General features: G+C 51.1%; 4 protein-coding genes across 20 annotated transcripts; 2 read left to right on the plus strand and 2 right to left on the minus strand.

Annotated features, from left to right (window-relative positions):
• Window positions 1-40779: 40779 nt before the first annotated feature.
• XPO5 (exportin 5) lies at window positions 40780-128005 on the minus strand. Of its 2 annotated transcripts, none has more exons than XM_077281920.1 (32): window positions 127725-128005; window positions 124262-124383; window positions 122785-122857; window positions 120802-120939; window positions 120543-120725; window positions 120402-120428; window positions 119990-120175; window positions 116485-116561; window positions 116280-116382; window positions 100439-100522; window positions 100242-100367; window positions 100083-100173; window positions 99790-99918; window positions 99594-99709; window positions 97147-97302; window positions 96981-97016; window positions 96789-96878; window positions 96429-96625; window positions 96235-96340; window positions 95718-95899; window positions 95057-95157; window positions 94423-94519; window positions 92298-92434; window positions 92116-92213; window positions 92011-92036; window positions 91654-91748; window positions 91144-91236; window positions 90878-90957; window positions 65435-65542; window positions 65222-65359; window positions 64823-64984; window positions 40780-41438 (listed from the first exon to the last, which is right to left on the minus strand). In XM_077281920.1, the coding sequence occupies exons 1-32, from the start codon at window positions 127899-127901 to the stop codon at window positions 41295-41297; spliced, it is 3678 nt and encodes a 1225-aa protein (XP_077138035.1). In that variant the 5' UTR covers window positions 127902-128005; the 3' UTR covers window positions 40780-41294. The 2 variants fall into 2 exon arrangements, with proteins under 2 accessions (XP_077138035.1, XP_077138034.1); XM_077281919.1 differs by having other exon boundaries at window positions 40890-41438; window positions 90878-91014; window positions 127725-127970.
• Window positions 127929-156533, plus strand: POLH (DNA polymerase eta). 8 transcript variants are annotated; one of them, XR_013220977.1, is made up of 12 exons: window positions 127929-128048; window positions 132311-132525; window positions 132886-133020; window positions 133101-133318; window positions 144846-145015; window positions 145107-145210; window positions 145366-145485; window positions 145672-145795; window positions 154676-154741; window positions 154809-154975; window positions 155264-156120; window positions 156166-156533. XR_013220977.1 is itself a non-coding variant. In XM_077281921.1 (11 exons), the coding sequence occupies exons 2-11, from the start codon at window positions 132389-132391 to the stop codon at window positions 155868-155870; spliced, it is 1848 nt and encodes a 615-aa protein (XP_077138036.1). In that variant the 5' UTR covers window positions 127929-128048; window positions 132311-132388; the 3' UTR covers window positions 155871-156337. The 8 variants fall into 8 exon arrangements, 5 of the variants coding, with proteins under 5 accessions (XP_077138036.1, XP_077138041.1, XP_077138037.1 ...); XR_013220978.1 differs by having other exon boundaries at window positions 127961-128089; window positions 156166-156468; XM_077281921.1 differs by having other exon boundaries at window positions 155264-156337.
• On the minus strand, window positions 156495-172474 carry GTPBP2 (GTP binding protein 2). Of its 3 annotated transcripts, XM_077281928.1 has the most exons (12): window positions 171863-172124; window positions 166946-166972; window positions 166658-166842; window positions 166481-166589; window positions 166114-166311; window positions 160764-160938; window positions 160354-160573; window positions 160144-160279; window positions 158315-158373; window positions 157587-157758; window positions 157347-157511; window positions 156495-157275 (listed from the first exon to the last, which is right to left on the minus strand). In XM_077281928.1, exons 1-12 carry the CDS (start codon window positions 172010-172012, stop codon window positions 157111-157113), a joined length of 1761 nt encoding a protein of 586 aa, XP_077138043.1. In that variant the 5' UTR covers window positions 172013-172124; the 3' UTR covers window positions 156495-157110. The 3 variants fall into 3 exon arrangements, with proteins under 3 accessions (XP_077138043.1, XP_077138044.1, XP_077138042.1); XM_077281929.1 differs by lacking the exon at window positions 171863-172124 and adding an exon at window positions 172376-172474 and having other exon boundaries at window positions 156496-157275; window positions 157347-157758; XM_077281927.1 differs by having other exon boundaries at window positions 156496-157275; window positions 157347-157758; window positions 171863-172127.
• Window positions 172475-219051: 46577 nt separating this feature from the next.
• MAD2L1BP (MAD2L1 binding protein) lies at window positions 219052-230269 on the plus strand. 7 transcript variants are annotated; one of them, XM_077281930.1, is made up of 3 exons: window positions 219052-219166; window positions 226859-227079; window positions 228541-230269. In XM_077281930.1, exons 1-3 carry the CDS (start codon window positions 219094-219096, stop codon window positions 229063-229065), a joined length of 819 nt encoding a protein of 272 aa, XP_077138045.1. In that variant the 5' UTR covers window positions 219052-219093; the 3' UTR covers window positions 229066-230269. The 7 variants fall into 7 exon arrangements, with proteins under 7 accessions (XP_077138045.1, XP_077138047.1, XP_077138051.1 ...); XM_077281932.1 differs by having other exon boundaries at window positions 219100-219255; XM_077281936.1 differs by having other exon boundaries at window positions 219115-219166; window positions 226863-227079.
• The last annotated feature ends 14880 nt before the right edge of the window (window positions 230270-245149 follow it).

A 245149-nucleotide genomic window follows, 5' to 3' on the forward strand; every position in this document is an offset into this window, starting at 1 on the left:
ACAATTTACATGATGTTTTGGTGCTTGGATTACCATGGTTACAGTCTCATAACCCAGTCCTTGACTGGAAAGCTATGTCTGTGTTAAGCTGGGGATGTCGGGGGGCTCATGGGGACACTCCTATGGTGTCCATTTCGTCATCTATTCCATCTGAGATTCCGGCATTTTTGTCTGATTATCGTGATATTTTTGAAGAACCTAAGATTGGTTCACTCCCTCCTCATAGGGATTGTGATTGCGCCATAGATCTGATTCCTGGCAGTAAATTTCCTAAGGGTCGTTTGTTTAACCTATCTGTACCTGAACATGCTGCTATGCGCGAGTATATTAAGGAGTCCCTGGAAAAGGGACATATTCGTCCTTCTTCATCACCTTTAGGAGCCGGTTTTTTCTTTGTCTCTAAAAAGGATGGCTCTCTGAGGCCTTGTATTGATTATCGACTCCTGAATAAAATTACAGTCAAATATCAGTATCCGTTGCCTTTGCTGACTGATTTGTTTGCTCGCATAAGGGGGGCTAAGTGGTTCTCTAAGATTGATCTTCGTGGGGCGTATAATTTGGTGCGAATTAAGCAGGGGGATGAGTGGAAAACCGCATTTAATACGCCTGAGGGCCATTTTGAGTATTTGGTAATGCCTTTCGGCCTTTCTAATGCACCTTCTGTCTTTCAGTCCTTAATGCATGATATTTTCCGTGAATATTTGGATAAATTTATGATAGTGTACTTGGATGATATTTTGATTTTTTCTGATGACTGGGAGTCTCATGTTCAGCAGGTCAGGAGGGTTTTTCAGGTTTTGCAGGAGAATTCTTTGTGTGTAAAGGGTTCAAAGTGTGTTTTTGGGGTTCAAAAAATTTCCTTTTTGGGGTACATTTTTTCCCCTTCTTCTATTGAGATGGACCCTGTCAAGGTTCGGGCTATTTACGACTGGACGCAGCCTACTTCTCTGAAGAGTCTCCAGAAATTCTTGGGCTTTGCTAATTTTTATCGTCGATTTATAGCTGGTTTTTCTGGCGTTGCTAAACCTCTGACGGATTTGACTAAAAAGGGTGCTGATGTTGCCAATTGGTCCCCTGCTGCCGTGGAGGCCTTTCGGGAGCTTAAGCGCCGCTTTTTGTCCGCCCCTGTGTTGCGCCAGCCTGATGTTTCTCTTCCCTTTCAGGTTGAGGTCGATGCTTCCGAGATTGGAGCGGGGGCGGTTTTGTCGCAGAGAAGTCCCGACTGCTCAGTGATGAGACCTTGTGCGTTCTTTTCGCGAAAATTTTCGGCCGCCGAGCGAAACTATGATGTTGGTAATCGGGAGCTTTTGGCCATGAAGTGGGCATTTGAGGAGTGGCGTCATTGGCTTGAGGGTGCCAAACATCAGGTGGTAGTTTTGACTGATCACAAGAATTTAATTTATTTGGAGTCTGCCAGGCGCCTGAATCCTAGACAGGCACGTTGGTCGTTGTTCTTTTCCCGGTTTAATTTTGTGGTCTCGTACTTACCGGGTTCTAGGAATGTGAAGGCAGATGCTCTTTCTAGGAGTTTTGAGCCTGACTCTCCTGGGAATTCTGAACCTGCTGGTGTCCTTAAGGATGGAGGGGTTTTGTCTGCTGTCTCTCCAGATTTGCGACGTGCTTTGCAAGAATTTCAGGCGGATAGACCTGATCGTTGTCCGTCTGGTAGACTGTTTGTTCCTGACGAGTGGACCACTAGAGTCATCTCGGAAGTTCATTCTTCTACTCTGGCAGGTCATCCGGGAATTTTTGGCACCAGAGATTTGGTGGCTAGATCCTTCTGGTGGCCTTCCCTGTCTCGAGATGTGCGTGTTTTTGTGCAGTCTTGCGATGTGTGTGCTCGGGCCAAGCCTTGTTGTTCTAGGGCTAGTGGGTTGTTGTTGCCCTTGCCTATTCCGAAGAGGCCTTGGACGCACATCTCTATGGACTTTATCTCGGACCTCCCTGTTTCTCAGAAGATGTCTGTCATCTGGGTGGTGTGTGACCGTTTTTCTAAAATGGTTCATTTGGTGCCATTGCCTAAGTTGCCTTCCTCATCTGAGTTGGTCCCTCTGTTTTTTTCAAAATGTGGTTCGCCTGCATGGTATTCCGGAAAACATCGTTTCTGACAGGGGTACCCAGTTCGTGTCTAGATTTTGGCGGGCAGTCTGTGCCAGGTTGGGCATTGATTTGTCTTTTTCGTCTGCATTCCATCCTCAGACCAATGGCCAGACGGAACGAACTAATCAAACTTTGGAGACTTATTTGAGGTGTTTTGTGTCTGCGGATCAGGATGATTGGGTTGCCTTTCTGCCGTTGGCGGAGTTTGCTCTTAATAATCGGGCTAGTTCTGCCACTTTGGTTTCTCCTTTCTTTTGCAATTCAGGGTTTCATCCGCGTTTTTCATCTGGTCAGGTTGAATCTTCGGATTGTCCTGGAGTGGATGCGGTAGTGGATCGGTTGCATCAGATTTGGGGACAAGTGGTGGATAATTTGGAATTGTCCCAGGAGAGGACTCAGCAGTTTGCTAACCGCCGTCGTCGTGTTGGCCCCCACCTTCGTGTTGGGGACTTGGTGTGGTTGTCTTCCCGTTTTGTCCCTATGAGGGTTTCTTCTCCTAAATTTAAGCCTCGGTTCATCGGTCCTTATAGGATTTTGGAGATTCTTAACCCTGTCTCCTTTCGTTTGGACCTCCCGGCATCTTTCGCTATCCATAATGTGTTCCATCGGTCGCTGTTGCGGAGATATGAGGTACCGGTGGTTCCTTCTACTGAACCTCCTGCTCCTGTGCTGGTGGAGGGTGAATTGGAGTACGTGGTAGAAAAGATCTTGGACTCCCGTATTTCCAGACGGAGACTTCAATATCTGGTTAAATGGAAGGGCTATGGTCAGGAAGATAATTCTTGGGTAACTGCCTCTGATGTTCATGCCTCGGATTTGGTTCGTGCCTTTCATAGGGCTCATCCAGATCACCCTGGCGGTTCTTGTGAGGGTTCGGTGCCCCCTCCTTAAGGGGAGGGTACTGTTGTGTATCCGCTTTTTGGGCTCCCCTGGTGGTTGCTGGTGGTACTGGTGACTTGTTTGCACTTTGCTGCTTCTGTTCACCTGCTTCCATCAGTGTTTGGGAGTTTCCTATTTAGCCTTGCTCTCCAGTCATTTCCTTGCCGGTCATCATTGTAACCAGAGCCTTCGGTTGCATGTTCCTGCTACTAGTCTGCTGATCAGCTAAGTGGACTTTGTCCTTTTGTTTTGTATCTTTAGTCCAGTTTGCAGTTTTTGTAATTCTCTGTAGCTGGAAGCTCTTGCGGGCTGAAATTGCCACTCCTGTGTCATGAGTTGACACAGGAGTCTTAAAGTAATTTCAGGATGGTTTTTGAAAGAGTTTTCAGTTGACCGTGAAGTCCTCTTTTGTATCCTTCTGCTATCTAGTAAGTGGACCTCTCTTTGCTAAAATCTACTTTCATACTCTGTATGTCTTTTCCTCTTATTTCACCGTTATTACATGTGGGGGGCTGCTATCATCTTTTGGGGTATTTCCCTAGAGGTAAGCCAGGTCTGTTTATTCCTCTACCAGGCTTAGTTAGTCCTCCGGCTGGCGCGTGGCATTTAGGAAGCCGTAGGTATGCTCCCTGGCTACTATTAGTTGTGTGGTAGATTTAGCTCACGGTCAACTCGAGTTTCCATCACCCGAGAGCTCGTTCGTTATTTATATGTTTCTTACGTTCCCTTGCCATTGGGAACCATGACATAGACCTCAACTATGGGAGACAAACTGAGAAAAAAAAATCCAGAAAATCACATTGTCTGTTTTTTTATCATTTTATTTGCATATTATGGTGGAAAATAAGTATTTGGTCAGAAACAAAATTTCATCTCAATACTTTGTAATATATCCTTTGTTGGCAATGACAGAGGTCAAACGTTTCCTGTAAGTCTTCACAAGGTTGCCACACACTGTTGTTGGTATGTTGGCCCATTCCTCCATGCAGATCTCCTCTAGAGCAGTGATGTTATTGGCTTTTCGCTTGGCAACACGGACTTTCAACTCCCTCCAAAGGTTTTCTATAGGGTTGAGATCTGGAGACTGGCTAGGCCACTCCAGGACCTTGAAATGCTTCTTACGAAGGCACGCCTTCGTTGCCCTGGCGGTGTGCTTTGGATCATTGTCATGTTGAAAGACCCAGCCACGTTTCATCTTCAATGCCCTTGCTGATGGAAGGAGGTTTGCACTCAAAATCTCACGATACATGGCCCCATTCATTCTTTCATGTACCCGGATCAGTCGTCCTGGCCCCTTTGCAGAGAAACAGCCCTAAAGCATGATGTTTCCAGCACCATGCTTTACAGTAGGTATGGTGTTTGATGGATGCAACTCAGTATTCTTTTTCCTCCAAACATGACAAGTTGTGTTTCTACCAAACAGTTCCAGTTTGGTTTCATCAGACCATTTAACATTCTCCCAAAACTCCTCTGGATCATCCAAATGCTCTCTAGCAAACTTCAGACGGGCCCGGACATGTACTGGCTTAAGCAGTGGGACACGTCTGGCACTGCAGGATCTGAGTCCATGGTGGCGTAGTGTGTTACTTATGGTAGGCCTTGTTACATTGGTCCCAGCTCTCTGCAGTTCATTCACTAGGTCCCCCCGCGTGGTTCTGGGATTTTTGCTCACTGTTCTTGTGATCATTCTGACCCCACGGGGTGATAATTTTGCGTGGAGCCCCAGATCGAGGGAGATTATCAGTGGTCTTGTATGTCTTCCATTTTCTAATTATTGCTCCCACTGTTGATTTCTTCACTCCAAGCTGGTTGGCTATTGCAGATTCAGTCTTCCCAGCCTGGTGCAGGGCTACAATTTTGTTTCTGGTGTCCTTTGACAGCTCTTTGGTCTTCACCATAGTGGAGTTTGGAGTCAGACTGTTTGAGGGTGTGCACAGGTATCTTTTTATACTGATAACAAGTTTAAACAGGTGCCATTACTACAGGTAATGAGCGGAGGACAGAGGAGACTCTTAAAGAAGAAGTTACAGGTCTGTGAGAGCCAGAAATCTGGATTGTTTGTTTCTGACCAAATACTTATTTTCCACCATAATATGCAAATAAAATGATAAAAAAACAGACAATGTGATTTTCTGGATTTTTTTTTCTCAGTTTTTTCTCCCATAGTTGAGGTCTACCTATGATGTAAATTACAGACGCCTCTCATCTTTTTAAGTGGTGGAACTTGCACTATTGCTGACTGACTAAATACTTTTTTGCCCCACTGTATCTATCAAGATAACAAACACCAAACAAACAATAAGACAGGGAAGATGGCTCAAACTGGAGATTCTAAAGGGAACTGAGTCTGCAGCACACGCTTCCTATTCCTTCTTGTCACGTGGTCCCTGTCTAACTTCTGTGTTCCGTACTTTACAAACCAATTATTCCCTACTTAATCAAATTACTCCCTAACTTACCAGTCCCCGGGCAGAGTCAATTCACTCCAAGTCACAAGGCAAAACTAAATTTATTAGGCTTGGAACGGTGCTCCACTATAGCCCTATTTATATAGATAAATGGTTGTGCATATATTTCTTTGGCTATCACTATCCATTGACCTGGCAGTCCATTTGGAGATATTATTACAACACGCTTTTCCGTGGATATTCGGTTATCAACATAGTAGTGGTTTATTCCACCTTATCTGGTTTAATATCTCTGGGGCTCTAAGAGTCCTTACTCTACCCCGAACGGCATCCTAATCTTTCTGCTGCATATGGGTACTTTTGGGTCTGCTATGATGGCTGCCCCTCTGTGACTGGTTCCTTCGTTGGTGTCATCCTTCTGAGTATGCGTGTAAGGATTTGGACTGTACATCTGTTCCTGTCTGCTGTTGCCCTCAATTCGGTTACTTTTGCCCTTACTTAAGATGGAGTCACTGGCCTCACGGGGGCCATCTTGTTTCCTGTCAGACTTTCCCTGTTCCTGTCTGTGGTGTATATAAGGGAGCTCTGTATATTACTCATTGCTTGAGTATCTTGTTCCTGGACTTGTGATCAAGCTGGAAGATCTGCTATCTTGCTGGTTTCTTCGTTACCTTGGGTTACCCCATCTGTCTCCGGATCTACATCTCTTCATCATAAGACTTGTTTCCCTGGATCTGCTCTACACTCGTCTCTGCTGCCGGACTGTTCCCTGCTAGGAGGCCTGGCCTGGTCTCCAGGTCTCTGGACCTGACATACTTGGACTTCCACGGTCTGTACACGTGCTTACTGCTTATCCAGCTCTGTCAGATACTAACCTGCTGTGTCATAGCTGTTTACCTGCATACCATCATAAATATTCTTGAACTCTTAACCTGTTGTCTCTCGGCCTCTTTTCTGACCAATGATACTGATCTCCACTGCACTTAGCACTAAGTTTATAACAGAATACTCAAGCCCAAAAAAATGGAGATCTCTGGGTCAGATTCTATGGAGGTGCGAATGAAAAAACTTTGCTCTTTTGTCTCTGGACTTCATGGGGAGCTGCAAGCTATAAAAACAAAACTGGGGACATTAGAATCGCAAACTAATCATAATGCGAATGTGGCCGATACGTCTATTCAGGCCTTAGCGTCTCGACTTTCAAATGTGGAGACTACAGCTGCCACCATGGTATCTGCTCCAATCCCAGCTCCTGGTCCGGCTTTTCCTAAACTCCCACCATTCAGGTTTGGTGGTGAAACAGAGAAATTTCGGGGGTTTTTGAATCAATGTCAGCTGTATTTCTCTGCACATGCGGCCCAGTTTGCTCTAAGCTTCCTGGTCTGTCAGACAGGACATCGCCAGACAAGCAACCACTTTGCATAGAGGACGTTACTTCATCGTGTAAGTGCCGTTCAGCGCGGCAACCTTTATTATACCAGTTTGCAACTGATCGGGATAAAGTGTTGACTATAATTATGTTGCTAACAAACAAAGCGTTAGCCTGGGCTAATCCTCTGATTGACACTAATGACGTGTGCTTGAATTCCCTGAAAGACTTTACTGCAGCAATGTGTCAAATGTTTGATGACCCTAATCGGAGTATCACAGCTGAAACCGCACTACTGACACTACGTCAAGGGAAGCGTCCTGTTGTGGAATACGCAATGGAGTTTCGGAAATGCGTGCTGGATACTACATGGTGCGATTCAGCAAAATATGCAGTGTTCAGGAGAGGTTTATCTGCTTCCATCAAAGATGAACTAGCTCGAGGTGAATCGCCTACTAACTTGGCTGACTTTATACATCATTGTATTCGGATTGATATTCGTCTCACCGAACGTCGTCAAGAAAAATGGGCCGATGCTAATCGTAATAACTTTATGCCTTTTCCATCCCTCACCAAGGAGGCGCTGACTAAGACTTTATCTCAGACAGAGCTGGAACCTATGCAGGTTGACGCAGTACGGAGGAAACCCATCGATGCACGTAAGGAATATCGTTTCAAGGAGAATCTATGTTTTTACTGCGGTAAATCGGGTCACTATATTTCAGAGTGCCCTGGGAAAAATCGCAAGTCCGCAGCTGCGGTAACTGGACTTGACTTTTCGGATGTATCTTCAGTGTGTTCTCTTCCGCACAGACAGGAAATATCTGCTGAAAACTTTGATTTCCTGATGATTCATCGGTAACATCATCACCTGTGGACATAGCCTTACTTTCCGTAAGTTCTATCACGGCGAGGAGGGATTCGCTCTGCTGCGTTTCCATCAAAATTTGGGTGTGTTCCTGCTGGATCACCTGCTCCGCCATGATAGACTCTGGAGCTTGCAGCAATCTCATGGACATCTCCTTTGCTGAAAAACATGGCATACGCTCACGAAAAAGAGACTCTCCGGTGTTTATGGAGACCGTGGACAGGTCTCCACTAATATCTGGGCCTGTGAAACTCGAAACAGTCCCATTAAAGATCCGTATGGGCGCGGATCATTCTGAAAATATGTCCTTTTTGTTGATTTCTTCTCCTAATTTTCCTATTATTTTAGGTTTGCCCTGGTTGCGGCTGCGAAATCCGACTATCAATTGGACAACAAAGGAATTACAGTTTCCAAATGAATCAGCGTTGTCTGGAGAGCTGGCTCCAGTGAAGACAGCAGTCACGGTCGACTCGACATTGCCGGTAGAGTATCGGGACTTTAGTGATGTGTGTGACAAAAAAAATGCGGATAAATTACCGCCACATCGGCCATATGACTGCCCCGTGGAATTATTGCCTGGTGCCGCGATTCCTTTCGGGAGTATTTATCCATTGTCTGGGCCAGAATTAAAAGCTCTCAAGGAGTACATAGATGAAAACCTAGCTAAGGGGTTTATACGACCATCTTCCTCCCCAGCAGGTGCTCCAATCTTCTTTGTCAAAAAAAAAGATGGCTCACTCCGACCATGCATTGACTACCGGGAGCTCAACAAAGTCACAATCAGGAACGCTTATCCACTCCCACTAATTCCCGAACTACTTGAGAGAGTGCGACATGCCAAAATCTTCACAAAATTGGATCTTCGTGGAGCGTACAATCTTGTACGGATTCGTCCTGGCGATGAGTGGAAAACAGCTTTTTGGTCACGTTATGGACATTTCGAGTACCTCGTTATGTCTTTCGGTCTCCGTAACGCACCGGCTACATTCCAGCACTTGGCGAATGATGTTTTCAGGGATATACTTGATATTTTTGTTGTGATTTATTTGGATGACATTTTGATTTTTTCCAGCAATATCGAGGACCATCAGCGACACGTGAGAATGGTTTTGGATCGTCTACGGCAGAATCATTTATACATCAAACTGGAGAAATGTGAGTTTCACAAAACAGAAATTCAATTCTTGGGATATGTTATTTCTCCCCAGGGTCTCAGCATGGACGCAAGCAAGACACAAGCCATTCAGGAGTGGCCAACTCCCAAGTCAGTGAAGGAAGTACAGTGATTCATCGGATTCGCCAATTTTTACAGACGCTTTATTAAAAATTTTTCAGCGATTGTTGCACCCATCACTCAGTTAACCCAGAAGAAGACGCCTTTTGTCTGGTCTCCCCAAGCTCAAACAGCATTTTCTAAGTTGAAATCTAAATTTACGACAGCTCCCATTCTTGTCCACCCTGATCCAGACAAAGCCTTCATAGTGGAAGTGGATGCCTCGGAGTGTGCTGTAGGGGCCATACTCTCGCAAAGAACAGGTGAGAAAGATCTCTTACATCCGTGTGCCTTTCTCTCGCAAAAATTGTCACCCGCAGAAAGGAATTACGACGTTGGCAACAAGGAACTGTTAGCCATCATAACCGCATTTAAGGAATGGAGACATCTGTTACAAGGAGCATCCCAACAGATTGTTATACTCACGGATCATCGGAATCTCGAATTCATGAGGTCGGCAAGATGTCTGAAACCTAGACAGGCTCGATGGAATCTTTTTCTTAATCAATTTGATTTTGTCATTTCCTATACGCCGGGCTCTCGTAATAAGAAGGCTGATGCACTATCCAGGATTCATTCAGATGAAGCAACTTCGGCTTCGTCTTCAAGGACCATTCTTTCTGAGAAAAACTTTGTAAGCGTCTTGCATAATCAGGATCTTCTAACCGAGATTAAGGAGGCTTATGCTGCGGATTCGCTTTTGAGTCAACCACCCACTCAGGTAAATCTGACTTTCAAGAATGGAGGAAGTTCTGTCTCGTTTTTTCTGGTGGCCGACTTTTCGGAAAGATGTTCTTCGGTACGTTTCATCGTGTGAGGTATGTGCCAGGTCAAAAGTCCCTTGTTCTTCACCTAAAGGACTGTTGCAACCTCTGCCTGTTCCATCTCGTCCCTGGGGGTCTATTTCAATGGATTTTATTGTGGAGTTGCCTTTGTCACAGGGAAAAACCACGATTCTTGTAGTAGTTGACCGGTTGACTAAAGCTGCTCATTTTATTCCCTGTGCTGGTGTCCCAACAGCTAAGCAAACAGCGGATCTTGTTGTGCAAAATGTTTTTCGTTTACACGGAGCTCCGGATGAAGTAATATCTGATCGTGGAGTTCAATTCACCTCACGGTTCTGGCAAAGCTTCTGTGTGCTGCTCTGGACATCAAAGTAAAATTATCATCTGCCTTTCATCCACAGTCTAACGGCCAAACAGAGCGGACCAATCAAACCTTGGAGCAGTATCTGCGTTGCTATGTGTGTCATCTACAAGACGATTGGGTGAGTCTACTTCCGTTGGCCGAGTTCACGTATAACAACTCTCAGAATGCTTCCACCAAATTATCTCCGTTCTTTGCTAACAAGGGATATCATCCCAGTATTCTCCCTCAACTCCCCATAGACATGTCTGTGCCTGCGGTTGCTGACCGCATTGCATCTTTTCAGCAAAATTTTGGACGTTCTAAAAAACACCTTAGTCTCAGCACAGGAAAGATTCAAGAAGGCAGCAGACAGATTCCGTAAGCCAGCACCAACATACAAGGTAGGAGACATGGTCTGGCTCCCAACAAAAAAATTAAAACTCAGAATTCCGACTTCCAAGCTGGGGCAAAAATATGTTGGCCCATATAAGATCAGCGGTATTGTGAATCCTGTAGTCTGTCGACTCAAGTTGCCTAACTCTTTAAAGATTCATCCTGTTTTCCATGTTTCCCTGCTTAAACCAGCAGTGCCTAATTCTTTTCCCGGACGCACCTCTGCTCCTCCTGATCCAGTCCTAATTGACGGGCAAGAGGAAAATCTTGGATTCACGGATTCATAGGAGATGTCTTCAGTATCTGGTGAAATGGCAGGGATACTCGGTTGAAGAAAATTCTTGGGAACCTCTGGAGAACAGCCATGCTCCCCATCTGATCAGACTGTTTCACAGCAGATACCCCAATAAGCCAGACTTAAGATCGTCCAGAGGACGTCTTTTAAGAAGGGAGTAATGTAAGGATTTGGACTGTACATCTGTTCCTGTCTCCTGTTGCCCTCAGTTCGGTTACTTTTGCCCTTACTTAAGATGGAGTCACTGGCCTCAGGGGGCCATCTTGTTTCCTGTCAGACTTTCCCTGTTCCTGTCTGTGGTGTATATAAGGGAGCTCTGTATATTACTCATTGCTTGAGTATCTTGTTCCTGGACTTGTGATCAAGCTGGAAGAACTGCTATCGTGCTGGTTTCTTCGTTACCTTGGGTTACCCCTTCTGTCTCCGGATCTACATCTTTTCATCGTAAGACTTGTTCCCCTGGATCTGCTCTGCACTCGTCTCTGCTGCCGGACTGTTCCCTGCTAGGAGGCCTGGCCTGGTCTCCAGGTCTCTGGACCTGACATACTTGGCCTTCCACGGTCTGTACACGTGCTTACTGCTTATCCAGCTCTGTCTGTTACTAACCTGCTGTGTCATAGCTGTTTACCTGCATACCATCATAAATATTCTTGAACTCTTAACCTGTTGTCTCTCGGCCTCTTTTCTGACCCATGATATTGATCTCCACTGCACTTAGCACTAAGTTTATAACAATGCGCTTGTACGGGCCTTACTCATAGTGCTAATATAGCATCACTGCTTTTTCTAATATAATATTTTGTTTATTTGTTGCGCCCGGATGCATTTGTAACATATAGGGTCTCCTGTCTGTATGCATTGACCGGCACTCAGGCTCTGCTCTTCAGTAAATGCCGCCTACCATGTTGTAATGACTCTGCGCATGTGTGTACTTCTCCCCCTAGTGTTGCCGTTTTGCATGTGCATCAGCACCATCACAATGGCACACATGCGGTGGCTTCCACTGACGCGATGCTCCAGGGCTACACACCAGTTCGTATTTTATTCATTATGAATACTTGTATATTAACCTCAGAGGAGGCGTACTTCCTTCACTTCCCCTGATGAAGCTGCGCTTGCAGCGATACGCGTGGGGCTCCCGCCTCACCCCTGAGCTTGTCTCCTGCTTTTTCCAGGCATCCTGCTTCATGGTATACCATTACTTACCATTGGTGCTGTATCTTTTGGCACATTCCTTTCTCCCTTTTTTCATTCAATTCCATGCAGGCTATTGTGCCAGACTTGTGATAGATCTCTCTCTGCGTATTTCAATTAATAGGGGGTGATTAGTATGTGCCTGATTAAGGTCTTGGGCGTATAGTCTATGCCCATGCTCAGATAGTCTTATTCATGCTATCAATACACTGGGTAAAGAGCATGCTCATTTAACACTTCATGCCTTTATTCTATCTATATTGAACAGGACAGTGAGCACGCTCATTCAAAACTTTATACTTTCATGTTCCGTCTATAGAGTCTCAGTAAATCGATGACTGGTCAGTGTATCACCATTAGCTGTGGCATGTATTATTATTCTGTGATCACTATTCTGGGCAAAGAGCATGCCCATTTAACACTTTATGCCTTTATATTCTTTACATTGAACAGGACAGTGAGCATGCTCATTTAAAACTCTATACTGATATGTTCTGTCTATAGAATCTCAGCAAATTGATTACTGGTCAGTGTATGTTCATTGGTTGTGGCATGTATTATTTTGTGATTTGAAATACTATCTGCATAAACAGGAGACATTGTATATATTTAATATTAAGCACTTTATCCATGTGTGTTGTTATCATTTTTTTGCAACATGTATTCAGGGGTGGCGGCCTATGGTTCTGTATTCAGGCCTTTTTAAATGATTTTATTGTGTACTTGTCCTTTTGAGGTGTAATAAAAGTGTTTGATATTTTGTATATTCTATGGGTGTGCATACCGTTATTGGTCTAGTCTTTTTCTTCCTTGTTTATGAACTGAGTCATCTCCCTCCAAGCTAACGGGCCCCTAGTAGGCCGAGTCAATTCACTCCAGGTCCTAGTCTCTCCTATACAGAACTGAAAATCGTATCACAGGTGACAACCGTGTACTGTACCACAGACAATAATTTTTATTTTTTTTTTTTAAACGCTGAAAAAAAATCCGCTTGCTCTCTTAACTACCAGTCATCTCCCCTCTTCACAACACATAACAGGCAGTAGGCAACTAAAACAGGTGACGGTTCTTGTAATTAAATGACCAGCAGCGGAGAGACCCTTCTGCCGTCTTACAGTTACCGCGAAAACCGGACACGGTCAGGCAATCTGCACAGGATACTCCGAAGGACACAGGTAAAGACTACAGATTATAAAAACAAGCAGACTTACCGTGTTCTGATAAGGAGGTGATCAGTCTCTAGGTTCGGGGTATTCAGCGCGTCCTGCTGTTCCACTCGCCGGTCCTCAGGGTTCAGGGCTCTTCCTCTGCTGGCCCCACGATGGCCGCCAAATATGTTAGGTTGAACAATTAATAAATGTTCACTCCAGTTGCCTACTCCTGGCCTAATGGATATTGATCAGGTGCGCACTAAAGAAATAACATGACACACACACAGTCAGATGTAAACTCTCCTTAAACAATCTATGGCTCAGCTCCAAGGGCTTTATTTAGTCAGAACACAGGTTTATATATCCCCTATAAGGGGGCTCGGTTCGCTCTAAAATGGGAGTGCTCGTATGTATTCCATTGGTTAGAGGGTTGGGAAATGAGCAAGTCCGTGGGTGGATCCATGAGGTCATCAGGGTGGGTTGGTCCATAAGATCAAGGTGGGCGTCATCTTGGATATCAGCACATGGTGTGCTGATACAGGAAATGGCAGCCATCTTTAGGGTCTCACTGATCATCTTGGATTCCAGCACATGGTGTGCTGATACAGGAAATAGCAGCCATCTTTAGTGTCTCACTTTGATGTGAGAAAGCTTATGTAAGGTTAAACAATACACGTTATGGGTCACTTCTCTCAACCTCTTATGTCTTGAGGTTAATTATTTGATCTTATGGCTCTCAATAGTACTTGGACTTGACTTGGCGCTGCTTCCAAAGTAAGCTGTATGTGAGGGACAATCTGAAGCACAGGAGCTCCGAGGACAGGAATTGTCCCCGTGAGGTTTGTGCTACCATGCTGGAAAGCATAGAGCACTTCCTGCTTCATTGTCCCTTTAATACAGAGGTGTACAACAGGGTGGGCGCTTCCATTGGTTGGCCGCGGCTGGCCACTCTGTCCTATGCCGAGTGGGCCTATGGAGCGTTCAGAGACCTCGGGAGAAGGGACTGAGCCACTTTGTTCATAGTCCGCGCAGTGGTCAGGTACTTCACGTGGAACACACGAGTTTTAGTTTTGACTCAAAGGTAAAATTCTCCATGTACACAAAGTTTGTAGCAGCATCCTAGGTGCCCTGGTGAAGGTGCGTTCTCTGGAGTGCGAAAGACTGGGTGCCCGGAGGGCGGCCCATCTATGAGCCTTTGGTGGTGAGTATGTAGGTTGTGTTCTGTAATGTTGGTTTTATGTCTCTGTGTATATTATATATAGTGTATTGTATATATTGTGTATAATAGAGGGTCTTAGGTTGGGTGGGGGGGATGGGGGGATGGGGGGTTAAACGGCAGCGATAAGAAGGGACTTATCTGGCCTGGCCTAGGCCCCGCCTTGGAAAAATTTGGGGGCCTGATCCTAGCTCGGAGAATTCCTGAACTTTGTGGCCAGAGCTGGTTCAGGGATGCCGAGTTAGTTAGTGTAGGTGTGAGTTTATATTTATATATAGTGTTGTGTTTAGGTTTGTTGTAGGGTGAATGTGGTGGTGTAAGGGGGTGGCTGTAAGTGGGAACGGAAGACATACCGGCCTCACAGCGTTCCCTGGACCTGGACGTATCAGCGCAAGTTCTCTACAGCGGGACTCTCGCCTCCCCAGTGCGCCCTATCTAACATACCTCCCAGGAGTCTCCAGGTCTAATCGCCCGGTAACACTTGTGCGCAGGCCACTTGGGCCTATACATTGTGCTGCCCTGCTTCCAGTTTCATATATGATGTTTCTGATGAAGGTCTTGTGACCGAAAACGTTTAAATATCATCAATTACTGAACTGGTTGCACTTATAAACAAAAAAAATTATTTTTCATCTTGCAAAAAGAACTTTTGAGTGCCAAGTTTATTACTCATTCAGCACAGGCTGGAGAGTCAGCGGAGGAAGAGGAGAGCGGTCTGCTACAGGAGATCCGAGAGCTGGAGTCTCCAGTGAACCTGGACCGCTTTTCCTTTGGTGAGGACGAGCCAGCAGAGGAGAACAAGAAGAGGAAGAAGATGAAGGAGACTGCACGGGAGGTGGTGAGTTACAAATATGTACCTATGGCTGATGTTACACCTACCACCTCCTGTGTAAACCCCACCAAACCTAAAGGCACAGGCTCTGCAGCGGGTCCGGGGCATAGCCAAGGTGGGGAGAGGATGTCCGGCGGTGCTGCCGTCTGTGCGGGGAACAGTGCAGGGGGCGAGGCTGTGGAGGTACTCACGGCGCCGGACATAGGGGACCCTGAGGAGTTTCGCTCCCTGCCCTCTGCGGCTAAGCCGGTTATCACCGGGGCCAAGGAGGGCGGGGGGGATGTCCACGCCGTTGCGAAACCCCCTCACTATGGCTGAGCCGGCCGACGCCGGGGCTGTGGGGGGCAGGTCCAAAAAACATGGTGCGGTGAAAAGGGGCACCCTGTTGTGACAGGGGCACAGTGCGCCTCAACGGATGAGAGGCAAGCGGCTGCGACAGGGGAGCAGCGTGTCCAAAAAGCAGAGAAAAAGCAGGATAAATCATCTGCAGGGAAAACTGGGCACCCTGCTGCAACGGGAGGACAGAGTGCTCCAGCACCCAAAAGTGATACCGGGACCCCAAAGTCTGTGGGTGCGGGGCAGGCGGCGCCCCCCAACAAGCAGCGGGCCCAGAATAATAAAATACAAACTGCTGCAGTAGGGGGGCAAGGCGCTCCAGAGACACAACAGAGCATCAATCAAGGGAAAATGGGTGTGGTTCTGCACCCCTCCCCCGGTCCAGCAGGTGTGAGTGCAGAGAAGCCAGACACAAGCAAGGAAGGAATGGATGTGACTGTGGAAGGTGCAGAGAAAACTGGGACAAACGGTGGTCAAAATACTGGTAATAAAGTGACGGGAAGTGATGGCAATGGTAAGGAGAATGAAAGGAGCTGTGCAGGAAATGATGGGAGTAGTGGTGGAGTGAATGGTGGGAGTAGTGGTGGAGTGAATGAGAGCATTACTGGTGTTGGCAGAGGGGAAGCAGGTAGTGGTGGGAGGGAGGTTGATCTTTCTTTCTGGATAGAGAGACACGGTCTTTCCGCCTTCCGAGATAGAGGGGCAGAGACTGTCTGGTCTCTGCCGACACCGGGGCAGAGGAGTAACCGTAGGAACGTGGCCCGTCTCCAGTGGGTAAGCAAGGATGCCTGTCCTGATCGGTCAAAGGTTGCTGAGCTCCTGCTGGGGATGGGCTTCGCGGCATATGACATTGTCGGGGTCGTAAACGACAATATACCCTCATTCACCAGTCATTCCAAATTAAACTATAAGCATGTGGTACAGGGTAAGAATGAGTCAGACAGGTAGCTGGTTCAATCTCAGTGCATGCTCATGTGACCATGTGTCAGCCACAGTCATACCAACTGAACTTTATTTTCCAAATACACAGTACTAAAAAGGAATGCATTAGGCGGAGTTTAAGCAGCATACATCTAGTGCTCAGTCTCTCTCTCTGATTCGTCAGGACATCTCCGATGGTTACTTCTTTCTTCACATTCCAGAGTTATCTTTTCAGGAGAAATAATTCTTAACTCTTTAGACGCTGAACTGGAGTGAAAGTGAACACTGGCAGCCATCTTTAGATACAATTACATTTGCATTAGCTAGCAGTTAGGAAAAACTTATTGTTTCACAGTATAAGATATATAAAAGTACAAAAGGTATATAAGAAAGTATATTTTCACCTTGACAATCCCCCCTAAACACTAAGTTTTTCTTTTAAAGAAAGATCCTTTGAGACTGTCCATGTGATGGGAAAAGGGGAGGTGGATTTCTTCATCCAGACACCTCAGAAACTCTCCCCTAGCGAGAGGCCTCCAGGCAGCTGAACCCTTCACTAACCTCACATGGAGTTCTCCCACTGTCCCTAAACTAAATCTCTTGGCATCATCTGAGAATGGGGGGTTTTGTCTATTCTCTTGAGAGGAATATACTTCGGGATCTCCCCTGGATCAGTACCATTGTACTCTGGTGGATCTATTTCTTGATTGAGAAAGGTGTCAGTTGGAGTTGCTTTGGCAATAACCTTTTTGTACAAGGGAATAACACAACAGAGAATTACACTGGTCAACAGCATTTTTGGTGCCAAAGATATTTCATCGAATTTAGGGTATTTTTGGGGTGCTGATTCTGAAGATGTCATCAGTTTTGCCAGATTGGCTCAAGTTTTTGAGATTTTTGGTATCTTATTTATAGCACTTGTTGGTAAATGCGACGCATCATCTCATTAATTTCTTTGGATTAGTACTTGAACTGAGCAGTTCTCAATATAGTTTTGTGTTAATTAGTGTTCTAAAAGTTTGTTCATAGCTTGATTTTTGCACTAACTTTATGTTGTTGTCTGTTTTCCAGTGAAAAGCATGAACTCATCAAGAAGAAGTTGTCTTAACGATCCAGACTCATTCTGTTACATTTGTGGTGAATACACACTGCCAAAACATAGAAGAAACATAACAGACTTCGTAAAAAAAGTGTATTTTGCCTATTTTGGGGTTATGCTTGGGGACCAAGACAAGTTTTGGGCACCACACATAGTGTGCAAAGCATGTATCGAATTATTACGAAAATGGAGCAAAGGACAAAGAAAAAGCTTCAAATTTGGTGTTCCAATGGTGTGGAGAGCCAAAAAATCATCATGATGACTGTTATTTATGGTAAACACAGGTACAGGCACATCTTCACAATGAGGGACAGGCCTTCTTGCAGACTCCATGTTACTCCCATTTTCGTTTCTTATGCTTATTGAATCCTTGCACTTGCACTGCACAGAAATAACAGTCATCATGATGATTTTTTGGCTCTCTCCACACCATTGGAACACCAAATTTGAAGCTTTTTCTTTGTCCTTTGCTCCATTTTCGTAATAATTCGATACATGCTTTGCACACTATGTGTGGTGCCCAAAACTTGTCTTGGTCCCCAAGCATAACCCCAAAATAGGCAAAATACACTTTTTTTTACGAAGTCTGTTATGTTTCTTCTATGTTTTGGCAGTGTGTATTCACCACAAATGTAACAGAATGAGTCTGGATCATTAAGACAACTTCTTCTTGATGAGTTCATGCTTTTCACTGGAAAACAGACAACAACATAAAGTTAGTGCAAAAATCAAGCTATGAACAAACTTTTAGAACACTAATTAACACAAAACTATATTGAGAACTGCTCAGTTCAAGTACTAATCCAAAGAAATTAATGAGATGATGCGTCGCATTTACCAACAAGTGCTATAAATAAGATACCAAAAATCTCAAAAACTTGAGCCAATCTGGCAAAACTGATAGCATATTCAGAATCAGCACCCCAAAAATACCCCAAATTCATTAAAATATTTTGGACACCAGAAAAATTTTTTTTTTTTGTTGACCTGTGTTATCGATTCAACTATAAGGAGGGCAATTAGTAATAAACAAACTTATTGAAGGAATCCCTTGATCCCACCTAACCAACTGGAGAAGAAAGATGTGTCTGCTCCAGCATACATGACACGTCGTCTTATTGTCCTAATTTGTTCAACTTCTTTAGAAACCTTCAGGTCTTTTGGATCTACATTCCGCCATTCAGGTCTGGCTGTCTATATTACGTCTCGTAAGTCTTTGGTCATACCGTCAATGAATGTATTTACCAATACTCTAACATCAAGTGGGTTTATGGGACTGTACTCCATATTTTCCTATTTCAGCTGTAACCGTCCAAAGTATAGCTCTACACTCTCTCCTTTGTCACATCTGTAGAAAATCTTAATTTGCGCCTTAGCACGTCACCTGTTTTTGTGCTCACTAACTACCTAGGCCTGCCTAGGTGGATTTATACATCCATCATATGGTCATTATTTGTCTGTAGAATGAGAAAGGTTGGTTCTCAGGGTCAGCCAATTGTTTTTGCGTAGCTAGCTAGTCAGAGGGCCTCCAGGGATAATACTCCTGTATCTGTCTTACCCTACCTGATGTGGTTGGTTCTCTGGTGGTGGGGGCGACATGACATGCTGGTCTACAGCTCCTTCCCAAAAGGATTACTGTCAGCCTACTCCTAAAAGTTAATGTCCCCTCTATCCGCCAACCACAATCCTGTGTCAGCTTCTTATGTCACTACATGTGATCTTGTCTGGACAGGATTCAGTGTAATTCTCTTAGGTCGGGTTGCAGCACGGGTCATACAAGTGTTAGGGCCCAAATCCTCAACTATACCCTGGAAGGCATCATAGCTATAATTGACAAATCTTTGTTCTCTGTAATATATATAATTGATCCATTCAACATTTTTATTAATCTGCACCTGTGGTACTATAGAAGCAATGCCGGCATAAATCTGGTTCTGGGCTTTAAACTGGTCAGGCACCCCCCTTGGCACTCCAATGGCATCAATATATATTAGTGGATCTTCTTCATAACTCATGTGGAGCTGATCAAGGCTTCTCCTCTTTCTGGTAGGTTCATCAGGTACCTCTGGATCCCAAGGTAAAATCTTGAACTGCATAGCTAGTTTAACAAGGGTGCATTGGCCTATCCAGGCATTAGGCAACCTAGGACGGAGCTTACCGTCTCCACATAACCAATAAATGTCGTACATATATTCTGTATGTTTGATTAGCAAGTCAGTATCTAAAGAACTGTTCTCCCTGCAGAAACCTGTCTCAAAGATCCCTACTGGTGTACCTGTGGTGTCGTGGGAATTATAGCAGGTGTAATTGTCAGCTAATACGGTTACTTCTCCTGGGACCTTTAGTTTAGGTTTCTCATGAATTAGTGGCACGTAATCTGGGCAATCAGTGGACTTCAAACCTTTCAACAGATTCATGACACAGGCAGTGTGTCATCAGGGAAAAGCAATGCATGTGTGTATAGATGTATATTCGCAGCAGCACAAGCAATACATCCTACAGAGATGTTCTGGACTCTTACATTGTATCTCACCCATTCTAACCACAGGTTTTTCCTTGGGGCTGTTTGTGTTTCTATGGAGAAAACCTCTTGCCAACTGAGACCTGGAATGGGGATCACTTCATTAACTATATTTTGCAAACGCTCACCTGGGCCTGTTTTAGGTGTACTGGTAACAGGGGCCTTGGTTGGTCTGAAACAAATATCCTGGAGCTGTATATGGCCTAAATCCCCATGGTATCCACTACTAAATACATAATTATAATGCCTTCCCAATACGAACGTCTGCAGATCAGCAGATTGGGGGTTTTCAAGATTCAGGAGGAGGGGGTGACAGCTTCTACCCCATTTACAGCCTCTAGGTGGTTGCAGAAAAGCTGTTAGATGCATTCTTCCACGAAGACTCCTACCCGTCCCATCCTTAGGGAACGTGGCTTCGCTAGGTTTATATCCCCAATCATCCCCCGTATTCCAGGCAGCATCTGACCAATAATAACAGTTATTGTTGTCATTTCTGGTAACACACATATAAAACTGGATGATTCCCTCTACCACCCGTTCAGTCTCGAGGCACTTGACTACATCACAGAAATCAAATCGCCAGATATTCACCGGGGCTGTCAGGTTTACCCAGAGAATAGTGGAACCAGGATTCTTATTTACAATAGGGGCCGAAGAGGTAGGGGCGAGGATGGCCCCCATTTCCAGGATCAAAAACAACAGCAACATTTTCCTTAAGTCACTTCTGTGACTAAACACTGGTTCGGTCTCTTTTACAGTGTGAGGCATGGATCCAGGTGCTCTTTCCTTCAAGTTTTACTGCAGTGGGGGTGACCAGGATCACCGTGTGGAGTCCTTCAAATCTTGTCTGGAGACAATCTCTGCGCACAAACTTTTTCACATACACCAGGTCTCCTGGCACAAAGTCATGGTGTCCAGGAACCTTGTCTGGGTCTGGAAGAGAACTGAAGACAGTTAAATGCACTTTGGCAAGGTGTCCATGTGAGGCCTGCACATAGCTAGTTAAGTCCTGGTACTTGAGTTGCAACTGTTGTGGAAAGAAACATTCAAAATTGGGGCTCCTGCCAAACAGAATCTCATACGTGACAGTCCTGTCTTCCTGTTTGGGGTATATCCTACTGAAAACAAAGCTAGAGGAAGGCATTCTGTCTATGGTTTACCAGTCTCTGTCATTGCCTTCTGGATTTTAAGCTTAAGAGTTCCATTTAGTCTCTCCACTCTTCCACTACTCTGCGGATGGTATGGAGTATGCAACGCTTGACTTACCCCCAGTGCTGCCATTACCTCTGACATGATCTCTCCAGTAAAATGGGAGCCCTGATCGCTTTCAATGACTTCAGGAACTCCATACCTGCATATGATCTCAGCCATCAGTTTCTTCGCCGTTGTCCTAGCCGTAGCTTTGGCAACTGGGTAGGCTTCTGGCCAACCTGAAAATAAATCAATGCAGACCAACACATACTCATACGTCCCTACCCTGGGTAACTGAATATAATCAATCTGCAGTCTCTGGAATTGGTTAAAGGGCCGGGGAGTGTGCTTGGATGGGGTTTTCACTGTCCTACTCTGATTATGTGTGGCACATATCATGCAGCTCTGTACCTGCCTTTCTGCGCAGGTGGAAAACCCCGGGGGCAATCCATTGTCTCTGTAGGGTGTCACACATGGCCGTCTCCGAGTGGTGAACATTCCCGTGCAGAACCTGTGCCATCATTGGGTACAGTACCTGTGGTAGGCAGACCTTTTCACCCCTCCCCCATAGTCCAGTGACGGTATCAGAGCAAGCCCCTATCTTTTGCCACCTATTTTTCTCCTCCTTACTTGCCTGTTCTTGTAACCGGGCTAAGATGTCTTTCAACACAAGTGGAGATGGTGGGGTGTCTAGGTGATGTACTTGAGAGGCTACAGGAGTGCTTGCTGCTTTCTTGGCAGCCTGGTCTACCAGTGCGTTACCCTTTGTCCGTCCACCAGTGCCTTTGGTATGTGCCTTTACCTTTATGATGCCTGCTTGGGTGGGAAACTGTAGTGCATTCATAAGTTGCTGGACTGCCTCAGCATGTTTAAAGGGGTGGCCATTTGCTGTCAGGAAAGCCCTGGCTCTCCAGATAGGCCCATAATCGTGTGTAATGCCAAAAGCATACCTGGAATCAGTGTAGATATTTACAGTCTTACCTTCTGCTAGTTTGCTCTGCTTCTTGTGCAGACATATGAGCTGGCATTGACTCTGCCTTGATTACCTCATGTTCTGAGACCACAGCATATCTGGTACAGTAGCGTCCTTGGTCATCTTGGTGATGGGATCCATCTACAAAAAGCTCAAAATCAGCATTAGAATAGGTACACTAGAGACTAGCCGTTTCCTGAAACATCAATTCTAGACAATCATGTGGTTTGGAAACCTAATCTTGTTCCTCTGGATCCATTCTAGAAAGAAAAAGAGTGTCCTTGCTCATGTCACCTGCTCCTCCCCCCTTTGGATCCAGGGGAACTATGAGAAAAGTAGCGGGGTTTAGGACAGTGCACCTTTTCAAAATCACATTAGTAGGCATGAGAATAGCACACTGAAGTCGCAGCTGTCCAGCCATGGACATGTGGCTAGGTTGTACCTGATTAAGGATACTATGTACATTGTGTGGGGTGTGGACCATCAGTGGATAATCCAAAACAATCTCTGAAGATTTGTGTAGCAATAGCTGGACAGACAACACAGCCCAAACACATAAGGGACTTCCTCTTGCCACCGTATCCAGGCGGCCGCTGTAATAAGCAACAGGTCTCTGTTTGTCTCCATGAAGCTGAATCAGCACACCTGTAGCATGCCCCGCATGTGAGCTCTGTCTGCAAGGCAGTCTGCAATACTGTACAGCAGTGCTCGGGTGTCTTGTAACCATATACGGGGCCTGCAATGTGTAACACTATATCACAGGGCAAATTCCCTCTTTGGGTGGACATAGCGTCTCCTGGATGCAAGGGGCCATAAGTGGCAAGGTAGGCCTGACACTCTTGGGCTATGACTGGGCCCCCCCCTCTGTTGGCTATCTGTTGGGCCAAACCACCTCTATGTGACAGGGTAGAATTAGCTGGGTTCACTTATAGCTCCTACCTGGTGGGTAATTATGTCCCCATACCCTACTGAGAAAAGAACCTGGGAGCCCTGAGGTGTGATGTAGCAACGTGAATGACAGAGAACCAAACTTCAGATTCCTGGAAAATCTGGCCTTGTAAGTGTGAAGGTTTCATGGGAAGAGGAGATGTAGGGGCCTTTCCGGGCTGGGGGGTCTGCCATTTACACCGATTAAAACAAGCTCTTGGTCTGAGAATTGACATGGGGCTGGGGAGGGAGATTCCCAGACAGGGTTAAAAGGGATATTTTAGTATGAGACTGGATTTGTGTAAGGTGGGGAGGGCTGGAGCTGATAAGGAACGCTGCTGTCCTTGCAGCTGTGAAAGGGGGGCTGTATTTGGAGCGGGGAATTGCTGTCAGCGTTTAGCAAGCGAAAGGTGGGGGCTACGACCCTGAATTTACTCGCTCCACAATTGTAACAGACCTCTCTTCACTGAGAATTAGTAACTCCGCATACATCACAAATCCACCCGACAGGATTATAGAATAGAGGCGCACTAAGTTTTGGCAACCCAGTATATATTGGTGCTTTTGGATTGAGGGGCACAGAGCTTACAGTCGGGAGAAGAGGCTTAATTTACCAATCTTTCAATTACTTACAAGTTTTTCCTCCAAGACCAGGCACAGGTCTATTTCACTTCCAATTTCATACAGTACTTATTGCTTTAAACACAAATCTCTCAGCGTGTACTAAACCAAGGACAGAGAAAACTTTGGAATGCAATACATGGCCCCCCCTCCATAGCCCACAGCACCGAAGGGAGAAAAATTTCAAGCAAGTCGCGCAGGGATTCACATGCCCCCTCCCATCCAGCACTGCATTCCTCAGCGCAAGAGGGAGAAGCGAAGCCCAGCTCCTTGCTCCCCCTCTTTTTCCGGCACGTAGCGCAGATAAGGAGAAAAGAGAAAAACTGACAAAGAAATCTCGCAGCGGTCCGCTCCGCCCCTCCCATCTAGAACACAGCATTGATAGAAGCTCAGTATCTTCTTCAAAGTAACAAATTACAGCAGTTTTCAGACTTAAATTCTACAAAACTTTCCTATGATCCTCCGTGGTCTGGGCGGAGCCCCAAGGACGGTCCGTACGCACACAAGGCAGGTCTCCACCCAGGTTGGATTCTGCACAACACAAACAGGACACACCTACGCTTCCGGAAAGCTCATCCCGCCGCCATTACAGGGCGATGGCTGGGACCGCATTCTCATCACCAGTGGCACGGCGGCCATTTTACAATCTGTAAAATCACAGTTCAAAGGCATTTTATAACCAAACACGGGTTCTACATTGTCTGATCCTTCCTCTCCATCAACCTATTTTCATCCTTTGTTCTTTAAGCTTCGCGCAACTCGCAGATGAGCTTGCGCTTGTTCTAACAATCCTTTATCTTTCAACATGCCTCGTTTATTTTCTATGAGATTGGGCCACATAGCCGGCTACAATCTCCCTGGCTAGGGCAATCCTACATGCTTATACAATCTCTCAACATTCTTGACTGCCTTCTTGCCCTCCCGTGACTCAACTATTGCCCTGACTTCCACGGCATCCTCATCTAACTTGTGGGGCACGGACTTCTTCTGCTTTAAGATACGCAACATGACTCTTACAGAATACTGTGTCCTCCTGCAGTAGGCCACTGGCAGCGATCTTCAACACTGGTATTCTAAAAACACGGAGCCTCTCGCTCAACGTATAAGAAAAAGAGCCTCGCGCTCAATATTTTCTGTCCCTAACCTGAACACCAGTGATTAACAGACTATCCTGCCACGATATTCCAAACAGTCGGGAGGCGGTCTCCTAGTGAGAGCCCTCCACAGAAATACAGGTGGTCCCCCTCCGGGACGTCTTAAATTACCTAGTTGGTACAATATCACAGAGGCTGCGTCTCCTATCCCTTTCTCTAAGCTGCCCCACAATCTACAACTCGCTCAATCTTTCACTCCACTTCACTACCAGACAATAGTCACGGGTAGGGTGGTTGAACGGAGTACAATGACCGGTGGAGGAGGTGTGGTGTACAGAGGACGCACAGGATGCGACGTCTCTCAGTTGCTGGTTCAGAGCGTGGCACAGGATCGCGTTCGATCTCACCACTCGACCGGTCACTCCCCAGACCCAAGGAGACCACAGACAAACCAATAACGGCTGAGACACTAGCAAGTGTGACACATACAATGTATATGATCGCCACTTACCGTGTGCGGAGGGTGATCAGTCCTCGAGGTCAGCCACTACGGGTATCATCCACAGACATCCAGGCATGGGTCCAGGGGGTCTCGGATCGCTGGCCACGCCCCACGTTGGTCGCGCCAAATTGTCGGGGTCGTAAACGACAATATACCCTCATTCACCAGTCATTCCAAATTAAACTATAAGCATGTGGTACCGGGTAAGAATGAGTCAGACAGGTAGCTGGTTCAATCTCAGTGCATGCTCATGTGACCATGTGTCAGCCACAGTCATACCAACTGAACTTTATTTTCCAAATACACAGTACTAAAAAGGAATGCATTAGGCGGAGTTTAAGCAGCATACATCTAGTGCTCAGTCTCTCTCTCTGATTCGTCAGGACATCTCCGATGGTTACTTCTTTCTTCACATTCCAGAGTTATCTTTTCAGGAGAAATAATTCTTAACTCTTTAGACGCTGAACTGGAGTGAAAGTGAACACTGGCAGCCATCTTTAGATACAATTACATTTGCATTAGCTAGCAGTTAGGAAAAACTTATTGTTTCACAGTATAAGATATATAAAAGTACAAAAGGTATATAAGAAAGTATATTTTCACCTTGACAACATCTTTGCCTTGATCCATCCCTATGGGACCACCTACTTCGATGTCAGCTTCTTGAGACCGGAAGGCCTTGAGCTTTTCTGGTCTCGCCATTAGCTGGCTTGGGGTCGCCCCGAATAGCAGGGTTTCCTACCTGTAGCAATATCCCGCAAGAACTCGGTCAGGAAGGTGACCGTTTTGACCAGTAACGAGTCACTTTCCTGTGTCGCCACCTCCACCTGGGTTGGACGATATGGCGACATCGTCGGTATTCCCGAAAAGACCCTTGACGAGCATGGTATCTGGTCAGGAGCCTGGACCTTCATGGTGAAATTGAAAATTTCCGGAAACACCGTTACCCATATCCCTTCCTCAACATTTTTGGGGAGGGACAGGATCTTGATTTTCTACCGGGGGCAGCCTAAGGTCTGTCACAGGTGCAGCAGCCCCACACTTCAGTGCGCAGTGTACCACCCAGAAATGCGCACTGTATAGGGACCTCGGCCATCTCGCTACTACCTGTGGCAGGATTAGGTGTAACTTGTGTGGTAACCTCGGTCACCCGTTCAGTCGCTGTCCGCGTTCCTTTGCCAATGCGGTCCTGAAAGCGGCGAGTGCGGGACAGGCGAAAGCCGGGACTAATCTCGCCGGTGAAGGGACCAGTAGAGGCGGAGGAGGCAGGGAACCGGTGAGGAGCAGGCTGCTGCCATCCAATATCAGGCGGCAGGAGCAGCGCCATGGGAACATGGAGTAATGACCCTAAACTCTGACCCGGGTGCTTCACTTGCAGCTGAGGATCCTAAAGACAGCGAATTGAGCGAGGAAGTCAGGAGACTTGAAAGGGAGGAGCAAAAGGACGCCATGTCTGCCCAGGACCCTTCATCCGGTGACAGTCTGGATGAGGGAGAGGGGGAGTGGCCACAGCAAAAGAAAAAGGGTAGGAGAACAACTAAGGATGAGGGGGTCCGGGCCTCGAGCCTCCTCCTTGGAGTGCGACCCTTCTGACTCCATAGCCCTGATCCAGGTGCCAATGGAAGGTCCAGCCGCCCCCCCTCTGGTGGATCTCTCTAACCGGTTCCGGGCCCTCCAGGACTCCCCTCCAGAGGGGAGTGATGGGGAGCCGGATGTTGCGGACAAGGTTGTTGGGGCTCAGGAGGTTGCTGGGCCTTCTTCTCAGGGGGCAAATAGAAAGCCTTCTGGGGGGGACTACCTCAGGACCACCACACAAGGGCCAGAGCGTATGTAAGGAGAGAATGGATGAGTCTGTTTGTCTTAAGCGCACTAAAAGCTCATCATTGTCAGAGGAAGTGGGTGAAACTGTTGGGGGTGGGAAGAAACAGGCTAGTTCAATCAATCATGATGGCGGCACCCACCCCGTTGACGCTGGCAACCATTAATGTTGCCAGCATAAAGTCAGAAGCGGCAAGGTACACAGCCTTTCATTTTCTCGGCCAACTTGACGCCGACATTTTGTTTTTGCAGAAGACCAGGTTGACCGACCTATCAACCATGCATAAAGCAAGGCGGGAGTGGAGGCATGGGCCCTCCTACTGGTCTCTTGCGGCCGAGCCGTATAGCGGGGTGGCGGTCCTTTTTAAGACCGCAGCGGTTGAATGCAGATGATTGATCGAGTTAGAAATGGGGAGATGCTTGATCCTAGATGTCTCCATGGGGGGACAGGAGCGTCGGCTCATTAACATCTACGGTCCCCAGTTCAAGTGGGACCGCAAGTGTCTCTTCATGAAGATCAAACCTTTCTTATTTTCGAGTCGGCAAGTGGTCTTTGGAGGGGATTTCAACGTCACGATACCCTGTGATAGATGAGGTTCCGGAGACCGGCTGGCTTACGATTGCTTCGCGCTAAATAGGATAGTGAGGCACGCCTGGTGGATGTCCACATCCGGTACACAACACAGGCCATGCGGGGTTCACCTTTTTCACAGGTAGTCAGTGCAGGTCTAGGTTAGACAGGTTTTATTTGAAGGAGGACGTTTCCTCGCCTTTGTCAGTTGTGGAGGTGGAATTCTCCGATCACTGATGTTTTCTCTGAGCGTTACAGAGACTCCTCGGATGGGAAGAGGTTATTGGAAGCTGAATTCGTCACTCCTTGAGGAAGAAGCTGTAAGACGGTCCTTTGAGGAATTTCTTCAGAGCCAGGTACCGCTGCTGGGCCTAAGTAACACTAAACTTGAAATCCACATAAGCCTTAATTTGCAAGCAGAGCAATATTATTAATATTTATTAATATTCACATAATAGAATAACAATAATTTATTTAAAGTGAAATACTCCAATAAATAGTAATGGAGCGGACTTAATTCACATGACATATATCGACATATAGACGCCCCCTGAGGAAGTGTTACGAAACGCGCGTCGGGGTGAAGGAACGGAGACACGGACATCTAATCCATGTGAGTCATTACAGTGTGCACATGCCGGTTTACTCCTGTCATATATTTTTTGTAGATAGGTGGATTTCGAGACGGGGAACATTATTCTATATAGGCCTGTGGCTATCATAACTAAGTTCCTCATCTATATCACCGTCTTTTCTTTGTGCCACATATTCTTATGTTTGGCGCTGTACAGGGGTATTATTATTTGGTTTTTCCAATTACATAATTGGCTTGTGATGCCTCACATGGACGATATATATCATGTGAATTAAGTCCGCTCCATTACTATTTATTGGAGTATTTCACTTTAAATAAATTATTGTTATTCTATTATGTGAATTATTAATAAATATTATTGAATCATATATCTTAACACATTGTGTTTTTAGTCTTTTTTTGCTCTGCTTGCAAATTAAGGCTTATGTGGATTTCAAGTTTGGTAGTATAACACAATGACACAATAAGGATCTTTTTTTGGTTTATTCTAAGTAACACTAAGTCTGAGTGGTGGGAGATGTTCAAACATCGGGTGGCGAGATTCTTCCGGCAACTCTCGAACCTCAGAAGCCTGAACAGGGATCGCCTGTATCAGAGCCTGAGGAGGAAACTCGAACATCTTGTTTCGACTGGGGGTAGCCGCGAGGCGATCTCCAGTGTGAAATCCTTGCTAATGAGGTGTCAGTACGATAGGCGCGCATCTTTGGTTTTTGAGAGGGACTACAGGAAGTACTACTCGCCGGACCCTTACAGAAGCTTGTAATGTTGTATGTGAAGGACAATTTGAAGTACAGGAGCTTCGAGGACAGGAATTGTCCCTGTGAGGCTTGTGCTACCATGCTGGAAAGCATGGAGCACTTCCTGCTTCATTGTGAGTACAACAGGGTGGGTGCTTCCATTGGTTGGCCTATGCCGAGTGGGCCTATGGAGCGTTCAGAGACCTCGGGAGAAGGGACCGAGCCACTTTATTCTTAGTCAGCGCAGTGGTCAGGTACTTCACGTGGAACGCACGAGTTTTAGTTACGACGCAGAGTAAAATCCTCCATGTAGATGAAGTTTGTAGCAGCATCCTAGGTGCCCTGGTGAAGGTGCGTTCTCTGGAGTGCGAAAGACTGGGTGCCCGGAGGGCGGCCCATCTCTGGAGGGGTTTCTCCTTCGGGGTGCCTTAGTCCATTAGCGCTCCTATATCCTGGTGGTGGGCTGATATCTTTACACCCTGGATTTTTGTTTTGTATTCCTGTTCCTTGAATAGAAGGTTTGCAGGCATCGAACTTGAGCCTTGGGTGGTGAGTATGTAGGTTGTGTTCTGTGATGTTGGTTTATGTATATGTTGTATATAGTGTATTGTATATATTGTATATAGTGTGTATAATAGAGGGTCTTAGTTAGGTTGGGTGGGGGGATTGGGGGGTTCAACGGCGGTGATAGGAGACTGATCTGGCCTGGCCCAGGCCCCGCCTGGGGAAAAACTTTGGGGCCTGATCCTAGCTCGGATAATTCCTGAACTTTGTGGCCAGAGCTGGATCAGGGGTGGCGGGATAGTTAGAGTAGGTGTGTGTATATATATTAAAAAAATAAAAAATCATAATAAAAAAAAATAATAAATGGAAAAAAAAAATGTTAATTTTGTACACTGTATTGTATTTAGGTTTGTTGTGGGGTGAATGTGGTGGTGCAAGCGGCTGGCTGTAAGGTGAGGCAGTGGGACCAGTAGGGTTTTGTTGTGTTTGCGGCATTGTATAAATCGGTATATAATGTGTTTATAGTGTATATATTGTATATAATATTGTATATAGGACGGTGTGAATGTAGTTGGGATGTATATAGTAGTATGAATGAAGCTGGGCCGGGGGTCTTACATGATTTTATACTATTTATTATTTATAATTTTTACAGGGGTATTCATGTAGTTATGAGTATTTTGTTTGTTGTCTTTTAGTTTTGCTTTCTTTATTTTATTGGAATTTTTCTTTCTCGTCCCTGATTTGTAGGTCATGAACTTTCTTCATTTTGGTTCCATTTCTGGTTTATTTCTTTGTGATTTTTGTCGTCTGATTGGAGCTTTGTTCTTATGTTTTGTTCTGTTGTGTTTTATTTGTAATGTATCATAGTGTCACGTGAAGTATTTTTTATTTAACCCCTTAGTGACGGAGCCACATTTTTTAAATCTGACCAGTGTCACTTTATGTGGTAATAACTCTGCAACGCTTCAACAAATCCTAGTGATTTTGGGATTGTTTTTTCGTGACACATTATACTTTAGGATAATGATAAATTTAGGTCGATATGTTTTGTGTTTATTTATAAAAAATATCAAATATTTATGAAAAATAATATAGATAATGATAAATCCGCGCTAGGAATAATCCCCTTTTTTATTTATATAGAGTAGTAAATTAGAGAAAAACCTCTCTTGTTTCCGTTACCAACTGATCCCAATTATATCTAGGATTTTACCTTTTTGGACGCAGAGAGAGACCTTCAGTTTTTTTCCCTCCTCTTTTTCCTTGCAAACTAGACTTCTTTTACTCATCCGAATTTGGACACTATAGAGTGAACGCATAAAATATTTTTTAGTATTATGGAGGCGCACGAATTTTCCCAGAGAAAAATGAATAAAATAGGTTAAAACACCTAAAAAACACACCTAAAAAACACCTAAAAACAAGCAGCTCAAGTCCACGCTATTGACTGCAAGTTACGGGCGTGTGAGAGCACGGCTACCGGCCGGGGCAGCGCTCACCACCCCTAGGAGCGGCATAATTCATCTATTGTATCCGGACATCAGAATACACCACGAGGAGTGTCTTACAGCTACAAAAGAGCGGAGGTACATACAGCAACACAGGAGGTAACTCCGTCTCCGGCAAATATTTCAAAAGAACTTGAGCTGCTTGTTTTTATGTGTTTTTTATGTGTGTTTTTTAGGTGTTTTAACCTATTTTATTCATTTTTCTCTGGGAAAATTCGTGCGCCTCCATAATACTAAAAAATATTTTATGCGTTCACTCTATAGTGTCCAAATTCGGATGAGTAAAAGAAGTCTAGTTTGCAAGGAAAAAGAGGAGGGAAAAAAACTGAAGGTCTCTCTCTGCGTCCAAAAAGGTAAAATCCTAGATATAATTGGGATCAGTTGGTAACGGAAACAAGAGAGGTTTTTCTCTAAATTTACTACTCTATATAAATAAAAAAGGGGATTATTCCTAGCGCGGATTTATCATTATCTATATTACTTTTAGTATACGACACAGACAAGTGGTACTGTGACAAAATCTGCTGCAAGGAAGCAGTTCAGCGAGCGCCACTGATATCTTATACGAAATTCTGTATTTATGAAAAATGTTAAAAAATTAGCAATTTTCTAAATTTGAATGATTATCCCTTTAATCCAGATGGCCATACCACAGCAAACCATTAATAAACAACATTTCCCACATGTCGGCTTTACATCAGCTCGATTTGTAAAATGTTATTGTATTTTGTTAGCATTTTAGGAGGTTTAAAAATGTAGCAGCAATTTTAAATTTTTTCAAATAAATTTACAAAATATATTTTTTTAGGGACTTATCCATGTTTGAAATGACTTTAGGGGTCCCATATATTGGGAAACCCCCAAACGTGATACCATTTTAAAAACAGCACCCCCTGACATATTGAAAACTGCTGTCAGGTAGTTTATTAACCCTTCAGGTGCTTTACAGGAATTAATGCAAAGTGGTATGACAGAAATGAAAATGTGTATTTTTACCACCTAAATGTCTTTAACTACTGAACAGATTACTACAGCCGTCAGACTCTAAGGGTACCGTCACACAGTGGCATTTTGATCGCTACAACGGCACGATTCGTGACGCTCCAGCGTCGCTCCAATATCGCTCCAGCGTCGTAGACAGCGGTCACACTTCGCAATGCACGACGCTGGAGCGATAATTTCATGACGTATTTGCGATGTAGAAGCCGTTGGTTACTGTGCGCACATCGTATACAACCTTTGTTACACGATGCGATCATGCTGCCACAGCGGGACACTTGACGACGAAAGAAAGTTTCAAACGATCTGCTACGATGTACGATTCTCAGCGGGGTCCCTGATCGCAGTAGCGTGTCAGACACAGCGAGATCGTAAATATATCGCTGGAACGTCACGGATCGTGCCGTTGTAGCGATCAAAATGCCACTGTGTGACGGTACCCTGCGGCCGCTGTTTGGTCATGAATTGCCACAGCAAACATCAGGACCACACAATCATGATCTGAGGGCACCAGTTTGGATAAAGAGGAAGAAGCCACACTCTGTTAACCATTTATAGTGATGTAGTAATTATTGACAGCAGCATCTAAGGGGTTAGACAGATTTGGATGGTGCAAACACTGATCGTGGCTGATACAGCAAATTGTCAGCTGTAGTGCACAATCAACAGCTGCTGGATTGTCACCTGTATGGGGAGGCTATTCTCTTATATCTCAGGTCAGTTAAAAGACGTATTGGCGGTCATTAAGGGGTTAATAAAAGACCTACAATCTATTACTCCCTGTTATCAGCCATTACTGGGGGAGGAGACCACAGTCAGTCACACCCTGCTAGGAGCAGCACCTGTCTTGTGAGCTCCAGGACTTCCAGCAGGAGGCCCAGAGTCTGCCTCTCTTCTCCCCAGGGAGAGGCAGGCTTCCTGGGAGGCCGGCATGGCTTCCCAGGCTTCTGTTCCTCGGTCTGTGCTGGTGGGGGACAAAGAGCAGCAGCAGCAACCGGCCCAAGAGGGACTGAGGAGGTCAGGACGGGTGAAGAAAACCATACCCACCTACTCCAACCCTGAGACGGCTCATTGTCCGCCCAGAGAGGGAGACAGGGGAACCCCAGGCCCCAGGAAGGAGAGCCCAGGAACATCCTGGGGGGAGAGGAGCTCCGGCGAGTCCACGAGTACCTTCTCCTCCCGAGTGGTCGCCTTGCTACGCGAGTACGAGGACGCCGGCAAAGAACTGACCGGGCTGAAGGAGGAGCTGCGGGTCGCTCGGATCCTGAACACCCGAGCCTCTAACAAGGAGAGACGCGCGACCTCCCAGAGGTTAAGTGCCCTCAGAGATGAGGTGGCCCGGTTAGTGCTCCTCCGGGAGGGGATTGAGAAAAGTGCAGGTCCCTTCCTGAAGAGGTTTAAGAACCAGCGGCGGTTCTCAGAAATGAAGGGGTTAAACACCTCAGGAGAGCCGCCAGCCGGCGTCCTAAGCGAAGAGGAGGACGACGACGTGGCTGTGACTGGAGTCCCACAAGCTGGAAAAAGCCGGGAGAGTGAGTCGCTGAGCCGACAACAGGGGAGCGGCTGCCCGGCGCGGCAGAGGACTCCGACAGCACAGGCTGCAGTGTCAGCGGAGGAAGAAGAGTGCGGTCTGCTAGAGGAGATCTGAGAGCTGGAGTCTCCAGTGAACCTGGACCGCTTTTCCTTTGGTGAGGACGAGCCAGCAGAGGAGATCAAGAAGAGATAGAAGACGATGAAGGAGACCGCAAGGGAGGTGGGGAGTTACAAATATGTACCTATGGCTGATGTTACACCTACCACCTCCTGTATAAACCCCACCAAACCTAAAGGCACGGGCTCTGCATTGGGTCCGGGGCATAGGCAAAGTGGGGAGAGGACGTCCGGCGGTGCTGCAGTCTGTGCGGGGAACAGTGCAGGGGGCGAGGCTGCGGAGGTACTCACAGCGCCAGACATAGGGGACCCCGAGGAGTTTCCCTCCCTGCCCTCTGTGGCTAAGCCGGTTATCACCGGGGCCAAGGAGGGTAGGGGGGATATCCACGCCGTTGCGAAAGGGGGACGGTGTGGGTAGACTTCATCCCTGCTCACTACGGCTGAGCCGGCCGTCGCCGGGGCTGTGGGGAGCAGGTCCGAGAAACATGGTGCGGCGAAAGGGGGGCGCACTGTTGTGACGGGGCGCAGTGCGCCTCAACAGAGAAGAGGCATGCGGCTGCGACAGGAGAGCAGCGAGTCCAAAAAGGACAGAAAAAGCAGGAAAAATCAACTGCAGGGAAAACTGGGTGCCCTGCTACAACGGGAGGACAGAGTGCTCCAGCACCGAAGCGTGACACCAGGACCCCGAAGTCTGTGGGTGCAGGGCAGGCGGCGCCCCCCCAACAAGCAGTGGGCCCAGGATAATAAAATGCAAACTGCTGCAGTAGGGGGACAGGGCACTCCAGAGACAGAACAGAGCACCAATCAAGGGAAAATGGGTGTGGTGCTGCACCCCTCCCCCGGTCCAGCAGGTATGAGTGCAGAGAAGCCAGACACAAGCGAGGAAGGAAAGGATGTGACTGTGGAAGGTGCAGAGAACACTGGGACAAATGGTGGTGACAATACTGGTAATAAAGTGATGGGAAGTGGTGGCAATGGTAAGGGGAATGAAAGGAGCTGTGCAGGAAATGATGGGAGTGGTGGTGGAGTAAATGGTGGGAGTAGTGATGGAGTGAATGATGGGAGTAGTGGTGGAGTGAATGAGGAGAGCATTACTGGTGTTGGTGGAGGGGAACTAGGTGGTAGTCGCGCTGCCCCCCCCCCCCCGGCAGTGGCTTCAGCCCGAAGCTATTCAGGAGCTGTCGCTGCTGGGGGTAGTAGTGCGCCCTTGTCTGGTGACCCTGAGAATGGTGACTTGCAACAGCGCTTCCTGGACGCCCTGAGGAAAGGCGAGAGTTCTATCAATGTAGAAGGGAGGTTGATCTGTCTTTCTGGATAGAGAGACAGTCTTTCCGCCTTCCGAGATAGAGGGGCAGAGACTGTCTGGTCTCTGCCAACACCGGGGCAGAGAAGTAACCGTAGGAACGTGGCCCGTCTCCAGTGGGTAAGCAAGGATGCCTGTCCTGATCGGTCAAAGGTTGCTGAGCTCCTGCTGGGGATGGGCTTCGTGGCATATGACATCTTCGCCTTGATACATCCCTATGGGACCTCCTACTTCGATGTCAGCTTCGTGAGACCGGAGGGCCTTGAGCTTTTCTGGTCTCGCCATGAGCTGGCTCGGGGTCGTCCCGAATGGCAGGGTTTCCTCCCTGTAGCAATATCCCGCCAGAACTCAGTCAGGAAGGTTACCGTTTTGACCAGTAACGAGTCACTTTCCTGTGTAGACATCTCCACCTGGGTTGGACGATACGGCAACATCGTCGGTATTCCCGAAAAGACCCTCGAGGAGCATGGTATCTGTTCAGGAGCCTGGACCTTCATGGTGAAATTGAAAGTTTCAGGAAACACCGTTACCCATATCCCTTCCTCAACATTTTTGGGGAGGGACAGGATCTTGATTTTCTACCGGGGGCAGCCTAAGGTCTGTCACAGGTGCGGCAGCCCCACACACTTCAGTGCGCAGTGTACCACCCAGAAATGCACACTGTGTGGGGACCTCGGCCATCTCGCTGCTACCTGTGGCAGGATTAGGTATAACTTGTGTGGTGACCTCGGTCACCCGTTCAGTTGCTGTCCGCGTTCCTTTGCCAATGCGGTCCTGAAAGCGGCGAGTGTGGGACAGGCGAAAGCCGGGACTAATCTCGCCGGTGGAGGGACCAGTAGGGGCGGAGGAGGCAGGGAACCGGTGAGGAGCAGGCTGCCGCCAGCCAATATCAGGCGGCAGGAGCAGCACCATGGGAACAGGGTGCAGGGAGTAATGACCCTAAACTCTGACCCGGGTGCTTCACTTGTAGCTGAGGATCCTAAAGACAGCGAATTGAGCGAGGAAGTCAGGAGACTTGAAAGGGAGGAGCAAAAGGACGCCATGTCTGCCCAGGACCCTTCATCCGGTGACAGTCTGGATGAGGGAGAGTGGTCACAGCAAAAGAAAAAGGGTAGCAGGAAAACAACTAAGGATAAGAGGGGGTCCGGGCCTCGAGCCTCCTCCTTGGAGTGCGACCCTTCTGACTCCGTAGCCCTGATCCAGGTGCCAATGGAAGGTCCGGCCGCCCTCCCTCTGGTGGATCTCTAACCGGTTCTGGGCCCTCCAGGACTCCCCTCCAGAGGGGGGCGATGGGGAGCCGGAGGTTGTGGACAAGGTTGTTGGGGCTCAGGAGGTCGCTGGGTCTTCTTCTCAGGGGGCAAATAGAAAGCCTTCTGGGGGGGGACTACCTCAGGACCACCACACAAGGGCCAGAGTGTATGTAAGGAGAGAATGGCTGAGTCTGTTTGTCTTAAGCGCACTAAAAGCTCATCATTGTCAGAGGGTGAAACTGTTGGGGGTGGGAAGAAAAAGGATAATTCAAATCAATCATGATGGCGGCACCCACCCCGTTGAAGCTGGCAACCATTAATGTTGCCAGCATAAAGTCAGAAGCGGCAAGGTACACGGCCTTTCATTTTCTCGGCCAACTTGATGCCGACATTTTGTTTTTGCAGGAGACCAGGTTGACCGACCTATCAGCCATGCATAAAGCAAGGCGGGAGTGGAGGCACGGGCCCTCCTACTGGTCTCTTGCGGCCGAGCCGTATAGCGGGGTGGCAGTCCTTTTTAAGACCGCAGCGGTTGAATGCAGACGATTGATCGAGTTAGAAATGGGGAGATGCTTGATCCTAGATGTCTCCATGGGGGCACAGGAGCGTCGGCTCATTAACATCTACGGTCCCCAGTTCAAGTGGGACCGCAAGTGTCTCTTCATGAAGATCAAACCTTTCTTATTTTCGAGTCGGCAAGTGGTCTTTGGAGGGGATTTCAACGTCACGATACCCTGTGATAGATGAGGTTCCGGAGACCGGCTGGCTTACGATTGCTTCGCGCTAAATAGGATAGTGAGGCACGCCTGGTGGATGTCCACATCCGGTACACAACACAGGCCATGCGGGGTTCACCTTTTTCACAGGTAGTCAGTGCAGGTCTAGGTTAGACAGGTTTTATTTGAAGGAGGAGGACGTTTCCTCGCCTTTGTCGGTTGTGGAGGTGGAATTCTCCGATCACTGATGTTTTCTCTGAGCGTTACAGAGACTCCTCGGATGGGAAGAGGTTATTGGAAGCTGAATTCGTCACTCCTTGAGGAAGAAGCTGTAAGACGGTCCTTTGAGGAATTTCTTCAGAGCCAGGTACCGCTGCTGGGCCTAAGTAACACTAAGTCTGAGTGGTGGGAGATGTTCAAACATCGGGTGGCGAGATTCTTCCGGCAACTCTCGAACCTCAGAAGCCTGAACAGGGATCACCTGTATCAGATCCTGAGGAGGAAACTCGAGCATCTTGTCTTGACTGGGGGTAGCCGCGAGGCGATCTCCAGTGTGAAATCCTTGCTAATGAGGTGTCAGTACGATAGGCCCGCATCTTTGGTTTTTGAGTGCGACTACGGGAAGTACTACTCGCCCGACCCTTACAGAAGCTGCAAGATGTCAGTGAATAGTAAGATAGTGACGGGGCTGATGGACAGTACGGGATCCCTGAGAAGGTCCAGATCAGGGATCTTGGAGGTCGTCAGTTCATACTACTCGCACCTCTTGGGAAGGAAGGAACTGGATCGTGACAGGATGTCGGCTTTCCTGGCTGAAGCTTTTCCTGAGCCAGAGGCTGACCTCGCGATGGGCGGTTTGGCAGAAGCGATCAAAGAAGAGGAAGTGAGACTGGCGATCGATGGGCTCCGGCAAAAAAAATCACCAGGTCCGGATGGCTTAACATCCGAGTTCTTTAGGATCTTTAGGGACTCCTTGGTCCCCCCTCTTGACTAAGGTGTTTAATGAGTGTCTCTCCTCGGGCACTCTGCCAAGATCATTAAGGAGGTCGGCATTGATCATTTTGTCAAAGGGTAAGGATCCGTCATGCATTGAGAATTGGCGCCCCATATCACTCTCAATGTGGACAGGAAGGTTTTGGCTAAGATACTCTTCAACAGGCTGGTGAAGTTTGCACCGCGGCTCCTTTCGGAGGCCAAGCACTGTTGCTTTCCTTGCCGTAGCACTTTTAGTGCTGTTCTGGGTGTCCGAGAGGCCGTGGAGCAAGGCAGGACGGGTCTTTGGAAGGGGTTCTTGCTGACCCTGGATCAGGCAAAAGCCTTTGATCGGGTCGACCACGAGTACCTCTGGTTCACTCTTTTGAGGTATGGTATGCCTGGAGGGTTTGTGGACTGGCTTAGGCTACGTTCACATTAGCGTTGTGCGACGCAGCATCGAGCGCCGCTGCGTCGCCGCATGCGTCATACACCCCTATATTTAACATGGGGGCGCATGGACATGCGTTGCATTTGCGTTTTGTGACGCGTCGCTGCGGCGCACGCGTCAGGGCGCACAGGACGCAGCAAGTTGCATTTTTTGTGCGTCCAAAATCAAGCAAAGGACGTATGCGTCACAAAACGCTGCGTTGCGCATGCGTTCATATTTGCGTTGTGCGTTGCGTCGCCGCAGCGCACAACGCAAATGTGAACGTAGCCTTAAGACGTTGTACGCAGGGGCTGAGACTTTCCCTCTGGTAAACGGGTGGATTGGACAACCTTTTGGGGTAGGATCTGGTGTCCACCAGGGCTGCCCTCTTAGCCCTTTGCTTTACGCGTTTGCAATCAATCCCTTCCTCAGAAGGGTCGATTGTGGACTATTGGCAGGGGTGAGGATGGGCGGGGTGGCGCCGGAGGCTATCCTGAGGGTAGTGGCCTACGCGGACGACGTCACCGTCTTTGTTTCTTCGCAAGAGGAGGCGATGGTGGTGATATCAGAAGTGGAGAGCTACTCGGAGGCATCCGGGTCCAAGATCAACCAGGACAAGTGTGAGAGTCTCTGGCTGGGAGGCGGGGATCCCGTGTTTGATCTTCCAGCCACCCTCCCCGAACCTCAAGAACATGCCAAAGTCCTAGGCATCGAATTTGGCCAGGGTGATTACCCCACGAAAAACTGGGAAGGCAGAATCAAAGGTGTCGCCCAAAGAGTGGACCAATGGAAGGGTTGGTCTTTGACCCTGAGGGAAAGGGTTGACCTGTGCAAAGCTTTCCTGCTCCCCTTGCTAATCTACCTGGGCAGCGTCTGTGTCTTGCCAGAGCCTCTCTGGACACGGGTCTACAGTCTGTTCTTCCAGATGTTATGGGGGAATAGACTAAACCTTGTCAAACGGGAGGTCACTTACCGCACGAGGAGACTAGGGGGGTTGAATATGGTGAACCCCGTGGTGTTCCTAGTGAACACCTTTTTGAAATGTATGTGAGGGACAATTTGAAGCACAGGAGCTCCGTGGACAGGAGTTGTCCCCGTGAGGCTTGCGCTACCATGCTGGAAAGCATGGAGCACTTCCTGCTTCATTGTCCCTTTAATACAGAGGTGTACAACAGGGTGGGCGCTTCCATTGGTTGGCCGCGGCTGGCCACTCTGTCCTATGCCGAGTGGGCTTATGGAGCGTTCAGAGACCTCGGGAGAAGGGACCGAGCCACTTTATTCTTAGTCAGCGCAGTGGTCAGGTACTTCACGTGGAACGCACGAGTTTTAGTTACGACGCAGAGTAAAATCCTCCGTGTAGATGAAGTTTGTAGCAGCATCCTAGGTGCCCTGGTGAAGGTGCGTTCTCTGGAGTGCGAAAGACTGGGTGCCCGGAGGGCGGCCCATCTCTGGAGGGGTTTCTCCTTCGGGGTGCCTTAGTCCGTTAGCGCTCCTATATCCTGGTGGTGGGCTGATATCTTTACACCCTAGATTTTTGTTTTGTATCTCTGTTCCCTGAATAGAAGGTTTGCAGGCATCGAACTTGAGCCTTGGGTGGTGAGTATGTAGGTTGTATTCTGTGATGTTGGTTTATGTATATGTTGTATATAGTGTATTGTATATATTGTATATAGTGTGTATAATAGAGGGTCTTAGTTAGGTTGGGTGGGGGGATTGGGGGGTTCAACGGCGGTGATAAGAGACTGATCTGGCCTGGCCCAGGCCCCGCCTGGGGAAAAACTTTGGGGCCTGATCCTAGCTCGGATAATTCCTGAACTTTGTGGCCAGAGCTGGATGAGGGGTGGCGGGACAGTTAGAGCAGGTGTGTGTTTATAAATATATTTAAAAAAAAAATATTAAAAAAATAAAAATAATAATGTTAATCTTGTACACTGTATTGTATTTACGTTTGTTGTGGGGTGAATGTGGTGGTGTAAGGGGGGGGCTGTAAGGTGAGGCAGTGGGACCAGTAGGGTTTTGTTGTGTTTGCGGTGTTGTATAGTGTTTGGTTTAGTATAATGTGTTTATAGTGTATATATTGTATATAATATTGTATATAGGACGGTGTGAATGTAGTTGGGGTTGTATATAGTAGTATGAATGAAGCTGGGCCGGGGGTCTTATATGATTTTATACTATTTATTATTTATATTTATATTTTTTACAGGTATTCATGTAGTTATGAGTATTTTGTTTGTTGTCTTTTAGTTTTGCTTTCTTTATTTTTATTGGAATTTTTCTTTCTCGTCCCTGATTTGTAGGTCATGAACTTTCTCCATTTTGGTTCCATTTCTGGTTTCTTTCTTTGTGATTTTTGTCGTTTGTTGTCGTCTGATTGGAGCTTTGTTCTTATGTTTTGTTCTGTTGTGTTTTATTTGTAATGTATCATAGTGTCACATGAAATAGTTTTTATTTAATAAAAGACCTACAATCTATTACTCCCTGTTATCAGCCATTACTGGGGGAGGCGCTATAGTTGCCATACACAGTCGGACCCGTGGTTGGTGTCACTCGTTTACTGACGTCTCGGCAGCGCTCTCACTCGCTCGTTCTCTAACATCAATAATTATTTAGCTTAAAAATCGGAATTATAATGAAAAACCTGCAGAAAAAAATAATAAATATGTGGATCTGGCCGGCAGAGGGTTAATGTTCCCCGGTAAATAGGAGGAAATCCCATGCGCTCCATGCTGGGAGTTGTAGTATTTTGGCAGCGCTGTTACCCCCATGCCTCCCAGTCTGACGGTGCTGCACACAGAGAGCACTAGCGACATCAGTGCAGGAATGTCGGTCCATGATGTGGCCCCCATGGGGGGAGGATATTACTGCAGGGAGGTCGGCGACAGGCGGTCTGTCCTACTGAGGACCCAGGAGGTGCGGAGACCCTCCCTGCTGCTCCAACCTCAAATCATGGCTGGAATAACCCCGGGAGCGACTCTGCGCAGCTCCCCAATATGGTGTCCGCGTCCACGGCCGGCCGCACCTTCTTCTGAAAGAGTGATGGAAGATTTCGGATATGAACCTCTTTCCGAAACTGCTCCCCGAGAGGCTTCTATAAAGAGAAGAGGACACGTGTCAGCGGAGGGGCGGCCGCTACATGAAGTGATGGCCACGATGTATAACCGCCACACCGTAGCCCATCCTGTCCTATACATTATATACACCGGTGACAGGGCGTGTAATAACCATATATATACCGCCACACCATGCACATCCTGTCCTATACATTATATACCGATGCCAGGACGTGTAATAACCCTATATATATCACCACACCGTGCCCATTCCTGTGCTATACATTATATACACCGGTGACAGGGCGTGTAATAACCTTATATATACCGCCACACCGTGCCCATCCTGTCCTATACATTATATACACCGGTGACAGGGCGTGTAATAACCATATATATACCGCCACACCATGCACATCCTGTCCTATACATTATATACCGATGCCAGGACGTGTAATAACCCTATATATATCACCACACCGTGCCCATTCCTGTGCTATACATTATATACACCGGTGACAGGGCGTGTAATAACCTTATATATACCGCCACACCGTGCCTATCCTGTCCTATACATTATATACACCGGTGACAGGGCGTGTAATAACCTTATATATACCGCCACACCATGCACATCCTGTCCTATACATTATATACACCGGTGACAGGGCGTGTAATAACCCTATATATACCGCCACACCATGCACATCCTGTCCTGTACATTATATACACCGGTGACAGGGCGTGTAATAACCTTATATATACCGCCACACCGTGCCCATCCTGTCCTATACATTATATACACCGGTGACAGGGCGTGTAATAACCATATATATACCGCCACACCATGCACATCCTGTCCTATACATTATATACCGATGCCAGGACGTGTAATAACCCTATATATACCGCCACACCATGCACATCCTGTCCTATACATTATATACCGATGCCAGGACGTGTAATAACCCCATATATATACCACCACACCGTGCCCATTCCTGTCCTGTACATTATATACACCGGTGACAGGGCGTGTAATAACCTTATATATACCGCCACACTGTGCACATCCTGTCCTATACATTATATACACCGGTGCCAGGGCGTGTAATAACCCTATATATATACCGCCACACCATGCACATCATGTCCTATACATTATATACCGGTGCCAGGACGTGTAATAACCCTATATATACCGCCACACCGTGCCCATCCTGTCCTATACATTATATACACCGGTGACAGGGCGTGTAATAACCTTATATATACCACCACACCGTGCCCATCCTGTCCTATACATTATATACCGATGCCAGGACGTGTAATAACCCTATATATACACCACCACACCGTGCCCATTCCTGTCCTATACATTATATACACCGGTGACAGGGCGTGTAATAACCATATATACCGCCACACTGTGCACATCCTGTCATATACATTATATACACCGGTGACAGGGCGTGTAATAACCCTATATATACCGCCACACCATGCACATCATGTCCTATACATTATATACCGGTGCCAGGACGTGTAATAACCCTATATATACCGCCACACCGTGCCCATCCTGTCCTATACATTATATACACCGGTGACAGGGCGTGTAATAACCATATATATACCGCCACACCATGCACATCCTGTCCTATACATTATATACCGATGCCAGGACGTGTAATAACCCCATATATATATATACCACCACACCGTGCCCATTCCTGTCCTATACATTATATACACCGGTGACAGGGCGTGTAATAACCTTATATATACCGCCACACAGTGCACATCCTGTCCTATACATTATATACACTGGTGACAGGGCGTGTAATAACCCTATATATACCGCCACACCATGCACATCCTGTCCTATACATTATATACACCGATGCCAGGACGTGTAATAACCATATATATACCGCCACACCATGCACATCCTGTCCTATACATTATATACCGATGCCAGGACGTGTAATAACCCTATATATACCACCACACCGTGCCCATTCCTGTCCTATACATTATATACACCGGTGACAGGGCGTGTAATAACCCTATATATACCGCCACACAGTGCACATCCTGTCCTATACATTATATACACCGGTGACAGGGCGTGTAATAACCTTATATATACCGCCACACAGTGCACATCCTGTCCTATACATTATATACACCGGTGACAGGGCGTGTAATAACCCTATATATACCGCCACACCATGCACATCCTGTCCTATACATTATATACACCGGTGACAGGACGTGCAATAACCCTATATATACCGCCACACCATGCACATCCTGTCCTATACATTATATACACCGGTGACAGGACGTGCAATAACCCTATATATACCGCCACACCATGCACATCCTGTCCTATACATTATATACACCGGTGACAGGGCGTGTAATAACCCTATATATACCGCCACACCATGCACATCATGTCCTATACATTATATACCGGTGCCAGGACGTGTAATAACCCTATATACACCGCCACACCATGCACATCCTGTCCTATACATTATATACCGATGCCAGGACGTGTAATAACCCTATATACACCGCCACGCCGTGCCCATCCTGTCCTATACATTATATACACCGGTGACAGGGCGTGTAATAACCATATATATACCGCCACACCATGCACATCCTGTCCTATACATTATATACACCGGTGACAGGGCGTGTAATAACCCTATATACACCGCCACACCATGCACATCCTGTCCTATACAATATATACACCGGTGACAGGGCGTGTAATAACCCTATATACACCGCCACACCATGCACATCCTGTCCTATACATTATATACACCGGTGACAGGGCGTGTAATAACCCTATATACACCGCCACACCATGCACATCCTGTCCTATACATTATATACCGATGCCAGGACGTGTAATAACCCTATATACACCGCCACACCGTGCCCATCCTGTCCTATACATTATATACACCGGTGACAGGGCGTGTAATAACCCTATATACACCGCCACACCATGCACATCATGTCCTATACATTATATACACCGGTGACAGGGCGTGTAATAACCCTATATACACCGCCACACCGTGCCCATCCTGTCCTATACATTATATACACCGGTGACAGGGCGTGTAATAACCCTATATATACCGCCACACCATGCCCATCCTGTCCTATACATTATATACACCGGTGACAGGGCGTGTAATAACCATATATATACCGCCACACCATGCACATCCTGTCCTATACATTATATACACCGGTGACAGGGCGTGTAATAACCCTATATACACCGCCACACCATGCACATCCTGTCCTATACATTATATACCGGTGCCAGGGCGTGTAATAACCCTATATATACCGCCACACCATACACATCCTGTCCTATACATTATATACACCGGTGACAGGACGTGCAATAACCATATATATACCGCCACACCATGCACATCCTGTCCTATACATTATATACACCGGTGACAGGACGTGCAATAACCATATATATACCGCCACACCATGCACATCCTGTCCTATACATTATAAACACCGGTGACAGGGCGTGTAATAACCCTATATACACCGCCACACCATGCACATCCTGTCCTATACATTATATACACCGGTGACAGGGCGTGTAATAACCCTATATACACCGCCACACCATGCACATCCTGTCCTATACATTATATACCGGTGCCAGGACGTGTAATAACCCTATATATACCGCCACACCATACACATCCTGTCCTATACATTATATACACCGGTGACAGGACGTGCAATAACCATATATATACCGCCACACCATGCACATCCTGTCCTATACATTATATACACCGGTGACAGGACGTGCAATAACCCTATATATATATATATATATATATATATATACAACCATACCGTGCACATACCATCCTGTGCTATACATTATACACGGGTGCCAGAATGTATAACCCTATATATACTGCCATACCGTGCACGTCCTGTCCTATACATTATATACCGGTGCAAGGATCTATATATATATATATATATATATATATACACACAATTGTCTAAGGGGTACTTCCGTCTGTCTGTCTGCAACTTCCGTCTCGGAAATCCTGCGTCGCTGTTTGGTCTCTCCAGCTGCCTGTCCTGGCTGCCGCGGCCAATCAGTGACGGGCACAGCCCGGCCGAGAATTAGTCCCTCCGTACTCCCGTCCAGTCACTGCACGGTGCCCGCTCCATACTCCCCTCCACTCAGCACTCACAGAGGGTTAATGACAGCGTTAAAGCACTCCGTTAACGCTGCTATTAACCCCGTGTGACCAACTTTTTACTATTGATGCTGCCTATGCAGCATCAATAGTAAAAAGATCTAATGTTAAAAATAATAAAAAAACAAAATACCTGCTATTCTCACCTTCCATAGTCAGACAATGCGCTCGCGCCTGCCGCCAGCTTCCGTTTTCAGAGATGCATTGCGAAATTATCCAGAAGACTTAGCGCGTCTCGCGAGACCACTAAGCCATCAGGGTAATTTCGCAATTTATCTCTGGGAACGGAAGCTGGCGGCAGCATCGTGCTCATCAACACAGCTTCACTGGTCGCCGGAGGGTTAGTATATAACTATTTTTTATTTTAATTATTATTTTTTAACAGGGGTATGGTGCCCACACTGCTATATACTGCGTGGGCTGCTATATACATGGCCAGTGTTAGATACTGCGTGGGCTGTGCTATATACTGCGTGGGCTGTGCTATATACTGCGTGGGCTGTGCTATATACTATGTTGGCTGTGTTATATACTGCGTGGGCTGTGCTATATACTATGTCGGCTGTGCTATATACTGCATGGGCTGTATTATATACTGCGTGGCTGTTATATACTACGTGGCTGCTATATACTACGTGGGCAATATTATATACTGCGTGGGCTGTGCTATATACTGCGTGGGCTGTGCTATATACTGCATGGGCTGTGTTATATACTGGGTGGGCAGTGTTATATACTACGTGGCTGCTATATACTACGTGGGCAATATTATATACTGCGTGGGCTGTGTTATATACTATTTGGTACGTGGCCTGTGCTATATACTATGTGGCTGCTATATACATACATACATATTCTAGAATACCCGATGCGTTAGAATCGGGCCACCATCTAGTGTGTAATAACCCTATATACACCGCCATACCGTGTACCTACCATCCTGCGCTATACATTATACACGGGTGCCAGGATGTGTAATAATCCTATATACACCGCCATACCATGCTATACATCCGCATACACCCCTCCGGTCACCGCTCACACAGGGTTAATGCCGGCGGTAACGGACCGCGTTATGCCGCGGGTAACGCACTCCGTTACCGCTGCTATTAACCCTGTGTGACCAAGTTTTTTTTACTATTGACGTAGCCTATGCTGCGTCAATAGTAAAAACATCTAAAGTTAAAAATAATTAAAAAAATAAAAAATGATTATATACTCACCTACGCCGCCTTTCCCGCTCCTCGCGATGCAACCGGCACGTTCCGGTGGCAAGGATGGTCTGGCAGAAGGACCTGCCATGACGTCACGGTCATGTGACCGCATCGTCATCACAAGTCCTGCGCGCCTGCGCGGAAAGGACCTGCCGTGACATCACGGTCATGTGACCACGACACGGTCATGTGACCGCTACATCATCACACCCTGGGACCGGAAGCTGCCGCCTGCACCCCACACAGGCGACAGAGCTACAACGCGCCTGCGGAAGGTGAGTATATGTTTATTTTTTATTTTTTTAACCTGTGTCATACATGGCTGGGCAATATACTACATGGGCTGTGCAATATACTACGTGGCTCTGTGCTGTATACTACGTCACTGGGCAATATACTACGTGGCTGGGCAATATACTACGTGGCTGGGCAATATACTACGTGGCTGGGCAATATACTACGTGGCTGGGCAATATACTACGTGGCTGGGCAATATACTACGTGGCTGGGCAATATACTACGTGGCTGGGCAATATACTACGTGGCTGGGCAATATACTACGTGGCTGGGCAATATACTACGTGGCTGGGCAATATACTACGTGGCTGGGCAATATACTACGTGGCTGGGCAATATACTACGTGGCTGGGCAATATACTACGTGGACATACATATTCTAGAATACCCGATGCGTTAGAATCGGGCCACCATCTAGTATTATATACCGCCATACCGTGAACCTACCGTCCTGTCCGAATACATTACAGCCATGGTTGAATAGGTTGGCATCCTTGAAATTATTCCAGAAAATGTTATTTTGTCCCAGTACATTATTACATTCCCCATGTTTTATTTTACTCAGGTTTATTTCCTTTGTGTGTACTGGAACAACAGAAAAAAACAGACAAAAGGCAAATTGGACATAATTTCACACAAACCCCAAAAGTTGGCCAGACAGAATTCTTGGCACTTTTCCAAAATTGAGGGTACATAACTGTTTCCAGCATCACTTGCTGGTTCAGACTTACCTGTGGCAAGTAACAGGTGTGGACAGTAAAATCACAAGTGAAACCAGATAAAAAGAGGAGTAGTTGCCTCAGTCTTTGCATTGTGTGTCTGTTGCACTAGGCATAAAGAACAGAAAGAGGAGAAGAGAACTGTCTGAGGACTTGAGAACCAAAATTGTAGGAAAATATCAACAACCTCAAGGTTACAAGTCCATCTCCAGAGATCTTCATGTTCCTTTGTCCACGGTGCGCAAGATAAGAAGTTTACAACTCATGGCACTGCAGCTAATCTCCCTACACGTGGATGGCCCCAAGAAAAGATTGAAGGTTGCAACGCAGGATAGTCCGGATGGTGGATAAGCCCCAATCAAGTTCCAAAGAAATCCAAGCTGTCCTGCAGGCTCAGGGGGCATCAATGTCAGCGCGAGCTATCCATCCACATGTGAATGAAATGCTATGGCAGGAGACCCAGGAGGACCCCACGGCTGACGCAGACACAAAAGCTAGACTGCAGTTTGCCAAAATCCTTCTGGGAAAGTGTCTTATGGACAGAGATGTGCTTTACCATGATAAAGCTTCCTGGTAAAGCACATCATTTCACAATTTACCAACACGGAATGAGGCCTACAAAGATAAGAACACAGTACCTACAGTCAAATATGGTGGAGGGTCACAGATGTTCTGGAGTTGTTTTTGCTGCCTCTGTCACTGGGTGTCTTCACTGTGTGCAAAGGCAGCATGAAATCTGAATGTGCTAAGAAGAGAACACCGGCACCAATAACGAATTTGTGTGCGATGACTGGACATTCACACACACACCTTGGGATTTCTGGGTGTTTCACTTCATATTAGATATGGATGAAAAATACAGAGGAAAAATTGGTGGCCCTCACGAGCCCATAAAAATTCATCTTTATTCAATAAAACTTAAAACATGGATGCAGGCACAGAGGACAACAGCGCCTCAACGGGTCCAACACACAGACTGACGTGAGGCGCTCCCCCCTGTAAGAGACACTCCCCCTCCCCCTGTAGGAGACGCTCCCCCTCCCCCTGTAGGAGACGCTCCTGTCCACACATCAGAAGAACAGTTATTCAAAACCACCGTTAAAACTTACAGGCAAACCTTTCCTTTCTAGAATCCCTGATGTGCAGATTGTGTCGGTGACACCGGGGGACTTGCGCTTCCTACAGATGATCCTTTTGGCTTCTCTTCTTAAAGGGAGGGTGCCGTGATTTTAGTTTTTGTATTAATAATTATTGATTATATAATCAATTATTTTTAATACAAAAGTAAATGTACTACTTTCATACTTTTTTACTTATTCACTTTTACTTTTACCACTGGAGGCCGCCATTTTCATTAGTGTGGGTGTAAGTGTCTGGGCACGACACTTGCACACCTCACTTACGGCAGCCATGGGCATAGGAGCCAACAGTCGGGCTCGGACCGCATCTCTTTCATTGAGGCCGCTCCTCCTGCCTCTCAGCTGTGACTTGGCCACGCCCACTGAGCTGCCGCGTCACAGCTGTGAGAGGAGATCGCGGCCACTTTGTTTATTTCCCCGTCATCGCACACACAGCTCAGTGCGAGCGATGGCAGGAGCTGCCAGGGAGAAGCTGCTGCTGGGAGGCAGGGGCCGATGTAAGTATCTGCAGCGAGGAGCTGTGATTGCAGCCTGTACTTAGTATTACATTACAGGCTGCAGTCACTGCCGACCTGTTCAGAGCAGAGCAGGGAGATCGTCGCACTGCTCTGCCCTGAACATGATTCAGCACTTCCTGGGAGAGGAGGGAAGGTAAGTACAGGGTTTTTATTTTCTTATGCATATACCACTGCTGCCTGCCCCTATATACCACCTACCACTGCTGCCTGGCCCTATATACCACCTACCACTGCTACCTGCCCCTATATACCACCTACCACTGCTACCTGCCCCTATATACCACCTACCACTGCTACCTGCCCCTATATACCACCTACCACTGCTACCTGCCCCTATATACCAACTACTACTGCTACCTGCCCCTATATACCACCTACTACTGCTACCTGCCCCTATATACCACCTACCACTGCTGCCTGCCCCTATATACCACCTACCACTGCTGCCTGGCCCTATATACCACCTACCACTGCTGCCTGGCCCTATATACCACTGCTGCCTGCCCCTATATACCACCTACCACTGCTGCCTGCCCCTATATACCACCTACCACTGCTACCTGCCCCTATATACCACCTACCACTGCTACCTGCCCCTATATACCACCTACCACTGCTACCTGTCCCTATATACCACCTACCACTGCTACCTGCCCCTATATACCACTGCTGCCTGCCCCAATATACCACCTACCACTGCTACCTGCCTCTATATAGCACCTACCACTGCTACCTGCCTCTATATACCACTGCTACCTGCCTCTATATACCACTTACCACTACCTGCCTCTATATACCACTGCTACCTGCCTCTATATACCACTGCTACCTGCCTCTGTATACCACTACCTGCCTCTATATACCACTGCTACCTGCCTCTGTATACCACTGCTACCTGCCTCTGTATACCACTGCTACCTGCCTCTGTATACCACTGCTACCTGCCTCTGTATACCACTGCTACCTGCCTCTGTATACCACTGCTACCTGCCTCTGTATACCACTGCTACCTGCCTCTGTATACCACTGCTACCTGCCTCTATATACACCTACCACTGCTACCTCTGTCCTGTGTAGCTAATCTAGTCCTGTGTACTGTGTCCTCAGCAGTCAGTATCACACAGGACAGGATTAGCTACACGGCTCAGCAGTCGGTATCACACAGGACAGGATTAGATACACGGCTCAGCAGTCGGTATCACACAGGACAGGATTAGATACGCGGCTCAGCAGTCAGTATCACACAGGAGAGGATTAGATACGCGGCTCAGCAGTCAGTATCACACAGGACAGGATTAGATACACGGCTCAGCAGTCGGTATCACACAGGACAGGATTAGATACACGGCTCAGTAGTCGGTATCACACGACAGGATTAGATACACGGCTCAGTAGTCGGTATCACACAGGACAGGATTAGATACACGGCTCAGTAGTCGGTATCACACAGGACAGGATTAGATACACGGCTCAGCAGTCAGTATCACACAGGAGAGGATTAGATACACGGCTCAGCAGTCAGTATCACACAGGACAGGATTAGATACACGGCTCAGCAGTCGGTATCACACAGGACAGGATTAGATACGCGGCTCAGCAGTCAGTATCACACAGGACAGGATTAGTTACGCGGCTCAGCAGTCGGTATCACACAGGAGAGGATTAGATACGCGGCTCAGCAGTCAGTATCACACAGGATAGGATTAGTGTGAAGGAAGCCCCAGTTCCTCCCACGTCACCAATCCGTGACGTCACTACACAGGCACAGCTCTCCGGCGCCCCCTTTGTCTCTCAGGTCAGTAAGGGAACTGCACCTAGAGCAAATGGCCGCCGGGGAGACTGCCCTGTTACCCACACTGGGTATTCTAGGATTCGCAATCAGAGTAAAAGGATCAGCCCAAAATTAATTTATGATTTAATTGCCTTAAGGGCGCACTAGGTAATTACAAGAAATATACAATCACAATATATCAAGAGTTACAGTCAGAGTACAATACAACAACAATGATACAAGGCTTAAGGTATAAAGCTGGAGGTCACTTTACCAGGTTAGAGGTCGCTTGTGGAAGCCGGGGGGCGCAGCGTTCCGCAGGTCCAAAACTTTAGTTGCCGGGCAGCCCCCAGAAAGCGTGTGCTTGCCCCCCTCTGGCTGGCATGCCCTGTTTCTTAGCTGGTCATCTTCTGTGTGTCACCCGCTCTCCACATGTTCCAGCTCTTAACCCTGCCGTGTCCCTCCCCCTGTAGCTGGGTGGACTTAGCAATCTCCACCCCTCTGCCTCCCTGCAAGATTTATTCCATTATCTAATAAATGGGATAACTTCTCTCAGGATGATCGGATCAGTACCCGGGCAGTACCAGCGCCTGTGGTTTGTTCTGCCGGTCGTACAGGGATCAAACCTGGACCCATTCGGTCCCTGTGGGAGGCTGATCTCTATATCTCGGGTTTCAGACCTCCCAGGGACACAGGAGTCGCACTATTAGATGCACAATTTCTTTAGGACGAGGGGAATATTTTTTATGAGCCGGTACCTCGGACGATGCGTCCATAATTCACGATTCCATGTTTGAGACGGTTTGACTGGACAGCCATAAGAGATGTGTATCCAGTGGCCACTTGACATGCGTGGTTTAATTAAGCCCCCAGGCATTTCCAAGCCCCATGCTGGTGTGGCTTCCTCCCTGAGCTTTGAAGTACCTTCTGCAATCTACACTGAGCTCAGCCGATTACCATACTAATAGGCACTATGTTCATTAGAAAAGGTGGGGGCCAGGAGCACTCCTCTCTGCAGACCTGTGACCAGGAGACAAAATGGAGTCAAGCCAATCTGTGTTAGTGTGCCCATCCAAGATGGCGGCTGTTCCCTCATCACACCTCCCTGCTTTAGAGGGCGCTAGGGGGCATCACATTCCTGTGTTCCCCCGTGCGCCCTTCCGCACCTTCTCCTTGCCGGGACAACCCATCAGCATTACCATGGTCTCTGCCCCCTCCTCTGTCTCTCTCCGAGGCTGTCTCTGCCTCCTCCTCTGTCTCTCTGAGGCTGTCTCTGCCCCCTCCTCTCTCTCTAAGGCTGTCTCGGCCTTCTCTCTTTCGGAGGCTGTCTCTGCCTCCTCCTCGGTCTCTCCCTGAGGCTGTCTCTGCCTCCTCCACTCTCTCTCTGAGGCAGTCTCTGCCTCCTCCTCTCTGTCTCTGAAGCTGTCCCTGCCTCCTCCTGTCCCTCTCTGAGGCTGTCTCTGCCTCTCCCTCTCTCTTTCTGAGGCTGTCTCTGCCTCCTCTGTCTCTCTCTGAGGCTGTCTCTGCCTCTCCCTCTCTCTCTGAGGCTGTCTCTGCCTCTCCCTCTCTGAGGCTGTCTCTGCCTCTCCCTCTCTGAGGCTGTCTCTGCCTCTCCCTCTCTCTCTCTGAGGCTGTCTCTGCCTCTCCCTCTCTCTCTGAGGCTGTCTCTGCCTCTCCCTCTCTCTCTGAGGCTGTCTCTGCCTCTCCCTCTCTCTCAGGCTGTCTCTGCCTCTCCCTCTCTCTCTGAGGCTGTCTCTGCCTCTCCCTCTCTCTCTGAGGCTGTCTCTGCCTCTCCCTCTCTCTCTGAGGCTGTCTCTGCCTCTCCCTCTCTCTCTGAGGCTGTCTCTGCCTCTCCCTCTCTCTCTGAGGCTGTCTCTGCCTCTCCCTCTCTCTTTCTGAGGCTGTCCCTGCCCCCTCCTCTCTCTCTCTCTGAGGCTGTCTCTGCCTCCTCCTCTCTGTCTCTGAGGCTGTCCCTGCCTCCTCCTCTGTCCCTCTCTGAGGCTGTCTCTGCCTCTCCCTCTCTCTCTGAGGCTGTCTCTGCCTCCTTCTCTCTTTCCCTGAGGCAGTCTCTGCCTCCTCCTCTGTCTCTCTGAGGCTGTCTCTGCCTCCTCCTCTCTGTCTCTGAGGCTGTCCCTGCCTCCTCCTCTGTCCCTCTCTGAGGCTGTCTCTGCCTCTCCCTCTCTCTCTGAGGCTGTCTCTGCCTCCTTCTCTCTTTCCCTGAGGCAGTCTCTGCCTCCTCCTCTGTCTCTCTCTGAGGCTGTCTCTGCCTCCTCCTCTCTGTCTCTGAGGCTGTCCCTGCCTCCTCCTCTGTCCCTCTCTGAGGCTGTCTCTGCCTCCTTCTCTCTTTCCCTGAGGCAGTCTCTGCCTCCTCCTCTGTCTCTCTCTGAGGCTGTCTCTGCCTCCTCCTCTCTGTCTCTGAGGCTGTACCTGCCTCCTCCTCTGTCCCTCTCTGAGGCTGTCTCTGCCTCCTTCTCCCTTTCCCTGAGGCAGTCTCTGCCTCCTCCTCTGTCTCTCTCTGAGGCTGTTTCTGCCCCCTCCTCCCTCTTTCTGAGCGGATAGGGTACCCCTAACTGTCGGTCCCTGGGCCACGCCTCCGGTGAACCCTGCTGGACCGTTACCTGGAACAGCCATCCCTGGTCCCAGACCACCCGCTCGCGGTCTGACTCCCCAGGAGGCTGTGCCACCTGCTCCTTGAGAGCTTTCAGGCTAGCATCAGCTTCCAACGCTGCCTGAAATCCCTGACTCGATGTGGCGAGAATGGACGACACTGCCACATCCGCTGTCAGCTCCCCGGGATCTGTCTCCTGGCCGCTGTCTGACTCGGCCGCCACTTGGTCAGAGAGGGGGAAGCCTTTGGACCTCTGCAAGGCTCCTTGGGCTCCGGCGCTCCCACTCCTGGTGACAGCGGCCACGACCGCGGTGCCCATGGGTAGCGCCTGCTTCCCCCCGGCTCCTGACCAAGTCGCCGGGTCAGGCAGACTTCCCTGCCCTCCTGACATCCCGGGTGTGGGGAACTCCTGCCCTGGGGTCTTACCTGGTGGCTCCTCTCCTGGGACGCCTCCTCCCCCCATGGCCTGTTCCTCTTCCTGCAGGGGCCCTAGGCTCAGCAGGCTGGATTCACTTAGGGGCCCTACACTGCCCATAGCAGCCCCTTCCTCCTCCTCTGAGCTCTCCCCTACAGTCTCCTCACCTGTCCTCCCTGTGAGCCCTGTGTGTGTGGTGTCAGTGTATGGATTACCCTCAGGTTTCACTCCCTCCTCCACTGTTGGAGGCACATTCAACACATCAACATTCACAGTAGAGTCATGACATTCTTGGGGAGCCCAACTTGGGGGTTCAGTGGCCACATACTGAGACACTAGCCGCCTCAAATCTGTCCCAAGCAATATATTGGCAGGAATATTTGACGTTACTCCCACCTCCCGCACTCCCCTCCCGGCGCCCCAGTCCAAAAACACCTTGGCGACAGGCAGCGCCGGTTCCACGCCTCCAATTTCGGAGACGGAAAGGGTTTTTCCCGGTACCAAGTCTTGAGGGGACACCACCTCAGGACGTACCAGGGTTCGTTCAGCGCCTGTGTCCCGCAGTCCCATGACCGCTGTGCGGCCGATAGTGACGGGTTGGTAATTGTCCAGGGACCTCCCACCACCCCCTCCCACACATAAAACAGTGGACGGTTCTAGGGACAGGGATGGGGCCTTAAGACGCTGGGGACATGCAGACTTGAAGTGTCCCAGCTGGTTGCAGTGATGACAACGTCTGGGTTCTGCGCCTGGCCTGGAGAGGGCAGCAGGGGGGTACACCCCTTGCACTCTGGGGGCTGGGGAAACAGGGGCAGGATTGGGCTTACCCCCTCTCCAGGAGCTGCTGGCAGGCTTCTTCGGCTCAGGCGCCCGGTTATTGGCATACTCGTCTGCCAGGGCGGCTGTAGCAGAAGCCCCCTTCGGTTTCCGGTCACGAAGGAACTGCTGGAGGTCCTCTGAGCAGTTCCACAAGAACTGCTCCGTGACGAACAGTTCCTGGACCTCCTGGCGGGTGGTGAGCGCTAGACCCGAGGTCCAGTGCTCTGCAGCTCGCAGCAACGCCCGCATGTGGTCGGTCCAGGTGTCCTTTGGGCCCCGCTGCAGGCTCCGGAACTTCTTGCGGTAGGACTCCGGGGTGAGGTTGTAGTGCTGGATCAGGGCCCGCTTGATGCTGCTGTAGTCCTGCTCTGCCCCGGCAGGTAAGTCCCCCAAACTTCCAGGGACTTACCCCTCAAACGGGGGGTCAGGTATCTTGCCCACTGAGCCGGGGCCAGATGGTGTTGAAGGCAGGTCCTTTCAAAGGCCAGCAGGAAGGAATCCAGGTCTCCATCCTTCTCAAGCAGAGGGAAGTCCTCGGCCCGGACTTTGGAAACCCTGGACTCTGGTGGTGCTGGGGCGTCCAGCGGGAGCCCGTGTTGAGCCATCTCCAGTCGGTGCTGGCGCTCCGCTGCTCTCTCTGCCGCTGCTTGCTCTGCTGCCTCACGGCGTTCTGCACGCTCGGCCTCCGCCGCCTTCTCTGCAGCTGCCATGAGTCTCATATAGGCGTCTTCATTACCCGCCTCGAGACGTGCCACTGCCGCTGCAACAAGGGCCTCTGATGTGGACAGGCTGGGGCGGGTAGGTGGTGGGTAGTCCCTTGCTGGACTAAGCACGGGTGGCTGGCTCCTTGGGGAGTCTGGGCTGAGCTCCCCCTCGCCTTGAACAGTAAAGTCCACCACCACCTCCTCATCGACCATAGCACTGGCCTGCGCCCTCACTGCACTCCTGGTGCCCTCTGCCATCTTTGGAACCTCTGGTTACTGACACAGCTGTAACCCTGACCTTGCACACAACTTATTATATCTACACTCTGACCGTCTAGTGCTGGGCTGACCTTAAGACCCCAGCAGTGAAAGTTACCACTGGTAGTCTTTAGTGTCTGGGAGTAGGAGTCCCACGCACACTATTACTCTGATCCCACGTACGCTGCCACCACTGTGAAGGAAGCCCCAGTTCCTCCCACGTCACCAATCCGTGACGTCACTACACAGGCACAGCTCTCCGGCGCCCCCTTTGTCTCTCAGGTCAGTAAGGGAACTGCACCTAGAGCAAATGGCCGCCGGGGAGACTGCCCTGTTACCCACACTGGGTATTCTAGGATTCGCAATCAGAGTAAAAGGATCAGCCCAAAATTAATTTATGATTTAATTGCCTTAAGGGCGCACTAGGTAATTACAAGAAATATACAATCACAATATATCAAGAGTTACAGTCAGAGTACAATACAACAACAATGATACAAGGCTTAAGGTATAAAGCTGGAGGTCACTTTACCAGGTTAGAGGTCGCTTGTGGAAGCCGGGGGGCGCAGCGTTCCGCAGGTCCAAAACTTTAGTTGCCGGGCAGCCCCCAGAAAGCGTGTGCTTGCCCCCCTCTGGCTGGCATGCCCTGTTTCTTAGCTGGTCATCTTCTGTGTGTCCCACTCTCCACATGTTCCAGCTCTTAACCCTGCCGTGTCCCTCCCCCTGTAGCTGGGTGGGCTTAGCAATCTCCACCCCTCTGCCTCCCTGCCAGATTTATTCCAATATCTAATAAATGGGATAACTTCTCTCAGGATGATCGGATCAGTACCCGGGCAGTACACGGGCAGTACCAGCGCCTGTGGTTTGTTCTGCTGGTCGTACAGGGATCAAACCTGGACCCATTCGGTCCCTGTGGGAGGCTGATCTCTATATCTCGGGTTTCAGACCTCCCAGGGACACAGGAGTCGCACTATTAGATGCACAATTTCTTTAGGACGAGGGGAATATTTTTTATGAGCCGGTACCTCGGACGATGCGTCCATAATTCACGATTCCATGTTTGAGACGGTTTGACTGGACAGCCATAAGATATGTGTATCCAGTGGCCACTTGACATGCGTGGTTAAATTAAGCCCCCAGGCATTTCCAAGCCCCCTGCTGGTGTGGCTTCCTCCCTGAGCTTTGAAGTACCTTCTGCAATCTACACTGAGCTCAGCCGATTACCATACTAATAGGCACTATGTTCATTAGAAAAGGTGGGGGCCAGGAGCACTCCTCTCTGCAGACCTGTGACCAGGAGACAAAATGGAGTCACGCCAATCTGTGTTAGTATGTCCATCCAAGATGGCGGCTGTTCCCTCATCACAATTAGATACACGGCTCAGCAGTCAGTATCACAGGATAGGATAAGATACACGGCTCAGCAGTCAGTATCACACAGGATAGGATTAGATACACGGCTCAGCAGTCAGTATCACAGGATAGGATAAGATACACGGCTCAGCAGTCAGTATCACACAGGATAGGATTAGATACACGGCTCAGCAGTCAGTATCACAGGATAGGATAAGATACACGGCTCAGCAGTCAGTATCACACAGGACAGGATTAGATACACGGCTCAGCAGCAAGTATCTAATCCTCTCCTATGCACTCCTCTCCCCCCCGCGTGTCTTTCCCCAATGTGGTTTATTATTTTTGTTGTGGGAGATGGGGGAGTCGAGGATTATGCGTTCGATATGGTTTAAAAAAGATTAATAAAGGACTTTATTCTGTCCGAGTCTTTATTTACAATACAAGTATAGGATTAGTAATGGATGGGTGCCTTATAGACGCCTCTCCATTACTAAGCCGTGGGCTTGATGTCACCGGACAATATGAAGGTGACATTAACCCCACAAATATGAACCCCACTTGCTACCGCTACAGGGCAAGTGGAAATTGCCAGGCAAAGCGCCAGAAAAGGCGCATGTAAAAGGCGGCTGAGAGCTGATGTTTGTAGCCTGGGGGGGACAATATCCATGGCCCCTTCCTAGGCTATTAATGTCAGCCCGCAGCTGTCTGCATAGTATTTGATGGTTATTAATTATAGGGGGCTCCACGTCTTTTTTTTTTGGGGGGGGTGTCCCCCATTTTAATAGCCAGTAAAGGCTAAGTATATAGTTGGGAGCGTGTGAGTGTGAGCACACCCTCCCACCCACAGACCAGTACACTGCTCTCCTGAAATACTCTGTGCCCCTGTCACCCTGCTCCTTCCACCATACGTCTCTGACCTACCTAGAGCAGCACAATACCATATGGATCACGTATAATGCCGCTATATATATTTATCACATAATACTCCCATAAAGACCACACATTATGCCGAGATAATTTAAAATAAATAAATAAATATATATATATATATATATATATATATAATATCACACATTATGCCGCCATGTATTGTGTGATCTATGTGACGGTATTATATGTGATCTATATGGCGGTATTATGTGTGGAGTATATGGCGGTATTGTGTGCTTTGTATGGCGGTATTATGTGTGCTCTATATGGCGGTATTATGTGTGCTCTATATGGCGGTATTATGTGTGAAGTATATGGCGGTATTATGTGTGAAGTATATTGCGGTATTGTGTGCTCTGCATGGTGGTATTGTGTGTGCTCTATATGGCGGTATTATGTGTGCTCTATATGGCACTATTATGTGTGCTCTATATGGCGGTATTATGTGTGCTCTATATGGCACTATTATGTGTGCTCTATATGGCGGTATTATGTGAGAACACTATGGCGTCGTTATTTGCGATCTATATGATGGTATTTGAGAACTATAGGACAGTATTATGTGTGCTCTATACGGCGGTATTGTGAGTGATCTATATGGCGGTATTATGTGAGAACACTATGGAAGTATCTTCTGCAGAAAGGGGACCCAATCTAGGGTGGTTCCGGTTGAGCAGCTGCACGCGGGTCTGGGGTAAGAGAGGGGGCAGCATGACCTCCAGTTAGGTGCCTTCAGGGGAGGGCTGGTGAAGAGAGGGGTCTCATGTTTATCGTTACTATATGGCTACATTTCCTTACCAGCATCACCCCGGACTGCGCCTGTCACCTCGCTTTCACACATCGCCAGGACAGGATCTGAGGAGGGGATTGGGGTCTTTGCATGCAGAGTCTGGATCAGAACAGGCCATCAATCCGCAGAAATGTTTCCTGGATTTCTGAGCAGAGGGTCCATCCATGTGTATAAAAGACAGCGCTCTATGTACAATCCCTGGCTGCTCCGCGCACTGAACATGGTGCCCCCCATAGACCAGCACACTGCTCTCCTGAAATACTCTGTGCTGCTGTCACCCTGCTCCCTCCACCATATATCTCCCAGAATCCTTGCTGCCTGCCATCCTCGGTGACTGTCTACTTGTCAGTATAACTTTGCAGTCACCAACAAAATGGCTGCTCACTGTGTTCCTGAATCCTTTCATCCCCTAGCAAACACCAGAAGGGGAGGAGCCATCACACCCGTCAGCAGACTCCGCCCATAATTACTGCAGTGCTGTAATGGGAGATAGTTGTACACTAGGTTTTTGTCAAATTTCATTAGCTGCTCCCCCTAGTGTTTAAAAGTGGAAATTCCAAAACTTTTAAAATTATTTTTCATATTTTACTAAATTAAAAACAAATGATAATATTTTTTAAGAAAATGTAAACATTAATTCTTTACATTTTTTCAATCGCTGGAAAAAAAATTTTTTGATGGCACCTTCCCTTTAACAAGTACTCAGTATTACATTATAACAGCACCCCTCTCCTCTCATACTGCGTGTATCCATGGTTACGACCACTGATACTGTCACAGCTAGTTGCTAGTGGTCGTAACCATGGATACCCAAGGTCCTGCAATGTCTGCAGATGAGGACAGAGACATAGCAAATCAGAAGAACTATACTACATTTCTAAATGGAGGTATTTGCTAATATTATTATTACACCTAATATATTTTATGATAGGATCTTGGAGAAGGGAATACCCCTTTAAATATGCACTTTGTTTCTTTGCATCCTTCTGAGAAGATCCTTGTCATGTTTAACGTTGGCTCTATCTGATACCTCTTCCATAAGGGGATGTGATAACCCCTCGCAGCAAAGCTGGCTGTAAGCTCGTTTGTCTGCAGCAAAAAACGCTGGTCATTATTATTAATGTTGCTCCAGCCGAGAAGCAGCCTGTGCGGAGCGACTTCAGTATGAGGGGGGCCTGCTACAATGTAAGGCTGGGGTCACACATGCGAGTTTTACGGACGTAAGAGCGCAGAAACTACGTGCGTAAAACTCGCATTAAATACGGCACAATGATTCTCAATGGGGCTGCTCCTATCAGCCGTATATTACGGATCCGTAATTTACGGCTTTCTACGGCCGTACAAAATCCCAGCATGCTGCGTTTGTCACCGTATTGCGCAAATAATACGCCAATGAAAGTCTATGGGGGCGAGAAAAATACGGATTCCACACGGACCTGCAGTGTGACCTGCGAGAAATACGCAGCGGTGTTAGTGAAAAGTCGGTAATTCAATTGCCGGCTTCTCATTTCTCCTGCACAAACCCGACAGGATATGAGACATGATTACATACAGTAAACCATCTCATATCCCCTTTTTTTTTTGCATATTCCACACTACTAATGTTAGTAGTGTGTATGTGCAAAATTTCAGCGCTGTAGCTGCTAAAATAAAGGGTTAAATGGCAGAAAAAATTGGCGTGGGCTCCCGCGCAATTTTCTCCGCCAGAGTGGTAAAGCCAGTGACTGAGGGCAGATATTAATAGCCAGGAGAGGGTCCATGGTTATTGGCCCCCCCGTGGCTAAAAACATCTGCCCCCAGCCACCCCAGAAAAGGCACATCTGGAAGATGCGCCTATTCTGGCACTTGGCCACTCTCTTCCCACTCCCGTGTAGCGGTGGGTAATGAAGGGTTAATGTCACCTTGCTATTAGTAAGGTGACATTAAGCCAGATTAATAATGGAGAGGCGTCAATTATGACACCTATCCATTATTAATCCAATAGTACGAAATGATTAATAAAACACACACACATTATTAAAAAGTATTTTAATGAAATAAACACACAGGTTGTTTTAATATTTTATTGCTCTCTCAATCCATTTGCAGGCCCTCGCTTGGCAAAATAATAAACGCACAATATACATACCTTCTGATGTCCTATCACGTCCCACGAGGTAATCCATCTGAAGGGGTTAATTATTTTACAGCCATGAGCTGTGCTAATGCACTCGCTCGTGGTTGTAATTCCCCGGCGAATGAAGGAAATGTAGGTCATTGACCTACATTTCCTTCAGTTGCGGTGATGCGCCCCCTGGTGGATGTTCTCATGAACTGCAGCCTGGGAACTTTTTCCCACGCTCCAGGTCATATGAGGACATCCACCAGGGGGCGCATCACCGCGACTGAAGGAAATGTAGGTCAATGACCTACATTTCCTTCATTCGCCGGGGCTTACAGGCACGGAGCACAGCTGCATTAGCAGGGCTCCTGCTTGTAAATTATTTTAACCCCTTCAGATGGATTACCTCGTGGGACGTGACGGGTCAGCAGAAGGTATGTATATTGTGGGTTTATTGTTTTGCCAAGCGAGGGCCTGCAAATGGATTGAGAGAGCAATAAAATAGTAAAACAACCGCTGTGTTTATTTCATTAAAATACTTTGTAATCATGTGTGTGTGTTTTTTAACCCTTTCAAACAATTGGATTAATAATGGATAGGTGTCATAATTGACGCCTCTCCATTATTAATCTGGCTTAATGTCACCTTACAATAGCAAGGTGGCATTAACCCTTCATTACCCCATATCCCACCGCTACACGGGAGTGGGAAGTGTGGCCAAGTGCCAGAATAGGCGCATCTTCCAGATGTGCCTTTTCTGGGGTGGCTGGGGGCAGATGTTTGTAGCCAGGGGGGCCCAATAACCATGGACCCTCTCCTGGCTATTAATATCTGCCCTCAGTCACTGGCTTTACCATTCTGGCGGAGAAAATTGCGCGGGAGCCCACGCCAATTTTTTCCGCCATTTAACCCTTTATTTTAGCAGCTACAGCGCCCAAATTTTGCACATACACACTACTAACATTAGTAGTGTGGAATATGCAAAAAAAATGGGATATGAGATGGTTTACTGTATGTAATCAAGTCTCATATCCTGTCGGGTTTGGGAAGGAGAAATGAAAAGCCGGCAATTTAATTACCAGCTTTTCACAGATATCGCGCTGTAGTAAATATAAATACAGACTATATATATATGTGTCTCAATGACTAATATATATATATATATATATATATATATATATATATATATATATATATATATATATATATATATATATATATATATACTGTATATATGTTTTCCCGAACATTTGAGCACATAAATCCATTAGATGTCGGTTTTGCAAGCCTGCAAGAAAATCTCGCAGTACGGATGCCATACGGATTACATACGGAGGATGCCATGCGCAAAATACGCTGACACACCCTGCCTACGGATGACATACGGATCACTATTTTGGGAACATTTCTCCGTATTACGGCCGTATTACGGCCGTAAAATACGGACCATATTGTCTTACGCCGAGTGTGACGCCGGCCTAACAGTGACATCGTGATGGTGACAGCAACAAGCAGCTAAGAGAAGTCACCAGCACAATCTGCACATCAGGGATTCTAGAAAGAAAGGTTTGGCTGTAAGTTTTAACGGTGGTTTTGGATAACTGTTCCTCTGAAGTGTGGACAGGGGCGTCTCCTACAAGGGGGGGTGGGTGAGAGTCTCCTACCGAGGGTTGGGGCGATTAGTCTCCTATGGGGGGGGGGGGGTTGGAGCGTCTCCTATGGAGGGGAGCATCTCCTACAGGGGGGGGGGGGGAAGTGTCTCCTATGGAGGGGAGCATCTCCTACAGGGGGGGGGGGGGCGTCTCCTATGGAGGGGAGCATCTCCATCTCCTACGGGGGGGGTGTCGTGTCTCCTACATCAGTCTGTGCTGCACCTGTTGGGGCGCCGTGCTCTAGTCCACCATGCTCCACCTCTCTAGCCCGCCATGCTCCGGCATACGTGTTTTAAGGTTTATTGAAGATTACCAAAGGATTTTAGTAGGCAATGTAGTGTCCAGTGTTAGACAGCTGGGTGTGGGCCCTAGGTCATGGATCTTCCAGCACAACAATCACCTCAAACATAGTTGAACAAGCCCCCAGAAATGGAATGAAACAAAGCACTGGCGAGTTCTGAGGAGGCAGCAATGAGTCCAAGATCCCGGCTGAGAGGAGGAAGAAGAGTCCAAGATCCCAGCTGAGAGGAGGAAGAAGAGTCCAAGATCCCGGCTGAGAGGAGGAAGTAGAGTCCAAGATCCCGGCTGAGAGGAGGAAGTAGATTCCAAGATCCCGGCTGAGAGGAGGAAGAAGAGTCCAAGATCCCGGCTGAGAGGAGGAAGAAGAGTCCAAGATCCCGGCTGAGAGGAGGAAGAAGAGTCCAAGATCCCGGCTGAGAGGAGGAAGTAGAGTCCAAGATCCCGGCTGAGAGGAGGAAGTAGATTCCAAGATCCCGGCTGAGAGGAGGAAGAAGAGTCCAAGATCCTGGCTGAGAGGAGGAAGAAGAGTCCAAGATCCCGGCTGAGAGGAGGAAGAAGAGTCCAAGATCCCGGCTGAGAGGTGGAAGAAGAGTCCAAGATCCCAGCTGAGAGGAGGAAGAAGAGTCCAAGATCCCAGCTGAGAGGAGGAAGAAGAGTCCAAGATCCCGGCTGAGAGGAGGAAGAAGAGTCCAAGATCCCGGCTGAGAGGAGGAAGAAGAGTCCAAGATCCCGGCTGAGAGGAGGAAGAAGAGTCCAAGATCCCGGCTGAGAGGAGGAAGAAGAGTCCAAGATCCCGGCTGAGAGGTGGAAGAAGAGTCCAAGATCCCAGCTGAGAGGAGGAAGAAGAGTCCAAGATGCCGGCTGAGAGGAGGAAGGAGAGTCCAAGATCCCGGCTGAGAGGAAGAAGAGTCCAAGATCCCGGCTGAGAGGTGAAAGAAGAGTCCAAGATCCCGGCTGAGAGGAGGAAGAAGAGTCCAAGATCCCGGCTGAGAGGAGGAAGAAGAGTCCAAGATCCCAGCTGAGAGGAGGAAGAAGAGTCCAAGATCCCAGCTGAGAGGAGGAAGAAGAGTCCAAGATCCCGGCTGAGAGGAAGAAGAGTCCAAGATTCCGGCTGAGAGGTGGTTATAGGAAGCGACTGATTGCAGGTATTTATTCTAACTGGTGCAACCAAATATTAGGTGGAGGGCGCCAACAATTCTGTGAGGCCTATTTTGGGGGTTTGTGTGACATTAGGTCCAATTTGCCGTTTTTAATCACCATTTTGCTTTTCCAATAGACACAAAGGATAAACCTGAGTGTAAAAAAACACGGGGAATGTAATAATGTTCTGGGGGAAATACTTCTGGAACAGTTTCAAGGGTGCCAACACTTTCAGCCATAACTGTACATACACCGATGTAATAACCCTACATACCGCCATACAGTGCACTGTGAGCGAAATATTCTCTTCTATGCCTTATGAACTCCAAATGAATACCGTTCTGTCTCTTAGCCCCACCATCCGCCTGACAGCGGTGTGAGTGGCACTATATTCATCACTCTGCTCACCCCAATGATGCCGGCGATCAGGCGCCTGAACTGATCCCTGCGTCGCTTCTCTCCTTGTTTCTGAGTCGGGTATAGGAGTCTGGAGTCAAACTGCTGCAGAGAGTCGCTGTGGATCTCCGGGATCTGCTCCATCACCACCCGCAGCTCGGGGACCTGAGGACGCTGGAGAGGGAGACAGTTAGGTGGGCGGCCCGAGGGGGGATGGGGCCAGGCCCTGAGCTGGAAGGGGGACGGGGCAAGGCCAAAGGCCGGAAGGGGGACGGGGCCAGGACCGAGGGGGACGGGGCAAGGCAAGAGGCCGGAGGACGGGCAAAGAACCAGGCACGAGGCCGGAGGGGGACGGGACCAGGCACAAGGGGAATGCGGCTGGTGAGGTACGGAAACGCACATAGCTCTTACCAGAGAGCTGTAGATCTGGAAGGCCAGGTTCACCAGGGCGGCATTACAACTTTCGTGCTGTCCATGAATCTGGAGCCCGCGCAGGACATTACTAAAAAAACAGATGGCGGCTTCAGTGGACAAAGAGCTGGAGACCACCTGAGGAGAAGAAGACGACACATGACGGCTTCATCTACACTCCGCTGTGGGGCGATAGTCTTCAGGACACGGCACCTGCTTGAGGAGCGGCCAGCACAGCAGGGAAGCGGCTTTCTGACAGGCGGGGGTGTCCATCCAGTTGAGCGGACTGTAGGCGCTGATCAGCAGAGTGATCGACACGTCCTGAAATAGAGAAGAGCACTGAGCACCGGCGACCCCCGCACAGAGGAGCCCCCCAGATCCCCGCAGAGGAGTTGCTCACCCCCAGACCCCCGCACAGAGGTGCCGCTCGCCCCCAGACCCCCCGCACAGAGGAGCCGCTCGCCCCCAGACCCCCAGCACAGAGGAGCCGTTCGCCCCCAGACCCCCGCACAGAGGAGCCGCTTGCCCACAGACCCCTGCACAGATGAGCACTATGATACACTATGGGGCTGCATTATGCTAAGGGGGTGCATTATACTATGGGGTGCATTATACTAAGGTAAAGCATTATGTTCCTATGGGGCTTCATTATACAATATAGAGGTACATTATACTACTATGGAGGTACATTATACTACTATGGGGTGCATTACACTACTATGGGGGTGTATTATACTCCTATGAGTGTGCATTATACTCCTATGGAGCTGTATTATACACTATGGGGGTGCATTATACTATGGAGGTGTATTATACTCCTATTGGGCTGCACTATACACTATGGATGTGCATTATACTGCTACGGGGCTGCATTATACTCCTATCAGACTGCTTTATACACTATGGGGGAGCATTAAACTTATGGGGCTGCATTATACTACCATGGGGGTGCATTATACTGCTATGAGGCTGCATTATACTGCAATGGGGCTGCATTATACTATGGGGTGCATTATACTGCAAAGGGGGTGTATTATATTATGCGGCTGCATTATATTCCTATGGGGTGCATTATACTGCTATGGGGGTGCATTATATTATGGGGCTGTATTGTACTACTATGGAGGTGCATTATATTATAGGGGTACATTATACTACTATGGGGCTGCATTATACTATGGGTGTGCATTATACCACTATGGGGCTGCATTAAACTATGGGCATGAATTATACCACTATGAGGCTGCATTATACTACCATGAGGCAGCGTTATACCACTATGGGACTGCATTATACCACTATGGGGTTGCATTATACTACTATGGGGTTGCATTATACTATGGGGCTGCATTATGCCGATATGGGGCTGCATTATACCGCTATGGGGCTGCATTATATTGCTATGGGGGTGTATTATACTATGAGGGTGCATTATATCACTATGGGGCTGCATTATACCGCTATGGGGCGCAGTATACAGTTATGAGGCTGCATTATACCGCTATGGGGGTGCATTATCATCCTATGGGGGTGCATTATACTCCTCAGGGGCTGTATTATACACTATGGAGTGCATTATACTATGGGGTGCATTATACTGTTATGGGGCTGCACTATACTATGGGTGTGTATTATACACTATGGTGAGCATTATACTACTATGGGGCTGCATTATACTCCTATGGGGCTGCATTATACTACTATGGAGGTGCATTATACTGCTATGGGGGTGCATTATACCACTATGGGACTGCATTATACCACTATGGGGCTGCATTATACTATGGGGGTGCAATATATCGTTATGGGTCTGCATTATACTACTATATAAGATTATGGGATGCATTATTCTATTTTTTTTTTTTTAAATCAAATTTTTATTTATTTACAAATTGTGTCGAGCGTTACATCTTATTGACAGTAAATTCTTAATGATTAACACAATGTTATGGGGCTTAGGGAAGGGAAGAGGATAGGGGAAATGGTGACATTACAATAACTATCCAATCACATTCTCTATGTGCGAATCTGCAAAATTATTTAATAACCAATTATACCAAATACACCAATTGTTCCATTTTTTATGAAATAGAGCTATATTATTATTAGATGTAGCAATTATCTTTTCTGATAGGCAATTCTCATTTATCAGTGACACGACCTCGGACAGTGAGGGGCATTTGGAGTCTTTCCAGTAACCAGCAATTTTGATTCTTGTAGCTACAATAATATGTACAATCACTGTACGGAACTCATAGGGAAACGAGTCCAAATCAATAGCGAGTAACGCCTGCTGTGCGCTAAGAGTCACCGGTATCCACAGATCTGGAACATCAGGTGATCTATGGCTTCCCACAGACGTCTAATTCTGTCACAACTCCACCATATATGTAGCATGTCTGCACAGGGGTCTCCACACCTCCAGCACGTGTCTGGGGAACTGCGGAACATCCTAGACAATCTACTGGGAGTGAAATACCACCGATATAACAATTTCCTGGCGTTTTCCATGTGGTTCGTACATTTGGATTGAGAAGGCTGCCCCCCCCTCCACTGATCCGGTGTGACTGTGCAGTTTAGGTCTTTTTCCCACTTTTGCAGGTCTGTAGTTAGAGAGGGCAGGGTATTCTCCAACATACAGTCGTAGCTTGTGGACAGCGCCCTAATCTGTGATGTCGGGTCATCAGCAGAGAGTAGAGTTTAGATGGCGGTGCAGGCATCTGTTTTTTGCTTTCAGTTAGGAAATGCCGGATCTGCAAATATTTGTAAAACTCCCTTTCAGGAACATTGTATTTATCTCGCAATGATGTAAAAGTAATTAATTCCTCCCCATCATACAGGTTCCCCAATCGAGGTGGTTTTGAGTAAATTCCAGTTTTTAAGTTTGAGGTCCGGGATGCAATGCTCCAGTGTCTCTATGGGAGCTTTGAGAAATGCAGTTTGTATAATGTATTAGTTTGATGTGCATGGTAAAAAGCTGAGACATTGCAGGTTCTCATCAGATGTTAATTAATTGCTATCCAGAGCCAGTCATCATCATTATTCCACATGAATCATAACTGTTCGAATAATGCGACCCTGTAACAACGGACCACTGAGGGTCATCCCGGGCCACCAATAATGCGGCCCTGTAGTAACGGACCACTGAGGGTCATCCCAGGCCATCAATAATGCGGCCCTGTAGTAACGGACCACCGAGGGGCATCCCAGGCCACCAATAATGCGGCCCTGTAACAACGGACCACTGAGGGTCATCCCGGGCCACCAATAATGCGGCCCTGTAGTAACGGACCACTGAGGGTCATCCCAGGCCATCAATAATGCGGCCCTGTAGTAACGGACCACCGAGGGGCATCCCAGGCCACCAATAATGCAGCCCTGTAGTAACGGACCACTGAGGGGCATCCCAGGCCACCGATAATGCGGCCCTGTAGTAACGGACCACTGAGGGTCATCCCAGGCCATCAATAATGCGGCCCTGTAGTAACGGACCACCGAGGGGCATCCCAGGCCACCAATAATGCGGCCCTGTAACAACGGACCACTGAGGGTCATCCCGGGCCACCAATAATGCGGCCCTGTAGTAACGGACCACTGAGGGTCATCCCAGGCCATCAATAATGCGGCCCTGTAGTAACGGACCACCGAGGGGCATCCCAGGCCACCAATAATGCAGCCCTGTAGTAACGGACCACTGAGGGGCATTCCAGGCCATCAATAATGCGGCCCTGTAGTAACGGACCACCGAGGGGCATCCCAGGCCATCAATAATGCGGCCCTGTAGTAACGGACCACCGAGGGGCATCCCAGGCCACCAATAATGCAGCCCTGTAGTAACGGACCACTGAGGGGCATTCCAGGCCATCAATAATGCGGCCCTGTAGTAACGGACCACCGAGGGGCATCCCAGGCCACCGATAATGCGGCCCTGTAGTAACGGACCACTGAGGGGCATCCCAGGCCATCAATAATGCGGCCCTGTAGTAACGGACCACCGAGGGGCATCCCAGGCCACCGATAATGCGGCCCTGTAGTAACGGACCACTGAGGGGCATCCCAGGCCATCAATAATGCGGCCCTGTAGTAACGGACCACCGAGGGGCATCCCAGGCCACCGATAATGCGGCCCTGTAGTAACGGACCACTGAGGGGCATCCCAGGCCACCGATAATGCGGCCCTGTAGTAACGGACCACTGAGGGGCATCCCAGGCCACCGATAATGCGGCCCTGTAGTAACGGACCACTGAGGGGCATCCCAGGCCACCGATAATGCGGCCCTGTAGTAACGGACCACTGAGGGGCATCCCAGGCCACCAATAATGCGGCCCTGTAGTAACGGACCACTGAGGGGCATCCTGTTATGATCCTAATGGCAAGGATCGCAAGTAGGACTAGCTAAGTAACTAAACCGACTACAAACCCTGGGGAAGTGGTAACTGAATTGACCGCAACCTGATCCTATCCGCAAACAACTATAGGCAGCCGTGGAACGTTACCTGAAAATCCTAGACGTCTCTTCACGGCCTGAGAAACTGACTATTCCTAGAGGGAACGAAAGTCCTCACTTGCCTCAGTGAAATGACCCCAAAGATATAGAATAGCCCCCCACAAATATTAACGGTGAGTTAAGGGGAAAGCACAAACGCAGAGATGAAATTAGATTTAGCAAATGAGGCCCGCTAACACTAGAAAGCAGAAAATAGATAGGGAGCTGTGCGGTCAATTAAAAACCCTATTCAAAATATCCACGCAGAGATCGCTCGAGCCCCCGCACCAACTAACGGTGCGGGGGAAGCAACTCTGTACCCCAGAGCAAACCAGCAGAAGAAATCACATATTAGCAAGCTGGACTAAACTCATCATACACAGAAATCATATTGCAGACTGATGAGCAAAAAATAATTAAACAGAACTTAGCTTCTCCTGAAGAGACTGAAACCGAAGATAATCAGGAGTAATCAGAATAGCACTGAATACATTGACAGCCGGCAACAAGTGGAAGTGAAACAGAGCTAAATAGGAAACTCCCAAGTGAATAACGAGGCAGCTGATCAGCCACAGACCCGCAGGATGACAAACAAAGCCACCAGGGGGAGCCCAAAACAAAAGTCACACAATACCACCTGTGACCACAAGAGGGAGCCTGAAAACAGAGTTCACAACAGTACCCCCCCCCCCTTGAGGAGGGGTCACCGAACCCTCATCAAAACCCCCAGGGCGATCAGGGTGAGCCACATGGAAGGCACGAACCAAATCGGCCGCATGAACATCAGAGGCGACAACCCAGGAATTATCCTCCTGACCATAGCCCTTCCATTTAACCAAATACTGAAGCCTCCGTCTAGAAATACGAGAATCCAAGATCTTCTCCACCACGTATTCCAATTCTCCCTCAACCAGCACAGGGGCAGGAGGCTCAACCGGAGGACCCACAGGCACCACATACCTCCGCAACAACGACTGATGAAACACATTATGAATAGCAAACGATGCTGGGAGGTCCAAACGAAATGACACAGGGTTAAGGACTTCCAAAATCTTATAAGGACCGATAAACCGAGGCTTGAACTTAGGAGAGGAGACCTTCATAGGAACAAAGCGAGTAGACAGCCACACCAAATCCCCAACGCGAAGTCGGGGACCCACACAGCGACGGCGGTTGGCAAAGCGCTGAGCCTTCTCTTGTGACAGCTTCAAATTGTCCACCACATGATTCCAAATCTGATGCAACCTATCCACCACAACATCCACTCCAGGACAGTCAGAAGGCTCCACCTGACCCGAGGAAAAACGAGGATGAAACCCCGAATTACAAAAAAAAGGAGAAACCAAAGTAGCAGAACTAGCCGGATTATTAAGGGCAAACTCAGCCAATGTCAAAAATGTCACCCAGTCGTCCTGATCAGCAGAAACAAAACATCTCAAATAGGTTTCCAAGGTCTGATTAGTTCGTTCGGTTTGGCCATTCGTCTGAGGATGGAAGGCCGACGAAAAAGACAAATCAATGCCCATCTTAGCGCAAAAGGTCCGCCAAAATCTAGACACAAACTGGGATCCTCTGTCGGAAACAATATTTTCAGGGATCCCATGCAAATGAACCACATTTTAAAAAACAGCGGAACCAACTCGGAGGAGGAAGGCAACTTAGGCAAGGGCACCAAATGGACCATCTTAGAAAAACGATCACACACCACCCAGATGACAGACATTCTCTGAGAGACCGGGAGATCCGAAATAAAATCCATGGAAATGTGCGTCCAAGGCCTCTTCGGGACAGGCAAAGGTAACAGCAAACCACTGGCACGAGAACAGCAAGGCTTAGCCCGAGCACAAATTCCACAAGACTGCACAAAGGAACGCACATCCCGCGACAAGGAAGGCCACCAAAAGGACCTGGCCACCAAATCTCTGGTACCAAATATTCCAGGATGGCCCGCCAACACCGAAGAATGAACCTCGGAAATAACTCTGCTGGTCCATCTATCCGGGACAAACAGTCTCTCCGGTGGACAACGGTCAGGTCTATCCGCCTGAAACTCCTGCAGCACTCGTCGCAAATCTGGGGAGATGGCAGACAAAATCACCCCTTCTCTGAGAATACCAGCCGGCTCTGAATCTCCAGGAGAGTTAGGCACAAAACTCCTAGAAAGAGCATCAGCCTTTACATTCTTCAAACCAGGCAGGTACGAGACCACGAAATCAAAACGAGAGAAAAACAACGACCAACGAGCCTGTCTAGGATTCAGCCGCTTGGCCGACTCGAGATAAATCAGATTCTTGTGATCAGTCAAGACCACCACACGATGCTTAGCTCCCTCGAGCCAATGTTGCCACTCCTCAAATGCCCACTTCATAGCCAACAACTCCCGATTACTGACATCATAATTCCGCTCGGCAGGCGAAAACTTTCTTGAAAAGAAAGTGTTGAGGAGAGCCATAAGATCAAATACTTAATTAACCTCAACACATAAGGTAATTGAGGGAAGCAACCCATAACATGTATTGTTTAACCTTACATAAGTTTTCCTCAGACAAAGTAAGACACTTAAGATGGCTGCCATCTCCTCTACCAGAGCCGTGTGCTCTGGTATCCAAGATGAACAATGAAGACACTGAAGATGGCCGCCATTTCCTGTATCTGCATGCCGTGTGGTCTGGTATCCAAGATGACGCCCACCCTGATGACCTCATGGATCCACCCACAGTGACGCCCACCCTGATGACCTCACGGACCAACCCACCCTGATGACCTCATGGATCCGCCCATGGACTTGCTCATGCCCAACCCACTAACCAATGGAATACATCCGATCACTCCCATTTTAGAGCTAACCGAGCCCCCTTACAGGAGATATATAACATTGTGTTTGACTAATAAACTCCCCTTCTTGGAGCTGAGCCACACATTGATCAAGGAGAGTTACAGCTGACTGTGTCTGGTGTATTTCTTTAGTGCACATGATCAATATCCATTAGGCCAGGAGTAGGCAACTAGAGAATTGAACATTTTATTAATTGTTCAACCCTAATAAAAGCACATGGCTTCATCACAGAGCCATCGGCGCTTCTCTGCGACAAAACTGCCCCCGCTCCAATCTCGGAAGCATCAAACTCGACCTGGAAAGGAAGAGAGACATCTGGCTGACATAAGACCGGAGCCGAAGAAAACCGGCGCTTCAGCTCCCGAAAGGCCTCCACAGCCGCAGGAGACCAGTTAGTAACATCAGAACCTTTCTTGGTCAAATCCGTCAAAGGCTTAACAACACCAGAAAAATTAGCGATGAAGCGACGGTAAAAATTAGCAAAACCCAAGAACTTCTGAAGACTCTTAACAGATGTAGGCTGCGTCCAGTCATGAATAGCCTGAACCTTGACTGGGTCCATCTCAATAGTAGAAGGAGAAAAAATGAAACCCAAAAAAGAAACCTTCTGGACTCCAAAAAGACATTTTGAGCCCTTCACAAATAAAGAATTGGCACGCAGGACCTGAAACACCATCCTGACCTGCTTAACATGGGACTCCCAATCATCAGAAAAAAACAGAATATCATCCAGATACACAATCATAAATTTATCCAGATATTCGCGGAAGATGTCGTGCATAAAAGACTGAAAGACAGAAGGAGAGTTAGAAAGTCCAAAAGGCATCACCAAGTACTCAAAATGGCCTTCAGGCGTATTAAATGCAGTTTTCCATTCATCACCCTGTTTTATACGCACAAGGTTATACGCACCACGAAGATCTATCTTGGTGAACCAACTAGACCCCTTAATGCGAGCAAACAGATCAGATAACAATGGCAAAGGATACTGAAATTTGACCGTGATTTTATTTAGAAGGCGATCATCAATACAAGGTTTCAGAGAACCATCCTTCTTAGCCACAAAAAAGAACACAGCACCAAGAGGGGAGGAGGAGGGGCGAATAAGTCCTTTCTCCAAAGACTCCTTTATATAACTCCGCATGGCAGCATGCTCCGGCACTGACAAATTGAAAAGTCGTCCCTTAGGAAACTTACTACCAGGAATCAAATTTATAGCACAATCACAATCCCTATGAGGAGGTAGAGAACTGAGTTTGGGCACATCAAATACATCCTGGTAGTCTGACAAAAACGCAGGGACTTCAGAAGGAGTGGATGAAGCAATTGACACCACAGGAGCGTCGCCATGAATTCCCTGACAACCCCAACTTGACACAGACATTGCTTTCCAATCCAGGACTGGATTATGAGTCTGCAACCATGGCAGACCCAACACGACAACATCATGCAAATTATGCAGCACAAGAAAGCGAATCACCTCCTGATGAACAGGAGTCATGCACATGGTCACTTGTGTCCAGTACTGAGGTTTATTCGTAGCCAATGGCGTAGCATCAATTCCCCTTAGTGGAATAGGGAATTTTAAAGGCTCCAAAACAAAACCACAGCGCCTGGCAAATGACAAGTCCATCAGACTCAGGGCAGCACCTGAATCTACAAAAGCCATAACCGGGTAAGATGACAAGGAACAAATCAGGGAAACAGACAAAATGAACTTAGGCTGTAAAGTACCAATGGTGACAGATTTATCAACCTTTTTTTTGCGCTTAGAGCATGCTGAAATAACATGAGCTGAGTCACCACAGTAAAAGCACAACCCATTTTGCCGTCTATAATTTTGCCGTTCACTTCTGGTCAGAATTCTATCACATTGCATAGACTCAGGTGTCTGTTCAGAAGACACTGCCAAATAGTGCGCAGGTTTGCGCTCCCGCAAACGCCGATCAATCTGAATGGCCAGAGTCATTGACTCATTCAGACCTGCAGGCGTAGGGAACCCCACCATGACATTCTTAATGGCCTCAGAAAGACCTTTTCTGAAATTTGCAGCCAGGGCACACTCATTCCACTGAGTAAGCACCGACCATTTCCGAAATTTCTGGCAGTACACCTCTGCTTCATCTTGCCCCTGAGAGAGGGCCAACAAAGCTTTTTCAGCCTGGTTCTCAAGATTAGGTTCCTCATAGAGCAATCCAAGGGCCAGAAAAAACGCATCCACACTGAGCAATGCAGGATCCCCTGGCGCCAATGCGAAGGCCCAATCTTGAGGGTCACCACGCAAGAAAGAAATTATAATTTTAACTTGCTGAACGGAATCACCAGAGGAACGAGGTTTCAAAGAAAGAAACAATTTACAATTGTTCTTAAAATTCAGGAACCTAGATCTATCTCCAGAAAACAACTCCGGAATAGGTATTCTAGGCTCTGACATAGGACTGTGAACAACAAAATCCTGAATACTTTGTACCCTTGCAGCAAGATGATCTACACTGGAGGCCAAATCTGAATATCCATATCAGCAGCTGAGTTCAGAGCCACACCAAGATTAAGAGGAGGAGAGAAGCTAGACACACAGCAGCTAGACACACGGCAAAAAAACAAAAAAAATTCTCAAGGCTTCTTTTCTCCTGCTTCTGCCATGCAATTAACACTTTACTGCCGGCTGTACTGTTATGATCCTAATGGCAAGGATCGCAAGTAGGACTAGCTAAGTAACTAAACCGACTACAAACTCTGGGGAAGTGGTATCTGGATTGACCGCAACCTGATCCTATCCGCAAACAACTATAGGCAGCCGTGGAACGTTACCTGAAAATCCTAGAAGTCTCTTCACGGCCTGAGAAACTGACTATTCCTAGAGGGAACGAAAGTCCTCACTTGCCTCAGTGAAATGACCCCAAAGATATAGAATAGCCCCCCACAAATATTAACGGTGAGTTAAGGGGAAAGCACAAACGCAGAGATGAAATTAGATTTAGCAAATGAGGCCCGCTAACACTAGAAAGCAGAAAATAGATAGGGAACTGTGCGGTCAATTAAAAACCCTATTCAAAATATCCACGCAGAGATCGCTCGAGCCCCCGCACCAACTAACGGTGCGGGGGAAGCAACTCTGTACCCCAGAGCAAACCAGCAGAAGAAATCACATATTAGCAAGCTGGACTAAACTCATCATACACAGAAATCATATTGCAGACTGATGAGCAAAAAATAATTAAACAGAACTTAGCTTCTCCTGAAGAGACTGAAACCGAAGATAATCAGGAGTAATCAGAATAGCACTGAGTACATTGACAGCCGGCAACAAGTGGAAGTGAAACAGAGCTAAATAGGAAACTCCCAAGTGAATAACGAGGCAGCTGATCAGCCACAGACCCGCAGGATAACAAACAAAGCCACCAGGGGGAGCCCAAAACAAAAGTCACACAATACCACCTGTGACCACAAGAGGGAGCCTGAAAACAGAGTTCACAACAGCATCCCAGGCCACCAATAATGCGACCCTGTAGTAACGGACCACTGAGGGGCATCCCAGGCCACCAATAATGCGGCCCTGTAGTAACGGACCACTGAGGGGCATCCCAGGCCACCAATAATGCAACCCTGTAGTAACGGACCACTAAGGGGCATCCCAGGCCACCAATAATGCGGCCCTGTAGTAACGGACCACTGAGGGACATCCCAAGCCACCAATAATGCGGCCCTGTAGTAACGGACCACTGAGGGACATCCCAGGCCATCAATAATGCGGCCCTGTAGTAACGGACCACTGAGGGACATCCCAGGCCACCAATAATGCGGCCCTGTAGTAACGGCCCACTGAGGGACATCCCAGGCCATCAATAATGCGGCCCTGTAGTAACGGCCCACTGAGGGACATCCCAGGCCATCAATAATGCGGCCCTGTAGTAACGGACCACTGAGGGACATCCCAGGCCACCAATAATGCGGCCCTGTAGTAACGGACCACTGAGGGACATCCCAGGCCACCAATAATGCAGCCCTGTAGTAACGGAACACTGTGGGGCATCCTAGGCCACCGATAATGTGGCCCTGTAGTAACGGACCACTGAGGGGCATCCCAGGCCATCAATAATGCGGCCCTGTAGTAACGGACCACACTCGGGGACATCCCAGGCCACCAATAATGCGGCCCTGTAGTAACGGACCACTGAGGGACATCCCAGGCCATCAATAATGCGGCCGTGTAGTAACGGACCACACTCGGGGACATCCCAGGCCACCAATAATGCGGCCCTGTAGTAACGGACCACTGAGGGGCATCCCAGGCCACCAATAATGCAGCCCTGTAGTAACGGACCACTGAGGGGCATCCTAGGCCACCGATAATGTGGCCCTGTAGTAACGGACCACTGAGGGGCATCCCAGGCCACCAATAATGCAGCCCTGTAGTAGCGGACCACTGAGGGGCATCCCAGGCCACCAATAATGCAGCCCTGTAGTAGCGGACCACTGAGGGGCATCCCAGGCCACCAATAATGCGACCCTGTAGTAACGGACCACTGAGGGGCATTCCAGGCCACCAATAATGCGGCCCTGTAGTAACGGACCACTGAGGGACATCCCAGGCCACCAATAATGCGGTCCTGTAGTAACGGACCACTGAGGGACATCCCAGGCCACCAATAATGCGGCCCTGTAGTAACGGACCACTGAGGGACATCCCAGGCCACCAATAATGCGGCCCTGTAGTATCGGACCACTGAGGGGCATCCCAGGCCACCGATAATGCGACCCTGTAGTAACGGACCACTGAGGGACATCCCAGGCCACCGATAATGCGACCCTGTAGTAACGGACCACTGAGGGACATCCCAGGCCACCGATAATGCAGCCCTGTAATAATGGACCACATTCGGGGACATCCCAGGCCACCAATAATGCGACCCTGTAGTAACGGACCACTGAGGGGCATCCCAGGCCACCAATAATGCGGCCCTGTAGTAACGGACCACACTCGGGGACATCCCAGGCCACCAATAATGCGGCCCTGTAGTAACGGACCACTGAGGGGCATCCCAGGCCACCAATAATGCAGCCCTGTAGTAACGGACCACTGAGGGGCATCCTAGGCCATTGATAATGTGGCCCTGTAGTAACGGACCACTGAGGGGCATCCCAGGCCACCGATAATGCAGCCCTGTAGTAACGGACCACTGAGGGGCATCCCAGGCCACCGATAATGCGACCCTGTAGTAACGGACCACTGAGGGGCATCCCAGGCCACCAATAATGCGGCCCTGTAGTAACGGACCACACTCGGGGACATCCCAGGCCACCAATAATGCGGCCCTGTAGTAACGGACCACTGAGGGGCATCCCAGGCCACCAATAATGCAGCCCTGTAGTAACGGACCACTGAGGGGCATCCTAGGCCATTGATAATGTGGCCCTGTAGTAACGGACCACTGAGGGGCATCCCAGGCCACCAATAATGCAGCCCTGTAGTAGCGGACCACTGAGGGGCATCCCAGGCCACCAATAATGCGACCCTGTAGTAACGGACCACTGAGGGGCATTCCAGGCCACCAATAATGCGGCCCTGTAGTAACGGACCACTGAGGGACATCCCAGGCCACCAATAATGCGGTCCTGTAGTAACGGACCACTGAGGGACATCCCAGGCCACCAATAATGCGGCCCTGTAGTAACGGACCACTGAGGGACATCCCAGGCCACCAATAATGCGGCCCTGTAGTATCGGACCACTGAGGGGCATCCCAGGCCACCGATAATGCGACCCTGTAGTAACGGACCACTGAGGGACATCCCAGGCCACCGATAATGCGACCCTGTAGTAACGGACCACTGAGGGACATCCCAGGCCACCGATAATGCAGCCCTGTAATAATGGACCACATTCGGGGACATCCCAGGCCACCAATAATGCGACCCTGTAGTAACGGACCACTGAGGGGCATCCCAGGCCACCAATAATGCGGCCCTGTAGTAACGGACCACACTCGGGGACATCCCAGGCCACCAATAATGCGGCCCTGTAGTAACGGACCACTGAGGGGCATCCCAGGCCACCAATAATGCAGCCCTGTAGTAACGGACCACTGAGGGGCATCCTAGGCCATTGATAATGTGGCCCTGTAGTAACGGACCACTGAGGGGCATCCCAGGCCACCGATAATGCAGCCCTGTAGTAACGGACCACTGAGGGGCATCCCAGGCCACCGATAATGCGACCCTGTAGTAACGGACCACTGAGGGGCATCCCAGGCCACCAATAATGCGGCCCTGTAGTAACGGACCACACTCGGGGACATCCCAGGCCACCAATAATGCGGCCCTGTAGTAACGGACCACTGAGGGGCATCCCAGGCCACCAATAATGCGGCCCTGTAGTAACGGACCACTGAGGGGCATCCTAGGCCACCGATGTGGCCCTGTAGTAACGGACCACTGAGGGGCATCCTAGGCCACCGATAATGTGGCCCTGTAGTAACGGACCACTGAGGGACATCCCAGGCCACCAATAATGCGGCCCTGTAGTAACGGACCACTGAGGGGCATCCCAAGCCACCAATAATGCGGCCCTGTAGTAACGGACCACTGAGGGGCATCCCAGGCCACCAATAATGCGGCCCTGTAGTAACGGACCACTGAGGGGCATCCCAGGCCACCAATAATGCGGCCCTGTAGTAACGGACCACTGAGGGGCATCCCAAGCCACCAATAATGCGGCCCTGTAGTAACGGACCACTGAGGGGCATCCCAGGCCACCAATAATGCGGCCCTGTAGTAACGGACCACACTCGGGGACATCCCAGGCCACCAATAATGCGGCCCTGTAGTAACGGACCACTGAGGGGACATCCCAGGCCACCAATAATGCGGCCCTGTAGTAACGGACCACTGAGGGGCATCCCAGGCCACCAATAATGCGGCCCTGTAGTAACGGACCACTGAGGGGCATCCCAGGCCACCAATAATGCGGCCCTGTAGTAACGGACCACTGAGGGGCATCCCAAGCCACCAATAATGCGGCCCTGTAGTAACGGACCACTGAGGGGCATCCCAAGCCACCAATAATGCGGCCCTGTAGTAACGGACCACTGAGGGGCATCCCAAGCCACCAATAATGCGGCCCTGTAGTAACGGACCACTGAGGGGCATCCCAGGCCACCAATAATGCGGCCCTGTAGTAACGGACCACTGAGGGGCATCCCAGGCCACCAATAATGCGGCCCTGTAGTAACGGACCACACTCGGGGACATCCCAGGCCACCAATAATGCGGCCCTGTAGTAACGGACCACTGAGGGGCATCCCAGGCCACCAATAATGCGGCCCTGTAGTAACGGACCATACTCGGGGACATCCCAGGCCACCAATAATGCGGCCCTGTAGTAACGGACCACACTCGGGGACATCCCAGGCCACCAATAATGCGGCCCTGTAGTAACGGACCATACTCGGGGACATCCCAGGCCACCAATAATGCGGCCCTGTAGTAACGGACCACTGAGGGGCATCCCAGGCCACCAATAATGCGGCCCTGTAGTAACGGACCATACTCGGGGACATCCCAGGCCACCAATAATGCGGCCCTGTAGTAACGGACCACTGAGGGGCATCCCAGGCCACCAATAATGCGGCCCTGTAGTAACGGACCATACTCGGGGACATCCCAGGCCACCAATAATGCGGCCCTGTAGTAACGGACCACACTCGGGGACATCCCAGGCCACCAATAATGCGGCCCTGTAGTAACGGACCACTGAGGGGCATCCCAGGCCACCGATAATGCAGCCCTGTAGTAACGGACCACTGAGGGGCATCCCAGGCCACCGATAATGCGACCCTGTAGTAACGGACCACTGAGGGGCATCCCAGGCCACCAATAATGCGGCCCTGTAGTAACGGACCACACTCGGGGACATCCCAGGCCACCAATAATGCGGCCCTGTAGTAACGGACCACTGAGGGGCATCCCAGGCCACCAATAATGCGGCCCTGTAGTAACGGACCACTGAGGGGCATCCTAGGCCACCGATGTGGCCCTGTAGTAACGGACCACTGAGGGGCATCCTAGGCCACCGATAATGTGGCCCTGTAGTAACGGACCACTGAGGGACATCCCAGGCCACCAATAATGCGGCCCTGTAGTAACGGACCACTGAGGGGCATCCCAAGCCACCAATAATGCGGCCCTGTAGTAACGGACCACTGAGGGGCATCCCAGGCCACCAATAATGCGGCCCTGTAGTAACGGACCACTGAGGGGCATCCCAGGCCACCAATAATGCGGCCCTGTAGTAACGGACCACTGAGGGGCATCCCAAGCCACCAATAATGCGGCCCTGTAGTAACGGACCACTGAGGGGCATCCCAGGCCACCAATAATGCGGCCCTGTAGTAACGGACCACACTCGGGGACATCCCAGGCCACCAATAATGCGGCCCTGTAGTAACGGACCACTGAGGGGACATCCCAGGCCACCAATAATGCGGCCCTGTAGTAACGGACCACTGAGGGGCATCCCAGGCCACCAATAATGCGGCCCTGTAGTAACGGACCACTGAGGGGCATCCCAGGCCACCAATAATGCGGCCCTGTAGTAACGGACCACTGAGGGGCATCCCAAGCCACCAATAATGCGGCCCTGTAGTAACGGACCACTGAGGGGCATCCCAAGCCACCAATAATGCGGCCCTGTAGTAACGGACCACTGAGGGGCATCCCAGGCCACCAATAATGCGGCCCTGTAGTAACGGACCACTGAGGGGCATCCCAGGCCACCAATAATGCGGCCCTGTAGTAACGGACCACTGAGGGGCATCCCAGGCCACCAATAATGCGGCCCTGTAGTAACGGACCACTGAGGGGCATCCCAGGCCACCAATAATGCGGCCCTGTAGTAACGGACCACTGAGGGGCATCCCAGGCCACCAATAATGCGGCCCTGTAGTAACGGACCACACTCGGGGACATCCCAGGCCACCAATAATGCGGCCCTGTAGTAACGGACCACTGAGGGGCATCCCAGGCCACCAATAATGCGGCCCTGTAGTAACGGACCATACTCGGGGACATCCCAGGCCACCAATAATGCGGCCCTGTAGTAACGGACCACACTCGGGGACATCCCAGGCCACCAATAATGCGGCCCTGTAGTAACGGACCATACTCGGGGACATCCCAGGCCACCAATAATGCGGCCCTGTAGTAACGGACCACTGAGGGGCATCCCAGGCCACCAATAATGCGGCCCTGTAGTAACGGACCACTGAGGGGCATCCCAGGCCACCAATAATGCGGCCCTGTAGTAACGGACCACTGAGGGGCATCCCAAGCCACCAATAATGCGGCCCTGTAGTAACGGACCACTGAGGGGCATCCCAGGCCACCAATAATGCGGCCCTGTAGTAACGGACCACACTCGGGGACATCCCAGGCCACCAATAATGCGGCCCTGTAGTAACGGACCACTGAGGGGACATCCCAGGCCACCAATAATGCGGCCCTGTAGTAACGGACCACTGAGGGGCATCCCAGGCCACCAATAATGCGGCCCTGTAGTAACGGACCACTGAGGGGCACCCCAAGCCACCAATAATGCGGCCCTGTAGTAACGGACCACTGAGGGGCATCCCAGGCCACCAATAATGCGGCCCTGTAGTAACGGACCACTGAGGGGCATCCCAGGCCACCGATAATGCGACCCTGTAGTAACGGACCACACTCGGGGACATCCCAGGCCACCAATAATGCGGCCCTGTAGTAACGGACCACTGAGGGGCATCCCAGGCCACCAATAATGCGGCCCTGTAGTAACGGACCACTGAGGGGCATCCCAGGCCACCAATAATGCGGCCCTGTAGTAACGGACCACTGAGGGGCATCCCAGGCCACCAATAATGCGGCCCTGTAGTAACGGACCACTGAGGGGCATCCCAGGCCACCAATAATGCGGCCCTGTAGTAACGGACCACTGAGGGGCATCCCAGGCCACCAATAATGCGGCCCTGTAGTAACGGACCACTGAGGGGCATCCCAGGCCACCAATAATGCGGCCCTGTAGTAACGGACCACTGAGGGGCATCCCAAGCCACCAATAATGCGGCCCTGTAGTAACGGACCACTGAGGGGCATCCCAGGCCACCAATAATGCGGCCCTGTAGTAACGGACCACACTCGGGGACATCCCAGGCCACCAATAATGCGGCCCTGTAGTAACGGACCACTGAGGGGACATCCCAGGCCACCAATAATGCGGCCCTGTAGTAACGGACCACTGAGGGGCATCCCAGGCCACCAATAATGCGGCCCTGTAGTAACGGACCACTGAGGGGCACCCCAAGCCACCAATAATGCGGCCCTGTAGTAACGGACCACTGAGGGGCATCCCAGGCCACCAATAATGCGGCCCTGTAGTAACGGACCACTGAGGGGCATCCCAGGCCACCAATAATGCGACCCTGTAGTAACGGACCACACTCGGGGACATCCCAGGCCACCAATAATGCGGCCCTGTAGTAACGGACCACTGAGGGGCATCCCAGGCCACCAATAATGCGGCCCTGTAGTAACGGACCACTGAGGGGCATCCCAGGCCACCAATAATGCGGCCCTGTAGTAACGGACCACTGAGGGGCATCCCAGGCCACCAATAATGCGGCCCTGTAGTAACGGACCATACTCGGGGACATCCCAGGCCACCAATAATGCGGCCCTGTAGTAACGGACCACACTCGGGGACATCCCAGGCCACCAATAATGCGGCCCTGTAGTAACGGACCACTGAGGGGCATCCCAAGCCACCAATAATGCGGCCCTGTAGTAACGGACCACACTCGGGGACATCCCAGGCCACCAATAATGCGGCCCTGTAGTAACGGACCACTGAGGGGCATCCCAGGCCACCAATAATGCGGCCCTGTAGTAACGGACCACTGAGGGGCATCCCAGGCCACCAATAATGCGGCCCTGTAGTAACGGACCACTGAGGGGCATCCCAGGCCACCAATAATGCAGCCCTGTAGTAACGGACCACTGAGGGGCATCCCAGGCCACCAATAATGCGGCCCTGTAGTAACGGACCATACTGAGGGGCATCCCAGGCCACCAATAATGCGGCCCTGTAGTAACGGACCACACTCGGGGACATCCCAGGCCACCAATAATGCGGCCCTGTAGTAACGGACCATACTGAGGGGCATCCCAGGCCACCAATAATGCGGCCCTGTAGTAACGGAACACTGTGGTTTTTCTCTTGCCAAATGTATTTTAGAATCATTGCTTGAATCTCTCTTAACCCCTTCCCGACATGTGACGGAATAGTACGTCACATGTCGGGACCCCCGCTTTGATGTGCGCTCCGGCGGTGAGCGCACATCAAAGTCGCGACATGTCAGCTGTTTTTTACAGCTGACATGTGCGCGCAATAGCGGCGGGTGAAATCGCGATCACCCGCCGCTATTAACTAGTTAAATGCCGCTGTCAAACGCAGACAGCGGCATTTAACTACCGCATCCGGCCGTGCGGCCGGATATGAGCGCATCGCCGACCCCCGTCACATGATCGGGGGTCGGCGATGCTTGTACATTGTAACCATAGAGGTCCTGGAGACCTCTATGGTTACTGATTGCCGGTGGCTGTGAGCGCCACCCTGTGGTCGGCGCTCACAGCACACCTGCAAATCTGCTGTGTAGCAGCGATCTTATGATCACTGCTGCATAGCAGAGCCGATCGAGTTCTGCCTGCTTCTAGCCTCCCATGGAGGCTATAGAAGCATGGCAAAAGTAAGAAAAAAAAGTAAAAAAAAAAAGTGAAAAAAATAAAAAAAATATAAAAGTTTAAATCACCCCCCTTTCGCCCCAATCAAAATAAATCAATTAAAAAAAAACCCAACCTACACATATTTAGTATCGCCGCGTTCAGAATCGCCCGATCTATCAATAAAAAAAAAGCATTAACCTGATCGCTAAACGGCGTAATGAGAAAAAAAATCGAAACGCCAGATTTACGTTTTTTTGGTCGCCACGACATTGCATTAAAATGCAATAACGGGCGATCAAAAGAACGTATCTGCACCAAAATGCTATCATTAAAAATGCCAGCTCGGCACGCAAAAATTAAGCCCTCACCTGACCCCAGATCACGAAAAATGGAGACGCTATGAGTATCGGAAAATGGCGCAATTTTGTTTTGTTTTGTTTTTTGCAAAGTTTGGAATTTTTTTTCACCACTTAGGTGAAAAATAACCTAGTCATGTTAGGTGTCTATGAACTCGTAATGACCTGGAGAATCATAATGGCAGGTCAGTTTTAGCATTTAGTGAACCTAGCAAAATAGGCAAGCAAAAAACAAGTGTGGGATTGCACTTTTTTTGCAATTTCACTGCACTTGGAATTTTTTTCCCGTTTTCTAGTACACGACATGCTAAAACCAATGATGTCGTTCAAAAGTACAACTCGTCCCGCAAAAAATAAGCCCTCACATGGCCAAATTGACGGAAAAATAAAAAAGTTATGGCTCTGGGAAGGGAGGAGGGGAGCGAAAAACGAAAACGGAAAAAGCTCCGGGGGTGAAGGGGTTAATATTTTCATTGTGACTATGACGGGAGATTACGGAACAAATACAGGATTTGTGGGAGAATGAACATTTTCACCGACACAATCCTGCCCAGCCATGAGAGTTGGTGTTTCTTCATGTGGAACATGTCAGTTTGGATTTTCTTCCTCAGAGCCTCATAATTCATAACATTTTATCTGCTGAGTCAGCCGAATACCTAAATACTCAATACGGTCATTTTCCTATTTAACAGGGTATTCATTCTCAAAGGTTTTTGGGTGTTTTATGAATGGGGTTAGGTTTAATATCTGGCATTTAGACACGTTTAGTTTATAATATGATATTTTAGTACATGATTCGATTATTTGCATTGCTGCCGGTAATGACTGTCCCGTTAACGCTAGAATGATGTCGTCCGCAAATAAACCTATGTTGTGTTCTGTTTTAGCTGAAAGGTCAGAGAGGCCCGGCGCCTGCGCACTGCAGGACTTTGCTCTGCCCTCAACAGGACAGACAGTACGCCTGCGCAGGAGCCGCAGCGTAAAGACAAGACGAGGACGTCATCGTATGAAGATGGGAGGCCCCGGACCGCGACGCCCATCGGACCGGACCGCCCCTGGGTGAGTATAATCTAACCTCTTTTTCTCATCTTTCAGGATACATCGGGGGCTTATCTACAGCATTACAGAATGCATTACAGAATGCTGGAGATAAGACCCTGATGGCGGTGGGTTTAGCTCACCTTCGATTTTGGGGGTGACATGTTCCCTTTAAAGGCGGGAGAGAATAGAAAAAACGAAAGCATTAGCATTATACTATTATGGGTGACTATGGGGGCAATATAGAGAGACATTGGGGGCAACATGGAGAGACATGAGGCAGAATGGGTGGACACGTGAGGTCCAGAATGTGGGATATTACTACTGTAGGGTCTAATTAAAGGATATTATTTTTGAGCATTTTGTTTTCAGTGGAGGGAGGAGAGGTCTTGTTACTGTGCAGGGCGACAGTTGCTTTTTTCTTAATCTGGTTTTGGTTAGGGATTGGGAAAAAATTGAGGAATGTGCTCCAGGTAAGTCCTGGCTGGAAGAAGTGATGGTGGTCTGAACTGGATGAAGAAAAAAGCGAAGATGAAGGACTTCAATTAAACAGGTCACCGGTGAGACAGTGTATTACATGTACAATTGCACTATATACAGTATTCTATATACAGAGCTCCTGTGTATAATGTCACTAGTGATCACTGTATTGCCTGTACATTGACACTATAAAGAGTTCCTGTTTATATTGTCACTTGGGATCCCTGTATTACCTGTACACTGACACTATATACAGAGCTTCTGTGTATAATGTCACTGGTGATCACTGTATTACCTGTACACTGACACTATGTACAGAGCTCCTGTGTATGTCACTGGTGATCACTGTATTAGCTGTACACTGACACTATGTACAGAGCTCCTGTGTATGTCACTGGTGATCACTGTATTACCTGTACACTACATACAGAGCTCCTGTGTATAATGTCACTGGTGATCACTGTATTACCTGTACACTGACACTATGTACAGAGCTCCTGTGTATGTCACTGGTGATCACTGTATTACCTATACACTGCCACTATATACAGAGCTCCTGTGTATAATGTCACTGGTGATCACTGTATTACCTGTACACTGACACTATATACAGAGCTTCTGTGTATAATGTCACTGGTGATCACTGTATTACCTGTGCACTGACTCTATATACAGAGCTCCTGTGTATAATGTCACTGGTGATCACTTTATTACCTGTACACTGACGCTATATACAGAGCTCCTGTGTATAAGGTCACTGGTGATCACTGTATTACCTGTACACTACATACAGAGGTCCTGTGTATAATGTCACTGGTGATCACTGTATTACCTGTGCACTGACTCTATATACAGAGCTCCTGTGTATAATGTCACTGGTGATCACTGTATTACCTGTACACTGACGCTATATACAGAGCTCCTGTGTATAATGTCACTGGTGATCACTGTATTACCTAGACATTTGTGACAGATCGCACAGGGGAAAGGATGTGTAATTTGCACTCACCTCTACGGAAGGGAGAGAAGGACCCAGCAGGGATCGGCTCTCTGGCGCCACCACTTGCCCCAGGTCAGTCCGACAACAGGCTTATATCGGGTCAGAAACCAACCCTGGGGTAGCGTATAATATAACCAACTGAGCATGCGGACATGGGGATTCGTGAAGTGAGATAAAAGAGCAGCCCAAGATTCATTTTATAATCGCTGAAAAGGCGCACTAGAAAAATACAGGTATATACAAGAACAAATATACAAGTATACAGTCAAGAGTGTAGTACAAGAGTAGGGTACAGATAGGTTACAATTACCGTGTTATGTAGCACGTAACCACAGGGAGGCACTGATGGATCACAGGTCCAAATCTTAGTTACGTGGTTACCCTGGCTGCATTAGGTAACGGGCCTCCTGCCAGTAGAAGAACTGAGTCCAAAATGAGGAGCTGCCTAATATCTCCTTGGCTGCTCCCACACGCTGCTCCCACCCCTGGGCTGGGCCACCTCCCTCCTCCCATTTCTGAGAGTATGATTTTCCAGGCAGAACCGTGGATGGCCCATAACTTTCCGCCCGAAGGTCCAAATAAGACGGCAGAGGCGCCACTGGGTTCCGCTGGATTTTATCTGTGCAGGGAGACCAAATATGGCTACCGTATTTAATTCCTGGTAGCTATGCTTGGTAACTCAAGAATGCAGAGTGATGGGGGTGGCTGCCTGGTATGGGCTTGTGGGGAAAGGAATGCAGATTCCGATTATGTCCTCGGCTAGGCTCAGAGGTATTGCATTCTGTTATTATAGGTCATTTTCCAGATTCAATATCTCAGAGCCTTGCTTGGATCTGTGTTGCCACAGTGTGTCTGAGTTGAACAAAGGAAGCCAGTTCTGCACAAGAGTTCAGACCCTTGTGATAATTGCTGGGGACACAGGTCTATGGTCATTGGGCTCCTACACATCAAGACACCCACACCTCTCTGACTCTATTCTACCACTGGCATCCATATGCTCACTCCACGACACAGACACTGCTTTCTACAATGCCACTATCGCATCAGCTATTGACACAGTCGCACCTTTCATTCATGGCAGAGTGACTTATCAATAGACAACCTCCAACAGCTGTTGAAACGCATTTGTGTGCGCGAAACGGCTGTCGTTTAGTACGCCTCCACTTCGTGTCTCCATGCTGTGTTAATATGTAAAAACCGAATAAAGGATAATATTGGGATGGCAAGTGCCTCATGCCACTTCATTCTTGGATACAGACTTTTGCTTTGATATTTTTTGGCTTGGTACCCGGAATCTCTGAACCAGTACCAAGGATTTATCCTGGAGTTTATTCAGCTGTGCGGTCTATTCTGTTTGCTTGGCGTGATTCATAGTATCAATAGACAACCCTGGCACAATAACATCACTAAAAAGTTCCTGCAAATGTCCAGGGTTGCAGAGCGACGGAAGAAAACAAATTTGTATGATGATTTCACTGCACTCAAACAAGCAACACTCGCTTTTAAATCTGCTCTCACCTCTGCTAAACAGGTGACTTCACATCCCTCGTGTCTTCCCTATCCTCAACCCCAAACAGTTATTCAAAACCTTTAACTCCCTCCTCCGCCCCCTCCAACCTCCCTCATCTCTGCTGAGGATTTTGCCACACAAGCAAAAAATAAGATCGACCAGACAAGGCAAGTCTTCATTGTTCAACCACCACAACCCCTTTGTATACCAGACGAATGCCCAAACCCCATAACATCCCTATCCAACATCACTGAAGGGGGCTTAAATGTCTCCTCTCCAAATCGCACCTCACCACCTGTGCACTCGACCCCATCCCATCACCACCACACTTATCCCATCCCTAACCCACTTCTTCAACCTATCACTAACTTCTGGCACCTTCCCTTCTGCTTTCAAACATGCCACAATCACACCTATCCTTAAAAAGCCAACCCTCGACCCAATCGCTATGTCCAGCTCTCGCCCAATATCACTGCTCCCAAACTCCTGGAGCAGCACGTCCACGCTGAACTTTCCTCCCACCTCTCATCTAACTTGCTCTTTGACAACCTACAATCTGGTTTCCGCCCCCATCACTCAACTGAGACTGCCCTGACCAAAATCACTAACGACCTACTTACCGCCAAAGCTAATGGACAATACTCTGTACTCCTCCTTCTAGACCTGTCCTCTGCTTTTGACACAGTTGACCACTGCCTCCTACTACAGATCCTCTCCTCCTTTGGCATCAAAGACGTCGCCCTATCCTGGATCTCCTCGTACCTTTCCAAACGCACATTCAGCGTCTCCCACTCCCACACTACCTCCTCATCTCACCCTCTTTCTGCTGGAGTCCCCAAGGATCTGCTCTAGGACCCCTACTCTTCTCAATCTACACACTTGGCCTGGGACAACTAAAAGTCCCATGGTTTCCAGTACCACCTCTATGCTGATGACACTCAGATCTACCTTTCTGGCCCAGATGTCACCGCTCTGCTGTCCAGAATCTCCTCTCGCTGCCTCAAACTCAATGTGGACAAATCTGAACTCATCATCTCTCCTCCATCTCACAGATCTTCCTTACCTGACCTATCACAATAAATGACATCATGCTTTCCCCCGTACCGGAAATCGGCTCCCTTGGAGGAACCCTTGAACCCTGTCATTCAAACCGCACATCCAAGCTCTTTCCACCTCCTGTCGCCTCCAACTCAACAATATTTCCAGAATCCGTCCTTTCCTCAACCCTCAATCTACTAAAATTCTTGTGCATGCCCTCATCATCTCCCGCCTTGACTACTGTAACATCCTCCTCTGCGGCCTCCCTGCTAACACCCTTGCACCTCTAGTCCATCCTTAACTCTGCTGCCCGACTAATTCATTTCTCTCCTCGCTACTCCTCCACTTCTCCCCTCTGCAAATCTCTTCACTGGCTCCCATTCCCTCAGCGTATCCAGTGCAAATTACTAACCCTGACCTACAAAGCCATCCATAACCGGTCTCCTCCATATATCTCTGAACTAATCTCCCGATATCTTCCCTCACGTAATCTCCGGTCCTCTCAAGACCTCCTTCTCTCCTCCACACTCCTCCACACTTATTCGCTCCTCACCCAACCGCCTCCAAGACTTCCCCAGAATATCCCCCATCCTCTGGAATTCTTTGCCCCAACACGTCCAACTATCAACCACATTCGGATCCTTCAGACGGAACCTGAAAACCCACCTCTTCAGGAAAGCCTACAGCCTGCACTGACCCCGCTGCCTCTTCACCACTACCGTAGCTACCGCCTCACCAACACCGGAGCTCCTGCAACCCTCAACCTATTGTCTCCATCCCCACCATCCTGTAGAATGTAAGCCCGCAAGGGCAGGGTTCTCGCCCCTCTGCATCAGTCTGTCATTGTTAGTTTACTGTAAGTGATAAGACCCCCGCACAGAGGAGCCTCTCGCCCCCAGACCCCCGCACAGAGGAGCCACTCACCCCCAGAGCCCCACACAAGAGAGCCGCTCGCCCCCAGACCCCTGCACAGATGAGCAACTTGCCCATAGATTCTCGCACAGAGGAGCCCCCCAGACCCCCGCACAGAGGAGCCGCTCGCCCCCCCAGACCCCCGCACAGAGGAGCTGCTCGCCCCCAGACCCCCGCACAGAGGAGCCGCTCGACCCCAGACCCCCGCACAGAGGAGCCGCTCGCCCCCAGACCCCCACACTCACCTCCTGTGATATGAGGAGCTTCCCGAGTTCTGTCAGCTCCAGGGATCCGGCTGCCGCCGCGTCCACGCTCATTTCTTCTTCTGGAGGAGGAGAATGAGATGAGGGGAGACAATGGAAGATCCCACTAGTGCAGCCTCCTAAGAGAAACAGTGGGCACACGTAGCACTACGGTGGTCGCCCCGCACTCAGACAACCTGCGGGAAGTAACGGCAGCCACAGCCGTGGTCAGCAGCTCAACATCATCCCTGGGTGAATAGACATCTTACCATCAGCGTCGCCCTGAGCAGCGCTGCGCACATCTTCTACGCCGGTGGAGGCAGAGGAGCTGTCCGAAGTCTTCTTGGCTATACAGCTGACAACTGTAAAGAGACCAAGGTCAGAAATTGTCCGGGAGCACAGAGGGTGCACAGGGGGTGATACGGAGGGCTATCAGTGAGGGGTGCACGGCCGGTGATACAGAGTGGCATCGGTGAGGGGTGAGGTGCACAGCCAATGATACGGAGGGGTGTCTGTGATAGGGTGGGGTGCACGGCCCGTGATACAGAAGGGTATCTGGGTTGGGGTTGGGTGCACGGCCCGTGACAGAGGGGTGACTGTGACGGGTGGGGTGCACGGCCCGTGATAGAGGGGTACAGATGAGGGGTGGGGTGCATGGCCCTTGAAACAGAAGGGTATCTGTGAGGGGTGGGGTGCACGGCCCGTGACACGGAGGGGTGACTGTGAGGGGTGGGGTACATGGCCGTTGACAAGTGGGCACTTTACTAGGAGGCACTCACCGATCAGTTCCACCATCTCCCGAGTCAGCAGCCGCACCAGCTCCACCTCCAGGATCTCCGTGGTCTCTGTGTTCAGCTCCATGAAATCCTCCTCACTGTGGAGAAACCACCCAGGAGCCGACATTTATCATCCCCACTCCAGTCACACCCAGAGCTGCACACACTTCTGCAGTTACATCGCAGCTTATTGTGCTTTCCACATAGCAGAACATGTGAGATCTGAACTCGCACATGGTACGTGAGCTTTATAAATGCAGCTCTGGAGGGGACTGGAGTCAAGACATGACGAGCTGCATTAAGTGGAGCTCCGCTGCCAGCTGCACTAAGGGCTTCCTGCATCCTTTGCTCCGAACTTACCTCGCCAGCCACTTTTGTGACAGCCTCTGCAAAATAAAGTGACAGGCGTGGGTGAGGTTGGGCTGTACTGGGGTCCTCTGTGTACGGGGGTCTGCAAGGGGTTACCTGGTGCAGGAAGCTGAGGAGGGGCCCCAGGATCGGGCACAGGAGGCTCTCGTACTTGTCAGGTGGGCAGGAGAGGATCAGCGGCTTCACGAACAGTCGTAATCACAGGTTAAGGAATCAATTGAGGACAGCAGCGTCCCCCAACCCCAGATTCCCCACATCCCACCCTAGAGAAAGGATATGAAGCATCGGCCGCAGGCGGAAGTCAGGAAGGTTGTTGAGGTTGCAGAAGGCAGAGTTAACAAGTCGAATCGCCAAACCCGGGATCGAGTAAAAATCTTCCAGCAACGACGGCCCGATATTTCCAAGAATCTGACACCTGGAGGAGGAAGAGGACTGGAGTCAACAAGTCTGGGAAGAGGCAGAGGCAGCTGCGAACAAGCCTGGGAAGAGGCAGAGGCGGCTGCGAACAAGCCAGGGAAGAGGCAAAGGCGGCTGCAAACAAGCCAGGGAAGAGGCAAAGGCGGCTGCAAACAAGCCAGGGAAGAGGCAAAGGCGGCTGCAAACAAGCCAAGGAAGAGGCAAAGGCGGCTGCAAACAAGCCAGGGAAGAGGCAGAGGCGGCTGCAAACAAGCCAGGGAAGAGGCAGAGGCGGCTGCAAACAAGCCAGGGAAGAGGCAGAGGCGGCTGCAAACAAGCCAGGGAAGAGGCAGAGGCGGGTGCAAACAAGCCAGGGAAGAGGCAGAGGCGGGTGCAAACAAGCCAGGGAAGAGGCAGAGGCGGGTGCAAACAAGCCAGGGAAGAGGCAGAGGCGGCTGCAAACAAGCCAGGGAAGAGGCAGAGGCGGCTGCAAACAAGCCAGGGAAGAGGCAGAGGCGGCTGCAAACAAGCCAGGGAAGAGGCAGAGGCGGCTGCAAACAAGCCAGGGAAGAGGCAGAGGCGGCTGCAAACAAGCCAGGGAAGAGGCAGAGGCGGCTGCAAACAAGCCAGGGAAGAGGCAGAGGCGGCTGCAAACAAGCCAGGGAAGAGGCAGAGGCGGCTGCAAACAAGCCAGGGAAGAGTTTGAGAAGGAAGCGGTGATGGACAAGCCCGGGAAGAGGTGATGGACAAGCCCGGGAAGAGGTGATGGACAAGCCCGGGAAGAGGTGATGGACAAGCCCGGGAAGAGGTGATGGACAAGCCCGGGAAGAGGTGATGGACAAGCCCGGGAAGAGGTGATGGACAAGCCCGGGAAGAGGTGATGGACAAGCCCGGGAAGAGGTGATGGACAAGCCCGGGAAGAGGTGATGGACAAGCCCGGGAAGAGGTGATGGACAAGCCCGGGAAGAGGTGATGGACAAGCCCGGGAAGAGGTGGACAAGCCCGGGAAGAGGTGGACAAGCCCGGGAAGAGGTGGACAAGCCCGGGAAGAGGTGGACAAGCCCGGGAAGAGGTGGACAAGCCCGGGAAGAGGTGGACAAGCCCGGGAAGAGGTGGACAAGCCCGGGAAGAGGTGGACAAGCCCGGGAAGAGGTGGACAAGCCCGGGAAGAGGTGGACAAGCCCGGGAAGAGGTGGACAAGCCCGGGAAGAGGTGGACAAGCCCGGGAAGAGGTGGACAAGCCCGGGAAGAGGTGGACAAGCCCGGGAAGAGGTGGACAAGCCCGGGAAGAGGTGGACAAGCACGGGAAGAGGTGGACAAGCACGGGAAGAGGTGGACAAGCACGGGAAGAGGTGGACAAGCACGGGAAGAGGTGGACAAGCACGGGAAGAGGTGGACAAGCACGGGAAGAGGTGGACAAGCACGGGAAGAGGTGGACAAGCACGGGAAGAGGTGGACAAGCACGGGAAGAGGAGGACAAGCACGGGAAGAGGTGGACAAGCACGGGAAGAGGTGGACAAGCACGGGAAGAGGTGGACAAGCACGGGAAGAGGTGGACATGGAAAATGAGGTGGGAGTGAAGAAGTATGAGAGGAGGAGGAAGTGAAGAAGCATGGGAAGAGGAGATGGCAGTGAAAAAGCATGGGAGCAGGAGGAGGCAGACGCAAAGAACCATGGGAAAAAGGAGGAGACGGCGGAAGACAAGCGTGGCAAGAGGAGGCTGCTGTGAACATGCCTGGGAAGAGTAAAAGGATGCGAAAAAGCATGGGAAGAGGAGTCAGCGGTGGAAGATAAGCATGGGAAGAGGAGGAGGTGGCAGAGAAGAAGAATGTAAAGAGGAGAAGAGGGCAGCCAAGAAGCATGGGAAGAGGAAGCGGTGAACAAGCCTGGGAAGAGGAGGAGGCAGCAGTGAACAAGCCTGGGAAGAAAAAAAAATGGTGTCGAAGAGAAGGCGGTGGACAATGGGCGTTTTGCATGTACAGAGGAGGCAGCGAGTCGGGTACTCACCAGCAATCATGGAGGGAGCAGAGGAAGATCTGTATCCTCTCCTGCACAGTCTTATGCACCGGAGAATCGTACGCATCCAGCAGCGGCTGCATCGTCCCTGTAATATCAGAATGTCAGCTCTCCGTGATACCAGAGAGGGGCACAATCATAACAGGACCAAAATGCGCAGAAATAGGAGGGGGGGGGGGGGGGGGGTACTGTCACGAGGCAGCAGGTTGGGAGAAGGGGGGTGTCAGAGGCAGCAGATCGGGGGGGTGTCTTCAGAGGCAGCAGGTCGGGGGGTGTCGTCAGAGGCAGCAGATCGGGGGGTGTCGCCAGAGGCAGCAGGTCGGGGGCTGTCGTCAGAGGCAGCAGGTGGGGGGTGTCGTCAGACAGCAGGTGGGGGGTGTCGTCAGAGGCAGCAGGTCGGGGCGTGTCGCCAGAGGCAGCAGATCGGGGGGTGTCGTCAGAGACAGCAGGTGGGGGGTGTCGTCAGAGGCAGCAGGTCGGGGGGTGTCGCCAGAGGCAGCAGGTCGGGGGGTGTCGCCAGAGGCAGCAGGTCGGGGGGTGTCGCCAGAGGCAGCAGGTCGGGGGGTGTCGCCAGAGGCAGCAGGTCGGGGTGTGTGTGTCAGACACCAGTTCGCTCAGGTCTTACTCAGGATAAACTTCTTCTCCACATCCGGCATGTCCAGGCATTTCACATAGAAGTCGCCCATTTTCTGGATGATTTCAGGAAGGTACAAACTGTTGAATGACCTATAAGGTGGAGATGTGTGATGATGCATCGCAGAGGGGGACACGTTGTGGACGGGCCAGGGTGTGCGCGTGCGTAGAGTTTTCGACGGGGCAGAGCGGGGTGCGCGTGTGTGGGGGCGAGGGCGACAGGGCGGGGGGGGGGGGAGACGGGCGAGGACGACAGGGCGGGGGGGGGGGGGGAGACGGGCGAGGACGACAGGGCGGGGGGGAGACGGGCGAGGACGACAGGGCGGGGGGGGGGGAGACGGGCGAGGACGACAGGGCGCGGGGGGAGACAGGCGAGGACGACAGGGCGCGGGGGGAGACGGGCGAGGACGACAGGGCGCGGGGGGAGACGGGCGAGGACGACAGGGCGCGGGGGGAGACGGGCGAGGACGACAGGGCGCGGGGGGAGACGGGCGAGGACGACAGGGCGCGGGGGGAGACGGGCGAGGACGACAGGGCGCGGGGGGAGACGGGCGAGGACGACAGGGCGCGGGGGGAGACGGGCGAGGACGACAGGGCGCGGGGGGAGACGGGCGAGGACGACAGGGCGCGGGGGGAGACTAACTACTACCTACCTCACCAGGCTCAGCAGCCGGTCAAGCAGTTTCAGCACCTCCTCACTGCAGGGATTATGGTAGATAGGGGCCCCTGTAGACGAGAATCCCACCATGTAGCCGCCAGCCTTGGCCTGCTCGGGGTTACTAGGCCAGCGCGCTCGTCTGAGCACCGCCTCAAGCGCAAACAGGCAGAAGCTGAGCTGCAAGTAAAAAACAGTCACTTGATTGTCAGCAGCAACTCAATAGGGGGGCAACAGGAAACATGGCGGCCACACCACACCGTGCCCCAGCAACATGGAGGGAAGGGCTGAACACCGGTATAGGTACCTCTTGGCCAGGGCTCATACACAGGGGTGGCAGATATGAGACCCCTTCCCCGGATATCGGCCATAGACCTGGGGGTAAAAGTTAACAGATGACCCCGGCCGCCATTACTATGGTTTCCAGACAGAGGAGACATGTGGCGTCAGGACATTAGAGATACCCAGCAGATCGAGGGCTTAGGTCAGGTGAGGGGTCCCCATCATAGACTCACCTGGCTGCGGTTCACCTTCCACGGACCCTCACCATTATCGTCCTTTTCACCCTTCAAGATGTCGGCTCCCATATAAGAAATTAACTCCTCGGGACCGGAGATAGCCCTGGAAGAGGTGGGCAGTTAACTGGAGGTCCATGACCCTGGTGGCTGGCAGTGGGCTCAGTGGTCAGGACATACGGGGGGGCGCTCACCTCTGCATCTCCTCTGACATCCAGGCGGTCAGCGCCGGCGCCAACATCTGTGCCAGGAAGCAGCGCTGCTTCTCGTAGTCCCTGAACTGGTTACTGATGAAGACCTGGGCCTCCAGCATGGAGTACTTCTCCATCTGCGAGAGGCGCTCGTCCTGCAGCAGCTGCATGGCCTGCGTGTACAGGAGGTCCAGGTGCGGCTGCGGAGTGGAAGGGGGACAGTCACTGCAGACCCCAACCACTACCCAGCCGCCAGCGCTCGGACCCAGCCCCTGCACCCAGCGCTCGGACCAAGCCACCGGAAGCCAGCACTAGGACCCGATCTTGGCACCCAGCGCTCAGACCCAGCCCCAGACCACTCACCAGCACCAGGTCTGGAGAATCCCGGCAGATCTTAATTATGGAAGAGCAGGCGTGACGCCGCACGTTCTTCACCGAGCGACTCCGTGGCCCCTGAAAACACAAATCATATGTTATGTGCGGCCCCTCCTCGAGCATTGGTAACAGACATGACAGCCCCCAGGTGCGGGCACGGCGAGTACACGGGACGGGTACCTTACTGCCCAGGTCAAAGGTCACTGCCGAAAACAGCTGCAAAAAGAGCGAGAAGACTGGAGTCAGACGCCACCATCATCCACAGGGCCACCACCACCCACCGGGGCGACCCCCACCTGTAACACGCACATGACAAACCTATATCGCCATCATCCGCCACACTCACCTTGTTCAGCACTGCGGGCATTAAACCGCTCACATAGCTAATGAAGGGGAGCAGCACGGACAAGCTGGTGAGGACACACGACAGGATGAGGGGGTCCCGAATCTCGTAACTGACCACCAACTGGAGGAGATCAGCCCCCCGAGAAACTGGAAGCTCCTGTACACGAGAGGGAGATGTCACACAGACACTGGCAGCCCCCCGTACACGAGGACAAGTCACACACAGACACTGGCAGCCCCCCGTACACGAGGACAAGTCACACACAGACACTGGCAGCCCCCCGTACACGAGGACAAGTCACACACAGACACTGGCAGCCCCCCGTACACGAGGACAAGTCACACACAGACACTGGCAGCCCCCTGTACACGAGGACAAGTCACACACAGACACTGGCAGCCCCCGTACACGAGGACAAGTCACACACAGACACTGGCAGCCCCCGTACACGAGGACAAGTCACACACAGACACTGGCAGCCCCCGTACATGAGGACAAGTCACACACAGACACTGGCAGCCCCTGTACACGAGGACAAGTCACACATAGAAACCGGCAGCCCCCCGTACACAAGGACAAGTCACACATAGAAACCGGCAGCCCCCGTACACGAGGACAAGTCCCACATAGAAACCAGCAGCCCCCCGTACACGAGGACAAGTCCCACACAGGCACCGGCAGCCCCCCGTACACGAGGACAAGTCTCACACAGGCACCGGCAGCCCCCCGTACACGAGGACAAGTCTCACACAGGCACCGGCAGCCCCCCGTACACGAGGACAAGTCTCACACAGGCACCGGCAGCCCCCGTACACGAGGACAAGTCACACACAGGCCCCGGCAGCCCCCCGTACACGAGGACAAGTCTCACACAGGCGCCGGCAGCCCCCCGTACACGAGGACAAGTCTCACACAGGCACCGGCAGCCCCCCTGTACACGAGGACAAGTCTCACACAGGCACCGGCAGCCCCCCGTACACGAGGACAAGTCACACACAGACACTGGCAGCCCCCGTACATGAGGACAAGTCACACACAGACACTGGCAGCCCCCGTACATGAGGACAAGTCACACACAGACACTGGCAGCCCCTGTACATGAGGACAAGTCACACACAGACACTGGCAGCCCCCGTACACGAGGACAAGTCACACACAGACACTGGCAGCCCCCGTACACGAGGACAAGTCACACACAGACACTGGCAGCCCCCCGTACACGAGGACAAGTCACACACAGACACTGGCAGCCCCCCGTACACGAGGACAAGTCACACACAGACACTGGCAGCCCCCCGTACACGAGGACAAGTCACACACAGACACTGGCAGCCCCCCGTACACGAGGACAAGTCACACACAGACACTGGCAGCCCCCTGTACACGAGGACAAGTCACACACAGACACTGGCAGCCCCCCGTACACGAGGACAAGTCACACACAGACACTGGCAGCCCCCGTACATGAGGACAAGTCACACACAGACACTGGCAGCCCCCCGTACACGAGGACAAGTCTCACACAGGCACCGGCAGCCCCCCGTACACGAGGACAAGTCACACATAGAAACCGGCAGCCCCCTGTACACGAGGACAAGTCACACATAGAAACCGGCAGCCCCCCGTACACAAGGACAAGTCACACATAGAAACCGGCAGCCCCCGTACACGAGGACAAGTCCCACACAGGCACCGGCAGCCCCCCGTACACGAGGACAAGTCTCACACAGGCACGGGCAGCCCCCCATACACGAGGACAAGTCCCACATAGAAACCAGCAGCCCCCCGTACACGAGGACAAGTCTCACACAGGCACCGGCAGCCCCCGTACATGAGGACAAATCTCACACAGGCACCGGCAGCCCCCCGTACACGAGGACAAGTGTCACACAGGCACGGGCAGCCCCCCGTACACGAGGACAAGTCACACACAGGCACCGGCATCCCCCCGTACATGAGGACAAGTCTCACATAGGCACCGGCAGCCCCCCGTACACGAGGACAAATACCACACAGCCCCGCGTACACGAGGACAAGTCACACACAGGCACCGGCATCCCCCCGTACATGAGGACAAGTCTCACATAGGCACCGGCAGCCCCCCGTACACGAGGACAAATACCACACAGCCCCGCGTACACGAGGACAAGTCACACACAGGCACCGGCAGCCCCCCCGTACATGAGGACAAGTCTCACACAGGCACCGGCAGCCCCCCGTACATGAGGACAAATCCCACACAGGCACCGGCAGCCCCCCCGTACACGAGGACAAGTCACACACAGGCACCGGCAGCCCCCCCGTACACGAGGACAAGTCTCACACAGGCACCGGCAGCCCCCGTACATGAGGACAAGTCTCACACAGGCACCGGCAGCCCCCCGTACACGAGGACAAGTCTCACACAGGCACCGGCAGCCCCCTCCCGAGGGTCTCGGCCTCATCACCTTTTTGGGCATGGATCGGAGGATCTGTGTGATCACGCACTCACAGAAGTATGTCATGGCGTCCCACTGTATGAAGGACGGGGACAGGAGGCTGCACAGTCCATCTCCCGCCTTTGCTGAAAGACAATTACCAGTGATGTCAGGAGCGTCAGCGCCGCAGCGGATGACACCTACTTAGAGCGAAGACGTCACATACAACAATTCAGCCCTGGATCCACCGCAGTCGACAGCTGGTACTGCAGCCATTCCTCCGCCATGCGGAAGCCACTTGTGGGGTCCAGGCGGCAGGCGGCCCGAATCACATCCCCCAACGTGGCCTTAAAAGCTGCCGGAGAGAAGAGGAAATGTGATATGGAGCGGAAGTCTCCTCCACCTCACCCTACTGGGACCAATCCCTCCGGCCCCTCAGCCCATCCCGGCCGCCTGCTCTGATACCCCAGAAGCCACCGCAGACCCTCTAATATCCCACAGTGCCTCTACTTTTCATACTGGTGAAGAAGTTGTTGAAGTCTTCGTCACTGTCGCAGTCGATGCGGGAGTATTCACAGCTGGGGCTGTCATTTTTGGAGGGGAAGCCCACCTGGAGATACAGGGACAGAGGTTATGGGGGACCAGAGGAGCACATGGCCGTATCTCGCCTGCACTCACCTTCACTACATTATCCATAGATATTCGGAGGAACTCCGGGACCATCGCCTTCAGAACCGCGTCCTTGGAGAGAACCTCATTTCTGAAGAGAGAACCCCACGTCATCAGCGTGGACGATCTGAGGAACTGAAGGGATGCAGGGATTAGACAGGTGGGGGGCTGCCACAGAATTGCCACCATAACCGGCTGTCATTTACCTGACTGGGGTGCACCGTAAACTCTCGCAGTGAGCTCAGATATTTACCGAATGTCTCTGGGATCTTCACGCTGATATCTGGGGACTGAGGCAGAAAGCAGGCAAAAAGTGAGCGGAGTGGGCGAAACGTGAGCGGACAAAACATGAGCGGAGCAAGCAAATAGCGAGCAGGGAGGAAAGCGAGGAAAACGCAAGCGGGACGGGGAGTGGGCAAAACGTGAGCAAAACAAAAGAGGCAGGCAAAATGTGAGCAGCGAATGAGAACAAAAGTGAGCAGGGCGGGTGTGACGACACCACATTTTATCTTAGTTAACCAGATGTCTAAATTCAGTAATGCAGGAGAAATAGACTTATCTATATGTGTTTCTTTCTGGTTGGTCAAGAAAAAACAGACTTGTTCATGTAAGCCTGTGAAACTGATGTAATATATTGTGCTGTTATCCTGGATGATAGAGATGAAGGATAATGGAACAATGATGTTTGCTGACATGTTGATTACACATTGTCCAGGCCAACTAGTTTGTTGACTTGCGAAACAGAGGAGAAACTATGCAAATAGATTAAATAATTGAACAATGCGAGTTGTTCTTGTCACCTTCCTTCCCCTTTACCTATGAATATTGGCTTGAAAGACAACAGCTATGTGAGTTACATACTGTATTTTGCGGATTATAAGACACACCCCAAATTTTGATGAGAAAAATAGGAAAAAAACATTTTTTTTTTAATAAAATGGTGGTGCTTCTACTAATCCAGGCGTCTTATTACTTACCGGGGGTGGTGGATGCAGTGAAGTAGGGTCCCAGGGTTGCTGCTGGAGGAGGCAAGAGTGCAGAGGTGCTGCAGGCTGGGCTGAGAGGGTGTTCGGATATGCAGGGGCTCTGCCGCCATTTTGTGAAAGCCCAGAGCCCCCGGCACTTATATGGTTTACTATGTGGAGAACACCCGTAAAATGGCTGCGGGGGCGGCGCATGCGCAGATGGAAATCTCGGCACCAAGATCTCGGGAGATGATATCTCAGCTCTGAACACCCCTCATCCCAGCCTGTGGCTTGCAGCAATGCTCCACTCTTGCCTCCTCCAGCAGCGACCCTGCTCCACCGCGGCCAGTAAGGCATATCCGCATTATAAGGCGCACCCCCATTTCCACCCTAAATTTGAGGGGAAAAAAAAGTGCATTTTATAATCCAAAAAAATACGGTAAGTGAGATATATAGAATCATGCAGAGATTCATCCAGAGATCTAAAGAACCAGAGGCTCTCGACAGGACAGCAGCCAAGACATCATGGCACCATCACGAGGGACACAGATTTGTCATTGTACAGGATGGCAGCTTAGAGGACGTCGGCCCCGGGTGTAAGAGTACACATCTGTTCCATTGACCATCGCTGAACCATGGATACATTTGCAGCAGTCAGGATTTGGATCCACCGGTCACCAGATTCCCATGGAGATGTTTGGGGAAACCAGAGTGTGACTGGTGATGAGAGAATTTGTTCGAAAATCGATCGCCAAACATACCGTATATACTTGAGTATAAGCCGACCCGAGTATAAGCCGACCCCCCTAATTTTGCCACAAAAAACTGGGAAAACGTATTGACTCGAGTATAAGCCTAGGGTGTAAAATGCAGCAGCTACCGGTAAATGTCAAAAATAAAAATAGATACCAATAAAAGTAAAATTAATTGAGACATCAGTAGGTTAAGTGTTTTTGAATATCCATATTGAATCAGGAGCCCAATATAATGCTCCAAACTGTTCATGATGGGCCCATAAGATGCTCCATACAAAATACACCCCATATAATGCTGCACAAATGCTGATTATGGCCCCATAAGATGCCCCATACAGACATTTGCCCCATATAATGCTCCATAAATGCTGATTATGCCCCATAAGATGCTCCATACAGATAATTGACCCATGTAATGCTGCACATGGCCCCATAAGATGCTCCATACAGTCATTTGCCCCATATAATGCTCCATAAATGCTGATTATGCCCCATAAGATGCTCCATACAGATAATTGACCCATGTAATGCTGCACATGGCCCCATAAGATGCTCCATACAGTCATTTGCCCCATTTGCTGTTGCTGAGATAAAAAAAAAAAAAATCACATGCTTACCTTGTCGCTCAGGCCCCCGGCACTTGCTATACTCGCCTTTCCCGTTCCAGCTCCCACCGCCGATGTGTCTTCCCCGTCCTCTGCACTGACTGTTCAGGCAGAGGGTGGCGCGCACTTATCGCGTCACCGCACCCTCTGACCTGAGCGTCAGTGCAGAGGATGCAGAAGACGCAGCGGCAGCCGGCGACGGTGGAATGGGGAGCAGGTGACTATAGCGCACTGCTTATACTCACCTGCTCCTGGCGCGGTCCCCGCTTCCCCGGCGCTGGCAGCTTCTTCCTGTAGTGAGCGGTCACATGGTACCGCTCATTACAGTAATGAATATGCGGCTCCTCCCCTATGGGAGTAGAGTCGGGTCCATATTCATAACTGTAATGAGCGGTACCATGTGACCGCTCACTACAGGAAGAAGCTGCCGGCGCTGGGGAAAAGATGTGCAGGGACCTCGCCAGGAGCAGGTGAGTATGATTAGACAGCTTCCGCTCCTCCTCCCCTGCCGTCCCCCGGGTATGACTCGAGTATAAGCCGAGAGGGGGACTTTCAGCCCAAAAGAATGGGCTGAAATTCTCGGCTTATACTCAAGTATATACGGTACATTCGGCATGAATATGGCACATTTGGATTCGTGATTGGAAACATGAGCAAAATTTTATAAAATCAGGAAAAAAAAACAAACTAACATTCAGTAAAAGTGCGGGAAAATATTTGCGTTGCCATAAAAGTATTTTCAGCACTTTAGCAATAATAATGGTGGTGTATGGTGAGCGCTTGGTACGTGTTTGATGAGGGCAGGGGGTTGCAGAGCTCAGAGGCGCCGCGTTCTTGGAAGCACAGCAGTCTTTTTTCCCCTGACTTTATGTGTGCACATTGCGGCTAGCCAATCAGGAAACACCCAAAATGTCCTGACAAACCAGCTTGTGTCATTGGCTGCTGAAATCACATGTCCCTCTCCATATAAATAGTGGAATCTTGTTTTAGCGCCATTTTGACACTGTAAGAGCGCAGAGAGGCTGCTCCTGACGCTGGCACTGTTAATAGTAAGATTTTAGCTAGTTAGGCGGTTGTATATCAGTCAGATAGTGTAGCTAGATAGTGTCCAGTGTAGCTACAAAATCCACCTAGCAATATATATTTTTTTTTTGCCTATTACTGTCCACGGACAAAGCCGCCAGGGCACATGTCCTACAAAGGTGCTGTGCACTGCTTCTGTTGTGCTCCATGTACCAGTATAGCATATTAAAGGGAATCTGTCACCCCAAAACTGGCCTATAAACTAAGGCCACCGCCATCAGGGGCTTATCTCCAGCATCCTGTAATGCCTTCTGTAATGCTGTAGATAAGCCCCCGATGTGTCCTGAAAGAGGAGAAAATAACGTTAGATTGTACTCACCCAGGGGCGGTCCGGGCCTCCCATCTTCTTACCATGACGTCCTCTTCTTTGCTTCCTGTCGCGGCTCCGGCGCAGGCGTACTTTATCTCCCTGTTGAGGGCAAAGTACTAAGTGCGCAGGAGCCGGGAAAGGTCAGAGAGGACACACTATCATCCCTGCTGGGAGATGTAAAGCCGCCATACACCGTGATATCACCTCAGCCTTCACTACAAGTATATACACAGGACACCGCTCTGCCCCATCACAGAGGCCACACTAAAGACCCTGCTGGGAGATGTAAAGCCGCCATACACAGTGATATCACCTCAGCCTTCACTACAGGTATATACACAGGACACAGCTCTGCCCCATCACAGAGACCACACTAAAGACCCTGCTGGGAGATGTAAAGCCGCCATACACAGTGATATCACCTCAGCCTTCACTACAGGTATATACACAGGACACCGCTCTGCCCCATCACAGAGACCACACTAAAGACCCTGCTGGGAGATGTAAAGCCGCCATACACCGTGATATCACCTCAGCCTTCACTACCAGTATATACACAGGACACAGCTCTGCCCCATCACAGAGGCCACACTAAAGACCCTGCTGGGTGATGTAAAGCCGCCATACACCGTGATATCACCTCAGCCTTCACTACAAGTATATACACAGGACACAGCTCTGCCCCATCACAGAGGCCACACTAAAGCCCCTGCTGGGAGATGTAAAGCCGCCATACACCGTGATATCACCTCAGCCTTCACTACCAGTATATACACAGGACACCGCTCTGCCCCATCACAGAGGCCACACTAAAGCCCCTGCTGGGAGATGTAAAGCCGCCATACACAGTGATATCACCTCAGCCTTCACTACCAGTATATACACAGGACACAGCTCTGCCCCATCACAGAGGCCACACTAAAGCCCCTGCTGGGAGATGTAAAGCCGCCATACACCGTGATATCACCTCAGCCGTCACTACAAGTATATACACAGGACACCGCTCTGCCCCATCACAGAGGCCACACTAAAGACCCTGCTGGGAGATGTAAAGCCGCCATACACCGTGATATCACCTCAGCCGTCACTACAAGTATATACACAGGACACCGCTCTGCCCCATCACAGAGGCCACACTAAAGGCCCTGCTGGGAGATGTAAAGCCGCCATACACCGTGATATCACCTCAGCCTTCACTACAAGTATATACACAGGACACCGCTCTGCCCCATCACAGAGACCACACTAAAGACCCTGCTGGGAGATGTAAAGCCGCCATACACCGTGATATCACCTCAGCCTTCACTACAGGTATATACACAGGACACCGCTCTGCCCCATCACAGAGGCCACACTAAAGCCCCTGCTGGGAGATGTAAAGCCGCCATACACCGTGATATCACCTCAGCCTTCACTACAAGTATATACACAGGACACCGCTCTGCCCCATCACAGAGACCACACTAAAGACCCTGCTGGGAGATGTAAAGCCGCCATACACCGTGATATCACCTCAGCCGTCACTACAAGTATATACACAGGACAGCGCTCTGCCCCATCACAGAAGCCACACTAAAGACCCTGCTGGGAGATGTAAAGCCGCCATACACCGTGATATCACCTCAGCCTTCACTACAGGTATATACACAGGACACCGCTCTGCCCCATCACAGAGGCCACACTAAAGACCCTGCTGGGAGATGTAAAGCCGCCATACACCGTGATATCACCTCAGCCTTCACTACAGGTCAGCGCTCTGCCCCATCACAGAAGCCACACTAAAGACCCTGCTGGGAGATGTAAAGCCGCCATACACCGTGATATCACCTCAGCCTTCACTACAGGTATATACACAGGACAGCGCTCTGCCCCATCACAGAGGCCACACTATCATCCCTGCTGGGAGATGTAAAGCCGCCATACACCGTTATATCACCTCAGCCGTCACTACAAGTATATACACAGGACACCGCTCTGCCCCATCACAGAGGCCACACTAAAGACCCTGCTGGGAGATGTAAAGCCGCCATACACCGTGATATCACCTCAGCCTTCACTACAAGTATATACACAGGACACCGCTCTGCCCCATCACAGAGGCCACACTAAAGACCCTGCTGGGAGATGTAAAGCCGCCATACACCGTGATATCACCTCAGCCTTCACTACAGGTATATACACAGGACACAGCTCTGCCCCATCACAGAGGCCACACTATCATCCCTGCTGGGTGATGTAAAGCCTCCATACACCATGATATCACCTCAGCCTTCACTACAGGTATATACACAGGACACAGCTCTGCCCCATCACAGAGGCCACACTAAAGACCCTGCTGGGAGATGTAAAGCCGCCATACACCGTGATATCACCTCAGCCTTCACTACAAGTATATACACAGGACACCGCTCTGCCCCATCACAGAGGCCACACTAAAGACCCTGCTGGGAGATGTAAAGCCGCCATACACCGTGATATCACCTCAGCCTTCACTACAAGTATATACACAGGACACAGCTCTGCCCCATCACAGAGGCCACACTAAAGACCCTGCTGGGAGATGTAAAGCCGCCATACACCGTGATATCACCTCAGCCTTCACTACAAGTATATACACAGGACACCGCTCTGCCCCATCACAGAGGCCACACTAAAGACCCTGCTGGGAGATGTAAAGCCGCCATACACAGTGATATCACCTCAGCCTTCACTACAAGTATATACACAGGACAGCGCTCTGCCCCATCACAGAGGAAACACTATCATCCCTGCTGGGAGATGTAAAGCCCCATACACCGTGATATCACCTCAGCCTTCACTACAAGTATATACACAGGACACCGCTCTGCCCCATCACAGAGACCACACTAAAGACCCTGCTGGGAGATGTAAAGCCGCCATACACCGTGATATCACCTCAGCCTTCACTACAAGTATATACACAGGACACCGCTCTGCCCCATCACAGAGACCACACTAAAGACCCTGCTGGGAGATGTAAAGCCGCCATACACCGTGATATCACCTCAGCCTTCACTACAAGTATATACACAGGACACAGCTCTGCCCCATCACAGAGGCCACACTAAAGACCCTGCTGGGTGATGTAAAGCCGCCATACACCGTGATATCACCTCAGCCTTCACTACAAGTATATACACAGGACACCGCTCTGCCCCATCACAGAGACCACACTAAAGACCCTGCTGGGAGATGTAAAGCCGCCATACACCGTGATATCACCTCAGCCTTCACTACAAGTATATACACAGGACACAGCTCTGCCCCATCACAGAGACCACACTAAAGACCCTGCTGGGAGATGTAAAGCCGCCATACACAGTGATATCACCTTAGACTTCACTACAAGTATATACACAGGACACCGCTCTGCCCCATCACAGAGGCCACACTAAAGACCCTGCTGGGAGATGTAAAGCCGCCATACACCGTGATATCACCTCAGCCGTCACTACAAGTATATACACAGGACAGCGCTCTGCCCCATCACAGAAGCCACACTAAAGCCCCTGCTGGGAGATGTAAAGCCGCCATACACAGTGATATCACCTCAGCCTTCACTACAAGTATATACACAGGACACCGCTCTGCCCCATCACAGAGGAAACACTAAAGACTCTGCTGGGAGATGTAAAGCCTCCATACACCATGATATCACCTCAGTCTTCACTACAAGTACAGTATTATACACAGGACACCGCTCTGCCCCATCACAGAAGCCACACTAAAGACCCTGCTGGGAGATGTAAAGCCGCCATACACCGTGATATCACCTCAGCCTTCACTACAGGTATATACACAGGAAACCGCTCTGCCCCATCACAGAGACCACACTAAGGCTACGTTCACATTAGCGTTAAGCTAATGTGCGTCGGGTTTGCGTCGGCGACGCAGCGGCGACGCATGCGTCATGCGCCCCTATACTTAACATGGGGGACGCATGCGTTTTTTTTTGTTGCGTTGTGCGACACATGCGTCTTTTTTGCCGCAAGCGTCGGACCAAGAAAACGCAACAAGTTGCATTTTTCTTGCGTCCGATTTTCGGCAAAAACCGACGCATGCGTCGCAAAACGCAGCGTTTTTGCGTGCGTTTTGACGCGTTTTTGCGTGCGTTGTGCGTTGCGTCACCGACGCAACGGCGCACAACGCTAGTGTGAACGTAGCCCAACGTCCCTGCTGGGTGATGTAAAGCCGCCATACACCGTGATATCATCTCAGCCTTCACTACAAGTATATACACAGGACACCGCTCTGCCCCATCAAAGAGGCCACACTAAAGACCCTGCTGGGAGATGTAAAGCCGCCATACACCGTGATATCACCTGAGCCTTCACTACAGGTATATACACAGGAAACCGCTCTGCCCCATCACAGAGACCACACTAAAGACCCTGCTGGGAGATGTAAAGCCGCCATACACAGTGATATCACCTCAGCCTTCACTACAAGTATATACACAGGACACCGCTCTGCCCCATCACAGAGGCCACACTAAAGACCCTGCTGGGAGATGTAAAGCCGCCATACACCGTGATATCACCTCACCCTTCACTACAGGTATATACACAGGACACCGCTCTGCCCCATCACAGAGACCACACTAAAGACCCTGCTAGGAGATGTAAAGCCGCCATACACAGTGATATCACCTCAGCCTTCACTACAAGTATATACACAGGACACCGCTCTGCCCCATCACAGAGGCCACACTAAAGACCCTGCTGGGAGATGTAAAGCCGCCATACACCGTGATATCACCTCAGCCTTCACTACAAGTATATACACAGGACACAGCTCTGCCCCATCACAGAGGAAACACTAAAGACCCTGCTGGGAGATGTAAAGCCGCCATACACCGTGATATCACCTCAGCCTTCACTACAAGTATATACACAGGACACCGCTCTGCCCCATCACAGAGGCCACACTAAAGACCCTGCTGGGAGATGTAAAGCCGCCATACACTGTGATATCACCTCAGCCTTCACTACAAGTATATACACAGGACACCGCTCTGCCCCATCACAGAGGCCACACTAAAGACCCTGCTGGGTGATGTAAAGCCGCCATACACCGTGATATCACCTCAGCCTTCACTACAAGTATATACACAGGACACCGCTCTGCCCCATCACAGAGGAAACACTAAAGACCCTGCTGGGAGATGTAAAGCCGCCATACACCGTGATATCACCTCAGCCTTCACTACAAGTATATACACAGGACACCGCTCTGCCCCATCACAGAGGCCACACTAAAGCCCCTGCTGGGTGATGTAAAGCCGCCATACACAGTGATATCACCTCAGCCTTCACTACAAGTATATACACAGGACACCGCTCTGCCCCATCACAGAGGCCACACTAAAGACCCTGCTGGGAGATGTAAAGCCGCCATACACCGTGATATCACCTCAGCCTTCACTACAGGTATATACACAGGACACAGCTCTGCCCCATCACAGAGGCCACACTAAAGACCCTGCTGGGAGATGTAAAGCCGCCATACACAGTGATATCACCTCAGCCTTCACTACAGGTATATACACAGGACACAGCTCTGCCCCATCACAGAGGCCACACTAAAGACCCTGCTGGGAGATGTAAAGCCGCCATACACCGTGATATCACCTCAGCCTTCACTACAAGTATATACACAGGACACCGCTCTGCCCCATCACAGAGGCCACACTAAAGACCCTGCTGGGAGATGTAAAGCCGCCATACACCGTGATATCACCTCAGCCGTCACTACAAGTATATACACAGGACACAGCTCTGCCCCATCACAGAGGCCACACTAAAGACCCTGCTGGGAGATGTAAAGCCGCCATACACCGTGATATCACCTTAGCCTTCACTACAAGTATATACACAGGACACAGCTCTGCCCCATCACAGAGGCCACACTAAAGACCCTGCTGGGAGATGTAAAGCCGCCATACACAGTGATATCACCTTAGACTTCACTACAAGTATATACACAGGACACCGCTCTGCCCCATCACAGAGGCCACACTAAAGCCCCTGCTGGGAGATGTAAAGCCGCCATACACAGTGATATCACCTCAGCCTTCACTACAAGTATATACACAGGACACCGCTCTGCCCCATCACAGAGACCACACTAAAGACCCTGCTGGGCGATGTAAAGCCGCCATACACCGTGATATCACCTCAGCCTTCACTACAGGTATATACACAGGACACCGCTCTGCCCCATCACAGAGGCCACACTAAAGACCCTGCTGGGAGATGTAAAGCCGCCATACACCGTGATATCACCTCAGCCTTCACTACAAGTATATACACAGGACACAGCTCTGCCCCATCACAGAGGCCACACTAAAGCCCTGCTGGGAGATGTAAAGCCGCCATACACCGTGATATCACCTCAGCCTTCACTACAGGTATATACACAGGACAGCGCTCTGCCCCATCACAGAGGAAACACTATCATCCCTGCTGGGAGATGTAAAGCCGCCATACACCGTGATATCACCTCAGCCTTCACTACAAGTATATACACAGGACACCGCTCTGCCCCATCACAGAGGCCACACTATCATCCCTGCTGGGTGATGTAAAGCCCCATACACAGTGATATCACCTCAGCCTTCACTACAGGTATATACACAGGACACCGCTCTGCCCCATCACAGAGGCCACACTAAAGACCCTGCTGGGAGATGTAAAGCCGCCATACACCGTGATATCACCTCAGCCTTCACTACAGGTATATACACAGGACACAGCTCTGCCCCATCACAGAGACCACACTAAAGACCCTGCTGGGAGATGTAAAGCCGCCATACACCGTGATATCACCTCAGCCTTCACTACAAGTATATACACAGGACACAGCTCTGCCCCATCACAGAGGCCACACTAAAGACCCTGCTGGGAGATGTAAAGCCGCCATACACCGTGATATCACCTCAGCCTTCACTACAAGTATATACACAGGACACCGCTCTGCCCCATCACAGAGGCCACACTAAAGACCCTGCTGGGAGATGTAAAGCCGCCATACACCGTGATATCACCTCAGCCTTCACTACAAGTATATACACAGGACACCGCTCTGCCCCATCACAGAGGAAACACTAAAGACCCTGCTGGGTGATGTAAAGCCGCCATACACCGTGATATCACCTCAGCCGTCACTACAAGTATATACACAGGACACAGCTCTGCCCCATCACAGAGGCCACACTAAAGACCCTGCTGGGAGATGTAAAGCCGCCATACACCGTGATATCACCTCAGCCTTCACTACAGGTATATACACAGGACACAGCTCTGCCCCATCACAGAGGCCACACTAAAGACCCTGCTGGGAGATGTAAAGCCGCCATACACCGTGATATCACCTCAGCCTTCACTACAAGTATATACACAGGACACAGCTCTGCCCCATCACAGAGATCACACTAAAGACCCTGCTGGGAGATGTAAAGCCGCCATACACCGTGATATCACCTCAGCCTTCACTACAAGTATATACACAGGACACCGCTCTGCCCCATCACAGAGGCCACACTAAAGACCCTGCTGGGAGATGTAAAGCCGCCATACACAGTGATATCACCTCAGCCTTCACTACAGGTATATACACAGGACACAGCTCTGCCCCATCACAGAGGAAACACTAAAGACCCTGCTGGGTGATGTAAAGCCGCCATACACAGTGATATCACCTCAGCCTTCACTACAGGTATATACACAGGACAGCGCTCTGCCCCATCACAGAGGCCACACTAAAGCCCCTGCTGGGAGATGTAAAGCCGCCATACACCGTGATATCACCTCAGCCTTCACTACAAGTATATACACAGGACACCGCTCTGCCCCATCACAGAGGCCACACTAAAGACCCTGCTGGGAGATGTAAAGCCGCCATACACCGTGATATCACCTCAGCCTTCACTACAAGTATATACAGAGGACACAGCTCTGCCCCATCACAGAGGCCACACTAAAGACCCTGCTGGGTGATGTAAAGCCGCCATACACAGTGATATCACCTCAGCCTTCACTACAAGTATATACACAGGACACAGCTCTGCCCCATCACAGAGGAAACACTAAAGCCCCTGCTGGGTGATGTAAAGCCGCCATACACCGTGATATCACCTCAGCCTTCACTACAAGTATATACACAGGACACAGCGCTGCCCCATCACAGAGGCCACACTAAAGACCCTGCTGGGAGATGTAAAGCCGCCATACACAGTGATATCACCTTAGACTTCACTACAAGTATATACACAGGACACCGCTCTGCCCCATCACAGAGGAAACACTAAAGACCCTGCTGGGAGATGTAAAGCCGCCATACACCGTGATATCACCTCAGCCTTCACTACAAGTATATACACAGGACACAGCTCTGCCCCATCACAGAGGCCACACTAAAGACCCTGCTGGGTGATGTAAAGCCGCCATACACCGTGATATCACCTCAGCCTTCACTACAAGTATATACACAGGACACAGCTCTGCCCCATCACAGAGGAAACACTAAAGACCCTGCTGGGTGATGTAAAGCCGCCATACACCGTGATATCACCTCAGGCTTCACTACAAGTATATACACAGGACACAGCTCTGCCCCATCACAGAGGACACACTAAAGGCCCTGCTGGGAGATGTAAAGCCGCCATACACCGTGATATCACCTCAGCCTTCACTACAAGTATATACACAGGACACCGCTCTGCCCCATCACAGAGGCCACACTAAAGACCCTGCTGGGAGATGTAAAGCCGCCATACACAGTGATATCACCTCAGCCTTCACTACAAGTATATACACAGGACACCGCTCTGCCCCATCACAGAGGACACACTAAAGACCCTGCTGGGAGATGTAAAGCCGCCATACACCGTGATATCACCTCAGCCTTCACTACAAGTATATACACAGGACACCGCTCTGCCCCATCACAGAGGCCACACTAAAGACCCTGCTGGGAGATGTAAAGCCGCCATACACCGTGATATCACCTCAGCCTTCACTACAAGTATATACACAGGACACCGCTCTGCCCCATCACAGAGGCCACACTAAAGACCCTGCTGGGAGATGTAAAGCCGCCATACACCGTGATATCACCTCAGCCTTCACTACAAGTATATACACAGGACACCGCTCTGCCCCATCACAGAGGCCACACTAAAGACCCTGCTGGGAGATGTAAAGCCGCCATACACCGTGATATCACCTCAGCCTTCACTACAAGTATATACACAGGACACCGCTCTGCCCCATCACAGAGGCCACACTAAAGACCCTGCTGGGAGATGTAAAGCCGCCATACACCGTGATATCACCTCAGCCTTCACTACAAGTATATACACAGGACACTGCTCTGCCCCATCACAGAGGCCACACTAAAGACCCTGCTGGGAGATGTAAAGCCGCCATACACCGTGATATCACCTCAGCCTTCACTACAGGTATATACACAGGACACAGCTCTGCCCCATCACAGAGGCCACACTAAAGACCCTGCTGGGTGATGTAAAGCCGCCATACACCGTGATATCACCTCAGCCTTCACTACAAGTATATACACAGGACACTGCTCTGCCCCATCACAGAGGCCACACTAAAGTACACGAGGTCCTTGATGAGGGGAATTTTGGTCCAAAGTTTCTGCAATATGTCCAATACCTTCACACATACGCAAATACTCGGGTGTTGGTTAACGGATACGATGCGCCACCAATTTAGTTTTTTTGGGGGAGTTAAACAAGGATGCCCTCTGTCACCTCTAGTATTTAGCCTCTTTATAGACCCTTTACTTCGTCATCTCTTGCAGACCCCTATTTTTTTGGGAGACTTACGGCGGGTTCTAAAGAGCAGAGGGTCACGGTGTTTGCAGATGACATTCTGCTGGTAGTAACCGACCCCAAAAGGGTCTTATACAGGAGTTGGGGGATGGGAGAGGCTTGTTGGGAAACTATATCAACTGGGATAATACAGCAGTGATGATGGTACGCAGCCCCTTCAACCATTAGGGGCATCAGGGTTCCCCTATTAATTTACTAATGGGTCATTGAAATACTTGGGAGTACTGGTAACCAAAAATACACAGTGAAATTATACAAAACCAATATTAGATTATACCTCAAAAACCGTAGAATCTACTTTAGCCGAATGGAATGGCAGAGCTTCCACGTCTCCTCTTCCATATTCTCCCAATTTATTTAGCTCCTGAAGAGAAGCCGACCATCTATCTACACCGCTCACTTATCTGGGCAGGTAAGAAACGTCACACAGCAACTGAGAGGGAACGGGGAAAGACGCTATAACCGAGCAGCCTCGTGTCGGGTGGTGGTGGACTGGCTGGGAGACGTCTTGGACCTCACATGGTTGCAGTGCGCTCTTGCTCCGGGGCAGAGGTAAGGGCCACCCCGCTGTTAGTGACTACATGGAGGGCACGGCACAAGTTACGCCGGCAGTACCGGCCCTCTCCTCCTCCCACTAACTGGTAACCCTCACTTTCAGGATGGACGCTCTCACCGTCTTCTACCAACGGCACTCAGGTATAACATCTATTCAATATTGAGTCCACTTTAAGGAGCAAAATGTTATTTGTGAAAAACTATCAGGCGCCAAACCTGCTGTTATCAGAGTATTAAGATGTAACATTCCTATTTGGAGCCATTTTTGCCAGTAAATGTTTCCACCACCAGCTGCCTTGTGTGCATTAGTCACAGCTGCTGTTCTGTAACATGGACGTGGTGTGAGCGGGGTGATTAGCCATCTGCAGGCTTCATATTGTGCATCTATGGCTTAATGGGTTTCACCATTTAGTGAGAGCACACAGGAATGTCCGCCTTTCCCATGAAGCTTTGTCTGCATGGCCTTTCTCTGCTGGTAGTATACACTATATATACACTAATATACTGCCATTTGGCTGCTTCTGACCCTGTGGACGGAGGTCATCGCCATATCAAGGCCATCACCAGCTATTGACCCGTCTTTGCTTTTTTACTGTTTTTAGGAGTCTGTCTTGTTGCACCTGATGTGTTGCTATTTGCAGTAATAAAGTTCACATTGTATCTATTTTCCCGGGAGTTCCCTCTTATTAGCAGGCTTCTTTTTGCCTTCCGTTTTCTCCATTGCTATGCAGCATGCTTTAGAAAGCCTTCAGTTCCATCATGAATTCGCCCTCTGTTTTTTAGTCTTGCAAAGTTCAACTGAAAGCTGTAAGTATTGTAAATTCAGTGATCGTAATCCGAACACTGAAATATTCGCTCATCTCTAGTTGTGACCCTCAGATCAATAGGCCTTGTACCTGAATGGACTGTGATCTTCCTAAGTTTGTCGTTACCTCCTCTCTGTGCAAGTCACAGGTGGGGTAGCGCCCTGGAAGATGAAGCCAGGTTGTGGACCTCCGGTCACCTGGCCTTGTACCTGAATGGACTGTGATCTTCCTGTTTGTCGTTACCTCCTCTCTATGCAAGTCACAGGAGGGGTAGCGACCCTGGAAGATGAAGCCAGGTTGTGGACCTCCGGTCACCTGGCCTTGTACCTGAATGGACTGTGATCTTCCGAAGTTTGTCGTTACCTCCTCTCTGTCCAAGTCACAGGTGGGGTAGCGCCCTGGAAGATGAAGCCAGGTTGTGGACCTCCGGTCACCTGGCCTTGTACCTGAATGGACTGTGATCTTCCTGTTTGTCGTTACCTCCTCTCTATGCAAGTCACAGGAGGGGTAGCGACCCTGGAAGATGAAGCCAGGTTGTGGACCTCCGGTCACCTGGCCTTGTACCTGAATGGACTGTGATCTTCCTGTTTGTCGTTACCTCCTCTCTATGCAAGTCACAGGAGGGGTAGCGACCCTGGAAGATGAAGCCAGGTTGTGGACCTCCGGTCACCTGGCCTTGTACCTGAATGGACTGTGATCTTCCGAAGTTTGTCGTTACCTCCTCTCTGTCCAAGTCACAGGTGGGGTAGCGCCCTGGAAGATGAAGCCAGGTTGTGGACCTCCGGTCACCTGGCCTTGTACCTGAATGGACTGTGATCTTCCTACACCTGTTGTTCCCTCCTCTCTGTGCATGCCACAGATGGGGTAGTCGGCCCTGAGAGCTCTGACACAACATCTGCCATTATCTCGGCGAGTCAGCAGAAGGGCAAGACTCTAATGTGCACCATCTTGGGTACTGTGCTGGGACTGTTCTACGTGTTATCTGACGGTTTTGTGGTTAGCAGGGCACACGCAGAAAGTGGGCAGGGGTGAAACGAGGGCGGAACACGAGCGAAGCGCGAGAGGGTGAAATGTAAGCGGGCGATCCTTACCACAATTAGAGTGCATAGCTGACTGCCCAGAGCGCATAGCACTTGACAAAGCCGCTTCAGGAAGACATAGCGCTTCTCCTGGAGACCCCCACTGTGAGCCTTCCTAGAAGAAGAAACCCACACAGAAGAACAAAGATGGCGGCTCTGCAAAGAAGGACTGGGACAGGGCAAGGGCTGTATAATATCGCAAGAGGCTTATACTTACTGAGCAGCACTCATGATACAACTCATGGGGTTATCTGCAAACAGCACGAGAAGAGGCACCCGATCCTCCAGCTTCCCCTGAGTGACAAAACAGAATACATCCTGTATTATACTCCAGAGCTGCACTCACTATTCTGCTGGTGTAGTCACTGTGTACATACATTACTGATCCTGAGTTACATCCTGTATTATACCCCAGAGCTGCACTCACTATTCTGCTGGTGCAGTCACTGTGTACATACATTACATTACTGCTCCTGAGTTACATCATGTATTATACCCCAGAGCTGCACTCACTATTCTGCTGGTGCAGTCACTGTGTACATACATTACATTACTGATCCTGAGTTACCTCCTGTATTATACTCCAGAGCTGCACTCACTATTCTGCTGGTGCAGTCACTGTGTACATACATTACATTACTGCTCCTGAGTTACATCATGTATTATACCCCAGAGCTGCACTCACTATTCTGCTGGTGCAGTCACTGTGTACATACATTACATTACTGATCCTGAGTTACATCCTGTATTATACTCCAGAGCTGCACTCACTATTCTGCTGGTGCAGTCACTGTGTACATACATTACATTACTGATCCTGAGTTACATCCTGTATTATACTCCAGAGCTGCACTCACTATTCTGCTGGTGTAGTCACTGTGTACATATATTACTGATCCTGAGTTACATCCTGTATTATACTCCAGAGCTGCACTCACTATTCTGCTGGTGCAGTCACTGTGTACATACATTACATTACTGATCCTGAGTTGCCTCCTGTATTATACCCCAGAGCTGCCCTCACTATTCTGCTGGTGCAGTCACTGTGTACATACATTACATTACTGATCCTGCGTTACATCCTGTATTATACTCCAGAGCTGCACTCACCATTCTGCTGGTGCAGTCACTGTGTACATACATTACATTACTGATCCTGAGTTACCTCCTGTATTATACCCTAGAGCTGCACTCACTATTCTGCTGGTGCAGTCACTGTGTACATACATTACATTACTGATCCTGAGTTACATCCTGCATTATACCCCAGAGCTGCACTCACTATTCTACTGGTGCAGTCACTGTGTACATTACATTACATTACTGATCCTGAGTTACATCCTACATTATACCCCAGAGCTGCACTCACTATTCTGCTGGTGCAGTCACTGTGTACATACATTACTGATCCGGAGTTACATCCTGTATTATACTCCAGAGCTGCACTCACTATTCTGCTGGTGCAGTCACTGTGTACATACATTACATTACTGATCCTGAGTTACCTCCTGTATTATACCCCAGAGCTGCACTCACTATTCTGCTGGTGCAGTCACTGTGTACATACATTACATTACTGATCCTGAGTTACATCCTGCATTATACCCCAGAGCTGCACTCACTATTCTGCTGGTGCAGTCACTGTGTACATACATTACTGATCCGGAGTTACATCCTGTATTATACCCCAGAGCTGCACTCACTATTCTGCTGGTGCAGTCACTGTGTACATTACATTACATTACTGATCCTGAGTTACATCCTGCATTATACCCCAGAGCTGCACTCACTATTCTGCTGGTGCAGTCACTGTGTACATACATTACTGATCCGGAGTTACATCCTGTATTATACCCCAGAGCTGCACTCACTATTCTGCTGGTGCAGTCACTGTGTACATTACATTACATTACTGATCCTGAGTTACATCCTGTATTATACTCCAGAGCTGCACTCTCTATTCTGCTGGTGCAGTCATTGTGTACATACATTACATTAATGATCCTGAGTTACATCCTGTATTATACCCCAGAGCTGCACTCACTATTCTGCTGGTGCAGTCACTGTGTACATACATTACTGATCCGGAGTTACATCCTGTATTATACCCCAGAGCTGCACTCACTATTCTGCTGGTGCAGTCACTGTGTACATACATTACTGATCCGGAGTTACATCCTGTATTATACCCCAGAGCTGCACTCACTATTCTGCTGGAGCAGTCACTGTGTACATACATTACATTACTGATCCTGAGTTACATCCTGTATTATACCCCAGAGCTGCACTCACTATTCTGCTGGTGCAGTCACTGTGTACATACATTACATTACTGATCCTGAGTTACCTCCTGTATTATACTCCAGAGCTGCACTCTCTATTCTGCTGGTGCAGTCATTGTGTACATACATTACATTAATGATCCTGAGTTACATCCTGTATTATACCCCAGAGCTGTACTCACTATTCTGCTGGTGCAGTCACTGTGTACATACATTACATTACTGATCCTGCGTTACCTCCTGTATTATACTCCAGAGCTGCACTCACTATTCTGCTGGTGCAGTCACTGTGTACATTACATTACATTACTGATCCTGAGTTACATCCTGCATTATACCCCAGAGCTGCACTCACTATTCTGCTGGTGCAGTCACTGTGTACATACATTACTGATCCGGAGTTACATCCTGTATTATACCCCAGAGCTGCACTCACTATTCTGCTGGTGCAGTCACTGTGTACATTACATTACATTACTGATCCTGAGTTACATCCTGCATTATACCCCAGAGCTGCACTCACTATTCTGCTGGTGCAGTCACTGTGTACATACATTACTGATCCGGAGTTACATCCTGTATTATACCCCAGAGCTGCACTCACTATTCTGCTGGTGCAGTCACTGTGTACATACATTACTGATCCGGAGTTACATCCTGTATTATACCCCAGAGCTGCACTCACTATTCTGCTGGAGCAGTCACTGTGTACATACATTACATTACTGATCCTGAGTTACATCCTGTATTATACCCCAGAGCTGCACTCACTATTCTGCTGGTGCAGTCACTGTGTACATACATTACATTACTGATCCTGAGTTACCTCCTGTATTATACTCCAGAGCTGCACTCTCTATTCTGCTGGTGCAGTCATTGTGTACATACAAAACATCACTGATCCTGAGTTACATCCTGTATTATACCCCAGAGCTGCACTCACTATTCTGCTGGAGCAGTCACTGTGTACATACATTACATTACTGATCCTGAGTTACATCCTGTATTATACCCCAGAGCTGCACTCACTATTCTGCTGGTGCAGTCACTGTGTACATACATTACATTACTGATCCTGAGTTACATCCTGTATTATACCCCAGAGCTGCACTCACTATTCTGCTGGAGCAGTCACTGTGTACATACATTACATTACTGATCCTGAGTTACATCCTGTATTATACCCCAGAGCTGCACTCACTATTCTGCTGGTGCAGTCACTGTGTACATACATTACTGATCCTGAGTTACCTCCTGTATTATACTCCAGAGCTGCACTCACTATTCTGCAGGCTTCAGGGCTGACATCTCTAGTTTGGGGATATGTATTATGAAGGTGAAGTTAACCTGACCATCTATCAAAAGCTTTCAATAAAATGCAGCAGCACTGTGAGCTCAGCTGTGGAGTATCAGGCAGTGACGGGTTGGGCCGGTCCTCACCTTCCTGCTGACTGCGATGAGCAGACACTCGGCCGCCTCCACCTGCAGCTCCTCGTCCTCCAGCAGGAGACACAGCATCTGCAGCAGTTTGCAGTCGGCGGCGGTGATGTGACTGATGGAGACCCAGTCGATGTATCCGGCCAGCGTGTTCAGAGCCGCCAGCGCCACGCGGCAGAGACCCCGGCACTGAGGGGCGAAAAACAGGCAGTGAGTGCGGAGCAGGCGGCACGGACCATCACCTTCAGCCCCATGTGTCACATCCTCCGCTGCCGTCAGTACACGGTGAAATGTATTGGTCACAGTAGTATAAAGAAGAGGGGACGAGCCCCCCGCACATGGGGACCCCCAACATCTGCATTACAGGACGCGGGTATAAGGGAGGGAACACAGCACCAGTCACATGGGGCCTCACCTCGTCCTCCCGAGCCGGGTCAGACTTCTGCAGAAATGAAAACACAAGAGTGAATACTGAGAAAGCGGGCGACACGCAGAGCGCGACTCGGCCGCCCACCCGCAAAGCATCGGCCACATACACACAGAGCATGAGACTTACCAGCTGTCGGAACTGATGGACGCCGTCCCCCAGAATGCTCAGCATGAAGGTGAAGAGCTGCTCCATGTTCTGGGTCATGGTGGTCTGGATGTCCCGGCGGCGCTGAGGGGGCAGAGACTGGAAAGTGACCACGTCCTCCGCCAACCGCAGCAGAATGAACATCACCAGCTCCGTCTGCACCTCCTGCAAAGTGGGCAGAGGTCACCCCCCGATGTTAGCAGTGCGCCCACCCCCCGGCCAGATGCGAGGGGCCCCATACCCCATTCTGGATGAGCCCCTCCAGCTCGGTCAGCATGTTTGGCCAGTGCTGGGGCCACTCTCGCTTCACCATCTCCACCACGATCCGCGCCAGCACGTCCTTAATGTGCCCCTCCTCCTCCAGGATGGGACGGAGCCCCTGTAACAACACACCACGATGAGGCGCCAGAGGTGCGCAAGCCCCTCCCCAGGGGAACCAGAGCGCAGGGCAGGCCCCTACCCGGGGGAACCAGAGCCCAGGGCAAGCCCCTCCCCGGGGGAACCAGAGCGCAGGGCAGGCCCCTACCCGGGGAACCAGAGCGCAGGGCAGACCCCTCCCCGGGGGAACCAGAGCGCAGGGCAGGCCCCTACCCGGGGGAACCAGAGCCCAGGGCAAGCCCCTCCCCGGGGGAACCAGAGCGCAGGGCAGGCCCCTACCCGGGGAACCAGAGCGCAGGGCAGGCCCCTCCCCGGGGGAACCAGAGCGCAGGGCAAGCCCCTCCCCGGGGGAACCAGAGCCCAGGGCAAGCCACTCCCCGGGGGAACCAGAGCCCAGGGCAAGCCCCTACCCGGGGGAACCAGAGCCCAGGGCAAGCCCCTACCCGGGGGAACCAGAGCCCAGGGCAAGCCCCTCCCCGGGGGAACCAGAGCCCAGGGCAAGCCACTCCCCGGGGGAACCAGAGCCCAGGGCAAGCCACTCCCCAGGGGAACCAGAGCGCAGGGCAAGCCCCTCCCCGGGGGAACCAGAGCGCATAGCAAGCCCCTCCCCGGGGGAACCAGAGCCCAGGGCAAGCCCCTACCCGGGGGAACCAGAGCCCAGGGCAAGCCCCTCCCCGGGGGAACCAGAGCCCAGGGCAAGCCACTCCCCGGGGGAACCAGAGCCCAGGGCAAGCCACTCCCCAGGGGAACCAGAGCGCAGGGCAAGCCCCTCCCCGGGGGAACCAGAGCGCATAGCAAGCCCCTACCCGGGGGAACCAGAGCCCAGGGCAAGCCCCTACCCGGGGGAACCAGAGCCCAGGGCAAGCCCCTACCCGGGGGAACCAGAGCCCAGGGCAGGCCCCTCCCCGGGGGAACCAGAGCGCAGGGCAAGCCCCTCCCCGGGGGAACCAGAGCCCAGGGCAAGCCACTCCCCGGGGGAACCAGAGCCCAGGGCAAGCCACTCCCCAGGGGAACCAGAGCGCAGGGCAAGCCCCTCCCCGGGGGAACCAGAGCGCATAGCAAGCCCCTCCCCGGGGGAACCAGAGCCCAGGGCAAGCCCCTACCCGGGGGAACCAGAGCCCAGGGCAAGCCACTCCCCAGGGGAACCAGAGCGCAGGGCAAGCCCCTCCCCGGGGGAACCAGAGCCCAGGGCAAGCCCCTACCTGGGGGAACCAGAGCCCAGGGCAAGCCCCTCCCCAGGGGAACCAGAGCCAAGGGCAAGCCCCTCCCCGGGGGAACCAGAGCGCAGCGCAAGCCCCTCCCCGGGGGAACCAGAGCGCAGGGCAAGCCCCTCCCCGGGGGAACCAGAGCGCAGGGCAAGCCCCTCCCCGGGGGAACCAGAGCCCAGGGCAAGCCCCTACCCGGGGGAACCAGAGCCCAGGGCAAGCCCCTCCCCGGGGGAACCAGAGCCCAGGGCAAGCCCCTCCCCGGGGGAACCAGAGCCCAGGGCAAGCCCCTCCCCGGGGGAACAAAAGCGCCGGGCAAGCCCCTCCCCCTCCGGGGGACAAAGCACAGTGCAAGCTCCTCCCCACCCCCAAGGAACAAACAGAAGACATACTTCTCACAGCTGGGGATTTGTTACAGTTGTATCTGCTCTGAATAATCCTCCTCCCAGACACACTGTAACAACTCCTCAGCTGTGCAAGCACAGCCGTGATTGGAGCAATCAATGACAGCAATAAGAAGTACTACAAATTGTGAGAAAAGGATTAAGTCTATTAGGAGAACCAAAGTGCTGAGGCCCCGGCTGCACAGTCAGGAGCCCGAGAAAAGATCGATCCAGACACTGCAGAATCCTGGCACTTACAGCAGCAATCAGCCCCATCACACTGTCCTTCAGCATCAGCTTCTCCTCCCGCTCCATGTCATTCCAGCGAAACCTGCAAGAGCAAAGACAACAGCAGCTCTGGAGGTGACTGGAGGATAAGACACGATGTAACAGCAGAATAGTGAGTGCAGCTCTGGAGGTGACTGGAGGATAAGACACAATGTAACAGCAGAATAGTGAGTGCAGCTCTGGAGGTGACTGCAGGATAAGACACGATGTAACAGCAGAATAGTGAGTGCAGCTCTGGAGGTGACTGGAGGATAAGACACGATGTAACAGCGGAATAGTGACTGCAGCTCTGGAGGTGACTGGAGGATAAGACACGATGTAACAGCAGAATAGTGACTGCAGCTCTGGAGGTGACTGGAGGATAAGACACGATGTAACAGCAGAATAGTGACTGCAGCTCTGGAGGTGACTGGAGGATAAGACACGATGTAACAGTAGAATAGTGAGTGCAGCTCTGGAGGTGACTGGAGGATAAGACACGATGTAACAGCAGAATAGTGAGTGCAGCTCTGGAGGTGACTGGAGGATAAGACACGATGTAACAGCAGAATAGTGAGTGCAGCTCTGGAGGTGACTGGAGGATAAGACACGATGTAACAGCAGAATAGTGAGTGCAGCTCTGGAGGTGACTGGAGGATAAGACACGATGTAACAGCAGAATAGTGAGTGCAGCTCTGGAGGTGACTGGAGGATAAGACACGATGTAACAGTAGAATAGTGAGTGCAGCTCTGGAGGTGACTGGAGGATAAGACACGATGTAACAGCAGAATAGTGAGTGCAGCTCTGGAGGTGACTGGAGGATAAGACACGATGTAACAGCAGAATAGTGAGTGCAGCTCTGGAGGTGACTGGAGGATAAGACACGATGTAACAGCAGAATAGTGAGTGCAGCTCTGGAGGTGACTGGAGGATAAGACACGATGTAACAGCAGAATAGTGACTGCAGCTCTGGAGGTGACTGGAGGATAAGACACGATGTAACAGCAGAATAGTGACTGCAGCTCTGGAGGTGACTGGAGGATAAGACACGATATAACAGCAGAATAGTGACTGCAGCTCTGGAGGTGACTGGAGGATAAGACACGATGTAACAGCAGAATAGTGAGTGCAGCTCTGGAGGTGACTGGAGTACGTGTGTCTGCTCCGGACATTATATGTGTATGATAGTGTTGGGGGGCTCAGAGTTTCTCCTGCGGTCACCCCAGGGGGGGTGCTGGGGGAGGGGCAGGGTTTCGAGGAGTCGGTCATGGATGAAACCACAGCGCTCCGGCACATCTGCAGTTGCGATGCTCGGCCGCCCGTGTACACAGCTGACAGGTGTGCGACCAAGACCTCGAGAGCAGAGCTAGAGAGCATCACATGGGATCCCCCCACCAGAGAGAAAAGGCAGGGACCCCCTAGAGGGGTGAGCGCTCAGTCAGACGGACCCCCATCTCCCCTCCTTACTTCACCACATGCTCCAGAACCTGCAGGCCGAAGTGTCTGATGAGCGGCGGCTGCGACTTCTCCGCCAGCTGCAGCCCGCAGGGCACACACACCGGGCACGTCTCCTTGAAGCCTTCACAGAACTGCAGGGCAGAAGGGAGAGAGTGAGGGGCCAAACGGATACACGGCCCCCCACCCACCGTATACACGGCCCCCCATCCAACGGACACATGGCCCCCCATCCACCGGATACACGGCCCCCCACCCACCGTATACACGGCCCCCCATCCACCGGATACACGGCCCCCCACCCACCGTATACACGGCCCCCCATCCAACGGACACATGGCCCCCCATCCACCGGATACACGGCCCCCCACCCACCGTATACACGGCCCCCCATCCAACGGACACATGGCCCCCCATCCACCGGATACACGGCCCCCCCACCCACAGGATACACGGCCCCCCATCCAACGGACACATGGCCCCCCCATCCACAAGATACACGGCCCCTCATCCACCGAAAGAACGGACGCACATTCCCCCCATCCACCAGATACACGCACCCCCATCTCCCTCCCGCCATATCCTCCGCCATCTCCCTTCTTTCCCCCCCCAATCCTCCGCCATCTCCTTACCCCTATCCTCCGCCATCTCCCTCCGTTCCCCCCCCAATCCTCCGCCATCTCCCTCCCCCTATCCTCCGCCATCTCCCTTCCCCCTATCCTCCATCTCCCTCCGCCATCTCACTCCCTCCCCCCATATCCTCCGCCATATCCCTCCCTTATGCCCCCCATATCCTCCGCCATCTCCCTCCCCCCGTATCCTCCGCCATCTCCCTCCCCCCGTATTCTCCGCCATCTCCCTTCCCCCGTATCCTCCGCCATCTCCCTCCCCCTATCCTCCGGCATCTCCCTCCCAGTATCCTCCGCCATCTCCCTTCTCCCTATACTCCATCTCCCTCCCCCCATCCTACGCCATCTCCCTCCCCCCGTATCCTCCCTCCCGCCCCCCATATCCTCTGCCATCTCCGTCCCGACCCCATATCCTCCATCTCCCTTCCCCCATCCTCCGCCTTCTCCCTTCCCCCGTTTCCTCCGCCATCTCCCGTATCCTCCGCCATCTCCCTTCCCCCATCCTCTGCCATCTCCCTCCCCCCATATCCTCCGCCATCTCCCTCCCCCCATATCCTCCGCCATCTCCCTCCCCCCATATCCTCCGCCATCTCCCTCCCCCCATATCCTCCGCCATCTTCCTCCCCCCATATCCTCCGCCATCTCCCTCCCCCCATATCCTCCGCCATCTTCCTCCCCCCATATCCTCCGCCATCTCCCTCCCCCCATATCCTCCGCCATCTCCCTCCCCCCATATCCTCCGCCATCTCCCTCCCTCCCCCCATATCCTCCGCCATCTCCCTCTCCCCTGTATCCTCCGCCATCTCCCTCCCTTCTCCCCCATCTCCCTCCCTTCTCCCCCATATCCTCCGCCATCTCCATCCCCCTATCCTCGGCCATCACCCTCCCCCTATCCTCGGCCATCTCCCTTCCCCCGTATCCTCCGCCATCTCCCTCCCCCCATCTCCCTCCCCCCTATCCACCTCCATCTCCCTTCCCCCCTATCCTCCGCCATCTCCCTTCCCCCCTATCCTCCATCTCCCTCCGCCATCTCACTCCCTCCCCCCATATCCTCCACCATTTTCCTCCCCCCCACTCCTCCACCATTTCCCTCCCCCCCACTCCTCCACCATTTCCCTCCCCCCCCTCTTCTCCACCATTTCCCTCCCCCCCTCTCCTCCACCATTTCCCTCCCCCCCTCTCCTCCACCATTTCCCTCCCCCCCCTCTCCTCCACCATTTCCCTCCCCCCTCTCCTCCACCATTTCCCTCCCCCCCTCTCCTCCACCATTTCCCTCCCCCCCTCTCCTCCACCATTTCCCTCCCCCCCCTCTCCTCCACCATTTCCCTCCCCCCCTCTCCTCCACCATTTCCCTCCCCCCCCTCTCCTCCACCATTTCCCTCCCCCCCCTCTCCTCCACCATTTCCCTCCCCCCCCTCTCCTCCACCATTTCCCTCCCCCCCCTCCTCCACCATTTCCCTCCCCCCCCTCCTCCACCATTTCCCTCCCCCCCCTCCTCCACCATTTCCCTCCCCCCCCTCCTCCACCATTTCCCTCCCCCCCCTCCTCCACCATTTCCCTCCCCCCCCTCCTCCACCATTTCCCTCCCCCCCCTCCTCCACCATTTCCCTCCCCCCCCTCCTCCACCATTTCCCTCCCCCCCCTCCTCCACCATTTCCCTCCCCCCCCTCTCCTCCACCATTTCCCTCCCCCCCACTCCTCCACCATTTCCCTTCCCCCCTGTATCCTCCACCATTTCCCTCCCCCCCCTCCTCCACCATTTCCCTCCCCCCCTCTCCTCCACCATTTCCCTCCCCCCCTCTCCTCCACCATTTCCCTCCCCCCCTCTCCTCCACCATTTCCCTCCCCCCCCTCCTCCACCATTTCCCTCCCCCCCCCTCCTCCACCATTTCCCTCCCCCCCCCTCCTCCACCATTTTCCCTCCCCCCCTCTCCTCCACCATTTCCCTCCCCCCCCTCCTCCATTTCCCTCCCCCCCCTCCTCCACCATTTCCCTCCCCCCCCTCCTCCACCATTTCCCTCCCCCCCCCTCCTCCACCATTTCCCTCCCCCCCCCTCCTCCACCATTTCCCTCCCCCCCCTCCTCCACCATTTCCCTCCCCCCCCTCCTCCACCATTTCCCTCCCCCCCCCTCCTCCACCATTTCCCTCCCCCCCCCCTCCTCCACCATTTCCCTCCCCCCCCTCCTCCACCATTTCCCTCCCCCCCCCCTCCTCCACCATTTCCCTCCCCCCCCTCCTCCACCATTTCCCTCCCCCCCCTCCTCCACCATTTCCCTCCCCCCCCTCTCCTCCACCATTTCCCTCCCCCCCCTCTCCTCCACCATTTCCCTCCCCCCCACTCCTCCACCATTTCCCTTCCCCCCTGTATCCTCCACCATTTCCCTCCCCCCCCCTCCTCCACCATTTCCCTCCCCCCCCTCCTCCACCATTTCCCTCCCCCCCCCTCCTCCCCCTCCTCCACCATTTCCCCCCCCCTCCTCCACCATTTCCCTCCCCCCCCTCCTCCACCATTTCCCTCCCCCCCCTCTCCTCCACCATTTCCCTCCCCCCCCTCTCCTCCACCATTTCCCTCCCCCCCACTCCTCCACCATTTCCCTTCCCCCCTGTATCCTCCACCATTTCCCTCCCCCCCTCCACCATTTCCCTTCCCCCCTTCCACCATTTCCCTTCCCCCCTGTATCCTCCGCCATCTCCCTCCCCCCCCCCGTATCCTCCGCCATCTCCCTCCCCCCCCTCCACCATTTCCCTTCCCCTTCCACCATTTCCCTTCCCCCATCCTCAGGTTTCCCAGGTAATGTCTCCTCTCCCGCTCCCCTCACGTGTAGCAGCAGCCTCCGGCCCTCACCCTCAGCGCCTCCAGCCGGTGCTCCTGGGCTGAGCTGGGCTCCATGATGACGGTGACCGCCTGGACCAGCTGCTCGCACAGCGCCCGAACCTGCTCCGCCATCTCCCGGGAAAACGGTGAGGTCCCCGGCATGAGCCACAATGAGCATGCGCTCTCATTCACGCCGTGCTCCAACATCGCTGCCGCGCCTGCGCTGAACAGTCGGCGAGCACGTGACCAGTCTGTGCCACTTCCACACTCCACTGCGCAGACTCGCTACACTTGAGGCGAATTCTGCGGTCCTGTCAGAAGAAGGAAGGTCGGCGGGCGGCAGAAGAGGGCGAGGTGCGCGGTGTCTGTCCGGGGCCCCGCGGTGTCTGTCCGAGGTGCGCGGTGTCTGCCCGGGGTTCAGGGGTGTCTGTCCGAGGTGCGCGGTGTCTGCCCGAGGTGCGCGGTGTCTGCCCGGGGTTCAGGGGTGTCTGTCCGAGGTGCGCGGTGTCTGCCCGAGGTGCGCGGTGTCTGCCCGGGGTTCAGGGGTGTCTGTCCGAGGTGCGCGGTGTCTGTCCGAGGTGCGCGGTGTCTGCCCGAGGTGCGCGGTGTCTGCCCGGGGTTCAGGGGTGTCTGTCCGAGGTGCGCGGTGTCTGTCCGGGGCCCCGCGGTGTCTGTCCGAGGTGCGCGGTGTCTGCCCGGGGTTCAGGGGTGTCTGTCCGAGGTGCGCGGTGTCTGTCCGAGGTGCGCGGTGTCTGCCCGAGGTGCGCGGTGTCTGCCCGGGGTTCAGGGGTGTCTGTCCGAGGTGCGCGGTGTCTGTCCGAGGTGCGCGGTGTCTGTCCGAGGTGCGCGGTGTCTGCCCGAGGTGCGCGGTGTCTGCCCGGGGTTCAGGGGTGTCTGTCCGAGGTGCGCGGTGTCTGTCCGGGGCCCCGCGGTGTCTGTCCGAGGTGCGCGGTGTCTGCCCGGGGTTCAGGGGTGTCTGTCCGAGGTGCGCGGTGTCTGTCCGAGGTGCGCGGTGTCTGCCCGAGGTGCGCGGTGTCTGCCCGGGGTTCAGGGGTGTCTGTCCGAGGTGCGCGGTGTCTGTCCGAGGTGCGCGGTGTCTGCCCGAGGTGCGCGGTGTCTGCCCGGGGTTCAGGGGTGTCTGTCCGAGGTGCGCGGTGTCTGTCCGGGGCCCCGCGGTGTCTGTCCGAGGTGCGCGGTGTCTGCCCGGGGTTCAGGGGTGTCTGTCCGAGGTGCGCGGTGTCTGTCCGAGGTGCGCGGTGTCTGCCCGGGGTTCAGGGGTGTCTGTCCGAGGTGCGCGGTGTCTGTCCGAGGTGCGCGGTGTCTGTCCGGGGCCCCGCGGTGTCTGTCCGGCGCTGGACTACTACTCCCAGTATTAGGGTATGTGCACACATCAGGCTTTTTCCTCAGGTTTTGTAGCCAAAACCAGGAGTGGGTGATAAATGCAGAAGTGGAGCAGATGTTTCTATTATACTTTTCCTCTAATTGTTCCACTCCTGGTTTTGGCTACAAATCCTGATGAAAAATCCTGACAAAATCCTGACGTGTGCACATAGCCTTACTTTCTCTGAGGGTATGTGCACACATTGACGAAAGTGGTGCAGATTTTTCCGGACTGATTTTGGTAAATCCGCAGGTAAGCCGCACTGGAATTACGCTACGTTCACATTTGCGTTGTGCAGCGCAGTGTCGTGCGCAGCTGTGGCGACCCATGTGTCCCTATATTTAACATGCGGGCGCATGGACATGCGTTGTGTTGCGTTTTTTGAGGCAAGCGTCAGGGCGCAGAGGACGCAGCAAGTTGCATTTTTTTGGCGTCCAAAATCACAACGCATGCGTCACAAAACGCAGCGTTGTGTATGCGTTGTGCATGCGTTGTGCATGCGTTGTGCATGCGTTTTGCATGCGTTGTGCATGCGTTGTGCATGCGTTGTGCATGCGTTGTGCATGCGTTGTGCATGCGTTGTGCATGCGTTGTGCATGCGTTGTGCATGCGTTTTGCATGCGTTTTGCATGCGTTGTGTATGCGTTGCGCCGCTGACGCTGCGCTGCACAACGCAAATGTGAACGTAGCATTACTGTGGATTTCCTGCGTTTTTTGTGCAGATTCCTATTGTGGAGCAGGTGTAAACCGCAGCGGAATCCGCACAAGTAATTGACATGCTGCAGAACAATCAATGCTGCGTTTCTGCATGTTTTTTTCTGCAGCATGGGCACTGCGGATTTTGTTTTCCATAGGTTTTCATTGTACTGTACAACGCATGGAAAACTGCTGCGAATCTGCAGCCAAATCCGCAGCGTGTGCACAGAGCCTCAGGGCTCATACTCACCTGCGAGACACTGGATGAGTCTGGCACATCAATACTCAGATCGGAGCGTGCTGCCGCATAGGAATACATGGAGCCCCACGCTCCGCTCCTGAGTGCCGGGTACTGACGTGCCACACTCATCCGAGTGTCTCGCAGGCGACTATGAGCCCTAATTGTCCATCTTGTCACTAACATCAAAACTCCTCCTCCCAACTACTCCCTCCACTATCCTATCCGTCCTCCCCGACTACTCCCCCCGCCACCATCCGTCCTCCCCGACTACTCCCCCCACCATCCGTCCTCACAGACCTCCTCCCCGACTACAACCCCCCACCATCCCTCCTCCCCGACTACTCCCCCCACCATCCGTCCTCACAGACCTCCTCCCCGACTACAACCCCCACCATCCCTCCTCCCCGACTACTCCCCCCACCATCTGTCCTCCCCGACTACTCCCCCCACCATCCGTCCTCACAGACCTCCTCCCCGACTACTCCCCCCCCCCACCATCCGTCCTCACAGACCTCCTCCCCGACTACTCCCCCCCCACCATCCGTCCTCACAGACCTCCTCCCCAACTACAACCCCCCACCATCCGTACTCACAGACCTCCTACCCGACTACTCCCCCACCATCCGTCCTCACAGACCTCCTCCCCAACTACTCCCCCCACCATCCGTCCTCACAGACCTCCTCCCCGACTACTCCCCCACCATCCGTCCTCACAGACCTCCTCCCCGACTACTCCCCCCACCATCCGTCCTCACAGACCTCCTCCCCGACTACTCCCCCCACCATCCGTCCTCACAGACCTCCTCCCCGACTACTCCCCCCACCATCCGTCCTCACAGACTTCCTCCCCGACTACTCCCCCCCCCCCCCCCCACCATCCGTCCTCCCCGACTACTCCCCCCACCATCCGTCCTCACAGACCTCCTCCCCGACTACAGCCCCCCACCATCCCTCCTCCCCGATTACTCCCCCACCATCCGTCCTCACAGACCTCCTCCCCGACTACAACCCCCCACCATCCCTCCTCCCCGACTACTCCCCCCACCATCCGTCCTCACAGACCTCCTCCCCGACTACTCCCCCCCACCATCCGTCCTCACAGACCTCCTCCCCGACTACTCCCCCCCACCATCCGTCCTCACAGACCTCCTCCCCAACTACAACCCCCCACCATCCCTCCTCCCTGACTACTCCCCCCACCATCTGTCCTCCCCGACTACTCCCCCCACCATCCGTCCTCACAGACCTCCTCCCCAACTACTCCCCCCACCATCCGTCCTCACAGACCTCCTCCCCGACTACTCCCCCCACCATCCGTCCTCACAGACCTCCTCCCCGACTACTCCCCCCACCATCCGTCCTCACAGACCTCCTCCCCGACTACTCCCCCCACCATCCGTCCTCACAGACCTCCTCCCCGACTACTCCCCCCACCAACCGTCCTCCCCGACTACTCCCCCCACTCCCCCCCCCCATTATCCGTCCTCCCCGACTACTCCCCCCCACCATCCGTCCTCCCCGACTACTCCCCCACCATCCGTCCTCCCCGACTACTCCCCCCACTATCCGTCCTCCCCGACTACTCCCCCCACTATCCGTCCTCCCCGACTACTCCCCCCACTATCCGTCCTCCCCGACTACTCCCCCCACTATCCGTCCTCCCCGACTACTCCCCCCACTATCCGTCCTCCCCGACTACTCCCCCCACTATCCGTCCTCCCCGACTACTCCCCCCACTATCCGTCCTCCCCGACTACTCCCCCCACTATCCGTCCTCCCCGACTACTCCCCCCACTATCCGTCCTCCCCGACTACTCCCCCCACTATCCGTCCTCCCCGACTACTCCCCCCACTATCCGTCCTCCCCGACTACTCCCCCCACTATCCGTCCTCCCCGACTACTCCCCCCACTATCCGTCCTCCCCGACTACTCCCCCCACTATCCGTCCTCCCCGACTACTCCCCCCACTATCCGTCCTCCCCGACTACGCCCCCACCATCCGTCCTCCCCGACAACTCGCCCCCACCATCCGTACTCCCCCCCCCCACCATCCGTCCTCCCCGACTACTCCCCCCCACCATCCGTCCTCCCCGACTACTCCCCCCCACCATCCGTCCTCCCCGACTACTCCCCCCCCCACCATCCGTCCTCCCCGACTACTCCCCCCCCACCATCCGTCCTCCCCGACTTCTCCCCCCCACTATCCGTCCTCCCCGACAACTCGCCCCCCCACCATCCATCCTCACAGACCTCCTCCCGACTGCTCCCCCCAGCAGTGACGTCTCTGGTTTCTGCAGGTCTCCGGCTGCGTGTCGGGACTGTACAGGGACGGCTGTGACGCCCCCTCTGGGCCGGGCCGGCTGTGACGCCCCCCAATGGACGCTGGTCAGCAGCGAGTGGTGGCTCTGGTGGACATGGACTGCTTCTACGTGCAGGTGGAGCAGCGACTGCGGCCGGAGCTAAGGAACAAGCCAGTAGCTGTGGCGCAGTACAAGACCTGGAGAGGAGGAGGGTGAGGGGCTGACACGGGGTCCCGTGGGTCCGATCTGCAGAGTGATGGGGCAACAGTGTCTGGAGCTGTGAATGTTGGGGGGCATCCTGCAGCCTGTGTCATTATCGTATTTGGAGGGTCTTATTCTACCACAGACTTTCCCAGTTTGTAATGGGGTGATAAAGAGGTTGGACCTGAGCTGGCCTCTATATGAGGGGGCTCGCGGGTTCATGGCCTCTATATGAGGGGGCTCGCGGGTTCATGGCCTCTATATGAGGAGACTCACAGGTTCATGGCCTCTATATGAGGGGGCTTATGGGCTATAGATTGGGGGTCCTCTCGTCTCGTGTCCATCACTTGCCTCTCCTCTTCCCCATCCAGGATTATTGCCGTCAGCTATGAGGCTCGCGCTTTTGGGGTCACCAGGAACATGTTCGCCAATGATGCTAAGAAGCTGTGTGCTGACCTGGAAGTCGCCCGCGTCAGCGAGGCCCATGGGAAGGCCGACCTATCAAAGTGAGTCCTTTCCCCCCACCCGGCTGCGCTGCCAGAAATCTGTAGGAAGTGGTCATCCCGAGATCCTCTGTGTGTCGCAGGTATCGGGAGGCGAGTGTGGAAGTCATGGACATCATGGCCAGGTTTGCAGTAGTAGAAAGAGCGAGTATTGACGAGGCGTACATAGACCTGACCGACACCGTCCAGAGGAGGCTGCAGGAGCTGGCGGGCCAGCCACTGCCTGAGGGTTCACTGAGGACCACCCATGTGCAGGGCTATCCTCACCTCCACCCCACTGAGGAGCACAGCCGCACAAAAGGTAACCAGCAGAATAGTGAGTGCAGCTCTGGGGTATAATACAGGATCAGTTAGGCTACGTTCACATTTGTGTTGTGCGCCGCAGTGTCGGCGCCCCAACGCACAACGCAAACAAAAACGCAGCAAAACGCATGCACAACGCTGCGTTTTGCGCCGCATGCGACCTTTTTTTCATTGATTTTTGACGCAGCAAAAATGCAACTTGCTGCGTCCTCTGCGCCCAGACGCGGGCGCCGCAGGGACGCATGCGGCGCAAAACGCAAGTGCGACGCATGTCCATGCGCCCCCATGTTAAATATAGGGGCGCATGACGCATGCGGCGACCGACGCTGCGGCGCACACCGCAAATGTGAACGTAGCCTAATGTAATGTATGTACACAGTGACTGCACCAGCAGAATAGTGAGTGCAGCTCTGGGGTATAATACAAGATGTAACTCAGGATCAGTAATGTAATGTATGCATACAGTGACTGCATCAGCAGAATAGTGATTGCAGCTCTGGGGTATAATACAGGATGTAACTCCGGATCAGTAATGTATGTACACAGCGACTGCACCAGCAGAATAGTGAGTGCTAGGGTTGAGCGAAACGGGTCGATCATTTTCAAAAGTCGCCGACTTTTGGCTAAGTCGGCGTCTCATGAAACCCGATCCGACCCCTGTGCTTGTCGGCCATGCGGTACGCGACTTTCGCGCCAAAGTCGCGTTTCAATGACGCGAAAAGCGCCATTTCTCAGCCAATGAAGGTGAACGCAGAGTGTGGGCAGCGTGATGACATAGATCCTGGTCCCCACCATCTTAGAGAAGGGCATTGCAGTGATTGGCTTGCTGTCTGCGGCGTCACAGGGGCTATAAAGGGGCGTTCCCGCCGACCGCCATCTTACTGCTGCTGATCTGAGCTTAGGGACAGGTTGCTGCCGCTTCGTCAGAAGCAGGGAGAGCGTTAGGCAGGGTCCACTAACCACCAAACCGCTTGTGCTGCAGCGATTTCCACTGTCCAACACCACCTTCGGTGTGCAGGAACAGTGGAAGCTATTTTTTTTTTTTTTTCCCCTCAGCGCTGTAGCTCATTGGGCTGCCCTAGAAGGCTCCGTGATAGCTGTATTGCTGTGTGTACGCCACTGTGGAAACCAACTGCTTTTTTCAAAGCACATATCCTCTTGTTCCTTCCTTTCTGCACAGCTATCTTTTTTGTTTGTCCACACTTTTTATTTAATTTGTGCATCAGTCCACTCCTATTGCTGCCTGCCATACCTGGCTTACATTACTGCAGGGAGATAGTAATTGTAGGACAGTTTTTTTTTTTTTTTGTTTTTTTTTTGTGGGAGATTAAGATTGGCATTTCTGCTACAGTGCCATCCCTGTGTGTGCCATCTCTCACTGAGTGGGCCATAGAAAGCCTATTTATTTTTTCCGTGATTTGTGTTCTAAAATCTACCTCAACACAGAAACACTACATCAATCAGTGGGAGAAAAATATTGGCCTCAGTCAGGGCTTGTGTGCCACTGCTGTGTGTGCGCTATCATTCAGTGGGCTATAGCAAGCCTATATTTTTTTTTTTTTTTTTTTTTAATATTATTTGGTTTCAAAAGTCTCCCTGAAAAAAAAAAAAAACCTAAAAAAACAGTGGGAGAGTAATATTGCCCTTTCAGCTTGTGTGCCAGTCTTGACTCCTGGGTGTGCCACCTCTCTCCCTCTCATTCAGTGGGCCATAGAAAGCCTATTTATTTTTTTTTTTAAATATTATTGGGTTTCTAAAGTCTCCCTGAAAAAAACAAAAAATACATAAAAAAACAGTGGGAGAGTAATATTGCCCTTTCAGCTTGTGTGCCAGTCTTGACTCCTGGGTGTGCCACCTCTCTCCCTTTCATTCAGTGGGCCATAGAAAGCCTATTTTTTTTTTTTTAATATTATTTGGTTTCTAATTCTCCCTGAAAAAAAAAAAAAAACCTAAAAAAACAGTGGGAGAGTAATATTGCCCTTTCAGCTTGTGTGCCAGTCTTGACTCCTGGGTGTGCCACCTCTCTCCCTCTCATTCAGTGGGCCATAGAAAGCCTATTTATTTTTTTTTTTAAATATTATTGGGTTTCTAAAGTCTCCCTGAAAAAACAAAAAATACATAAAAAAACAGTGGGAGAGTAATATTGCCCTTTCAGCTTGTGTGCCAGTCTTGACTCCTGGGTGTGCCACCTCTCTCCCTTTCATTCAGTGGGCCATAGAAAGCCTATTTATTTTTTCCGTGATTTGTGTTCTAAATTCTACCTCAACACAAAAACACTACATCAATCAGTGGGAGAAAAATATTGGCCTCAGTAAGGGCTTGTGTGCCACTGCTGTGTGTGCTATCTCTCATTCAGTGGGCTATAGCAAGCCTATTTTTTTTTTTTTTTTTTTTTTTTTTTAATATTATTTGGTTTCTAAAGTCTCCCTGAAAAAAAAAAAAAACCTAAAAAAACAGTGGGAGAGTAATATTGCCCTTTCAGCTTGTGTGCCAGTCTTGACTCCTGGGTGTGCCACCTCTCTCCCTCTCATTCAGTGGGCCATAGAAAGCCTATTTATTTTTTTTTTTAAATATTATTGGGTTTCTAAAGTCTCCCTGAAAAAAACAAAAAATACATAAAAAAACAGTGGGAGAGTAATATTGCCCTTTCAGCTTGTGTGCCAGTCTTGACTCCTGGGTGTGCCACCTCTCTCCCTCTCATTCAGTGGGCCATAGAAAGCCTATTTATTTTTTTTTTTAAATATTATTGGGTTTCTAAAGTCTCCCTGAAAAAAACAAAAAATACATAAAAAAACAGTGGGAGAGTAATATTGCCCTTTCAGCTTGTGTGCCAGTCTTGACTCCTGGGTGTGCCACCTCTCTCCCTTTCATTCAGTGGGCCATAGAAAGCCTATTTTTTTTTTTTTAATATTATTTGGTTTCTAATTCTCCCTGAAAAAAAAAAAAAAACCTAAAAAAACAGTGGGAGAGTAATATTGCCCTTTCAGCTTGTGTGCCAGTCTTGACTCCTGGGTGTGCCACCTCTCTCCCTCTCATTCAGTGGGCCATAGAAAGCCTATTTATTTTTTTTTTAAAATATTATTGGGTTTCTAAAGTCTCCCTGAAAAAACAAAAAATACATAAAAAAACAGTGGGAGAGTAATATTGCCCTTTCAGCTTGTGTGCCAGTCTTGACTCCTGGGTGTGCCACCTCTCTCCCTTTCATTCAGTGGGCCATAGAAAGCCTATTTTTTTTTTTTTTAATATTATTTGGTTTCTAATTCTCCCTGAAAAAAAAAAAAAAACCTAAAAAAACAGTGGGAGAGTAATATTGCCCTTTCAGCTTGTGTGCCAGTCTTGACTCCTGGGTGTGCCACCTCTCTCCCTTTCATTCAGTGGGCCATAGAAAGCCTTTTTTTTTTTTGGTTTTTTTAATATTATTTGGTTTCTAAAGTCTCCCTGAAAAAAACAAAAAAAACATAAAAAACAGTGGGAGAGTAATATTGCCCTTTCAGCTTGTGCGCCAGTCTTGACTCCTGGTTGTGCCACCTCTCTCTCTCTAATTGTGGGCCATAGAAAGCCTTTTTTTTTTTTTTTTTTAATATTATTTGGTTTCTAAAGTCTCCCTGAGAAAAAAAAATAAATAAATTAGGTGGGAGATTAATATTGACATTAGTGCTTGAGTGACAGTCCTGCGTGTGTGTCATCTCTGTGATTTTGTGCCACAGAAAACAGAGTGTGTAACATTGTGCCTGATTTTCCTTGTGGTCTCACCAACCTGTTAAGGGATATTGAAATCATACTGAAGTTATAGCTCACCGTGTAAGTTGTTTGATAGCAACAAATAAAGTTACTTTGGTTAAGATTTTAAAACAATGAGGAAGTCTGGTGCAAGAGGTCGTCGTGGGCGTTCATTGTCAGCTGGTAATGATGGTAGTGGTAGTGGAGCATCAGGTGGTCGTGGGGATAAAAATATTCCACCTAAGTCTGGAGCTGTGGAGCCAGTTTCGTCGTCAGGCTACACAAGGCCTCGAACGCTCTCTTTTCTGGGAGTAGGAAAACCGCTTTTAAAGGCGGAGCAGCAACAGCAAGTTTTGGCTTACATTGCAGACTCAGCCTCTAGCTCTTTTGCCTCCTCTTCCGAAACTGGTAAATGTAAAAGCAGCGCGTCGCTTGTGGATGTTCACGGTCAGGGACAAGTCGCTTCCTTGTCCTCCTCAGCAAAAACTACAACAAGAGAGAAGGATGCAGCAGGCGACACAACGGGTCACTCCATGGAGCTCTTTACACATACCGTCCCTGGCTTAGAAAGTGAAACATTTAACAGGCCATGCCCATTACAAGTATATTCTGACATGGAGTGCACTGATGCACAGCCACAGCCAGAGTACTATGCTGCTCCTTTGACTCAGACCACCACATTGCCCTCTCAGGGTACAGATCCACAATCAGACCCTGATGAGACTATGTTGCCCCGCCACGAACGCTATACCACCGACCGACACAGTGACACAGACGAAGTTGCACACGAGCTCGAAGAGGAGGTAATAGATGACCCAGTTATTGACCCCGATTGGCAGCCATTGGGGGAACAGGGTGCAGGCGGCAGTAGTTCAGAAGCGGAGGTGGAGGAGGGGCCGCAGCAGGCATCAACATCGCAACAGGTTCCATCTGCCGGGCCCGTATCTGGACCAAAACGCGTGTCAAAGCCAAAACCTGTTGGAGCACAGCGTTGCCATCCGGTTAAAGCTCAGTCTGCAATCCCTGAAAAGGGATCAGAGTCTAGGAAGAGTGCAGTCTGGCATTTTTTTAAACAACATCCAACTGATCAGCGCAAAGTCATCTGTCAAAAATGTTCAACTAGCTTAAGCAGAGGTCAGAATCTGAAAAGTCTAAATACTAGTTGCATGCATAGACACTTAACCACCATGCATTCTCAAGCCTGGACTAACTACCAAACGTCCCTCAAGGTTGTAGCACCCTCGGCCAATGAAGCTAGTCAGCAACGCAACATCCCTTCCGTCACTGTAAGGCCACCATTTTCCGCACCACCGGCAGTATCTGTGCAGGTTTCTTTGCCAGCCAAAAGCAGTCAGGGTCAGGGAATCACCAGTTTTGTAGGAGGAAATATTGCATGTAGGGCACCGGCGGAAACAATACCGTCTCCAACCGTCTCTCAGTCTGCCATGTCCACCGGCACACCCGAAAGTTCCACGATCTACAGCTCTCCAGTCCAGCTCACCCTACATGAGACTCTGGTTAGAAAAAGGAAGTACTTATCCTCGCATCCGCGTACACAGGGTTTTAACGCCCACATAGCTAGACTAATCTCGTTAGAGATGATGCCCTACCGGTTAGTTGAAAGCGAAGCTTTCAAAGCCCTGATGGAGTACGCTGAACCACGATACGAGCTACCCAGTCGACACTTTTTTTCCAGAAAAGCCATCCCAGCCCTGCACCAGCATGTTAAACAGCGCATCGTCCATGCACTCAGGCAATCTGTGAGTACAAAGGTGCACCTGACTACAGATGCATGGACCAGTAGGCATGGCCAGGGACGTTATGTGTCCATCACGGCACACTGGGTGAATGTGGTGGATGCAGGGTCCACAGGCGACATCAATTTAGGGACAGTTGTGCCTAGCCCACGGTCTAGGAAACAGTTGGCTGTAGGCGTTCGCACCCCCTCCTCCTCCTCCTCGTCCTCCTGCAGAAGCTACAGCTCTTCCACAGAACGCAGTCGGCCAACCACTCCATCGGCAGATGACACTGTTGCACACCAGTTGTCCCATTATGGGCCAGCTACTGCCAAGCGTCAGCAGGCTGTATTGGCTATGAAGTGTTTGGGCGACAACAGACACACCGCGGAAGTTCTGTCCGAGTTCTTGCAACAAGAAACGCAGTCGTGGCTGGGCACAGTAGATCTTGAGGCAGGCAAGGTAGTGAGTGATAACGGAAGGAATTTCATGGCTGCCATCTCCCTTTCCCAACTGAAACACATTCCTTGCCTGGCTCACACCTTAAACCTGGTGGTGCAGTGCTTATTGAAAACTTATCCTGGGTTCTCCGACCTGCTCCTCAAAGTGCGTGCACTTTGCTCACATATCCGACGTTCGCCTGTACACGCCAGCCGTATGCAGACCTATCAGCGGTCTTTGAACCTTCCCCAGCATCGCCTAATCATAGACGTTGCAACAAGGTGGAACTCAACACTGCACATGCTTCAGAGACTGTGCGAACAGAGGCGTGCTGTTATTTATTTGTGGGAGGATACACGGGCAGGCAGTAGGATGGCAGACATGGAGTTGTCAGGTGTGCAGTGGTCGAAGATACAAGACATGTGTCAAGTCCTTCAGTGTTTTGAGGAATGCACACGGCTGGTTAGTGCAGACAACGCCGTAATAAGCATGAGCATCCCCCTAATGCGTCTGCTGATGCAAAGTTTGACGCACATAAAGGAGCAGGCGTCTGCACCAGAGGAAGAGGGAAGCCTTGATGACAGTCAGCCATTGTCTGGTCAGGGCAGTGTACAGGACGAGGTAGCGGGCGAAGAGGAGGTGGAGGACGAGGAGGATGATGGGGATGAGTATATTTTTAATGCGGAAACTTTCACGGGGGCACAGGAAATTGGTTGCGTGTCACGGCCGGGTTCTGGTTTTTTGAGGGACACAAGTGACGTAGATTTGCCTGCAACTGCCCCTCAACCAATCACAACCGGAGATTTGACAAGTGGAACTTTGGCCCACATGGCGGATTATGCCTTACGTATCCTACAAAGGGACACACGCATTACGAAAATGATGAACGATGACGATTACTGGTTGGCCTGCCTCCTTGATCCACGCTATAAAGGCAAATTGCAAAATGTTATGCCACATGAGAACTTGGAACTAATATTAGCAACCAAACAATCAACTCTTGTTGACCGTTTGCTTCAGGCATTCCCAGCACACAGCGCACGTGATCGTTCTCACACGAGCTCCAGGGGGCAGCAGACTAGGAGTGTTAGGGGTGCACACATCAGAAGTGGCGTTGGACAGAGGGGTTTTCTGACCAGGTTGTGGAGTGATTTTGCTATGACCGCAGACAGGACAGGTACTGCTGCATCAATTGAAAGTGACAGGAGACAACATTTGTCCAGTATGGTTACTAACTATTTTTCATCCCTTATCGATGTTCTCCCTCAACCGTCATTCCCATTTGATTACTGGGCCTCCAAATTAGACACCTGGCCAGAATTGGCAGAATATGCATTGCAGGAGCTTGCTTGCCCGGCAGCAAGTGTCCTATCAGAAAGAGTATTCAGTGCTGCAGGGTCAATATTAACCGAAAAAAGGACTCGTCTGGCTACCCAAAATGTTGACGATCTAACATTCATTAAAATGAACCACAACTGGATTTCAAAATCTTTTGCCCCACCTTGCCCGGCCGACACCTAGCTTTCCTATGAAAAGCTCTTGCCTGTGAATTACTTTTCTAATGTCTAATTTGCTGCTGCAGATTGTACAGCATACGACATGTTTACACCTCCCTAAATGGCCAAACTCCCCACACGGGGCCGTGGTATCGCGACTTGGCGCAAGCACCCGTGAGACTGCTGTTTGTCTGAAGAGGTGGGTGTGCTCGCTTTTGGTTGACGGCATTGCTACTGGGTCCCTCATAGTACAATGTAGTGTCTCTGGCGGTGGTGGTGCGCACCCAACGTCAGACACACCGTTGTAACATGAGTGGCCCTGGGGCGGTCCCGCCGGCCTCAAGAGAGTTCCCCCCTACCCCAGCTCAAACTGGGCTGTACTACGTGCAAAATTATGTCGCACAGCTCCACCAATCTTTAGTCTATTCGCTGACATCATTCAATGTCTGGCACTGACAATACAAATTTGTAGACATCTATGATGCAACTTAAAGTAGTCTGTGTCTGTGTCCTATATTGGCACCATTAAATAGTTACTGCCAAATTACTATGTCAGAAACACAGCAGATGAGCCCACCCCTGTACCTAAGTATGCCATCTTTTTTTTTGTTTTGGTTGTTTTGCGAGACATTAACATCTATTTATATTTTGGGAGTACTGGGACAGACACTCCTTGCACTACTCCTCCACTCAGCACCAAGCTGCCTGCCCGTGTATCCATGTAACCGCTGTAAAACTGCCATGAGCCTATTGTTTGTTATTTTAGGCCTTTGATAGCCTGTCTGCGGTCCCTACTCCTCCACTGACCACCAAGCTGCCTGCCCGTGTATCCATGTAACCGCTGTAAAACTGCCATGAGCCTATTGTTTGTTATTTTAGGCCTTTGAAGCCTTTCTGCGCTCCCTCCTTCCACTAGTCCTCCACTGACCAGACCACTGCTGCCCGTGTACCCCTGGAACCAATTTTAAAGTGCCTACAGCCAGCCCATTTTATTGTGTTAGGCCTTCGAAGCCTGTCTGCGGTCCATACTTCCACTAGTCCTCCACTGACCAGACCACTGCTGCCCGTGTACCCCTGGAACCAATTTTAAAGTGCCTACAGCCAGCCCATTTTATTGTGTTAGGCCTTCGAAGCCTGTCTGCGGTCCCTCCTTCCACTAGGCCTCCACTGACCAGACCACTGCTGCCCGTGTACCCCTGGAACCAATTTTAAAGTGCCTACAGCCAGCCCATTTTATTGTGTTAGGCCTTCGAAGCCTGTCTGCGGTCCCTCCTTCCACTAGGCCTCCACTGACCAGACCACTGCTGCCCGTGTACCCCTGGAACCAATTTTAAAGTGCCTACAGCCAGCCCATTTTATTGTGTTAGGCCTTCGAAGCCTGTCTGCGGTCCCTCCTTCCACTAGGCCTCCACTGACCAGACCACTGCTGCCCGTGTACCCCTGGAACCAATTTTAAAGTGCCTACAGCCAGCCCATTTTATTGTGTTAGGCCTTCGAAGCCTGTCTGCGGTCCATACTTCCACTAGTCCTCCACTGACCAGACCACTGCTGCCCGTGTACCCCTGGAACCAATTTTAAAGTGCCTACAGCCAGCCCATTTTATTGTGTTAGGCCTTCGAAGCCTGTCTGCGGTCCATACTTCCACTAGGCCTCCACTGACCAGACCACTGCTGCCCGTGTACCCCTGGAACCAATTTTAAAGTGCCTACAGCCAGCCCATTTTATTGTGTTAGGCCTTCGAAGCCTGTCTGCGGTCCATACTTTAAATACTCCTCCACTCACCACCAAGCTGCCTGCCCGTGTATCCATGTAACCGCTGTAAAACTGCCATGAGCCTATTGTTTGTTATGTTAGGCCTTTGATAGCCTGTCTGCGGTCCTTACTTTAAATACTCCTCCACTCACCACCTAGCTGCCTGTGTATCCATGTAACCGATGTAAAACTGCCATGACTGCCTACTGTTTGTTATTTTAGGCCTTTGATAGCCTGTCTGCGGCCCCTACTTGCAATACTCCTCCACTGACCACAATGCTGCCTGGAGTGCCTGCCTGTGTATCCATGTAACCGATGTAAAACTGCCATGACTGCCTACTGTTTGTTATTTTAGGCCTTTGATAGCCTGTCTGCGGCCCCTACTTGCAATACTCCTCCACTGAGCACAATGCTGCCTGGAGTGCCTGCCTGTGTATCCATGTAACCGATGTAAAACTGCCATGACTGCCTACTGTTTGTTATTTTAGGCCTTTGATAGCCTGTCTGCAGCCCCTACTTGCAATACTCCTCCACTGACCACACCAATGCTGCCCGTGTACCCCTGGAACCTATTTAAAAGTTCATAGAGCCTAGTTATATATTTTATTTACTATTAATAAGGCCATGATGGACTACGCTGTACCACGCTACAAGCTAACCAGTCGACACTTCTTTTGCGAGAAAAGCCATCCCAACCCTCCACCAGCATGTAGAAGACCGCATTGTCCATGCACTCTGGCAATCTGTGAGTACAAAGGTGCACCTGACAACAGACGCATGGACCTGTAGGCATGGCCACGGAAGATTACGTGTCCATTACGGCGCAATGGGTTAATGTGGTGGATGCATGGTCCACAGGGGACAGCCTACTAAGTCTGTCTGCAGTCCCTAATTCAAATTGTCCTCCACTGTCTAAATCGGAACTTCCACCTTCTGGCTTTCGGCCTATAGTATCAGAAATTAAACTGCATTTGGCCTTCAACTTTGGTTAGGGCCTACTAACGGCTTCTGCCCCTCCCTGGTGTTGTCCTCAACTAAATAAAGCTGAGCTTCAACCTTCCGGCTCTCATTAAGTGGTTTTAAAAAAAAAAAAAATGGTGGTTAGGGCCTACTAACGGCTTCTGCCCCTCCCTGGTGTTGCCCTCAACTAAATAAAGCTGAGCTTCAACCTTCTGCTCCAAATTACCATTTTAAAAAATGCAATAGGCTTTTCCGGCCTACTAAAGGTGTCTGCCCCTCCCTGGTGTTGTCCTCAACTGAACAAAGCTGAGCTTCCACATTCTGGCTTTCGCCCTATACTATCAGATATTAAACTGCATTTGGCCTACTAGTGTGGTTAGGCCCTTGAAACAGTGTCTGCTGCTCTTGGGTTTGCTACTCCACTGAACAAAGCAATGCCGCCTGTTTAGTCCTGTTACCAATTTTGAACTGCATGTAGCCTACTTTATTCTTTGGCCCTATATCTGTTTCCTCCTCATCCTGCCCATTGCCCAGCCACTGCTAAATGAGTCTGCTGGTACATTGACCTAGACCACTACATTCCCCTTGTACTCTACACAGCCAGAATCTGACCCTGCTGAAAGTAAGGTTCCCCTTCCCGCATGTTATACCACCTTACACAGGGACAAAGAGGAAGGTGCAGATGAAAGTGCAGGTTCCTTCATCAGGTGGGGGGGCATACTCGTTGGCGACGTCACTGGCACAGGGCCCCTCAGAGTACGCAAAAGTGTCGCTGCTGGTGGGAGGCGCCCCCGCCATGCAAACACACCGCCGTACTTTGAGGGGCCCTGTGCCAGTGGCAATGCGAACGAGTGGGCCCCCCCTGCTTGCTCAGGATCACAGCACTTGCAACTTTTAAATACTTACCTTTCCCTGCAACACCGCCGTGACGTAGTCCGCATTTCCTGGGCCCACGAAAAACTTGAGCCAGCCCTACTCCCCCCACAACTTTCCCCCAATTCCTTATGCCCAACTATTATTATACAGTTAATTAAGATTGGCAAGCTTCAGAAACAAGAATGGATGTTTTTGGCATTAAAATGGGCACTGTAGGTGTTTTCCTGGCCTCCACTCACTGCCGACTATGCTTCCCCATTGACTTGCATTGGGTTTCGTGTTTCGGTCGATCCCCGACTTTTAGCGATAATCGGCCGACTGCACTCGACTCGACTCTGGACAAAATCGGGTTTCCCAAAACCCTACTCGATCTTAAAAAAATGAAAGTCGCTCAACCCTAGTGAGTGCAGCTCTGGGGTATAATACAGGATGTAACTCCGGATCAGTAATGTAATGTATGTACACAGTGACTGCACCAGCAGAATAGTGAGTGCAGCTCTGGATCAGTAATTTTGTGGTCTGTGGCTTCTGATTTGTCCTGTAGAGGAGCAGCGGCTCCTGGGGGTGGCGCAGTGGCTGAACTCTGTGGACACGGGGGCCCCGCTGAGCCTGGAGCTGCAGCTGACGGTCGGAGCCCTGATTGTGGAGGAGATGAGGGCGGCTGTGGAGGAGGAGACGTCGTTCCAGTGCTCGGCTGGGATCTCTTACAATAAGGTGGGTCTGCTCTCGGCCGTGCCTCTGTTGCCGGTAGTGGTTTCTCATCCCGCTCTGTCGGATACATGGCTGAGGCCTCCTCTTTTCGTAGGTTCTGGCTAAGCTCGCCTGTGGACTAAATAAACCGAATCGCCAGACTATCTTGCCCCCCAGCGGCGTTCCCGGTCTGTTCAGTCGGCTCCCTGTCGGGAAAATGTGAGTTTTAAGCCGTGACAGGATGAAAGGAACAGTAACGAGAAACCCCTGCCAGAGAGGCGTGCAGTGGCTGATAACAGAGATTAGTAGCCTGCACCAGGCTACACACATGGCGGTGACTCTACCTATTGTACATTTATTACTTCTCTTCTCAGCCGCCATCTTGGAGGTAAACTCGGCTCTGCTGTGCAGGAGGTCCTGGGGGTGCAGTACATGGGGCAGCTGACGCCCTTCAGTGAATCTGCCCTGCAAAGCCACTTTGGAGATAAAACTGGGTAAGCTCCCACTAGTCCCTAGTAAATGGGTCCTGCTGGAAATGGTCGTGTTGAGGGGTCTGGATTGTGAGCCCCTTGTAGCTCATCCTGTCACCATTGTAGTGAGAGAGGGATGGTTCCAGGTTTTCGCCTGTTATTCGGGGGCTCAGTGGAGTCCCACCTGCCTCACCCGTGTCTTTCTCCCAGCTCGTGGCTTTATCTTCTGTGTCGCGGCATCGAGGATGAACCTGTGAAGCCCAGACAGCTCCCGAAATCCATCGGCTGCAGCAAGACCTTCCCAGGGAAGACGTCTCTGTGCACTCAGGAGCAGGTGTGGGGTCCTGTATGGAACAGGTTATGCTCGGGTGGTATGTCTGCTTGCCCCGGGGTAGGGTCACTGTCGTCTCTGCACTCAGGTGTGGGGGGCTGGGGTCCTGTATGGATCAGGTTCTGTTCGGGTGGTATGTCTGCTTGCCTCGGGGTGGGTTCACTGTCGTCTCTGCACTCAGGTGTGGGGGGCCGGGGTCCTGTATGGATCAGGTTATGCTCGGTGTGAAGGTCACCCTGGTCCCTCCCACGTCACCAATCCGTGACGTCACTACACAGGCACAGCTCTCCGGCGCCCCCTTTTTCTCTCAGGTCAGTAAGGGAACTGCACCTAGAGCAAATGACCACCGGTGAGACTGCCCTGTTACCCACGCTGGGTATTCTAAGATTCGCAATCAAAGTAAAAGGATCAGCCCAAAATTAATTTATAATTTAATTGCCTTAAGGGCGCACTAGGTAATTACAAGAAATATACAGTCAAAATATATCAAGAGTTACAGTCAGGGTACAAAATAACAATCGTAAGACAAGGCTTAGAGATATAAAGCTGGAGGTCAATTTACCAGGTTGACGGTCGCTTGTGGAAGCCAGGGGGCTCAGCGTTCCGCAGGTCCAAGACTTAGTTGCCGGGCAGCCCCCAGAAAGCGTGTGCTTGCTCCCCTCTGGCTGGCATACCCTCTCCCTTAGTCATCTTCCTCTGTTCAGTGTGTGTCACTCTCCAAGTGTCCTCAGCTCTTAAACCTTCCGTGTCCCCCCTGTAACTGGGTGGGCTAGCAATCTCCACCCCTCAGCTTCCCTGCAAGATTTATTCCAATATCTAATAAATGGGATAACTGCTTTCAGGGTGATCGGATCAATACACGGGCGGTACCAGCGCATGAGGTTTGTTCTGCCAGTCGTATAGGGATCAAACCTGGACCCATTCGGTCGCTGTGGGAGGCTGATCTCTATATCTCAGGTTCCAGAACTCCCACGGACCCGGGAGTTGCATTGTCAGATGCGCAATTTATTCAGGGCCATGAAGATATTTTTTATGAGCCTGTACCTCGGACGAGGCGTCTATAATTCATAATTTCATGGCGGAGACGGTCCGGCTGGGCAGATAATAGACTTAGGCTCCTGGAGCCACCTGACATGCATGCTATAATTGAGCCCCCAAGCACTTCCAAGCCCCCTGCTGGTGTGGCTTCCTCACTCAAGCTCTGAAGTGCCATCTGCCTGCTACACTGCGCTCAGCCCATTACCATACTAAAAGGAACTTTATTCAGCTAGAGGAAAAGGGTGGGGGCCAGGAGCACTCATCTCTGCAGATGTGTGACCAGGTGAATTGATGGAGACAAAATGGAGTCACGCCAATCTCTGTTAGTTTGCCCGTCCAAGATGGCGGCCGCTCCCTCATCACACCTCCCTGCTTTAGAGGGCGCTAGGGGGCATCACATTCCTGTGTTCCCCCATGCGCCCTTCTGCACCTTCTCCTTGCTGGGACAACCCATCAACATTACCATGGTCTCTGCCGCTTCTGTGGCGAATGGTGCAGTGATACTGCTGGAGAGCGAGGCTCCAGCGTAGCAACTTCCCATTCGTCCCAGAGACCGAGTGTAACCAGCTGAGGGGGTTGTGGTCTGTTTCCACGGTGAAGTGGCGTCTGTACAAGTATGGCTGCAGACCCCATACAATTGCCAGACATTCCTTCTCCATCGTGGAATAGGCCACTTCCCTCGGCAGGAGCTTCCGGCTCAGGTACAAAACGGGGTGTTCATGTCACGTAGTGTCGACCTGGCTGAGCTCAGCACCGAGGCCAAAGTCGCTGGTGTCGGTCTGTACTACTAACGGCCGCGTGAAGTCAGCTGTCTGTAGTACGGGAGAGCTAGAAAGGGCGGTTTTGAGCGCCTGGAAGGCTGTCTTGCAGGCGACTGCGACAGGCAGCTTCTTCTTGGGGAGGTCCGTCAGGGGCTTGTCCAGGGTGCTATAGTGTGGAACAAACCACCTATAGTGTGGAACAAACCACCTATAGTACCCAGCAGTCCCCAAGAAGGACATCACCTGCTTCTTGGTCCTGGGGGAGGGCCAGGAGGTGATGGCATCCACCTTCCCGGGCTCTGGCTTCAGAGCTCCCCCACCTACCCAGTGTCCCAGGTAGTGGACCTCACTCATACCCAGCTGGCACTTTTCCGGTTTAATGGTCAACCCTGCCCTCTGGATCCTCCCTAACACCTGCGCCAGGTGCTGTAGGTGATCCTCCCAGGTGGGACTGAAGATGGCAATGTCATCCAGGTATGCGGTCGCATACCCCTCCAGTCCCTTGAGCAGCGTGTTGACCATCCGCTGAAAAGTGGCAGGGGCATTCTTCATGCCGAAGGGCATCACCGTGGACTCATACAGTACAAATGGGGTGATAAAGGCAGAGCGTTCCCGTGCCTTAAGGGTCAGGGGAATCTGCCAATATCCCCTGCTCAGATCCATGATGGTCAGGTACTTGGCCCCGGCCAGCTTATCGAGCAGGTCATCGATGTGCAGCATTGGGTACGCATTGGTGACCGTCACAGCGTTGAGCCCCCGGTAGTCCACGCAGAACCGCGTAGTTCGGTCCTTTTTAGGGATGAGGACTACAGGCGAAGCCCACACGCTGTTGGACACTTGGATCACCCCCAGCTTCAGCATCTCGTCTATCTCTTGGCGCATGTGCTGCTGCACCTCGAGAGAGACCCGATATGCTGAACGCCGGATTGGGGGGTGATTGCCGGTGTCCACATCATGGACGGCTGCCTCAGTCCTTCCGGGCAGGCTGCTGAACAGCCCCGAAAGGGGTGTAGGGTGACCCCCAGCTGGGAACGTTGGTCCTCCGAGAGCTGGTGGCCAACCCCCACATCCTCGATGGATCCACCCGCCTTGGCTTGGGTGAGCAGATCCAGGAGGGTTTCTACCTCACCTTCCTCGGGGAGATTGCACACTGGGTGAGCACAAGCCTCCCGCTCATGATGTGCCTTCATCATGTTCACGTGGAATGCCTTCCTCCTTCCACGGGCGTGGTCCAGGGTGACCAGATAGGTGACGGCGTTGATCTGCTGGTGCACGAGGTATGGACCCTCCCAGGCCGCCTGAAGCTAGTTTTGTGGGACGGGGACCAGTACCCATACCTTTTGACCCACCTGGTAGGCCCTCTCACAAGCATTCTGGTCGTCCCACCGCTTCTGGTCAGCTTGGGCCTGGGCCATATTGTCATGCACCAGCCGTGTCAAGGCCGTCATTCTGTCCCAGAAGCGCACAACATACTCAATGGCCGACACTCCAGGGGTGGCCAAATCTCCTTCCCACGCTTCCTTCACCAGAGCAAGGGGCCCCCGTACACATCGCCCATACAGGAGCTCAAAGGGGGAGAACCCCGTTGAGGCCTGTGGAACCTCCCGGTAGGCAAATAGAAGGTGTGGGAGATACCGCTCCCAATCTCTCCCGTGGGAGTCGACCAACATCTTAAGCATCTGCTTTAAGGTGCCGTTGAACCGCTCACACAGGCCATTGGTCTGTGGGTGATACGGGCTGGCTACCAGATGTTGCACGTGTATCTGCTTACAGAGAGACTCCATCAGCTGGGACATGAACTGGGTCCCTCGGTCGGTGAGCATTTCCTGGGGAAACCACACTCTGGAGAAGATCTCCAGTAAGGCAGTGGCCACTTTGTCAGCCCGAATGGATAACAAAGCTACCGCCTCGGGGTACCGAGTGGCATAGTCCACAACCGTTAATATGAAGCATTTTCCAGAGCGGCTGGGGGTGGACAGGTCCAATGAGATCCACAGCCACCCTCGAGAAAGGCTCTTCAATGATGGGCAGTTACCAGTGGGGCTTTGGGGCGCCGCCCCGCCTTCCCCACCCTCTGACAGGTGTCACACGAACGGCAGTAGGCAATTACCTCGGTCCTCATTCCAGGCCAGTAGAAATGCTGCGCTAGCCTGGCCCTGGTTTTAGCGATCCCTAGGTGTCCGGCCATGGGAATCTCGTGCGCTATCCGCAACAACTCCGCCCTGAATGGATAGGGTACCACTAACTGTCGGTCCCTGGGCCACGCCTCTGGTGAACCCTGCTGGACTGTTACCTGGTACAGCCGTCCCTGGTCCCAGACCACCCGCTCGTGGTCTGACTCCCCGGGAGGCTATGCCGCCTGCTCCTTGAGAGCTTTCAGGCTAGCATCAGCTTCCAACGCTGCCTGAAATCCCTGACTCGATGTGGCGAGAATGGACGACACTGCCACATCCGCTGTCAGCTCCCCGGGATCTGTCTCCTGGCCGCTGTCTGACTCGGCAGCCACTTGGTCAGAGAGGGGGAAGCCTTCGGACCTCTGCAAGGCTCCTTGGGCTCCGGCGCTCCCACTCCTGGTGACAGCGGCCACGACCGCTGTGCCCAACGGTAGCGCCTGCTTCCCCCCCGACTCCTGACCAAGTCGCCGGGTCAGGCAGACTTCCCTGCACTCCTGACATCCCGGGTGTGGGGAACTCTTGCCCTGGGGTCTTACCTGGTGGCTCCTGTCCTGGAATGCCCCCTCCCCCCATGGCCTGTTCCTCTTCCTGCAGGGGCCCTAGATTCAGCAGGCTGGATTCACTTAGGGGCCCTACACTGCCCATAGCAGCCCCTTCCTCCTCCTCTGAGCTCTCCCCTACAGTCTCCTCACCTGTCCTCTCTGTGAGCCCTGTGTGTGTGGTGTCAGTGTATGGATTACCCTCAGGTTTCACTCCCTCCTCCGCTGTTGGAGGCACATTCAACACATCAACATTCACAGTAGAGTCATGACATTCTTGGGGAGCTGAACTTGGGGGTTCAGTGGCCACATACTGAGACACTAGCCGCCTCAAATCTGTCCCAAGCAATATATTGGCAGGAATATTTGACTTTACTCCCACCTCCCGCATTCCCCTCCCGGCGCCCCAGTCCAAAAACACCTTGGCGTCAGGCAGCGCCGGTTCCACGCCTCCAATTCTGGAGACGGATAGGGTTTTCCCCGGTGCCAAGTCTTGAGGGGACCCCACCTCAGGACGTACCAGGGTTCGTTCAGCGCCTGTGTCCCGCAGTCCCATGACCGCTGAGCAGCCGATAGTGACTGGTTGGTAATTGTCCAGGGACCTCCCACCACCCCCTCCCACACATAAAACAGTGGACGGTTCCGGGGACAGGGATGGGGCCTTAAGACGCTGGGGACATGCAGACTTGAAGTGTCCCAGCTGGTTGCAGTGATGACAACGTCTGGGTTCTGCGCCTGGCCTGGAGAGGGCAGCAGGGGGGTACACCCCTTGCACTCTGGGGGCTGGGGAAACAGGGGCAGGATTGGGCTTACCCCCTCTCCAGGTGCAGCTGGCAGGCTTCTTCGGCTCAGGCGCCCTGTTATTGGAATACTCGTCTGCCAGGGCGGCTGTAGCAGAAGCCCCCTTCGGTTTCCGGTCACGGAGGAACTGCTGGAGGTCCTCTGGGCAGTTCCACAAGAACTGCTCCGTGACGAACAGTTCCTGGACCTCCTGGCGGGTGGTGAGCGCTAGACCCGAGGTCCAGTGCTCTGCAGCTCTCAGCAACGCCGGCATGTGTTCGGTCCAGGTGTCCTTTGGGCCCCGCTGCAGGCTCTGGAACTTCTTGCAGTAGGACTCCGGGGTGAGGTTGCAGTGCTGGATCAGGGCCCACTTGATGCTGCTGTAGTCCTGCTCCGCCCCGGCAGGTAATTCCCCCAAAACTTCCAGGGACTTACCCCTCAAACGGGGGGGGTCAGATATCTTGCCCACTGATCCGGGGCAAGATGGTGTTGAAGGCAGGTCCTTTTAAAGGCCAGCAAGAAGGAATCCAGGTCTCCATCCTTCTCAAGCAGAGGGAAGTACTTGGCCCGGACTTTGGAAGCCCTGGACTCTTGTGGTGCTGGGGCGTCCGTGTTGAGCCATCTCCAGTCAGTGCTGGCGCTCCACTGCTCTCTCTGCCGCTGCCCGCTCCGCTGTCTCACGGCGTTCTGCCCGCTCTCACTCCGCCGCTTCACGGCGTTCTGCACGCTCGGCCTCCGCTGCTTTCTCTGCAGCTGCCATGAGTCTCATATAGGCGTCTTCATTACCCGCCTCGAGACGTGCCACTGCCGCTGCAACAAGGGCCTCTGATGTGGACAGGCTGGGGAGGGTAGGTGGTGGGTAGTCCCTTGCCGGACTAAGCACGGGTGGTTGGCTCGTTGGGGAGTCTGGGCTGAGCTCCCCCTCGCCTTGAACGGTACCGTCCACCACCACCTCCTCATAGACAATAGCACTGGCCTGCGCCCTCACTGCACTCCTGGTGCCATCCGCCATCTTTGGAACCTCTGGTTACTGACACAGCTGTAACCCTGACCTTGCACACAACTTATTATATCTACACTCTGACCGTCTAGTGCTGGGCTGACCTTAAGACCCCAGCAGTGAAAGTTACCACTGGTAGTCTTTAGTGTCTGGGAGTAGGGGTCCCACGCACACTATTACTTTGATCCCACCCGCTGCCACCAATGTGAAGGATCACCAGTTCCTCCCATGTCACCAATCCGTGACGTCACTACACAGGCACAGCTCTCTGGCGCCCCTTTTGTCTCTCAGGTCAGTAAGGGAACTGCACCTAGAGCAAATGACCGCCGGTGAGACTGCCCTGTTACCCACACTGGGTAGTCTAAGATTCGCAATCAAAGTAAAAGGATCAGCCCAAAATTAATTTATGATTTAATTGCCTTAAGGGTGCACTAGGTAATTACAAGAAATATACAGTAAAAACATAGCAAGAGTTACAGTCAGAGTAAAATATAACAATCATAAGACAAGGCTTAGAGGTATAAAGCTGGAGGTCAATTTACCAGGTTGAAGGTCGCTTGTGGAAGCTGGGGGGGCTCAGTGGTCCCCAGGTCCAAGACTTAGTTGCCGGGCAGCCCCCAGAAAGCGTGTGCTTGCTCCCCTCTCCCTTAGTTCCTTAGTCATCTTCCTCTGTTCAGTGTGTGTCACTCTCCAAGTGTCCTCAGCTCACAAACCTTCCGTGTCCCTCCCCCCTGTAACTGGGTGAGCTTAGCAATCTCCACCCCTCAGCTTCCCTGCAAGATTTATTCCAATATCCAATAAATGGGATAATTTCTCTCAGGGTGATCGGATCAGTACACGGGCAGTACCAGCACATGAGGTTTGTTCTGCCAGTCGTATAGGGATCAAACCTGGACCCATTCGGTCACTGTGGGAGGCTGATCGCAATATCTCAGGTTCCAGAACTCCCACGGACCCGGGAGTTGCATTGTCAGATGCGCAATTTATTCAGGGCCATGAGGATTTTTTTTATGAGCCTGTACCTCGGACGACGCGTCTATAATTCATAATTTCATGGCGGAGACGGTCAGGCTGGGCAGATAATAGACTTAGGCTACTTTCACACTAGCGTTGTGCACTGCACGTCGCTATGCGTCGTTTTGGAGAAAAAACGCATCCTGTCCACTGTGATTTTTTTGCAACAGAGTGTTTTTGGTTTTACTGTGCTTTTTTGTGTTTTCAAGTCTCTTGGTGGTGTGAACATGTCTCTACTGGCGTGTTCACTGTGCGCCCAGCTCATGTGTTCTGGTTTTACATAATTGTTTTCTTGTGTCCACAAGACTGGGGAGGCCTCCACCCCTCTTTTTTTGAGCTGTGCGCACAGGAGCCGTTCTGTCCAGTGTGTCCACATGGACATTCCTTTTCTGAATCCTGCTCATACAGGTATTGTACATATGACCAGGTTTTAAATACATCAGATAGGGATTACATACATTAGTTAGGACTGCTCTGATATGGGTATACCTTGGCGATTGGTAGAGCGGCTTAATATAAATTTTTTGCAAAAAAACGTATCAACCAAATACCCTGTTTTTTACATCTTTTTACTAGCACTTGCTGTCCACTGTTTTTTTTGCAACAGAGTGTTTTTGGTTTTACTATGCTTTTTTGTGTTTTCAAGTCTCTTGGTGGTGTGAACATGCCTCTACTGGCGTGTTCACTGTGCGCGCAGCTCATGTGTTCTGGTTCTGCAAAAGTGTTTGCAGGATGCGTTTTTTCTCCATAGACTTTTATTAGCGACGCATTGCCACACGTCGCAACCGTCGTGCGACAGTTGTGTCGTGTTGCGTCGGACCGTCGCCACCAAAAAACGTTAGATGTAACGTTTTTTGGTGCGTCGTCTGCAGCATTTCCGACCGCGCATGCGCGGCCAGAACTCCGCCCCCGCCTCCCCGCACCTCACAATGGGGCAGCGGATGCGTTGAAAAACAGCATCCGCTGCCCCCGTTGTGCGGCGCTTCCACATTATGCGTCGGTTCGCCGCAACGTCGCATTGCACGATGCTAATGTGAAAGTAACCTTAGGCTCCTGGAGCCACCTGAGATGCATGCTTTAATTGAGCCCCCAAGCACTTCCAAGCCCCCTGCTGGTGTGGCTTCCTCACCCAAGCTCTGAAGTGCCATCTGCCTGCTACACTGCGCTCAGTTCATTACAATACTAAAAGGAACTTTATTCAGCTAGAGGAAAAGGGTGGGGGCCAGGAGCACTCATCTCTGCAGATGTGTGACCAGGTGAATTGATAGACAAAATGGAGTCACGGCAATCTGTTAGTATGCCCCGTATCCAAGATGGCGGCTGCTCCCTCATCACACTCGGGTGGTATGTCTGCTTGCCTCGGGGTAGGATCACTGTCATCTCTGTGCACTCAGGTATGGGGGGCCGGGGTCCTGTATGGATCAGGTTATGTTCGGGTGGTATGTTTGCTTGCCTCGGGGTGGGTTCACTGTTGTCTGTGTGCACTCAGGTGTTGGGGGGGCCGGGGTCCTGTATGGATCAGGTCATACTCAGGTGGTCTGTCTTCTCACTCTGGGGTCACCTCTATCTCTCCGCAGGTGCAGCACTGGCTCCTACAGTTGTGTCTGGAGTTAGAAGAGCGACTGCGGAAGGATCGGGAGCTGGTGAGTGCTGCTTCGGGAATAGTGGGGAGAGTAGTCACATGCCGTCAATGCTGTCTCCTCTCCGTAGAATCACAGAATGGCCAAACAGCTGACCGTGGGCTTGCATAGGCAGGGGGACGCCAGCGGCCTGTCCCGGTGCTGCACTCTCACCCGCTACGATGCCCAGAAGATTCGCAGCGACGCCTTCACCCTCCTGAAAAGCTTCAATACAGCCGGAGCTCACCAGGTGGCATGGTAGGTAGTGACGGTGGCACGATACGTAGTGTTGGTGGCACGGTATGTAGCGACGCTGGCACGGGGAGGCACACTGTATGTAGTGACGTTGACGCGGGGAGGCACACAGTATGTAGCGACACTAACACGGAGAGGCACATGGTATGTAGCGACGCTGACACGGAGAGGCACATGGTATGTGGAGAGGCACATGGTATGTAGCGACGCTGCCACGGGGAGGCTCGCGGTATGTTGTGACGGCGGCACCTGCCGTCTCGTGTCTAAGTCATGACCTCTGATCATTTCCAGGAGTCCTTCCATCACTCTGCTCCAACTGTCTGCGAGCAAGTTCTGCGACACTGCATCCTCCGGAGGCGACATTTTGAGTCTCCTGAACAAGGAGATGTGTGGGAAACCCCTGCGTACGCAGCCGGCCCCCTGCAGAAGTCCCCAGGAGATGCAACGATCGGTGGAGAGCCGGACTCCCAGCACCATCCGGAGCTTATTCCAGAGAGCAGCTGAGAAGAGGAAGGATGCTGCAGGTGAAGCAGCATGTAGTGCGTCTCCTTCTGCCTTAGGTACAGAGGGGGTGTTGAGTGAATGCTGTCCTCAAACGTCTGAACCTTCAGGTGAAACCTCTTCTAGGCCCGGTGACCTGGCAGAGGACATGGTGGTCTGTGAGACGTGTGGGCAGGCTGTCCTGGTGTGGGATCTGCCCGAGCACAACGATTATCACTTTGCTCAGAAATTACAGGACTCGTTTAATGCTTCTCCAGAAAAGACGAGGGCTGCCATGACACCCCCGGGCCCAAGGCCAAAGTCAAAAGCAAAAGCCATGGCAGCCCCCAGCGCCAAACGTTCCCGCAGCGAGGGGAGCTGCACCCTGGACTCGTTCTTCAGAAGCGCCCCGAAGTGACCCCTCACACTGGTGTGCGACGGGTCACTGTTATGGCACAGTGGTGTGTGCGCTGTTATACTGGTGGTGTCCTAGCGCTCTCAGGCCCGAAGGACCTGATCTTCAATGATTCATGGTTCTCGCATTGTGGTGGTCTGTGTATGAACATTGCAGGCTCTTACTTGTAAGCATAAGGGGGTCCCTGCAGTCAGACCCCCCAGTAGTAAATGCTTCAGTGGACTGGCCCCACCGACCGGTGGTACATCCTGCAGTGAAATCGCCTGATTGCCCCACCGGCCGGTGGTACATGTTGCAGTGGAATCGCCTGATTGCCCTGCCGGCCGGTGGTACATGCTGCAGTGAAATCGCCAGCCTGCATTCTTCTCTTCTGCAGCTTGTAGCCAATAACCCTGCTGTAATCCCCTTCCCCCGATAATTGCTCTGACAGTCTCTTCTGATTTTATGATCAGTAAATATTTTTGCACTCTCTTTGAGCTGTAGCACATAGGATGGCGAGTGCAACGGCCGCCATTATGCGAGGACGCGGCTGAGCGGTGATTCCAGCTCGGCTGCATCATGTATGATGGACAGCGCTTAGCAGGTGAGCCATCATCTTCCTCCCCACCGTACAGAGGAGCTGCACCTGCAGCAAAACAATTTATTCTGTACAAAACGTGCAACATGAGAAACTTCACACGAGCAGCACAGAACGGACGGTCCTGGCTCCACAGCCCGCGCTCTGTGCCACAACGAACGGACGATCCCGACTCCACAGACCGCTCTCCGTGGCAGAACAGACGGGCGGTACCAGCTCCACAGCCCGCGCTCTGCGGCAGAATGGACAGTCCCGGCTCCACAGCACACGCTCTGTGGCAGAATGGACAGTCCCGGCTCCACAGCCCGCGCTCTGCGGCAATACGGACGGGCGGTCCCAGCTCCACAACCCGCACTCTGCAGCCATGGCCACTGTTACCTCGTTTCATGAGCCCATTGTGCAGAATGTGCGGCAGACCTCAGCGCTGGCAGCAGGACCCCGGTGGTATTACAGCCTGGTACGCCGCCCTCAGGCCCAGGACCCCTCTATACCACGGGATGAGGAAACAGCCCAGAGTGTCTTTATAAAAATAAATGTAGAAAAGGGGCTAAAAACATCGTAAAAAAGCCTCAGCGGAGCAGTTTATAGAGGCCCCAGGTCACCACGGTTTTATCTGTGGCTCCTGATCTCCAGCACCAGGAAGAATATGCAGTACTGGGGCAGGGGTCAGAGAGTGCAGGACTCTGCCGCGATGACCTGCAGGCTGCACACGTGTCCGATGCCCTTGGTGACACCCTCGCGGAAGAGCAGCTTTGTGCCGAGCTTCAGATACTCCGGATGCTTGATGAAACGGAAGCGGACAACGGCCTTCTCCCCAGTCCTCAACTCCTCCTGCAAGGTGTGGAAATCATTATCCATCCCCCACTCTCACACCCGCCCTACACAAGCTACACCCCGCTCACCTTGCCATGTATGTGCTCCAGGACAGCCGTCTGCCTGACATTCCCCACGTGGACGGTGACCTGCACCCCTCGACGGCAGGAGGTGGCGTGGAACAGGAGGACAATCTCCGCTTCAAACACCCAGCACACGGTGGGCAACATCTCTGGACTCACCAGCACCATCCCCTGTATCGGGGAACAACAACTCTCAGCTTCAACGCCCAGCAGGATCGGGCAGAGGGAGCCACAGGGTGCACTCACCTTCCGTAGCAGGGAGCGGTTAAATGCCCCCAGGGCAAGGGTCGCAGCTTGTCCTGCCCGCAACACACGGCAGGTGGAGCGGTTTCTCTGGATGCTGCACACTTTGAGAGGAAGGAAGCTTCCTGCATCGGTGGGCCCGACCACAAGGCGCTCGCCTTCCTTGCACACCCCACTGTGGAGACAAGATAACATAAGATCACCGGCCGCCAGTGTTCTACCCCTTACTATTATAATGGAACCAGCACAGACGTCAACTGCGGCACGTGCCTGACTCCAAAACTGCACCTACAAATCATGACACGGGCGCACTCCCTCCCGTCTACACTCAGAAGGCGCATGCACACTCCCTCCCGTCTACGCCCAGAAGACTTATGCACGCTCCCTCCCATCTACGCCCAGACTTATGCACGCTCCCTCCCGTCTACGCCCAGAAGACTTATGCACGCTCCCTCCCGTCTACGCCCAGAAGACTTATGCACGCTCCCTCCCGTCTACGCCCAGAAGACTTATGCACGCTCCCTCCCGTCTACGCCCAGAAGACTTATGCACGCTCCCTCCCAGCGGGAGGACACAAGTGAAGGGGCAGCCGCTAACAGAACAAATAAGCTGACACGTTACAAGCCTTCCTACATATGCGAGATCGGGGCAAACATCTGGGGTCTCAGCCTCCAATGGGAGAGGCTGCATACTACGCAGAGTATTGTGCTTCTCCATGTTCCAGCGCTCACCTGTACAGCGTTCCTCCCACCACCGTCCCTACTTCTGGCACGGTGTAGATCTCATCCACCTGTGAAGATATACAGACCTCTTATAATGCTGCCATGTCCTGCTGTGAGGAAATATGACGTATTTGATTCTATATTATCAAGCACACAGCTCTGCTACATCCATTAGGTCTGTGTAAGACACACTGCAGCTGTGGTTCCCCCCAACAGCCCCTCCTTCTCAGTCTGCCTGTGTAATTCTAAACCCCTCATCTCCCCTCCCTCAAGAATGTGTTGGTTAGCAGCAAACAGTTCTTTGCAGCCATGTACTTCCATTTGTGTATGAGAGTTATTTAAGATGGAATAACTCAACCTCAAGTAGTGGTATAGGTGTGAAAGTTACATATTTGGGATGTGCAATGATAGAGCTACACAACAGTGCGTTTCCTAATTTCCCATACCAGCAGTATCCGAGAAATGGATTACTACTTAACTGAGTCATACAGATACCTCGCGTTTAGACTTAATAGAATGCTAATCTCAAAACAAAATCAATAATACGTTAGTTGTCCTTCCACGAGCCCCTCCCCAAGAGGTATGAGTAATATTAGATTTGACATAACGTCCAGAAAGGGGAGGGCATTCCAGGGCGAAGCCCACTAAGTGAAGTCACGAGCAGAGGGTATTAGAGATTCAGCCTCATTTTAAGGGTATGTGCACACGTTGCGGATTCTGCTGCGGATTTGGAAAATCCGCAGTGCAAAACCACTGCGGATTTTATAGTGGTTTCTTCTGCGGCTTCCTCTGCGGTTTTACATTTGCAGTTTCCTATTGGTGCAGGTGTAAAACCGCTGCGGAATCCGCACAAAGAATTGACATGCTGCGGAAAATAATCCGCTGCGTTTCCGCGCGTTGTTTTCCGCAGCATGTGCACAGCGGTTTTTTTTCCCATAGATTTACATGGTACTGTAAACTTAGGGAAAACTGCTGCGGATCTGCAGCGTCAAAACTGCTGCGGATCCACAGCAAAATCCGCAACGTGTGAACATAGCCTAGGAGTGTCTTTGCCTAGGAAGTCAGCTAACAGAAACTAATCTGCTGTGATGCATTGAGATGTGTTGCCCTTTCCACAGCCGCATGGCCTGCCATTATCTGAGAGAACTGTAAGTGCTTTTCACCTTTAATACCTTTTATTTTGTAATCGTTCTGTACATACTATAATTGTCTCATCTTGTAATATAATTTTTTTCTACTTTTTGTAAACACTGCTTAATATTTTTGGAGTAAAAGCTATAATATCTACTAGCTTTGTTTTCCTTGCTCTAAAACGTACCTCCAATGTCCTCTGAAGTAAATTACGCTACTGATTGGGTTGGCTCCTGACCCGCTATTAATCATAGGAATAGGAGCTGGTGGCAGCAGAGCTTGTTGGGTATAGATGGCTTGACAAAGGTCTTCAGACCGAAACGTTACCGCAGGAGGCAGAATAAAATGTGAGCTGCTTTTTTCACTATCCGGTGTGGCGCTGTCCCTTTCTTCAGTTTGGGTATAGATGGCAGTGACGGAAAGGGGTTTATAAGAGTATTGCCCGGCTGCGGCGGGGAATAGGTATATACCCCTCACTGCAGCGTGTCCAAGCGGTAATACACGAGCCGGCAGTCTTTCTGGTGACTAATCCTAGGTGCAGCTCCCTGACTGACGTGAGGGTAAGGGGGCGCCTGAGAGCTGCAACTTCCAAAACGAAACTGGGAAGTGGGATATAAATAAATCCCTGAAGAAAACTGGGGCAACCAAACACCCCTGGTTCATGACACCTGCACTCCCCAAAATCAGCACCAGGAAGTGACGCTCACCTGGAACTCCGGCAGCTGTTGCATCAGCTCCTCCTGCTCTCGGCTGTTTGTGAGTGGAGGTAAAATATTCAGGAAAACCTTCAGCAGATCTAGAGACTCTCCAGAGACGCTGGAGATGGCAAAGATCGGGGTGATACTAGGGACAGAGAAGACTGATCAGGCTGGGGATCCCTCGGGCACAGGGAGGGCACTATTTCCTCCATTTCTTACTTTGGTGACTGGGCGAACTGCTGCGCAGCGGTGACTGCGTCGTCCTCAGAACGCACCATGAAAGGAACCTTGTTACAGCCAGGCTGTTTAAGGGTGCGCTCCAGCTGCCGCAGTGTCCTCTCCACCGTGGCCGGAGAGCAGAGGTCCACCTTACTGACCACCAAGAAGAAAGGCACCTTCAGAGCCATGGCCAATCCCAGGTGCTCCCGCGTGGTCCCCGCTGCAGAGAGAAGGAGATGTGACTGCACTGTTCATGCACAACGCCCCACAAGTCGCTGCACCCCAAAACTAATCAAGTGGATGCGATATTAGGGAGCGGAGCAGAGAGGGGACCAGGGGGCGCCCTTCCAAGCCGCTTCTCAATATGGAAGTCCCACCGGTCTCCAACACCCAGGCTGCAGGACACTTACCGATCCCGGTGTTGGCGCTCACCACCAGCATGGCAAAGTCTGGACAGTAGCTGGTGAGGCCGAAGATGGTCGTCTTCAAGTACTTGTGGTGACCAGCGAGGTCAATGAATGTGATCATTTTGGACGCACTTTCACAGATCTGCTCCGCCGTGCGAGACTCGCTGTAATTCACCACCTGCCGCAGAAGACAGACTGGCTAAGTGCCGCCATCCCCAGCTCATCTACCCAGAGTGCTGCCATCGTCTGGCACCACACCCCCATCAATGCCCCAAACCCCTACCCACCCCATCATTGAACCTCCCCAGCATCATCACCCCCATCAACCTCAAGCACCCCGAACTCACACCACTCCCCCATAATTGCCTGCCCCATACACATCATCCCTCCCTGACCATCCCTCCATATACATCAACCCCTGACACCCGCCCCCTCATCATCGTCCCGACCCGTTCCCCATCCCATGGGCCCTTTTCACATCGTCCCACCCCCCAATGCACATCACCCATCAGCCTAACCCCCACTCCGTGTTCCTCTAAACATAGTCTCAACCCTCACCACACATCCCCTACGTGCCTTTTAGTCATCGCCTTGACCCCCTCACCAAGCCCCTCTTCGTCATTGCGCCCACCCAAGATGCTTCCTCTTCCCATGTCATCGACCCAACCAATTCCCAACCACACAATCCCCCTCATCACAGTCCCAACCCCGCATGTCATTGTTCCAACCCCACCACATCCCCCATCTTCCCTCGTCATCGCCCCACCACACTCGCTCTATTCATCGTCCCTACCAGTCCCCCCCTCCCCAATGTCCTCAACCCAACCTCCACCCCATGTCCCCCCCCCCCCCATCAACGTCCCAAACCCCACTCCCTGGTACTCTCTTCATCCCATCCCCCACCCCAATCAACATCCCAACTCATCCCCCCAAATCAATGTCCCGACTCGACACCCAGTCATCCTTTCTTCATTTCATCCCCAACCCCACATCGCCGTCCTTCCTTCATCGCATCACCCACATCCCCCAGTCAACGTCTCAACATCCCCCACCCCTTGTCCTTCATTCATCCCATCCCCCACGCCACATACCCCCATTTTCACTTGCCTTCCCCGACATCCACTCCTCATCCAGTCCCCCCCACCATGTACCCACCCTCGTTCCATACATACACGCGTGCGTACGTACGGTGAGGCAGTGAGGGGAATTATATGCTAGGGTCGCTATGTATCCCCCAGGATGCGCACAGAAGCGTGTTAGACCCGCTAGAGTGCATTGCAGTCACAGATATGGCTGAGGTTGCAGTGCAGAATAAAAGTAGGTTTGGTCTTTGACAAGATATTGGGCCAAGGCAGACTTAAGAAAACCCGGCATGGGCTTTTGTTTTGGAGCGAACTACAGGATGGTAGTGGGGCGGTCCGCTTCCTCCAGACAGTGTCTGAAAAGTGGCCCATGGCCACAGATTCCATATAAAAACCCTGCAGAGGGTTGGGTGTTTCAGTCTTGGTTTGCAAACTGCAGAGCAGGTGGCTCTGCAACATCCGGCTTAGGTTTGCAGTCAACATAGAGCCAAGGGAAGTGAACATCTGGTGCCCCCTCAGCGTGACACAGTGGTGCAGTCGCCGACGGCAACCGGTCTCGGATACGGACTGTTTTGACCCCACTACTGCGATCCGGAGGATTCCGTTTGCTTTTCATTTCTGAGTTTTTGGACAATAAAGACTTTTGCGTTGAAACTTACTGGGTCACTGCCTCATTACCGCATGGTGTGAACAATGCCACACTACAACATGGTGGATAATGTGGGCACTGTGAACTGAGGCATACCCCAAAGCATGCTGCATGTCAGTGAGTAAGCCTGATAACAAAATGGAGGAAACACTCAAGCAGTTGTCCCTCACCCAGCAACGGCAGCAGGAGCAACATCAATAGCAGAGGCAGAAGACTAATTAGCTGATCCTACAGCAGATCGCGGCTCTGTGACAGACGTCCACACCAGCGACCTCCATCCGTTCAGAGGCCCGGTACAAAGTCCGGCCAGCACTGAGTAAGATGGGTCCTAAGGACAACATGGAGGCCTTCCTCACCGTGTTTGAGCGCACTGCAGAGTGGAAGAGCCTGTCATTTTCCCAGTGGACTGAAGTGGTGGCCCCTTTCCTGACGCGAGATGACCAGAAGGCCTACTTTAACCTCAGTCAGGATGATGCCCGGCCCTATGAGAAACTGAGAGGCGAGATCCTTGCCCGACTAGGGATTAGTACGTATGTATGTGCACAACGGGTGTACCAGTGGTCCTGTGCAGAGTCTCGTCCCGCCAGGTCTCAGGCATATGACTTGCTGCAGCTGGTAAAAAAAAAAAAAAAACCTTAGCCCCTCTCCACATGGGAGAGAGGGGGTAATGGTCGATCGGCTAGCGAGAACTTTGCTAGCTGTGATTCAGTGTTGGGTGGGCCAAGGGGATCCCGGCACCTTAGACCAAGTGGTTGGACTGGTTGACCGGCATATGGACTTTATACGGCACACTGCTCCACTACGTTTAGCACATCAGGCCCCGCCAGCCCAGGAGCTTAGGAAAGCTCCACGACCCTCTGCTGGGGCCAACCAGGACCAAGCCCATACTAAGGGGGTAACCAAAAGTGAATGACAAGAGACACGTTTCCCCTAAACTGGCCCCGGGGGTCCAGTCGTGCTGCAGCTATTAGGTGTTAGTGGTGCCAAGGGCCCGGACCTGTGGCTGCCAACTGACCCCTGAATCCATGGACTACGGGTTTACTCAATGTACGCCTAGGCTGTTTTCGCTGTGGATCCGTTCGTTCCAGCGGGTAACCAGCATCTGTGCCAGGTGCGCGTAAACTGACACCAGGCCGAGGCCCTCCTGGACTCAGGAAGCCTAGCGCCACTTGTGCATGGGTCATTAGTCTTGGGCTTAGAATCCACTGGGAAAAAAAGTGGTTGTGGTGTGTATACATAGTGAACTCAGAGTACTCGACCACGGAGGTTACTTTTTCCACTTCATGGTGGGAGTGGTGAAGACCCTTCCGTATGGGACAGAGTTGGGAAGAGACTTGCCCCTGTTCTGGTCCCTGTGGAAGACCAGGGTTAACCCTCGCAAGGTAAATGTTATTCCAAGCGTGGAACCCGAAGATCCCGAGTTAGGGATACCTGCCGTAGTGGGAGAGGTCGCCAACATAGGGACAGTGTGTAACCCCGATAGGTTCCCCTTAAGGTATTGGCAGGAGAGGTTGAAGAGACCCCACCGATTCCCCAAGCTGGAAGTGTTCCCTGGTAAGTTCTGGACCGCTCAGCTCCAGGATCCCACTCTTGCTCGGGCACAAGAAAGGGTGGTAGAAATAAATGGGGTAGCTCAGCAACCAGGTGCCGAGGCGGTCCCCCCCTGGAGTCTCTAATAAGCGCGGGGTTAACAGCGAACCCAAAGAAGTGCGCGATAAAGTACCGGGGCTTCCATGAGACCTAGGGTACGCGATCCGCCGCAGGGTTATCAAACCCCAAATAAACAAGATCGAGGCCATTCAAAGTTGGCCCAAGCCATTAAGTACTAAACAGGTGAGGGCATTCCTCAGCATTATTGGGTACTACCGCTGGTTTATACCCAATTTTGCTGGGAGATCGGCACCCCTAAAACGATCTGTTAAAGATTAAAAAGTCGATTATCATCCAGTGGAATCCTCAAGCGGAGGAAGCATTCCAGTCTCTGAAGTCGGCGTTGTGTGGACAGCCAGGCCTCATCAGCCACAACTTCAAAGAAACATTTATCGTGCAAACAGATGCCTCAGAGGTAGCTCCAGGAGCGGTACTGTCGCAAGAGGTGAACAGGGATGAGCATCCGGTCACCTACTTGAGCAGGAAACTGACCCCGGCTGACAAAAATTATAGCATAATGGAGGAGGAGTGCTTGGCGATTAAGTGGGTCTTGGAGTCCCTACGCTACTATTTCCTCGGGCGTCAGTTTCGGACCATTCACCCCTCGTGTGGATGAGTAATGTGAAGGAGAGGAATGCTCGGGTCACCAGATGGTTCCTGTCCCTACAGAATTCTAGTTTTTTGGTGGAACATTGGGTGAGGAAGCCACAGTGAAATGTGAATGCTCTGTATGGTGGCAAGTGTTCAACCCCATAAGTTTGAACAGAGGCGTGGGGGGCATATGTGAGGCAGTGAGGGGAATTATATGCGAGGGTCACTGTGTCCCCCAGGATGCGCATTGAGGCCGCTGGAGTGCATTGCACTCAGGTATAGCTGAGGTTGCAGTGCAGAATAAAATTAAGTTTGGTCTTGGTCAAGCTATTTGGCCAGGGCAGATTTAAGAAAACCGAGCAAGGGCTTTTATTTTTGGAGTGAACTGCAGGATGGTAGTGGCACGGTTCACTCTCTCCAGCCACGTCTTAAAAGTGGCCCATGGTCACAGATTCCATTTAAAAACCCTGCAGCAAAGAGTTTGGGTGTGCCAGTCTTGGTTTGCAAACTGCAGAGCAGATGGGTCTGCAAAATCCAGCTTGTGTGAAGTCAACACAGAGTCAAGGGAAGCACAACACCTGGCGCCCCCTCAACATGTCACGGTGGTGCACCCACAGCAACCGGTTGCGGAGAAAGACTGTTTTGACTCCCGGGAGGATACAGTTTGCTTTTCATTTGTGAGTTTTTGGACAATAAAAGGCCTTTGTGTGGTGCTTCACTGGGTCACTGCCTCATTACCGCACGTGAACCCCACAGCACTACAGTAAGTGTAGACACACATCCCCCACCCCTTGTCAATGTTCCAAGCCCCACCTCACACATCCCCCTTAATCACATCCCCCTTAATCCCATCCCCCCAGTCAACGTCCTGACCGACACCCTCCACATCAGTCCCCACCCCCTCATCCCCAGTCTTCACTAGTCATCTCCGCCCGACATCCATCCCTCCGCATTCCCTCTATTCCCAGAACCTCACATCCCTAGTCTTCCCTCGTCATACCCCCGGCAGGGCCCACACCATCACTCATCATCCCCCATCATTGCCCAACCCATCACCCTTTTCATAGTCCCTACCTATCCCCCCCACGTCATCATCCCAACCGACCACATCCCCTCTTCATAATCCCCATCAGTCCCTCCCAACATCATCATAAAGATCCTCACCTCCCCAGTCAACATCGCGACCCTTCCCCCCCCCACATCTACGTCCCCTACCCCCTCATCCCCATCTTCACTAGTCATCTCTCTGACCCATCCCTCCCATTTACCCACACTTGTTCCGTGTACACACAAAATGCACACTCACTTCCCAGCACCTCACATCCCCAGTCTTCCCTCGTTATCCCCCCATCATCTCCTGATATTGCTTCAACCTTCTCACCTCCCCTTTGCTATTGAACCCGAGGATCTCGAAGCTGATGCTGGATGTGCGCCCAGACTGGATTTCATGTAGATGGCGGAAGAGATTGAGTCTGGCGCGGCCACGGCCGTTATCCAGCTCCCCCTGTGTGAGGACGCCCAGGAGAGTCGACTTTCCAGAATCCACATTTCCCAAGACAGCGACGCGCAAATCTAGAAACTGACAAACAACAACAAAAAAAAGAAAATCAGCAACGCCTCTTCAATTTAGGTGGGTTAAGACTGGAAGATCGGAGTGACAGCGGCTCCAAGACGAGGCGGGTTGTCCTCAATCATAGTAACGAGGAGCGACTGGTGGGACACCCCACTTCCACCTCACTCGGCAGTACCTGCTGGTTGTCAGGGACTTTGCGGATCAGAACTTCCGTTATCTTCCTGGGGGAGTCGCTGTCGTAATCCACCTCGCGCTCTCGCAGCACTGTGATGTCCGCACCGACCCTGCACAAAAAGGCGACAGGTCAGACATGAGCTGGCGGCACGTGGCACACATAGGAAGGCCGCCATACTTCTCTGCCATCCGATGCAGCGTGTGCAGGGACGCCCGCATCTCCTCCTCAGATAGCCCCACCAGAAGACCGTTGTCCTCCACGCCGATCTGATAGACGGCCTCGCCGCGTCCCTCCTGAAGCCGCCATTTCATCTGCGTCACCAGGTGCTCGAAGCGATACTGTGAGGGGTTCACCAGCTTCAGCTGCGAGAGACGGGGGACAAAATCAGGGCGGACACTGGTGATGCCGGGGGGGAAATGTCCCGCAGTGACATCAGTACATGGGGGGCAGCAGGTGGAAACTCACCTTGTATTCTATGTTCCCCTCCTCCGCCTGTAACAAGAGCAGATGGCACATCAGTCATGGTGTATACACATCTACCGCAGTCCTCACGGCCCACCACAGGTCAGGGTTTCAGGATTTCCATGGTGCTGCACAGGTGAGAGAATTCCTGATGCCTTCATGATATTCCCATCACCTGTGCAACACCATGGAAATCCTGAAAACATGACCTGTGGTGGGCCGTGAGGACTGGAGTTTGGGAAATACTGATCTACAGCGGGAAGGAAGAGAAGGAAGAGGAGGAAGAGGAAGAGGAAGAAGGGGGCACAGAAGAGGAAGAAGGGAGGAGGAAGGAGGAGGCATGGGCGGGGTGGAGGAAGGAGGAGGGGGGGACGGAGGAGGCACGGTCAGAAGAGGAGGGGGCACAGGAGGATCACCCTACAATTACCTGCTGAGAGCACCCCCCATACAGCACCCAAATGTAATGCCCCCTGCCCACTGTTACCCGCGTATGCTCTGCCCCGGGCGCAACCCCCGTTATAATGTAGCTATCTTCCCACCAGTATAATATCGGTGTTGCGCCGTCAGGCAGTGTAACATTCCTCGCTCTATATATAACGGCGGATGCAGACGGCTCCAGGAATAACATCAGCCGAAAGATGACAAAAATAACACAAGGAGTAAACAACCAAGGGCAGAACATGATGTACGGGGGACATAGATCACTATATAGAACGGGGGGGCAGCACACTATACACATAGCACCATATATGGGTATATAGGGGCAGCATATTACATGCAGGGGCGGTATATCACACGGGGGGGCGGTATATCAGTATATCACACACAGGGGGCGGTATATCAGTATATTACACAGGGGGCGGTATATCAGCATATTACACAGGGGCGGTATATCAGTATATTATACACAGGGGGCGGTATATCAGTATATCACACACGGGGCGGTATATCAGTATATCACACAGGGGGGGCGGTATATCAGCATATCACACAGGGGGCGGTATATCAGCATATTATACAGGGGGCGGTATATCAGTATATTATACACAGGGGGCGGTATATCAGTATATTATACACAGGGGCGGTATATCAGTATATCACACACGGGGGCGGTATATCAGTATATTACACACAGGGGGCGGTATATCAGTATATTACACACGGGGGCGGTATATCAGTATATTAACACGGGGGCGGTATATCAGTATATTACACACAGGGGGCGGTATATCAGTATATTACACACGGGGCGGTATATCAGTATATTAACACGGGGGCGGTATATCAGTATATCACACACGGGGGCGGTATATCAGTATATTACACACAGGGGGCGGTATATCAGTATATATCACACAGGGGGCGGTATATCAGTATATCACACAGGGGGCGGTATATCAGTATATCACACAGGGGGCGGTATATCAGTATATTACACACAGGGGGCGGTATATCAGTATATTACACACAGGGGGCGGTATATCAGTACATTACACAGGGGGCGGTATATCAGTATATCACACACAGGGGGCGGTATATCAGTATATCACACACAGGGGGCGGTATATCAGTATATCACACACAGGGGGGCGGTATATCACACACAGGGGCGGTATATCAGTATATCACACACAGGGGCGGTATATCAGTATATTATACACAGGGGGCGGTATATCAGTATATCACACAGGGGGCGGTATATCAGTACATTACACAGGGGGCGGTATATCAGTATATCACACACAGGGGGCGGTATATCAGTATATCACACACAGGGGGCGGTATATCAGTATATCACACACAGGGGGGCGGTATATCAGTATATCACACACAGGGGCGGTATATCAGTATATCACACACAGGGGCGGTATATCAGTATATTATACACAGGGGGCGGTATATCAGTATATCACACACAGGGGGCGGTATATCAGTATATCACACACAGGGGGCGGTATATCAGTATATCACACAGGGGCAGTATATCACACACAGGGGGCGGTATATCAGTATATCACACAGGGGGCGGTATATCAGTATATCACACACAGGGGGCGGTATATCAGTATATCACACACAGGGGGCGGTATATCAGTATATCACACAGGGGCGGTATATCAGTATATCACGCAGGGGGCGGTATATCAGTATATCACACAGGGGGCGGTATATCAGTATATCACACAGGGGCAGTATATCACACACAGGGGGCGGTATATCAGTATATCACACAGGGGGCGGTATATCAGTATATTACACACAGGGGGCGGTATATCAGTATATCACAGGGGCGGTATATCAGTATATCACGCAGGGGGCGGTATATCAGTATATCACACAGGGGGCGGTATATCAGTATATCACACAGGGGCAGTATATCACACACAGGGGGCGGTATATCAGTATATCACACAGGGGGCGGTATATCAGTATATCACACACAGGGGGCGGTATATCAGTATATCACACAGGGGGCGGTATATCAGTATATCACACAGGGGCAGTATATCACACACAGGGGGCGGTATATCAGTATATCACACAGGGGGCGGTATATCAGTATATCACACAGGGGCAGTATATCACACAGGGGGCGGTATATCAGTATATCACACAGGGGGCGGTATATCAGTATATTACACACAGGGGGCGGTATATCAGTATATCACACAGGGGCGGTATATCAGTATATTATACACAGGGGGCGGTATATCAGTATATCACACAGGGGGCGGTATATCAGTATATTATACACAGGGGGCGGTATATCAGTATATCACACAGGGGCGGTATATCAGTATATCACGCAGGGGCGGTATATCAGTATATCACGCAGGGGGCGGTATATCAGTATATTATACACAGGGGGCGGTATATCAGTATATCACACAGGGGCGGTATATCAGTATATCACACAGGGGCAGTATATCACACAGGGGGCGGTATATCAGTATATCACACAGGGGGCGGTATATCAGTATATCACACAGGGGGCGGTATATCAGTATATCACACAGGGGCGGTATATCAGTATATTATACACAGGGGGCGGTATATCAGTATATCACGCAGGGGCGGTATATCAGTATATCACGCAGGGGGCGGTATATCAGTATATTACACACACGGGGCGGTATATCAGTATATCACACAGGGGGCGGTATATCAGTATATCACACAGGGGGCGGTATATCAGTATATCACACAGGGGGCGGTATATCAGTATATCACACAGGGGCGGTATATCAGTATATTATACACAGGGGGCGGTATATCAGTATATCACACACGTGGCGGTATATCAGTATATTACACACGGGGGTGGTATCAGTATATCACACACAGGGGGCGGTATATCAGTATATCACACACGGGGGGTGGTATATCAGTATATTACACACAGGGGGCGGTATATCAGTATATTACACACAGGGGGCGGTATATCAGTATATTACACACAGGGGGCGGTATATCAGTATATTACACAGGGGGCGGTATATCAGTATATCACACAGGGGCGGTATATCAGTATATTACACACAGGGGGCGGTATATCAGTATATTACACACGGGGGGCGGTATATCAGTATATTACACACGGGGGGCGGTATATCAGTATATTACACACGGGGGGCGGTATATCAGTATATTACACACGGGGGGCGGTATATCAGTATATTACACACGGGGGGCGGTATATCAGTATATTACACACAGGGGGCGGTATATCAGTATATCACACAGGGGGCGGTATATCAGTATATCACACAGGGGGCGGTATATCAGTATATCACACGGGGGGCGGTATATCAGTATATTACACACGGGGGGCGGTATATCAGTATATCACACAGGGGGCGGTATATCAGTATATCACACAGGGGGCGGTATATCAGTATATCACGCAGGGGCGGTATATCAGTATATCACGCAGGGGCGGTATATCAGTATATCACGCAGGGGCGGTATATCAGTATATTACACACGGGGGGCGGTATATCAGTATATCACACACGTGGCGGTATATCAGTATATTACACAGGGGGCGGTATATCAGTATATCACACACAGGGGGCGGTATATCAGTATATCACACACAGGGGGCGGTATATCAGTATATTACACACAGGGGGCGGTATATCAGTATATCACACACGGGGGGCGGTATATCAGTATATTACACACGGGGGGCGGTATATCAGTATATTACACACAGGGGGCGGTATATCAGTATATTACACACAGGGGGCGGTATATCAGTATATTACACACAGGGGGCGGTATATCAGTATATCACACAGGGGGCGGTATATCAGTATATCACACAGGGGGCGGTATATCAGTATATCACACGGGGGGCGGTATATCAGTATATTACACACGGGGGGCGGTATATCAGTATATCACACAGGGGGCGGTATATCAGTATATCACACGGGGGGCGGTATATCAGTATATCACGTGGGGGGCGGTATATCAGTACATTACACACAGGGGGGAGGTATATCAGTATATCACACAGGGGGGCGGTATATCCGCACATCACACAGGGGGGCGGTATATCAGTATATCACACAGGGGGGCGGTATATCAGTATATCACACACAGGGGGCGGTATATCAGTATATCACACACAGGGGGCGGTATATCAGTATATCACACAGGGGGCGGTATATCAGTATATCACACGGGGGGAGGTATATCAGTACATTACACACGGGGGGCGGTATATCAGTATATCACACGGGGGGCGGTATATCAGTATATTACACACGGGGGGCGGTATATCAGTATATCACACAGGGGGCGGTATATCAGTATATCACGCAGGGGGCGGTATATCAGTACATTACACACAGGGGGGAGGTATATCAGTATATCACACAGGGGGGCGGTATATCCGCACATCACACTCGTCACCTCGGGCGGCAGGTACGGGGGGTTGTTGCTCTTGGCTCCGCGGCTCCGGCTCTTCCCGGCTTTCTTGGCCTTGGTTCCGGCTTTCCCTCGGGCCCCGGTCGCTGCGCCGCACGGCCCCGGCCCAAAGAGCTCAAACACCCGAGGCTCCATCCCCGAGACCCCGGCGCAGCGCCCCCCACTGAGCGCTCTGCTCCCGACTGCTGCCACAACCCGGTCTGAGAACCAGCAGAGACCCCGGCACCTGAAGAGGCCTGGCCACGCCCATCAGCCGCCAAGCACCGGCCAATCCTGGACTCCGCACTCACCAGAACCCGCCCACTCCGCGCTTGTGTTTGGATTTAAACTCCCCGCCCAAAACTCCGCCCACCAGCCTACTTTTTTGTAACCACGCCTACAACACGGAATGTCAACAATCAGACCACGCCCAGGAGCTGATTGCATCCCTCGCGCAGTGACTTATGGGAATCGTAGTGCGCAGTTCTGTCAGCCAATCACCATCATTACGTCACGTACCTGCCACCGACTCGGTATTACACAGCTCATTTACATAAACCACACCCCGCAGTCTTACAGACACTTGCATCAGATAAAGTCATGTGACCGGCACTGCTGGCTGGTGTAACCTGCCGCAACCTGTGACGTCACACATCTCAGTCTTAAAGGGGAACACTCAGTACATCACGTGGACTGTGCGAGGGAGGGGCTTTATAAGTACCGTGACATCACGAAGTGGGCGGAGCTTGACACCTGGGAGCTGTAGTTCTCTGTGGCTATAGTGAGGCAGAGCAGGAGAGCTGTAAACACAAAACGAGAACGATTATTGTCGTCCCTGACGTCACGGGGTGTGTGGTGCAGGAGAGGTCACCGAGCGCCCGGACCCTGCAGGGCGAGACCAGAGCTCTAGTCAGCCCCAACTGTGCGCGTCCTCCCACTGTAAAGATGAGCGCGGCCTGTAGCAGCCTCCTCCCCGAGGGCCCGGGAGGCCCCGGCGGCCATCTTGGATCCAGGGTCTGCAGGGAGGAGGACGGAGGAGACTCTCGGAACAACGCGATCACATCAGAGGTGACCACAACTACGAGAGTCACACTCCAGAACACTCCAGAACATCACCGCGGCAAGTTATGGTGGGAAATAAGTATTTGGTCACGGAAAAACAAGGGCGATTTCTGGCTCCACAGACCGGTGACTTCTTCTTTACCCCTTTCTGCCATCACGATCCCGTCCTTGTGACCCGGCCCTACCTCCCATGGACGGGACAGTGCGTCATAGGCGACCGGCCGCACTCACGGGGGAAGGGACTATCACAGCCGACATCCGCTCACGGACCGCCCGCGGCACATCAACCCCCGGAACACTGCAACCAAACATGCCGGCGGCACAGGGAGCATCGCACAGGGAGGGGGCTCCCTGTGTGCTTCCCTGAGACCCTCGGAGCAACACAATGTGATCTCATTGGTGCGAGGGTCTCCTCCGTCCTCCTCCCTGCAGGCCCGGATCCAAGATGGCCGCTGGGGGGCCCTCAGGGTCCTGCAGGGAGGAGGCTTACAAGCGCCTGCTCAGAGAGGGAGCCTGCAGCATTGCCTGTGTGATGGCTGCTCTCATACAGGGCTCTGCAAAGTGCCATCAGCGACCTGACAGTATATAGTGATGTCCCCCCCCTCCCCCGGACAATCTTATAAACTAAAAATATATATAGTTCCAATAAATACATTTCTTTATGTAATTTTCAAAAAAAAACACAATAAAAGTACACATATTTAGTATCGCCGCGTCCGTAACGACCCGACCTATAAAACTGTCCCACTGGTTAACCCCTTCAGTGAACACTGTAAAAAAAGAGGCAAAAAACGCTTTATTATCATACCGCCGAACAAAAAGTGGAATAACACGCGATCAAAAAGACGGATATAAATAACCATGGTATCGCTGAAAACATCATTTTGTCCCGCAAAAAAACGAGCCGCCATACAGCGTCATAAACAAAAAAATAAAAAAAGTTATAGTCCTCAGAATAAAGCGATGCAAAAATAATTATTTTTTATATAAAATAGTTTTTATCGTATAAAAGCGCCAAAACATAAAAAAATGATATAAATGAGGTATCGCTGTAATCGTACTGACCCGACGAATAAAACGGCTTTATCCATTTTACCGAACGTGGAATGGTATAAACGCCCCCCCCAAAAAAAAAGAAATTCATGAATTGCTGGTTTTTGTTCATTCTGCCTCACAAAAATCTGAATAAAAAGCGATCAAAAATGTCTCGTGCCCAAAAATGTTACCAATAAAAACATCAGCTCGTCCCGCAAAAACCAAGACCTCACATGACTCTGTGGGACAAAATATAGAAAAATTATAGCTCTCAAAATGTGATAAAAAGCATCTTTCAGTGGGTTGGGGCTACAGTTAGGGTTGGGGCTAAAGTTAGGGTTAGGGTTGGGGCTAAAGTTAGGGTTAGGGTTGGGGCTAAAGTTAGGGTTAGCGTTGGGGCTAAAGTTAGGGTTAGCGTTGGGGCTAAAGTTAGGATTACGGCTACAGTTAGGGTTGGGGCTACAGTTAGGCTGGGTTCACATTGCATTAAGTGCAGTCCGTTCAACGCATGCGTTGAACGGACTGCGCAACGCAAGTGCCTTGTAAAGATCGCGCTATGCGATCGCGCTAGCGCAGATGCTCCATCTGTGCTAGCGGTGACGGACCCGAAAACACTGCAGACCGCGTCCGAGGGTACGTCACAGAATGACGGCACATCGCTGACGCATGCCGATTATGACATGCGTTAGTGATGCGCTACATAATGGCAGTTAATGGGTGCGCTAACGCATCCGTTACATAGCGTTAGTGCCGCTATGTAACGGATGCCGTCAGCGCATTGCCATTAACGCAATGTGAACCTAGCCTTAGGGTTGGGGCTAAAGTTAGGGTTGGGGCTAAAGTTAGGGTTTGGATTACATTTACGGTTGGGATTAGGGTTGGGATTAGGGTGAGGGGTGTGTCAGGGTTAGGGTGTGGTTACGGTTATGGTTGGGATTAGGGTTAGGGGTGTGTTGGAGTTAGGGGTGTGGTTAGGGTTGGGATTAGGGTTAGGGGTGTGTTGGGGTTAGGGGTGTGGTTGGGATTAGGGTTATGGTTATGGTTAGGGTTGGGATAAGGATTAGGGGTGTGTTGCGGTTTAGTGTTTCAGTTAGAATTGGGGGGTTTCCACTGTTTAGGCACATCAGGGCTCTCCAAACGCAACATAGCGTCCGATCTCAATTCCCGTGGGGTCAAAATGATTACAAGAACGGTGAGCAAAAATCCCAGAACCACATCGGGGGACCTAGTGAATGACTTGCATAGAGCTGGGACCACCATAACAAAGGCTACCATCAGTAACACACTACGACGTCAGGGACTCGGATCCTGCAGTGCCAGACGTGTGCCCCTGCTTAAGCCAGTACATGTCCAGGCCCGTCTGAAGTTTGCTAGAGAGCACTTGAATTATCCAGAAGAGTATTGGGAGAATGTCATATGGGCTGATGAAACCAAAGTAGAACTGTTTGGTAGAAACAAAACTCGTCGCGTTTGGAGGAGACAGAATGCTGAGTTGCATCCAAAGCACACCATACCTACTGTGAAGCATGGGGGTGGCAACATCATGCTTTTGGACTGTTTCTCTGCAAAGGGACCAGGACGACTGATCAGTGTACATGAAAGAATGAATGGGGCCATGTATCGTGAGATTTTGAGTGCAGACCTCCTTCCGTCAGCAAGGGCATTGAAGATGAAACGTGGATGGGTCTTTCAGCATGATAATGATCCCAAGCACACCGCCAGGGCAACAAAGGAGTGGCGTCGTAAGAAGAATATGAAGGTCCTGGAGTGGCCTAGCCGGTCTCCAGACCTCAACCCCATAGAAAACCTTTGTAGGGAATTGAAAGTCCATGTTGCCCAATGACAGGCCCAAAAAATCACTGCTCTAGAGCAGATCTGCATGGAGGAATGGGCCAACATACCAACAACAGTGTGTGGCAACCTTGTGAAGACTTACAGAAAACGTTTCACCTCTGTCATTGCCAACAAAGGATATATAGCAAAATATTGAGATGAACTTTTGTTAATAACCAAATACTTATTTCCCACCATAGTTTGCAAAATAAATCTTCTCAAATCAGACAAGGTGATTTTCTGGATTTGTTTTCTCATTGTGACTCTCATAGTTGTGGTCTACCTATGATGTCAGTTGCAGGCCTCTCTCATCTTTACAAGTGGGAAAACTTGCACAATTGGTGGCTGACTAAATACTTTTTCCCCACTGTATCCAGCAGATCTTGTCGGATGTTCCCGGTATACGGCAGATCTTGTGGGATGTTCCCGGTATACGGCAGGTCTTGTGGGATGTTCCCGGTATTCACCGGGTCTTGTGAGGTGTTCCATGTATACGGCAGGTCTTGTGGGGTGTTCCCGGTATACGACAGATCTTGTGGGATGTTCCCGGTATACGACAGATCTTGTAGGAAGTTCCAGGTATACGGTAGAACTTGTAAGATGTTCCCGGTATACGGCAGGTCTTGTGGGATGTTCCCTGTATACGGCAGGTCTTGTGGGATGTTCCCGGTATACGACAGATCTTGTGGGATGTTCCAGGTATACGGCAGGTCCTGTGGGATGTTCCCTGTATACGGCAGGTCTTGTAAGATGTTCCCGGTAAACGACAGGTCTTGTGGGATGTTCCCGGTATAAGACAGATCTTGTGCGATGTTCCTTGTACACGTCGGGTCTTGTGGGATGTTCCCGGTATACTGCAGGTCTTGTGGGGTGTTCCCGGTATACGGTGGGTCTTATGGGATGTTCCCTGTATACGGTGGGTCTTGTGGGGTGTTCCCGGTATACAGCGGGTCTTGTGGGGTGTTCCCTGTATACGGCAGGTCTTGTGGGATGTTCCCTGTATACGGCGGGTCTTGTGGGGTGTTCCCGGTATACGGCAGGTCTTGTGGGGTGTTCCCGGTATACGGCAGGTCTTGTGGGGTGTTCCCGGTATACAGCAGGTATTGTGGGGTGTTCCCGGTATACGGCAGGTCTTGTGGGGTGTTCCCGGTATACGGCAGGTCTTGTGGGGTGTTCCCGGTATACGGCAGGTCTTGTGGGGTTTTTCCTGTATACGACAGGTCTTGTGGGATGTTCCCTGTATATGGCGGGTCTTGTGGGGTGTTCCCGGTATACGGCAGGTCTTGTGGGATGTTCCCGGTATACAGCAGGTCTTGTTGGGTTTTCCCGGTATATGCCGGGTCTTGTGGGATGTTTCCTGTATACGACAGGTCTTGTGGGGTGTTCCCGGTATACGGCGGGTCTTGTGGGATGTTCCCGGTATACAGCAGGTCTTGTTGGGTTTTCCCCGTATACGGCAGGTCTTGTGGGATGTTCCCGGTATACGGCGGGTCTTGTGGGATGTTCCCGGTATACAGCAGGTCTTGTTGGGTTTTCCCGGTATACGGCGGGTCTTGTGGGATGTTTCCTGTACACTGTGTTCCAAATTATTATGCAAATTGGATTTAAGTGTCATAAAGATTTAATTGTTTTGTTTTTCAAATAAACTCGTGGACGGTATTGTGTCTCAGGGCTCAATGGATCACTGAAATCAATCTTAAACACATGTGATAAATTTAATCATTTTTCCAGGTGATTCTAATTAAAGGAAAACTACTTAAAAACGATGTTCCACATTATTAAGCAGCCACAGGTTTCAAGCAATATGGGAAATAAAAGGATCTCTCTGTTGCTGAAAAGCATCAAATAGTGCAATGCCTTGGACAAGGTATAAAAACATTAGGTATTTCCCAAAAACTTAAGCGTGATCATCATACTGTGAAGAGATTTGTGGCTGAATCTGAGCACAGTCGTGTTTGTGCTGATAAAGGCATAATGAGGAAGATTTCTGCCAAGCAAGTTCATCGGATTAAGAGAGCAACTGCTAAAAAGCCATTACAAACCAGCAAACAGATATTTGAAGCTGCTGGTGCCTCTGGAGTCCCTCGAACCTCAATGTGTAGGATCCTTCAAAGACTTGCTGTGGTGCATAACCTACTATTCGGCCACCCCTAAACAGTGGTCACAAGCAGAAACGGTTGCAGTGGGCCCAGACATACATGAAGACTAATTTTCAGTCTTGTTTACTGATGAGTGTCGAGCAGAGCAACCGTGGATAGTCCAGATGGATGGAGTAGTGGATGGTTGGTGGATGGCCACCATGTTCCAAAAAGGCTGTGACGTCAGCAAGGAGGTGGTGGAGTCATGTTTTGGGCCAGAATCACGGGGAAACAGCTGGTAGGGCCCTTTAAAGTTCCTGAAGTGTGAAAATGACCTCAGCAAAGTAAATAGAGTTTCTGACTGACAACTTTCCTCCATGGTATAAAAAGCAGAAACGTGCCTTCAGGAGCAAAATCATCTTCATGCTGACAATGCCCCATCTCATGCTGCAAAGAATACCTCTGAGTCATTGGCTGCTATGGGCATAAAAGGAGATAAACTCATGGTGTGGCCACCATCTTCCCCTGACATCAACCCTATAGAGAACCTTTGGAGGATCATCAAGCAGAAGATCTATGAGGGTGGGAGGCCGTTCACATCAAAACAGCAGCTCTGGGAGGGAAGAAATACAAGCAGAAACTCTCCGAAAACTCACAAGTTCAATGGATGCAAGAATTGTGAAGGTGACATCAAAGAAGGCTCCTATGTTACATGTAACTTGGCCTGTTAGGAGGTTTTGGAGTTAAATAGCTTTTTTGTTCAGTGAATGTGACCTCCTAATGCTGCAAATTCCACAAATGAGCATTTTCAGTTCTTTATATCAAATGTTTAGAAATTGTACTGTGCCTAATAATTTGGAACAGTGCATTGTGGGGTTTTATTCATTTTGGAGATTATACTGTTATTATTGGGAGGTTTCTTCAATAAAATTCGATGTATACTCTAACGGGTGATGACTTTTATTAGACTGTCATTTGCACCGACCATTTAGGAAAATCCGAGAAAAATGTCATCATTTGCATAATAATTTGGAACATGGTGTATACGGCAGGTCTTGTGGGTGTGGTGAAATATGTGTATATATATCTATATGTGTGTAGTGGCATATGTCTAGGGTTATATGTGTGACTAGTGATAATGTAACATCTGTCCTGAAGGCAAGTTGCACCTAGGTGTTAACAGGTATTTCCTTGGGATTAGTAGACATTGCGTCTCCCTATCTCACCAGGAGGTCTAGCTAGAGCTAAGAAGAAAAGTAACACTTGACACCTCTTAGGTCTTGGAGGGGAGATGCTAAATGCGGCCTGAGGTGATCTATTCCTGAGAACCTTTTCACAAGTGTCTCAAAAGAGAAAATAATATATTCATTAGTAGAGCGGCCGTGCCTAATCAAACAGGCAGCAGTTATGATATTGGCTTGAGGGGCCGGTCTAGAAACCTGACCTCAGACCAAAGTTATAAATTTAGGCTGCAGAGAATTGTGTTCACATGTGAGGGCAGCCTGAGAAGCTGTTGTGATCCAATCTACATTCGTCCTACCCTCAGGGAGCAGAAAGCAACTACCAGTTAGATAATTCTGTAAGTTTCTCCTGTTTATTTTGATACTGTTTTGCATAAGTTGTATGTCTTTTTATTATCATATTTTTATACCTTTTCTTATTGTAAGCACTGACCCTTTTGTTATTAAAGTATAAAACTTTAACAAGTTGAACCTTGACTGTTCTAAAGAATCCATAACCTAAAGGTGTGTGAGCCTTATGAGTGATAGACATATTTTTATTATTATTAATATTTCCGGGACTCAACGCCCGTGTATTCGATGAGTGGTGGCAGTGCGTATGAGCGGGTGTGTGGCCTGGGTCGGTGTGTGATTTATGCTCCCATTACAGCATAAGACAGAGGTTGAATGCTGGACTGAGAGAGGGGAGGTAGATTAACCCTTGCAGGCACAACCCCAAGTCACGTGTGAGAGCGGGCAAGTGACGAATTAGTGACACCTGTTGTGGATTCTGTTTGTGGGCTCCCTCTGGTGGTTACTGCTGGTACTGGGTGACTTTGGTGGGTTGCGGCCTTTGATTTCCACCTGTCCATCAGAGGCTGGGTGTTTCCTATTTTACCTGGCCTTTCTGTCATTCCCTTGCCGGCTATCAATGTATTCAGATGTGCTCTGTTTGGTTCCTGCCTACCTGCTCCCAGATCTTTCAGGATAAGCTAAGTGCTGATTTTCAGTTGTTGGTTTTTTTGTCCAGCTTGCTTATTATGTCTCTATGCTAGCTGGTAGCTCTAGTGGACTGAGGTTCTCCCCATGTGCCATGAGTTGGCACATGGGTTCTTGTAATCTCAGGATGGTTTTTTGATTAGGGTTTTTTGCTGACCGCTCAGACCCCTTTTGTATCGTTCTGCTTTCTAGTTTACAGCGGGCCTCAATTTGCTGAACCTATATATATCATCTCTATGTGTGTGCCTTCCTCTCATTTCACCGTCAATACGTGTGGGGGGCAACTATACCTTTTGGGGTTCATTCCTCTGGAGGCAAGTGAGGTCTTTATTTTCTCTGCAGTACTAGTTAGCTCTTAGGCTGGTGCGTGGCGTCTAGAACCAACGTAGGCACGCTCCCTGGCTATCTCTAGTTGCGTTTGTCAGGCGTAGGGCAGCGGTCAGCCCAGGTTCCATCACCCTAGAGCTCGTCCGTTATTTACTTGTACTTTGCTTGTCCTGTGCTATCCCTAGCCATTGGGATTCATGACAGTATAGCCGGCCCACAAAGTGTTAATTGTTTGGGCTGAAGCAGGAGAAAAAGAAGTGTTTAAGGGAAATTTATTTATTTTTATTTTTTTTTATTTTTTTTTTCCTTCAGAGTTTTGCTGCCTAGCCCTTAATTGCTGTCTAGCTGCTTCTTACCTCCTCTTAACCCTTGAATGGCTCTGATCTTAGCTGTTTAACATGGATGTCCAGAGTTTGGCTTCCAGCCTGAGTAATCTCGCGGCAAAAGTTCAAAACATACAGGATTTTGTTGTTCACACTCCCATGTCTGAACCTAGAATTCCTATTCCAGAGTTCTTTTCTGGAGATAGATCTACCTTCCTGAATTTCAGGAACAATTGTAAATTGTTTCTTTCTTTAAAATCTCGCTCCTCTGGAGACCCTGCTCAACAGGTCAAGATTGTAATATCTTTCCTGCGAGGCGACCCTCAGAATTGGGCATTTGCATTGGCACCAGGGGATCCTGCATTGCTCAATGTGGATGCGTTTTTTCTGGCATTGGGATTGCTCTATGAGGAACCCAACCTGGAGATTCAGGCTGAAAAGGCTTTATTAGCCCTCTCTCAGGGGTATGATGAAGCGGAAATATATTGTCAAAAATTTCGGAAATGGTCGGTGCTTACTCAGTGGAATGAGTGCGCCCTGGCTGCAAACTTCAGAAATGGTCTTTCCGAGGCCATTAAGGATATTATGGTGGGGTTCCCTACGCCTACAGGTCTGAATGAGTCGATGGCTATGGCCATTCAGATTGATCGGCGTTTACGGGAGCGCAAACCCGTGCACCAGTTGGCGGTGTCTTTTGAACAGGCACCTGAGACTATGCAATGTGATAGAATTCAGTCCAGAAGTGAACGGCAAAATTATAGGCGGAAAAATGGATTGTGTTTTTATTGTGGTGATTCAGCTCATGTTATATCAGCATGCTCTAAACGCACAAAAAGGGTTGATAAATCTTTTGCCATTGGTACTCTGCAGCCTAAGTTCATTTTGTCTGTGACTCTGATTTTTTCACTGTCTTCCATTTCCGTCGATGCCTATGTGGATTCGGGCGCTGCCCTGAGTCTTATGGATTGGTCATTTGCTAAACGCTGCGGTTTTAGTCTGGAACCTCTGGAAGTTCCTATTCCTCTGAAGGGAATTGACTCTACACCATTGGCTATGAATAAACCGCAGTACTGGACACAAGTGATCATGCGCATGACTCCCGTTCATCAGGAGGTGATTCCCTTCCTTGTACTGTATAATTTACATGATGTACTAGTGCTTGGTCTGCCATGGTTACAAACTCATAATCCTGTCCTGGACTGGAAAACAATGTCTGTGTTAAGCTGGGGATGTCAGGGGGTTCATGATGATGCACCTCCGATTTCAATCGCTTCATCTACTCCTTCTGAGATCCCTGCGTTTTTGTCTGACTATAGGGATGTTTTTGAGGAGCCTAAGCTCAATTCGCTCCCTCCTCATAGGGATTGTGACTGTGCTATAGAATTAATTCCTGGCAGTAAGTTCCCTAAGGGTCGTTTATTTAATCTGTCACTGCCAGAGCATACTGCTATGCGGAATTATATTAAGGAGTCCTTGGAAAAGGGACATATTCGTCCATCTTCGTCCCCTCTGGGAGCAGGGTTTTTTTTCGTGGCAAAAAAAGATGGTTCCCTGAGGCCTTGTATAGATTATCGCCTTCTGAATAAGATTACAGTCAAATACCAGTATCCATTGCCTTTATTTACTGATTTGTTTGCTCGCATTAAGGGGGCTAGGTGGTTCACTAAGATAGATCTTCGCGGTGCGTATAATCTGGTGCGGATAAAACAGGGTGATGAGTGGAAAACCGCATTTAATACGCCTGAGGGCCATTTTGAGTATTTGGTAATGCCTTTTGGACTCTCCAATGCTCCGTCAGTCTTTCAGTCCTTTATGCACAATATTTTCCGTGAATATCTGGATAAGTTTATGATTGTGTATTTGGATGATATTTTGGTGTTTTCTGATGACTGGGAGTCTCATGTTCTACAGGTCAGGAAGGTGTTTCAGGTTCTGCGGGCCAATTCTCTGTTTGTGAAGGGCTCGAAATGTCTCTTCGGAGTCCAGAAGATTTCTTTTTTGGGGTACATTTTTTCTCCTTCTACTATTGAGATGGATCCCGTCAAGGTTCAGGTGATTTGTGACTGGACACAACCTACATCTGTTAAGAGCCTTCAGAAGTTCTTGGGGTTTGCTAATTTTTATCGTCGGTTCATTGCTAATTTTTCCAGTATTGTTAAACCTTTGACTGATTTGACTAAAAAGGGTGCTGATGTTGCTGATTGGTCTCCTGCGGCCGTGGAGGCCTTTCAGGAACTTAAGCGCCGGTTTTCTTCTGCTCCTGTGTTGTGTCAACCAGATGTTTCACTTCCTTTTCAGGTTGAGGTTGATGCTTCCGAGATTGGAGCGGGGGCGGTTTTGTCACAGAGAAGTTCTAATGGCTCGGTGATGAAGCCATGTGCATTCTTCTCTAGAAAATTCTCGCCCGCCGAGCTCAATTATGATGTGGGTAATCGGGAGCTTTTGGCCATGAAGTGGGCATTTGAGGAGTGGCGTCATTGGCTTGAGGGTGCTAAACATCGTGTGGTGGTCTTGACTGATCACAAGAATCTCATTTACCTTGAGTCTGCCAGGCGTTTGAATCCTAGACAGGCTCGTTGGTCGTTGTTTTTTCCTCGTTTTTCCTCTGGTCAGGTGGAGTCTTCGGATTGTCCTGGAGTGGACGTGGTGGTGGACAGGCTGCATCAGATTTGGAACCAGGTGGTGGACAATTTGAAGTTATCTCAGGAGAAGACTCAGCAGTTTGCTAATCGCCGTCGCCGCGTGGGTCCCCGACTTCTTGTTGGGGATTTGGTGTGGTTGTCTTCTCGTTTTGTCCCTATGAAGGTCTCTTCTCCTAAGTTCAAGCCTCGGTTCATCGGTCCTTATAGGATCTCGGAGATTCTTAACCCTGTATCTTTTCGTTTGGATCTCCCAGCATCGTTTGCTATTCATAATGTGTTCCATCGGTCGTTGTTGCGGAGGTATGAGGTGCCCGTTGTTCCTTCGGTTGAGCCTCCTGCTCCGGTGCTGGTGGAGGGAGAATTGGAGTATGTTGTTGAGAAGATCTTGGATTCTCGTGTTTCCAGACGCAAACTCCAGTATTTGGTTAAGTGGAAGGGTTATGGTCAGGAGGATAATTCCTGGGTGGTCGCCTCCGATGTTCATGCGACTGATTTGGTCCGCGCCTTCCATAGAGCTCACCCTGATCGCCCTGGGGGTTCTCGTGAGGGTTCGGTGACCCCTCCTCAAGGGGGGGGTACTGTTGTGGATTCTGTTTGTGGGCTCCCTCTGGTGGTTACTGCTGGTACTGGGTGACTTTGGTGGGTTGCGGCCTTTGGTTTCCACCTGTCCATCAGAGGCTGGGTGTTTCCTATTTTACCTGGCCTTTCTGTCATTCCCTTGCCGGCTATCAATGTATTCAGATGTGCTCTGTTTGGTTCCTGCCTACCTGCTCCCAGATCTTTCAGGATAAGCTAAGTGCTGATTTTCAGTTGTTGTTTTTTTTGTCCAGCTTGCTTATTATGTCTCTATGCTAGCTGGTAGCTCTAGTGGACTGAGGTTCTCCCCATGTGCCATGAGTTGGCACATGGGTTCTTGTAATCTCAGGATGGTTTTTTGATTAGGGTTTTTTGCTGACCGCTTAGACCCCTTTTGTATCGTTCTGCTTTCTAGTTTACAGCGGGCCTCAATTTGCTGAACCTATATATATCATCTCTATGTGTGTGCCTTCCTCTCATTTCACCGTCAATACATGTGGGGGGCAACTATACCTTTTGGGGTTCATTCCTCTGGAGGCAAGTGAGGTCTTTATTTTCTCTGCAGTACTAGTTAGCTCTTAGGCTGGTGCGTGGCGTCTAGAACCAACGTAGGCACGCTCCCTGGCTATCTCTAGTTGCGTTTGTCAGGCGTAGGGCAGCGGTCAGCTCAGGTTCCATCACCCTAGAGCTCGTCCGATATTTTGTATTACTTTGCTTATCCCTAGCCATTGGGATTCATGACAGACACCACAGAGTAGGGATCCGTGACAATTTGGGATGTTCCCGGTATGCAGCAGGTCTTGTGGGGTGTTCCCGGTATACGGCATGGTCTTGTGGGATGTTCCTTGTACACGGCGGGTCCTGTGGGATGTTCCCGGTATACGGCAGGTTTTGTGGGATGTTCCCTGTATACGGTGGGTCTTGTGGGGTGTTCCCGGTATATGGCAGGTCTTGTGGGATGTTCCCTGTATACGGCAGGTCTTGTGGGGTGTTCCCGGTATACAGGTCTTGTGGGGTGTTCCTAGTATACGGCAGGTCTTGTAGGATGTTCCCGGTATACGACAGGTCTTGTGGGATGTTCCCTGTATACGGCAGGTCTTGTGGGATGTTCCCGGTATAGGGAAGGTCTTGTGGGATGTTCCCTGTGTACGGCGGGTCTTGTGGAATGTTCCCTGTATACGGCACGTCTTGTGGGATGTTCCCGGTATACGGCAGGTCTTGTAGGGTGTTCCCGGTATAGGGCAGGTCCTGTGGGATGTTCCTTGTACACAGCGGGTCTTGTGGGATGTTGTTATGAGCTGGTGGTTTAGGAGCAACATGGGACGTGCTCTGGAGGAGGTGGTACCTGTACTGACCGCAGTTCCTGAGCTTAACACAACACTAGAAGTAGCCGTGGGATGTTCCTGTCACTCCCTAGACACCTCGTCACAGCCGGAGGACTAACTACCCCTAAAGATAGAAACAGGAAAGCTATCTTGCCTCAGAGAAAATCCCCAAAGGATAGGACAGCCCCCCACAAATATTGACTGTGAGTGGAGAGGGAAATGACATACGCAGAATGAAACCAGGATGTAGCAAAGGAGGCCAGTCTAACTAGATAAATAGAACAGGAGAGAATACTGTGCGGTCAGTATTAAAAACTAGAAAAATCCACCACAGAGTTTACAAAAATCTCCACACCTGACTAAAGGTTTGGAGGGTAAATCTGCTTCCCAGAGCTTCCAGCTTAACTGAATAAATCCATACTGACAAGCTGGACTAGAAAAAACATAGAAAGTGCAGAAAGATTAAGTCCACAACAAGTGGACTGCAAAAGAACAAAGCAAGGACTTATCTTTGCTGAACTGGTCAGAATATCAGGGCAATCCAAGCAGAGATGTGAATCCAACCAGGAACCATTGACTACTGGCACAGGCTGAAGGATAAAACCAGGCTAAATAGTCGAGCCAGAAAGACAATCAGTGGAAGCAGCTGCTGACTACTAAATCCAAGGAGCAGCAGTACCACTTAAAACCACCGGAGGGAGCCCAAGAGCAGAACTCGCAAAAATGCCACTTACAACCACCGGAGGGAGCCCAAGAGCGGAATTCACAACAGTACCCCCCTCTTGAGGAGGGGTCAACGAACCCTCACTAGAGCCCCCAGGCCGATCAGGACGAGCCAAGTGAAAAGCTCAAACCAAATCGGCGGCATGGACATCGGAGGCAACAACCCAAGAATTATCCTCCTGGCCATAACCCTTCCACTTGACAAGATACTGAAGCCTCCGCCTCGAAAAACGAGAATCCAAAATTTTCTCAACCACATATTCCAACTCCCCATCAACCAACACCGGAGCAGGAGGGTCAACGGAGGGAACCACGGGCACCACATATCTCTGCAACAAAGATCTATGGAAAACATTATGGATGGCAAAAGAGGCTGGAAGGGCCAAATGAAAAGATACCGGATTGATAATCTCAGAAATCTTATAAGGACCAATAAACCGAGGCTTGAACTTAGGGGAAGAAACCTTCATAGGAACATGACGAGAAGATAACCAGACTAAATCCCCCACCCGAAGCCGGCGACCAACACACCGACGGCGGTTAGCAAAACGTTGAGCCTTTTCCTGAGACAACGTCAAATTGTCTACCACATGAGTCCAAATCTGCTGTAACCTGTCCATTACAGAATCCACACCAGGACAATCAGACGGCTCAACTTGCCCCGAAGAAAAACGAGGATGAAAACCAAAATTACAAAAGAAAGGCGAAACCAAAGTAGCCGAACTAGTCCGATTATTAAGGGCAAACTCGGCCAACGGCAAGAAAGCCTCCCAATCATCCTGGCCAGCAGACACAAAGCATCTCAAATAGGTTTCCAAGGTCTGATTAGTTCGCTCAGTTTGGCCATTTGTCTGAGGATGGAACGCCGAAGAAAAAGACAAATTAATGCCCATCCTAGTACAAAAGGCCCGCCAAAACCTAGAAACAAACTGGGAACCTCTGTCAGACACAATATTCTCCGGAATGCCATGCAAACGAACCACATGCTGAAAAAACAATGGAACCAAGTCAGAGGAGGAAGGCAATTTAGGCAAAGGTACCAAGTGGACCATTTTAGAGAACCGGTCACAAACCACCCACATAACAGACATCTTCTGGGAAACAGGAAGATCCCAAATAAAATCCATGGAAATATGCGTCCAGGGCCTCTCAGGGACCGGCAAAGGCAAAAGCAACCCTCTAGCGCGGGAACAGCAAGGCTTGACCCGGGCACAAGTCCCACAGGACTGCACAAAAGAACGCACATCCCGCGACCAGGAAGGCCACCAAAAGGACCTAGCAACCAAATCTCTGGTACCAAAAATCCCAGGATGACCAGCCAACACCGAACAATGAACCTCAGAAATTACCTTACTTGTCCATCTATCAGGAACAAACAGCTTCCCCACTGGACAGCGGTCAGGTTTATCAGCCTGAAATTCCTGAAGCACCCGCCGTAAATCAGGGGAGATGGCAGAAAGAATCACCCCTTCCCTAAGAATGCCAACCGGCTCAAGGACTCCAGGAGAATCAGGCAAAAAACTCCTAGAGAGGGCATCAGCCTTAACATTCTTAGATCCCGGAAGATACGAGACCACAAAATCAAAACGGGAGAAAAACAGGGACCATCGAGCCTGTCTAGGGTTCAGCCGCTTGGCCGACTCGAGGTAAATCAGATTCTTATGATCGGTCAAGACCACAACGCGGTGCTTGGCTCCCTCAAGCCAATGTCGCCACTCTTCAAATGCCCACTTCATGGCCAACAACTCCCGATTGCCGACATCATAATTGCGCTCCGCAGGTGAAAACTTTCTGGAAAAAAAGGCACACGGTTTCATCAAAGAACCATCAGAACTCCTCTGAGACAAAACGGCCCCTGCCCCAATCTCAGAAGCGTCAACCTCAACCTGAAAAGGAAGAGAAACATCCGGCTGACGCAACACAGGGGCAGAAGTAAATCGTCGTTTAAGCTCCTGAAAGGCCTCAACAGCCGCAGATGACCAATTCGTTACATCAGCGCCTTTCTTTGTCAAATCGGTCAGGGGCTTAACCACACTGGAAAAGTTGGCAATGAAACGGCGATAAAAATTAGCAAAGCCAAAAAATTTCTGAAGACTCTTCACAGATGTGGGTTGAATCCAGTTGTGAATGGCTTGGACCTTAACAGGATCCATTTCTATAGACGAGGGAGAAAAAATAAAACCCAAAAAAGAGACCTTCTGAACTCCAAATAGGCACTTAGACCGCTTCACAAATAAAGCATTATCACGAAGGATCTGGAATACCATCCTGACCTGCTTCACATGAGACTCCCAATCATCGGAAAAAATCAAAATATCATCCAAATACACAATCACAATCAAGATAATTGCGGAAAATATCATGCATGAAGGACTGAAATACAGAAGGAGCATTAGAAAGCCCGAAAGGCATCACCAGGTATTCAAAATGGCTTTCGGGCGTATTAAATGCAGTTTTCCATTCGTCACCCTGTTTAATACAAACAAGATTATATGCCCCTCGAAGGTCAATCTTAGTAAACCAACTAGCCCCCTTGATCCGAGCAAACAAATCAGAAAGCAAAGGTAAAGGGTATTGGAATTTGACCGTGATCTTATTAAGAAGGCGATAATCAATACAGGGTCTCAAGGAGCCATCCTTCTTGGCAACAAAAAAGAATCCCGCTCCCAATGGTGACGAAGACGGCCGAATATGCCCCTTCTCTAAAGACTCCTTAACATAACTCTGCATAGCGGCATGCTCTGGCACAGACAGATTGAAAAGTCGGCCCTTAGGGAACTTACAGCCAGGAATCAAGTTAATAGCACAATCACAGTCCCTATGTGGAGGAAGGGAACTGGACTTGGGCTCATCAAATACATCCTGGAAATCTGACAAAAACTCAGTAACTTCAGAAGAGGGGGAAGAGGAAATCGACATCAAAGGAACGTCACTATGTACCCCTTGACAACCCCAACTAGTCACAGACATAGATTTCCAATCCAGCACAGGATTATGTCCCTGTAACCATGGAAAACCCAGTACAACAACATCATGCAAATTATGCAACACCAGAAATTGGCAATCTTCCTGATGTGCTGGAGCCATGCACATGGTCAGCTGAGTACAATACTGAGGTTTATCCTTGGCCAACGGCGTAGCATCAATGCCCCTCAAAGGAATAGGGCTCTGCAAAGGCTGCAAGGAAAAACCACAGCGCCTGGCGAATTCCAAGTCCATCAAGTTCAGGGCAGCGCCTGAATCCACAAATGCCATGACAGAAAAGGACGATAATGAGCAAATCAAGGTCACAGATAAGAGAAATTTAGGTTGTACAGTACTGATGGTAACAGACCTAGCGACCCTCTTAGTACGCTTAGGGCAATCAGAAATAACATGAGCAGAATCACCACAGTAAAAACACAGCCCATTCTGACGTCTGAATCCCTGCCGTTCTGCTCTAGCCAAAATCCTATCACATTGCATAGGCTCAGGACTCCGCTCAGAAGATACCGCCATATGGTGCACAACTTTGCACTCGCGCAGGCGCCGATCAATCTGAATGGCTAGAGACCTAGATTCGCTCAAACCAGCAGGCGTGGGGAACCCCACCATAACATCTTTAAGGGCTTCAGAAAGACCCTTTCTGAAAATTGCTGCCAGAGCCTCCTCATTCCATTTAGTGAGCACAGACCATTTTCTAAATTTCTGGCAGTATACTTCTGCCGCTTCCTGACCCTTACACAGGGCCAACAAGGTCTGTTCTGCATGATCCACAGAATTAGGTTCGTCATACAATAATCCGAGCGCTTGAAAAAATGCGTCTACATTAAGCAATGCCGGATCCCCTGATTCAAGGGAGAATGCCCAGTCCTGAGGGTCACCACGCAGCAGAGAGATGACAATTTTAACCTGCTGAATGGAATCACCAGAGGAACAGGGTTTCAAGGCAAAAAACAATTTGCAGTTATTTTTAAAGTTCAAAAACTTGGATCTGTCCCCAAAAAACAAATCAGGGGTTGGAATTCTAGTCTCTAAAGCCGGAGTCTGGACAACATAATCTTGGATACTCTGTACTCTTGCAGCAAGTTGATCCACACGAGAAAACAAACCCTGAACATCCATGCCAGCGCCAAAATCCTGAACCACCCAGAGATTAAGAGGAAAAAAAAGACAAAACAGACTGCAGAAAAAAAAATGGCTCAGAACTTCCTTTTCCTTCTTTTGAGATGCATTTAATTCATTTTTGGCCAGTAGTACTGTTATGAGCTGGTGGTTTAGGAGCAACATGGGACGTGCTCTGGAGAAGGTGGTACCTGTACTGACCGCAGTTCCTGAGCTTAACACAACACTAGAAGTAGCCGTGGGATGTTCCTGTCACTCCCTAGACACCTCGTCACAGCCGGAGGACTAACTACCCCTAAAGATAGAAACATGAAAGCTATCTTGCCTCAGAGAAAATCCCCAAAGGATAGGACAGCCCCCCACAAATATTGACTGTGAGTGGAGAGGGAAATGACATACGCAGAATGAAACCAGGATGTAGCAAAGGAGGCCAATCTAGCTAGATAGATAGAACAGGACAGAATGCTGTGCGGTCAGTATTAAAAACTAGAAAAATCCACCACAGAGTTTACAAAAATCTCCACACCTGACTAAAGGTGTGGAGGGTAAATCTGCTTCCCAGAGCTTCCAGCTTAACTGAATAAATCCATACTGACAAGCTGGACTAGAAAAAACATAGAAAGTGCAGAAAGATTAAGTCCACAACAAGTGGACTGCAAAAGAACAAAGCAAGGACTTATCTTTGTTGAACTGGTCAGAATATCAGGGAAATCCAAGCAGAGATGTGAATCCAACCAGGAACCATTGACTACTGGCACAGGCTGAAGGATAGAACCAGGCTAAATAGTCGAGCCAGAAAGACAATCAGTGGAAGCAGCTGCTGACTACTAAATCCAAGGAGCAGCAGTACCACTTAAAACCACCGGAGGGAGCCCAAGAGCAGAACTCGCAAAAATGCCACTTACAACCACCAGAGGGAGCCCAAGAGCGGAATTCACAACAGGATGTTCCCTGTATACGGCAGATTTTGTGGGGTGTTCCATGTATACAGCAGGTCTTGTGGGATGTTTCCTATATACAGCGGGTCTTGTGAGATGTTCCCTGTATACGGCGGGTCTTGTGGGGTGTTCCCTGTATGCGGCAGGTCTTGTGGGGTGTTAGTGGTATACGGCAGGTCTTGTGGGATGTTCCTTGTACATGGTGGGTCATGTGGGATGTTCCCTGTATATGGCAGGTCTTGTGGGGTGTTCCCTGTATACGGCGGGTCTTGTGGGATGTTCCCTGTATACAGCGGGTCTTGTGAGGTGTTCCCTGTATACAGCGGGTCTTGTGGGGTGTTCGTGGTATACAGCAGGTCTTGTGGGGTGTTCCCTGTATACGGCGGGTCTTGTGGGATGTTCCCTGTATACAGCGGGTCTTGTGCGGTGTTCCCTGTATACAGCAGGTCTTGTGGGGTGTTCGTGGTATACAGCAGGTCTTGTGGGGTGTTCCCTGTATACGGCAGGTCTTGTGGGATGTTCCCGGTATACGCCAGGTCTTGTGGGGTGTTCCCTGTATACGGCGGGTCTTGTGGGGTGTTCTCTGTATACAGTGGATCTTGTGGGGTGTTCCCGGTATACAGCAGGTCTTGTGGGGTGTTCCCGGTATACGGCAGGTCTTGTGGGATGTTCCCGGTATACGCCAGGTCTTGTGGGGTGTTCCCTGTATACGGCGGGTTTTGTGGGGTGTTACCTGTGTACAGCGGGTCTTGTGGGGTGTTCGCAGTATATGGCGGGTCTTGTGGGGTGTTTCCGGTATATGGCAGGTCTTGTGGGGTGTTCCCGGTATACGGCGGGTCTTGTGGGATGTTCCCGGTATACGGCGGGTCTTGTGGGATGTTCCCTGTGTACGGCGGGTCTTGTGGAATGTTCCCTGTATACGGCAGGTCTTGTGGGATGTTCCCGGTATACGGCAGGTCTTGTAGGGTGTTCCCGGTATAGGGCAGGTCCTATGGGATGTTCCTTGTACACGGCGGGTCTTGTGGGATGTTCCCTGTATACGGCAGATTTTGTGGGGTGTTCAATGTATACAGCAGGTCTTGTGGGATGTTCCCTGTATACGGCGGGTCTTGTGGGGTGTTCCCTGTATACGGCAGGTCTTGTGGGATGTTCCTTGTACATGGTGGGTCATGTGGGATGTTCCCTGTGTACGGCAGATCTTGTGGGGTGTTCCCTGTATACGGCGGTTCTTGTGGGATGTTCCCTGTATACAGCGGGTCTTGTGAGGTGTTCCCTGTATACGGCGGGTCTTGTGGGGTGTTCGTGGTATACAGCAGGTCTTGTGGGGTGTTCCCTGTATACGGCAGGTTTTGTGGGATGTTCCCGGTATATGCCAGGTCTTTTGGGGTGTTCCCTGTATATGGCGGGTCTTGTGGAGTGTTCCCTGTATACGGCAGGGTCTTATGGGGTGTTCCCAGTATACGGCAGGTCTTCTGGGGTGTTCCCGGTATATGGCAGGTCTTGTGGGGTGTTCTCAGTATACAGTGGGTCTTGTGGGGTGTTCCCGGTATACAGCAGGTCTTGTGGGGTGTTCCCTGTATACGGCAGGTTTTGTGGGATGTTCCCGGTATACGCCAGGTCTTGTGGGGTGTTTCCAGTATACGGCGGGTCTTGTGGGGTGTTCCCTGTATACGGCAGGGTCTTATGGGGTGTTCCCAGTATACGGCAGGTCTTGCGGGGTGTTCCCGGTATATGGCAGGTCTTGTGGGGTGTTCTCAGTATACAGTGGGTCTTGTGGGGTGTTCCCGGTATACAGCAGGTCTTGTGGGGTGTTCCCGGTATACGGCAGGTCTTGTGGGATGTTCCCGGTATACGCCAGGTCTTGTGGGGTGTTCCCTGTATACGGCGGGTTTTGTGGGGTGTTACCTGTGTACGGCGGGTCTTGTGGGGTGTTACCAGTATACGGCGGGTCTTGTGGGGTGTTCCCGGTATATGGCAGGTCTTGTGGGGTGTTCCCGGCATACGGCGGGTCTTGGTGGATGTTCCCGGTATACGGCGGGTCTTGTGGGGTGTTCCCGGTATACGGCGGGTCTTGTGGTGTGTTCCCGGTATACGGCGGGTCTTGTGGGGTGTTCCTGGTATACGGCAGGTCTTGTGGGGTGTTCCCGGTATACGGCGGGTCTTGTGGGGTGTTCCCTGTATACGGCGGGTCTTGTGGGATGTTCCCGGTATACGGCAGGTCTTGTGGGATGTTCCATAGTTACATAGTTATTAAGGTTGAAGGAAGACTTTAAGTCCATCTAGTTCACCCCATAGCCTAACCTAACATGCTCTAACATTTTGATCCAGAGGAAGGCAAAAAAAAAACATGTGGCAAAGAGTAAGCTCCACATTGGGGAAAAAATTCCTTCCCGACTCCACATACGGCAATCAGACTAGTTCCCTGGATAAACGCCCTATCAAGGAATCTAGTGTATATACCCTGTAACATTATACTTTTCCAGAAAGGTATCCAGTCCCCTCTTAAATTTAATTAATGAATCACTCATTACAACATCATACGGCAGAGAGTTCCATAGTCTCACTGCTCTTACAGTAAAGAATCCGCGTCTGTTATTATGCTTAAACCTTCTTTCCTCCAGACGTAGAGGATGCCCCCTTGTCCCTGTCTCAGGTCTATGATTAAAAAGATCATCAGAAAGGTCTTCTTTTTTTTTTTAAATTCGTTTATTAATTTCAGAATAAAACATACATTACACAGATTTACATTTGTCATTGTCAATTATACCATAGGATACAAATAATTGCAGAGATATACCCTATCCAAAATTTACAGGGGTAATACACTGTGCATGTTAAATCACTAATACCTTAGAAAATACCTATTATATAACTTTAACTACTTTAACCATCTATAGTAAGTCGTCGAAAGGAAAATCATACGTAAATCCTGCTCTGCAAACGATGCCCCCATAACCACCCATCCACCTCCTCGCGCATATATCTAGTCAGTGTAGACTATAGAATATGATAAGAGGCATTCCATCTACCCCAGATCTTTTCAAATTTACCTGGACATCCTCTATTTTGGTATAGTGTTTTTTCATACGGGATAATCAAATTCACCAAATCTATCCAAACCCTGAGAGTCGGGGGGGGAACCACCCATCCACCTTAACGCCAGAACCTTCCGTGCCATGAAGAGCGTCTCTCGAAGGAAGATCCCAGTATAATGATCCCAAGTTTCCGCATCCCACACCCCGAATAAGCAGGTCAATGGCTCAGGTGGGACAGGAATCGACAATAAAGATGTTAGTAGTGTCGTCACCTCTTCCCAGTAATGTAGAACTACCGGGCACCTCCAAATCATGTGGCTAAAATCTGCATCATGTGTATGACACCGTAAGCAATCTGACGAGAGGAGGCGACCCATTCTGAAGAGTCGTGCCGGGGTCAAATAAGTCTGGTATATAATATATAACTGGGTCATCTTATTGTTTACTGAAGGAGAAACTTTAGTTGGAGACTTCAGAATCTCTTCCCATTCCTGTCCCAGTACATCGGGAAGGAGTTCCTCCCATTTCCCCTTGACAGAATTGATGGTGGACCCATCTCCCACAGATAATAGATATGTATACAAAGAGGAAATGAGTCCCTGTGATTTGAGGATGCCTATCAGAGGTAAAGATGAAATCGCTCGACCTGTACCTACACTTCGCATGTGCGACTGGAAAGCTGACCTTAGCTGTAAATTTTTGTAGTTGTTCAAAGGATACAAAAACCCCCTGGGCATGTACGTCACCTACCGAGAGAACACCATATGAGATCCAGAAATCAGTAGATGGGTGATTCAGTAGCTCCAGGAAACAACTATTATTCCACAATGGCATTTCAGCTACTATATCTACAAATTTAATGACTCTTAATTTGTCTCCATATTAATCTCGCCAGTAAAGGCAGTAAACGAGGAGTACTGACTTTCTCTATCTCCAAGAACCCCAGTGGGCAATCAATCCGGGCAGAGTGAAGTAAATGACTCTCAGAGTTGGGCAGAGAGTTATTGGGCATCCATTTATTTATCACCTTAGCTTGTCCAGCAAGGTAGTACAAATAAAAATTTGGCAAGGCCGCCCCACCCCCTTTTTTTCGGTCTCTGCAGAGTAGATAACTTGAGTTTAGGCCTAGTCTTCCCCCATATAAAGGATGTGATTAAGGAGTTTAATTTTGCAAAGAAAGACTTGGGTATTGACACAGCACAATGTTGAAAGCAATAATTAAGCTTGGGAAGCAATATCATTTTGATTAAATGAATGCGGCCTGCAACAGAGAGAGGGAGTTTGCTCCAAGTTATGAATTTAGATTTGACCATATCCAGTAACGGATAAATGTTAAGTTGTAGGTCCAGCCGGCTACATTGAGACATATGGATACCTAAATATTTGAAATTAGAAACGATAGGCAGAGGCGAGAGAGCCTCGAGACAGGGCATCGGAGTGTGAGACAGAGGCATCAGGGCAGATTTATCCCAATTTATATAAAGACCAGAGAATTTACTGAATTTATCTATGGTCGCTATTACTTGTGGCAATGGTTCCTCCATTTTATCCATAAATATTATCATATCATCGGCATAGAGTGCTATATGATCCACACGGTCATATTTATTTCCTTAAGATCTATAGAGGATCTTATGCGTATTGCCAAGGCCTCTATCGCAAGGGCAAAAAGGGCCGGGACAGAGGACATCCTTGGCGGGTTCCTCTATGCAGGGCAAAAGAATCAGAGATGGAGTTATTCACAATTACACGTGCCCTTAGTGTGTCTATCCCTCAAATAAATTTATCCCCAAAACCGTATTTCCGTAGACATGCAGAGAGGAAAGGCCACTCGAGAGAGTCGAACGCCTTGGCCGTGTCTAGCGATGCTAATGCCCAATTATTATCCGGCTTTAGAGAACTATATTGATTGGACCCGCCTGATATTCATGGAAGTGCTTTTTCCAGGCATAAAGCCGGTTTGGTCTGGGTGTACAAGGTCCAGTATGATCGTATTCAGCCTAGTAGCTAAAATTTTGGTGAAGATTTTATAATCTACATTTACCAGTGATATGGGGCGATACGATCCACACTCCAGAGGGTCTCTTCCCTCTTTCTTAAGTACAATAATATTTGCATCGTAAAATGTTTTGGGCATGAGTTCTCCCTCCCATATATTCCGGAGTACCTTCAGTAAAAGTGGTGCCAGGTGACCTCGATATTTCTTATATAACTCAACGGGAAATCCGTCGGGTCCAGGGGCCTTCCCAGTGGCCATATCTGTTATAGCATGTTCTACTTCCTCCAAAGTAAACTCAGCCTCCATAAAGGCTTGCTGGGCTGGACTCAGCGAGGGGAACGTTATGTCCGATAAATAGTCTAAACATTCAGCGACACCAAGACCACTACCAGACTTGTATAATGATTTATAGTAATCATGAAAACATCTGAGAATTCCCTCAGTAGAAGATACCAATGTACCATCAAGTGCCCGGATTTGTAGTACTGCATTAGAGGTGTTATGTTGGCGTACTAAAAAGGCTAGAAGTGTACTGGCCTGGTTCCCCAATTCGAAGTAGGATTGACGGGTAAAGAATAATTTGCATTTTGATTTAGTGTCTATATGTTGAGTATATAACCTCTGGGAAGTAAGCCATTCCGCCCTGTTACCACTAGTTTGGTTAGCCACATAGGCGGCCTCCGAGTCTCTCAGCCGTCGCTCCTTCCCCTCATCCTCCCCTGCCGTTATCCCCTTGATATAAGAGATCGTGGAGGACAGACATCCCCTTAGATATGCTTTTAGAGTATCCCAAAACAAACCAAGATTTGGAGGGTCTGGGTGAGTAAAGATAAAGCAGTTCAGCTGATCAACCGTTCTATCACTAGAATCTATTAATTTCAACCAAAAGGGATTCAACTTCCAGGGTATATTATTATTTAATTGACCGTATTTAAGTTTAAGAATAACTGGACTATGATCCGATATCCCCCTATTGCCATGTTCAACACTATCCACCCACAATGCCAGGCCGCTAGATCCAAATATGTAGTCTATACGAGATAGAGACCGCTTAGTTGATGAATGGCAAGTGTATTCCTTTATCTCAGGGTGACGTATTCTCCACAGGTCCAGCCATCCACTACCATCCATAAACAGTGCCAATTGTGAGGGGGACTGGGGAGAAGGCCCCCCAGATATCGCGTCGTCTAGCCTCAATCTATCCATGGAATTATCCATGACTAAATTAAAATCTCCCATACAAATAACACTAGCATCAGGATAATTTAGGGAGAAACCCATTGCCATGCGAAGAATCGATATATTAGCCGGGGGGGGGGGTTATAGACACATAATATCACATATTCCCGTGTGTTAATAAAGGCGTGCACAAAAACAAAGCGACCCTCGGGATCCCGTCGTGCCTCCCTAGCTTCCCATCTAACACTTCTATGGATTAGCAGAGAGACCCCTCTTGAATAACTGGTATGGAATGCGTGATGGGACCACTGCACCCAGGGCTTTTGTGTACATTTAACTGTGTCTCTGGTCAGATGTGTTTCTACAAGGGCTACCACATGGGGGTGATACCGTTTAATCTGCGAAAAGACCTTGATTTTCTTTCGGGGAGTCTTAATACCCCGTATCTTCCACGTCATACATATAATCTCAGACCCCATATCCACACTTAGAAAAAGGAAAAATATACACCATAACCTGAACAGGAATCAGGGACATCCCGCAGAGCACAAAATTACCAATGGCGACTAACAAACATATCAAACAATCAAAACTGATGTAAAAACCTATACAAAACATAACTTGAACAGTGGAGGAGTATAATCCTATACTCCTACAGTCAAATAGAAAAGGGGATACCCTCACTGAAACCAGCGTCCGGTATTGTTGGTAAGCTCAGCACCTACACGGAGAGCTCCAATTTCTGTTGCCATTGAACAAGTAGAACAGCTCAGGAGTCCAGTACAATAGACACCTTGTATGACCGCAACCATTCGGCTGCCTCCGCCTGATCCGTAAAAAACAAGGAAGAGCCCTCATGGACAACGCGGAGCCGAGCTGGGTAAAGCATGGAATAGACAATGTTTTTATCCCTGAGCTGCCTCTTAACTTCCATGAACCGAACCCACGGCTTTTGGAGCTACATGGAGAAATCAGGGAAAATTGAAAGTGTAGCATTATTGAACTTAATAGGGCCCTTCTGTCGCGCCAAGCGAAGGATCGCATCCCTGTCTCTGCAATTGAGGAGACGCGCCAAAAAAGGCCAGGGTGGAGTTCCGGGGGGAAGAGGTCTTGTTGGGACCCTATGAGCCCTCTCCACAGAAAATGTTGAGGAGAATCCATCTCCCAGGGAGGTTTTAAGCCAATCCTCCAGAAATTGCTCAGGTTGCTGACCCTCCGATCGCTCCGGTAAGCCGATAATTCGAATGTTATTGCGGCGCAATCTGTTTTCCAGGTCATCTGCTTTTTGTTTCCAGGCATTCACAGAGCCAGCAGCCTTTGACAACTTAGCTTCCATAGGGGTAATGGTCTCCTCTATCTGAGACACTCTTGTTTCAACTTCCGAGATACGCCCTCTCATAGCCTGCATATCGTGGCGCAGATGACCCACTTCTGTGTGTACGTCCTCTATCTTTTCAGTAAGAGAAGATCTAGTGAGGGATATGGCCTGCATTAATTGCTCAGATGCTTGTTTATTTCGTCAGTTCACAAAAGGATCACCCTTATAGTTATGGCTAGTCTATTCCACAGCAACAGTCCCGGCAGAGTGAAATATCAAAGCAGATCCCAGAAAGGCTACTGGCCAGGCAGAAAGATTGTCAGGGGTTTATGAAGTACCAACTGAGGATTCGCCCAGGCACTGCGCCTTGAAGCAGCCTCACAGCCCTCACAGGCAGAGCAGCAGGGAGGGGGTTAATCACTCCAGAGTTATGGCGCCAGCAGGGGTTTATCTGATAACGGGGATGCAGGGTCCAATCTTCCAGGGCACACACTGCACCACCCCTTTACTATTTCAGGTTACCAGCTCACTCCTTAAGCTGCACCGCAGGTGTACTGTAAAGCGCCGCTCTCCTTGCTGCTGGAGTGCGCGCTGTGATAATGTCCGCTGCCTCCTCGGGCACCGCCGACCGCTCCAGACCCCACACCTGTAATCCGGCGTTCCCCAACGCTCCCTCACTGCAGTGCAGGCATCTGCTGTGTCTCAGTGGAAAAAACACCTGGCTGGTGCTGCGTCCTGCCCGCCGGAGCGCGTGCACAAAGATGGCCGCCGCAGCCCAGGGATTCTGCCGCCCTTCCAGGCCGCCTCCGCGTCTGCCGTCCTAGGACTCCAAAACCGCCGATCAAAGAGACCACCGGGCTCCTGAGGTCCCGAGGGTACCGTTCCGGCCGGCACAATCGGTGATTTAGGGGTTTTTATGGCAGGATATGAATCAGGATGGCCGGAGCTCCACGAGGTGTGTCCTCTATCTAGAGTTGCATAGCCACGCCCCATCAGAAAGGTATTTGTACTGTCCCCTCATATATTTATACATTAACATAAGATCACCCCTTAGTCTTCGTTTTTCCAAACTAAATAGCCCCAAGTGTAATAACCTATCTTGGTATTGCAGACCCCCCAGTCCTCTAATAACCTTGGTCGCTCTTCTCTGCACCCGCTCCAGTTCAGCTATGTCTTTCTTATACACCGGAGTCTTATGATCAGGTGGCCTAAGAGCAGCATGAGACGTACTCTGGAGAAGGTGGTATCTGTACTGACCGCGGACCCTGAACTTAACACCGCAACTAGAAGTAGCCGTGGGATGTACCTACTGATCCTAGACACCTCGACACAGCCGGAGGACTAATTAACCCTATAGATAGAAAAGGGAAAACTATCTCGCCTCAGAGAAAATTCCCAAAGGATAGGCAGCCCCACACAAATATTGACTGTGAGAGGAGAGGAAAAAACATACACAGGCTGAAAACAGGATTTAGCAAAGGAGGCCAATCTAGCTAGATAGGAAAGATAGGACAGAGAACTATGCGGTCAGTATTAAAATACTAGGAAATATCCACCACAGAAAATACAAAAACTCCACATCTAACTAAAAACATGGAGGGTATATCTGCCTCTCCAGAGATTCCAGCTTGACTGCATAAATCCTTACACAGATTAAGCTGGACAAGAAAAAACATGAAATGCACTGAACAATAAGGCCCACAAAATGTGGGCTGCAAAACAAGCAGGACTTATCTTGGTGAAAAGACCAGGAAGCAGGAGAGACCATGAAGAGATGTGAATCCTCCAGATACAATGGACAACTGGCACTCACTAAAGGGTGAAGCCAGACTAAATAGCCCAGTCCAGAGTGGACACACCTGATAACTGCTGTGAAGGACAGACAGCAGCGCTACCACTGATAACCACCGGAGGGAGCCCAAGAACAGAATTCACAACAGTCCCCCCCCCTTGAGGAGGGGTCACCGAACCCTCACCAGAGCCCCCAGGCCGATCAGGACGAGCCAAATGGAAGGCACGAACCAAATCGTCAGCATGAACATCAGAGGCAACAACCCACGAATTATCCTCCTGGCCATAACCCTTCCACTTGACAAGATACTGAAGCCTCCGCCTTGAAAAACGAGAATCCAAGATCTTCTCAACAACATACTCCAACTCCCCATCAATCAACACCGGGGCAGGAGGATCAATAGAGGGAACGACGGGTACCACATATTTCCGCAACAAAGATCTATGAAAAACATTGTGGATGGAAAAAGAGTCTGGAAGGGCCAAACGAAAAGACACTGGATTGATAATCTCAGAAATCCTATAAGGACCAATAAACCGAGGCTTGAACTTAGGGGAAGAAACCTTCATAAGAACATGACGGGAAGACAACCAGACCAAATCCCCAACCCGAAGCCGGGAACCCACACGCCGCCGACGGTTAGCAAAACGCTGAGCCTCCTCCTGAGACAACACCAAATTGTCCACAACATGAGCCCAAATCTGCTGTAACCTGTCAACGACAGAATCCACCCCAGGACAATCAGAAGGCTCAACCTGCCCTGAAGAAAAACGAGGATGAAAACCAGAGTTACAAAAGAAGGGTGAAACCAAGGTAGCAGAACTAGCCCGATTATTAAGGGCAAACTCGGCCAATGGCAAGAAAGCCACCCAATCATCCTGATCGGCAGACACAAAGCATCTCAAATAAGTTTCCAAAGTCTGGTTAGTTCGCTCAGTTTGGCCATTTGTCTGAGGATGAAATGCGGAAGAAAAAGACAAATCAATGCCCAGCTTAGCACAAAAGGCCCGCCAAAACCTGGAAACAAACTGGGAACCTCTATCGGACACAATATTCTCCGGAATGCCATGCAAACGAACCACATGCTGAAAAAACAACGGAACCAACTCAGAAGAGGAAGGCAATTTAGGCAAAGGTACCAAATGAACCATCTTAGAAAACAGGTCACACACCACCCAGATAACCGACATCCTCTGGGAAACCGGAAGCTCCGAAATAAAATCCATAGAAATATGCGTCCAGGGCCTCTCAGGGACCGGCAATGGCAAAAGCAACCCACTAGCGCGTGAGCAGCAAGGTTTGGCCCGCGCACAAGTCCCACAGGACTGCACAAAAGAACGCACATCCCGTGACAAAGAAGGCCACCTGTTATGACCCCAGTGGACAGGGTCTCAGAGGAACGTGTAAGTCTGCAAGATACAAAAATCCAGCTCATAGGGCTGTGGTAACTGGGTTGACCAAATAGCTACTCCTAACGCCAACACTAGAAGTAGCCGGGGATCATGCCTACGGGGATCGCTAGATGACTCGCGCCAGCCGGAGAATCTAACTACCCCTAGGAGAAGAAAACAAAGACCTCTCTTGCCTCCAGAGAAAGGGACCCCAAAGCAAGATACAAGCCCCCCACAAATAATAACGGTGAGGTAAGAGGAAATGACAAACACAGAAATGAACCAGGTTCAGCAAAGAGAGGCCAGCTTACTAATAGCAGAATATAGCAAGATAACTTATCTGGTCAACAAAAACCCTATAAAAATCCACGCTGGAGATTCAAGAACCCCCGAACTGTCTAACGGTCCGGGGGGAGAACACCAGCCCCCTAGAGCTTCCAGCAAAGGTCAGGATACAGATAGGAACAAGCTGGACAAAAATACCAAACAAAACAAAAGCAAAAAGCAAAGAAGCAGACTTAGCTTGAAAAACAGGAACCAGGATCAGAGGACAAGAGCACAACAGATTAGCTCTGATTTCAACGATGCCAGGCATTGAACTGAAGGTCCAGGGAGCTTATATAGCAACGCCCCTGAACTAACGGCCCAGGTGAGGATATAGAAAAAGACAGACGCTCCAGAGTCAAATCACTAATGACCACTAGAGGGAGCAAAAAGCAAAATCACAACAGCCACCAAAAGGACCTACCAACCAAATCTCTGGTACCAAAAATCCCCGGATGACCAGCCAACACAGAACAGTGAACCTCAGAAATCACTCTACTAGTCCATCTGTCAGGAACAAACAATTTCCCCACTGGACAGCGGTCAGGTTTATCAGCCTGAAATTCCTGAAGAGCCCGTCGTAAATCAGGGGAGATGGCAGAAAGAATCACCCCCTCCTTCAGAATGCCGACCGGCTCAAGGACCCCAGGGGAATCAGGCAAAAAACTCCTAGAGAGGGCATCAGCCTTAACATTCTTAGAACACGGAAGATACGAGACAACAAAATCAAAACGGGAGAAAAACAGGGACCATCGGACCTGTCTAGGATTCAGCCGTTTGGCAGACTCGAGGTAAATCAGATTCTTATGATCGGTCAAGACCACAATACGGTGCTTAGCCCCCTCAAGCCAATGTCGCCACTCCTCAAATGCCCACTTCATAGCCAACAACTCACGATTACCGACATCATAATTGCGTTCCGCAGGCGAAAACTTCCGAGAGAAGAAGGCACATGGCTTCATCAAGGAACCATCAGAATTCCTCTGAGACAAAACGGCCCCTGCCCCAATCTCAGAAGCGTCAACCTCAACCTGAAAGGGAAGAGAAACATCCGGCTGACGCAACACAGGGGCAGAAGTAAATCGGCGTTTAAGCTCCTGAAAGGCAGAAACAGCCGCAGAGGACCAATTCGTCACATCAGCGCCTTTCTTCGTCAAATCGGTCAGGGGTTTAACCACACTGGAGAAGTTGGCAATGAAATGGCGATAAAAATTAGCAAAGCCCAAAAATTTCTGAAGGCTCTTCACGGATGTGGGCTGGATCCAATCATAAATGGCCTGAACCTTAACCGGATCCATTTCTATAGATGAAGGAGAAAAAATGAAGCCCAAAAAAGAAATCTTCTGTACTCCAAAGAGGCACTTAGACCCCTTCACAAACAAGGCATTATCACGAAGGATCTGAAATACCATCCTGACTTGTTTCACATGAGACTCCCAATCATCCGAAAAAATCAAAATATCATCCAAATATACAATCATGAACCTATCAAGATAATTCTGAAATATATCATGCATGAAGGACTGAAACACAGATGGAGCATTAGAGAGTCCGAATGGCATCACAAGATATTCAAAATGGCCCTCGGGCGTATTAAACGCAGTTTTCCATTCGTCACCCTGCTTAATACGAACAAGATTATATGCCCCTCGAAGGTCAATCTTAGTAAACCAACTAGCCCCCTTAATCCTGGCAAACAAATCAGAAAGCAAAGGCAAAGGGTATTGGAATTTGACCGTGATCTTATTCAAGAGGCGATAATCAATACAGGGTCTCAAGGAGCCATCCTTCTTGGCAACAAAAAAGAAACCTGCTCCCAATGGAGAAGAAGATGGCCGAATATGCCCCTTCTCCAAAGACTCCTTAACATAACTCCGCATGGCGGCATGTTCTGGCACAGACAGATTGAAAAGTCGGCCCTTAGGGAACTTACAGCCTGGAATCAAGTCAATAGCACAATCACAGTCCCTATGTGGAGGAAGGGAACTGGACTTGGGCTCATCAAAAACATCCTGGAAATCTGACAAAAACTCAGGAACTTCAGAAGAGGGGGAAGAGGAAATTGACATCAAAGAAACGTCATCATGAACCCCCTGACAACCCCAACTTGTCACAGACATAGATTTCCAATCCAACACCGGATTATGCACCTGTAAGCATGGAAACCCCAGCACAATAGCATCATGCAAATTATGTAACACCAGAAAACGGCAATCTTCCTGATGGGCTGGCGCCATGCACATGGTTAACTGTGTCCAAAACTGATGTTTATTTTTAGCCAATGGTGTAGCATCAATGCCCCTCAAAGGGATAGGACTCTGCAAAGGCTGTAAGGGAAACCCACAACGTCTGGCAAATTCTAAGTCCATTAAATTTAAAGCGGCGCCTGAATCCACAAACGCCATGACAGAAAACGACGATAATGAGCAGATCAGGGTCACAGATAACAGAAATTTAGGTTGTACAGTACTGATGGTAACGGAACTAGCGATTCTCTTGACACGCTTAGGGCAATCAGAAATAACATGAGCAGAATCGCCGCAGTAAAAGCACAACCTATTCTGACGTCTGAATCCTTGTCGTTCAGCTCTAGACACAATCCTATCACACTGCATAGGCTCAGGACTCCGCTCGGAAGACAACGCCATAGTGTGCACAACTCTGCGCTCCCGCAAGCGCCGATCAATTTGAATGGCCAGAGACATAGAATCACTCAGACCAGCAGGTGTGGGAACCCCACCATAACATCTTTAACAGATTCAGAAAGACCCTTCCTGAAAATTGCAGCCAAAGCATCCTCATTCCATTTAGTCAGCACAGACCATTTTCTAAATTTCTGGCAATATGATTCTGCTGCTTCTTGACCCTGACACAGGGCCAACAATGTTTTCTCAGCATGCTCTACAGAATTAGGTTCATCATACAATAACCCAAGTGCCTGAAAAAAGGTGTCTACATGAAGCAAGGCCGGATTCCCAGGTTCCAGGGCAAATGCCCAATCCTGCGGGTCGCCACGCAACAGAGAAATGACAATTTTAACCTGCTGGATGGGATCACCAGAGGAACGGGGCTTCAGAGCAAAAAACAGTTTACAGTTATTTTTAAAGCTCAGAAATTTAGACCTGTCCCCAAAAAACAGATCAGGAGTTGGAATTCTAGGCTCTAAAACCGGAGTCTGAACGATATAATCAGAAATACCCTGTACTCTAGCAGCAAGTTGATCCACACGAGAAGCCAATCCCTGAACATCCATACCAGCGCCGAACTCCTGAACCACCCAGAGGCAAAGAGGGAAGAGAAAAAAAAAACACAACAGAGTACAGAAAACAAAATGGCTCAGCACTTTCCTTCCCTTCTTCTGAGATGCGGTTAACTCATTGTCGGCCAGTTGTACTGTTATGATCTGGTGGCCTAGGAGCAGCATGAGACGTACTCTGGAGAAGGTGGTACCTGTACTGACCGCAGACCCTGAACTTAACACCGCAACTAGAAGTAGTCGTGGAATGTACCTATCACTCCCTAGACATCTCGACACAGCCGGAGGACTAATTACCCCTAGAGATAGAAAAGGGAAAACTATCTTGCCTCAGAGAAAATTCCCAAAGGATAGGCAGCCCCCCACAAATATTGACTGTGAGAGGAGAGGAAAAAACATACACTGTCATGGTTCTCAATGGCAAGAGACCGTAGTAAAGCATACAAAAGGACTAGCTCTTGGAAGATGGGAACTCGAGCTGACTGTGAGCTAAACCTACCGCACAACTAACAGTGGCCGGGTAGCGTGCCTACGTTTTATCCCTAGACGCCCAGCGCCAGCCGGAGAACTGACTGACCCTAGCAGAGGAAAATACAGACCTGGCTTACCTCTAGAGAAATTTTCCCCAAAAAGCAGACAGTAGCCCCCACATATAATGTCGGTGATTTTAGAGGAAATTGACATACGAAGTATGAAGATAGGTTTAGCAAATTGAGGTCCGCTTACTAGATAGTAGGAAGACAGAAAAGGGAACTACACAGTCAGCTGAAAACCCTTTCAAAACACCATCCTGAAATTACTTTAAGACTCTAATATCAACTCATGACACCAGAGTGGCAATTTCAGCTCACAAGAGCTTCCAGCCTCAGAAATATACAAACACAGAGAACTGGAACAAAAATGCAAAACAAACTTAGGACTACAAGTCCAACTTAGCTGATAGTAGTCTAGGAGCAGGAACATGCAACAGAAAGGCTTCTGGTAACATTGTTGGCCGGCATAGAAATGACTGAGGAGCAAGGCTAAATAGACAACTCCCACATCCTGATGGAAACAGGTGAACAGAGGCGATGAAGCACACAAGTTCAGTACCACCAGTGACCACCGGGGGAGCCCAGAAACCAAATTCACAACAATACACAGACTGAAATCAGGATTTAGCAAAGGAGGCCAATCTAGCTAGATAGGAAAGATAGGACAGAGAACTATGCGGTCAGTATTAAAATACTAGGAAATATCCACCACAGAAAATACAAAAACTCCACATCTAACTAAAGACATGGAGGGTATATCTGCCTCTCCAGAGACTCCAGCTTGACTGCATAAATCCTTACACAGATTAAGCTGGACAAGAAAGAACATGAAATGCACTGAACAATAAGGCCCACAACATGTGGGCTGCAAAACAAGCAGAACTTATCTTGGTGAAAAGACCAGGAAGCAGGAGAAACCATGAAGAGATGTGAATCCTCCAGATACAATGGACAACTGGCACTCACTAAAGGGTGAAGCAAGACTAAATAGCCTAGTCCAGAGTGGACACACCTGATAACTGCTGTGAAGGACAGACAGCAGCGCTACCACGGTGTTGTGGATTCTGTTTGTGGGCTCCCTCTGGTGGTTACTGCTGGTACTGGGTGACTTTGGTGGGTTGCGGCCTTTGGTTTCCACCTGTCCATCAGAGGCTGGGTGTTTCCTATTTTACCTGGCCTTTCTGTCATTCCCTTGCCGGCTATCAATGTATTCAGATGTGCTCTGTTTGGTTCCTGCCTACCTGCTCCCAGATCTTTCAGGATAAGCTAAGTGCTGATTTTCAGTTGTTTGGTTTTTTTGTCCAGCTTGCTTAGAATGTCTCTTTGTTAGCTGGTTGCTCTAGTGGACTGAGGTTCTCCCCATGTGCCATGAGTTGGCACATGGGTTCTTGTAATCTCAGGATGGTTTTTTTGATTAGGGTTTTTTGCTGACCGCTCAGTCCCCTTTTGTGTCATTCTGCTTTCTAGTTTTCAGCGGGCCTCTATTTGCTAAAACTATATATATCATCTCTATGTGTGTGCCTTCCTCTCATTTCACCGTCAATACATGTGAGGGGGCAACTATATCTTTTGGGGTTCATTCCTCTGGAGGCAAGTGAGGTCTTATTTTCTCTGCAGTACTAGTTAGCTCTTAGGCTGGTGCGTGGCGTCTAGAACCAACGTAGGCACGCTCCCTGGCTATCTCTAGTTGCGTTTGTCAGGCGTAGGGCAGCGGTCAGCCCAGGTTCCATCACCCTAGAGCTCGTCCGTTATTTATTTGTACTTTGCTTGTCCTGTGCTATCCCTAGCCATTGGGGATTCATGACAGTATAGCCGGCCCGCAAAGCGTTAATTGTTTGGGCTGAAGCAGGAGAAAAAGAAGTGTTTAAGGGAAATTATTTTTTTTTTTTTTCCTTCAAAGTTTTGCTGCCTAGCCCTTAATTGCTGTCTAGCTGCTTCTTACCTCCTCTTAACCCTTGAATGGCTCTGATCTTAGCTGTTTAACATGGATGTCCAGAGTTTGGCTTCCAGCCTGAGTAATCTCGCGGCAAAAGTTCAAAACATACAGGATTTTGTTGTTCACACTCCCATGTCTGAACCTAGAATTCCTATTCCAGAGTTCTTTTCTGGAGATAGATCTACCTTCCTGAATTTCAGGAACAATTGTAAATTGTTTCTTTCTTTAAAATCTCGCTCCTCTGGAGACCCTGCTCAACAGGTCAAGATTGTAATATCTTTCCTGCGGGGCGACCCTCAGAATTGGGCATTTGCATTGGCACCAGGGGATCCTGCATTGCTCAGTGTGGATGCGTTTTTTCTGGCATTGGGATTGCTCTATGAGGAACCTAACCTAGAGATTCAGGCTGAAAAGGCTTTATTAGCCCTCTCTCAGGGGCATGATGAAGCGGAAATATATTGTCAAAAATTTCGGAAATGGTCGGTGCTTACTCAGTGGAATGAGTGCGCCCTGGCTGCAAACTTCAGAAATGGTCTTTCTGAGGCCATTAAGGATATTATGGTGGGGTTCCCTACGCCTACAGGTCTGAATGAGTCTATGGCTATGGCCATTCAGATTGATCGGCGTTTACGGGAGCGCAAACCCGTGCACCAGTTGGCGGTGTCTTCTGAACAGGCACCTGAGACTATGCAATGTGATAGAATTCAGTCCAGAAGTGAACGGCAAAATTATAGGCGGAAAAATGGATTGTGTTTTTATTGTGGTGATTCAGCTCATGTTATATCAGCATGCTCTAAACGCACAAAAAGGGTTGATAAATCTTTTGCCATTGGTACTCTGCAGCCTAAGTTCATTTTGTCTGTGACTCTGATTTTTTCACTGTCTTCCATTTCCGTCGATGCCTATGTGGATTTGGGCGCTGCCCTGAGTCTTATGGATTGGTCATTTGCTAAACGCTGCGGTTTTAGTCTGGAGCCTCTGGAAGTTCCTATTCCTCTGAAGGGAATTGACTCTACACCATTGGCTATGAATAAACCGCAGTATTGGACACAAGTGACCATGCGCATGACTCCCGTTCATCAGGAGGTGATTCGCTTCCTTGTACTGTATAATTTACATGATGTACTAGTGCTTGGTCTGCCATGGTTACAAACTCATAATCCTGTCCTGGACTGGAAAACAATGTCTGTGTTAAGCTGGGGATGTCAGGGGGTTCATGGTGATGCACCTCCGATTTCAATCGCTTCATCTACTCCTTCTGAGATCCCTGCGTTTTTGTCTGACTATAGGGATGTTTTTGAGGAGCCTAAGCTCAATTCGCTCCCTCCTCATAGAGAGTGTGACTGTGCTATAGAATTGATTCCTGGCAGTAAGTTCCCTAAGGGTCGTTTATTTAATCTGTCACTGCCAGAGCATACTGCTATGCGGAATTATATTAAGGAGTCCTTGGAAAAGGGACATATTTGTCCATCTTCGTCCCCTCTGGGAGCAGGTTTTTTTTTCGTGGCAAAAAAAGATGGTTCCCTGAGGCCTTGTATAGATTATCGCCTTCTAAATAAGATTACAGTCAAATACCAGTATCCACTGCCATTATTGACTGACTTGTTTGCTCGCATTAAGGGGGCTAGGTGGTTCACTAAGATAGATCTTCGCGGTGCGTATAATCTGGTGCGGATAAAACAGGGTGATGAGTGGAAAACCGCATTTAATACGCCTGAGGGCCATTTTGAGTATTTGGTAATGCCTTTTGGACTCTCCAATGCTCCGTCAGTCTTTCAGTCCTTTATGCACAATATTTTCCGTGAATATCTGGATAAGTTTATGATTGTGTATTTGGATGATATTTTGGTGTTTTCTGATGACTGGGAGTCTCATGTTCTACAGGTCAGGAAGGTGTTTCAGGTTTTGCGGGCCAATTCTCTGTTTGTGAAGGGCTCAAAGTGTCTCTTCGGAGTCCAGAAGATTTCTTTTTTGGGGTACATTTTTTCTCCTTCTACTATTGAGATGGATCCCGTCAAGGTTCAGGCGATTTGTGACTGGACACAACCTACATCTGTTAAGAGCCTTCAGAAGTTCTTGGGGTTTGCTAATTTTTATCGTCGGTTCATTGCTAATTTTTCCAGTATTGTTAAACCTTTGACTGATTTGACTAAAAAGGGTGCTGATGTTGCTGATTGGTCTCCTGCGGCTGTGGAGGCCTTTCAGGAACTTAAGCGCCGGTTTTCTTCTGCTCCTGTGTTGTGTCAACCAGATGTTTCACTTCCTTTTCAGGTTGAGGTTGATGCTTCCGAGATTGGAGCGGGGGCGGTTTTGTCACAGAGAAGTTCTAATGGCTCGGTGATGAAGCCATGTGCATTCTTCTCTAGAAAATTCTCGCCCGCCGAGCGCAATTATGATGTGGGTAATCGGGAGCTTTTGGCCATGAAATGGGCATTTGAGGAGTGGCGTCATTGGCTTGAGGGTGCTAAACATCGTGTGGTGGTCTTGACTGATCACAAGAATCTCATTTACCTTGAGTCTGCCAGGCGTTTGAATCCTAGACAGGCTCGTTGGTCGTTGTTTTTTTCTCGTTTCAATTTCGTGGTTTCATACCTGCCAGGTTCAAAGAATGTGAAGGCAGATGCTCTTTCCAGGAGTTTTGTGCCTGACTCTCCTGGAGACTCTGGGCCTACTGGTATCCTTAGGGATGGGGTAATATTGTCCGCCGTATCCCCAGACTTGCGACGTGCATTGCAGGAGTTTCAGGTGGATAAACCGGATCGTTGTCCCCCAGAAAGACTGTTTGTCCCGGATGATTGGACCAGTAGAGTCATCTCCGAGGTCCATTCTTCTGTGTTGGCTGGTCATCCTGGAATATTTGGTACTAGAGACTTGGTGGCCAGGTCTTTTTGGTGGCCTTCCTTGTCTAGGGATGTGCGTACCTTTGTGCAGTCTTGTGAAGTGTGTGCTCGAGCTAAACCTTGCTTTTCTCGGGCCAGTGGGTTGTTGTTATCTTTGCCCATTCCGAAGAGGCCTTGGACGCACATTTCCATGGATTTTATTTCTGATCTCCCGGTTTCACAGAAAATGTCCGTTATCTGGGTTGTGTGTGACCGCTTTTCCAAGATGGTTCATTTGGTGCCCTTGCCTAAGTTGCCCTCCTCCTCTGAGTTGGTCCCTTTATTTTTTCAGAACGTGGTTCGTTTGCATGGGATTCCGGAGAATATCGTTTCTGACAGGGGATCCCAGTTTGTGTCTAGATTTTGGCGGACGTTTTGTGCCAAGATGGGCATTGATTTGTCTTTCTCGTCTGCATTCCATCCTCAGACGAATGGCCAGACGGAGCGAACTAATCAGACCTTGGAAACTTATTTGAGGTGTTTTGTTTCTGCTGACCAAGATGACTGGGTTGCTTTTTTGCCACTGGCCGAATTTGCTCTTAATAATCGGGCTAGTTCTGCCACGTTGGTCTCTCCTTTTTTTTGTAATTCGGGGTTTCATCCTCGTTTTTCCTCTGGTCAGGTGGAGTCTTCGGATTGTCCTGGAGTGGACGTGGTGGTGGACAGGCTACATCAGATTTGGAATCAGGTGGTGGACAATTTGAAGTTATCTCAGGAGAAGACTCAGCAGTTTGCTAATCGCCGTCGCCGCGTGGGTCCCCGACTTCTTGTTGGGGATTTGGTGTGGTTGTCTTCTCGTTTTGTCCCTATGAAGGTCTCTTCTCCTAAGTTCAAGCCTCGGTTCATCGGTCCTTATAGGATCTCGGAGATTCTTAACCCTGTATCTTTTCGTTTGGATCTCCCAGCATCGTTTGCTATTCATAATGTGTTCCATCGGTCGTTGTTGCGGAGGTATGAGGTGCCCGTTGTTCCTTCGGTTGAGCCTCCTGCTCCGGTGCTGGTGGAGGGAGAATTGGAGTATGTTGTTGAGAAGATCTTGGATTCTCGTGTTTCCAGACGCAAACTCCAGTATTTGGTTAAGTGGAAGGGTTATGGTCAGGAGGATAATTCCTGGGTGGTCGCCTCCGATGTTCATGCGACTGATTTGGTCCGTGCCTTCCATAGAGCTCACCCTGATCGCCCTGGGGGTTCTCGTGAGGGTTCGGTGACCCCTCCTCAAGGGGGGGGTACTGTTGTGGATTCTGTTTGTGGGCTCCCTCTGGTGGTTACTGCTGGTACTGGGTGACTTTGGTGGGTTGCGGCCTTTGGTTTCCACCTGTCCATCAGAGGCTGGGTGTTTCCTATTTTACCTGGCCTTTCTGTCATTTCCCTTGCCGGCTATCAATGTATTCAGATGTGCTCTGTTTGGTTCCTGCCTACCTGCTCCCAGATCTTTCAGGATAAGCTAAGTGCTGATTTTCAGTTGTTTGGTTTTTTGTCCAGCTTGCTTATTATGTCTCTATGCTAGCTGGTAGCTCTAGTGGACTGAGGTTCTCCCCATGTGCCATGAGTTGGCACATGGGTTCTTGTAATCTCAGGATGGTTTTTTTGATTAGGGTTTTTTGCTGACCGCTCAGTCCCCTTTTGTATCTTTCTGCTTTCTAGTTTACAGCGGGCCTCAATTTGCTAAATCTATATATATCATCTCTATGTGTGTGCCTTCCTCTCATTTCACCGTCAATACATGTGAGGGGCAACTATATCTTTTGGGGTTCATTCCTCTGGAGGCAAGTGAGGTCTTTATTTTCTCTGCAGTACTAGTTAGCTCTTAGGCTGGTGCGTGGCGTCTAGAACCAACGTAGGCACGCTCCCTGGCTATCTCTAGTTGCGTTTGTCAGGCGTAGGGCAGCGGTCAGCCCAGGTTCCATCACCCTAGAGCTCGTCCGTTATTTATTTGTACTTTGCTTGTCCTGTGCTATCCCTAGCCATTGGGGATTCATGACACACGGATAACCACCGGAGGGAGCCCAAGAACAGAATTCACAACACCGGAGACCAGAACTGTGCACAGTATTCTAAGTGTGGTCGCACTAGTGACTTGTATAGAGGTAAAATTATGTTCTCCTCATGAGCATCTATGCCTCTTTTAATGCATCCCATTATTTTATTTGCCTTTGTAGCAGCTGCCTGACACTGGCCACTGAATATGAGTTTGTCATCCACCCATACACCCAGGTCTTTTTCATTGACGGTTTTGCCCAGAGTTTTAGAATTAAGCACATAGTTATACATCTTATTACGTCTACCCAAGTGCATGACCTTACATTTATCCCCATTAACCCCTTCCCGACATCTGACGTTATAGTACGTCAGATGTCGGGTCCCCTGCTTTGATGTGCGCTCCGGCGGTGAGCGCACATCAAAGTCGCGACATGTCAGCTGTTTTTTACAGCTGACATGTGCGCGCAATAGCGGCGGGTGAAATCGCGATCACCCGCCGCTATTAACTAGTTAAATGCCGCTGTCAAACGCAGACAGCGGCATTTAACTACCGCATCCGGCCGTGCGGCCGGATATGAGCGCATCGCCGACCCCCGTCACATGATCGGGGGTCGGCGATGCTTGTACATTGTAACCATAGAGGTCCTGGAGACCTCTATGGTTACTGATCGCCGGTGGCTGTGAGCGCCACCCTGTGGTCGGCGCTCACAGCACACCTGCAAATCTGCTGTGTAGCAGCGATCTTATGATCACTGCTGCATAGCAGAGCCGATCGGGCTGTGCCTGCTTGTAGCCTCCCATGGAGGCTATAGAAGCATGGCAAAAGTAAAAAAAAAAGAGTTTTTAAAAATGTGAAAAAAATAAAAAAAATATAAAAGTTTAAATCACCCCCCTTTCGCCCCAATCAAAATAAATCAATAAAAAAAAAACCCAACCTACACATATTTGGTATCGCCGCGTTCAGAATCGCCCGATCTATCAATAAAAAAAAAGCATTAACCTGATCGCTAAACGGCGTAATGAGAAAAAAAATCGAAACGCCAGATTTACGTTTTTTTGGTCGCCACGACATTGCATTAAAATGCAATAACGGGCGATCAAAAGAACGTATCTGCACCAAAATGCTATCATTAAAAACGCCAGCTTGGCACGCACAAAATAAGCCCTCACCTGACCCCAGATCACGAAAAATGGAGACGCTACGAGTATCGGAAAATGGCGCAATGTTGTTTTGTTTTGTTTTTTGCAAAGTTTGGATTTTTTTTTCACCACTTAGGTGAAAAATAACCTAGTCATGTTAGGTGTCTATGAACTCGTACTGACCTGGAGAATCATAATGGCAGGTCAGTTTTAGCATTTAGTGAACCTAGCAAAATAGGCAAGCAAAAAACAAGTGTGGGATTGCACTTTTTTTGCAATTTCACTGCATTTGGAATTTTTTTCCCGTTTTCTAGTACACGACATGGTAAAACCAATGATGTCGTTCAAAAGTACAACTCGTCCCGCAAAAAATAAGCCCTCACATGGCCAAATTGACGGAAAAATAAAAAAGTTATGGCTCTGGGAAGGAGGGGAGCGAAAAACGAAAACGGAAAAAGCTCCGGGGGTGAAGGGGTTAAAGCTCATTTGCCATTTATCAGCCCAAGCTTCTAGCTTACATAAATCATCCTGTAATATAAAATTGTCCTCCTCTGTATTGATTACCCTGCAGAGTTTAGTGTCATCTGCAAATATTGAAATTCTGCTCTCTATGCCCCCTACAAGGTCATTAATAAATGTTAAAAAGAAGAGGGCCCAATACTGACCCCTGTGGTACCCCACTGCTAACCGCGACCCAGTCCGAGTGTGCTCCATCAATAACCACCCTTTGTTTCCTATCCCTGAGCCAGCTCTCAACCCACTTGCACATATTTTCCCCTATCCCCATTATTCTCATTTTATGTAACAACCTTTTGTGTGGCACCGTATCAAAAGCTTTGGAAAAGTCCATATACACTACGTCCACTGGGTTCCCTTGGTCCAGTCCGGAACTTACCTCTTCATAGAAGCTGATCAGATTAGTCTGACATGAACGGTCCCTAGTAAACCCGTGCTGATACTGGGTCATGAGGTTATTCCTCTTCAGATACTCCAGTATAGCATCCCTTAGAATGCCCTCCAGGATTTTACCCACAGTAGAGGTTAAGCTTACTGGCCTATAATTACCGAGTTCAGTTTTTGCCCCTTTTTTGAATATTGGCACCACATTTGCTATACGCCAGTCCTGTGGTACAGACCCTGTTATTATGGAGTCTTTAAAGATTAAAAATAATTGTCTATCAATGACTGTACTTAGTTCCTGCAGTACTCGGGGGTGGATCCCATCCGGGCCCGGAGATTTCTCAATTTTTGTGATTTTTAGACGCCGCCGTACTTCCTGCTGGGTTAAGCAGGTGACATTTAATGGGGAATTTTTGTTATCACTAGTCATATTGGCTGCCATGGGATTTTCTTTTGTAAATACTGATGAAAAAAAGTCATTTAGCATATTGGCTTTTTCCTCATCCTCATCCACCATTTCACCCAGACTATTTTTAAGGGGCCAACACTGTCATTTTTTAGTTTCTTACTATTTTTGGAGTTAAAGAATATTTTGGGATTATTTTTGCTCTCTCTGGCAATGAGTCTCTCTGTCTCAATCTTTGCTGCCTTGATTTGCTTTTTACAGAATTGATGTAATTTTCTGTATTTATTTAATGCCTCCTCACTACCCACTTCCTTTAATTCTCTAAATGCTTTCTTTTTGTCACTTATTGCACCCCTTACAGCTCTATTTAGCCATATTGGTTTCCTCCTATTTCTAGTATGTTTATTCCCATACGGTATATACTGTGCACAGGTCCTATCCAGGATGCTAATAAACGTCTCCCATTTTCTTTGTGTATTTTTGTGTCTCAGGATATCGTCCCAGTTAATTGCACCAAGATCCTCTCTCATCCGTTGGAAATTTGCCCTCCTGAAGTTTAGTGTCCTTGTCACCCCTCTACTACACATCTTATTAAAGGTTACATGAAAACTTATTATTTTGTGATCACTATTCCCCAAGTGACCCCCAACCCTTATATTTGATATGCGGTCTGGCCTGTTGGTTAATATTAGGTCTAGCAGTGCCCCCTTCTTGTTGGGTCCTGAACCAGTTGTCAGAGGTAATTGTCTCTCGTAGTTGTCAAAAACCGATTACCTTTGCTGGAACTGCAGGTTTCTGTTCCCCAATCTATTTCAGGGTAGTTGAAGTCCCCCATAATAATGACTTCTCCTTGAGTCGCAGCTTCATCTATTTGCTTTACGAGGATATTCTCCATTGCTTCCATTATTTTATATACTGCGGGTCTTGTGGGGTGTTCCCGGTATATGGCGGGTCTTGTGGGGTGTTCCCGGTATACGGCGGGTCTTGTGGGATGTTTCCGGTATACGGCAGGTCTTGTGGGGTGTTCCCTGTATACGGCGGGTCTTGTGGGATGTTCCCGGTATACGGCGGGTCTTGTGGGATGTTTCCGGTATACGGCAGGGCTTGTGGAATGTTCCCTGTATACGGCAGGTCTTGTGGGGTGTTCCCTGTATACGGCGGGTCTTGTGGGATGTTCCCGGTATACGGCGGGTCTTCTGGGATGTTCCAGGTATACGGCAGGTCTTGTGGGGTGTTCCCAGTATACGGCGGGTCTTGTGGGGTGTTCCCGGTATACGGCAGGTATTGTGGGGTGTTACCGGTATACGGCGGGTCTTGTGGGGTGTTACCGGTATACGGCGGGTCTTGTGGGATGTTCCCGGTATACGGCAGGGTCTTATGGGGTGTTCTCAGTATACGGCAGGTCTTGTGGGGTGTTACCGGTATACGGCAGGTCTTGTGGGATGTTCCCGGTATACGGCAGGTCTTGTGGGGTGTTACCGGTATACGGCAGGTATTGTGGGGTGTTACCAGTATACGGCAGGTATTGTGGGGTGTTACCAGTATACGGCAGGTCTTGTGGTGGGGTGTTACCAGTATACGGCAGGTCTTGTGGGGTGTTACCAGTATACGGCAGGTATTGTGGGGTGTTACCAGTATACGGCAGGTATTGTGGGGTGTTACCAGTATACGGCAGGTCTTGTGGGGTGTTACCAGTATACGGCAGGTCTTGTGGGGTGTTACCAGTATACGGCAGGTCTTGTGGGGTGTTACCAGTATACGGCAGGTCTTGTGGGGTGTTACCAGTATACGGCAGGTCTTGTGGGATGTTCCCTGTATACGGCAGGTATTGTGGGGTGTTACCAGTATACGGCAGGTATTGTGGGGTGTTCCCGGTATACGGCAGGTCTTGTGGGGTGTTCCCGGTATACGGCAGGTCTTGTGGGGTGTTACCGGTATACGGCAGGTCTTGTGGGGTGTTCCCGGTATACGGCAGGTCTTGTGGGGTGTTACCGGTATACGGCAGGTCTTGTGGGGTGTTACCAGTATACGGCAGGTATTGTGGGGTGTTCCCTGTATACGGCAGGTCTTGTGGGGTGTTACCAGTATACGGCAGGTCTTGTGGGGTGTTACCAGTATACGGCAGGTCTTGTGGGATGTTCCCTGTATACGGCAGGTCTTGTGGGATGTTCCCGGTATACGGCAGGTATTGTGGGGTGTTCCCGGTATACGGCAGGTCTTGTGGGGTGTTACCAGTATACGGCAGGTATTGTGGGGTGTTCCCTGTATACGGCAGGTCTTGTGGGGTGTTACCAGTATACGGCAGGTCTTGTGGGGTGTTACCAGTATACGGCAGGTCTTGTGGGATGTTCCCTGTATACGGCAGGTCTTGTGGGATGTTCCCTGTATACGGCAGGTATTGTGGGGTGTTACCAGTATACGGCAGGTATTGTGGGGTGTTCCCGGTATACGGCAGGTCTTGTGGGGTGTTCCCGGTATACGGCAGGTCTTGTGGGGTGTTACCGGTATACGGCAGGTATGGTGGGGTGTTACCAGTATACGGCAGGTCTTGTGGGGTGTTACCAGTATACGGCAGGTATTGTGGGGTGTTACCAGTATACGGCAGGTCTTGTGGGGTGTTACCAGTATACGGCAGGTATTGTGGGGTGTTACCAGTATACGGCAGGTATTGTGGGGTGTTCCCGGTATACGGCAGGTATTGTGGGGTATTACCGGTATACGGCAGGTATTGTGGGGTGTTACCGGTATACGGCAGGTATTGTGGGGTATTACCGATATACGGCAGGTATTGTGGGGTGTTACCGGTATATGGCAGGTATTGTGGGGTGTTCCCGGTATATGGCAGGTATTGTGGGGTGTTACCGGTATGTGGCAGGTATTGTGGGGTGTTCCCGGTATACGGCAGGTATTGTGGGGTGTTACCGGTATACGGCAGGTATTGTGGGGTATTACCGATATACGGCAGGTATTGTGGGGTGTTACCAGTATACGGCAGTTCCTGTTGGTGGAGGAAGAGGAGGAGCTGTCAGTCACATGTCACAGGCCGGGGTCACACTTACGACTGCAATGCGAGAATCTTGCGCGAGTCTCTCACATCAATACCCGGCACAGTCTCCGGCACTCGGGACCGGTATTTGTTGAGAGCCGGTGGCAGTGTCGGGTTTTGATGATGCGCGAGTTTCCCCATTGCACGGACAGGTGTGACCGCGGCCTTAGTTATCGGGGTACTCGGCCTCATACTGACATTACTGTGATCCTAACATGGCCGCAGGACAGAAGATCCGTCTCCCACAGAGCGTTCAGCCATCACCATGGCGGAGATAACGGTGACTGCCGACAGTACAGACCTCTGTGGTACTGCTCCGCGTTCACACTGTGAGGTTTATCAAGCAGAAACGCTGCACAATGTGACCATTCAGTGGAAAGTTCCTGCCCAAAACCTCAACAAGAAACTTCACAGTGTGAACACGGATAACCGGGGGAGAAACGCTGGGCAGCACGTGACCCCGCCCCACGTGACTCTGCCCACGTGACTCCGCCTCCACATGACGTCGCCCCACGCGACTCCGCCTCCACATGACGTCTCCCCACGTGACCCCGCCCCACGTGACTCCGCCTCCACATGACGTCTCCCCACGTGACCCCGCCCCACGTGACTTCGCCCACGTGACTCCGCCTCCACATGACGTCCCCCACGTGACTCCGCATCCACATGACGTCACCCAACGTGACTCCGCCTCCACATGACGTCTCCCCACGTGACTCCGCCTCCACATGACGTCTCCACACGTGACTCCACCTTCACATGACGTCGCCCCATCTGACTCCGCCTCCACATGACGTCGCCCCACGTGACTCCACCTTCATATGACGTCCCCCACGTGACTCCGCCTCCACATGACGTCGCCCCACGTGACTCCACCTTCATTTGACGTCGCCCCACGTGACTCCGCCTTCACATGACGTCGCCCTCTTTTGCAGGAAATGATTGTGATGTTGCGCGGTACAAGTAAATGTCGGAGGCAGAAGCAGCGTGAACACGCCCTGTGTGACGTCAGTGAGTGAAACAGGAAATGATGCGGCGAATTTGAAATCGGAGCCGGGAACGTCGGAGAGCGCGGAGCTGTGACAGGAGGCGGCGGCGGTGTGAGTCGTCGGGACGGGGGAGAGGCGGCGGCGGTGTGTGTAATGTATATTTTATATGGAGGTGGCTGATCCTAGTTTGCACCAATTCACACTAGCTTGGATGTGCCAGTCCGTCTTTTGTTACTTCTGTGTGTGTGTGTATACCAGCTGGTGGTGATGTCACCGGCCTCCTGTGTGTGTGTATACCAGCTGGTGGTGATGTCACCGGCCTCCTGTGTGTGTATACCAGCTGGTGGTGATGTCACCGGCCTCCTGTGTGTGTATACCAGCTGGTGGTGATGTCACCGGCCTCCTGTGTGTGTGTATACCAGCTGGTGGTGATGTCACCGGCCTCCTGTGTGTGTGTATACCAGCTGGTGGTGATGTCACCGGCCTCCTGTGTGTGTATACCAGCTGGTGGTGATGTCACCGGCCTCCTGTGTGTGTATACTAGCTGGTGGTGATGTCACCGGCCTCCTGTGTGTGTGTATACCAGCTGGTGGTGATGTCACCGGCCTCCTGTGTGTGTGTATACCAGCTGGTGGTGATGTCACCGGCCTCCTGTGTGTGTATACCAGCTGGTGGTGATGTCACCGGCCTCCTGTGTGTGTATACCAGCTGGTGGTGATGTCACCGGCCTCCTGTGTGTGTATACTAGCTGGTGGTGATGTCACCGGCCTCCTGTGTGTGTGTATACCAGCTGGTGGTGATGTCACCGGCCTCCTGTGTGTGTGTATACCAGCTGGTGGTGATGTCACCGGCCCCCTGTGTGTGTGTATACCAGCTGGTGGTGATGTCACCGGCCTCCTGTGTGTGTGTATACCAGCTGGTGGTGATGTCACCGGCCTCCTGTGTGTGTGTATACCAGCTGGTGGTGATGTCACCGGCCTCCTGTGTGTGTATACCAGCTGGTGGTGATGTCACCGGCCTCCTGTGTGTGTGTATACCAGCTGGTGGTGATGTCACCGGCCTCCTGTGTGTGTGTGTGTATACCAGCTGGTGGTGATGTCACCGGCCTCCTGTGTGTGTGTGTGTGTATACCAGCTGGTGGTGATGTCACCGGCCTCCTGTGTGTGTGTATACCAGCTGGTGGTGATGTCACCGGCCTCCTGTGTGTGTGTATACCAGCTGGTGGTGATGTCACCGGCCTCCTGTGTGTGTGTGTGTATACCAGCTGGTGGTGATGTCACCGGCCTCCTGTGTGTGTGTATACCAGCTGGTGGTGATGTCACCGGCCTCCTGTGTGTGTGTATACCAGCTGGTGGTGATGTCACCGGCCTTCTGTGTGTGTGTATACCAGCTGGTGGTGATGTCACCGGCCTCCTGTGTGTGTGTATACCAGCTGGTGGTGATGTCACCGGCCTCCTGTGTGTGTGTGTATACCAGCTGGTGGTGATGTCACCGGCCTCCTGTGTGTGTGTATACCAGCTGGTGGTGATGTCACCGGCCTCCTGTGTGTGTGTATACCAGCTGGTGGTGATGTCACCGGCCTCCTGTGTGTGTGTATACCAGCTGGTGGTGATGTCACCGGCCTCCTGTGTGTGTGTGTATACCAGCTGGTGGTGATGTCACCGGCCTCCTGTGTGTGTGTATACCAGCTGGTGGTGATGTCACCGGCCTCCTGTGTGTGTGTGTGTGTGTATACCAGCTGGTGGTGATGTCACCGGCCTCCTGTGTGTGTGTATATACCAGCTGGTGGTGATGTCACCGGCCTCCTGTGTGTGTGTGTGTATACCAGCTGGTGGTGATGTCACCGGCCTCCTGTGTGTGTGTGTGTATACCAGCTGGTGGTGATGTCACCGGCCTCCTGTGTGTGTGTGTATACCAGCTGGTGGTGATGTCACCGGCCTCCTGTGTGTGTATACCAGCTGGTGGTGATGTCACCGGCCTCCTGTGTGTGTGTGTATACCAGCTGGTGGTGATGTCACCGGCCTTCTGTGTGTGTGTATACCAGCTGGTGGTGATGTCACCGGCCTTCTGTGTGTGTATACCAGCTGGTGGTGATGTCACCGGCCTCCTGTGTGTGTATACCAGCTGGTGGTGATGTCACCGGCCTCCTGTGTGTGTATACCAGCTGGTGGTGATGTCACCGGCCTCCTGTGTGTGTGTATACCAGCTGGTGGTGATGTCACCGGCCTCCTGTGTGTGTGTATACCAGCTGGTGGTGATGTCACCGGCCTCCTGTGTGTGTGTGTGTATACCAGCTGGTGGTGATGTCACCGGCCTTCTGTGTGTGTATACCAGCTGGTGGTGATGTCACCGGCCCCCTGTGTGTGTATACCAGCTGGTGGTGATGTCACCGGCCTCCTGTGTGTGTGTATACCAGCTGGTGGTGATGTCACCGGCGTCCTGTGTGTGTGTGTATACCAGCTGGTGGTGATGTCACCGGCCTCCTGTGTGTGTGTATACCAGCTGGTGGTGATGTCACCGGCGTCCTGTGTGTGTGTGTGTATACCAGCTGGTGGTGATGTCACCGGCCTCCTGTGTGTGTATACCAGCTGGTGGTGATGTCACCGGCCTCCTGTGTGTGTGTGTGTGTATACCAGCTGGTGGTGATGTCACCGGCCTTCTGTGTGTGTGTATACCAGCTGGTGGTGATGTCACCGGCCTCCTGTGTGTGTATACCAGCTGGTGGTGATGTCACCGGCGTCCTGTGTGTGTGTATACCAGCTGGTGGTGATGTCACCGGCCTCCTGTGTGTGTGTGTATACCAGCTGGTGGTGATGTCACCGGCCTCCTGTGTGTGTGTATACCAGCTGGTGGTGATGTCACCGGCCCCCTGTGTGTGTATACCAGCTGGTGGTGATGTCACCGGCGTCCTGTGTGTGTGTGTGTGTATACCAGCTGGTGGTGATGTCACCGGCGTCCTGTGTGTGTGTGTGTATACCAGCTGGTGGTGATGTCACCGGCCTCCTGTGTATGTGTGTATACCAGCTGGTGGTGATGTCACCGGCGTCCTGTGTGTGTGTGTGTATACCAGCTGGTGGTGATGTCACCGGCCTCCTGTGTATGTGTGTATACCAGCTGGTGGTGATGTCACCGGCCTCCTGTGTGTGTGTGTGTATACCAGCTGGTGGTGATGTCACCGGCCTCCTGTGTGTGTGTGTATACCAGCTGGTGGTGATGTCACCGGCGTCCTGTGTGTGTGTGTGTGTGTGTATATACCAGCTGGTGGTGATGTCACCGGCCTCCTGTGTGTGTATACCAGCTGGTGGTGATGTCACCGGCGTCCTGTGTGTGTGTATACCAGCTGGTGGTGATGTCACCGGCCTCCTGTGTGTGTGTGTATACCAGCTGGTGGTGATGTCACCGGCCTCCTGTGTGTGTGTGTATACCAGCTGGTGGTGATGTCACCGGCCTCCTGTGTGTGTGTATACCAGCTGGTGGTGATGTCACCGGCCTTCTGTGTGTGTGTATACCAGCTGGTGGTGATGTCACCGGCCTTCTGTGTGTGTGTATACCAGCTGGTGGTGATGTCACCGGCCTCCTGTGTGTGTATACCAGCTGGTGGTGATGTCACCGGCCTCCTGTGTGTGTGTGTGTGTATACCAGCTGGTGGTGATGTCACCGGCCTCCTGTGTGTGTATACCAGCTGGTGGTGATGTCACCGGCCTCGCGTGTGTGTGTATACCAGCTGGTGGTGATGTCACCGGCCTCCTGTGTGTGTGTATACCAGCTGGTGGTGATGTCACCGGCCTCCTGTGTGTGTGTGTGTATACCAGCTGGTGGTGATGTCACCGGCCTCCTGTGTGTGTGTGTGTGTGTATACCAGCTGGTGGTGATGTCACCGGCGTCCTGTGTGTGTGTGTGTGTATACCAGCTGGTGGTGATGTCACCGGCCTCCTGTGTGTGTGTATACCAGCTGGTGGTGATGTCACCGGCCTCCTGTGTGTATACCAGCTGGTGGTGATGTCACCGGCCTCCTGTGTGTGTGTATACCAGCTGGTGGTGATGTCACCGGCCTCCTGTGTGTGTGTGTGTATACCAGCTGGTGGTGATGTCACCGGCGTCCTGTGTGTGTGTGTGTGTGTGTGTGTGTGTGTGTGTGTGTGTGTGTGTGTGTACCAGCTGGTGGTGATGTCACCGGCCTCCTGTGTGTGTGTGTGTGTATTCCAGCTGGTGGTGATGTCACCGGCGTCCTGTGTGTGTGTGTATACCAGCTGGTGGTGATGTCACCGGCCTCCTGTGTGTGTGCATACCAGCTGGTGGTGATGTCACCGGCCTCCTGTGTGTGTGTATACCAGCTGGTGGTGATATCACCGGCCTCCTGTGTGTGTGTGTGTGTATACCAGCTGGTGGTGATGTCACCGGCCTCCTGTGTGTGTGTGTATACCAGCTGGTGGTGATGTCACCGGCCTCCTGTGTGTGTGTATACCAGCTGGTGGTGATGTCACCGGCCTCCTGTGTGTGTATACCAGCTGGTGGTGATGTCACCGGCCTCCTGTGTGTGTGTATACCAGGTGGTGGTGATGTCACCGGCCTCCTGTGTGTGTACCAGCTGGTGGTGATGTCACCGGCCTCCTGTGTGTGTGTATACCAGCTGGTGGTGATGTCACCGGCGTCCTGTGTGTGTGTATACCAGCTGGTGGTGATGTCACCGGCCTCCTGTGTGTGTATACCAGCTGGTGGTGATGTCACCGGCCTCCTGTGTGTGTGTATACCAGCTGGTGGTGATGTCACCGGCCTCCTGTGTGTGTGTGTATACCAGCTGGTGGTGATGTCACCGGCCCCCTGTGTGTGTGTATACCAGCTGGTGGTGATGTCACCGGCCTCCTGTGTGTGTGTGTATACCAGCTGGTGGTGATGTTACCGGCCTCCTGTGTGTGTGTATACCAGCTGGTGGTGATGTCACCGGCCTCCTGTGTGTGTGTATACCAGCTGGTGGTGATGTCACCGGCCTCCTGTGTGTGTGTGTATACCAGCTGGTGGTGATGTCACCGGCCTCCTGTGTGTGTGTATACCAGCTGGTGGTGATGTCACCGGCCTCCTGTGTGTGTGTATACCAGCTGGTGGTGATGTCACCGGCCTCCTGTGTGTGTGTGTATACCAGCTGGTGGTGATGTCACCGGCCTCCTGTGTGTGTGTATACCAGCTGGTGGTGATGTCACCGGCCTCCTGTGTGTGTGTATACCAGCTGGTGGTGATGTCACCGGCGTCCTGTGTGTGTGTGTATACCAGCTGGTGGTGATGTCACCGGCCTCCTGTGTGTGTATACCAGCTGGTGGTGATGTCACCGGCCTCCTGTGTGTGTGTGTATACCAGCTGGTGGTGATGTCACCGGCCTCCTGTGTGTGTGTGTGTATACCAGCTGGTGGTGATGTCACCGGCCTCCTGTGTCTGTGTGTGTGTATACCAGCTGGTGGTGATGTCACCGGCCTCCTGTGTGTGTGTGTGTGTATACCAGCTGGTGGTGATGTCACCGGCATCCTGTGTGTGTGTGTATACCAGCTGGTGGTGATGTCACCGGCCTCCTGTGTGTGTATACCAGCTGGTGGTGATGTCACCGGCCTCCTGTGTGTGTGTATACCAGCTGGTGGTGATGTCACCGGCCTCCTGTGTGTGTGTATACCAGCTGGTGGTGATGTTACCGGCGTCCTGTGTGTGTGTGTGTGTGTGTGTATACCAGCTGGTGGTGATGTCACCGGCGTCCTGTGTGTGTGTATACCAGCTGGTGGTGATGTCACCGGCGTCCTGTGTGTGTGTGTATACCAGCTGGTGGTGATGTCACCGGCGTCCTGTGTGTGTGTATACCAGCTGGTGGTGATGTCACCGGCCTCCTGTGTGTGTGTATACCAGCTGGTGGTGATGTCACCGGCGTCCTGTGTGTGTGTGTATACCAGCTGGTGGTGATGTCACCGGCCTCCTGTGTGTATATACCAGCTGGTGGTGATGTCACCGGCCTTCTGTGTGTGTGTATACCAGCTGGTGGTGATGTCACCGGCCTCCTGTGTGTGTATACCAGCTGGTGGTGATGTCACCGGCCTCCTGTGTGTGTATACCAGCTGGTGGTGATGTCACCGGCCTCCTGTGTGTGTATACCAGCTGGTGGTGATGTCACCGGCCTCCTGTGTGTGTGTATACCAGCTGGTGGTGATGTCACCGGCCTCCTGTGTGTGTGTATACCAGCTGGTGGTGATGTCACCGGCCTCCTGTGTGTGTGTATACCAGCTGGTGGTGATGTCACCGGCCTCCTGTGTGTGTGTATACCAGCTGGTGGTGATGTCACCGGCCCCCTGTGTGTGTGTATACCAGCTGGTGGTGATGTCACCGGCCTCCTGTGTGTGTGTATATACCAGCTGGTGGTGATGTCACCGGCCTCCTGTGTGTGTATACCAGCTGGTGGTGATGTCACCGGCCTCCTGTGTGTGTGTGTATACCAGCTGGTGGTGATGTCACCGGCGTCCTGTGTGTGTATACCAGCTGGTGGTGATGTCACCGGCCTCCTGTGTGTGTGTGTGTGTATACCAGCTGGTGGTGATGTCACCGGCCTTCTGTGTGTGTGTATACCAGCTGGTGGTGATGTCACCGGCCTCCTGTGTGTGTATACCAGCTGGTGGTGATGTCACCGGCGTCCTGTGTGTGTGTGTGTATACCAGCTGGTGGTGATGTTACCGGCCTCCTGTGTGTGTGTATACCAGCTGGTGGTGATGTTACCGGCCTCCTGTGTGTGTGTATACCAGCTGGTGGTGATGTCACCGGCCTCCTGTGTGTGTGTATACCAGCTGGTGGTGATGTCACCGGCCTTCTGTGTGTGTGTATACCAGCTGGTGGTGATGTCACCGGCCTCCTGTGTGTGTGTGTGTGTGTGTGTGTGTACCAGCTGGTGGTGATGTCATCGGCGTCCTGTGTGTGTGTGTGTGTGTGTATACCAGCTGGTGGCGATGTCACCGGCGTCCTGTGTGTGTGTATACCAGCTGGTGGTGATGTCACCGGCCTCCTGTGTGTGTGTGTGTATACCAGCTGGTGGTGATGTCACCGGCCTCCTGTGTGTGTGTGTATACCAGCTGGTGGTGATGTCACCGGCCTCCTGTGTGTGTGTATACCAGCTGGTGGTGATGTCACCGGCCTCCTGTGTGTGTGTATACCAGCTGGTGGTGATGTCACCGGCCTCCTGTGTGTGTATACCAGCAGGTGGTGATGTCACCGGCCCCCTGTGTGTGTATACCAGCTGGTGGTGATGTCACCGGCCTCCTGTGTGTGTATACCAGCTGGTGGTGATGTCACCGGCCTCCTGTGTGTGTGTATACCAGCTGGTGGTGATGTCACCGGCCTCCTGTGTGTGTGTATACCAGCTGGTGGTGATGTCACCGGCCTCCTGTGTGTGTATACCAGCAGGTGGTGATGTCACCGGCCTCCTGTGTGTGTGTGTATACCAGCTGGTGGTGATGTCACCGGCCTCCTGTGTGTGTGTGTGTGTGTGTGTGTGTGTATACCAGCTGGTGGTGATGTCACCGGCCTCCTGTGTGTGTATACCAGCTGGTGGTGATGTCACCGGCCGTCCCAGCTCCTGTGTAACTTCACCAGTCATAGACAGGACCGGCCCGATGCCGCCTCCTGCTGATTACACCCCCGCATTATTGGGGCACTTACTGTTCTTCACACCACTTCATTATGTTTCTGTCAGGAAGGATGGAGCAGGCGGTCCCCCAGCCGCTGTCCTGCAGACCCCGAGGCACCAGACGCGGCTCCAGGGAAGTCCCCGATGTATGTGTGGTGTTTCCAGGAATGGTGACGAGAGATAGCTGCTGCCGTTTCACCTGTGACCTCTTGAAGCACATTCTGCACCAACGCCACCAGCTGCCCCTGCCCTACGAGCAGTTGCTGCACTTCTGTGGGGGGCCGCAGGTAAGAGCCACCGCCCTCTGCCAGTCCCACCCCCTCCTCTGTACCATCTCACTTAGCCTCGCCGCTCTCCTCTCTGCACCACCTCTCCTTCGCCCAACTCCTCTCTCCCATCACCCCCCTGCACCTCGCCAGTCCCCTATCCCTCCTCGCCGGGCTCCTCTCGTGGTTCCCCCCCTTTCCCTCCTCGCCGGGCTCTTCTCGTGGTAATTTCCTCGCCGGCCTCCCCTTGTGGTCCCTTCCCTCCTCGCCGGGCTCCTCTCGTGGTCCCCCCCTTCCCTCCTTGCCGGCCTCCTCTTGTGGTCCCCCCCTTCCCTCCTCGCCGGGCTCCTCTCGTGGTACCCCCCCCCCCCCCCCTTCCCTCCTTGCCGGGCTCCTCTTGTGGTACCTTCCCTCCTCGCCGGGCTCCTCTCGTGGTTCCCCCCCCCCCTTCCCTCCTTGCCGGGCTCCTCTTGTGGTCCCTTCCCTCCTCGCCGGGCTCCTCTCATGGTGATTCCCCCCCCCCCCTTCCCTCCTTGCCGGCCTCCTCTTGTGGTCCCCCCCTTCCCTTTTCGCCGGGCTCCTCTCGTGGTACCCCCCCCCCCCTTCCCTCCTTGCCGGGCTCCTCTTGTGGTGCCTTCCCTCCTCGCCGGGCTCCTCTCGTGGTTCCCCCCCCCCCTTCCCTCCTTGCCGGGCTCCTCTTGTGGTCCCTTCCCTCCTTGCCGGGCGCCTCTCATGGTGATTTCCCCCCCCCCCTTCCCTCCTCGCCGGCCTCCTCTTGTGGTCCCCCCCTTCCCTCCTCGCCGGGCTCCTCTCGTGGTACCCCCCCCCCCCTTCCCTCCTTGCCGGGCTCCTCTTGTGGTACCTTCCCTCCTCGCCGGGCTCCTCTCGTGGTTCCCCCCCCCCTTCCCTCCTTGCCGGGCTCCTCTTGTGGTCCCTTCCCTCCTCGCCGGGCTCCTCTCATGGTGATTCCCCCCCCCCCCTTCCCTCCTTGCCGGCCTCCTCTTGTGGTCCCCCCCTTCCCTTTTCGCCGGGCTCCTCTCGTGGTACCCCCCCCCCCCTTCCCTCCTTGCCGGGCTCCTCTTGTGGTACCTTCCCTCCTCGCCGGGCTCCTCTCGTGGTTCCCCCCCCCCCTTCCCTCCTTGCCGGGCTCCTCTTGTGGTCCCTTCCCTCCTCGCCGGGCTCCTCTCATGGTGATTCCCCCCCCCCTTCCCTCCTCGCCGGCCTCCTCTTGTGGTCCCCACCCTTCCCTCCTCGCCAGGTTCCTCTCGTGGTTCCCCCCCCACTTTCCTCCTTGCCAGGCTCCTCTTGTGGTCCCCTCCCTCCTCGCCGGCCTCCTCTCGTGGTAATTCCCCCCCCCCTTCCCTCCTCGCCAGCCTCCTCTTGTGGTCCCCACCCTTCCCTCCTCGCCGGGTTCCTCTCGTGGTCCCCCCCCCCTTCCTTCCTTGCCGGGCTCCTCTCCACTTATGTTTTCTCCTCTTCCAGGATGGTGATGAGGTTAGGAGACGGCCGATGAAGGAGGCGTCTGATTCCCGTCAATGCCAGCGTGCGCTCTCAGACTTGGCAGAGTTAATGTCTCAGCTCCAAGTCTTCTTCACGCTGACCTCTGTGCCCCGCGTTCTGCTGCTGCTGGGAGGATCTGCGGTCAGCCCTAAGGAGCTGTATGTGATAGACATGGAGGACATCCAGGTGGGAAATGGTGAGCAGAGCCTGAGTCACCGGCCCTGTCTCCGCCAACTCTTCCGGTCCCTTTTTCTGGCTGACCCATTCAGTGAGCTGCGTTCTTCCGGTCTGATGAGCCTGGTTCTGATGGTGCAGGGACATCGAGACTGCGCCACAGATTGGTTTAGACCCAAACTCAATTATAAGATTCCCACCAGGGGCCACACGCTGACCATCAAACTGTCCAGCAGTGGAGCAGAGCGCACCACGGACCGCAGCGCCCCGGACCACAGCGACGACTACATCTGGTTTCAGGCTCCAGTCACGCTGAAAGGGTTTCAGAACTGAGCGCGCAAGGACCCCTCTATGCGACTCCAAATGGGAGGGGATGGTCTCTGCTGTGAGACGCACGACCCCTTCCCCTCCATAATATCTTGTTCTGGAGCGCAGAGATGCAGATGGACGGTCACTGGCCTCCTGGGTCTCCTCTTCATTGTGCAATAAACCTTTGTGTTAGCAGCTCTGGACAGAGACCTCCGTGTATCCTGGGCAAAGACCCCAATATATCCCGGGCAGCTGCGTCATTTATGTACAGCCTCCAGCTACCAGACAAGGACGTGCTCTGATGAGCAGGACGGTCAGTCCTCCTGGGTGTCAGTTGTGTCTGGACCCCCAACTTCTACCTCAGCTACAATCCTTACACCTCGGTGACACTTGTGGCCTTCAGCATCTTCATCCTCTATGAGAAGTGAATATGGTGGTCTCCTCCATGGCCAAGAATCGCATCCTTCCTGCAGGGGGCAGTGTGCTGCTATAGTGAGGGTCCGATGTGCTTCATTTATCTGGACTCTTCTGTGGTGTCTGGAAATGTTTTCTGTCATGTCTCCTACATGATACAAGAGCCCACGGGCCGGTACATGGCTGCCTATAGGGCGCTGATAGGGTATTTATTGGACTCGGCTAAAGAGATTGTAAGATTTCTCTTCATATTGTAGTGATAGCAGCAAGTGCAGGCGCCATCCTGAGTGTGGAGTGTACGGACGGCCGCGTCAGTGTGAGCGTCGAATGAACGGGCAGCCGCGTCAGTGTGAGCATCGAGTGAACGGGCAGCCGCGTCAGTGTGAGCATCGAGTGAACGGGCAGCCGCGTCAGTGTGAGCATCGCCGTCCCAACTGAGATTTCCACATAATTCTGCACTTCGGATCTGTTAGTTTTCCTTTTGTTCCATGAAAAAAGAAATGTGATTGGTGCAGAGGATGGGTCTGATCTGACGGCTGCAGGTGCGACATGAGGACCCTTAGACTAAAACGGGATCTGTACTTTAATAATGTGGCTCTGCGCAGGATGGCGGTCTTCGGTATGCAACTGCTTTTTTCTCTGCAGGAATTTCTGTTTCTAGAATGAAATTTGGGAACTGAATTGCCTAATCCAGGTGTGAACAGCGCTGCTTCGGGATCACTGGGACGTCGTGGGAGCTTTTTTTCTGCTTTTGGTATTTTTTTGATCATATATATAATGTTATTAAATGTTGCCTCTTCTGGGGCTCTGGCCTCCCCGTGCCTCTTTTCCTCTTCTGGGGCTCCGGCTTCTCCCCGTGCCTCTTGTCCTCTTCTGGGGCTCCGGCCTCTCCCCGTGCCTCTTTCTTTTCCTCTTCTGGGGCTCCGGCCTCTCCCCGTGCCTCTTCCTTTTCCTCTTCTGGGGCTCCGGCCTCTCCCCGTGCCTCTTCCTTTTCCTCTCCCCGTGCCTCTTCCTTTTCCTCTTCTGGGGCTCCGGCCTCTCCCCGTGCCTCTTCCTTTTCCTCTTCTGGGGCTCCGGCCTCTCCACGTGCCTCTTCCTTTTCCTCTTCTGGGGCTCCGGCCTCTCCACGTGCCTCTTCCTTTTCCTCTTCTGGGGCTCCGGCCTCTCCACGTGCCTCTTCCTTTTCCTCTTCTGGGGCTCCGGCCTCTCCCCGTGCCTCTTCCTTTTCCTCTTCTGGGGCTCCGGCCTCTCCCCGTGCCTCTTCCTTTTCCTCTTCTGGTGCCCCGGCCTCTCCCCGTGCCTCGTCCTTTTCCTCTTCTGGTGCCCCGGCCTCTCCCCGTGCCTCGTCCTTTGCCTCTTCTGGGGCTCCATCCTCTCCCCGTGCCTCGTCCTTTGCTTCTTCTGGGGCTCCGGCCTCTCCCCGTGCCTCGTCCTTTGCTTCTTCTGGGGCTCCGGCCTCTCCCCGTGCCTCGTCCTTTGCTTCTTCTGGGGCTCCGGCCTCGTCCTTTGCTTCTTCTGGGGCCCTGGCTGCGCCACGTGTCTTGTCCTTTGCCTCCTGGTTGCGGACACTTTGCCCGACTCTTTTGCTTATTACATTCATATTTATATAGATTTAAATTCCATTTTCTGTAGATTTTATAAGAAAGAAAATCTGATCTGACACTGGTGCCCCCGACCAATGGCAACAGCTGAGTTAAGGCACTGTCTGTACACGTTCTTACACTGTGTGTGTCCCAGCATTGGGTGGTAAAGGGTCCAGTGGGCACCGAACAGCGCTGTCCCCATGGAACCTGGAGATGCTAGAACTAAGTGGTGCTAAAAAAGAATTAGTAAAACATTGGACACCAGAACTAATATATACCACACATGATGGGGATTAGACACACGGCACTCAGGGCTGTATTACAGATGGGCGGACACCTGGATGTTGAGGTTTGGTAGAACAGTTACTTGAATGAGGAGCCTGAATATCCCAGTGTTTGCCACGCTGTCATGTGCATGACAGCGTGGAAAACACCGCTTCTGATCGACGGTAAAATCATCACCTTGTCTGCCGTTTGGCTCGTGCCCCAGGTCCTCGTCTGATGCTTTTAGCTCAGGTCTCGGGTCCTCGTCTGGCTCGCGTGCCGGGTCCTCGTCTGGCGTTTGGGCTCGCGTCCCGGGTCCTCGTCTGGCGTTTGGCTCGCGTCCCGGGTCCTCGTCTGGCGTTTGGCTCGCGTCCCGGGTCCTCGTCTGGCGTTTGGCTCGCGTCCCGGGTCCTCGTCTGGCGTTTGGCTCGCGTCCCGGGTCCTCGTCTGGCGTTTGGCTCGCGTCCCGGGTCCTCGTCTGGCGTTTGGCTCGCGTCCCGGGTCCTCGTCTGGCGTTTGGCTTACGTCCCGGGTCCTCGTCTTATGCTTTTAGCTCACGTCTCGGGTTCTTGTCTGACGGTTAGCTCGTGTCCCGGGTCCTCGTCTGGCGTTTGGCTTGGGTCCCGGGTCCTCGTCTGATGCTTTTAGCTCATGTCTCGGGTTCTTGTCTGATGGTTAGCTCACGTCCCGGGGCCTCGTCTGGCGTTTGGCTCGCGTCCCGGGTCCTCGTCTGGCGTTTGGCTCGCGTCCTGGGTCCTCGTCTGGCGTTTGGCTTACGTCCCGGGTCCTCGTCTGATGGTTAGCTCACGTCCCGGGTCCTCGTCTTATGCTTTTAGCTCACGTCTCGGGTTCTTGTCTGATGGTTAGCTCACGTCCCGGGGCCTCGTCTGGCGTTTGGCTTGTGTCCCGGGTCCTCGTCTGATGCTTTTAGCTCATGTCTCGAGTTCTTGTCTGACGGTTAGCTCGTGTCCCGGGTCCTCATCTGATGCTTTTAGCTCACGTCTCGGGTTCTCGTCTGACAGCTTGCATCCCAGGTCCTCGTCTGATGCTTTTAGCTCACGTCCCGGGTCCTCGTCTGATGCTTTTAGCTCACGTCTCGGGTCCTCGTCTGACGTTTAGCTCGCGTCCCGGGTCCTTGTCTGGCGTCTGGTTCGCGTCCCGGGTCCTCGTCTGATGCTTTTAGCTCACGTCTCGGGTTCTCATCTGACTGTTAGCTCGCGTCCCTGGTCCTCGTCTGGCGTTTGGCTCGCATCCCGGGTTCTCGTCTGGCTCGCGTCCCGGGTCCTCGTCTGGCGTTGGGCTCGCATCCCGGGTCCTCGTCTGATGCTTTTAGCTCACGTCTCGGGTTCTTGTCTGACATTTAGCTCGCGTCCCGGGTCCTCGTCTGGCGTTTGGCTTGGGTCCCGGGTCCTCGTCTGATGCTTTTAGCTCACGTCTCGAGTTCTCGTCTGACGGTTAGCTCACGTCCCGGGTCCTCGTTTGGCTCGTGTCCCGGGTCCTCGTCTGATGCTTTTAGCTCATGTCTCGGGTTCTTGTCTGATGGTTAGCTCACGTCCCGGGGCCTCGTCTGGCGTTTGGCTCGCGTCCCGGGTCCTCGTCTGGCGTTTGGCTCGCGTCCTGGGTCCTCGTCTGGCGTTTGGCTTACGTCCCGGGTCCTCGTCTGATGGTTAGCTCACGTCCCGGGTCCTCGTCTGATGCTTTTAGCTCACGTCTCGGGTTCTTGTCTGACGGTTAGCTCGTGTCCCGGGTCCTCGTCTGGCGTTTGGCTTGGGTCCCGGGTCCTCGTCTGATGCTTTTAGCTCACGTCTCGAGTTCTCGTCTGACGGTTAGCTCACGTCCCGGGTCCTCGTTTGGCTCGTGTCCCGGGTCCTCGTCTGATGCTTTTAGCTCATGTCTCGGGTTCTTGTCTGATGGTTAGCTCACGTCCCGGGGCCTCGTCTGGCGTTTGGCTTGTGTCCCGGGTCCTCGTCTGATGCTTTTAGCTCATGTCTCGAGTTCTTGTCTGACGGTTAGCTCGTGTCCCGGGTCCTCGTCTGATGCTTTTAGCTCACGTCTCGGGTTCTCGTCTGACAGCTTGCATCCCAGGTCCTCGTCTGATGCTTTTAGCTCACGTCCCGGGTCCTCGTCTGATGCTTTTAGCTCACGTCTCGGGTCCTCGTCTGACGTTTAGCTCGCGTCCCGGGTCCTTGTCTGGCGTCTGGTTCGCGTCCCGGGTCCTCGTCTGATGCTTTTAGCTCACGTCTCGGGTTCTCATCTGACTGTTAGCTCGCGTCCCTGGTCCTCGTCTGGCGTTTGGCTCGCATCCCGGGTTCTCGTCTGGCTCGCGTCCCGGGTCCTCGTCTGGCGTTGGGCTCGCATCCCGGGTCCTCGTCTGATGCTTTTAGCTCACGTCTCGGGTTCTTGTCTGACATTTAGCTCGCGTCCCGGGTCCTCGTCTGGCGTTTGGCTTGGGTCCCGGGTCCTCGTCTGATGCTTTTAGCTCACGTCTCGAGTTCTCGTCTGACGGTTAGCTCACGTCCCGGGTCCTCGTTTGGCTCGTGTCCCGGGTCCTCGTCTGATGCTTTTAGCTCATGTCTCGGGTTCTTGTCTGATGGTTAGCTCACGTCCCGGGGCCTCGTCTGGCGTTTGGCTCGCGTCCCGGGTCCTCGTCTGGCGTTTGGCTCGCGTCCTGGGTCCTCGTCTGGCGTTTGGCTTACGTCCCGGGTCCTCGTCTGATGGTTAGCTCACGTCCCGGGTCCTCGTCTTATGCTTTTAGCTCACGTCTCGGGTTCTTGTCTGACGGTTAGCTCGTGTCCCGGGTCCTCGTCTGGCGTTTGGCTTGGGTCCCGGGTCCTCGTCTGATGCTTTTAGCTCACGTCTCGAGTTCTCGTCTGACGGTTAGCTCACGTCCCGGGTCCTCGTTTGGCTCGTGTCCCGGGTCCTCGTCTGATGCTTTTAGCTCATGTCTCGGGTTCTTGTCTGATGGTTAGCTCACGTCCCGGGGCCTCGTCTGGCGTTTGGCTTGTGTCCCGGGTCCTCGTCTGATGCTTTTAGCTCATGTCTCGAGTTCTCGTCTGACAGCTTGCATCCCAGGTCCTCGTCTGATGCTTTTAGCTCACGTCCCGGGTCCTCGTCTGATGCTTTTAGCTCACGTCTCGGGTCCTCGTCTGACGTTTAGCTCGCGTCCCGGGTCCTTGTCTGGCGTCTGGTTCGCGTCCCGGGTCCTCGTCTGATGCTTTTAGCTCACGTCTCGGGTTCTCATCTGACTGTTAGCTCGCGTCCCTGGTCCTCGTCTGGCGTTTGGCTCGCATCCCGGGTTCTCGTCTGGCTCGCGTCCCGGGTCCTCGTCTGGCGTTGGGCTCGCATCCCGGGTCCTCGTCTGATGCTTTTAGCTCACGTCTCGGGTTCTTGTCTGACATTTAGCTCGCGTCCCGGGTCCTCGTCTGGCGTCTGGTTCGCGTCCCGGGTCCTCGTCTGATGCTTTTAGCTCACGTCTCGGGTTCTCATCTGACTGTTAGCTCGCGTCCCTGGTCCTCGTCTGGCGTTTGGTTCGCGTCCCGGGTCCTCGTCTGATGCTTTTAGCTCACGTCTCGGGTTCTCATCTGACTGTTAGCTCGCGTCCCGGGTCCTCGTCTGGCTCGCGTCCCGGGTCCTCGTCTGGCGTTTGGCTCCCATCCCGGGTCCTCGTCTGATGCTTTTAGCTCACGTCTCGGGTTCTTGTCTGACGTTTAGCTCGCGTGCCGGGTCCTCGTCTGGTGTTTGACTCGCGGTCTGGGTCCTTTTCAGACTTTTATTTCTGCACTTTCTTCTCTACCGTGATGTGACGTCATTCTCCGCACAGTTCAGATCCTTGCAGTCTCTTCCATCTCGTTTCTCATCTGCTATTTCTGGAAAAATCATCAATTATTCATGGGCTTCTGATGTCTCCATGTGGTGTCTCTTCTGCAAAGAGCAGTGTGAGGATGGTATGGAAATGTGACATAACTGCACCACTATTTTGGCTTTCAGGACCATTTTGTTTTTTGCCGTCGTAGATTTTATGTTTTTCTGCTGCTGTTGGGGGTCACTGCTTTGTTCTCTACTTTCCACAAAATTGAAATGAAATGTTAAGCGAGAAAATCTGCAAGTTATTTATATGGTGGGGTAATAATTTCTCCAGGGCAACATTTACTCCTAACCGGCCCCTCCTGTAAGGCCTTTCACACTTCAGTCTTCTGGCGTCAGTCAAAATCCAACGGAGCCACGGATCCGTCAAAAATAGTGAAAAACTGAAACAATGGATGTTTTTTCGATGGATCCGGATCCGTTGCATCCATCACTTCCATTTTTTCAACGGATCCGTTTTCCATACCTCCAAATGGGAGGCTCCCAAACGTGATTCACTACTGGAAGATAATGGAAACCTATATGTTAAGTGTTTTAACAACCCATATTTGAGAGGTTGTAGAGCAAGTGGCAGAAGTGGAAGGAGTTCTAGCAAATATTGTGACCATCTTTCCATCAGTCAGGCTTGCTGGCAGGCTTCTTGCTTGTATGCTTCTTGCTGGCACATTGAGAAGTGAAGCCACATGGCAGGTTTATATACCGTATTTTTCTGACTATAAGACGCACTTTTTCCCCAAAAAAATTGTGAGGAAAATGGGGGGTGCGTCTTTTAGTTGGAATGCAGGCTTACCGGCAGTGTGGCGGGGGCAGAGTGGTGGCGGCAGATGATGATGTGGCGCGGTGAGCGGTATGACGTGAGCAGGGTCCCTTCCACATTTGAGGTGACGCCGCGGCCCGGTATTGAAGGAGAGCAGCAGAGCAGGGTGAGTCACGGCTTTCCCGGTGGCGGCGGCCATCTTCCTGAGGCCGCGCGTGCGCAGATTGAGTTTTCTGCTTCCTGGGGCTTCAGGAAAATGGCTGCGGGTGCGCAGATGGAGATTGCGGTGGCCATTTTCCTGAAGCAGAGATTGCAGATTGAGATCTCGGCTTCAGGAAAATGGTCGCCGCGATCTCCATCTGCGCACGCGCGGCCATTTTCCTGAGGCCCTGGGAAGCAGAGTACTGAATCTACGCACGCGTGGCCTCAGAAAGATGGCCGCCGCCACCGGGAAAACCGTGACTCACCCAGCTCTGCTGCTCTCCTTCAATACCGCCGTGGCGTCACCTCAAATGTGGAAGGGACCCTGGCCACCGCCACCTGAGGAAGTGACCGCACATCTGCCGCCGCCACAGCAGTGCCGCAACCTCCCCATGGACACCAGGCCATGGCGTCGCCCACCGCGCCTCAGCATCACTGCACCTCTGCTGACACCATGCCTCCTGTGACCCTGCTCTGCCACTGCTTGCCCTCAGGTAAGAGATCTTAAATTCGGACAATAAGATGGACCCCCATCTTATAAAAAAAAAAAATTTCTGCAATTTTCACCCCAAATTTGGGGTGCGTTTTATAGCCCGAAAAATATGGTAGATTTGGGGCTGTCTGGCCAATTGGATACTAAATACAGAAATTGGAGCCATGCTCAGTGCAAAAAAACAATCCATCGCTGGATTCCGTCATTTGACGGACAGCGACGGATCCTGCCCCATAGGCTTCCATTCTAGCCAATGATGGATGCCGCTGGATCTGTCGCTGTCTGACTTTTCGACGCAGACAAAAAAACTCTACTTTGTCCGTCTTCTCCAGACAACGGATAAACAAATTCCGACAGAGCCAGCGCACGACGGACGAAACGTGAGGCCATCCGTCGCTAACACAAGACGATGAGAAAAAGACGGATCCAGCGGGCAAATGCGCTGGATCCGTTTTTTTCACAAAACGATGGATTTTGACTGAAACAAAAAGACTGAAGTGTTAAAGAGGCCTTACAACAAGAGGTCTTCGGCGCAGGTCTCCGTACAATAGTAGAGCGCAGTGACGACAAGATGTGGGCATGAGCTATGGAGGTCTCCTGTACCATGCACTGCCAAGTGGAGAGGACCTGCGATGGGCGGGTCTGGGTGACTGGCGCAGCCAGGTGTAGGGACCGTGTGACTCGTATGGCCAGGTGGAGGGGCCATCTGCCTGGTGCTGATGTTTTGGCTGCATTTCTGTGTGGAACATATGCAAGGTGTCTGCATTTACATAAAGGGCTTTTTACACTGAACAATCAGTCCTGATCACTGACTATGGTAAAAATCGAGCCTTAAAGGGGTGTTGTCATGTTCTTAAATTGCTTCAGTGAGACCGTGTTAAAATAAGCAAGTTTGCAACTGACCTTTTTTTCTATCTGCTGTAATTCTCCTGCAATCAAAGCTTTTATCTTATGTGGTGTACAGTTGGTTTCCAAGAACTCAGCCAACAGAGCCTGATAGAAGAGATTAGTTAACTCCTAACATCCCACCCATCTTTCTCCAGCTCATTGATTTTTATTAAATCAATAACGTATGTCCTCAAAAATAACACTTCTATATCTTGTACTGGATTGCTCTTCAAAAAGACTTAATGAAAATAAATGCCCTAATGACCCATTAAACTCAAAACCTAGAACAGAACAAAGGAAGTGAACACAATTTTTATAATTAAATAATGTTAAAAGCACGAGAGCCTCATGACCGGGGGACACGACGCATAGTGAATAGGGCATCATGGTGCGAGCTTCCACTTTCCACCATGTTGGTTGTAAGGCTATGTGCACACGTTGCAGATTTGCCTGTGGAATTTTCTGTGCAGATTCTTCCCTCTTGCCAGAAAATGCAGGTGCGGATTTTACATTTTTTCCACGCGGATTTGAATGCATTTTTGAAAGCTAAATAAAGATCTATTGAAAAAAAAAAAAAAAAGATTTGTGATGTCATTTCTTGTCCAACCTCCTCTTTTACATTTGTCCAACCCACACTCCATTACACACAGAAGGAATGAGAGATAAATAGAAGGAATGAGATAGATCGATATCTATGGATATATCTATCTCTATAGATTATCCATAGATATAATAGCAAGGCCGATGTTTATTAATGAAAAATGTTTTCTTTTTGAAAAAAAAAAAAATGGCGTGGGCTCCCGCGCAATTTCCTGCACCAGAGGGGGAAATCCGACGGCCGGGGGCATTATGTTTGTAGCCTGGGAAGGGGATAATGCCCATGGCCCCTTCTCAGGCTATGAATATCAGCCCCCCAAAAAGTGGGGCCCCCTATATTTTATAGCCAGAAAGGCTACGCAGACAGCTGCCGGCTGATATTCATGGCTTAGAGAAGGGCCTTGGATATTGCCCCCCCTGGCTACAAATACCAGCCCGCAGCCCCCCAGAAATGGTGCCAATTCCGGCACTTAGCCCCTCTTCCCACTGAATTGTAGCGGTGGGATATGGGGTAATAAGGGGTTAATGGTCACCTTTGTATTGTAAGGTGACATTAAGCCTGGTTAATAATGAAGTGTCAATAAGACGCCTATCCATCATTAATCCTATAATAGTGGAAGAGTTTAAAAAAAAAAAAAGACAGCCAGAAAAAAGTATTTTAATATTCTTAATTTCAACATACTTAACATACTCGATCGCCTGCAAAAAATTAAAAATAATAAACCAACCATATACTCCCTGTCCGACGCAGTCCAATTAATAACGAGGGTCCCACGACGATCTCCCCTATAGAACAGTCACATCGGGTGATGTCACCACTCTATAGGCCTCCAGTGACACACTGACAGGAGACCATGGCTCCTGCAGTGCATCACTGGAGAGGATACCTTAGTTCATTTGTCTCACTTTATGGCAAAGCTGCGTGGGAATTTTCCCACACAGTAGTGCCGCAAGTGAGAGTAGGAACTATTTCTCATAGAGGCGGAGGGATACAGTGTGGAAGGATACTGGAAGGATACCTTCCGTCATTGTATTCCGGAGCCCCTGGAGAGCGGTCGCATCAGCTGATGTGGCTGCTCTCCACGGGAGATAGTCATGGGACACTCGTATTAATAAGATGTCTGCAGACACAGGGAGTATATTGTTTGTTTATTAAGATTTTTTACAGGTGAGCAATGGCTTCGGGGATCAAGGTGATGGTGAGTTTGTACTCTGTTGCATGTACTGTATGTATGTTGTATGTACTGTATATTGTATGTGTATTTGTTTTTTACACTTGAACACAGTAGCCGGATGAATGGACTATACTGTCCCATCATCTGGCTACCTGTCACTGTAGCAGGCATAGCCGGATGGGTCTAGTAGCCCCATTGGACGATGCCTGCCTACATACAGACCTGCACACAGCCCCGCGATCCCCACAGACACACACGTACATCATCCCCGCACACTCCACCCACATTCTTCCCCCTCCCGATCTGCAGCATTTCTCGCATCCAACTCCTCAGCAAAGCCACAGATCTTTTTTAAACCTGCAGTTTTGCTGACGATTGGCTTGACACAATGGAAGTCAATGAGTGCAGAAACGCTGCAGATCCGCAAATAGAATTGACATGGTCCTTTTTTTGAATCTGCGTTTTCAGTGCTGAATTTTTTGTACCATTAGCACAGCATTTTTTTTCCCCATTGATTTACATTGTACTGTAAATCACTTGCGGATCTGCAGCGTTTCCATGTGGAAAAAATGCTGCGGATCCGCAGGAAATCCACAACGTGTGCACATAGCCTCAAGGCAATACTTCTAGTTCACAGTGCAAAACCCATGTACAAATATCAATGACAAAAAAGGAAAGAACCTTATACATGTGGATGTGAATCCGTTGTGTCCCTCTACTCCTACACGTTTCATCCTGCTTCTTCAGGGCACATGTCAAAGAGGGGGATCTGATGAATATAAATACTGAAAGCTGACTGAAGGTGCGTATGGACTAATCACTGGATGTGCACAATGTGGTCTTTCGCGCAAAATGTCTACGACACGTGACTTCCAGTCCTGGTCAGTGGGATGCAGGAACACAGATCCGCCCGGTCTTCACGGCGCTTGCGGTGTGCCGCATATACGGAAGTCAGTGGGGTGAGCAGATGACACATCCACACCACAAAAGCGCACGCAAGCGGAGCCCCCCACAATGTTCAAAACACCTCAGCCAATGCAAAGGTGGGCAGTATTTTAGGAATCCACATGCTATATGGGGGACACAAGCATCAATGCCAACATCCCCCCGGTAATATCTAGAAGACACCGCACACTCTTAATAGATATTTATGCAAAATGTATTAAATATCACACTACACGACACATGGGAGCAATGTACATTTTAAAGATAAGCGACCACTTGTAGTAACAATTCAATTGACGTTTCGGCTCTCCTGAGCCTTAATCATAATATCGCTTGGTATAGCAATGATAGATGCACATAGCTAATTCCTTGCTTACGGGTATAGGTGGTGCTATTAGCAGATAAGGCGGTATGTGGCCAATCGTGGTATGCTGCCCTGTGTGCTGAACCTGGGGTGGATGTCTTGTAAGGCGGCGCTCCCGCGCCTTGCTGATGACGCCACACGGACTGTGCAGGAGACAGCGCTACATTATGCGCTGTCCCTTGCTTTGGGTGCTGAAGCCGGAATTCATTCCTTCTTCCCAGCAACTTTCGCTGGAGAGAAGGAATGAAAAATCATTGTTTTTTATATTTTTTGTGGTTAAAATAAAGTTCCCGGCAACCTCCCCCCTCCCACTCCGTGTGCCCGCCCGCTGGAAATAAAATACTCACCCAGGTCCCTTGATGCTTCCTCTCGGCGCCGCAGATTTTCCTGTATGAGCGGTCACGTGGTGCCGCTCATTACAGTATAATATGCAGCTCCACCTCCCATAGGGGACTGATGTGCCACGTGAGCTCATGGACACACGGACACGGATAACTCCGGTACCGGAATTATCTGGATGTGTGAGACTGACCTAAATGAAAGAGGATGGGGGAAGGGGGGGAGGGAATCACCTGATGCATACAAGTAACAACCAACAGTAAAAGAAAAGGTATATGCACCAAAAATAATGGGATAACCACACCAATAGTTTTACAAAAAATGCAAAAAGTTTTTATTAGTTAGCAGCACCACACAAAGACCGTATTTTTTAAAAACAATTAAAAAGCCCCCATACACAAGCTGGAGGGTTTAGGGTCCATTCAAAATATGAGTTGAATACTCCAGAAACACATTGCACAGTCTGTATCAGCTATTATACAAATACAATTCTAACAGTGACCAAGCTGACAGTGATATAAACCGAACAATATATGCATGCTGTTTTCCCCCTTTTACAGAAACAGTAAAGCAGGGTTTATATCCAGGTATCCCACTCAATATGGGGGCAGTTTAGCATAATCGTACGGCAATAGCTCCCACAAGTTGTGGGGAAACCTCAGCATCAATAGTAGGCCAGTCTCACCCGTCCAGATAATTCCAGTACCGGAAAAATTGGTACCGGAGTTATCCGTGTCCGTGTGCTCACGTGGCACATCAGTCCCCTTTGGGGAGTGGAGCCGCATATTCATCACTGTAATGAGCGGTACCACGTGACCGCTCACACAGGACAAGCTGCGGCGCTGAGAGGAGGCATCGCGGGAGCTGGGTGAGTATTTTAATGCGGGCGGGCGCACGGGGTGGGAGGCGGGAGCTGACCGGGAACTTTAAACACCAAAAACCTTGATTTGTCATTCCTTCTCTTCAGCGAACACTGCTGGGGAGAAGGAATGAATGGCAGCTTCAGCACCACACGCTGGGGGGACAGCGCTTAACTCTAGAGCTGTCTCCTGCACGGTCCGTGTGGTCCTCAGTCGGCACACGGACGGCATCCGTGTGCGGTACGTGTTTACACGGACCCACTGACTTTAATGGGTCCGTGTGATCCGTGCCCTCCCAGAACACTGACATGTGCAGAGACACATTGATTTTAATGTGTCTACGTGAGTCAGCGTCTCCAGTACGTGAGAAAACTGTCACCACACGTACCGGAGCCACTGACGTGTGAAACCGGCCTTAGAGATTAAATACCCAAATACTACCAGTCTCATAGAGATCACACCTATGGACCCGGTATAGTGGACCCCGTATAATGGACCCGGTATAGGGTCCCCACCCCGTCGGGCAAGTCACCTAAGTATTTTGCAAAGCAGGCTGTAGCAATGCACACCGAGGTAAAACACGGCACCGACATAACATGCGGAAGACACACTGATGTAAAACCAGCACTCGCCCCACCACCAGCCCGCAGGCCTCCCCCCACCGTCTCCCCAGCGCCCTCCGCGGTCTCCCCCCACCGTCTCCCCAGCGCCCTCCGCGGTCTCCCCCCACCATCTCCCCAGCGCCCTCCGCGGTCTCCCCCCACCATCTCCCCAGCGCCCTCCGCGGCCTCTCCCCCACAGTCTCCCCAGCGCCCTCCGCGGCCTCCCCCCCCCGTCTCCCCAGCGCCCTCCGTGGCCTCCCCCCACCGTCTCCCCAGCGCCCTCCGCGGTCTCCCCCAGCGCCCTCCGCGGCCTCCCCCCACCGTCTCCCCTGCGCCCTCCGCGGCCTCTCCCCACCGTCTCCCCGGCGGCCTCCCCCCACCGTCTCCCCGGCGCCCTCCGCGGCCTCCCCCCACCGTCTCCCCGACACCCTCCGCGGCCTCTCCCCACCGTCTCCCCAGCGGCCTCTCCCCACCGTCTCCCCAGCGCCCTCCGCGGTCTCCCCCCACCGTCTCCCCAGCGCCCTCCGCGGCCTCCCCCCACCGTCTCCCCTGCGCCCTCCGCGGCCTCCCCCCACCGTCTCCCCGGCGGCCTCCCCCCACCGTCTCCCCGGCGCCCTCCGCGGCCTCCCCCCACCGTCTCCCCGACACCCTCCGCGGCCTCTCCCCACCGTCTCCCCAGCGGCCTCTCCCCACCGTCTCCCCAGCGCCCTCCGCGGTCTCCCCCACCCTCTCCCCAGCGCCCTCCGCGGCCTCCCCCCACCGTCTCCCCAGCGCCCTCCGCGGTCTCCCCCACCGTCTCCCCAGCGCCCTCCGCGGTCTCTCCCCAGCGCCCTCCGCGGTCTCTCCCCAGCGCCCTCCGCGGTCTCTCCCCACCGCCCTCCGCGGTCTCTCCCCACCGCCCTCCGCGGCCTCCCCCCACCGTCTCCCCAGCGCCCTCCGCGGCCTCTCCCCAGCGCCCTCCGCGGCCTCTCCCCAGCGCCCTCCGCGGCCTCTCCGCGGCCTCTCCCCAGCGCCCTCCGCGGCCTCTCCCCACCGTCTCCCCAGCGCCCTCCGCGGCCTCTCCCCACCGTCTCCCCAGCGCCCTCCGCAGTCTCCCCCACCCTCTCCCCAGCGCCCTCCACGGCCTCTCCCCAGCGCCCTCCGCGGCCTCCCCCCACCGTCTCCCCAGCGCCCTCCGCGGTCTCCCCCACCGTCTCCCCAGCGCCCTCCGCGGTCTCTCCCCACCGCCCTCCCCCCACCGTCTCCCCAGCGCCCTCCGCGGTCTCCCCCACCGTCTCCCCAGCGCCCTCCGCGGCCTCTCCCCAGCGCCCTCCGCGGCCTCTCCCCAGCGCCCTCCGCGGCCTCTCCCCACCGTCTCCCCAGCGCCCTCCGCGGCCTTTCCCCACCGCCCTCCGCAGTCTCCCCCACCCTCTCCCCAGCGCCCTCCGCGGCCTCCCCCCACCGTCTCCCCAGCGCCCTCCGCGGTCTCCCCCACCGTCTCCCCAGCGCCCTCCGCGGTCTCTCCCCACCGCCCTCCCCCCACCGTCTCCCCAGCGCCCTCCGCGGTCTCCCCAGCGCCCTCCGCGGTCTCCCCCACCGTCTCCCCAGCGCCCTCCGCGGCCTATCCCCAGCGCCCTCCGCGGCCTCTCCCCACCGTCTCCCCGGCCTCTCCCCACCGTCTCCCCAGCGCCCTCCGCAGTCTCCCCCACCCTCTCCCCAGCGCCCTCCACGGCCTCTCCCCAGCGCCCTCCGCGGCCTCCCCCCACCGTCTCCCCAGCGCCCTCCGCGGTCTCCCCCACCGTCTCCCCAGCGCCCTCCCCCCACCGTCTCCCCAGCGCCCTCCGCGGTCTCCCCAGCGCCCTCCGCGGTCTCCCCCACCGTCTCCCCAGCGCCCTCCGCGGCCTCTCCCCAGCGCCCTCCGCGGCCTCTCCCCAGCGCCCTCTGCGGCCTCTCCTCACCGTCTCCCCAGCGCCCTCCGCGGCCTCTCCCACCGTCTCCCCAGCGCCCTCCGTGGCCTCCCCCCACCGTCTCCCCAGCACCCTCCGCGGTCTCCTCCACCGTCTCCCCTGCGCCCTCCGCGGCCTCCCCCCACCGTCTCCCCACCGCCCTCCGCGGCCTCCCCCCACCGTCTCCCCAGCGCCCTCCGCAGTCTCCCCCACCGTCTCCCCAGCGCCCTCCGTGGCCTCCCCCCACCGTCTCCCCAGCACCCTCCGCGATCTCCCCCACCGTCTCCCCTGCGCCCTCCGCGGCCTCCCCCCACCGTCTCCCCAGCGCCCTCCGCGGCCTCTCCTCACCGTCTCCCCAGCGCCCTCCGCGGCCTCCCCCCACCGCCCTCCGCGGTCTCCCCCACCGTCTCCCCAGCGCCCTCCGCGGCCTCTCCCCGCCGCCCTCTGCGGCCTCTCCCCACCGCCCTCCGCGGCCTCACCCCACCGTCTCCCCAGCGCCCTCCGCGGTCTCCCCCACCGTCTCCCCAGCGCCCTCCGCGGTCTCCCCCACCGTCCTCCGCGGTCTCCCCCACCGTCCTCCGCGGTCTCTCCCCAGCGCCCTCCGCGGCCTCCCCCCACCGTCTCCCCACCGCCCTCCGCGGCCTCCCCCCACCGTCTCCCCACCGCCCTCCGCGGCCTCCCCCCACCGTCTCCCCACCGCCCTCCGCGGCCTCTCCCCACCGTCTCCCCACCGCCCTCCGCAGCCTCTCCCCACCGTCTCCCCAGCGCCCTCCGCGGCCTCTCCCCACCGTCCTCCGCAGCCTCTCCCCACCGTCTCCCCAGCGGCCTCGCCCCCAC

Source organism: Ranitomeya variabilis, chromosome 2, assembly GCF_051348905.1.
Source record: "Ranitomeya variabilis isolate aRanVar5 chromosome 2, aRanVar5.hap1, whole genome shotgun sequence".
In the NCBI taxonomy this organism is placed as follows: domain Eukaryota; kingdom Metazoa; phylum Chordata; class Amphibia; order Anura; family Dendrobatidae; genus Ranitomeya; species Ranitomeya variabilis.

Coding starts and splice junctions, on each gene's coding strand:
- GTPBP2 (XM_077281927.1), bottom strand. CDS start 172,012: ATGGAGCCTCGGGTGTTTGAGCTCTTTGGGCCGGGGCCGTGCGGCGCA. Junction 166,843..166,945: donor AGGGGAACATAGAATACAAG/GTGAGTTTCCAC, acceptor CGTCTCTCGCAG/CTGAAGCTGGTGAACCCCTC. Junction 166,312..166,480: donor AAGTCCCTGACAACCAGCAG/GTACTGCCGAGT, acceptor GTTGTTTGTCAG/TTTCTAGATTTGCGCGTCGC.
- XPO5 (XM_077281919.1), bottom strand. CDS start 127,901: ATGTTGGAGCACGGCGTGAATGAGAGCGCATGCTCATTGTGGCTCATG. Junction 91,015..91,143: donor TGCTCAGGGCGACGCTGATG/GTAAGATGTCTA, acceptor TGTTTCTCTTAG/GAGGCTGCACTAGTGGGATC. Junction 41,439..64,822: donor TGATCGCCGGCATCATTGGG/GTGAGCAGAGTG, acceptor TTCTCTTTATAG/AAGCCTCTCGGGGAGCAGTT.
- MAD2L1BP (XM_077281930.1), top strand. CDS start 219,094: ATGATTGTGATGTTGCGCGGTACAAGTAAATGTCGGAGGCAGAAGCAG. Junction 219,167..226,858: donor ACACGCCCTGTGTGACGTCA/GTGAGTGAAACA, acceptor TGTTTCTGTCAG/GAAGGATGGAGCAGGCGGTC. Junction 227,080..228,540: donor ACTTCTGTGGGGGGCCGCAG/GTAAGAGCCACC, acceptor CTCCTCTTCCAG/GATGGTGATGAGGTTAGGAG.
- POLH (XM_077281921.1), top strand. CDS start 132,389: ATGGACGCTGGTCAGCAGCGAGTGGTGGCTCTGGTGGACATGGACTGC. Junction 145,211..145,365: donor CGGCTCCCTGTCGGGAAAAT/GTGAGTTTTAAG, acceptor TTCTCTTCTCAG/CCGCCATCTTGGAGGTAAAC. Junction 154,976..155,263: donor GGAGCTCACCAGGTGGCATG/GTAGGTAGTGAC, acceptor GATCATTTCCAG/GAGTCCTTCCATCACTCTGC.